General features: G+C 42.7%; 1 protein-coding gene and 1 long non-coding RNA gene across 6 annotated transcripts; one reads left to right on the top strand and one right to left on the bottom strand.

Moving 5' to 3' along the window:
- Positions 1-67,540: 67,540 nt before the first annotated feature.
- LOC128349890 (uncharacterized) lies at positions 67,541-94,980 on the bottom strand. The gene is made up of 3 exons (XR_008319057.1): positions 94,816-94,980; positions 78,251-78,378; positions 67,541-67,833 (listed from the first exon to the last, which is right to left on the bottom strand). It is a non-coding gene; the product is annotated as an uncharacterized LOC128349890 (long non-coding RNA).
- Positions 94,981-95,100: 120 nt separating this feature from the next.
- Positions 95,101-230,899, top strand: USP25 (ubiquitin specific peptidase 25). Of its 5 annotated transcripts, XM_053307139.1 has the most exons (26): positions 95,101-95,289; positions 125,813-125,890; positions 127,372-127,516; positions 134,637-134,760; positions 138,991-139,153; positions 158,273-158,359; positions 159,515-159,652; positions 161,045-161,121; positions 175,694-175,767; positions 178,261-178,409; positions 183,337-183,464; positions 185,993-186,088; positions 186,732-186,893; positions 190,861-191,063; positions 192,021-192,091; positions 193,237-193,465; positions 194,449-194,673; positions 195,491-195,624; positions 203,511-203,624; positions 208,171-208,266; positions 213,967-214,145; positions 223,003-223,081; positions 223,447-223,526; positions 224,933-225,056; positions 229,451-229,646; positions 230,289-230,899. In XM_053307139.1, exons 1-26 carry the CDS (start codon positions 95,245-95,247, stop codon positions 230,459-230,461), a joined length of 3,369 nt encoding a protein of 1,122 aa, XP_053163114.1. In that variant the 5' UTR covers positions 95,101-95,244; the 3' UTR covers positions 230,462-230,899. The 5 variants fall into 5 exon arrangements, with proteins under 5 accessions (XP_053163114.1, XP_053163115.1, XP_053163117.1 ...); XM_053307140.1 differs by lacking the exon at positions 203,511-203,624; XM_053307142.1 differs by lacking the exons at positions 229,451-229,646; positions 230,289-230,899 and adding an exon at positions 227,565-227,609.
- The last annotated feature ends 42,284 nt before the right edge of the window (positions 230,900-273,183 follow it).

Raw genomic sequence — 273,183 nt, forward strand, 5'->3', positions numbered from 1 at the left:
GAGAAGAGAGCTGGTCTTGTGATAGCAAGCATGACTTGTCCCCTTAGCTAAGCAGGGTCTGCCCTGATTGCATATGAATGGGAGACTTGATGTGTGAGCACTGTAAGATATTTCCCTCAGGGGATGGAGCTGCTCTGGGAAGAGCAGAAGGTTCTAAGCCCCTCTCTGGCATCTCCAAGATAGGGCTGAGAGAGATTCCTGCCTGCAACCTTGGAAAATCCTCTGCCAGTCTGGGTAGACAATACTGAGCTAGATGGAGCTATGGTTCCTATGTTCCTAAAGAAACACTGCCACAGGGAAATAGGCAGGGCAGAGGCTTTTATTCCTCTTTTCCCACCTTTCCTGCTAACATCTTGAATTATACGATACTATTAAATTCTGCATATTGGAATTAGACTTTCTTCCTCCTAATGCCACAATTATTATTGACCCAACATTTTCCACTATTCTAGCTTTTCTCTTGCAGGATCAGATCTCAGTTCCTAGGACTCTGTCCTGGGGGAAATGATATTGCTTCAGTCTCTGTGTATACCTCCTTTATGTAATCTCAAAAGGTCAAATTAAAGGATATACTTTAAAATGGCCCCTTTTCTTCTATTGTTGCTTTTCTCACAGAAAATGCAAGGGAAAGGAGACAAGACTAGGAGGCTGACAGAGATGATGGTGAGTGAGTGGGGATGAACAGTTTCACCATTTTGGCCATTTACCACTTAAAATGTTTTTGATGGAACGATTTCTGATAATCCTGAATTAGTTTGCTCTATGGCATTACTGATTCCCCCTTCAAAGTGGTACAGAGGTTTGCTCAGCCTGGCTGGAGTTTGAGCTTTAGAGTTCCAAAATGGATTGTGAGTGATGAGAGAATGCAAAGAGCTCTTTGCCAATGCCTCCTGATAGAACAGAGTCAAAGTACAGTCTGATCTATGATTCATGGCCAGCAAGGACTTCAATGTTCAGTATACTGCTCACCACAGTCATTTTAAAATTGTAAGTCCAATGGGGAGAGGGGAATAGAGCCTTCTCTTTTAAAGAGCAAAGGTCTTTGCCATTTGATCTAAAGGACACTCTTCACTTGTTATGACCTTTTGCGAGGTGGGATGGTCCAGGAAATGACAGGTTCCCCTGATTGTAAAGAAATGTCATGTAGGTCAAACATCACAGACCTATAACAGACATGTATCACTTATATGCTTATTAAATAGTATCAATATTTATTTGAGCTTACATGCTAATGTTAGCAAAACACAAAAGGAAGATATATAAATACATGATATTCATGGGTATTAACTAAGGTAGTGCACGGTAAATAAGTTGTATATATATTGGTAGAGATTTTATTTTAAATGTGTATGGGGGTATCCATAGTGCCCTGTGCTTTTTTGACAATAGGTAGGAGTAGGACGTGCACACTAAAGTTACTGGAACAATTACTAGCCAGCTAATTCTATGGCTGGTAGACAGCACTGTCCCAGCAGCTCACTATGATAGCAGCCACATTATGAAATGGTCAGTGTTGGCCTAATGCAGTTGTCTTAGCAGCAATCTTAAAAGCACCCATCTCCCCCTCCTCTTCCTCTTGCTATATAAATCAACAGGAATCACAAATTTAACATTACAATTAAAAGCAAACAAAACTATTCTCTAGCTTCCATCTCCAAATCAAACATCCTAACCACCACATAAAACACAACAAAAAAACTACCATTTCACTAAATTCCATACATCATTCAAATATATCTGCTTACATATGGAATAACTTATTTCCAGCTTAGCAGCATCTTTCACATTTAATCACTTTCCAAACCTTTAATTTCACGAGTTTCAACTGGCTACATTTTTCATTCAGCCATTTACATTTCATTGATGTATTATTTATTCTCCAGTATTGATCACATAGAGTTCTGGCTGTTGTCAATCTATACAGTACATGTTTTGTACGTTTCCCCCACAAACAAACCTCTTTAAGAGCATTCAAAAATCATATGGCAGGGTTCATTGGAAACTGTATATGAAATACTTTAATAATTGTGCTAACCACCCTTCTCCTATACCTTGGGGCCTTGCTTCAGTTCAGTACATGTGGCAGCAGTGATCTTTCTCTGAAGTCACCGCCATTTATTGTGCCCCATCTTGTAGATTTCAAAGAGCTTCCAGGCAGAGACCTTGAAAGTGGTGGATATTCTGACTAATGAAACACTGGTGCTATGGGAGAAGCATTGGTGTAGAACCAACGCTTCTGAAGAATCCCAGAGTAATGGTCCATCTGTGCTAATGTGTGTGTGTATGGGGCGTGGAGAGATTTCAGTGGCCTTTCTTTCCCTCAGAAGGCTTCTCAAAAATATGCTCCTGAGACCTACAACAACGTCCCTTCCCAGGCACAGAGAGCTTCCTGTGAAGGGGAGGTCATCAGAATTTGCCCCCACTGCTAAGCCAGCAGTGGCATTTAATTAACTGAAGGTGCATTTTTACATCTGCTTATTTAATTAGCAAATAATAAAGTTAAATTCTATCACAGGCGTCCGCAACCTTGGCACTCCAGCTGTTGTTTATCCATAATTCCCATTGTTCCAGCCACAATAAATTGTAATCACTTTCAATATTGTTAAAAGGTAGTTATCAAAAACATACCTAATTTTTTAAAAAAATGAAGGGAAGAAGTCCAGGAGCTAGTAACTGATCAAAGTAGAAATTATCAAATACTTATGGAATTCAGTTAGGGAACACTTTATATAATAAAGCTAACCCATATCAAGCCATTGAAGATGAGCTACACATGATGGGATCATGCTAAGAACACACCAACCCTGATGACAATGCAGGATTTCCCATTGTTGAGATGTCCATAGGAACATAGGAAACTGCCATATACTAAGTCAGACCATTGGTCTATTTGGCTCAGTATTGTCTTCACAGACTGGCAGTGGCTTCTCCAAGGTTGCAGGCAGGAATCTCAGCCCTATCTTGGAGAAGCCAGGGAGGGAACTTGAAACCTTCTGCTCTTCCCAGAGCAGCTTCATCCCCTGAAGGGAAGATCTTGCAGTGCTCACACATCAAGTCTCCCATTCATATGCAACCAGGGCAGACCCTGCTTAGCTATGGGAAGAGCATTCATCTGAATCACCCCTCTACACATGCTCCATAAGCCTATTTAAACCCATCCCCAGCATGTCACTCATTCCACCTCACTCCCATTCTGGTGTCATGCACAGTTATGGCATTTGTCATTTTCTGTGTCTGGTCTCACAGGTCTACAAATTGCAGAGTGTGCAAAACATGCCCTTATAACCAATTAGTTTGACACAAACTGGAGCAAGGTTTCACTGCATGTTTGGTCTGGTTCTGTATAAGTAAATAACTGGCCTAAACAACAAAAATATCCTTGGAGTGTTCCCAAAATAATTTTAGCCTTGATACATTTTGTCACCTATGACTCATGTTCACATCCGAGAGTTTTAAAAATGGTGTCTGAACTTTCAGTTCCTCACATAATGTTGTTTGACTTCATGCATAGTTAAGTTAGAAACAAAGGGAATCTGAATTTTATTCCAAAGGTATTCTGTGGAATAAATTAATTTCCTGATGTAGTTGGAATCAAGGGCTGAAGTAAACCGATGGATTAGGCAGATTTTGCTGACATTTCCCTTTAACCTAATGGCCTGGCGTAATATTTTACTCAGTACTATCCGAAGTTCAACGTTATATCAGAGCCAACTGACACCCTTTTTATCTCCAGGTCCAACTTATGTTTTCCTAGAGTGAGATGAATTAGTTGGCCTTTACAGTGATTTGCATGTGTCTGGCTAGGCTACTAATGCCCAGGTCATGGTATAGCATGTGCTGGTCAATCCCCTTTCCTAAGATTTTCCTGGTCGTATTACAATCTAGATATGAGATGAACCAACCATTCATAATCTGAAATGGAGATATGTAAAACCACTGGAAACAGAGGCGCTCGTAGGACAGGGCCACGGGATCTGGCCTGGTCCTCACCACCTGGGGGGGCCTCCGAACACTCCCTCCCTCCATTATGGAGGCAAACTTCAGCCGCCCACAGCAGTTCCACAGCAGTCCTTCTCCTCCCACTCCCCGTTAGCAATGGCAATGGCGACTGGAGAGTGACGCTGGGCCTGCCGTTTGGCCCAGCATCTCTAACAAACTGTGAGGCATGCGTGAACAGTTGTGAGCGTTGTGATGTCACAGGCTTGCAACGATCTCTCACAACTGCACAAGCACACCTCGCAGTTCGTTAGAGATGCTGGGCCAAACATCAGGCCCAGCGTCGCTTTCTGGTTGTCATCACCACCAGCAGCAGAGGGAGGGAGGGAAAAGGACCGCTGGGCTCTCTCACACACACACCGGCAGCCACCCCTCGGCCATACTGTGGCTGAATTTTTTTTAAAGGAATGTTGGGCATGGCGGGACAGGCACAGGAGGACCCCAAAAGTAGGTTTGGTGGGGCCATCCTGCTGGGGTCCCCCTCATCCTAGGGGGGCTCGTACTAGGGGGGCCACCCACCAGGGGCAGTATGGGCACCAAAATGACCTAGAAGTCAACTCATGTGAACCTGAGCCCAAGAAAATAATTCTATGGCCAGGTTCAGATGTAACATGAAAACAGAAGTTGGTGAACCCACAGTTTCAATTTTAAACTGTAAATTGCATCACAGTTGTTTGTCCAATGGTGGTCTAGCAACCTCCAGTTCCTGGAGAGGGATGCCCCTACCTACTGCCTGGCTGCTGAAGCCTATCCCAGCAAGCTCCATGGCCAGACTGTGGGCAAAGCAGCAGTACATCAGCCGAATGGCCATGATTGGCCATGATCTCAAAGGGGGTGTGCCAAGCACAATGGTGCATTTTTGGAGTGGTCCGCCTGTCCTAGGCATGGAAAGGGCATTTAAATCCCTTTAAATACCATGCCATACCAGCACTACTTCTGACAGCAATGACACCCCCCCAAGTGTCCTGCACCCAAATAGTCCCACAGAAGCATGGTTTTTTTTGGGGGGGGCACTGTTTCCCTATTATTCAGGGAAGGGAAGAGAACATCATGACTTCCCAGGAGGGGAAATGTATATGAGGGGTGGGGGCAAAGGACCCTGTGGGGTTTGTCCTGCTCTGACCTAGGATGCTCTTGTGTGGGATAACCCTGGCAAAGCAGTCCATGCAGATCAAACCAAACTCCAGCTCCACTAGCATCTTGCTGCGGGTGGGCTTGCCCTCTCATGAGAGAGCCAGTCTACTGGGGAGGACCACAGGGTGCGAGCCCTAGGTCTCCCTTTACACTATGTGCTCATGAGTTGAGCTAACCCACCAAAGGGGGCCCTGCTTCTGTGGGACCCCCAACTCCTCATGGTAAAAGATAGAGCTTTGTCAAAAAACAACAACCCTCTCTTCCCTGTGAAGTCTTGCATGCACCCAAAGGAGATTTTGATGCTCCATGTGCCATAGCCTGGCCTGATGTGCAGATGTGGGAAACACTAGGTTCTGGAATGGACCTTAAAACCCATTCAGAATTCCCGGGTTCAGTCCAGCATTGCACCATATGCAGATCTGCCAGCATGGGGAATCGAGAAAGAGGGAAGCCCGATTTCCAGTGACCACAGAAGAACGAAGTCGCTGTTTCACTGCACAAGCAATGGTGCATATATTCACATGGGTGGACGGACCTGTGGGGAGTAGGGGTGTGAGAACTTACCTGGGCTGTCATTTGAGAGGCCAGCACAGGGCTTGGGGGGCCCTGCCACCACTCCCTGCCACCTCCGCCGCTTCTCTGCCACCTCTGCCACCGCCTCTAAAGGTATGGATGGCTACAGAGGTTGGTCCAGTTCGAATTCATACCAGCTCCCTCCCTTGAAGGGCTGGTCCAGTTCAAATTCAGACTGCCTGAACCAGGCTAGCTCAATATCAAGCCCAGCTCAAAGCAAGCTGGCTCTCACATCCTTAGTGGGGGGCATGCTTTGACAGCTACTTGGCAGCAGTCGCCAAGAAAGGGAGAGCTGTTGCTGGGTTACCCGTCCCTGTGGCTTTTCTCCATAGAGCAGATTGGCCTGACATTATCATGAGAGAGCAGAACATGGGAGAAGGGGTTGTTTTATCATCACACATTATTAGCAACAGCTGATCTGCACCCCCGCTTTGTTCCCCACATACTGTTCTTCTCATGAGTGTTTGTGCTTGTGAACATACATCTTTGTCGCTTCCTTCTCAGGGAGCAAAGCACATTGTGCCCATCCAGTCATCCTGTCTGCTCTCCCTCCTGCTTACCAGGTGCAGGGAGTGAGGGGCATAGTGGAAAGAAGGAATGTCCTTGTATAACTGCTGCTTGACAGGCTGACAAGCCAGGGATACAATGTGGTGGTGTCTCTGTTGCCAGGCAACTCCATAGCTGTGAAGGTGACAGGAGAGGTGGGGCTGCTGCTCAGAGATGTGGCCAGCAAGAAGCACCACAGGCATGGAGCAGCTGCAATACTGGGCGTGTCTGCACCATCACTTCTATGATCACAGTTTGAAAAATCCACACGAAATCACAGTTACGGTGGTGTCCAGATTTGGACATAACACTTCAGCCAAACTGGAGGTCTCAGCAGCGAATCTTTGTGCAAATCAAAGGTTCAAATTGGAGTCTGGCAAGGCAAATTGCAAGTTGCTTTCAGCCCAAAAATGCAGTTTCCCAAATTCAGACATACTGGAGTTCCAACCTCTGCCCCTTTTAACTCCAATTTCACATTACATCTGAACCCAGCATCTAAATGGCCATTAATAGATGAACTTCAGAGTTTGGGCACACAGATCTCTTCATCCACTGCGCACGCGCGCACACACACACACACACACACACACAGATGTTAAAGGCAAGCACATGGCCATATGCACATATTAAACTTTTCAAAGCTCTCGTCAGAAATTATGTTGTGTATACATTCAGGTGTCTGTATGTATGCACAGATGTACATGTTTTTGTGTGAACAGCAGTATATGTGTCCATTAAAATGTAAACCTGGTACAGGTTCTCTCTCTCAAATGCATGGTACAGATAGCAAGTATATGGCTATATGCGTGTTGAATAAAACTGTGAATTACTATATGTGTGTAGAGATCTGTATTCATCTGTACACAGTTTGTATGTGCATAGAACATAATGTGTAAATAGGACTAAAGTATAGACTAAACATGAGTTGTTGCTGTGAGCCAACTTGGGGTCCCCCAAACATCAGTAACCAATTTGGGGGGCATAGGGAACGGGTAATCGGCAAAAGTGTCCCCTTGCTTAAACAGAAACTAGTCCATTTGCAGAGTGTCAGTTTAAGATAGAACCCAGTAAGTTTTTCAATCCTAACGACATTCCTAAAGATCGTTTAAACAAGAACAACAAATGTTTATTATTGTACAAATATTTAGTTTAGTATGGTCGTACATTTTCCTATGCATGCTGTTATAGATATACTTTTAAAAGTATTAATAAAGTCAAGTTGTGCCGTCGAGTCGGTGTCAACTCCTGGCAACCATGTGGTTTTCTTTGGTAGAAAACAGGAAGGGTTTACCATTGCCATTTCCCACGCAGTATGAGATGATGCCTTTCAGCATCTTCATATATCACTGCTGCCCAATATAGGTGGTTCCCATAGTCTGGGAAACATACCAGTGGGGATTCGAACCAGCAACCTCTTGCTCCCTAGTTAATTCCCAACTGTGCCATTAGGCGGCCTTTTAAAGTATTAATAGTTCATTTTTAATAAACGCTATGGATTTTTTCTACTGAGTTAGTAAAACACCTTCAGCATTGTCAATAGAAAGGCAGTTCTGACATTTAATAAATAAATAAATAAAAATCTAGGCAATCTGTCTGTCAATGTGCCCAGGAATGGGCCTGTCTCCTAAACCCCTCATTAGTCTCAGAAAATGTGAGAGGCAATGTGAGTAGGTTACCTTAAATTGTGCCTGCATTCAAACATTGCCTGTTTGCCCTTTAGCTGTGACTGGCATGCAAATACCAGAATGAAAGCCTACTGTCTGCTTCCCTCCCCCGTTCCCATTCAAGCATAAGGTGCAAAGGAAATATGTCTCTTTCTGAGTTCATTCAGAACAACTAGAAATAAGGTATGTTTTCAAGATCCCAGTGTTTGATTCAGAAGGAACAAATACACAACTGGTTCACATTACTGTACATACATGAATGCAACTTGAAATCACTGCTCCAAACACAAAAAAATACTGAGCACTTTCTGTCGATCAGTGAGAAGGGCTTGGTGGAGCGAGGAGGGGAAGGTTGCTCAAACTTACCTTCCCCTCAGAAGATCCCTTCTTGCTCCTTGGGTGGGCTGATCGCCTGCCCACACGATTACCAGCAGCCCCGACAGCACTGAGGTCGGGGGATGGAGTGTATCCTCCTTGAGCACTGTATGAGTGCACAGTGCATTATGGGTATCCCCACAGTGATGGCTAAAAACAGCCGCCGCTGCACACAAGCAGGGAAACAGGGTTCAGGAGGTGATTGCTCCTTAACCTCATTTAAGAGGTGTCTGCACAGGCAAGGTTTGTTGTGGCGACAGTGGCAGCCACTCAGCTGCTGCAGCTTCACACATGCAGGCAAGAGTGGACTTGGCTGCCTTAGCCTGCTTTTGGCTGCGTGTGTGAACAGCCTCCGTGAATGAATGGGAGAATATAAGTTGTTTTCTTTTAAGGATTATGTGAACAGAAGTGTAGTTCAAGTGTACGAAAGAGTCAGTGAACTGCTTTAACTGAACCTGAGTACTTGCCCTAGCAACAAATTAAGGACTCTCAGTAAAGTTGCCACCCAATTTTACCTAGAGCAAAATTCAAGGTGATTTTGGAGAATTCTGCTTACAGAAAACATCTGTAAACGTTGAGGGGAATTTTGATTACACTGGTGAAATTTCACAAAGCATTGGATGATGCACAAATAGGTGACAAAATTCCAACCATGAAATATAAAAATTCTATTCGGAGGGTGCAGGAAAAACCTGTCTTGAATAGGTTGTGTTTGTAGTAACAACAGATGCTCTCTTAAGAATCTGAGAAAAAGTAGAAAAAGACCTGTCGCAGATTTAATTGACATTTGAATCAACAAAAGATAACCATGTAGACTACACCTGAATAAATTGAGCTAGGGAACATGGCAGTTTCCAGTAGGGAACAGAAAAGTATACAGGATACTCCTCTTGTTTAGTTCAGTTTGCTTTTTCTAATTAGAAGCCACATTATATTTTCATTGTAGCAATTAGCACTGGGGGATGCTGCCAGACAACATTGTAATGATTCAGGATAACCATCCAACTTTGCAGAAGGCAAGGGTGTTCCAGTATCTCTTTGTTATTGATGAAAGTTCATGTTTCAGCTGAGAACAAATTACTCCCTGATGCCATTATTGTAGCCTTACACAGAGAACATATTGTGCAGTGTGTGATTACCCTAGCAATAAACAAAACTGTCTCTCTGTTGAATTTGTTTGAAATAAAAGAGATGCAACTGACCATATGCATAAACTCATGCATACAGCAACACCAACATTACCAAGATAGAAAATCACACCCTTTAGCTCTAGGAGCATGGCTTTTGTTTGCTATAACAAGCTGTTTGTGGCTGTGAAATCCAGCCATTCATTAATCTGGGAAAGTGCCTGGGGCCCGCTCCTGAGGTAAACTCATGAGAATGGAAGTCTGGGATATTTACAGTACCAGTTAGCACAATCTTGCCATAGCAACAAGAATAATGTTTTGCTAGAAGACAGATTCTACCCACAGGCATTTTCTGTCTCATTTGAATTATAGCAAAACAACAGGGCCACAATCAACAGGGTCTAAATGGGGCCATCTTTTATTATCCAACACTTCTGTGCATATATGGCTGTTGGCACATTGTAATTTCACTGGTAGTGACTGAGCTAAAATGTCTCAACATATTCCCAGAGTAAAGCAGGGTACTTTGAAAATATCTTCTGACCCATCAAACATACGTTGAAGACAAAAGAACTTACTTCAACTTGGTGTGCCATACAGAAGCATGGCTGGAATCCAAAGGATGACATAAGTAGTTCTTCACATCACTGGATGCTTTGGGCTTGTGTTTCAGGAGCAGCAGGCTTCAAAGCCATGCCACAGATTGGTTTTGAAACTCAGAAGAATCTGCAAGTTGTGAAATTGCATGTGTATGTTGGTGGCGGCCGGGTGCGGGGGGGGGGGGGGGAGGGTAGATCTGCTGTTCAATGAACCAAAACAAAAAACAAAACTAGGCATACTCAAGCCCACTGAATACACTAAAATAGCTCTTTTGATCACAGGCCTTGTGTAGCACCAGATCAAAACCAACTAAAAGGTGTGCCATGTGAGTTCCTTCTTAGAAATTCCCAATAAAATAGTATGTAGAAAGAATATAATTTCATGTGATCACTGTATTATAAAATTAGTGTTGCTGTATAAATATTGCTGTAAGCCCAATGTATACATTCTAACTGTACCCTGCTTAATACTGGAATAACTATTTTTCCACATGTGGGTTTCCCAAGTTAGAGAAAACAAATTACAGTAATATGCACTGATAGATTGATGAATTATATTTAACATAGAAGCTTTCCTGAAAACTATTGGTGGTAAAGAAATCACATATCCAACTCCATGTGGGCCAAACTCTGTATAGGAGAGCTGATCTGGTGGTAGCCAGCAAGACCTGTCCCCTTAGCTAAGCAGGGTCCACCCTGGTTGCATTGGGATGGGAGACTTGATGTGTGAGCACTGTAAGATATTCCCCTCAGGGAATGGAGCTGCTCTGGGAACAGCAGAAGGTTCCAAGTTCCCTCTCTGTCTTCTCCAAGATAGAGCTAGAGAGATTCCTGCCTGCAACCTTGGAGAAGCTGCTTCCAGTCTGTGAAGATAATACTGAGCTAGATAGACCAATGGTCTGACTCAGTATGTGGTTGCTTCCTATGTTCCTGTGTTCCTAACTCGGTGGTAGGCAGAGTACTTACTGACACATGCTAATACGTGAACTTAAAGTGTATAAAATACAAAATCCTAATATTCTAAAGATGGAGTTATGGAGAAAAGAAATAGGACACAATAGAAATTACATGATTCACATTAAAATCCAAATGGCTTTTTTTAAAAAAACACCCAGTGTCAAAGATACAGGGGCCATTCACGCAACCGGCCAGGGAGCGAGAAGGCTGGTCCAACTCACCTTCTCCCCAGATAGTTGCTCAAGTGTTGCTGGGAACACGGACCGTGTTCCCAGATAATCCACACTGTGTGGCATAGTGCGGAGCTCTGGAATCTGGGACAATGTATCCTGGCCTCGGGATATCCCAAAATGCACTGTGTGACATGCACGGTGCACTGGAGGATTCCCCCAGGAGATGGGCATTCTCTGTGTCCACTTGGGCTGAACCCAGCCCCAGTGAACACACAGTCCTGGAGCCTGGGTTAAGGGCTTGCTTGAGCCTTTAACCCCAGCTAAATACCAGGTTAAAAAGGTGGGCTAGGTGGCATTGCCCCACCAGGATCAGGCCCAATCCCAGCGGTCCTCACAGGCAGCATAATCCAGGCTGGGCTTCCCTAGCCTGTGTTAGGCTGTGCGTGAGAACAGCCTCACAGAAGTATCAAGTTAAGAATAAAATGATATTTTAATAGTTTGAGACTACATGTGAGCACCGTAAGATGCTCACTGTACGATGCTCAAAGACTCTTAGGGGATGGAGCCGCTCTGGGAAGAGCATCTAGGTTCGAAGTTCCCTTCCTGGTATCTCCAGGATAGGGCTGAGAAAGATTCCTGCCTGCAACCTTGGAGAAGCCGCTGCCAGTCTGTGTAGTGAATACTGAGCTAGATAGACCAATGGTCTGACTTAGTATAAGGCAGCTTCCTATGTTCCTATGAATGGCTGAGAATTCAAATTATTCCAATTTTTAGAATGACTGAGTACTGTCCCAGTAGTTAGAGTACTGTTTTCCAAATGCAAACACTGGAATATAATGTCTGAAAGCATTAAAAGCTTTAAAAAAACAAACCAAAAACCACCACCAAAAAAACAGATTAAAGTTTTAACAAGAGGGCCAGAAAGAGCATAGGTCTCTGTCTGGCTAGATTCCAAAGATGGTAGTAAGACACTTTAATTACATGATTGATGTGGGCTTCAAAAGAGAGCACAGAATCCACAATGACCCTGAGGTCACAAGCATTATCTGAAGAATAAAAAGAACCACCACAAATGGAAACAACCAAAGATGACACCTGAGACCTCTGCCTCAGTGAACTAATCAATAGCTACTCTGTTTTGTCTATGTTAAGTTTAACCAAATCTGAAGCTATCCATTACTGAATATCACAGAAGCAATTATACAAAACATCAAACTTCTTTGTGAGATCTGCAAGGGCCTAGAGGATATGGAAATAACTTCTGCATACCAATTGCCTTGTAGGCGACTGTCTGTAATCCATGACCCATTTACACTGGCGTTTACTGTATAAAGTAAATAGAACTACTTTGGAATAAATGGACCGTAGATTGCATCTTCTAAGGCTGAACAATGTTAACTAGCACAAGTCTGTGAAGACAAGAAAAATAAGACCCTCGAGAAAATATCAAAGCTAAAGCAGAGCTCTTGAGAGACATATTTTCTAAAAAGGGACAGAACTTAATTTCTAGGTATAAACATCCCCAGTCATACTTCACATTAAATTCACAGACTATATTTTGTTTGAAAAAATATACAACTAAAATAATATCATTTTGGTACAATCAGACAAAAATGTGTGTATTTAAAAGTCCTCTTTATACTACCTTAAAGGCAGTGGCCCACATACAGTGCAGTACATACAGTGCAGTGAAATGTGGGTGGTTCAGCACTGCCCACAATGCTGTGTGCGTGCAAACCCGACCCACACTGTGGTGGAACAGGGCAGTTCTGCTCTGACTTAAAGTTGTGCAAACACATTTGCGCAATGCGATACCCATTATTTTCAATGGACAATGAAAAGGAAAACCAGTTGCAGGTGATGTGAGACTCTAATCTGATGAAGCTGGCCTAGAGAAGGAGACGCAAATTTGATGGTGCAGAGAGCATCTCCCTGTGCATTCCCTTCACTGAGTGAGAACCTAAAGTACTGAACTTTAAACAAATGAACAAACAACAAATGGATCTTGCAAATGCAAAGAGAGGTGTGCTAATGATAAACTGTGTAACCAGACTGGGAATGGGCAATAGGAGGTGTTGGACGCAACATGAGAGCACAGCTCAAGAAAAACAGAAGAAATGTTTCAGTAAAACCAAAATAAAATCTGTGTTGAGCCAGAACAGCCTTCCCTGAAATATTTTATTTATTTATTTATTATTTTATTTTATTTTATTTTATTTTTACATTTTATATCCCTCTCTTCCTCCAAGGAGCCCAGAGCAGTGTACTACATACTTAGGTTTCTCCTCACAACAATCCTGTGGAGTAGGTTAGACTGAGAGAGAAGTGACTGGCCCAGAGTAACCCAGCAAGTATCATGGCTGAATGGGGTTTTGAACTCGGGTCTCCCTGGTCCTAGTCCAGCACTCTAGCCACTACACCACACTGGGTCTTGATATGGCCTAGATTAATTATGGGAGGAGAGCAGGTCTTGTGGTAGCAAGCATGAACTGTCTCTTTTGCTAAGCAGAATCCACCCGGTTTGCACTTGAATGGGAGACTACATGTGAGCACTGTAAGATATTCCCCTTAGGGGATACCACTGCTCTTGGAAGACTATCTGCATATTTGCAGAAGGTTCCACATTCCCTCCATGGCATCTCCAAGGTATTACTAATTGTTGTTGTTGTTGTTGTTATTATTATTATTATTATTATTATTATACATTTTATATCCTGCTCTTCCTCCAAGAAGCACAGAGCGGTGTACTACATACTTAGGTTTCTCCTCACAACAACCCTGTGAAGTAGGTTAGGCTGAAAGAGAAGTGACTGGCCCAGAGTCACCCAACTAGTATCATGGCTGAATGGGGATTTGAACTCAGGTCTCCCCGGCCCTAGTCCAGCACTCTAACCACTACACCATGAGAGACTCCCGCCTGTAACCTTGGAGAAGCTACTGCCACTCTGTGTAGACTATTGTCTGAGCTAGATGGACCACTGGTCTGACGTAAGGCAGCTTCCTATGTTCCTAATTAGAGGTGGCAACTAGGGATGTGCACGAACATGTTTGGAGGACCTTTTATGGGTCTCCGAACATGTTTGAACACCGGGGCTGGTTCAAAGTCCGAAGCCGGCGGGCGTGCCACTTTAAGGGCGGGGGAGGGTGCACTCACCACTCTCACTGCTTTTCCCCTGCCGGCCCTCCTTCCTGGTAAAAACCTTCAGGGCAGCAGCATACCCTGCTGCCCCTTCCCCGTCCTCGGACGGAAGTGACCAGAAGTACAGGCGTGTGTGTGTTCATTACATGCATGTGCATACACATTACGGGTGCATGTGCATCCGGTACTTCCGGCCACTTCCGGCTGAGGACGGGGAAGGGGCGGCAGGAAGGTTTTTACCAGGAAGGAGCACCAGCAGGGGAAAAGCAGCAGGAGGGCTGAGTGCACCCTCCCCCACCCTTGAGGTGACACCCCCGCTGACTTCGAACTGCACATCTGCGGTTTCGTGCACATCCCTAGTGGCAACAGATTTAGGGAAGATTCAAATTTACATACAAAGCCTGTGATTAAATGGCTACTCAATGGGAGATCATCCAGATGAAGATCTGATATCACTCTCCCTCTCTGAACAACAAAATAACTATAGTAAAGTGGTGGAGGCCCTTAATACTATTTTATGGGAAAGAAAGATGTTATTTATGATTTTATTAGATTTAACTTCTACAGTCAACGACAATCAGAATCAGTGGACAGGTTTATTAAAGCTTTACCCTATTACATCTTTACCCTGACTGAGTCCTGTGAGTACGTAGCCATTGAAGAACAACATATTAGGAGTGATAGGCCAGTGGTAGGCCACAAGTGGTAGGCCAGTATGTAACTGTGCTATCAATTGGACCCTGATTTGGCATTGCAAAAAGCCATGACACAAGCTCACCAAATTTCGGTCAAACAGCAGCAGAAGGAATTAAATATGCAAGAGATAACTGAAAATGTAGACCCCTGCGTATTACTGAATGAAAACACAAGTCAAAGGACTGTATATGGGATTGCTTCCAACAATCTATAGAGAAGAAGGCCCAGATATAATGTCGCAGATGTGCTAAATGCCCAAGACACACATATGCTTCCTGTAGGAATCAATGAAGCCACAGAACAGATAACAAATAAGGTCATTGTGCTGCTAGAAGAACTCACTGAAACTTCTTGATAGATGGATGATTGGATGACTGGGCTAAGTCTCAATGGTCTCACTGTTACTTTCAAAACAGATAAAGGAGTAGCAGTCACTACTGTCTCAGATACTATCCACATACACATACAGTACTTACTATTGCTCAGAATACAGGCATAGAGATAGTCTTTATTTTGGTCTTTGACCAGCATAACAGCAAAATAAACAAAAAAGACAATCTACTCCTACAAAGTAATAAGGAATTTCTATAAAATTACCCCAAAACATAGTATAGTGAGTAGAAGAAGCTACAAGTTAAGACTATGATACTTAGTATAAAGGGGGCAAGACAGAATGGTGTTAAATCTCATTCCATATTGTATTCTATACTGTGTATGGCATCAACATATCCAACAAGTGGATGCAATGTACATTCAGGCACTAAAGTATTTAGTTCTTATTAAACTCTAAACAACTTTTGCTAGCTATGAAGCAGAACCTGGCCGTATTATAGGATCTAAAGTCATTCTGATCTGTCAAGAAGATATTAAGATAAAAAGAATCAGTACAGCCTGGATATGCACTAATATATGGGGAGATAAGCTTTTGCCGAAAGTACTGACTGTACAAGAGTACATGAACAGTTGTTTCAATCTCACCGGAGCCACAGGGGCAAACATGCTCTCCGTATGGGTTTTTTAATATCTTCCCGTGCGCAAAGCATGGCATTGCATCGGGCCAACGACAGGGCTCTGTGGTACTTTGGGACTGTTAACTGGTTTAAATAGTTGGCAGGGGTATAGTTCGAAATTTGATTGCCCGACCCCCCCACCAAAAAAAAAAGTTGCAGAGGCTCTCAAAGTTATGGGGCTCTTTATGGCAAATACGAAAACACAAAGAAAAATGGCAAACCAATTAACTTAGAGAATCTAGAATGTTGCCATGTCATTGCTTGTCCTACCAGGTGTGGAAGTGATACACTTTGTCCAGAGGATAGATATAATATTAGATTATTAAACACCCTCAGCCAATACTATCTGACAGAATACCCTTCTGTACAGTATTTACAGGTCTGCATTTGTATTTGGAGCACAATGAAAAAATGGGACTACAATTAAATGTAAAGAAGACTAAACTAATGACAGCAGCCACCCTCAGAATTGATACAGCAACCACCCTCAGAATTGGTAATGAAGACACTGAAGTTGTGGATAGCTTCTGCCTTTTAGGATCAACCGTCAACAGTAAAGGATCCAGCAGTCAAGAAATACGCTGCAGATTAGCACTTGGTAGGCTTGCAATCAAGGCCTTGGGAAGGATATTTAGATGCCATGATGTGTCTATACCTAGGAAGATTAGAATTGTTTGGACAATAGTTTTTCCTGTGACACTCTATGGATGTGAAGGCTGGACTTTGAAGAAGCATGATAGAAAAAGTATTGATGCTTTTGAACTTTGGTGCTGGAGAAGACTTTTGAAGATACCATGGACAGCCAGGAAAACAAACAAATGGATCATAGAACAAATCAATCCAGAATTTTCACTTGGGGCAAAAATGACAAGGCTCAAACTATCAGACTTCAGACACATTATGCGAAAACCCAGCTCCTTTGAGAAGTCCATAATGTGGGCAAAGTTGAAGGAAAGAGAAGAAGACGATGACCAGCAGCAAGGTGGATGGACTCAATTACAACAGCAATGAATGCACCACTGAGAGACCTGAAAGGCCAAGTTGAAGACAGATCATCCTGGAGAGAATCTATCTATGTGGTCGCTAAGAGTTGACACTGACTTGACGACACGTAATCAATCAATCAATTTGGAGCAGCAGTGATTGCTGATCTGGCTTGAAAGTAAGACTGAAACCTGGCTTGAAAGTAAGACCACTGAAACTTAGTCTGTGTAAGATATCAACTGAACCTAAAATACTTTTGAAAGCAGTTGAAGTTTCATAAGTGATAATAACCAGAAGAAGAGGACCTTTACAATTTGTGGACAAAGTGAAAGAAGTACTGGTCAGAATGGAAAAGATAGAAGCAATCTCAAGAACTGAAGAACCTACACCTTGAAGTGTCAGGATTGTGGTTATGCTTAACCCAATGGTAAAATATTGATTTGTGTGGGCATGACACAATGTTTGTCAAAATAAACATATTATCCCTTAAGTGAAGTATACTTTGGCACAATTAGCAGGAGCTATAGTTTTTACAAAATTGGACACTAAGGCAGGATTTTGGCAGTTCTTTTTGGCAGAAGAATCATCCAAACTGACAACCTTCATCACCTTGTCTGGCAGATACTGTGAATCAGAGATTATACTTGGGCATTTCTTCTGTTCCAGATTTTTTTCAACTTCGGATAACTCAAACCCTAGCTGGGATGAAAGTGTCATCTGCTATGCTAGTGATATTTTATTTTTGGTGAAAGTCCAGAGCACAACACACTGAAAGATTAAAAACACCCATAGAAAATACTCAAAGAAGCTAGGGTTAAATGAGAGTAGTATCTTTGCAAAACCTCGACTAATGTTTGTGGGTAGCTGAATTCAGTGTTCAAGCTGAATCTGGCATTCAACCAGATGCCTCAAAGGTAGCTGAAGTCAAAGACTTACCAGAATCTCAAAGTGTCCCTGAACTCTGAATAAATCTTGGAATGGCCATTTATCTGAGTGCTTTACACCCAACTTGGAGACTATTACAAAACTATTGAGAGACGTGTCAAATGAGGACAACACATGGATTCGGGGCCTACCACAACTATCAGTGTTTGAAAAGATTAAAACTATCCTGGATTTTCATCCTTAATACAAGCCCAAAATGATTCATCTCAGGAGTTAACTTGCAGACCAAATATGGGAAAAGGATTATGTGACCAATAGGGGATGAACTTGTTTTATGTTAGAATTAGTTGAAATACAGCACTGAGAAAATACATGCATGATATTTATCTCTTCCTGGACAATACACAACCAATATATTCAATCCTAAACATCTAGCCAGAAGAAGCAAAACCAGAATCTATTTCAGAGAAGTGAGGAACAGGCTGGGGAAGATACTTAGGATGCAGGAAGCAAGCAAGACAGGATAAAATTGGGTCTAATTTGGAAATCTCTGTCAAATTCATTTTTTAATCCCAAATTTTTGAACCCTACCCTCTTTGGCTCCATCTGGGATGGGAACTCAATGTGTAATGGGAATGGATCAGGCACGCTGAGATTTTTACACTTTTTTTTCAGTGTTCAAGGAAAACAAGTATGCATGCTTTCCTGTTTCATCAGAGATATTACACATGAATATTCTAGCCCTTCAATGCTGCTGTGGTCCTATTCAACATGTATATTAATCCATTTGCTATTGTTTTAGATAACCTCATAGCCACCTAATGGTGCAGCAGGGAAATGACTTGACTAGCAAGCCAGAGGTTGCTGGTTCGAATCCCCACTGGTATGTTTCCCAAACTATGGGAAACACCTATATCAGTCAGCAACGATATAGGAAGATTCTGAAAGGCATCATCTCATACTGCACAGGAGATGGCAATGGTAAACCCTTCCTGTATTCTACCAAAAGACAACCCACAGGGTTCTGTGGTCGCCAGGAGTCGACACCGACTCGACGGCACATTTTAGATAACCTCACTCTTCCTTTATCTTTACAACCAAAATCACCAACAAATTATTACCACAAAGGTTCACATTGACATTTAACAATTGTTACCATATTAAGTACATACAAAAAGATTTTGTTGCATTATTTATATTAACAAATTACATTATTTATTATAGAATGTTGATTTCTGGATGAAGACAAGCGTGAGTGTGCTGCAGGATTGAGGACAACTCCTTCTGTTTATAACTAATTGGATAAACGTCATTAGATATACGGCTTGCCAAAAACCTTAGAGTGATCATCGCTATCTACAAGCCAGACAGAAACTCACCTTGAAAAGCTAAGAAGCAGAGCAGTAATAAGACAGACATCATTTCATAGTTGGGACAATTTCCAGCCAAATGTCAGTAACAGCCAAAAAGACTAGGCAATTTCCAAAAAACTAACTTGAGAATTAATAGTGATTTATTACTGAGAGAGCTGACATTAATTAAAGCAGATTTAGCAGCATCCTTATCACTTGAAGTTGATGTTATTACAACAAGCTGGAAACGGAATACAAATTAATCAAAAAGTGGCCTTTTGCTCACAGAGTTTATTTCAGTGTTTGCCAATGTTAGTCACGTCACGGCTGGATTGCTGTAACGCACTCTATGTGGGGCTGCCCTTGAAGAATATCTGGAAACTGCAGCTAGTGCAAAATGCGGCAGCTAGGGTTTTATCTGGAGCTGCCCGGTGGGAACACATTACACCCATTTTGAAAGAGCTGCACTGGCTACCAGTTTGTTTCTGGGTCCAATTCAAGGTGCTGGTTTTGACCTTTAAAGCCCTTAAAGGTTTGGCCCCGGGATACTTGAGGGACCACCTGCTCACAAGGGTTACTGTTCACGTGACGAAATCATCTGAGGGGGCTCTGCTCCGGGTGCTGACAATGAGGGAGGCTCGGTAGTCATGCACGCAGCCAGGGCCTTCGCTGTTGCTGCCCCCAGACTCTGGAATGCTCTCCCGGTGGCTATTCACTCTTTGGTCTCCATCACAGCTTTTAGAAAGAGTGTAAAATCTTGGCTTTTTGCCCAGGCATTTATTTGATTCTCTGCTGCTGCTCTTTGTACTCTGTGTTGCTTTTAAGCTTTTGTTTTAAATTTTTAATCAGATTTGTTTAATATTTTTCACTTAATATTTTAATTGTGTCTTTTTTACCATCTTGTTTTTAAATTTTGCTGTAAACCGCCTTGGGATTGTTTTAATGAACGGCGGTATATAAATTTAACAATAAAAATAAAAATAAAATGTTTCTTCTAGTATGTAGGGTTGCCAGACTGTATCTCGGACACTGTATGCTTTACATGCCTGAAGACATTCAAAGTGCTTCTTGATACCAGCTGTATCGGTTGAAGTCTCCATGTTATCTTGGAAAAGATACCATGATCAACTTTTCAATGTTTTCCATGGTAACCAACATATCATAGTTAACTTTTCTCTTGGTTATATCACTACAATTGTGGATCATTGAGCAGTATATTAAAAAGCAATGTGAGCCTGTAAAGTTCAATATGCTTTTGAGGTCAAGGAAAGGGAATGATAGCCCACAATCTTGACATTTACGAAAACAAGACATTTGTGAAACACTTATTTCACTCTATGCAATATCAGCTTGAAGTCCTGGCAGAATTTTCCTGGAAACACATATTCCACATTCACGCGTAACACAGAACTGAAACTGAAGGTGTCTGATGATCCCTGAACGTTATGTGCAAATGCAAGCAATTGGAGGTAGCCACAGCAACAAACCAGAGGTTTCAGACTTGGAGTTATAATGAGTTTCATTACCACAGCCCGAGGTTGCACTCAGCCTGCAGTACATCTGAATGTGGAACTGTAGGCTCCTCCCTCAACTCCGGCCATGATTGGTTGTGCGGGCTGTCTTTCAGTCAAGAAGGAAGCCCACACAGCCTGTTCCCCCTCTTCTCTGCAGTCTTGCTGACTGCAGAGAGGACGCTTTCTGTTACTTCCAAATTTGGTCAGGAGAGTGGGGAGAGAGGGGTCAATTGGACCCATGGGTCCATATTATGTGCGAATGTGGTCATATACTATTGACATAAACCATCATCCTCAGCTTCCAGTTCAAGTAGAAGTACAGACGTGCTGCCCAAATTAATAAAATTAGGATAAGAATAATTGCCTTTATATCTAACTGATATTTATTAATTACAGAACCAGAAGCTTAATATTAATTATTTAAGAGCATCTTTGTAATCTTAATAATAGTATTTATTATTTATACAACATATTGATACACTGAGTTATTAAATTTAAATCTACATCTTAAATTTAAATATGGTAGTAATGAGATGTAGTTATCCTGCAAAAACTAGCAGAGGATTTAGGATGGATAAAAGGACAGCTTCTTCACACAATGCATAATTCTTCTACAGAATTTTCTGCCACAAGATGTGTGATGGCCACAAGATGTGTCTAGATAGCTTTAAAAGGAACTTGGACAAATTCATGAATGACTAGTCTATCAGTAGCAATCGAACCCCAGCTAACTGAGCAAAGGTCCAACTCTATCCATCCACAGCACAGCATTCCTCCAATGATTGTTGCTTGCGTCTATCTTATGTTTCCTTTTAGATTGTGTGCCCTTTGGGGACAAGGAACCATCATATTTTTCTATTTGTTATTTTTCCTATGTAAACCACTTTGATAACATTTGTCAAATTTGTAGTAGTAGTAGTAGTAGTAGTAGTAGTAGTAGCAGCAGCAGTAATGGCTACTAGTCTTTATAGCTGTATGTTATCTCTAGGTCCAAGGCAATGCAAGTTGTAGGGCAAAAATGGGGGGGGGAGGCTACTTCCCAGAAGCATCTGACTGATTGGCCATAATGGGAATGACTTTCCATTGTTTGGCCAACGATAGGTTGGCTTTCCAGAAGTTAGACAATGTGTAAAACAGGATTGGACTACATGGGCATTGGCTTGATCTAGCAGTGCTCATCTTATCTTCTTAGTGTTGCAAAATGGCAGGTTTTTAGTTGATGGCCATTATTTTTGGTTGATGGGTAAAGAGGCCCAGTGTCACAAGCTCACTTGACAGAAGACGCTGGCCAGAAATATATGACACAATAGCCAGTAGCTCAAGTTTCAGTTTTACTGCTAAATAGTCAGGTTTAACAGTCTCACCAAGAATACAGAATTGAAGGGTGAGAAGCCCAAATTCCAAAGTCACAACCTCTCTGACAAAAGCTCCAAGCAGTTTTGACGTGTTCTTTCCAGCAGTTTGTTCAAGGCACAGGCTGCCCAATTTATAGTCAGCAGCCATGTGCACTTAAGCAACTCTCCACCCCAGCCAGCTGACATAGATTCAATCCGGCTTCTGTCTTCTCGCCAGCCGATTACTTCTTCGTAATTCCCTCACCTGCTGCTGACATTTTTCCCATCTGCATTCTCGAGGAGATAGTGGCCATTCAAACTCTGGCTTGGATCCTGACCCTTCTCTCCAAAGATCACCCGGCACTGCTGGCCCCTCCTGCGCCAAACACTCGCCCTTGCCTCTCTCAGTTACCTCCCCATTTACATTACCAGCCTGCTCCCCCTCAGGCACCTCTCTACTTTCTAGTAAGTCACCTGCCTCCCATTCCTTTCCAATGTCCTTGAGTGGGGTCATGACACCCGGAGGGTGTTTCGTGAATGACTCTGAATATTCTGACTGAGTGATGGGTCTGGCAAAAGGCACATAGAGCTCACATGAAAGCGGAGGACTGGAGATGTCATCACCTTACCTCCTCATGCAAGATGTGTGTATGTGTGTTAAACCAGAGGGAAAAGAGCAGGCAAGCTACTGCCATTCCGACAGCAGAAATGTTAGGCTCAACAGTGAATGGCACGGCAGGAGCTGCAGCATCTTAAGATGCTAGGGCCACTGTATGGGAAACAAATGCAATCAGTGGTGCCTTCTAAGAATCATCTGCTATCTTCACAACTGAATCCAATACTCACAATCCAGAGTAAATAAGCCATTATTATGGTTTATTATCATTATATTGTAATTATTATATGTAATAAAACTATAGCACGAACAATAGGACTGCAGTGACACCCATTCCAAAGGAAACCAGAATCTGAGGAGTAGGGGTAAGTAGTGATTTGACCCAATTTGCAGATGATACCAAACTCTTTAGGGTAGTGAAATCCAATCTGTTGATTGTGAGGAGTTGCAAAAGAATCTCTTCAAATTGGATGAATGGGCGACAAATTGGCAAATGTGGTTCAAAGTTGGCAAGTGTAAAGTGATGCACATTAGGACGAAAACATCCAACTTCAAGTATACATTAATGGGATCTGAGCTGTTAGTGACTGACCAGGAGAGAGATCTTGGGGTCATGGTGGACAGCTCGTTGAAAGTGTCAACTCAATGTGGTAGCTTTGGAAAAGGCCAATTCCATGCTAGGGATCATTAGGAAGGGGATTGAAAATAAAACTGCTAATATTATAATGCCTTTATACAAAACTATGGTGTGGCTACACCTGGAGTACTGCGTTCAATACTGGTCACCACATCTAAAAAAGGGCATTGTAGAACTGGAAAAGGTGCTGAAGAGGGCAACCAAGATGATCAGGGGCCTAGAGCACCATTCTTATGAGGCAAGGCTACAACACCTGGGGCTATTTAGTTTAGAAAAAAGACTACTGTGGGGAGAAATGATAGAGGTCTATAAAATCATGCATGGTGTGGAGAAAGTGGCTAGAGACAAATTCTTCTCCCTCTCACTTAACACTAGAACTAGGGGTCATCCCATGAAATTGATTGCCAGGAAATTTAGGACCAACAAATGGAAGGACTTTTTTTCACATAACACATAATCAGCTTGTGGAATTCTCTGCCACAAGATGTGGTGACAGCCAACAACCTGGATGGCTTTAAGAGTGGTTTGGATAACTTCATGGAGGAGAAGTCTATCATTGGCTACTAGTATCGGGACTAAAGGCCACCTCCAGCCTTAAAGGCAGGATGCCTCTGAGTACGAGTTGCAGAGCAGTAACTGCAGGTGAGAGGGCATGCCCTCAACTCCTGTCTGTAGGCTTCCAATGGCATCTGGTGGGCCACTGTATGAAACAGGATGCTGGACTAGATGGGCCTTGGGCATGATCCAGCTGGACTGTTCTTATGTTCTGATGAGTGTTAGAAATCCCTGGATCTTCTAACCACTTGGGGAAGTTGAGCAACCAGGAGAACATACAGTAACACTGAGCCAGTTCAGACAATTCTTCTGAACATTCTGGGGCTGGTTAAGGCTTCATCAGCCAGCCTCAGAACATGTAATCAAAACATATACACACTATGAACATGCATGTCCATTCCTCCTCCCAATGCCTCCCAAGGTGCTTTTCTTAATCATGTTTGGGAGGGTGGTTTATCCAAACCTATCCTTCACATGCAATTAGGGAAAGGCATGCCACAGTACACACACTGCCTTGATTGTGTGTGCTGGAAGCAGCACATGAGGTATTATCCAAACTAACCCATTATGTTACATTATATACATGTTACAACAGGCATATGCTTGTCAACCATGTGCTTTCATCCCCCTCCCCTGCCCATCCACAACAGTAGCAATGGAGAACCCAATCTGGACTGACACCAGGTTGTGTGTGGATGAATTTAACTCCTGGCTCTTGCCACAGCTATTATCTGGATTTGAACTTCCATGCCCGCCATTTGTCTGAGAAGGAAAGTTGTGTCAAGAGCAAAGGATTAAAAACCCTTTCCTATAAATCAAAAGTAGTAGAGGTACATACCTGCTGTCAAAAGCCATGTGCTTTTGTTTACAAACAAATGCACGTGGCTGGAGGATGATGTCATAGTGACATCACAGGGGGCGGGGCATGTAGCTGTCAAAATGCACTGATGTCACCAGAAATACGTCACCGTATATGAGTCAGCGGAAATGGTCAGAGGAGACCCCCACATGGCCGGAAAGGGTCGTAAGTAGGGGTACGCCCTTACCCCAGAAGTTTTGCCCCCACCTTCCACTCCTACCCTCAGAATATGTCCAGACATGTCCCGAAGGTGGGCACGTGACCCCTCTACGAACATGCCTAGCCACCCTGGATCAATGGGAACAGGTTTCAGACCCCGGAAAGGTCCGTGTGCGCAGGCGTGATAATGACCGTGCAGCCATTTTGTGTAACTTTATTGGCTGAAACGGGGTCAAGTTACCCCTCTACAAACAGGACTAGGGGGGGCATTGTGTTTAGAGGGAAACCATTATACAGCTGTACAGAGACGATGGCTGATGCTAGGACTCCACTGCGCCCCACTGACCCAGCATTGCCACAGGCACCCATGAAGATTAAGCCTATGCAACCGCTGAGTCTGTCCTTCCTTCCTACTGGTATGAAAACCCACCAGATGGCTGCCCTTATTGCTGGTGAGGTTCCAGAAACTAACATTGCAACTGAGCCAATGGATGAGGATGGTAGACTAGAATGTGATTGTGGCCGCTGTAACACCAGCCTTGTAACCCCATGGAAACTGAAGATGGAGAGCCTCCAGCTGCTATCTCCAAAGTGGGAAACGTGTGTTCATCAGATTCTGAAACAGAAGCACCTGTGCAACAAAAGTGGCGTAGGACGAAGAAAAAATGGGTGAAGAGCAGACCCCAATTTACATGGTGCGATGAGCATTGTTGTGATAGCTCATGTGGAGAGTATACTTATACAGATGAGTGTGGGTGTGAATCTTACTTGTCATCCAGGCCAAGGGTATCCTATTGTGAACGTAAGTGCTGCAGGTCGAGCGAAGACTGGTCATCTTGTGATTGCCTGACCCCAAGCCCCACAAAACCATGGGCCGCTTACTGCAGGGCTGTGTGCTTTACTTCATCATCTGAAAGTGGTGAGGAGGAGGAAACCATGGACGGCCTTGTGCTTACAAAGCCTGAAGAACCAGACCCTGTTGTGGAAACTGACAAGCTGGTGAGTTGGAGGGGATTTAATCTGCCTTGCTTTGTTTACCTTTGTTTTTACCTGTCAGTATTAAAATATTCCCCTCTTTTGTGCAGGTACGGGGGATTGAGAACATGCACCTCAGGGATGTCAACGTGTCCTGCATTTCCTGTGCGTGTACTGATGGGGACCAATAAAAGAAATTTATTTTAAATATGTGTGTTCATACCTGTGTTAAACAGAACCATGGCAGGGCCCGAAGAAATTCTAAAGAAAATATATTACACCCCTGGGAGAGTGGGAAGTTTTGGAGGTGTAAACCCACTATTTCAAGAGGCCAGACAGCATAGTAAAGAGCTGAGTAAAAGGCATGTTGAGGCTTGGCTTTCAGAGCAGGATGCTTACACTCTACACAGACCTGCAAGGATTCATTTTAAAAGAAACAAGACTGTTGTTTCAGGGGTGGATGCACAATGGCAGGCAGATTAAGTGGACATGCAACAGTATTGTAAATACAACAACGGCTACAAGTACATTTTGACAGTGGTGGATATTCTATCTAGATATGCCTGGGCTGTACCTTTAAAAGATAAAACAGGGAGGGAAGTGACCAGTGCTTTTAAGGCTATTTTCAGAGAAGGCCGACAGCCTGGCAAGCTCCAGACAGATAGAGGGAGGGAATTTTTAAACAAGCCTGTAGGGGCACCGTTAAAGGAGCAAGGTATTCATCACTTTGTCACCAACAATGATGTCAAAGCAGCCCTTGTGGAGAGACTGAACCGAACCTTAAAAACATGTATGTGGAGGTATTTTACTGCTCACAATACATTCCGGTATATTGATGTCCTGCCTCAGCTCCTAAAGAGCTATAACCACAGCTTTCACAGAACCATACAGTGCAGGCCGGTAGATGTCACAACCAGCAACGACCTGTCTGTTTGGAGAAGAGTCTATGGCCACAGCAACCATAAAAAAGCCAAATCTCCAGTGTTAAGAAAAGGAGATCACGTCAGGATTTCTAAAATTAAAGGGGTTTTTGAGAAAGGTTATGAACAGAACTACACCACAGGATTGTTTATAGTGGATTGAGTCATCAGAAAAGCTGAACGGCCGATCTATCTGCTAAAAGACTACATAGGTGAGCCAGTTCTCGGGAGCTTCTATCATGAAGAATTACAGGAAGTTAAAGCAGGAGAGGACAAACTTTACATGGTTGAAAAAATTCTAGCTACAAAAGGGCGTGGTAAAGTAAAGCGACATTTAGTTTAGTGGTTAGTGTGGCCTGACAAGTTCAATAGTTGGGTCCCTGCTTCAGACCTCTGCAATGGGTGATAGGGGTTTTTACATTACGCTCCCTAGTAATGCCAGCAAGAAGGCATTTCCACAGAACACTAGTTCAGACTTCACCATCCAACTAGCCAGGCCGCTGGATCTTCCCAGGGAGTGGGAAGTGGGGCTCTCGGAGATACAGTACCCGTGCACATGGGACACCATCACGACAGATACCCCCTTTCAATATAACAAGGGGTTAAAGAAATTGACCTTCTGCTTACGAAAGGGCTATTACTCCTGCATTGCCGATTTGCTGCATGATATGAATGAAATCACCAGCACCCAGAATGCTCTAGAGGGGGCATCCCTGCTTTTTGACCCTGTTACTAGAAATATTCAGTTTATGAGTCCTAACAATGCATTCACCTTTTCTGCCGGGGTGGAATTAGCACACATATTAGGACTTCTTCCTGACACACAGCCAAAAGCGTTGTCTTACCCATCGAGCATAGCTTGTGGTGTCAAAACTCTGTTTGTTCATGATACACCCAGCAAAGGATTCCCTTTCCCTGCTGACATAAACAAACACTCTGTTTGTTTATACAGACATTGTAGAGTATCAGATCGTGGGAGATCACCATGTCCCCCTTTTGCGAAGTATTACCATGAAGGGACTGAACGGTGAATGTGTTAACATTGTTTATGACAAGCCACATTACATCTCTGTGAGCAAGCACCACATTGACACAATCACGGTCCAGATAAAGACGGACCAGGACAAATGTGTGCTATTCCATTTTGGCAAGGTTATTGTGAAGCTACACTTTCGCCCCAGGAGAGGACTATAACTTTAAGGGGAAAGAAAAATGCCAATTCTGAAAAGTTATGGCGACCCTGCCCTTTACAAGAACTATTACAGGGCTCAAGCTGGAAGCACCCTTCCTGGCTTCATGGGGGCCCCAGTCAGGTATGAGGCAGGAATTGGTAGCATATTTCGGATCCTTTCCAGGAAAGCTGTCCCTCTTTTGAGACTGGGTCTGGAAATCATTAAGCCACACATCCAAACAGCAGCATGAGGCATTGCTAAAGACGTGGTGGGGCACGCCTCCCAGGCAGTTCTGAACAAGATGGATCATGCCTCTTCCTCACAAAGGGGGTCAGGACTGATGTATATCAAAAGAAAACGAAAAGCACCACATGTGCAGCTATCAGGACCTCCCCAACCTCTTAAAAGAAAAGGGGTGAGCCTGAAAAAGCCTCAGAAGCTTCAAAGGCATCCTAAGGGGAAGAGGAAACGTGCTCCCGGTCACATCTTTTAAGTCATAATGGCCTTTATACACTGAAGCTCCGAAGAATGCATGAAATCTGAACTGGACCTTTTCCAAATTGCACCAACACAAACAAGTATTGAGAGAAGCGTATATGTTGAGGTGCCACCGCTTACCGCACTGACAGACATGGCACTTCTGGACCTTTTCATTGCTGGGGCTGGAGATTTTTACCTGGATTTGAATAACACACTTTTATATGTGTGCTGTAAAATTGTCAAGGAGGATGGAACCAACCTGGCCCAGGATTCTGCTGTGGGGCTAGTGAACTACCCAATAGCCGCAATGTTTAGCCAGGTGGATGTGACCCTGGGAGATCGTCTTGTCAGTCAGAGCAGTAGCACCTACCCCTACCGGGCTTTCATTGAAGCGATGATGAATTACAGTGAGGCCACTCTATCTACACAGTTTTCAGCGGGCTTATTTTATAAGGATGCCCCAGGGTTCCACGAGATAACAGCGTTAGATAGAGTGAATAATGGGTTTGTTGACAGAGCCGCCTTTACATCTGAAAGTCGGAAGGTGGACCTATTGGGACACCTACACACAGATCTTATTTTCAAGAAAAACTGCTTTTAAACGGTGTAGATGTGAAAATTAAACTAACACGTAACAAGAACACATTCTGTCTGATGGCAGGTGGAGCTAACCCCCTCTACAGGCAGCAAATCTTGTCGGCATCCCTCTTTATCAAGAAATGTTCCCTGAACCCCGCTGTGTGGTTAGCACATGCGGAGGCGTTACTCACAGCCAATGCAAAATACCCGGTGGACCGTGTGGGTATGAAAGTGTTCAGTATCCCCGCTGGAAGTCGTGTCTGCAACCAGGAAAATTTGTATTTAGGACAGTTGCCAAAAACTGTCATCATTGGATTTGTGGATAACGATGCATTTAGTGGGTCATATACCAAAAATCCCTTTAATTTCAAGAATTATGACATTAACTTTGCCTGCCTCTATATGGATAGTACTCCAGACCCCATGAAACCTTACCAGCCAGATTTTGCAGCGCGTAATTATGTCCATGAGTATATGGGGTTGGTACAGGCCATTGGCAAGCACCAAGAAGACAGGCCCCTGCTCATTAATAGGGAAGAATATGGGAAAGGCTACACGCTGTTTGCATTTGATCTAACGCCTGACCAAGAATGTGGGGGCCACTATTCCCTCATTAAAACAGGGAATCTGAGGGCCGAAATACGCTTTGCCAGAGCACTTTAAGTGACCATCAATATGATTGTGTATGTGGTATTTGACAACCTCATTGAGATAAACCACAGGAGGGATGTACTGTTAGACTATATGTAATATGGATAGCATACAGTTAACATGCGTACTGTCTGCAAGCCCCTGCACCCAAAAGACTTTCTTTGGAGTTTTCCCTAGTGACTGGTTACCTAGAAAGAGACTGCTACAAAGACCTGTGGGTCTTGTAGTGAACACCACCCCCCATAACCTCCCGGGAGAGCACTGGCTAGCCATCTACCTGACAGAGGACAACCAGGGAGAGTTTTTTTATTCTTATGGACACCCTCCAAATCACCCACAGTTTCCCAATGCTTTTTAAAGAAAAAATACCTCTAAGACAGTCTTTCAACCCCGACAGCTCCAAGCTCCTGATTCTGTGACCTGCGGCTACCACTGTGTGTTCTTTCTACAGCAGAGGGATAGGGGTTTAACATTTAAGCAGATTCAAGAATTGTATTCGGGGTATTTAGAAAGAAATGACCAAATGGTTGAGCTGTATGTTAAGAAAAAGAAATGCATGCCCAGACATGCCCCAAATTGTTTTCAAAACACACAAGTGTGTGGATCTTGTACTGATTTTCACAGAACAATAAAGTAAGCCTTGAGAACTTATGTGTATATGTGTGTTTGTATGTTCCTTACCCGCAAATCAACAACTACCAGCCTGCAAAATATATTTCAGAGAAAATTTTTTATCATCTATCTATCTATCTATCTATCTATCTATCTATCTATCTATCTATATCAGGTTACAACTGGAGCCAGTGAGTTCTCACGGGTATTTTAGAAGTCCTGGGTGTAGGAGTTAAGGGTAGAGGGCTAGCTCCAGGGGTAGGATTCTTCACATGCTCCAAAAACTCCCTGCTGGTATGGTTTCCTGCAACAGAGGTAGGGACATTTAACTCTGCCAAACCGCTCATGAACAGATCCCAGCCTTTAGGGAAGCAATTGGAACATAACACAGTGCATGAGCTTGGATGAATGCTTTGATCAGGTCCATCATGTTGGAACCCTCAACAGCGGCCCCCTTATAGACGAAATGATCCCTCTCATCCCACGCTGTAACTGCAGCATTCTGCCTCAACTTGTTTAACAAAATCTTTGCCGAGTTCCTAGAGTGCACAGGCAAAGTGTCCAAGATCTCCTGAAAGGAGGGGTCAGAGCTATGTGGAACTTCAGCAGCAGGCATCTCGGGTTGTGGTAGAAACAGGTTTAGTTTTCCCTTTTCAGCATCACCCAGCCTCACATGTATTAAATATTTTTGAAGTAGACCCTCATAAAGTTTAGCCGTTTCATATTCTGTTAAGTCAGACCTCTGAAGAACACCTTGCATTTCAGTGTCTAAAGCGTAGATTGTAGAAGCTCTGATGTTTTCCTCCTTAGGAGGAGGGTTCCCTTTTAGCAGGTCTAGCTGGTGTTTGGGGACCAAGTACATCTTTTCCGCATACTCCATTGTTGTTTGGTTAAAAGGCTTGTTATCAAAGGAATTGCAATGCTTAACAGCGGTGCAAGAAAACCTCCACACTGCTTGACCAAAAGCTTCTTCTTTCTCAGATTTACGTGCTTGTTACTCTGCTTCTTAATTAATCCATGTTTTTTTCTTAGCACACGCACTTGGTGTGGAGACAATGGAATATTTCCTTTTAAGGTGTTCACGGCAATCTCAGATATGGCTGATATTAAATCATCAGAAGCTGCACATAGTATGGCCTTCCTCTGAGATGGTGAGGCCTTAATAAGGAGTTTTAAGTTGGCAAGGTTTCTCTTCACGCAGGTAGACATGTCTCAGTGCAGTGGGTTAACAGGAATACCTGTGAAAGCATCAGTGTGTCCCCCTTTTGTATCCCCCCTGTGGTTTTCTCTTGATGTATACGACAGGCCAGTCAGGAAGGAAAAGACCCGTTCTGACCATATAATCCTCAGGAGTTCTAGGGTTTAAATCCACAACTAAGTAACCATCCATGGGGCATCGTGGTAGGCCTCTGTGAAATACTTGACATTCCCGGGGAAAATATGGCGTGCCAAATTAATGATCTGTAATTTATCCCTCGGGTTTTTAAAGAGCACCATATACTTGGCATTAAGGCTTATGGTACGGGCAGATTTCCCTTTGTAGAAAACATTCTGTGTGATGAGAAAAATGCTCAGATTCCTGTGGTGAACAAACTCCTTGAAAGCATGTTCAATTTGTTGACTGTCAGATGAAGCACTCATCAGGTCATCCAGAACAAGAAAACAGATTTTATTTGGGGGTAACAGGTCATCATCATCAATTCTCTCAGGCATACCTTCTACAAACGTTATCATAGGGTATTTACAGAGCATTTGTTTGTACAAAGGCTGCCAACAAGAGTAACACCACATGATTTTTCAGGCATCACAGATAGCACACTGTGTGCATTGTCCAGAATTTTTTTTAGAAAAAGGTTTTACCACAGTTACTAGGTCCTGCAAGGATGGCAGAGAAGGGGTGTTGCCAGCGAGCGTCCATTTTTAATACCCGTATGATATAGTCTTAAAATCCTCAATGATGACGTGCTTATCAAATACCACTCTCTGTGTCTTCCTCAAAAGCCGTGTTTCTATCTGCCATCTCTTCTTATTTCTAACTATACCATTCTGCTCTACCATGATCTCGCGTGCAGGATCCTGTTCCGAAACGTAGGCAAAAACCAGATCTTTCAGACTGGCAAAATTAATCTTTTGACAACTAGACACATTCAGAGTAATCCCCTTGACTTTTATACACGAAGCACCCCCAGACAGCTTGTAGCCATAAGATTTAGGACCTGTGCTCACAAACTCTGTTATGTAGTGGTCTGACGGCAGTTCGTTTGTCAGCTCCCCTAAAAAGTTTCCAAGGGGAGAATTGTACTCCCCCTCACGAAACACATAAATCACAGAATCTGTGTCATGGTACAGGCATCGTTCCTCTAGTTTCTCCATGATAGAGTACAAATGCAGGCATGCATATGATGTTGTAAAACATGCTAGAAAAACATTTGTGTTACCTGGTGGAACTATACGTTCTTTTGCATCTTTCCAAGACACACAACATGTATCATCATCAAGGAATTCACACATAGAGACCTCATAGCTATCTGAAAATAGGTACTGGAAAAGCTCATCAGGTTTTTTCACTATGGAGGTCCTAGGGAGGTTTGTCCTCTGAGCAAATTTTCCCCACAGGGAATTTAAGAAAAGCTTGGCTATTTGGCGTTTAGCAGGGTTGGCTTCAATCAGCTCAGGGCGTAAACACACCCCTTCTTTCTTATAATACTCATCAATGTATCTCTCTCTGTCCACCCTGCTAACCTACTCTGTGGGGTAGCCAGAAGATTCCTGCTTCAGCCGGAGAAATGTTTTGACGTACTCTGAAAAGAGTCTGTCAGACCTCCTTTCAAAATGCCAAACCTCATAGATCTGTACCCTTTAGCCACAGCAACCTCCAATTCTACTGTGCACCATGTACCCACCAGTGCCCTTTCCTCATCATTGTGGCTACAGTGCTCCAGCTGCGTGGTGGGTAAACCTTCACCTTGGCAATTCCAAAATACTCAGAGAGTGGTCTAAAATCGTCATAAATTACTTCAGGATGGCCTATAGGAAACTGGCGATTTCGTATAATAAAAGGATAGAGAGAGGTAAAATCCAAGTAATGAATCTGTTCTCCCACCTTCGCCTCATAATACAGATGCACACAACCAGTCCTGCCCCCAAACAGAGCATCTCTAGGTTCCAGAAGTTCTGGAAACTGTTGCTGCTTCCAAAAATCCATCACCTTCTGATCCCCTTGACCATATCAGTCCACTCATGCTCCCATATACAGTGGACTTCAAACCCCAATCGTTTTAAGACATCTACTTTCCTCTCACTAGCATTGTGGAGAAAACCAGAGGTTTCCGACAACATAGGGTGTTGTCTGTGTGCTGGATAACAGGTTAGACACCCGTGATAAAAACATCCGTTAAATTCAAAGGCAAGTTCCTTTCCACCATTCACAGAATAGCCATCTAAATAATATGCCTTAACACCCCCTGATGCCTCCTGCAGCTCCTGAGGAATATCAACCTTAAACTCATCCCCTTTCAGAGCATGCTGAATATGTATGTTTTCCCTGTGGGCCATGTATTCCAACCACTGAATGGCCGGAGTTGAGAATCTCTTGCAGTGATTATGGTAATTATCTGGGGCCGGTATGGCAATCTCTTTATCCTTCAGATACTTGTAACGGTATATTCTTAAGCACACACTAGCAAGTGTAGGGTATTGGAAGGGGTCGATACCTACCAGCACCCTGACAGTCTTCTTCCCCTTAGGTTTATCAACTACATCCCATGTCATCTCAACCAATTCATGACTATATTTTGTACAGGCCTGCATCAAGATGTCTACATCTTTCTGACAGTAATAGGCCAGTTCCTTCTGCATGTCAAATGTCTTTGATTTGTTTTCCTCATACCACTTCATGAATTCTTCCCTATCTGCATGCTTCATAGTGTCCACACCATAATACATGGGTTCTGGCATATTCCCAATATATCTCTCATTTTCTTTTTTATTAAAGAAATGTGGGAAATAACCCTTACAACCCTGAAATCCCATAGCTTTGGGGAGCTTTGCTAGCACCATGGGCAGATGGCATAGGGAATCTATAAATTTTATGTCATTATTTTTAACTGTTATACATAGTAGTTTCCTCCCCCTGAGTGAGCAGATCTACTTCGAGACCTTCTTTGATTACCTCTCTCAAGATGAGGATGCCGTCGTAGCTTCTCGAATTGTGAGCTATAAACCGGCACCCCCATAAAGCTACTGTCTGATGTAAATTTTTATTACAAATTCATTCAAACATGAGTCCCCCTTAAATTCCCAATATTCCCCTTGGGGACCCCACTTTTTCCAGCCTTTCTGTTTCTCTTGATATGCTTTAACAGGCTCCATCATCTCCCCTTAAAAAGCCCTGGAATAAATATAGTTTGGCACGTGGACCCCATCCTCCTGCCTGCATTCTCAGTCATAAAACACATATTTTACAGATAGCTTGGGGTACTGTAAACATGGAATCTAACACTCATGTTCTTCCCCAGGGCAAAGGTAGTCGTAGCATACACAGCACAGTTTTCCCCTACAGGGGCGTTCATCTTCATGATCTGCCTTGACATAACGGAAGCACTTATCACATAGTTCACGTGGGATGCATTCTACCTGCCCCATTGCAGAGAGCTTCTTATGCCTTCCTAGACATTCTTGTGACCTATACTGCATCTTGCATTTGGGGCATCTGATTATTTGCCCCACACGTTTTACACACCCAGTGTCCAAACAGTGGTGGCACTTCATCAAACAGTCATGGCGGTGTGCATAGGGTGTGTAACAGACATAACAAAAATTTCTGGAGCCAAAAAAACCTTTGATGTTCTTAACCCCCATAATAGTGAGCATCATGAAGTAACAGAAAACACGTTTTGAGGTATTTCTGTTCAGGAGTTTAAAAAACACACCATCCAGAAGTATCCCATTGCACAACCACAATATTGACTTTCATGTGAGTCTCTATGGTTTTCTCATCTGCAAAAGACACTTCTTTTTGCTCACCCCACCCAAGATCCCTGTACAGTTTTTTTGCACCTTCTTTTATCTGTGTAGCGGTAGCTCTCTCAGGTATTGATTTTATATGCCTGAGGCCTGCTCCTCATGGGGGTGTAATGACAATCAAAGCCAGTGTTAATGCCCCATCAGCTAAAATTTGAGCATAACTTTGAAGCAGGTTAGACATAGCACTTAAGAAAGTTTCAGCATTCAGATGCCCTGCCTGTCTCCTTGCAGAGTAAAGGGGATTTGAAATCCCTGGCCCTCACAATCTGAGCTGAACAAAGTCCCCTGGTTCTATCTGGTTGTTTATATTGTCCAGAACCCTTTGAACAGCAGAATAGTGCTGTTCAATAGTGCATCACGAAAGGTGTGTACTCTGTCCAAATTCACAAACTTGAATTCATAATACATTTCAATGCCATTAAAGCGTACATAGTTCCTATTATAATGTTGAATAAACTGTAGATCCACGGGTGGGGGTTCTTAAGGGCTGCCTGCTGATTCTTCAGAAGAGATTGGTTGGGAATCCGCTGAGGCCCCATTGCGGGTACCGCACTGCTCAGGTGTTGTAATCTGACAGCCGGCAACACTATGTGGCTCTACAGGAGGTTCAGACACCATATCAGAATCAGGAGCATTCCCGGAACCCTCTTGTTGACCGGGTGACATGTTCCCTTCCCCCTGCCTGTATGCAGACTGGATAAGGTTGATCATTTTTATTTCTGTCTACAAAATCACACATTGTGGTTCCACATCTTATTAGAGCTTGCAGCTAATGTGTAATATCCCTAACCAAGTCCTTTTCTTTTCGAATGATGCGCACTGCTTGCTCACGATGTTGCTCAGCCTCTGCCATGCGTTCTGCGGCTTCTGACTTATCCCTTATTAATGTTTGCATGTATTCTGTAGTCCACGACATGCTGGCCAAGAACTCATTAGCACGGAGATTCAGCGCCTGCTCATCACGGATCCCAGATTCATGTTCTGAAACAGATAGATCAGAGGCAGGGGCTCACCAGACATGTCTGGAGTAAAACTCACACTGCTAGGGGAGATTTTGAACTCACAAATGTGTGTGTCATGTGGTGTGGAAAGGACTTACCAGGTTCCTGGCAGACCCTTCTGGGCTTTTTGTAGGGTGGCTGGCCCTCCACGTTGGAGCCTCCAAGTGTCTCATGTTTGGGTTGCTGCTGTTCTTGGAATTCCACATCTGCAGATAAGGGAATCATATGGCATTATTAATAAAATTGATCCACAGAGTAAATAAAAGCTATACATAAATAAAATAAAAGAGTCAAAACATTTTTTTCTTTCTTTCTCCTACCCTTACTCTTTGCTTTTCTCTTCAACCTATTTAGCTGTATGGGGGCAGATTCAGATACTTCTGTAGAAAAAAGTAGGGGGGGGGGTAGATAGAATTAGTCAGAGGTTTCCACATGCTGAGTTCATTTGCATTCACTCTCAGCCAGATTCTGCAACCCACCCTGGGTATTTGTCAGGTCCACTGTGAACAACATAGGTCTTTATTAATCAAAACTTATTGAATTTTAGAATGAGATATTACAGAGAGGGGTGGTGGTAAAGCCCCTGTTCTTACCTATATTATCATCACATCTCTGGCCTATGCCGGCTGCAATAAAAAAATATATATAGATAGTCTTACTCAGAAAATCCTTCAAACTGTGCTCATCTAGATTTTTATTTTTAATTTTTTAAAATGTATTTTACCAGGTACTGTGTTTCTGACTGCCTGAGTTGTGAGAACCTACTCCTTTGGGATGAGATATGGGTCCAAAGCCTTTGAGAGCGAAAACGTGGCTCTCCCAGCCTGACGGGATTGAACAGGCCCTTCTGCAGAACATCAAATATAAATCAGACATGTATACATCTTCATAACATTTTCAAACAATCTAGAAAGAGAGAGAGAAGAATATATTCATACCATTATCTTCAGATCTCTCTCTCTCTCTCTCTTTTTTAACAATAGTAATATTGTCACTCATACACAAATACACAAAAGTGGACTTCCCGCACACATCTCTTCATGAATCATCAGCTATAAAGTTTACCCTTGCTATAATAGTAATTCAAAACATAAATTTAAACCCTTACAAACACAGTTAATCTACCCAACCTGCAGTTTTTTTACTAAATTTCAAACCCTGCTGTAAAATCCATAGTAGGAAAATAGTTCTTTAGATACAACAAGAATGGTTTCCAAACTTCTTTAAAGCATTCCAAATGTTGGTCTCTTATCAGTGTTGTAAGTTTTGCCATCTCAGCATATTCCAAAATTTTTATCAGCCAGTCTTCTTTTGAAGGCAGTTCATTACTCTTCCATTTCTGTGCATATATAATTCTGGCCGCCATAGAAGCGTACATAAAAAATGTTAAATTCGTTGTAGAAATTACACCTTGTGTTATTCCCAGCAGGATGGATTCTGGCTTCTTAGGAAATGTCATTTTAAATATTTTCTTTAACTCATTATATATCATATCCCAATAGGCTTTAGCCTTCCCACAGGTCCACCACATATGAAAAAAAGTGCCTTCAGAATGTCCACACGTCCAACATTTGTTTGAAACATTTTGATACATTAATGCCAATTTTTTGGTGTCAGATACCATCTATACATCATTTTATAATAATTTTCTTTTAAAGCATAACATGCAGTAAATTTTAAATCAGTTTTCCATAATTTTACCCAGGCTGCCATTTCTATATTATGACCCACATCTTAAGCCCACTTTATCATGGTCATTTTAACCACTTCCTCTCTTGTCTCTTCCAGAAGTAGAAGTTTATGCATTTTAGAAACTAATTTTTCATCATTTTCACATAATTCCTTCTCAAAGCTCGAAATCTGATCCTCAAATCCAACTTTAAAATCCTTCTTATATATTTCATTTAACTGATGATACTGAAACCAATCTCTAACCAAATTTTGTATTTCAGTTAAACTTTTAAACTTACAGTCCTTTTCCTGAAAATATAACAAATCCCTATAGGTACCCCAATGCAATTGCATATTTACTTCTTTACGTGATAAAGCTTCAATCGGAGATATTCATAACGGAGTTTTAGGTTCCAACCAATTTTTATATTTTAGCCACACCCTCATTAAACTCCTTCTTACATAATGGTTCAAAAAATCTTTATGTATTTTGCTTTTTTCATACCACAGATATGAATGCAATCCAAACCTTCTATCAAATCCTTCCAAATCAAGTATTCTAGGGTTTCTTAATGTTATCCATTCTTTTAGCCACGTCAAACAAACAGCATCAAAATACAACCTTAAGTCCGGCAAGGTAAGACCACCTCTTTCCTTTGCATTTGTTAAATTCTTAAAATTAATTCTTGGTCTTTTCCCTTGCCAAACTTAATTATATCCTTCTGCCATTGCTTAAAACAAGTTAGAGTGTTAATTATAGGAATAGTCTGAAAAAGAAATAACATTTTAGGCAAGACATTCATTTTCACCACTGAGATTCTTCCCATTAAAGACAAATTCAATTTAGATCACCTTTGTAAATCAATTTTCACTGTATTCCATATTTTAACATAATTATTTGTAAACAACAAAGAATTATTATTTGTTAACCAGACCCCCAAGTATTTGATTTTCTTCTCCACTTTCAACTCACTTATTTCAGAGAATCTGTCTTTAGATTTCTGGTCTATATTTTTAGTCAGAACCTTAGTTTTGGCCTTGTTTATATAAAATCCAGCCATCTTCAGAGATCTCGAGGGCACTCAATTCTTCATCCATAATGCTCATCATCTTTGGTGGAACCTTCTTTCTTTCCTTCCTTCCTTCCTTCCTTTCTTTCTTTCTCTTTTTTGGGTGAGTGCTGTTGAATATTTAAAAAAGAGGCAGGGACATGTTCAGACATATCCTGCCCTGCCCTCCCCAACCATTTCTTTCTTTGTTTTTTGGTGAGTGCTGTTGAATATACACAAAAAGATCTAGTCAGGGACATGTTCAGACATATCCTCCCCAACCAGAACCCTAAACAGCAACCAATGGCATACCATCAGATTTATGCTCTGGCTAGGGAATGTATACGACAGCCCTGTGGAAAACCAGAACCGGAGGGAATAAGGCCCTTGCTACTTAAAATGGAAGCTGACCTAAGCCCCCACATGGACTCTCTGCACCCTAACAGCATGATAGATATTGAGAACTTTTTCACATCCGTGATGGCTGCAGAATTTGCAGATGGAAAAATCAATAAGGGTAGATTTTTAACAATATTTCTCTTCGGCGGATTGCTTACAAAAAGTCTTACAAAACGTCTATGTCCTGCGGTGAACCAGCAAATCATGGACAGGATGGCCCTTTTTATTACAGATTACATTGTGAGGACTGGGTGGATTGAACATGTGTGCTGGGTGAGTGTATTTAATTTAAGCAATTACATGATTGTGAGTTGTGCATGCATGACCCTGTTTATTTATTTATTTATTTATTTTGTTGCAGGAGAGCTGTTTTGCAGAGAACAGAATTCGCCCTTGGAATACTAGATTTCTACAGATCTTGAGGCATACATTAAAAATGCTATATATAATACTGCCTGTGTAAATATGTGCTTTAAGAATAAAATTTAAAAATAAAAAATGTAAGTTTTTTCATTTTTAAAAGACCCTGTGTCTAAGATTCCCTACAGCATAGGAGGGCTGTGAGTAGATGGCCCTTACCCATCAGAGAGAAAAAAATTAAGAAATTGCTAAACTAACAAACAAATTCAAACACAATCCTCACCCACCACATGGGCCAGAGAAAAATTAAGAAATTGCTAAACTAGCAAACAGATTCAAACACAGTCCTCTCCCACCACATGGCCCAGAGAAAAATTAAGAAATTGCTAAACTAGCAAAGAGGTTCAAATAGAAAAATAGATTTGCTTACATTGAGTGAAGCATATAAACCTCAATTTAAAGAGGAAAAGAAAATGCTAAAACTAGCAAAGAATCAAATAGAAAAATAGATTTGCATACATTGTAAAACCATATAAACTCTCCTTTTAAACTACAAACATGGGTCCAATTTTAAATTAATACTTTCCAGATTGTTTTTTAAACTAAAGATGGGAGTGGGAGTGCTATTCATACCTTGGGGATTCTTTTTCTGCTGGTCTTGTTCCTGCTGCAGTCTTCAGAATGAAAGAGAGCGATTTCCTACCTCACAGTAATTGTATCAGTTTGACTCATGGTTGCCATTTTTATTTTTATGAAATGATACATAATAAAATAGCATTTAATAGAAAAAACAGATGCAGTCTGAAGCTGTGTTTCATCATAGAGAGCATGTTAAGGATGTGCTGACAAAAACAACACACCACAGGAATGCAGCAGTGTTAAATACATTTATACTTTTGTAAGGGAATTTATACAGCTACCTCTGGAACAAGAAATTGTCTGTACTCTCTTTTTTCGAGGACACCATTTACAAAAGAGAGCATTCTGGAATCTTTCTGGTGTGGGATAGCTTCTAACACCACCTTCGGGTCATCAGAATCCTTAACCCTGGTGATAAGATTTAGAGTCTGATTCACTGTCTCACTAGTCAGCATTAGCATTTTCAGACTATAAGCAATTATAATGATTATGTGGAGTACTGCTTTCGCACACATCCTTGAAGACAATATTCTAATAAATCTGGAAATATTTCTTTCAGTCCAAGTGATACATTCATGTGAGTCTTGCCCCTCTGCTTGAACCATACACCCGTAGCATGAATCATGCATGTAATTCTTCAGGCAGTATTTTAAAACTCCATATACCGCAGCTCTCCATATACCGCAGCTCTCACGAGCCCCTTCATAGCAGATTTCCTTTTCCTTGCTGGCATGTAATCTGAATCATTCACTTGTAGTCCTAGGAAATTCTGCATAGTAACATGACTGGGTTGATGCGTTCTAACAGCAGGAGGGTTCTGTCGGAGGGAAAGGTATGCTGTTATTACCTTTTCTTTCTTTCTTTTTAAAAAGAGATATTTCCACCCAAATTCTCCATACGCACCCTGATATGCATGTTCCCTGGCTCTGTATAGTTCCACATTGCTAGAGGGTGTGTGTCAAGACATCGGTCCTCACCCTCCTGGGGAAAAATAAAAGAACACAGTTTTTAAGTTGCACCCCCTGAGGAAGTTCCACCCCCCTATAACACCAACACTCCTTATTTACCTGGGCTCCAAAAGATTCTACAGCTGCATCCTCCAAGATTCCCTGCCAGATTTCATAAACTTCTTGGGCTTCTTCTTCAGGACTCTTGGCAGGCGGAAGTTTCTCATCATCAGAACTTGTGCTAATATACCACTTTCTCGGGCTAAGCTTTACATCTGTTTCTTGTACAATAGCCTCCAAGGATCTCTCTGGTGAACCCATGATCTCACAAACAGTGAGTCTGCAAAACAAAATGGTTCAGAGAGACGCGGACTATTCCTACCAAATCAGAATGGCCAGGCGTGTTCGTAGAGGGATCACTTGACCCCGTTTCAGCCAATAAAGTTACACAAAATGGCCGCCCGGTCATTATCACGCCTGCGCACTCAGACCTTTCCAGGGTTCCCATTGATCCAGGGTGGTTAGGCATGTTCATAGAGGGGTGACATGCCCACCTTCGGGACATATCTGGACATATTCTGGGGGTAGGAGTGGAAGTGGGGGCGAAACTTCCAGAGTGAAGGTGTACCCCTACTTCTAACCCTTTCCAGCCATGTGGGGGTCTCCTCTGACCATTTCTGCTGACACATATCCGGTGATGTATTTCCGGTGATGTCAGCGCATTTTGACAGCTGCACGCCCCCCTGTGATGTCACTATGACATCATCCTCCACCCACATGCATTTGTTTGTGAACAAAAGCATGTGGCTTTTGACAGCAGATATGTACCTCTACTACTATCAAAGCCTCCTTCTAGATCAGGTCCCACATGGTTTTTATTTGTAGGGAGAAAACAAGCATGTGCTTGTCATAAGATCTACCGAAATAAAGTTTACTTTAAGTGCTACAAATATGCTCTGTTTGAAATTGTTGGGTTTTTAAAAAAAGAATAATGTAAACACATAAGTTCATTACATTTTGGCTCTAAGTACATGTACAGTTTCAGCATGACTAAGAATGTTTTTAAAGAAATAGATAAAAGTACTAAATCCCTGAAGATCACAAGCTCTCACAGTCACAAGCCTTTCCATTTATTTTACTTTTGAGTGCTCCACGCAAAAAGTTAAAAGAAAAAGTCTTGGGTATATTATCTAATTGCACTGTGCACAAGTCAGTGGGGAAAAAATTAGCCTATGAATAATGGAGAGACCACCATATTTTTAGAACACATTTGTTGCAACTAAGTTTTTAACAACTACTACAAGGAACTTCATTTTGCTGCAGCTATGTGATGCGAATGAGGCTTCAGTGTAACACGTTGCTCCCTGTGTGCATTTGTGTTGGTTTTAGCAGATATACAGAATCCTCAAGCCATGGTGGATGGTTAACTGCATTTGCCATGAGTCAAGGATCCATCCACAAACTGTTCTTGGTTCAACTTCCAAGCCCTATAAATATGTACATCCACAATTCTATGAAGCTATTCACACACACAGGCAAAATTGGGTTAAGGAAGCCCAGCCTGGTTTTGCTTGTGTGTGTGCACCACCAGGATCGGGCCCAATCCTGGCAGCATCTTGGTGGCAAACCTGCCTTGGCAGCCACTCTCCAAAATGAGGTTAGGAGAGCAAGCAATCTCCAAACCTCATTTCTGTGATTTTCTGCCATCCATGGCTGCATGCAGCCACAGCTGGCAGACTGCAGAGATCCTAGGCATCTTTGGGAAGGGGAGGGGGTGTGGTGCACTCGTGCAGTGCATTATTTGAGCTCAAGGGGGGGCAGGGCGACACGGGCGACACGTCCTGGCAGCCCTCCAAGCTACTGGTAGCAGCTGGTAGTCATCTGAGCAGGAGATCCGCTTACCGAAGAGGACACCTTCGATTGCTTGCAGGGACGTAAGCTCTTTAGGGTTTCCTTACTGCTAACCCTCTTTCCCTTTCTCACTGTTCATGAGAAAGGGCTCTATGTCTGTTTCTCTCACATAAATTTTCACTCTATGATCATCTTCCCCAAACCCGCCCCATGTGATGTTTAGCATATACTGAACTATTTGTAAGTGAGGGGCATGTGATATTGTGGCTCTCTGACTATCGGTTCATTATGAAAACATACTGTGGTGATCTTTTCAGGCACTCAGACATCCCATAGTCAAAATAGCATGTCTCTTCTATTCTGAAGCAGGCTACTGAAGGCATAGGGCAATTAACTGATCTCCCAAAGCTCTTTCAATTGTCTGTTTTCCTTTATTTCCTTTTTGCCTTCAATTTGATGGGGCGGGGGGGAATATCATATTTGTATTCATTTGATTTCCATTAGCAACTAGAAAATAGCTTGCTATAGGTTACATAGACCTGCAACTAAATATGTAAATTGGAAAACATTATTATATACAGTAGCATTTCTAAAGTCAGATACCCAATTCTTCTGCAGTTCAGTGTTAAAGAAGTAAACAGTATGCAATAAGGATGAAATGATTAACCATCTTTGGTTAGTGTCCTAGCAGGCATATTTTGAATTTATTGTTCAGAATGCTACAATACCATCATACAAAATACAGTTGGATTTCAATAAGAAATACCCAAAATATAACAATGAATCTTTTCTTATGTGACTGTTGGCACAGATTTGACAATGTGTTGATATTCATAAAGTTGTTGCCTGAACATGGTTGACACTTGGGATTGGTCTGTTTCCTCATTCTTGGTGATTTGCTTTCTGCATTTCTGCTTTCCCTTTCTGAAACTACTGCATGTATTAAGTGAACTGGTCATCGCCATCATTAGCAATAGCAATAGCAATAGCACTTACATTTATATACCGCTTTATAGCCAAAGCTCTCTAAGCGGTTTACAATGATTTAGCATATTGCCCCCAACATTCTGGGTACTCATTTTACCGACCTCGGAAGGATGGAAGGCTGAGTCAACCTTGAGCCCCTGGTCAGGATCGAACTTGTAACCTTCTGGTTACAGGGCAGCAGTTTTACCACTGCGCCACCAGGGGCTCTTAGAATTTATTTTTATTAATTAGTTGTTACATTTCCATAAAGCCCAACCCAAATGGCTTTAGGTGGTTTATAACCTAATAGTAAACAGTGAGGCGGGTCTCACAATCAGTGAGACCCGCTTTTGCGGGGAGAGCGGGCTAATTCCACTCTCCTTGCAGACGATCCCGACAGGAGCCCTGGGTGGCCGGATCGGCTGCCCACACGATTGCTGGCTCCGTGACGGAGCCGGCAGGGGCTGGGGAGCTCATGGGCTGTGCGGCCCCCAGAAGCTCCAGTATGCCCTGCACGAGTGCGCAGGGCATACTGGGGAGACCCCCGGAGCCGGGAGGTGGGTTTTTGCCTCCCCTTTGGGGGTCTCCTCATGAGTAGCCATGCCACGGAGCTGTGCCACGGCTACTCATGATCAGAAAGCCCAGGTTTGCGGAGCGCTCGCTCGGCAAACCCGGGCTAAGGGAAGGGCTAAAAAAGCGGGCTAGCCTGCAAGCCCAGCGGTTTACATGATCAGCCAAAATCGGGCTAGGCTCTCCCAGCCCAATTTTGGCTGATTGTGAGAATAGCCCCAGTGTATTTTAGGTTCACCTAATCAGAAGACACCATCCTGGCTTCTTCCACTTGTTAGTATTAATACCCAGTCCATAGTATTAATACACAGTTATCTTATACCCACTATTTTATCCTTAATGAAACAAAGAACCAAGATGGGAGACAGCTATAACTGGATGGCTGTCTTTGGCCCCTGTGGGAAAGGAGCCCACCCACGAACAGAACAACAGATTGCTCTTCACTCTGGCTCTGCCTCCTCTCCAAAGAAGAAGGCAAGAAGGTAGTGGAAAGGCTGTCACCCATCTTCACTTTTTGGCCCAGGGCCCATTCCAACCTTGTTTCGCTCTGCAAATGTAGATATGGGTAGATGACATAAAACTTGTTCATTCAGATTATATCCCTACATATGTATTAAAAGCAAAATCACCATCATCACTACCACCATCATCACTATCATCATCAGATCTATGGTAAGCTGAAACATTATTCTGCTCATAAACTCTAATCTAGGAACCTGCTCTGCTTAGCTTGCTGACCAAATGGAACATTAAGACTCAAGCCAAACCTGAGAAGTTACATATTGATGAGGGCCTATTTTGGACAATGCTGGACTATAGAAAGTTGTACTAAAAAGGAACAATGGACCAGAAACTGAACCAAATGAAGACAAATAAAGGGAAAATCTAACATTTTGCTGTGTAGTATGAAAGACTCTATCAGAAAGGCCATATTTAGGCTAACTTTGCTTGAAGAAATGGCCTCCAAGCAAGAGAAAGGCATAGCTTGAGACCATTTAGCCAACGAGTACTTGAAGACAAGTCAGCTAATAAATCTTGGGGTTACTGATGTTGGAATGTATATGAGGAGCAGACTAGAAGGCTTATTCTGCTTGATAATTGGGGGGATAAACAAGCTCTGTCAAAAAGTGTGGGATTGAATTTTTGATGGGATCCAGGTTGCCATGGTCAACACAGAATATTAGATTCCTAATAACTATGGAAATGGGGAATCTATCTATCTATCTATCTATCTATCTATCTATCTATCTATCTATCTATCTATCTGAACAAAGAGAGAAAACCCTCCTGTTTTCTTGCTGATTTTTCATTTGATATACCTGGGTGGGGTGGGGGGGATCACACTTCTTCCCTTTGTCTTCTTAGGCCCGATAGGTTTCCACCTGTTGACCTCAAGAGTTTCATTGGCTCTTTGGGTTCCCCATGTCCATATTTTATATATGTGTATGTATGTATGTATGTGTATATATATATATATATATATATATATATATATATATATATCCCTTTTCACATCTATTCTTTGTTTTCTCTCCTCTTGAACCTTCCTTTCTCTATCCAAGTTGCTTTGCTTTCTATTTTTTTCTCTTTCCTTCTCACCTTCACAACAATTCTATCCTCTTCTACATATATATGCTTCATATGCACAATTAATATCCTGATATACTCACCTATCCACTGAGTAGATAATTCTTTGCTCTGATTTCTTTTGGAGAAGCCTGAAAAAAACTCAAGCTGTCAGAAGGGTAAATATGATTCCTCTTAGGGGTATAGGTTAAGAAGTTTAGATCCATTTAGTATAGTAAAGGGTTAGTAGACATTGGGGTGGACTTTATTATTCTCAACATCACTCCTAATAGTAGCTTCAAATGCTACATGTTATGCTTCTTAGAATGTTATAATTTGCTTATATTATATTTTGATGTATTTTGATGTTTGCTACACATTTTCCATTTTATGTATATTTTGCTATATATTTACCGTTCTATATGCTTCAAATCTTTGAATAAAACTTCAAGCTTTAAAAGGTATGGTCACTGGGTTTGGGGTATGATCATACGAAAAGCCTGCTGAGGCAAAACAGGACTGATTTTTCATTACGTAGCTCATGGTCTATTTGCAAAGCCTTAGATCTTGCAAGCAAGCTTTAAAGTTCCTGGGCAGCTGAACATTTTGGTACTGATCTAGCAAGATTAGCTCAGCCTTTAGGATATGGAATTGGGACTTCCCAACTAGCAGCTTAAACTTTCACTTGCAATATTATACCAGACATTGCTTAGGAAAACACACTGAAGGTCAAACTGAGCAGAACAAGGATGAAAAGATCATTTTTCAAAACAAGAGGGAGAGACATTAGTCTTAGAATGGGGTGCCATCACATGCTTTCATTTTGAGAGCTGTCAGATCTAGACTCAGCCCAGAAAACCTATGTTCCTAACTCTGTATCTTTCTGGTCTGTATTGTTTCTTTCGTGTCTAAAATCTTGCAAGCAAGCCTCTGTCTTTGAAATCACAGCAATCCTTTTGCTACAGTAATCTCTTTGTTGGAAACAGTCCTCATTTGGCAACTAGTCATTTGATGTAAGTAGTAATTTATGGTCTCTAATTTTCTCAAAGCGCTTTTCACAGTCTGGAACTGCTGCAAATTATATTATGCCAAAAACAGATCCCTGATGCAATCTAATACCCTTTCAAAGATTAAAATCATATGTATAAGAGGTTTATTTCTCTAGCAAGTGTTTATTAATGAGGATTCCTTGCAAGGAAAGGACTGATATAAATTAGAACAAAGAGGATTTATTCATGTATGAGGTCATTTTATTGTGCCCATTAGATAATCATTATACCATATTTTATCAATAGACATACAAGGGAAAACACATTTCTCAAGATCAAATATGTGCTGGAAGTGTCTGGATTTACCAGCTTGATAAATCTTGTTGCACATTTGTTTACTTAATGGTGTGCAATTCCACCACCTCTCCCCAAAGAACAATGGAAATGATTTCTTATGAAAGTCACCCAAACAAAGCATCCTGTTTCATAAATGTGGACAACATATACCAGCTTCAGTACTGAGTACTACTATGCCCAGTTGTCAATTTCCATTAGAGTGGCATTGGGTGTTACATCAAGCAGGGAGAGCAGATATGCTATCAACTCACACAACTTCTTTTCATGATTTTAGTGTATTAGCCACAGGGAGAAACTACCTATTTGCCCTGTGGTGAAATGCCTGCGTACAAAAGCATGTCTTTGGACATGTTTTAAAGATCTGTAGTTGCCAGTAGTTTAAACTACACACAACTAAACTACTTCAGATGTTTGCTTTTGGATTTAGAGTTTAGGAATGTGCATTGAAAATTCTTTTGCTTGCTTAGCAAAAGAAGAAGAAGAAACACCCTCCATATATCTGACGGCTACTTGGAAGGAAAGAGCAAAACATCCCCAGTAAAGTCTTTGGGCTTTTCAATATTGTCTTTAGAATTTCAGTTGATTTACAAGGCAAACTGCTTCTTCTCTGTTATAGTAGATTGAGGTTTTTTCCCTTTCAAAAATGGAAAGTGAAAACTTTCCCCCCACTAGAAATAGGTTTCTTACATAAGTAATAAAAGACAGCAGCATGCCAGATATATACATTAAATAAATACTGCTGACTCAGGAGAGAATTGAGTTATGGGTTACAGTAAGCAGACAGAGTATTATTAAAAGTGAAATCAATGATTTATTTTTAACGAGTTCAGCCACTTGGCCCATCATTTCTCAAATAGTGCAGATGTTAATTTAACAGAAGTGATAAAAGACATCCCATTTATCTTAATTGTTTCAGTCAACTTGGTTTGAGTATGGTCCTTTTTTTTCTTTTTCTTTTTTGCTTTTGCAGCTATAGACACAAACATCATGTATTACTTTCAGCTTTATAGTGGACAACACTGGATGAAGGGTTATGTGCTGCCCAGTTCTATGGATGATGTAGGTAGAATAGTAAAGAAGTTGGTGTATGTCATCATAGCTACCAAATCATGTTATGTTCTAGGCACATACAATCTGTGTAGAATGCATACAACTACAAATACAAGTACACATTAGTCACACAGTGGGGCGATTCACATGACTGCAAGTGACAGTGGACAGGCGTGGGGGCAGGAAGGGTTCAGCCTATCTTCCCCCAGGTGATCATTTTCAGCCCCTGAGGCGTGCAAGCCACCATGTGCTCACATGACCCGTGTTGCTCCTGGCACTGCTTACAGCTTTCCACGCTGCTCCTGGAAGCACGGAGGCCAGGATTCATTATTCCGGCCTTTGAGTATCCTGCAGTGCACTGGAGGATTCTCCCAGGGGACGGCACTCTAAGCACCCATCTCTGTGTTAGCGTGAGCTTCAAGCAGGAGCCAGGTTAAGGCTGTGTCCCAGGAGCCAGGTTAAGGCTGTGTTTGTCCCCTTAACCTTGGTAAGAGCTGGGCTTCAGCACTGGGTTTGCCACTCATATCTGCGTGGAATCTGCCTGGGTTTGGCTGCTTGTGAGAACAGTCTCATTATGTTCAACACACATACAGTAGTACACACTTCCTCTATGCCTGCATCTGAGAGTTCCTATACCTAGACTTACTTTTAAAATGAATCCATAGACAGTCATGCACACAACATGTGTACAGAGAGGTACTAAGGATGAGCCCGAAGTATTCTGGCACCTCTTTGGAGAGGTGCTGAAATGCTTCTGCTCCCTGGCACCAAAACATTTTGGCACAGGGCGTGGGGTTCTCTTAAAAGGAGCCGGGCAGGTACCGCTCACCGCCATTGCTGCGATCCTGGGACTCCCCCAGCTATGCCCGCATGCTGGCAGGGTGTCTCCCAGCTGCCCCTAGGTGGCACCATCATGCACATGACCTGTAAGAAGACTCTTGGTTTTTTGAACAGGATCAACCAGGAAATAAACAAGGTTGGATTGGGACATACTTGGGGAGGATAGGTCCCCCCCCCCCAAATATTCTCTGAAAAGTTTCAAGGCAGAATATGAGAAGGGACTATTTTGAGGATTTTTTAACTAAATTTTTTTAACTAAAATTTTTGTATTCTCCAAAATGCTAATGCGAGTATTTTTCTTCAATACAGCAGCTGACTTCCCAGAAACGTATAGTGAATCTAAGGTGGGGCAGCCAGGGCATGTGCCCTAGGTGCCACTGGGGGGGGTGCCAGTGCCATGTTGCTCCTCCCCCCCAATTCACATTTTAAAAAAATTAACCTGTAGCCCCTTCGAGGGGCTTCCTAAAGGCCGCGGGGTGGTCTGAAAAGGTCCCCCCTCCCACCACCGGCCTCTTAGATCACTGCTGCAGCCAGTCCTGGTCTGATTTCCAGGCCTGTTCAGGCCTACAAAGATCAGTGTGGTGGCTATTTTGAAGGTCTCTGCACATACTCAAAAGGCCTCTGAAAGGCCTGGCAAAGCCTAGGACTTCGCAGGGACCATTTTAAAAAATGGCCACCGCACATGCTTAAATGGCCTCTGCAAGGCCCTAGTCGAGTTTTTTCCCTGATCTAGGGAGTCAGAAGAATGCAAGTGGCAATGGGCGCGAGCATTTAAAAAACAGATATAAATGGCACAAAAGTAAGTGGACAAAACATCCCTTAAAAAGACAATGTTGGTTTAATACCTTGTAAGCTGGCAAAACTGAAGGGTGGGGGCAGGGAGAGGAAAGGAATAAAATGGAAATATTCACTTGCATGCTGTTTAATTCTCTATACAGAGCTCTATCTTTATCTGCATATTTGTCAAGCTATCTGATTATAAGGTTTGTGGGATTTCAAACTTGGAAACTGCCTGCCTTTAACTTGTGTGGTGCTTAAAAAAACAAAAAACTGCTGTAAGAATTCACACCCAGAAATGTTGCATTTGCAATGTATTGCCATCCCTATGTTGTGCAGTCTTACTATACTGATAAACGGCTTGTCTTTTGAAACAAGTGGTTAATGTGCTGCAAATTATTCCCTTCAATTTAGCTGAGTTGTACTCAGGTTTTTATTGCCTAAGCATCCCAAGTAGATTTGCTCAAGTTTCCTTGCCTTCTAAAAAAGTTATTATTTGAATGTCTTCTTAAAAAAAGCAATGCAACTCTCTTTTTACTTTGAACACAATTTGCTGGTCAATGACTGAATAAACTTATAACTTATAACTTTGAACACAATTGTTTTTAAAATACACATTGGATAGTCATGCTGTGATTCTGATTGACTAGTGCATTTGATAAACTAGACATAAAGTTTACTGTCCAGTCTGCCTGTGACCTGCCTACGTATTGAACAATTTTTCTCTTTTTAATTTATTTCATTGGCCCTTGGTGTGCCTTCCCCCTTTCTAAGGCTGTAGCTACTTTGCAGGGAAGCCAGCTTGCTCTAGCTGGTAATTCCCCCCCCCCCCCGCATGCCAGGCAGATCTTGAGGGGATGGGGCAGGGGCAACCTTTTACCAAACCTTTGCTGTGTGGCAGAGACAGAAAACTGGTGATGGTAGTACAGGATAGATTATTGTTATAAATTCTTTCTCTCACACACACATACACCATTTTTCTGGTTTGAATATCACACTGTTTTGCTGTTCTGTGGCTAGCTGCAACTTCCACCTTCTTCCTGATCAGGCTGCTGGATCCAAGCCTATTGTAAGCTGCTAGATAATTTCAGATTGTTTGGGGCCGCTAGGATTTCCCATTGCAACCATCTCCCTTTAAGGCAATAGCTGTTTGGACAGGAAAAAAAAACCCATCCCTGAATTTCTTGGAGGCAGCAACCTGTAGTGAAGTGTGCCGAGGTGGCAGAGCATTTGCTAAAGAGAGCTTTCACTGCTTAGCTCTTTGGAGGCATGCCCAGCACATGGATGTGCTGCGTTTCCTTGGGAAGGCGACTGGCACATATGTGCCACATGTGTGGTTGTATGTGTGTATTCATGTGTTGCTTACAACCTGTTTCTCCTTAAAGTGTCTGGAGTTGTGTTTTTGAGCTGATATTATCTGTTTTTGAGCTGGTTTTATCTGAAAGATGGGTGCCAGATGTTTGGACAGGGTGCAATTCCAGTGCTTGCCCTAGGTGCTATTTTCCCTAGATATGCCTCTGCAGAAATGACATGGTTTTTTTCTTCATTTGGGAGAAGAAAATAAAGAAAAAACAATAGTGGCTATGCACAACTGAGGGTGACAGAAACAACTGAGACTATATAAAAGAACAAGAGAATCACTCCACAAGCAGCTGATTGCATCTATTTAATTTTAAAACGAGGGACAAGTTTATGAGTGTATGCTCAGGAACTGTAGACATACTTAGATTCAAAGCAGATTGGGCTCATACATGCAGCACATGCTCATTGTGAATGGTACGCATTATTCAGTAGCAGGCTTCACTGAAAGAATGGAGAGACACAGTTCTACCAGCATTCTTCCATGAGAGTTTATTGGCACGCACTGCTGCTAAACTAGAACTCCACCAGCCACAATCCTTTCTCCTCATATATAGGCTGCGAAGCCTATATCTTCTCTTCTTCTTAAATCTCCAAGGGGGTTGATGGCTGCAGCATCAGAAAAAATGTTGCATCCCAGAGCAATTAACTAGCTCACTCACCTAGGGTGTACATGGCAGCAGGCAAAGGTGAGCAGGAATGAGCTGCACCTACAGCTTCTTTACTGTTGCCCACCCTGCCCTTATGGGACTCTCCAGAGTGGAACTACTTTGCTCCACTTTGCTTTGCCTTAAGACAAGAAAAGTAGTAAGTAAAAGTAAAGTGTGCTGTCGAGTCAGTGTGCTGTCAGTGTGCTGTCGAGTCAGTATGCTGTCGAGTCGGTGTCGACTCCTGGCAAACACAAAGCCTTGTGGTTGTCTTTGGTAGAATACAGGATGGGTTTACCATTGCCATCTCCCACACAGTATGAGATGATGTCTTTCAGCATCTTGCTATATGCCTGATATAGGTACCAGCAGGGATTCGAACCAGCAACCTCTGGCTTGCTAATCTACTCATTTCCCTGCTGCACTATTAGAAGAAAGAAGTGGTTACAATTCTGTTCAGTCCTGTTGAATTGTCTTTCTTAAGCAGTCAAGAAAAAAAATAAAGTAACAGACTTTTTTCACAATACTTTTTCTGCCGCTGGCCAGCATGAATAATACAGCTGTAAAAGCAGATCCCTGCAATAATTTCATCAATAAAACAGGGGCAACGGTACACATGCACTTTATTAACTTAATGTAGTTAATGTTAAAGGTAGGATATTTTAAGCTAAACCATCTTAAGTGGCGGAGTGGGGAAATGCTTGACTAACAAACAGAAGGTTGCTGGTTCGAATCCCTGAAGGTATGTTTCCCAGACTATGGGCAACACCTATATTGGGCAGCAGTGATATAGGAAGATGCTGAAAGGCATCATTTCATAGTGTGCAGGAGGAAGCAATGGTAAATTTCTCCTGTATTCTACCAAACAAAACCAGAGGACTCTGTGGGCACCAGGAGTTGAAACAGACTTGACGGCATACTTTACCTTTACCTTTACTTTAAGCTAGAGTTAAGTCAACTTAAAGGGCCTTCATATTTTTGTGCTTAAGGCCCTTAGATTAAAAAAAAAAAAGTCTTCTAGAGCAGTGGTTCCCAACCTGGGGGCCTCCAGATGTTATGAACTACAACTCCCATCAGCTCTCACAATTTATTGTAGCTGGGAGTTATAAAAGTTGTAGTTCAGCAACATCTGAAGCCCCCCAGGTTAGGAACCTTTGCTCTAGGGCATTTGCTGAAAAATTTATTCAAATCTGTAAACAGTTCCTTTACTATCTGTATCAAGAGTAGATGGTAATAGTGTCATTCAATATGAAACAAGAAGAACAGTAAACCAAAACTGTTCCTGGCTTGCTACTGTTGACTTCCACTGTTACTGAGAAACAGAACAATAATTCCTTTAGAAGTGTGTAAATAGTTTTAAATAGTTCAGCACAATCTTAAAGCCAATATTAACTTAGTTCATGGTTTGGAAGGAAATAAAAGATGAAGTCTCAATTCCTATTAGATATACATTCTGAACCCATGAGAGCAGGCAGGAAATGGTGTTTTTCCAGCTTTAAATTTCTAGTATCTGCTGGGGACATATAATAAATCCTTGTGTGCTCACTGATATCTTAGAGTAGACATATCTTTAGAATCAGGCAGGAAGTTTGTAGCCTTGTATAAAGAAGTTGTTTGTAGGACTTCATTAAACAATGCATGGTTTTCATTGGCATATGGAAGACTGTAAATATGGTGCATTTGACAAAAAATACAACACATTTTAATTTCCCCCACCATTTCCATCATTCGTGGTATAATTTCTACCATTTACATATGATTTGTTTAAAAAAAAGATTGGCAGCAGTTTAACAATTCTAATGGCTAAGGAAAGTTAAGAAAAGATGGAAAGTTGATACATTTGTTTTGAAGAGATTGTGGTCAGTTTTCCTCCTATAATATAATTATTTATTCCCATGTGTATTTCAACCTCCGCCTCAAGGGAAACTCAAATAATCAAGATTTTTGTTGATGTACACTGATCAACAAAATGTATAATCCTATAGGACTACCTAGAATTTGAAGTAATGACAATTGTTTACATATTGACAATACATTCACACAAATACTTCTTTTTTCATAACTAAATCCAGACTTTTCAGGTCCATACAATTAATCACTCATATGAATTAAATATATTATCACTAGAGAAAGATGGGCAGTTTATATTAGAGACCATATAATATAAATATAATATTAAGATAAGATAAGATACAAAAAGATAAGATATTATAAATAGTCTATGGTTGGCACATTCCTTTGTTTCCTTCCCCCTTATTACCATATTAACACTGTGAAGCAACTTGTAGCCTCAGTTTAATGTTGAGAATCATATCTTTGTTCCTAGTTGCTGCTTCTTCATGTCTTGCCATATGCTTGGAGCAACATGGATCCCACCTAGTGACCAATAGGTTTAGCAAAGAAGGAAATCGTTATCATGACCTTGCTGGGAAGGGCAAGGGGGAGGTTGGCTTAAATGATCTTAAATTATCTTCCTTACCTGACAGCTCTGCTACTCGTCCAGCACATGAGCAGTACCATGGCAAGTGGCAGAGCCAGGAACCAGAGGAAGTCTTCTGGCATCCCACAATGCACCACGCCAGGAGCATGATGCAATGGGTGATTCCCTCACTGCCGGGTGCTCTTGCCACCAAGTTTTGTGAACACTCGGGCTGCAAGCAGCACACAATACGGAGTGGGGTAGATCAGCATGATCACACTTTTCTACCCCACTATTAGCCCAGGTTAAAAAGAACCCAGTCTACCCTATTGCAGAGTGCCAGCACTGTGACTGATACTAGTGCTTCTCACAACTGGGCTATACCGAGGTAGGGCTGCCTACCTGGGTATAGCTGGTCATGAGAACAACCTTACTAAGCATACCTGAAATATGGGATCCTATTTCCAAGATGAATACTCAGATAAGACTTCTATAACCCAAACCACCACCACCACATAGTTAATTGTGTATATTTATATATAAATATATTTAATATGTTTTGGATGTGGCCTCATATATTGTAGAATATTTCTTCCATTTGTCATCTGGCAGAATAATGACATATGCTGAGTGATATAATCTTTCTGCCATTGGAGCTGCTCAACTGCCATTCATTTGAAAACATCTTTCATGAAGGAGTCCCATACCATGAGTTCCTATAGTGTGTGCCAAAATATTGCGGCATATATAATAAACAACTCTCTTTTAATCAGTAGGAATTACATTCCTGTAATTATGTGCTGCCTCACAATTCAAATATATAATTGGCTGACATACTATATAATATCAAATATATAACTGGCTGACATACTGGTGGGGGACTTCAATGTTCATTTCGGAACCAATCTGTTTGGGGCGGCACTGGAGTTCATTGTGGCCATGACATCTATGGGCCTATTCAAATTGGTCTCGGGACCGACACACATTGCTGGTCACATGCTTGATTTGGTCTTTCACTCTGATCAGGGTTGTGTTCCGTGAGTGGGGAATCCTGTAATTTCCCCATTGTCTTAACCACCATCTGGTTATGGTTGGACTCACAATCATTTCCCACCTTCCCACCTTCACAGGGCTCAAGGGCCTATTAGGATGGTCTGTCCAAGAAAGTTATTTGATCCAATAGGATTTCAAGAAGCCTTGAAGGGATTTAGTGTTGGCTATGCCGGCAATCCTGTTGTTGGGCTGGTGGAGAACTGGAACAGCAAACACACTGGGGCAATAAACATGAGCGCTCCTAAACGTCCTCTCCGACCTGCTTCAAAACTGGCCCCTTGGTATACAGAAGAACTACGGGAGCTGAAGTGACAAAGTAGATGACTTGAGCGCAAGTGGAGAAAGACTCAACTCGAATCTGACAAATTGCAACATAGAGCACATTTGAAGATCTATGCTCAGGCAATACATGTGACAAAGAAGCAATTCTTTTCTGCCCATATTGCATCTGGAAGTTCACGTTCAGCAGAGTTGTTCAGGGTTGTAAGAGATCTAGTATGTGCCCCTCCTCCCTTGAATCAGAATCTGGAACCATCTATCACCTGCTGTTATGTGTTTAATGAATTCTTTGTGGAGGGGAACTCTCATATTCGGGCCAACTTAGACTCCGTCTCCACAATTACTTGTCTGATGTGAAGGTGACCAGCGATTTCTTTTGTGCGGTTAGGTTGGATCAGTTCCAGTTTGTGACTCCTGAGTATGTGGATGAGCTGACTGGAATGGTGTGGCTTACCACCTGTTCTCTTGACCTTTTGCCAACATGGCTTATATTATCTGGCAGACGGGTTGTTGTAGAAGGCCTTAAAGAGATTAGAAATGCTTCTCTGAGGGAAGGCAGGATGCCTCCTTGTCTTAAGGAGGCAATCATTAGACCACTTCTGAAGAAGCCTACCTTGAATCCCTCAGAGTTGAGCAATTACAGGCCTGTCTCCAACCTCCCATGCCTGGGCAAGGTGATTGAGAGGGTGGTGGCCTCCCAGTTCCAGACAGTCTTGGAAGAAACTGATTATCTAGACCCATTTCAGACTGGCTTTTGGGCAGGCTATGGGGTGGAGACTGCCTTGGTTGGCCAGATGAATGATCTCCAATTGGGAATGGACAGAGGAAGTATGACTCTTTTGGTCCTTTTGGACATCTCAGCAGCTTTCGGTACTACCAACAATAGTCTCCTTCCGGAGTGTCTGAGGGGGGTTGGAGTGGGAGGCACTGCTGTGCATTGGTTCTGCTCCTAACTCTCGGACAGGTTTCAGATGGTGTCCCTTGGAGACAAAATCTGAACTTTTGTATAGTGTGTCTCAGGGCTCCGTATTGTCTCAGATGTTGATTAATATCTACATGAAACCGCTGGGAGAGAACATAAGGAGTTTTACATGGTGTTATCAGCATGCTGATGACACCCAAATCTATTTCTCCATGTAAACATCATTGGGAAAGGGCATAACATCCCTAAATGCCTGCCTAGAAACAGTGATGGGCTGGCTGATGGATAACAAACTGAGACTGAATCCAGATAAGACGGAGGTAGTCATTGTGCGGGGTCAAAACTCGGGAGATGGGTTTGATCTGCCTGCTCTGGGTGGCATCACACTTCCCCAGAAGGAACAGGTATGCAGTCTGGGGGTGCTTCTGGATCCAAGCCTCTCCCTGGTGTCCCAGGTTGAAGCAGTGTGCAGAAGTGCCTTTTATCAGTTTTGGCTGATACTCCAGGTGTGTCCGTTTCTTGAGATAAATGACCTCAGAACTGTGGTACATATACTGGTAACCTCAAGGTTGGATTACTGCAATGCGCTCTATATGGGGCTGCCCTGGTATGTAGTTGGTCCAGAATGCAGCGGCCAGGTTGGTCTCTGGGTCATCTCGGAGAGACCATGTTACTCTCGTATTGAAAGAGCTACACTGGCTGCCAATAAGTTTCTGGGCAAAAAATTATAGGTACTGGTTATAACCTATAAAGCCCTAAATGGCTTGGGCCCTGGGTATTTAAAAGAACATCTTCTTTATGAACCCCACCACCCATTGAGATCATCAGGAGAGGTCTGTCTGTCTGTAGTTATCACCAGCTCGTTTGGCGGCTACTCGGGGACGGGCCTTCTTTGCTGCTACCCCAAGCTTTGGAATGTGCTCCCTGCTGTAATAAGAGCCTCCCCATCTTTGACACCTTTTAAAAAGTCTTTGAAGATCCCTGTTCACCCAGGCTTTTAATTAAATATTGTTTTAATAGTATTAACACTGTTTTAAATATTGCTTAAAAATTAAATTGTAATGTTTTAACTTTTTCTGTTATTTATTTTGTTTTAACTAATGTTTTAACTTTTTCATTTGCTTTGCTTCGTTGTAGACTGCCCAGAGATGTAACTTTTGGGCGGTATAAAAATATGTTAAATAAATAAGAAAATGCATACATACATACATACATACATACCCAATGCTGACCCACTGAGAGTGCTTCAGATGGGAAAAGCCGCTCTCTGGTGTTGTGAAGCTGGACAATTGTGCAACAACATAAAATAATGAGTGGGCACTTCTGCAGAGCTACTTCTATTGTTTCTATGCTGTTTTAAGTCATTGCACAATTGCCCTCCTGTGCAGCACTACCAGAGCAACCTTTCACATGTGCAGCAGTCCCAATAGGTCAAAAATACTAGTGTTGGATTGCATGGCATGTTGGTTGCTGTTGGTTGCTGATTGCATGGCATGTTGGATTGGATGGCATGTTAGTTGCAAAAGAGTACTCATCATGCAGAGAAGACATGCAATTTTCTCAATTTCACTTTGGGAAAAACGCCTAAAGCAGCATTTTTGCAAAATTCTGGCAAGAGTAAGATAGTTTTCCTTTAATAAAATGAATTAAAATGACACTGGTGAGCTATTTTTAAAATCCCATTTATTTTGGACACAGTTCCATTAAAAAATTGCTACGTGGAAAAGAAAAGATGCATTTACTGGAAGTATACAAGTATAAGAAAGTATTTAAAATAAGAGTGCCTTATGAAATGTTACAAGTTCTTTACTGAAGAAATGCAGTTGAAATGTTTTATTATAGGTTAATAGAGCACCATTAATTATTTAATGGCCATATAAGAAAAACAATGATGGTTCAGTGGAATTTACTCCTGAATAAGGACCAAATCACACAATTGTCCACCGCTACAAATATTACTACTACAAATATTTATATATCACTCTTCAACCAAAGTACTCAAAGCAGTTTACATAGAAACATAAATAAGATAGCCCCCTGTATCCAAAAGGCTCACAATCTAAAAAGAAATGTCAGGCAGATATCAGCAGTAGCCACTGGAGAGATGCTGTGCTGGGGTTGGACGGGGCCAGTTGCTCTCCCCCTGCTATATATAAGAGAATCACCACTTTAAAATGTCTGATCTGGTAATTATTCTTCCACTGGCAAGTGACATATGACGAATGTTTTATCAAAGACAATGCCTTGAAAATGACCAGTCCACCTTCTTGATTGTCTGTAGGCCAACATAGGCTTTATGACAAGACCTAATATGCATAATTGTATTATGATAATTGCATAAAAGCTTCCAAGTAAGGGTTGTTCTTGTGCCTGAAAAAAAGAAAAGGTTTCAGCTTGTTATTCTGATTTGTTATCTGCTTTAGCATTGTGTCCACTACCTTGTTCTCCACAGACTTGACATCTGCTTCAGCCAGGGATTGACAGTTCCTAGGCTGGACATGATCAGGAGGAAAGATGAGCAAGCAAGGCAGGGAGATTCCTTTCCTGGTTGTGTCCATTTGACCCAGGAAGGCAATGGACTGACACAATTAGGAGGAAGAGGGAGTAACCTCCCTTTGCTTGCTCACATCTCCTTTTGGTTGTGCATGTCCAGCACTTGCCTAAGCCAGACAGATGTGATCAGGAAAAGAGGAAGCAAGCAAGATGTACACCCTTCGCCCCCATGAAATAACTCAGCCCACACACGGAGCAGAGGACAATCTGGCTCCTAAATTTTTGGTCTGGCTCCTAGGGCCCCATTTCAGCATTATGTACACCTTGCCTTTCTCACCACTGCCTTGGCAAGAGCTAGGTGACTGGGGAAGTGAATATAGTATTAAAAGAGAAGAATTTGGGGGAAGAAGAAAAAAAGCATTGATTTCCCGCTTTTAACAAAATGCTTCATAATGACCTTCATCACATTCTTTTCTAACAAGATTATTTGGGGCCTTTTCTTATTGCCACCTAATTGTTTTACATGTTTACTAATAAATGTGATAATGAATAAGATCATCTATTAATGGAATGTGAGAAAGCAGGTTTGAAATTGCGTTATCTCTATCTGAAAAGGTGTTTTAATTCACTCCTTATTCAAAAGCAAGCTGGAAAACTTGCAATTTTTGTCAGAGACTTGGCTACTTTTTACCCATTTATCATTTTGAGACAGTCTGAAGCATGAAATTATTTGGGTTGCTATTACATGTAATTATAAGAATTCGAGCTCCCAGTGCCCCCTAAAATGTGAGCAAATGCAAATATTATAGTTATCTTGTGGTCTTTGCTCAGGACGCTTTGCATCTCAAGTATCCATACCATGAATTCAGTGATGATATGGAATGTCAGGGTTGGTGTTAGATTATTTGTATTATGATCATGTGAGACACTGCTCTGTTTATTTGCCAGAGTCGTTAATCTTGTGACACATGTAGGACACAGAAAGAACTAAATATGTAAAATACCCTCTATCTCTCTGTCTCTCTCATTTCTCCCTTTGGGTTCATTCACACATACATGGATGTCATTCACTATCTCATCAACCAGTGACTTATTGCTGATAACTGACTGTTGTGTGAATTGTCGCTGCTGAAAAGCATTGTGGCTATGAGGATATGTATATGAGACTTCTTGATCTGTGTTGGCTATTTCCAACAAGCAATTCATCAGCTGACAGTGCAGTCACTGTGAGATTAACATCCATATATGAACTTGCCCTTACTGCTAAATCTGCTAGCAAGAGCAGTTCAAGAAACTCAATCCTTCTTTCAAAACGTTTGTTTGCTTTGCATTCCTGAAGGAACAGATTACCCTCTTACAGGACAACACAGGTCCACAGCAAGAAGGCTGTGACTGTATATGACATATTAACTTCTTCAGTGTGCCTCTTTGATTATAGGGGCCCTTCAGTTCAGGAAACAAGCAGGTATAATATGATACAGTCGCACCTATGTGAGCTGTCCTCAGTCATCTGTCTGAACAACTCTTAATTGATGCATTCTAACAGGTCAATACCAGTTCCCACTATGTTCCCACTACCAGCTCGCACAATACATAGCTCCCACTATGTTTTAAGACTGACCAGTTATAAGGACTACAGGCAATGTTGTTGTTCAGTAGTAGATTGATTAAAAATAATAATAATTGGCATATCATGAATCATGCATTATTGTGATAATTGAGATCATCTGGAGGAGTCCATCTGCAGTTGCCACCAGCTCATCTGGTGGCTACACAGGGATGAGCCTTCTCTGTTGCTGCCCTGAAGCTTTGGAATGTGTTTCCTGCTGAAATAAGAGGCTCCCCATCTCTGACAGCTTTCAAAAAGATTCTTAAGATATATTTATTCGTCCAAGCTTTTAATTAGATTTCTAGAATTGGGACTGTTTTTTAAATGGTTCTACTGTTTTAATAGTAGTTTAAATATTGGGTTATATTTGTTGAAATCCACCCAGAGACATGAGTCTAGGAAAGTATACAAATACACTAATAAATAGATGTTTCCTGAAGTGAAGTGGCCCTGCAATCAAAGGGCACATTGAACAAGTTCATATTTCTTTTATGATCATCATGCAACATTCTTGCTGTGGAGCAGCGCATTGTCCAGTAAAAGGACAAGCTCTGCCTGAGGGAGTTTACACTCTACAAAGCAAACAAGCATTTGGAAGCTGGGATAGAATTTCTAGAACTGCTCTTGCTTGTAGGTTCAACTGTAAACATAACAGAGAAAGGGCAAGGTGAAACTTTGAAATGCCCTATTAATAACTAGGCTTTCATTTATTTCAGCTTCTTCCTTTTCCCACTCTCTTCAACTAACCTTATATTGCAAGGACTCTAGCCTTCTTCAAATAATAGTATAAATAAATACTATAAATAAGTACCATGCACCCAGGGAGAGAATAAATAAGAATGCTGTGCCTAGCCCTGCATCTTGCAACATCACACTCTTAGCCACAGCATTCCTGGGTCCAATGACAGGGCAGTTAACAGGGACACTTCCCAGAAATGATTTAGAGCCTGGGAATTAGCAGGCTATACAGGATAGGTGTAGTTAGGTGTAAACAGGATAGGTGGTTTACTGCCTTCTATCCAGTTGCAAAGTACCTGGTTGTGAAATACTTGATGCACTGGTGGTGTTTGTGAAAGAGATTTATATTATATTTTCCAGAAAATGTATGTTTACCCATAGCATCATGGAAGAAACTAATCTCAGTGGCTGATATCCTAACATAGCAAGGGTGTAAAAAATATGTGTCACTGAGGGCTACATGACCCTCAGGGACATATTTCTGAAAGGCACAAAACTTCAGGAGGCAGGGAAGATAAGTGAAAATCATTTCTCCACCCCTTCTAATGTGCACACTATGATAGAGGAGAAATGTCCACCTGAGAGGATGCAGCCTGCTGCCATGTCCTCACATAGTTAGTAATGATTTTAGCCAGCATGTCCCTCAAAGATTCTTGAGCAGCTTTGGCCTCGTTGGTAGTGAACAGGAGCCCATATTTAACAACAGGCCCATTCACATGTTGTGTTCAACACACATATGAGTGTACAGTGTACACAGGTACAGAACTGTATTTGGGTACAATAATTATACTGAACGCAGGTACAGAAGTACACTTCTTATCTGTACCATACATCTGAAGGGCCTGTACCAAGGTTCACTTTTAAAATGAACACAGATACAGTGTTAAAATGAACACAGATACAAACATGTGTGCAAGTATACAGACATCTTTACACTCACACAGCATAATGTCTGAATTGGACTAATGTGTCATCCAATCTCCTTCCATGCTGCTTTCACTGGGTACTTTCTGTTGGGAATTCTCTCTGGTAAGAGATACCCTTCTAATATAGCAGAGTGCACAGAGGCAAAACACAGCGGAGTCTGCCCAGGCATGCATGTATGCTGAGAGTAAAATAATTTGGAGCTAGTTCATAGTTTCAAATCAATATAAGGAGTCTTTATTAGTGAATTCCATTCTAAATAGGGAAGTGGAGAGATAGGATCTCTAATCTAGCTAGCTAGCTGGATGCAAATGGATTCTGCAGCTCTGCACACATGGTGCAGGGAGAGAGGAGTGTGTGTGTTGCAAGGGAGAAGAAAGGGAAAGAGAAAGAGGAAGAGGAAGAGGAAGAGGGAGGCAGGCAGGCAAGAAGTCCCTAAGAGTAGCATTCTACATATCAAAGGGATAGTGTCAGAGCCGTAGAGAAGGGATGACCAATGTCTTGACCCCTCTAGCCCTCTGACTCACTAATCTGTCCCCTGCTGTCATTGAGACATGAGACAGTGCAGAGTCCTTCACTTCCAACACTTTCTGCTGGGGAAGCAAAATATCTGGATGATGCAGCAAGCAGGAGAAGAGGTACCAATGAATGAGTTCCTGAGTATGTATGTTCTCTCCCCTTCCCTTCCCCAAGCTAGATTATTATTCCTGGAAAATAATTTAGCTGAGCTGTATGTACATCTGAATGTTCTACACAACATTCATATGTCCATTTAGCATATTCTACACAAAATGGACTGTTTATCTTTGCTCATGGGAATTGTGTTGTAAAAATATTGTAAAATATTTTCAAAACTGCAAGATAGGCATGCAGGAATCTTGTCCATGTTTTACGACACAGATACTGAAGGTATGGAGTTGGTCCCACTCATTCCCTTCAGCCATTCTGTAAATACTGGTGTTGTAGATCCATATTTTAACACTTTTAAAATAACTGCATAGATTCTGTATTCTCACCAAAAATAACTATATCTGTCTGCGTTTCAGGAGCCTTCTATAATGCCCCAAGTATGCTTTGAGCACTCATAAAATGTTAATGTTCTTGAAATGATCACAAGCTTTAAATCCGGATTTGTTAAATACAAACTATCTGTGACAAAGTCATCTTTTCAATCTGTTCTTGATTTGAAAAAAACATTTAGATGGGGTTGGGGGGGGCTATAGTGGAGGGAGTAGTGATTTTTTTTGTTTGCTTGTTTGTTTTGGTGGGAGATTGACAATTATTCAGTCAAAAGCATAAGTGATTCTCCCCCTTGCATGTTACATCTAGGGGTGTGCAAACACTGAATTGGCTGGTCTAGTATGGTTCAAGTCTGAACCGGACCGGGCCAGTTGAGTCCGGCCCCCCTTAAACTTTCCTGGTTCGGTCCAGTCGGGGGGGGGTTGTGGCCTCTGCATGGCCTGGCAGAGGCCCAAGTAAAACATACGACTCCACACGGTGTCTCAGTTTGGTTGGATGAGAGAATACAATTGTGTCCTCTTGCTTGTAGTTCTTGTTCCCTGCTCTCAACGTAAAGATGGATTGTTCTGTTCTTCCATCAAGACTTTCCTCTTATACTTAGCAAAGATTCAGAATGTTCATCTGAATAAGAAGTCTGAATGGTCTGGGCTATTGGAATATAAATGAATCATTCATGCCTTGGACTTATTTTATATGTAAAACAAGATGTTCAGTAGCCAGTGATTATATCCTGTAATTCCTTTTTCAAAAGTAAGCTCTGGGTGCTTTTTTGTTTTTATAAGTGAATCAACTTCTGTTACCATAAAGTATAGTAAAATTACTTCATAAATCGCTAAACTTTTAGAAAAACAGTAAAACTCTCATTTTTTGGACTTGATTAATACCGAAGGTCTGAATTATCTGCGTACCGCTAGATGGTCTTCATTCATTCATTCATTTGGATTTATGTTTCCTATTTTTATATTCCAAACCATTCAAGATGGCACATCATATATAAATGCAACACTATAAACAGAAATATAACTTCCGTTTATCAAGGTGACTAAATAGCATTTGGGATTGCAGGCCATTTCACAGGTAGATTGTATCACTGTTTATCTATTTATTTATTATTTATTCATTTGATTTAATTAATAAATAAGATGGACCCCTGTCCCCAAAGGGCTCACAATTTAAAAAGAAACATAAGCTAGACACCAGTCACTGGAAGTACTGTGCTGTGGGTGGATAGGGCCAGTTACTCTCCCCCTGCTAAATAAAGAGAATCACCATGTTAAAAGGTGCCTCTTTGCTAAATTATAGTTATCTATATTAATAAGTATTGATATATCTATCTGCTATTTAGCCTCATTGTGTCCTACAGTTATACTAGCTTGATTGGAGAGAGCTAAATCCTCTAAGCCCAGCAAAAAGAAAATGACACCAGCATTGTGAAGTTATAGAATGGTAAAGCGCTGTGCTGGAATAAGCCCAAGCAAGCCTCACTCTGGGACAATGGCAGCAGGAGGTGGGAACATAGTGCACAAGAATTTGAGTTGTGACCAGAACAGTCAGGATCCTGTGCTTCCTCAGAGATCACCTTCTTCACTGGTGGAGCACTTATAACACCTACTTTTAAGTCAGTGGAGAGTGCTAGGGCTAGAAGCCTCAATTCCACTGCTGAGGCTAAAAAATACAGATAAGCAACAGGGATATTACTGAGCAACAAACAAGATAGGAAAACACCTGTCTTAAAGACTTCCTGGACATCATTTATACCTAAGCAAGCTTCAAGATGTGCAGACCACTTAAACATGCAAGGACTCCAGATCAGGGGCATAGCCACCATTGGGCGACTGGGTTCAAAGAACCTGTGCCATTGCCCCACAGGGGCCATGCCTCGCGGGTCTGACATGCCCACCATGTCTGACATCAGACGTAGCGGGGGCTAGCTTAGCTCCTGAACGGGGTCCATGCAGCCCCCGTTCGGGAGTTAATAGGCCGCGCTGTGTTTGCAGTGTGACCAGGAGAGACTCTCCTGGCTGCGCTGCAAACGCAGAGCTGGCTTGGATCTAACTCCCGAATGCAGCCACGTGGCCCTGTTCAGGAGCCAGACCACAGCCCCTCGCATCTGACATCAGATGTGGGGGCATGGCTAACCCCTGCGTCTGGCATCAGACATAGGGGGTAGGGCAAGCAGGGCTGCAGCGGCAGGATACGGGCAACCACTTCTCTGGCTCTGCTACTGCTCCAGATTGTCTACCTTTTCCTGGAATATAAATAAACTATGCACCAACTTACAGATGTCATACACATGGATGTACATCTATAGGAATTTTTTCATATAGGTGTTACAACATTCAGACTTTTAAAAAATACAGTAAACTTCTTGTTTAGCCTGTTCTAAAACAAAACTAGCTATCCGCGACAATACCTATACTGGTAGGAAATCACAATACTTAATTATATTGAAAAGTAAGATGGTGTTTGGCATGTGCAGCTAAAACAGACATTCTTTTCTTATGGCTCCTTATGTTTAATTCAGATCTGTTAACTTCAGTATAATCTTTGGAAGATTAAGATTATCAGTGCACAAACATTAGCTTACATTGATTGTTAATTGAACCAAAAACTTATTAAATCAACATTCTTTGGGAAATTCATTAATTCATTTCAGCCAAATTCTGACTGGCTGTGGCTTATCAGATGTCTATCTTTTTATATCTGAATAATGCAGATTTACAAAGATTACATGCCTTTTAAAACTTCTGCTTTTCTTTTAAAAGATGAGGGAACCCTCTAGTGGTGATCTGAATGTATCGCCCTTATGTGTGACATAAATTAAATTAATGAGTGCTTGAATTGTTCAGAATGGTATGATAATTTCTTACATTCTGTGTCTCCAGTGTTCACATGACAATATTTTTCATAATCTTTTGTTATGTGTCTCTAGGTTTCAGCAAATACAGATGCATTTTGAAGAAGGGATAGGTTAGTGGCTTTGATTTCCATTAGCATTAATTTCAAGAACGTCTTTCAAAACATTTGTATCCTGACTTTAGTGTCGCCAAAACTTCATAGAATGGTTTCCGTAATGAAAACTTCAGAATCAGAATGCTTCAATGGTTTTGGGCTACTTGGGGGAAACTAGCTCAAATCGGAATGCAGTCCTGACACAACTTGTGAATACAGTGGTCCCTCGACTTACAAACTACTCGACATAAGTATTTTTCGAGTTACAAACGGCAGTTTTAAATCCGGTTTTAGATGCGGTTTTTTCGACTTACAAATTTTTAGATGGGGTTTCCTCGACTTACGAATTTTACATGCGGTTTCCTTGACTTGCCTGCCTGTTTACTGCCTGTTTATTCTTGAAAAGAAATGTTCCTGTGCAGTTTGCAAGCCTTACTGGGGGTCTGGGTCTTTTTTCTAGGCTCCGGAACGCATTAATCCGTTCCCAATGCATTCCTATGGGAAACCGCTTTTCGACTTATGAACTTTTCGACTTACAAATGTGCATTCGGAACGGATTAATTTCGTAAATAGAGGGACCACTGTACACAAGCAAGGTGTATTCAAAGAAAGAGAGATACCTGGTTATCAGTTCCAAAGCTTTATTAAGGTACAACTGGGGAGTTTCAAAAAGAAAAAAGGGATTAGGTCATGGATCTTTTAAGAAATTGCCTGGTGTTTTACAGAAAGTAAAAGGGAGGTTGGTTAGAAATCTTTAATGAAAGTGCCTGAGGAAGAAGAGTGGGGAGGGAGGCAAAGAGGTGAGGGAGCCCAGAGAGAGAGAGAGAGAGAGAGAGAGAGATGGCTAAGCCTTACCCTATCCTTCCAATTGAGCATTCGGTGTGCGGAGTTCGATTTGGTGCCTCCTCGGAAGTAGAGCGCAAGACAGAGCAAAGAAGGGAGGAAAAGAGAAGCAAACAGCCGTAGCATGCTGCGTGAGAGTCCACTGGTGTAACAGAATCCTCTGGTTCCATATTGTCTTCTCAGGGCTGATATACTCCAAATCATATCCTGGGGCAATATCAAGGCAATTGCAAGACTGTATTTGTCTGAAGGGCAGGGAAATAGAAGCATAACAAAGGTGTCCATTGCTAAAGTGAACGAATCAGTGCAGGTGTATATAATTGCTGTATATAATGGCAAGTGACAAAATTGCTGTATATAATGGCAAGAGACAAAAAGATGACCCAAACCAAGCATGGGTAGTTTTACTTGTTTGGTAAAAAAAACTCTATGTATACTCACTCGCTCAAAACCTGGGCGTACCAGGTGCAACAATGCAAATCTTTTGTTTTACTCTCCTTATCTCTGCCGGTCAATTTACCACTCCTTTGTATCTCTGCTTAATTTACCTAACAGGAGCAAAACGGCCACGTATTTGCTCATCTCTGCTGAGCAATTACATCCTATTGCTGGACAGACACATTACTGCCCTATATAGTTTCCTTTTGATGGTCTACTAGCCGGCTTACTCCAAAAGGAAGTGGTCTGTAACATCCTTTTTCAGTCTTTGACCTGGAGGCGTGTTGCCAAACTCTGCCTGTGCTAATGACTTTCCTGTGCCAAGAGGATGGAGCTGCAAAGGATGCAACGTTACTGAAGGCGATTTGCCTGTAGCTGGGGCTTGTGCTGAGTCATGGAGAGGGGTGCCTTTTTGCATGACCCCAAAGTACTGCTATTAGAAACATTACTGAGAACAAAGTAAGTATGAAATCTTATGCCAAAATGATATTTGATCAGTAGTATTTCAGTGCTCTCTGCAATTGACTAGACAAGGGAATCTTTTATGAGAAAAGCCCATTTTCAAACAATTAGCTTGGGCTGTGTTACACTACTGCTGAATATCCAGAAGATGTCACTGTTTGTCTGTAGAAAAGAGCTTTTGCCATTTAGTGTTAGTGAAGACAGCAATCATTCCCAAATGTACAGATTTCTCTTTTTAAAAATCGTCTCTTTTACACCTTATCTACGAGGGATGTTCATGAAATGGATTTTGCATTTTGTTTCAAGCTTGAAATAAAATGCAAAATAGCCAAAACATTTCGTCGAAAAAGCGGTTGAATAGGTTGTTTCGATGAAACAACTCAAAATGTTTAGTGTTTCGGCCATAGGGAACAATGAGGAAACACGCCATTATTCCCCCTGGGTAGCTCTTAGGGACACCAAAGTGGGTTGGGTGGTAGGGCATGATGGATGCTACCTACCATGCAACCCACAAAAGAAATGGGCAAGCAGGTGATTTTAATCACATTTTTAACCTTTCCCCCAAACTTCCAATTATGGAAGTTTTGGGCAAAGGTTACAAATTTGGTAAAAATTGCCCACTTGCCCATTTCTTTTGTGGGTTGGGTGGTAGGTAGCACCCATCATACCGTACCATAGAACCCAAATTTAGTGTCCCAAGGAGCTATCCATAGAGAACAATGGGGTGTTTTGAGTTTCCCCGTTGTTCCCTATGGCCAAAACAAGCTATAGTGCACACAAGATTTTCATTGAAATTTGCAATGCATTTTGCAATGCTGCCTTGAAAAAACACTGCAGAAGCACACAGTTAAAGGGAATCTGTCCCTCCCAACTCAGAACACACATTTCAAACATAGTCCAAAAATGGCCAAAAAAGAATAACTGACCAGAATCCACAGCCAGTCACAGTGCCTGCGTGGCAGTAACATCATTGGCACAAGTTGCTCTCCCACACACTATTTATTATTTCTTGTTTACACAGTCAGACAGGTGTTATTGACTGGTTTGTTTTATCCAGACATCAATTCCTTCCCAAGGGCCTGGGATGGCTGAATTTTATCATCAATACTGTTGGTTATTATAGATATCGTCACAAAATATAGGCTGTTCCCAGTAAAGTTGCTTTTTGTAATTGGCTGATGGTGATTTCTGTGGCCCCTATGGTGTTGAGATGCTCTTCGTTGTTTTGGAATTGCACCTAGGGTGCCAATTACCACTGGGATTACTATTATTTATTTATTTATTTATTTACACAGTCAGACAGGTGTTATTGACTGGTTTGTTTTATCCAGACACCGAGTCCTTCCCAAGGACCTGGGATGGCTGAATTTTATTATCAATGTTGTTGCTGTTGTTATAGATATCGTCGCAGAATATAGGCTGTTCCCAGAAAAGTTGCTTTATTATTATTATTAACACCTTACTTCTCAGCATTGCAACAGCAGCACCCTTAGCAAGCATAGCCATAAACTCAACTAGAGCAACTTCAGCCACATTTTGACCAAGTACACTTTGAAATGGAGATTGCAGAGCAGACCAGAGCAATGAGTGAAGGACAAGTTAGTCTCAAAGACAGACACTGAGCTCACGACAGCAGTCACCAATACATCTCTCTCTCTCTCTCTCTCTCTCTCTCTCTCTCTCTCTCTCTCTCTCTCTCTCTCTCTCACACACACACACACACACACACACACACACACACACACACACAGCTGCCACTGTCCATTTCTTGTCATAACACTATCTCACAAACAAAACAAACCGCAACTCAAGTAAGGCTTGCACCGAAGTTCTGCCTTTGTCAATCTGAGATCCAGCAAAACCAGATAGTTATAGCAGCCATAGCACTCATATTATACTGGCACAGCCGTGGCAGAAGTGTTCGCTCTAATTTTTTTCATCTGTGTGTAGAATGAGTTTTGTTCTGAGCAGCAGTATCAAGGCAGTGCGCGCACACATGTATTCAGAGTGGGACCTTCCTGATTCAACCTGAGCGGGATCTAAAATTAACTGAACAGACATCAAAAACCGTGTAAGCGCACAGACATGTGCATGCTTTAGAGGGAACACTGTGTGCGCCAGTATAGTTAAGAAGGAGAGTAGTTTCAACATTTCACCATAGTAAGTCCTGAACATTCTATTGCTTATAAAACCAAAATCATTTGTTCCTGGCCATCAGGACACATTCAATAGGTGACAGGTTAATTTGAAGACCAATTGAAAAATGGCTTAGATAGAGCAGTTTAAAGTTTATCTCTTTTGAACAGGGGTTTAGAGGGTTGGTGATGTTCTTTTGGACTGAGGAAGTGGTTTTTAAATGATTTTATAGTCCATTTGCATAGTTTCAGCCTTTAGACTGCATGCCAGAAAAGTGCCTTTTGTATATCCCTCTTGGACTATTTGATGTTATTTCATATATTAAAGCATTTGTTATTTTTAACTATCATTGTTTTTTGTGTTTAAGAAAAATAAAAAAATGCAATACAGATTTAAAGTGGACACAAATTACCTGCTTCTTATTCACTCCCGAATAATCATGAGGTGGGAATAATCACACTATCATTTTACTGAATCCACTATTTTTGTGTAATTGTGCTTTTTTGGCCGGGGAGAGTGTTACTTGATCTTAGTTTAAGGTTTCAAAGAGTGTTTGGTGTTCAACATCAGGAAGTTCTATCCTGTTGTTTGAGTAAAAATATGTATAAAAAGTATAAAAATATGTAAAATAAATAAATAAAATAAAACAAACAAACAAACCACAGTGTCTAATCAGATTTCCCTTTTTAAAATGCCTGGAAATTCAGTAATCCAAAATCCTTCAGTTTAAGATGAGAGGGAAAATGCCTTATATTTTTGCTTGTGCTCTAAAAAGAATGGAAATTACAAGTTAAGGTGCCCTACTTGACTTACGCACTATATACAGTGGGTATTGAAAAGAATCACCCCCTTCGATAGACCTTAAATTCTGGTTCCCTTACATCCTGAAATGAAAACACAAAGAAAATTCCCTTCACCAGCTGTACTTATCCAATGCAACCTATAACATCCAACTGAAAAACATCACAATTACAGTCCAGAAAAAGTGTCAGAAATAAAAAACAAGAATTACTGAGATTGAAAAAGGATCACCCTTCTACCCTAACAAGAGCCCCAGTCCCTGAGGCAGAGAAACACCCCCACAACAGGATGCTGCCACCTCCATGCTTCACTGTAGGTATGGTGTGTTGTGGAAAAAATGTGGCTTGTTCGGGAGGGTCGCAAGGAGAAAGCCACTTCTCAAGAAAGGCCACATTAAAGCTCATTTGAGCTTTGCCAGAAGGCACCTTGAAGATTCTGATGCCAAATGGAAAAAGGTCTTATGGTCAGATGAGACCAAGATTGAACTATTTGGCATCAACACCAAACAGTACACCTGGCGTAAATCCAACGCAGCTCACCATCCACAACACACCATACCTACAGTGAAGCATGGAGGTGGCAGCATCCTGTTGTGGGGGTGTTTCTCTGCCTCAGGGACTGGGGCTCTCGTTAGGGTAGAAGGAAAAATGGATGGGGCAAAATACCGTCAGATTCTGGAAGAAAACCTGCAACCCTCTGCCAGACAGTTGAGGATGGGCAGAAGATTCACCTTTCAACATGACAACGATCCGAAGCACACAGCAAAATTGACCACACAGTGGCTGAAGGGGAAAAAAGTGAACGTCCTCATGTGGCCCAGTCAGAGCCCAGACCTAAATCCCATAGAAAATCTGTGGGGAGATTTGAAGATAGCAGTCCACCAACACCTACCATCCAATGTGACCGAACTTGAACAGTTCTGTATGGAGGAGTGGGCAAATATTGCTCCGTCTAGAAGTGCAAGGTTGATAGAGAAGTATCCCAACAGACTCAAGGCTGTTATTAAAGCAAAATAATATTAAAGCAAAATTTTGTGGTTCAACAAAATATTGACATGGGGGGTGTTTTGATCCTTTTTCAGTCTCAATAATTCTTGTTTTTTATTTCTGACACTTTTTCTGGACTGTAATTGTGATGTTTTTCAGTTGGGTGTTATAGGTTGCATTGGATAAGTACAGCTGGTGAAGGGAATTTTCTTTGTGTTTTCATTTCAGGATGTAAGGGAACCAGAATTTAAGGTCTATCAAAGGGGGTGATTCTTTTCAATACCCACTGTAAGCTGTAAAGACTTTGTACAGTCTGGTATATGATTAATGCTTTAGAATTGAGGCTCCATGCACTCACATTTTGCCTTGATCAGAGATGCATCAGGCCGAAATTTCTCAGGGGCATCTCTAGGAAGTGATTAGAGAAACTGCACCTGTTAAACGTCTGCCTGCATGCATCCCTCCCCAGCCCAATGTCCAACTGAAAGAACAAGGTGAAGTGTGGGTGCATGAAGCTGCATTTCTAAAGCCATCATCATATACAAAGTCTGTACAAAGTCTTTACAGCTTATATGGCACGGAGGTTAAGATGGGTACCTTAACCTGCAATTTCCATTCTGTTTACCTAGACAATACTCCTGCCTGACCAGTAAGTACAGGTGAAACTCGGAAAATTAGAATATTGTGCAAAAGTCCATTAATTTCAGTAATGCAAATTAAAAGGTGAAACTGATATATGAGACAGACGCATTACATGCAAAGCGAGATAAGTCAAGCCTTAATTTGTTATAATTGTGATGATCATGGCGTACAGCTCATGAAAACCCCAAATCCACAATCTCAGAAAATTAGAATATTACATGGAACCAAGAAGACAAGGGTTGAAGAATAGAACAATATCGGACCTCTGAAAAATATAAGCATGCATATGTATTCAGTACTTGGTTTGGGCCCCTTTTGCAGCAATTACTGCCTCAATGCGGCGTGGCATGGATGCTATCAGCCTGTGGCACTGATGAGGTATTATGGAAGACCAGGATGCTTCATTAGCGGCCTTCAGCAATTCTGTATTGTAATTCTCTCATCCTTCTCTTGGCAGTGCCCCATAGATTCTCTATGGGGTCAGGTCAGGCGAGTTTGCTGGCCAATCAAGCACAGTACACTGTATACTTTTCAGAGGTCCGATATTGTTCTATTCTTCAATCCTTGTCTTCTTGGTTCCATGTAATATTCTAATTTTCTGAGATTGTGGATTTGGGGTTTTCATGAGCTGTACGCCATGATAATCACAATTATAACAAATTAAGGCTTTACTTATCTCGCTTTGCATGTAATGCGTCTGTCTCATATATCAGTTTCACCTTTTAATTTGCATTACGGAAATTAATGGACTTTTGCACGATATTCTAATTTTCTGAGTTTCACCTGTATAGGGGCGTGTCAGTTTAACTTGCAGAAGGAGGAGCGGATTCCAAGCTAAACTGAATCCAAATCAAATTGGTCCCAATTCAGCCCAATTCTGTTTGAGTGGATTCTGTTAGGGATTCTGTTCCTATTTAAGTGGACCCTGAGTCAGATCCATTTTGGTCTCTAGAGCTCTGAACATTCCTATAATTTAGCCCCATTTCTTTGTTAGGAAATATCTCAGCTTAGCTAGTTTAAATCTAGCTAAATCCTGCTCTCTGAATACAGATTTAGTTTTTTTGGATATGTAACTCCACCTGAACTAACTCCACATGAGGCAACATTGTGTTCTGCTGGGCAGATCCAAGCATTAGCAACCACAAAGGAAACAGACTCCAGTCATTTTGAGAAGAAGCAGAATTTTTGTGCTACAGAATTTTTAGGGGTATGTATTCATGTTTTGAACAAATGAAACCCAATACCAATGCGTTCCAACAGTATCAGTTTCCATTTATTCCAAAACAAGTGCACTATGGAAGGAATGGGACAAGTTACAATAAATGGGAGTCTGTTTTCAGATAGGCAGCTGTCAGTTTTCATGGTGGCAGCCAATTTGTTAACTCACACTGCCCTGTGATGCTGCTGCATCCCAGGGCATCTAAGTAATAAAAATGGTTGCAACAAGAAGGTGGCTGTGCATTGGCATGCCTGCTTCAAGCTACATTAACTAGTAAAATGTACATTTTTGCTCCAGTACAATTAAAAAGTTATGAACTGAGAAAAGGAAACCAAATTACATGTAGGTTAAATTAAAATAAACGATTTAAATAGTTTTAAATGCTTCAGAATGTTAAAAACAAAAATAAAAAAAATATCTTCAACACAACTATCAAGGAGAGAAATCTGGCACACAAATATCAATTAACAGCTGGAGGATCAATGGCCAAAGGTATGGATGTAAAGGGATATGAGGGTGGAGTGATAAAGGAGACAAGCATGGAAAATGGTGAAGTTCGTGGATATGAAAATGGCTAGGAAGGTAGAGTAGGAATTTAAGGAAGGGTTCCTCATAGGCTGAGCAATGAGAGAAGTGAATTATTTGGGGTAGAATGAGAGAGGTAAATGATTTTGTGGCAGAGATCTGTAGAACTGCAAAAGAGTTGAAGTGTGATAAAAGAAGGCCAGAAGAGAGCAGTCAAGGTGGGATGTGTCAGGCTCACACAGGTTTAGAAACATGCAGATGGTTTAGGTCAGGTCCCAGAATGGACAGGCAGGGATCCACGGGGTTGGGTGCAGTTGAGGTACAGCACAGTGAACAGAGATTTGACGGAGGGGGAAGATCCAGGTGTTACATAAGGTGAAGCAGATGGTTGCGTTCCCAAGAGCAGTATTTCAGGAGGCAAAGGAGAGTAGGCACATAAGTCCACGTGGCTACTCAAAGATATGAGTTAATCATGCTGAGGAACCAAGTAGCAGTTACACAAAGTCAGTCAGGTTCCTATTGTTTCCCCACATCACATAGGGCAGCTTCACACGTAATGGTGACAAGTATGCTTCCACCAGCTGCTATTCCGGGCAAGCTCATGCTCCTGGCATGAGACGCTAGCTCCCTACCATTTGTGTTGTTCAAATGCACCGTTGTTGAGTGACCGAGCAGCACTTCCCTCCACCACCTGACATCCACTACCCAACTTCAAATCTTTCGTGGGTGGCAGAGGAAAGTACTGCTTCATCACCCAACACTGGGTTCAGACCACATGAAAGGCAGGAAACTAGTGGCTCACATTCGGAAAACTAGTGGCTCACATGCTCGTCAGGAACCAGCAATTGGTGGAGCCCAGGGCTGGTCTGAGTGTCCATACTGCCTGAGGCAAACAGCCAGACTGACTGGGGCATCCCTTCCCTCCGCCCCCCGCCGGGCCATCACTGCTCCATGCCTTGCCTCTCCCTTAGTGATTGCTGCCATTTCCCAGCTGGCTAGTGCAGCATTAAGTGGCTGGATAGACTCTTTTTTTTCTCACTCACTCTGAGTGATTTTGAACAGAACACATCCAATTGCTGCAGTAGCCTGCTGGGAAATGGGAATGGGAGGCACATGAGCCCTGATGCCAACCCGCTAATGCGATAGTTGGTTGAATTGGCCTCCGATGAGCTGCACTTGTACCCTGATGTTGACATGCTGGTGTTAAGGGACATGCTCAGCATTAGTGTACACCAGGCCTGCTTGACTTAGGCCCCCCAGCTCTTTTTGAACTACAACTCCCATAACCCCCAGACACAGTGGGCCAATAGCCAGGGATTATGGGAATTGTAGGCCAACATCTGCAGGAGGGCCGAAGTTGAGCAGCCCTGGTGTACACTGACATTGCCCAACACAATTTCCCAGCCAGCTAGCACAGTGACTGGATGGGTTCCCATCTCTCACTTGGAGAGAGCAAGAGAGAAAAGAGCCTATCAAACCACCTAGCACTGCACTAGCTGACTGGGGAATGGCAGCAGACAGCAAGGCTGGGAGCTATGGATGTGCATGGACCTGGTTTGGAGGTCCTTTATGGGCCTCCAAACTGGTTCAAAGAACTGGTGGTTTTGCCGGTTCAAAGGCAATGGGGGTTTCCTTTAAGAGCGGGGGGAGGGTGCACTTACCCCTCTGGCCACTTTCACCCCACCGCTGTCATATTTTTTAACAGCCCATCGAGGCGGTAGCATACCTCCCTGCTGCCCTGATGCCCTCATCTTCCGGATATGACCAGAAGTTGCTGATGTGCCTGTGCCACCTTCGAACCACCCACTGCGGTTCCGTGCACATCCCTACTGGGAGCAGCAGACAGCAAGGCAGGTGAAGCAATGACCCCACGTGCAGAGGGGCAGGGAAAGATGTCCACAAATCACCATCTCATGGTGTGGGCACCACATGAAGCCATTGCCTCAGCTTGTGCATGTGCCACAGCAGAATATCTGATAGGAAATGTCCATGCTCTTTGCTGCTAAACACATCACACACATACATAAGCATGAAATAACCTTGTTAGCACAGTCACAGAAAAATTTGCAGAATCATAACCTAAACCAGCCTCAGCACAGCAACCCTTCAGTGGTTGTTGGTGTCTACTTTGTTTCTTTTTAGATAATGGGACAATCTTTTGGGACAGGGAACCACCTTATTCATATATTATTTATTTTTCTATATAAATCACAGTGAGAATTTTGTTGAAAAGCAGAATATAAATATTTGTTGTAGAATAGCAGTAGCAGTAGTAAATAGCTCCCAATCTGTTATGATCATAATCATAAGCTGTTGGAGCCACAGAACGTTTATAATGTTATAAAAATGCATGGTCTTTTCACAGGGACTACAACTGAAGGGGATCGGTGTTAGTAGGCATCTTGTTTTACATCCACAGAACTCTGCAAGTTCATGAAGATCTGAAAATCCCAGATTATATTATCTTCATATACACGGTACAGCACCCAGACTAAGTAACTCATGAAAGAACTCTCATAACTATTTCAATTTAAAAGTTTAAGTTAATCAAGACTCAGTAGTCTCATTGGCTAACAACCTTAGGTCGTTCACACAATCAAAAACTGTGTTCTGCTGGGTTTGGGAGTTGTATGTGCTCCCAATTTTCGGTTGTGTGGAAGCAAGGTAGGAGGAAAACCTGGGTAGCCTTTCCTCCTACCTTGCTTCCATGCAATCACTTCTACCCAAGTTTCACTCTTACCTTTCTTCTATACAACCGAAAATTGGGAGCACACACAGTTTCCAAACCTGGGTAGAATACAGTTTGATTGTGTGAATGACCTCCTTGACTACCAAAGCACATTCTGAGCATGCTGCAAAGCCTCTGCCTCCACAGCTCCATCAGTTCCTTTCTGTGTGCATTTTTATGTAACAGAGCCAGCAGGCACTTCCGCTAGAGTGCTTTTCTGCGCTCCCAAAGCCCTAGGTTGCAGTAGTAAGACGTTGCTGAGGTTCTGCTGTGTACTCAGAGATACTATTTACACACAAACTTTGGTAGTCAGACTGCCAGCTATTGTTTTTGATGGTGCTAAGTCATGACTAGTAGTCTAGATGCTATCCATTACAGATACATACTGAGCAGCAGTTTGGCACAGATAGCTAAAGTGTGCAAAGAACTGTGTGCAAAAAACTGCAGGAGCAGCAGGAATGGTGGTGATGCACTTGTTTGCTGACCAGCTCGAACCCTTCTGGGGCTATACTTCATTATTTCAGGACCCTAGTGCAAACAAGGCAAGTCACTGTTGTAATCTTGAGCTTCCATCATATTTTGTTGTTAGTATCCAAGCATTCTCTGATTTAAAACACTTTGCATACAATTGTGCATTCAAGTCCATTTTTCCCTGCAATCTCATTTCATGGTTTCACAGCTGCCTTTGTAGCTACATGGCACTATTCTTAGGAATAGCACTGTACCTGGTAGAAGATCCATCTTCTGAATCTAGGCACACATACTATCAAGTTCCTTCTATCTTCATTCATGCTTAAAAATGGCATTTCCAGTCACAACTGAAGATGGCTATATTCCACAAGTATCCTTCCATCTTTAAAAAGAAAATCAGTGAAAGAGATCAGTGAAAAAAATCAGATCTTCTATAAATTTGGTCCACAAACCTGAATACCACTTCAATGTTCAAAATGTCTGCTTTGGCATGTGAATAAATTTACAAAACAGATCTCAAAGAACTTTTACACAAGGGGAAAAAATGGTTTGCTCCCAAATGTGGTTGGGTTGCTAAGGAGTGATTCATTGTTTTCTTAGTTTGGCATATTTGCTCTATATATGCTTAATATATAATAGCAGGGGTGTAGCAAGGTTGGAGTGGGCCAAGAGACAAGATTTTAAAATGGGCCCCTCGCACTCCCACTCATATCCCCATTATGAATATGGTGAATATCTAGGTCACACAGAATCCAGTTTTTTTTACTCTCTGCTACTGCCGATCTCGAAGAGACTCAACATCATTCAAGGGGGTGCAACATGGGCGGGCGGGGAGTCATGTGACGTGCCGCTGGGAAACCCCTCAAGGCAGTGGGGCCCCGAGATGACTGTCTCCCCTTGCCTAATGGTAGTTACACCCTTGTTAATAGATAATTAGCTAGGTGGCTTTATGATTATCATATATGCTATCTGAACAGAAAATTTATAAGTAGTTATCTGTAAACAAAAGCCTGGATCCAAAGTATTATCTGCACCATTTGTGCAAGCATGGGGATTTTTTAGCTCCACCTTTCCAGCAGCAGATGCCGGTGCCCTAAAGGTTGGGAGCAGTCTATAGCAGCTCTCTAAGAGGAATAAGGGGGTTCAAAAATCATTTGACCTAGTTTGCATGTAAGCATCTATGCATCCAAGTTCTAGAAAATCAAAACCAAACTGCTGTTTTTCAATTGACTTTTTAACCCTTGTGGTCAAGTTACACAGCTTTGTACAGGACATCCATCAACAGGTTTACAATACCAGTACTAGGTTTACAATTTATTATTTATTTGATTTATATACCGCCCTTCCAAAGATGGCTCAGGGTGGTTTCCATTTATCATTTCCATTTATCATCATTCCATTTATTATTTCCTTTTGTGCTGTGTGCTTTCTTTACTTTTCATTCACCAATAGTGATAATGGCTGTTTTGCCTTTCTTATTAAAGATTCTGTTTTAAGTACTTAACTTTGAATGACTGGTGACTTCTTCCATGAATAAGAAATGACATTACACAATTAACCCATGTACACTTCAAGCAAGAAAATATAGTACACTTCCTATGTTATGTTCAACATACATTTAATCTCTATATAGAGTCCTTTCTCACAACTAGTGAGAAAGGGCTACTCTGTCTGCAGGGAGGAAGTCCAGAAAAGCTTACCACCCTACAGAAGATCCTCCAGGCTTTCCTGTGCGGGTGGCTCACCTGCCCAGATGAGCATCAGCTGCTCATCTGCCAGTGGCTCTGGGGGTCAGGGTGCCAGGATGCATCACACCAGCCCCTGGAAATACCATCATGCACTGTGTGAGTGTGCGGTACATTCTGGGGATCCCCCCTCCCCTCCTGGGCTCCCCACAGTCTGGAAGCTCACTCTCCTAATCCCATTTTAGAGGGAGGCTTCACAGGCAGGTTTGTCGCCATGGTGCCGCTAGGATAGGACCCAATCCTGGCAGTTCACACCTGCGTGCAAAATCGGGTGGGGCTCCCTTAGCCTGGTTTTGCATGCACGTGTGAATAGTCTCATAGAGTTCTATGTACACATACGGTCATTCACAGATGTTCAGGGCATGCACAGTAGTACACTTCCTACCCGTATCCTGCATTTGAAGGGGTCTGTACCTATATTCACCTGTAAAATGAAAACACGTCTAGTCATTCACACAAAAACATAGGAACATAGGAAGCTGCCATATACTGAGTCAAACCATTGGTCTATCTAACTCAGTATTGTCTTCACAGACTGGCAGCAGCTTCTCTAAGGTTGCAGGTAGGAAACTCTCTCAGCCCTATCTTGGAAATGAATTAATGTCCTACAATTTTGGAAACTGGATTTTCGTGAATGTCCATAACATGTCCAACCTCCTGCAAAAAAACTCGGTTTCGCTTTTCGCTCTATGTTGGCAAAAGTCAGCATGGGGCATAGCATGGTGGGGAAAAGGTTCTTTCAATGGTAATATCACACAAGTATTGAAAAGAGACCACCTGGACTACTTGAGAGATTTGTTATTCACACTAAAAAAAATGGAAGGTTGAACCGGATCTAAAGGATCCTCCTCAGTTAAGAAGCTAAGGAAAACAATATGGAGAGATTCTAGAAGTGGCTTTTTTAAAACCTGATTTAGAACGTAAACGCTACAAACACCGCACTTCACAGTCCTTGTTACATCCTGATCACCCTATCGCTCTCTTTAAGGAGAAAAAGATTCCTTTTCATTTATGGGAAACGAGGTGGCGTTTATACCACCAAGTACTGCCGCTTAACGCGGCTAAGCCATATAGCTCTCAGAGGACAAGCAAGAGCGTCCTAAAATCACCTGCAAACAGAAATCTAGTGAGCTAGACAAGACATTCAGGGAAACTCACTCACATTTCTTAAAAGAGTGTGTGGTAGCCAAAAGAGTGTGGCAGGGAGTAAGCAAGTTGTTAGAGTGGCCTGATTTGGAAAAACAGACTTGGGAAGAACTAACCTCGGGTTTGAGCGATAGAACCTCTTTTCGAGGTCCCAGAAAGAAACCTTCAAGGAAACGGGACGGAATAGGTTGCCATTATACTTGGGAATTGGAACGTCCCCCTTCTCGTAATCAGGTTAGTAAACCTGTATGTCATTTATGCAATGCTCCTGCATAGGAATAGGGAGGGAAGACGCGACCAAGAGGTTCATGTAAATGAGACAGTAACTTTCTTCTGGAAAAGTTTGTATGGTTATGTGCAAAAAGACAAGTTTATCTCTTCTAAACAGCAATGGGACAAACTGTGGAAATGGACGTTGGACATAACCCTCCCTTGTAATCCTCCCCCCAACCAAATCTTTGTTTGTAAATCTTTGTAGATATATGATGTACAAACAACCACTTTGTATATAATTGTGCTTAGGTAACATACTGTATGCTTTGGTAGTTTGTTGGTTCAATAAAAAAATCTTGTCCTATTTTTTTTTTTAAATTTTTTGTCCTATCTTGGAAATGCCAGGGAGGGAACTTGGAACATTCTATTCTTCCCAGAGCATCTCCATCCCCTGAGGGGAATATCTTACAGTGCACACACATCAAATCTCCCATTCATATGCAACCAGGGTGGTTGCATATGAATAACCTGCTTAGCTAAGGGGACAAATCATGCTTGTGACCACAAGACCAGCTCTCCTCTCCAGGTACATGTATATAAACATTTGTACACATGTATAATGTAATTTCTGATTAGGGCTAAAATGCTACAGAGAATTAACACACTGCTGAATTTGAAATCCAGGACCCATAAATATATTCATCAGTACAACCCTTCTAGTTTTAACTTGACAATGACCCTCAGACTTAAATCTGTTACCAATATGAATGGTCTCTGAACTAGTTATTTTTGACAACTATATACATGTTCCTCTCAGATTAAGGATCCAACATGAAATACTTCAGAGAGACCAATTAAGCGTTCAAGGATTGTCAATGACTGGGCTTTGTGCATAGCAAACATTGTTGGGACATTCTGTCATGCAGTTTTGACAAGCATTACTATTTGATCTCATCTCATGCAATTGGAGCTAAGGTTTATGCAATGCATCTCTGTTTTAAGTCTACTGTTTCATCCCAGCTGTTCATGATTCAACAGCTAAATAAATTGCTCTCACACATCTAGAACACCATAGTAGTGAAGGTCAGTAAACAAAGTTTATCATTAGCTAGATTTCACTTTGTGACTACAGTCAAAGATGAAGATTCAATCTCTATAACTATGAAAGTTACAGAATTTAAGTTTGAATAACCTGGATTTTAAGAGATGTATTGTATATCTCTTACATCTACAGTAAGAGATATACAGTATATACAGTACATCTACTGAAGTGTTTATCTTTTAAAAATGTGTGTGTGTGTGTGTGTGTATACACACACACACAAATATTGCAGACATAACCTTAGTAACTCTTATATGAGCCCAGGAAGTGAGTATTATTCTGAAATAATAAGCAGAAGGCTTAGGCCAAGAATAAAGATAATACTTGAGCTCATTTCAGTCAGCCCTGATGTAAAGGATGGTAAGAAAGGATAAGCTTTCACCACCCATGTGTTGTCTTCACCTTTTTTATGTAAAAAAAGGCGAGTAAGGCAAACATGTTAATAAAAAACAATTAAAATCTAAGCAATTTGAACTAAAGCTGCTATACCTGCAGGGACACATAGGGACAGCTCAACGACATACTTTGTAATCCACCCCAGTTTAAGTTGGCGGGCGTGTGAACACTTAAGGCTGAAGTGGGCTAACTTGTGAGGATGGTAATTATAGTGAAAGAAAGGAGGCATATTAGTTCTTACCAGAACAACTTATTTAAATTAGAGAATGAAAGTTTCCCTTTATTGTAAACTAGTATTTTTAAGCCTGTTAAAATAATGGGCGCTAGTACCTTTTTGTTGTTGTTGTCCTTTATTCCTTCTCCGTTTCTCTTGCCCCCCCTTTTTTTATTTCTCTCCCTCTTCCTCTCTTTCCTTTCCTCTTTCTCCCTCTCTTCCTTCCTTTCTTCCACTTTTTCTTATTTTTTTTCTTTCTCTTTTCCTCTTTTCTTTCTATAATGGGCGTGCTCTTTGGGGCTGGCGGTTTTTTTGTTTTTGTTTTGTCTTTCTCCCTCACTTCTTCTATTTTTTCCTTCGTTCTTTACTTCTTTCTTTCCTATTTTCCCTTTCTCCCTCCTTGTTTATTTTGTTCTTTTCTCTCCCTTCTCTCCCTTCTCTCCTATTCCTTCTTTTTTTCTTTTCTTCTCTCTATTGTCCTGTCTCCCTCCTGCACTCCTTCTTTTCTGTCTGTCTGTCTGCCTGCCATACAGAGCTCCTCTCTGTGCAAAGCCTCTCTTCGAACTGGTGTTTTGGTTGCAAAGGACTCCTATTGCGTCCTTGCTTCCATAGCGGCAGTTCGAGCTGAGGCTTTGCACAGAGAGGAGCTCTGTATGCGAGCTCCTCTCTCCTATTGAGAATAAGGACTCCTTACCAGGTAAGGAGTAATCGGGCAGCTGGGAGGGTGGTCGGTCGGCGGCGGCCGCGGGGGCATTTTTTGGGCCATTTAGGCCCTTAATCATGTGGGGGGGGGAGCGGGGAAGGAGGAATTGGCCAGCTGGGAGGGTGGGTGGTCGGGCGGCGGCAGCGGCGGCCGCGGGGGCATTTTTTGGGCCATTTAGGCCCTTAATCTTGTTGTGGGGGAGCGGGGAAGGAGGAATCGGCCAGCTGGGAGGGTGGGCAGTTGGTTGGCGGCCGCGGCAGCAATTTTTTTGGCCATTTAGGCCCTTAATCATGTGGGGGGGGGAGCGGAGAAGGAGGAATAGGGCGGCGGTGGCAGCACGTGCATGGGCCGTTCGGGCCAACATGGCCGCCCGTGTCTGGGCGGCCGTATCTTCTCCGCAATTTTTGGGGGCCATTTAGGCCCTTAATCATGGGGGGGGGAGCGGGGAAGGAAGAATTGGCCGTCTGTGGCAGCTGCGGCAGCAGTTCCATGGCCAACATGGCCGCCCGTGCCTGGGTGGCCATGTCTTTTTGGGCCGATCTGGGCATGCGCTCCACGCATGCCCAGAATGGCCCAAAAAGACATGGGCAGCACAGGCAGCACAACCGCACAACGAAGGGTTTTATGGTATAGGATTAACAGATTTTTCTCTTCTCAAACAGGTGGTAGAGACATCCTGTACAAAAATGCATAACTACTCTCTAATGTGCTATCACTATAAAGCCTGGTTTACTGTCAAAACCAACAAAGAGCTTTTCACCTACTCACAACTGTTCTCCTAGCCTTCCTAGAAAATTAACACTATCAGTTACAGGAGAGGAGAGCTGGTCTTGTAGTAGCAAGCATGACTTGTCCCCATAGCTAAGCAGGGTCTGCCCTGGTTGCATATGAATGGGAGACTTGATGTGTGAGCACTGCAAGATATTCCCCTCAGGGGATGAAGCCGCTTTGGGAAGAGCACAAGGTTTCAAGTTCACTCCCTGGCTTCTCCAAGATAGGGCTGAGAGAGATTCCTGCCTGCAACCTTGGAGAAGCTGCTGCCAGTCTGTGAAGACAATACTGAGCTAGATGGACCAATGGTCTGACTCAGTATATGGCAGTTTCCTATGTTTCCTATGTTTCGTAATAGTGGATGAACCAAATAAAAGCAGAATTATTTTCACTTTTTTATGTACTAAACAGTATACTAAGTACAAGAAATTATCTAGGTCATATGCCATTTAAAACCACCTTACATAAAATGTTACACCTAGACAATAATGTCAGTGGATGTGGATAATGACCTTGATTGCCTTGTACTCATGTTGAAACATCCCCATCTGATCCTATGCTTGTTTGCTCAGAAGTCACAGTGAGTTAAAAAAAACAACCCTATTCAAGTATGTTTAGGATTGCAAGCACAAATTTCATTACATAATAAAACAGCTACCATTCATTATTTAACGGAAGCTCCTTGATGGGGCATTTTGAGTGGGTTGTGGTCCAATATACTGGAGCTCTTCTCACAATCAGTGAGAAGAGCTTACAGGCTGTCTGCAGGAAAGGAGGGGTTAGCTTACTTTCCCCACAGATGATCTCTGATGGGCCCCTGGGTGGGCGGATTATCCGCCCAGACAAGCGGCAGCTCACCTGCAGCTCACCCGGAAGCTCTCTGTCACCGCTGTGTGACACCCCTCCTCCAGGAGCCCCAATTATGTACCATGCAAGTGCACAGTGCATTATTGGGATCCCCTCTCCCGCCAGGTTTGCCAGCCACGACTGCTTACTGACACAAGGTCAAAAAAATTAAGTTAAGCAAACACTCGCTATCCTAACCCCAGTTTAGCAGGAGGCTACTTTGGCGGGTTTGCCACCATGTAGCCACTGGGATTTGGTGTGATCTTGGTGGTTCACACGAGCATGCAAAAATTGGCTGGGCTCCCTTAGCCTAGTTTTGCATGCTCGTGTGAACAGCCTCATTATCTAATCAAATGCTTCATGGAAAATGAAATAAAAAGAGATTAAGAGGAGGAGGATATGATGCTGCATTTGATACCTTGACCTCAGGCTGCTTTACTTAAGATGAATTTCTTTAACAAAAAATTGTGTGTTAAACTTTTAAATAAATTAGCACATAGTCCTATTCTTATTTATCTAGGATAATCCCCATGAAACATAGTGGGGCCACTTATGCTATAATCCTATGTAATCAACAGAATTACACCATAAGTAAATACCATATGAATGAATCCCATATGTGATGTGTGATGAATAGCATGAAGTGTTCATAGTTGTGTGGTAAGCTGATTCTCTTAATTAGCTCTATGTACTTCTCTGTAAAGAACATTAAAATTACTGGTCATGTGGTTCACACCTGTTGCAAACTGTTCAGTGTTGAATCACACAACCAATAATCATGCAAGTTTTTTCACCTTAAAACTTCTTAAGATGCAGTTCTTTGAAGTTTTCTTACTGTTTGAATGGCTGTTCTTATGTAATTCAACCAAAAGTTGTTGCTGCAGATTAAAGCCTTTGTCTCAAAGCAAGCTCACATAAGGAAAAGAAATGCTGGATCATCCTTGTTGAGCTGCCTGGGTAGCCTTTTCCTAAAACTATTCTATATTCCCGGTAGGTTTAAAATACTGCCGCCGCCACCACTCCTCTTATCAACAGAGCTTTAACCTCCCTGGGCTTGGAGTGGATTCCCAGGGAAAACTCTCTTTATTTTGCTATTTTGCTTTATTTTGCTAATCTTCCGCATGCAAGCTTAAATGGGATGAGAAAAACTGATAGCTGCTGAGTGCTTGAGGATGCTTTTGCACCAGAAAAATCCCCCATGCGCCCCACTTTTTCTGGAGTTAAAAACCAACTTGGAGAGGCATGTAAAAAGAAAAGAACTATTTTTTTAAATTCAGTTACTACAGATTGCTTCCGTCTGAGGCTTTCTCAGCTTTAAATTCAGTTAAGAATACTTAGTAGGATTACAAAAATAGGTTGTTTTAATGCACGCTTAAATGTTTATAGCAAATGTTTTGCCATGCCGTAGGTAGGATGGGCATAGGCTAGTGTTTCTCAATTTAATTACATTACAAGTAAACAATAATAGAACAGTATATGCAAAAGCACACACCCCAAAGAAATATAACTTCTAGCACAAAGTCTGACTAAACAAACTTCCCCCTAAATTAATCTTCTCGAAACCAAAGCTGAGGCTTCCTTCCCTTGAACTCACCAAACTCCTGATGAGAATTCAAGCTTCCTGCCTTCCTGTCTTTCAAAGAGCAGCTGAGTTATTCTCCTGCAGCCAGCTTCCATAGCTACATGTCCTTCTCAGCACCTCCAGCTTAGCTTCTCCTCTAACAAAGAACTCCCTTCTTCCTAGCAACAACTCTGCAGGTATCTCCAGGTAGGGTTGGAAAAGACTTTTGCCTGAAACCATGGAGAGCAGCTACCAGTCAGTGTGCTATGGACCAATGGTCTGTCTCAGCAGTTTCCTATGTTCTTAAGAAATAGGCCTCTACAAAGAGGAAATGAAAGTGCAATTGCACAAGGAGAGGGGTTGCTGGTAACCTTCCTGCCTCACGCCTTGTGAGCGGTGGATTGGGTGCTCCTGCACCAACCACTGCAAGACTTTGGAATGAGGTTTAAGAAAAAGAGCCTGCTTGCTGGCAGCTTATTTTCATTGCCCTTGGCCAACTTGCAAGGTGGACAAGGCAAAGAAAAGAGAATACCAGCAAGCTACCTCTGCTCATCAATCTATGTAAATGCTTCAGGAGGTGAATGATTCTGCATTTTGTACCTCTGCCTAAGGTACCCAAAATACTTTGGACTGCTTCTGCCTATAGAATGGCCTACCAATCATCAAACCAATCCTGTGCAGATTAACACAAAAGTAAGCTCTGGATTGTGCATGCAGGTAAGTGTGCACAGGATTGCTAGGCTGTGTCCTCCTGATCAATTTTGCACAAGCATGCATGCCTAACTACTTTCACCAGCCAATCAGACACGTAACCAGGGTGAGGCAGACAGGGCACGTGCCCTGAGCGCAGCTGAGCAGGGGGGCGCAAAGTGCCTGCCATGCCCCCCCCAATTTATTTATTTATTTATTTATTTATTTTCGAGTCCAGCTGCTGCCGTGCTACACAACTTGCCAGTCGCAAGATCTGTCCGGGCGGGCACTCTCGGATTGGTTCCTGGCAAGCGGAGGAGTGTGCGCCATGCGGCTGGATGATGACGAGCAGCACAGTGTGCTGCCCTCCTGTCGTGTGTGCTGCTGCTGTTCATGGCCTGGCTGGTTGCCAACGCGAGTGGGGACAACAACAGGCAAAACTGTTCTTAACATAGGAGCCGGGGAAGGTGAGGCGGGCTGGCAAGAAGGGGGGGGGACCTTGCAGCCTGCAAGCCCCCACCCCACAACTGAGTCTGGGGGAAAGGAGGATGCATGCTGGGCTGGGGCATGCACGGGCAGGCGGGTTGCCTAACCACATAATGCACCCTGCTCCTCCTCTTCACTCAGCCTTCATTGTTGGGCTGGAGCAGAGGTGACATCCTCTTTCTGGGTGGGAGAGCAGAGGTGAGGGCAGGGCTGGCGGGCGTAGCTCTGAGTGCTCCTGGGAGCCGGTAGGGAGCTCTCTGTGACTGACTGGCGTCTCTCTCTCCCCCGCTCCTGCTTCGGCTTGCCCGCTGGATGTGTGTGTGTGTGTATTCTGTCTGTCCACCCGCCCCAAAAGGTATCCACTAATTGCTGCTCCTTGATTCATTCCAAAGACCACAAGACTTTAGTCAAGAACTCTGAGAGAGTGATTTTTTTTTTTTTTTTAAGAAGCAGGACATACATTTCAAAATAGCCCTCATTTATCTTCCTCTCTCTCTCTTTTCCCAAATCCCCTGTTTTCACTACCTCTCTCCATCTCTTCCTCAAATTTCCTAAGGAAAGAGGTTGAAAATCTCTTGCCTCAAACTTTGGACATGATCCAACCCAAAGTGAAGCATGCTTACGCTGAAGTGATTTCAATGGGAAACACACAGAGAGAAGCACGTGCTTCACTTAAAATACAGGTGAAACTCCGAAAATTAGAATATCGTGCAAAAGTCCATTAATTTCAGTAATGCAAATTAAAAGGTGAAACTGATATATGAGACAGATGCATTACATGCAAAGCGAGATAAGTCAAGCCTTAATTTGTTATAATTGTGATGATCATGGCGTACAGCTCATGAAAACCCCAAATCCACAATCTCAGAAAATTAGAATATTACAATGGAACCAAGAAGACAAGGATTGAAGAATAGAACAATATCGGACCTCTGAAAAGTATACAGTGTACTGTGCTTGATTGGCCAGCAAACTCGCCTGACCTGACCCCATAGAGAATCTATGGGGCATTGCCAAGAGAAGGATGAGAGACATGAGACCAAACAATGCAGAATTGCTGAAGGCCGCTAATGAAGCATCCTGGTCTTCCATAATACCTCATCAGTGCCACAGGCTGATAGCATCCATGCCACGCCGCATTGAGGCAGTAATTGCTGCAAAAGGGGCCCAAACCAAGTACTGAATACATATGCATGCTTATACTTTTCAGAGGTCCGATATTGTTCTATTCTTCAATCCTTGTCTTCTTGGTTCCATGTAATATTCTAATTTTCTGGGATTGTGGATTTGGGGTTTTCATGAGCTGTATGCCATGATTATATTATAACAATTATAACAAATTAAGGCTTGACTTATCTCGCTTTGCATGTAATGCGTCTGTCTCATATATCAGTTTCACCTTTTAATTTGCATTACTGAAATTAATGGACTTTTGCACGATATTCTAATTTTCCGAGTTTCACCTGTAAGCTGAGTTCCTTAAAAGTTCTTACCTCTGCTTGGATCGTGCCTCTTGTTGTTGTTGTTATACAAATAATGTTGCAAAAGTGAAATTCTTTCTTCTGCTAACCCCCTTCCTCACTTTTTCCACCTTCATGGACAAAAAACAAACGCACGCTCTTTGCAAGCCAGATCCCCTGCCTGTTTTCCTCCTTATTAAGTCCCATTGAAATCACCGAGACTGACTTCCAAGTAAGCCCAGTTGGGGATGATTTCTTAAGCCAGGTGGAGAGCAGAAGTTGCAGCTTTGCATCACACTCTGGAAGTGGGAAAGTTAAGTTTGCTCTGAACTCCTTCTTACCTGAACTGAAGTAAAACCCTTTAGTGAAGGACAGGAGCACTACGCCGGTCAGATCCACTGAAGAAGATCGGGATCTAACAGCTGCTCTATGAATCTGTCGCTTCTCTCTCTCTCTCTTTCTCCCCCCGCCGCTCAAGGACCCCATCTACCAGTTGCTCTGTCCCCACTCAATTATAATTATCCAGTCTAAGAATTAATGATAATAACATTTTCTTGATAAATTAACGAGATAATCCAGGCACACGGTCCCTAATTACGGGACGCCAGCAACAGCTCTCAGGATCATTTGGGTTGATTAATTTTCTGCATGATGGCGATGAAAGAAAACATTATCTAGACAGGGAGAGGGAGAACCAAGTCTTGGTGCTTCCACCAGGTTAACTAACAGTTGGAGACTCTGAGTAAACACCTTTTCCCTCAGAAACCCTGTTTAAGATTTTGGGGTATGTGTGTGTTTAAGATTGTGGGGCGCTTCTGGATAGGGTTATTAATCTTTTTTAAAAGCTGTAAGCCACCCTGAGTCTGTTGGAAAGAGTGGGAGGGATATATACCCCGCCCCTCACACACACACAGAGTCCTTGGGGGCACCCGCACCTGCACCTTGCTGTGATGCGGAAGAGTAGCAAACCCTCTCCAAGCATGCCCCCCCCCGTGGGGTCATGTGCCTGTTTTGGCTTCAGTCAGTCAGAGCACTAAACATTTCCCACGGGTCAGGGACAAGACTCAACTCTGAAGGCAGCCGCGAGTCAAACAGCCTTTGCTGTGCAAAGCAGGGGAGGGGAGATCTAAGGGCACTGAAGCAAATCCAGGGGCGTAACTATAATAGGGCAAGGGGAGACAGTTGTCTGGGGGCCCACTGCCTTGGGGGGTCCCCCAGAGGCGTCACATGACTGACTCCCCCAGCTGCGCTCCCGTCGGGGCTTCCTTCAGTTGTATTCATTCTCCGAAACTGATGTGAGTGTTAAGACCTGGAGCTACCAGAACAGCATGTCTTTCTCTATTATTTATTTATTTATTACATTTATAAACCGCCCCATCCAGAGGTACAACAACTTTTTAAAAGACATAAACCCACAGTTAAAACAATGCTAAAAACAATATAAAAACAATTCAAAAATGAATAAAACTATTTAAAACCAATTCGAATACTTTTAAAAACAACAACACTTTAAAACTCTTGGAAGGCCAGGCCAAATAAATAGGTTTTTAGGGCTCTCTTAAAGGCTGACAGAGAGCCTAAACTGTGGATATCTGCCGGGAGTGCTTTCCATAGACCAGAAGCAGCTGCAGAAAAGGCCCGGTTCTGAGTCACCACCAGACGTACCGGTGACAACTGGAGACAGACCTCTCCAGATGACCTCAACGAGCGATGGGGATCATACCGAAGAAGGCGCTCTCTAAGGTAACCTGGACCCAAGTCGTTCAGGGCTTTAAAGGACTTTGTATTTCAGCACTTTGTATTTCGCCCGGAAACATATCGGCAGCCAGTGCAGTTGTTTTAAGACAGGCATAATATGGTCTCTCCGGGTTACCCCAGAGACCAATCTGGCAGCCGCATTTTGGACTAACTGAAGTTTCCGGACTACATACAAAGGCAGCCCCACATAGAGCGCGCTGTAGTAGTCAAGCCTGGAAGTTACCAGCTGATGCACCACTGTTTTGAGATCGTTCTTTTCAAGGAATGGATGCAGCTGTCGAATCAGCTGAAGCTGATAGAAAGCACTCCTGGCCATAGCCTCCACCTGAAATACCATGGCGAGGTCTGGATCCAAGAGCACTCCCAAGCTGCGTACCTGTTTCTTCTGGGGGAGTGTAACCCCATCCAGCACAGGAAATCTAACTCATCGCTTAAATTTTGATCCCCCACAATGGGCACTTCCGTCTTGCTTGGATTCAGCTTCAATTTGTTATCCCTCATCCAGCCCCTTACTCCCCGTAGGCAGGCATTTAGGGAGTGAATGCCATTTCCTGATGATGATGATGATGATGATGATGATGATGATGATGATGATAAGGAAAAATAGATTTGGGTGTCATCAGCATACTGATAACACCCAGCACCAAATCTCCTGATGACCTCACCCACCAGCGGTTTCATGTAAATATTAAAAAGCATTGGTGACAAAATGGAGCCCTGAGGGACTCCATATAATAGCTCCCGTTTTAAAGAGGAACTGTCACCAAGCTCCACCATCTGGAATCTGTCTGATAAATAAGAGCGGAACCACTGCAAAGCAGGGCCTCCTATCCCCAATTCCCCCAGGTGATCCAGAAGGATACCATGGTCGATGGTATCGAACGCTGCTGAGAGATCCAAAAGAACCAACAGAGTCACACTCCCTCTGTCGATTCCCTGGTAAATGTCATCCATCAGGCCGACCAAGGCAGACTCAACCCCATAGCCTGTTCTAAAGCCAGTTTGAAATGGGTCTAGATAATAGGTTTCCTCCAAAACCACTTGGAGCTGGTTAGCCACCACTCTCTCAATCACCTTACCCAACCAAGGGAGATTAGAGATTGGCCTATAACTGTCCATCACTGAGGGATCTAGGGAAGGCTTCTTAAGAAGTGGTCTAATAATTGCCTCCTTCAAACAAGGAGGCATCCTATCCTCCCTCAGCGATGAGTTAATGATATTAACTAAGCCATCCCAAACAATCTCCCTGCTAGATAAAAGCAGCCAAGTCGGGCAAGGATCCAGAGATCAATGACATGGACAAGCGCACCCCAAGCAGCTTGTCCATGTCATCAGGCATCACAGATTGAAACTGATCCAATCTAATACTGCAAGAGGGATTGCTGGACACCACCTTACTAGACTCCAGAAACACTGGAGTCCAAGTCGGCCGGAATACAGGAGATTTTGTCTGCAAAGAACTCATTAAAAGCATCACAGCAGAACAAAGTCCCCGGGGATCGGTTTGAATTGGAAGGAGCCTGAATCAAACTCCTCACAACCCGGGACAGCTCTGCCAGATGCGAACCCGCAGAAGCAATGCGCGCAGACCAGAATTGTTTTTTTGCTGCATAAACCTTTTGCCGCATAAACCTTCAAATGGGCTCTATGCTGTGTCCTGTCACATTCAAGCCAAGTTCTCCTCCACTTGCGCTCCAGTCACCTACCTTGCTGCTTCAGACCCCGTAACTCCTCTGTATACCAAGGAGCCACTTTTAAAGCAGATCAGAAGGGACGCTTAGGAGCGATTGTGTCTACTGCTCTGGTGAGTTCCATATTCCAGGTTCCCACCAGGGCCTCGACAGAGTCGCTGGCAGGACCAACATCAAAACCCTTCAAGGCTTTTTGGAATCCTACTGGATCCAACTGCCTTCTTGGGTGGACCATCTTAATAGGTCCTCCACCCCTGCAGGGCTGGGTTGTGGCTGTGAAACCAACCTTAACCAGGTAGTGGTTAGTACCATTAAATGACTTGCATTGTCCACAATTTACAAAACCTTTTTAAAAATTGCACACACACACAAAATAATAATAATAAATTTTACTATGCTTTTTGTCACCATTATTCAGCCTCATTTAAGATTTCTTTACTTCATGAGCTGATCTTCAGTGAGAGGGGGAAGCATTTTAAAATCTTGTCTCTGGGCCTACTCCAACCTTGCTATGTCCCTGAGCAAATTGCTCTGGGAGTAGTTCAGATTGGTCTGGATATTTCTGCCCCAAATCTATGCTGCTTCAAAGTATCCCACAAAGGTTAAGATAGTTGCCATGCATCCACCTGGAAGATTTTTATGTCAAAAGTCCCATTGATCTTGGTGGAACTTTCTTCCAAGTAAGCCTACCCAAGTCTATTATATCCAAGAACCCAACACTTGCATGCCCCAAGAATCTGTAGGGCTTATTTGTCTGCTTGTTTTAAAATGTATACAAAATTGCACAATGACACTTCAGTCCTTAAACCCACTGGCACCAATCTAGCAGATTTTATTTACTCGGAAGTAAGTCCTGTGAACCCCATGGAATTTATTCCCTACTAAGTGAATATAGGGTTGTAATATTAAACTTGACTCATTTTCTCTGGAGTAAGGATATTACGTGGACCTAAGTGACAATCCACTTCATTTACTTCCTTGTAAACATGTGCAGCCTGATCCTAGACATCTTTACTGGAGGCAGGAAAAATTGCAGTCAGTTCAAAGTGACTAAACTCACTCAGTGTGGGCATAGTGCCTGCTGAGCGTCTCCCCTTTCTGCCCCCTCCCCTCTGCGTCATTCCTTTCCATGATGGAATCAAATCAAAGTCTCATTTACCAGCTCAGTGTCGCCCAGGAAAAAGGCAAAGGATGACTCTCAATTATTTCATATAGTCTGTTTGATAAGTAGTTATTATTACTCCTTTTAATTAAAGTCTGAACTATGCCTGGTTCTAGGGGTCATGTGTTGGAAACAGACAGTGGAGATAAATAATTTCCATGGAGGGTGGTGGTTTTGATTTATTATTATTTTTAAGTATAACTAAATTGAATTACATTAAATTAAATCTTTTTAAAGATTGAGAAATGCGCATAGAGCTTCCTGATAGTCTAGACCAGGGGGTCTTCAAACTTGTTCCCCAGATGTTGTTGGACTACAAATCCCATTATCCCCAGACACAATGGCAAAAGACAGCGGATAATGGTAGTGCAAATAGCAGATTCAGGGATGGGAAACTGCTTCTGCAGAGCTTCAGAAGCAGTGGAAAACTTCCCCCACTCTTTTTAGTTCATTTGTACTGGCAAGGCTTTCAACTTGATTTTCTCTTGATTTTGGATTGGGGGGGGCAATTTCAGTGGTTGCCCTAGGTGCCATTTCCCCTAGTTACGCCTCTGCATCCAATACAAGGTGGAGCAGTGACTGGGCTGTAAGCAGGTTTACTCGCAAGGAAGTCCTACTGATTTCAGTGGGATATACTTCTAGCAAGCGTGCCTCCACGTTACTGCTCACTAAGAAACAGATGAAGAGAAGTCCCCCTACAGACAATAAGTACATACACACATATACACACTAAAGAAGTTTATGTCACAGCAAGTCAAGTAGCCTTTTAAGGAGCGACAAGACCTTTTGGGAGGGTTGGTTTGCTGTAACAGCCCAACACAGCTACCCCTCCGCAACACAGAAACATACACGCACATGCACACCTTTCTACCTACAACTGCAGACGCACACATTCCTTCACTGTCAGGGTTCCGTTTCTATTTACAAGTCTGTGAGCCCAGCCGTCATGAAGCGGCAGGGGAATGGGAGGAGCTGAAGCACATTCCAGGGCCGGGCAGGTTTGGTTGAGGCGGGCGGCGGCGCTTACGCCGCCAACCAGCTAAGCGACATGCACACACACAACTGGGCCTGAGCGCGCCCTGCTCTTCCCAGGGCTTGCTTGGCAGCACGTCACGGCCTCGCTGACTCGGCGGCGGCGGCGGCCTCCTCCTCCTCCTCCGCCCCTCCTCCTCCTTCTCGGGTCCTTCTCCACTCCGGCGGGCACTCGCTGGCTTTCCGCTGCCCCTCCCCGCCCTGTGCTAGTGCTGCTGCTGTAGGCTCCTGGAACCCCTCGGTCTGGCGGGGAGGGAAGCTGGGGAAGGGCCATGACTGTGGAGCAGAATGTGCTGCAGCAGAGCAACTCTCAGAAGGTAAGGACCTGGTGGGGGGGGGGGGGAGAAGGGAGCGGAGCGGACATCCTGCTCAGCTCTGGCCGCTGGAGAAAGCCCTCTTCCAGTCTCGCGGCTACGCGAGGGCCTGGCTTTTTGGAGCCTAAAGTAAAGGAACTGTCGTGCGTCTTCCTTCTCCGCTGCTTCCTTTGTGACCTTTGCATATGTCTAGAGAAACAGGCTGGTGCGTGGCTGTTCCCATCATGTAGCACTGGGCCCATAGGGAGCACGTATCTTGCTGTGCCTCTTCATGTTTTGGCCAGAAGCCCCGACCTCTAGCCTTCCTTCTGTCCCACGCCCTAGCCCCGACCTTGTTTGGAGGAACCGAGGGAGCGTTGGCGAAGAGGTGCGCGCTGGACTGGAAACTAAAGAGTCCAGCCTAGCAGGCGCTCCCCTTCCCTGCTCTGTGGAGAGCCGGGAGGCACGGAGCAGAGCGCCTTCTCCCCATTTCCCCTTCTGCACTTCCTCACCCTCCTTTCCGTATGGTTGCACTAGGGGCCAGCCCTTGGCCCCCTGCCCACTAGCAAGGCAGCTGCCGGGCCCAGCGTAGCGGGCAGCCCTTGGAGCCAGCAGCCAGGCAATTTCTGGTCTCAGAGGAAGGTGGTGGTGGTTACAAAACTGCTGGGCTCAGTGGAGGGGGCAGCAGCAGGCAGCCCTCCCCTTATGCCCACCACGAAGAGAGCTGTCGGGTTCCGTGGAGAGGGTGGCACATGTCTGTCATGTCGAGAAAGACCACTTCTGGGCTTAGCGGAGCAGGCAGTGGGTCGCCCTCATGCCCAGAAGCCCAACAGGTCTGGGTTAGTGGCAGTTTTAGTGTCTGGGCAGTGGGCAGCTTTCTGCCCAGCTAGCTTCTGGGCTCAGTGTAGAGAACAGCCTGCAGCTGTCATGTTCAGCAGCAGCCCAGCTTCTGGGCTCACTAAAGGGGGTGGCAGGTGGTCCTTGTAGTTAGGAGCGACTGTTGCTGGTCTCACTGGAGGGTGGCAGGAAATCCTCATGTCGGGAAATACAGCTGCTAGTCTCAATGATGGAAGTGGAGGATAGCTCCTGTGCCCAGCAGCAAGACAGCTGTTGATCTCAGTGGAGGGGATAAAGGGAAGACCAAGAAAAGGAGATGAATAATTCTCTGTAAAAACAAAAATGTTAATATGCGCATGCGCAGCGTCACTTCCGGACCTGGGGTGGCAAGAAGGTATGCTGCCACCCTGCCGGACCATTTTAAAAGGGGAAATGCGGCGGAAGGAGTAAGAGCGCCCTTTCCCATCCTTAAAGAGATCCTCCCCCATCTTTGAAGTGGTTTTGTGCACATCCCTATAACATATTAATGCAAAGTTGTTGTTTTTTTAAATTACAAACCTGCCTCAAGAATGGATTGCAGAGGGTTTTTTGAAAATAAAAGTACTACTACGGTAGCAGACCTGGCGTAGAATGTCTGTGCCCTCTCCCCCTGGGCACCCTCCACCGTTTCTGGCCGGCTTTCAAGCCGGCCCGGCCCCTCCCCTTCTGCCCGCCTCCTCACCCTGGTGGCCGGCCCACTCCTGCCTCCTCGCTGCTGCCGCCTCCCCGCTGCCGGGCACGCCGCCGCAGCAGCCGGGCCCGCAGCCGCCGACTCCCTGTTCCCCCCCGCCTCCCCGCCCCCCGTGGCCGGGCCCGCCGCCATCTCCTCGCCCCCGTGGCTGGGCCCGCCGCTGCTGCCTTGCCTGCTGCTTCTCACTGCCAACAGCAGCCAACCGGCATCCAGCCAATCAGGTGCCTCCCTCACCGGCACGCAGAGCCTGCCACATCCTTATGCATGGCTGGTGGCTGGCTAAGAGAATTAAGTATAACAAGCCGACCCCGCACAGAGCATCTGTTCGCTCTTTGGGGCCGGCTACCTCTCACTCTCCACCCCCTGTCTCCGGCGGGGCCGAGTGTGGCCGCCCCGCCAGCGGGCCGAGTGCGGCGGCGGCCGCCAGCGGCCTGGCCAGGCACGCCAGCCGCTGCCTCGCATCCGCGGTGGCCGCCGCCGCCAGCAGCCTAGGTGGGCCCGCCAGCCGCCGCCTCACATCCGCAGCCTGGGTGGGCCCGCCAGCCGCCGCCTCGCATCCGCGGCCGGGCCGGGCCAGGCACGCCGCCTCGCATCTGCCCAACCAGGCAATTCTCCTGGGTGCGCCTTAGCCAATCAGGCACCCCCGCAGCCCAGCCAATCAGCTGGGCTGCCAGGACGTATGTTCGAAAGGCACACCCAGGAGAAATATATCTATATCTATATCTATATCTATATCTATATCTATATCTATATCTATATCTATATAAAATGATGATGATGATGGGACAGGGACCCAAATATGAATAGGTGTTAATGCCTTTAGTTGCTTCACCTGATCCTGCTGTTAAAAGAGTAAGGGAGTGTTGGCTAAGCTGCTTAGAACTCTGCTTCCTTACTGTTGTTACTTCTCCCTTTGGGTGAGTTTGAGTTCTGTCTTGCTTTCTTCTGCTTTTCCCCACCCCCTTTTATCTTGTCAAAAAAGTGCTATCTTGGAGGGCATTATTTTTGGCAGGTCCCCCAACATTTCCATGCACACTTCGCTTGTCTACTCAAACTTGTTCCTCCTACCTTTCCTAAGTTTAAATAGAGAGGCTGACACCTTTCATCCTTGTTCCTGCTCTGAGACATGTCTCAGTGATAATCATGTTGGTTTTCAAAATAGTTCTATCATAGTTCAGTTGTCAGGCTTTGAAAGAAATCCGTAAATGTACACCCTGAGAAAAGATGCAGGTAAATCATGCTTTTTGTATGGGTTTGTGTGTGTGTGTGTGTTTCCCTTGTGGCTCCTGTTGCCAGATGAATACAGACAGTGGTGTATTTACTGGTTGTTCACATGAATTAACAATTCACTAGCCAATCCACACAGAGCATCTGTGCATTCTTGGGGGCCGGCTGTTCCCCCCTCCCTCCTGCCCCTCTCCCCTTCTGCCCCACACTCTTGCCCCTCTTCTCCTCCGTCCTGCCCCACTCTCTTGCCACCACCCTTCCCTCCCGGCCCACTCTCTCCTGCCCTCCCTCCCCTCCCCCTGCTCCTCTCTCCTTCCCTTGCCCCACACTCGCTTGCCCTCGCCCTCCTGCCCCACGCTCGCTTGCCCTCGCCCTCCTGCCTCACGCTCACTTGCCCTCGCCTTCTCTCTTCCTCATTTTACTTTCCTTACCGGGCGGCGGGCAGCCAAAAAGGGCCCTGCCACCTCTCCTCCTGGGCGGCAAACAGGGAAGTCCCGCCTCCTGGTTCCCTCCCACCCCAGCATCCCATGGGTGCCTGGCCTCAGCGGGTGGTCCCGCCGCCTCCTGGCTGAAAGCCGCCTCCGCGGCCGGGCGCAGCACCTCCGCAGCCTGGCCTGCCACTGGGTCGAGTGCCATCTTTGTGGCCGGGTGTGCCAGGCTGCCCGCCAGGGCAGCTGCCGCCACTTGCCAGCCTCTGCGGCCGGCCTCCTCAGGGCCGGCTATCTCTTCCCCCACCCCCACCTTCTGCCCTGGTCTCCGGGCGGGGATGGGCCCAGGCTGCCGGGCTGAGTGCCACCTCCGCAGCCTGGCCCGCTGCCTCGCCTCGCTTCCACGGCCGGGCCAAACCCGCTGCCACTGTCGCTGTGGCCTGGCCCGCTGCCAGCCAATTCTCCTGGGTGCACCAGCCAATCAGGCACCTCTGCCACACAGCCAATCAGGCTGGGTGCCAGGACGCACATTCGAAGGCACACCCGGGAGAAATAAATATATATAATCTCACTAAGTAAAAAGATTAAATTAAGACATCTTGTATTTGATATTGCATTTTGATAGCTGCTAATAGTTTTGCACTTTTTAAGTACCTCTTGAGTTGTAGACCTTTTTCTTTTAAGGTATAACTGTCATTTGGAGAAAATTTATTTTGCTAGCATATACAGATATCAAAGAATGTAACCATCCTGAATTAAAGCCATAGGACTTTGCCCAAAGTAAAGCTGTATGTATGTGTGGAAGAGTTATTTCCTTTTCTTTTGGTCTAAACAAAGAATGTTTGGATCAACAAAACTCTGTGAGTATATCTGAAAGACAAATATCAGTTTGTTAATTATATTTTGTTTGTTTGTCAGAATGGTGTATCCCACAGCTTCCTGACCTTTAAAAAATAAGAGTACCTTTTGTTGCAAACCTTGAGCTCAGGTACCCCAGAGATTCTTAGAGTATGTGTATGCACACACTAATTTAAATATTATAGTTATGAGATGGCCTACTTCAGTCGCTGATTTACTTCCAGACGAAGTTACTTAGTTTGGAAGTAAATTTAATGAATATTCCCATTGAAAATAACAGGACAAGTAAATTTGTCCCATTAATTTCAGTAAGATTGCTTATGAATATCTTAATCGTGATGTGAGCTAATCAGTGACTGAAGTGATCAGTTTTATAACTGTAATGTGTATACACATACTGTACCTATGTGCAAACTGACTTAGGTGTTACAGTTAGGGAGACAGGATATTATAGTCACTGGCTCACATCCACACTAAGTTACTCATAATCAGTCTTACGGAGATTTAGGACAAGAAGTAAACTTGTCCCATTAATTTCAATAGCAATACTTGGTTCTAATTTTCTGAAGTCTGTCAGGCTGAGAGGAGGGGTATGCTGACTTTCAGCATGTAGTCAGTCAATTAGGAGCAAGGTCTTTTCTCTCCCCTTCTGCAGTTCACATATCACTGATGTTTCATCTGCTTCAAGCCAGTGCTCCTCAGATGGTGAACAAATAGCATGGTTGCAGTCTGGGAAGGCAGGAGGGCTCTAAGTACCCCATAACAGGCTCGGACTGACCCACAGGGCAACAGGACATATTCCAGGTGCGTCCCACCTGTGGGGCGCACTTGCGCCCCTGCCACACTCAGCAGCAGTGAATACTCCCACCCTTAAGTGGGAGGTATTCATCCTGCTCAAAACCTGGTGCCCTCCCCACATACATTCCACTGCCCTCTCAGTGCCCCCAGTCCGGCCCTGCCCTATAAGCCCCTTAAGTACCCCTAGAGCAGGCCTGCACAACATAAGGCCCGGGGGCCAGATCTGGCCCACGAGGACTTCTGTGTTGGCCCCAAAGAAGGAATGTTTTGCAGTGACAGCAAGAACCATGAAGAGCTCTTGGCCTGTCCCCCTGGTAAGCAGCTGTGGTTCAACACAATTGGGTGCTTGAGACCAGGTGCCCCCCACCTGCCTTGCTGGTCCTACACCTACTGACACAATCCTTCATCCATCTTTCCCCTCACCTTCCTGCCTGACTGCAACCCTCTGCTCCTCGCTTTAATATTCTTAATAATTAATTTTAATCCAATAATTGATGTGCTGAAAATTGACCTCGGCCCCCACACACCAAGTCATGGTTCATTCCGGCCCACTGGGGCATTTGAGTTGTTCAGCCCTGTCCTAGAGGTACTGCTATCACACTGCTGTGGATCCCTGGTTCACAAACAGGTAAAGGAAAATAGCACATAAGAAAAAGAACCTCAGCACACAACCTTGTGAGAGAATCTTGGCTTGAAAGATGGTGGCTGTCCAAAGTCACCCAATAAACTTTGAGGCTGTGTGGGGATGAATCAATTATTTGCCCAGTCTAAGCCCAACACTGTCCACTATGTTACAGTGCTTCTCTTCCTACGATATGAAATCATTCAGTGTAGGGGTGTGTGTAACATTTTTTACTGTATCAGATATTTGGACTTGTTACAAGCACAGATTGTTGGTGAGTCAAAGAATAATCTGGGAATGAATGATAAAGAGTCTATATAACTTGTTACAGACTTGGCTTTTACTTGTGCTAGATTTTGTTATAGATATAAAATACTTTAGTCCACATTTCAGTTGCATAGATGCTTGCAAAGATTCTAAACATTCTTATACTGTCCCACTGAATGTGTACAAACGGAACTTGCAGCATGATGCTGTAGTGTATTCCCAGCCACTAAGAGAGGTGCTCTTGTTCAGGGCTCCAACCAGGTTGGAATAGGAGTCTTCTAGTGATGGTGGGTATGGGGGTGAACTTCATGAAGGGAAAGGGAGGGTATGTACACTTTTATTTCCCACTCTCTGGAGGCCACCTTCTGCTCTACTATACAGTTGATATATAGGGGCGTGGCATTGCTTCTATACAGTGGGGTGGCATTGGTTCTGTAGAGTGAGAAAGGGCACTCTCTTTCTTTCTTTAAATAGCCCTATGTGATACAATGATGGGAGTCTTTTAACCTTAGGGAACATCATTGCCTGCAGGAAAAGTATTATAAATGCTTAGAGCAAGCATTTCTTTACCTTCCCTCTTCTGTTTTCCCATTAAAAGTTTATAGGATTATTTGGGGTTCTTTAAAAATCTCTTTTTGTTTTAGTTTGAGAACTTGCATTATTAAGGAGTCTCCCAAGTAAGCAGAAGTTACTACCTTATTTTTAAACTCCATTTTGCTTTCAGTTTAATAAACTCAGGTGGCTGACTACCTATCAAACAAGACAAGGAACCTGCAAAAAAACCCAAAAAACAAACAAACCCCCCAAAAAACCCTGGGTTTTTTTTAATCCAAAAAGAGTTACTCTTTCATGACTCCACTCACCCTGGAGCAGGAATCTTGTGGTGCTTATGTGGGCATAGGTTGGGGTAGGACTGTTTCAGGAGAGACAAAGGAACACACTTTCCACTTCTTCTCTCTTTAGTTCTTCTCCTACTACATACAGTGCCAGAGGTCAGATTTAGAGCTGATCAACTTAATGCTGTAAAGTGGGGGATAGAGACTTGACGATTTAGAAATAATAAATATGCCCTTTTCTCTTCCTCTATAAATATTCTTGTATAGTCCAAGGAAAGGAATGTGTTAAAATCATGGGATATATTCCCAATTCTAATACTCTCAGTATACGCTCAGGATACTTACTATAACTTGTTTGAAGAGGCCAATTTCTCCAATCAACTTGCCTTCATTTTTCTTTGTCTTTAAAAAGCAGCTGACACTCTGGCTCAAAAGCCATGAGCTTCCTACATATCTGGAAACTCACAGGGATGGTCTGCAGTGGTCCTTCTAATTTTTTTTTTTGTTTTCATCTCTGTGTGGAATGAGTTTTGTTCTGGGCGGCAGTATAAAGGCAGTGTGTGCGTACCTTCATTCAGAATGGGGCCTCCCTGATTCAACCTGAGTGGGATCTAAAATGAACTGAACGGACATCCAAAAACTTGTGAGCGTGTGCACTCCTTAGAAGGAACAGTAATGGTCTGTTGTTGTTTTTTAAAAAATAAATAAATATTTTTCTTTAGTTTGCAAATTAATCACCTTTGCCTTGCTGGAAAGCAACCCAAGTGTGTAGAAACCACTACCTTATTTTTGGGTGGTGGTGGTATTGCTCATCCATACTGATAGGTATTCAGTCATCCTAATTCTCTAGCAAAGGAATGAAAAACATATGAGGTAATTTACCCTCCTGCATTTACCCCTTTGTATTATTTTGAGTCTTTTGCTGTTCCTTCCTTTGCTCTTCCTTTGACTGACTTTTTATATCTGTGATTATCACCTTAAACATAAAATACAAGATTTACAATTAGTAGTTCTGTGTTTTTAAACTAGCTTTTAAATGAATAGAAGTCTATTCCTTTCAGCAGTAAAGTACAGTACTTCACCTCAGTAATGTTTGCACCTTGATGCTTCATTGGGAATTTGCTGTTTATTTCTTACTCCGTATGCACCCAGATACTGAGAAGAGAGAAGTGATGGTGATATCCCATATTCCTATGCATTGAGTAAGGGAGCATGGCAGATGCTTTGTTTTGAAAAGGCGCTTTGTCCAGTTGGGTGTCCAGGAATTGCTGCTATCCAAGATAGACTGAATAGTATTCTTATCACAGACCCCATAGGGATATTAGCAAAGATTGTGACAAACATGAAAATGCTACTTTCTAAATTGTGCGCTAGAGATGTGCACAGAACTGGTGGGGGTGGTGGCTGGAAGGTAGGGGGATATACATTTAAGGGTGGGGAAGGGTGTCCTTACCCATTCCGTTGCGTTTCCCCTGCCGGCATTCCATTTTAAAAGTCTCATTTGAGGCGGCAGCGTTCCTCCCTGCTGCCCCATGTCCTCTTCGACTGGAAGTAATAGGGAGTACCCAGTGTGCATGCGTACGCTGGGCAGACATACATCATGCACGTCGTGCTCGCACGCCTGACGTGTGCGCGAGTGATGTGTACATGCACACGCCCAGTGTGTGTGTATGCGTCGGGTACTTCCTGTTAGTTAAGTTAGTTAGTTAGTTTGTTTATTTATTTATTTATTGTTACATTTATATACAGCCTTTCATTAAAAATAATCCCAAGGCGGTTTACAAAAGTTAAAAAACATACAATAAAAATGACAATAAAAATATTAAGCTAAAAATATCAAACCAATCTAATTTAAAATCTATAAAATACAAACATAAAAACTATACACGAGTAAAACACACAGAAGCAGCAATAAAACAATCATGTAAAGGCCTGGATACAAAGCCAAGATTTTACAAGCTTTCTAAAAACTGTGATGGAGTCAGAATGATGGAGTACTTCTGGTTGAAGAGGACATGGGCGGCAGGGAGGTACACTGCTGCCCCGACGGATACTTTTAAAATGGAATGCCGGCAGGGGAAATGCGGTGGGAGGGGTAAGAGCACCCTTCCCCACCCTTAAAGATATGTCCCCCCCCTGTTTTGAACCGGCCGAATAGCCAGTTGTTCAAACTGGTTTGGAAGCCCTTGGCCTCTGAACAGGTTCGTGCACATCCCTATTGTGAGCCCCTTTGGGACAGGGAATACTGCTAGTGGAGAGGGGGCCTGTGTTCATCCCTCTCTCTGGCAGCCCCTCAGAGTGAGGTAGATAATGAAGAAAATAGGGATGGGTGAAGCTAGGCGGCCCTTAGGACCTGTGGGGCCTGGGTTCTTTGAACCCTTTTGCTCAATTATAGCTACACCCCTGCTTTTCTCATTTATTTTACTGTTTTAAATGCTTTGTGAACTTTTTGTTGTAAAGCAGTATATAAATATTGTTAATAATGATTGAAGTTAAAACACTACAATGGCTCGTGTTTCTTATTCCATTGATAAGTTACTCCTTCTAATTGATAAATTAACTGGTAACTGATACATTACCCCTGCTACTGCTAACTGAACTAACTTATTTACCCTTGTTAACTGAGCAAAGAGGCACCTTTTAAAAGTGGCAATTCTCTTATATTTAGCGAGGGAGAGCAACTGTCCGTATCTAACCCCAGCACAGCATACTTTCAGTGTCTACATTGGGTTTCTTTTTAGATAGTGAACCCTTTGGGGACAGGAGACCATCTAATTTATATATGTATTTTTTGTATGTAATCCGCTTTGAGAACTTTGGTTGAAGAGTGGTGTATAAATATTATTAATAGTAGTAGTAAACTGTTTGTGTGATTACTCAGATTTTAACTATGGCTGGATTATTGTGACAGTGTGGTATATTTTGTGGCATGATTGTACAGTTTTGGAAAAGAAGCCGCCTTGTTTGTTCTGCTGGATGACATATACTCAGGATTAGACATGGAGAATGCATCCCTATTGATTCTGTTTATATATTCCATTTTATTCTTATGGCAATATAAGTTGCATTTTCTGTCCAAAATTACTGTATAAATTGACCTACTGTATAAATTGCTTGTATACATCAGCTTGTATTGTTTATTGCTGGTATATAAATGCTGTTGAAATGAAATATATACAACTAGGGGTGTGCACAGAACCGCACTGGGGTGGGGGGTTGTTTTAAGAGCGGGGGGAGGGCTTACTTACCCCTCCCGCCACTTTCTTCCTCCATCGCCAGTAGTTTCTCTAGTAACTGGGGCGGCAGGATACCTCCCTGCCACCCCTTCCCCCGTTTTGCTTGAAAAGGCAACCAGAAGTCTTCTGTGCACGCACACGTCATGGAGACATGAAGACTTCTGGTTGCCTTTTCAAGCGAAATGGGAAGGGGCGGCAGGGAGGTATTCTGCCGCCCCAATTACAAGAGGAGCTATGGGTGACATGTGCGTGCAGAAGACTTCTGGGTCTGGGAGCCTTTTCAAGGGGAAGGGGCGGCAGGGAGGTATCCTGCTGCCCCAATTACTAGAAAACCTACTGGCGATGGAGGGGGAAAGCGGCGGGAGGGGTAAGTAAGCCCTCCCTCCGCTCTTAAAGCAACCCCCCACCCGAATTGCCCAAACCCCGAACCACCTAGGTCCAGACCATTCCGGAGGCCTTTAGAATGGCTTCCGGACCGGTCCGGGCACATCACTATATACAACTGATGAAATGAGGAAGATAAGATGAAACAACCTAAACTAATATGGAGTAGGAAGGGTGGCTTTTGTTTTGTTCCTATTATTAGTGCAAAAACAGACTCCTCTTGTTTCCAGTTATTGTCACTTGTGTTAGTTTTCCATGTGTTAAGTGGCTGTACTTGATATGAAAATATAAACATATAATGTTTGGGGACTGAGCCCTTCTGGCTTGACTAATTCTTTCCCATGTGAATTCCCACAAAAGAATGTTGTCAGATATGTATTGTTCCCAGTGGTTGCCATTGCATCTTTTTACATAAAGTGTACTTGATGATGGTAGTGTACCTTAAATAATAGTCAATTAGGTAATAGAGTTGTTACCATGACAACTGCCATCTGATAGGGTAGGCCTCCCCTTTATAGAAAATGAACTGTACTTTTGATCAGCAAATCTGTAATACAGAAATTCCTCAAGAATTGATTATATTATATTATATTTTAGTTCTACATTTGGGTTACAACCTATAAATACTGAATGCCTGTAAGTTACTATATGAAACATGCATTATAAGAAAGATCCATAGAACTGCAAATCCCTTGGTCATGACTGCATTAGTAAGTGTTCCACATATGCTTATCTCTAAACAGTTCAAGTATTATGCATATTTGCAGCTTGCTTGTTCGGCTAATTTTTCTGATATTCATGACACAATATACAATAATGAAACAGTGATACATTCTTGTGTGCTTTCTCGCCTGAGACAGTGTTTTGTGGTTGTACCTAGGAATCCAGTAGGAAGTTAATGTCCCCACACCCCAGTCCCAAGGAAGACACAGACTCAATCGGCTTGGATAAAAAGGGCCACAACTTAATGGCACAGCAGGGAAGTAACTTGCCTAGGGAACAAGAGGTTTCTGGTTCGAATCCTTACTGGTATGTTTCTCAGTCTATGGGAAACACCTATATCGGTTAGTAGCGATATAGGAAGATGTTGAAAGGCATCATCTCATACTGCGTAGTAGGAGGAAATGGTACCCTCCGCCCCGCATTCTACCAAAGACAGCCACAGGTCTCTGTGGTTGCCAGGAGTCGACACTGACTCAAAGGGACAACTTTAACTTACAATCAGCAAACTATGTGAAACAGACTCCACCCACCACAGTGTGGGCCTATCTAAGGCTGTTAAAACATTGCTGTCCTTGCCCATGCCTAAAATGTGTGACACACCCTGACTCAGGATAGAAGCGGGATAAACCTACTTCACCCCCCTCATTTTAAACCCCTCAGGGTCAGGACAACTTCTAGGGCTTCACCTCCCCCCCCCGCCACTCAGCCTTTAAGGTGTATGATGCCCTGAAGCAGGTTTCCTGGCGAATCAAATTCCCTGAACCTCCCCGAACCTGAGAGCAAAGCCTCTAAGGACCGATTGACAAATCCACCCTTCTTAAACTGTCCAAGGGTGCTGCTCACCCATCTCTGAAACCTTTATACACCTCCATCCAGCCCGTACTGTACCTGCCCAGCTGTGATCTAACTAAATAAACTAGGAAACACAGAACAGCGTAGGCAGGGAGGTACGCTTCCGCACCGAGGGATTTCACAGAACTCCAGAGCTGGCCGGGGGGGGGGAGCAGGGGGGTAAGTGAACCCCATCCCACCCTTAAAAGTCCTACCCCTCACTTCTCTGAGCCATCCCCACCTGGTTCTGTGCACATCCCTAACACCTACTGAACTCTTCCTCCGGCAATCTGTATCCACTAACATCTATTCATGTTTCCTATCAAATAAATTCAGAGGGGAAGGGAAGAGTCCAGAAGAAATACTTTCAACCCCAGGAGTAGAATAGTTACAGGTTTTTCAGCCTTAGTGGGCATATTGTGAGAGCTTATAATGTCAGCCTTCTGTACTAGCTGCAGAGCTGTTTGCTTATTTAGTAAAATCTTTATTGGGATTTGAGCTTAATGCTATCCTTCCTCCATTAGAAAGCGTAGGAAGTGCCTTAGGGAGTAGGGATGTGCACAAACCTGTTCAGTGTTCCATTTAAGGAACACCAAACAGGTTCGGAACCCCTGCGTTTGAACCGGTTCGAACGTGGGGGCTGAGGTGGCTTTAAGGCATGGGGGGAGGGTGCTCTTATTTCCCTCACCGTATTTCCTCCTCTGGCGCTGCTTTTAAAAATGCTGTTGTGGGGCAGCTGTATACTCTCTTGCTGCCCAGTCAGCGTAGAACCAGAAGTGGTGGGCACTTCCAGTTTTACACTGACTGGGAAGGCAAGAGGGTATACAGGCACCCTGCTCTAGCGTTTTTTAAAAGCATTGCCGGAGGGGGAAACGCGGCGAGGGAAGTAAGGGCACGCACCCTCCCTGCGCCATAAAACCACCACCACCACGCAGCCTCCCGGGTGTTCACGAAACCGGTTCCGGTTCTGTGCACACCCGTAATACTGAGTCAGACTATTTATTCTCTCCTCTGACTGGCAGCAGCTCTCCAGGGCTTAAGACAGGAGTTTCTATCAGCCCTCCTTGGAGATGCTTGGGAAGGAAACTGGCACCTTCAGTATGTAAAGCAGATGCTCTATCACTGAGCTACAGCCCCATCTCATTCTGTCCCTAATACCACCATCTTTTCTTCCTCCTCCTCTTTCCTTATCTACTCATCTATTTAGAGTTTTGTGTTTTTGTTGTTACTCTTATATTTGTACATTGTCAGTGGTTAATAATAATTACTCATCATCATCATTTGATTAGTGGTAGTGAGCAATGAAGCAGCTCCCAATAGTAGCCAGGAAGCGAAAAATTGGACCATATTCAAATTGGAATTTGAAGTTCTTCTCTCTGGAGTTGGAGAGAGAGAGTTGTTGGTGTTTCCTCGTGGTGTTGCTTGGTCTTGGTGCCTCTTGTGTTTCCTTTCAGCCTACAGTGGATGTGTGTGACTGAACACAGGCAAACCAAATTGCTTCATCACCTGCTCCAGGTGGTATAGCATGTTCATATGCCCTGACTTCATGGAGGAGAGGTCTATCAATGGCTACTAGTCGGAGGGCTGTGGGCCACCTCCAGCCTCAAGGGCAGGGTGCCTCTGAGTACCAGTTGCAGGGAAGTAATGGCAGGAGAGAGGGCATGTCCTCAACTCCTGTCTGTAGCTTCCAGCGGCATCTGGTGGGCCACCGTGCGAATCAGGATGCTGGACTAGATGGGCCTTGGGCCTGATCCAGCAGGGCTGTTCTTATGTTCTTATGTTGCGTAGCTCTTCAGCCAAACTATCCATATAGTTAAATAATATTAAGTGAGTTAAGCTCTTTCTGTCCTTGTCCCCTCGTTCCTTCTGAGCCTGTAGTCACCACATGGGCTTCTGCTTCTGGTTGTTTTTCTCTCTTAGTCCAGTGATAGACTAGTCAGCTCTTTTGCCTTTGAAACAATATATGATTCACTAGGATGATATTTCCTGTTGTGCATGTTAGCAGTTTTTAAATATAGGAACTGAATGTGAATAAAGGCAAATGTATCTGTGCCCCTTTTTCACAAAGGTTTTGCAAGCAGTTATTTTTCCTTTCATTGTTCTTGAAGTACATTTTAGGGTTGATTAGGCTTCCTACAGAAACTTTTACTTTCAGCCTTGACATAGTCTCTAGACCAATTAGGAGAGAATATCATCAGGCTTTCCTGATAAAGTATGCTTATAATCTGGCTTGTTGTGGACACATTTGTTTCTAGACCAGAGCCCATGGGAAACTGCCTCCTCTTTGGAAAATGGGGTGCACAGTTCTTCACTAGTTTTAACAAGAAGGCGGCAGTGTGGCAGGCCCCCTTCATTGTTTTTGTCACCCTTCCTTCAAACCTTCCCAACATGAAGCTGGTATTAATCGTTATGGTGATTTCTGTGGGCAGACATGTAACAGGAAAAGACTTTGGATGTTCTAATTTCTCACGTGTACAAGAAGATACAAAGTCTGTATCTGTCTGTCACAGTATACTCTTAGTTACCATAGCCTTTAAAAAGCCTGTGTTTTCTGCTATGCTGGTGAATTGGACACCTGATTTTGCAGTTGTAGATGCAGAGTCTGGGATAAGTGACTGACTGTTAACTAATATTTACTAATAGACTTGTACTTAATTGATTATTAAGAGTGTACTTAGACCCAGAATTTTGCAAGTCTGTAAATGATTTATAGTCCTTTATGGGCAGGAGGGGTTGCTTCTTTTCTGAAGCTTCATTGAAAAGTTATTTTTAAATAAAAATAATTCAATAATAGCTTCACTGTTCACTACCATAGATGGGGAACATATCAAATTTGAAAAATGCAGCTATACTTAATTTTTTAAAAATGTTACAATCCCAAACACATTTACAAGAATTTACTATTGAAATGGAGAGACTTGTGAAAAAACCAGGTTAGGATCAGACTGAAAGTGCTCAATAAATGCACACAGATATTCATTCTGCAAGATTATTAACTGCAGCAATAGGACTGCAAGATTATTAAATGGGCCTAGATGTTTTGATCACATTCCACCAGTACTTTGTTGGCCTCCTAGTCCATTTCCGGGCCCACTTCAAAATGCTGTTTTTCACCTTTAAAGCCCTAAATTACATGGGACTGGGTTACCTGAGAAAGTGCCTTGCCCCATGTGTCCTGATTCATTCAAACCTTAAAATCTTGTTTGGGGACCCTGCTCGAAGTGCCCTGCCAAATGAGGTGAGGCAGGTGGCTACTCGGGAGAGGGCCTTCTCGGTGTTTTTGCCCCGTTTATGGAATAGCCTCTCCAGTGAGGTTTGCCCGGCTTCATCACTTTGTTCTCTTAGACCCCAGGTAGACCTTTTTTGTTTGCTTAGGCCTTTTAAATGTTGATTTTTAGATTTGATTTTTAAAACTGACTTTTAAAAGAAGTCTTTTGTTTCTTTTTAGGGTTGGGGTTTTTTTTGGTGTGTTGTGATCTTACTTGATATCTTAATGCTGTGTTATGAGCTTCCCAGAGAACAGTTTGTTATGGGGCAGCTAACAAAGTTGGTTGTTGTTGTTGTTTACACAGTCAGACAGGTGTTATTGACTGGTTTGTTTTATCCAGACATCGAGTCCTTCCCAAGGACCTGGGATGGCTGAATTTTGTTGTCAGTGTTGTTGCTGCTGTTATAGATATTGTCGCAGAATATAGGCTGTTCCAAGTAAAGTTGCTTTTAGTAATTGGCTGATGGTGATTTCTGTGGCCCCTATGGTGTTGAGGTGCTCTTCAAGTTGTTTTGGAATTGCAGCTAGGGCGCCAATTACCACTGGGATTATTTTGGTCTTTTTCTGCCACAGCCTTTCAATTTCAATTCGTAGATCTTTGTATTTTGTGATTTTTTCCTATTTTTTTCTTCTTCTTGACTACAGTTATATCTGGTGTATTGTGTGGCAGATGTTTGTCTGTTCGTAGTCGGAAGTCCCATAATACTTTTGCATCTTTGTTTTCTACAACTTTTTCAATTTTATGGTCCCACCAATTTCTGCCTACAGGTTGCTTGCTTGCTTGATTTGATTTCTATACTGCCCTTCCAAAAATGGCTCAGGGCAGTTTAAACAGAGAAATAACAAATAAATAAGATGGATCCCTGTCCCCAGAGGGCTCACAATCTAAAAAGAAGCATAAGATAGACACCAGCAACAGTCACTGGAGGTACTGTGCTGGGGGTGGATAGGGCCAATTACTCTCCCCCTGCTAAATAAAGAGAATCACCACATTATAAGGTGCCTCTTTGCCAAGCTAGCAGGGCTAGCTTGCATTTTTTGCAGATGTTTCAGTGTATCATCCTTGCTACCTTGTCATGACTTTGTTTGTAGTCAGTCTGTGTGATCTTTTTACAACAGTTGATTAAGTGGTCCATGGTTTCATCTGCTTCTTTACAAAGGCGGCACTTGCTGTTTGTTGTCGGTTTTTCGACTTTTGCTCTTATTGCATGTGTTCTTAGTGCCTGTTCTTCTACAGCCATTATTAAACCCACAGTTTCTTTCTTCAAGTTGCCATTCTTAAGCCATTGCCAGCTCTTGGTGATGTTTGATTTTCCACTTATATTGTGCAGATATTGACCATGCGGTGGCTGATTTTTCCATTTTTTTGCTCGATTCTTGACTTGTTCTTTCTTGTAGGCCTGCTTTGTTTCATTGGTGTTGAATAGTTTCTTGTTATTGACCATTCTTGACTTTTTTTCCCCTTGTAGGCCTGCTTTGTTTCATTGGTGTTGAATAGTTTCTCGTTATTGACCATTTGAAGTGCATCTTCTTCACTGTCCATGATATATTCTTCAAGGCCTCTTTTCTCCTCCTCTACTGTTTGATGGACTTGCAGCATTCCTCTTCCACCTGAGCTGCGAGGGAGGTCATTATCACTGCGGGGTGCAGAGCATAATTGATGGTCATTATTTTCCTGGTCTTACAATCTAGCGTCTCTAGCTCTGCCTGGGTCCAGTCAATTATTCCTGTAGTGTATCTGATAACAGGTATAGCCCAGGTGTTTATGGCTTGTATGGTGTTCCCGCTATTGAGTTTGGACTTGAGGATTTTTCTAACTCTCTTGATGTATTCACTTCCTATTTTTCTTTTAACTTCAGTGTGTGCAGTGTTATCAGCCTGGAGAATGCCCAAGTATTTGTAGTGTTTTTTCTCTTCCAGGTTTTTGATCTTGCTTCCATTGGGCAGTTCTATTCCTTCTGTTTTTCTTATTTTTCCTCTGTTCATTATTAATGCAGCACACTTGCCATTGCTATATCGCTACTGAATATACGGACAGTTTTTAGCAGTGATTCATTTTCTGACTGGGACTTTCCATACAACTTCAGATCGTCCATGTACAGCAGATGGTTGATTTTACTTGATATTTTAGATGTTTGGTATCCGAGGCCTGTTTTGTTTAGTATTTGTGATAGTGGAGTCATGGCGATTACAAACAACAGAGGGGATAGTGAGTCCCCTTGGAAAATACCTCTTCTAATGCTAACCTGCCCAAGTGTCTCGCCATCGATTGTTTACTGTGTACTCCACATGCTCATTGCTTTTTAAATAAATATTGGAATGTTTTTGCTGACACCAGTTAAACATTTTAGTATCCATATGTGAGTCAATGAATTGAAGGCTTTCTTGTAGTCAATCCATGCAACACTTAGATTGGTTTTTCTTCTCTTTCAGTTTTCTAAAATCATTGTGTCAATCAGCAGCTGGTCTTTTGTGCCTCTGGTGTTAGGGCAATTTCCTTTCTGTTCAACTGGAAGCTGTTTGTTAGTTAATAAGTGTTGCATCACTTCATCTGCTTTTATTCCAGTTAATAATTTGAACATGGTTGGCAGGCAGGTTATCTGTCTATAATTACTTGGAACTGCACCTTTTGCTGGGTCTTTCATGATGAGATGAGTTTTCCCAGTTGTTAGCCATTGTTCAATATTACCTCCTTGCCAAGTGTGATTGAACTGTTTTGATAGTTGTTTATGAAGGCTTGTTAGGTGTTTAAGCCAAAAGCCATGCAGTTCATCGTCGCCTGGAGCAGTCCAATTTTTAATTTTCTTTGCTCTTTCAGTCATTAATTCTGGTGTTATTATTAGATCTTGCATTTGTTGGTTACATTTTTTGACCTCTTTCATCCAGCCTGCTTTTTTATTATAATCTATTGTATGGTCCCATAGTTTCCCCCAGAATGGCATGGCACTGTTTCTTCTTTATTTGGTGTTTCTACATTTCTTGCAGTTTCTCCTTCTTTGCTATGGTAGAAACGTCTCTGATTCGACTGGAATTGGAGATTCTGCCTGTGTTGTGTAATTCTGGCTTCGTATCTGCTAATCTTCTTTGACACTGCTGTTATTTGCTGCTTTATTATTTCCAGGACTTCTCTAATTTTCCTTGAATCTAGGTGGTATTTTTGGATCAGATACTGTTTGGTGTTTTCATTCTTCAGCTTCTTGTCTTTCATATCTTTCAATTTACTAGCATCTGATCTAAGCCTGGAGATTTTATTTTCTAATCAAATCTTCCATTTAGGTGACATACTACTTTCTTTTCTTACAGGTCCACTGATCTTATATCCAAGCTCTTGTGTTGTTATTGTTGCTGCACTGTACATTAGTTGGCTTGTTTCTTGCAAATTATTGGTTGTTATTTCTGCAAGTGTAGCATTGACATCTTTTAATACCTGAGCAAGTTGTTTTTTGGCAACTGTTTTTAGAGCTGGAAGTCGAACCCTGGTGGTTGTTTGGTTCATGTGCTCAGTTATTTTTTGCTTTAGTTATTGTTGCTTTTCTGTTAAATGGCGTTCAGGTTTTTGAGGTAAAGGCAAAGGAGAGGTTGCCTGGTTTTGATTTTGAAACAGTTCAGCAACAGTGGCATCCTCCAGTTCCAACACCTCCTCCCAACTGCGCCTGAGCAACTTGTTCAGTTGGTGGTAATTCTTCTTCCATATCTTGAGCCTGTGTTGCTCCTTGCAGTTCTTCCAGCTCAAGTTCTGTGACTACTTTATTTCTTATGAATCTTCTCTGGTCTGCTAGCCTTTGTTCTGTTATTTCTGTATCTGGATGCTTCTCTTTCCAAATTTGGTACATTCTTTTAAAATAACCTCTTCTAGTTGGACTAGACTTGTAATAGCAGATCATTATTTCCTTGCTGGCATTTTTCGTATATTTTTTCCGCTTAAGCAACGTTTCTTCCAGTAACCTTGCAGTCTCTAGCCCTGGTTGCTCAACTGAAGATCCTGAGTCCTGTAGCCCACTTGCCACCAGATGTCCAGGGACTCCAGCACCTGGCGCAGTCCTTGTTGACCTGGGTGACGACCAATCTGGTATAGATTTATTAAAGTTACGTCTCACCTTATTGTTGATGGGAGAGGCACTCTTCGTCTGGCTCCTCTGGTGAGACCTGTCCAGTATGGTTGGACCTCTGGCATAGCTCTCACCTTTCTCAGAGCACGCAAAGCCCCACAACCATGCCAAGGTAGTGCCTCACTGGGAGTTGTTGTTGTTGTTATCTCACTTTACCAGCAAATTAGGATATACCATACATTAGCCTTTCAAACTGAATTGTACTAGCAGAACACACAACATGCCTTTCCCTAGAAGAAAGTTATCCTCAATGTGCCAGAGGGATATGATCCTAAACTTATCTTCAGTTATAAATCCTTTGTACTGACTGATGTTACGTACTAAATTTAAAACCAGCTTGAGCCCTTACCTTCCAATTCAGCTTACTTTAACTGACAGAATTCTGGCCTGGATTTATTACTTTGGAAGTGTACTGAATTTTGAAATCCATAATGTTTTTTGTGCACTTGGAACACATTTTGAATTAAGAAATATGCATTTTAGGTTTTAGATAAATATGCGTAAATGACTCATAAGTAAATGCATGTCCTACAGAGCCCAAGGAAGTGGCTCACTCATTGGTCGTTGTCATAGAGTGTGTGCGATGTATTGGATGAAGTTTGAACTAAAAGTCCTCTATAGAAATCACAGCTCATCAGTTGAGCCACCATTAGTTGTAAGCCTCAGTCTCCCAATTGGTAGTATTTGAACCATATTATTCTGCTGTATGAAGTTGTTGTATAGATCACTGAGATAATGTGTATGAAGTGTACGCACCGGGACTTAACAGTCAAGTATATAATAACTAGTGTCTTTCCATGTTCATTTTATTGAAGTGCTGACGTGTAGATAACTGTCAGAAATGAATGATATACTTTAACTTTGCTGTTTAATAAAAAGTAATAACTGTAGCAATTATTTCTGAGTTCTTTTGTATAAAGACTGGTTTCAAATTGACATAGCAATGCAAGCATAATTTTTTTTAAAAAAGCATTTCGCTCAGTTAAAGTGAACACAAGATAGCAAATTCATTCTGCTCCCATTTCTTACAAATGCCTGTCTACTATCTCTGCCCCACCCCAGTTCGTAACAGTTAGCGAAGTTGTATTTAATATAATATGAACAATTGTCAGCACAATGTCATTGCACCTCAAACTCTAGATTTAAAAGTGTTTTATAATTAGTGGGATGGAGGGCGTCTTACAACTGTTGTAAATGTGATCTTAATTTCCTGAACTAGATCTGTCTGGCACTGTTGAGTAGGGATGTTAACGGATCCGGCACAGGGCAGTTCGAATGTGGGGGGATGACTTTAAGGGCAGGGGTGCACTTACCCCTCTGGCTGCTCCCCCCCCCGGCTACCCCCCCGGCCCAGAGATGTAAGTTTTGGACCGTATTAAAATATGTTAAATAAATAAAATAAATGTAGAGGAGCAATTCAGATGAGTCCCTCATACAATTAAGGTATATCAAAACAGCACATTGTAGCATCCTTTGGTGACATCTGTTATTTGGTGACATCTGAAAGAACTATCTCTCTGTCACTATTGCATCCTGAAGTAGCCGTCCAGCAGAACTTTTCTGAGTGGTGAATGGCCTGGTTACATTAGGCCAGAGAAAGGATACTATTGTGCCCTTGAAGGCCTCCTGTGAAAAAATTCGTGAGGCACTTTGAGGATAAAATCATTCAGATCCACATGGAATTTGTGGCCACATCTCAAGATGGTGTGATGGAGGTGTCCAGAGAACTGTCTGGTTCAGTTGCTATAGGTCGGTTTCAATTATTGCTGTCTGAAGATGTGGACAGGCTGCTTGTAGAGGTCCGGCCAACCACGTGTCTCCTGGATCCTTGCCCATCATGGCTGATAAGAGCTAGTTGAAGGGCTATAGCAAGGTGGGTTGTGGGCGTGGTTAATACCTCATTGCGGGAGGGTTTTTTTCCCCGCCGGCTCTTAAAGAGGTGGTGGTGCAGCCCCTCCTTAAGAGATCCTCCCTAGACCCAGAAGTATTGAATAACTATCACCCAGTTGCCAATATACCCTTCCTTCGCAAGGTACTGGAGAAGGTGGTGGCGACTCAGCTTCAGGCATGCTTGGAGTAAGCTGATTATTTGTATCCATTCCAGTACGGTTTGAGGCCTGGTCACAGTATCGAAATGGCTTTGGTCAGCCTGGTTGATGACCTTTACTGGGAGAGGGAGAGGGACAGCAGTACCCTGCTGGTTCTCCTCAATCTCTCGGTAGCTTTTGATACTGTTAACCATGGTATCCTGTTGGAAAGGCTTCGGAAGTTGGGGGTTGGAGGCACTGCATTGCGGTGGTTTTGCTCCTATCTCCAGGATCGATATCAAAGAGTTGCCATGGGGGAATTTTGTTCAGCTCCCTGGGAGTTGACCTGTGGGGTTCTTCAGGGGTCGATCTTATCCCCTATGCTTTTTAATATCTATATGAAGCCGCTGGAAGAGGTCAGGAGGTTTGGAGTGAGGTGCCACCAGTATGCTGATGACGCCCTGCTCTGTCTCTCTCTAGTCCATCTCATTCGAGACAGATGGTTGAGGTGCTTGACCATTGCCTGGAGGCAGTAGTGAGCTGGATGTGGACCAATAAATTGAGAATGAATCCAGATAAGTCAGAGGTGCTGTGTGTCAGGGGCTCTCAAGTCCATGAAATGAAGAGATATCCTGTTCTTGAGGGGATGGTAGTACCCTGGAAGGAACAGGTGCATAGTTTGGGGGGTACTCCTGGATTCATCGCTGTCACTGGAGGCCTAGGTGGCAGCAGTGGCCAGGAGTGCTTATTTTCAACTTAGGCTTGTCCGCCAGTTACGGCCCTTTCTGGACAGAGATAGCCTAGCCACAGTGATCCATACTCTGGTAACCTCCAGATGGACTATTGTAATGTGCTTTAAGTGGGGCTTCCCTGAAGACGGTTTGGAGGCTGCAACTAGTGCAGAATGCGGCAGCAAGACTTCTCATGCGCAGTTCTGGCTGGATGCACATCACGCTGGTTTTGAAGAAACTGCACTGGTTGCCAATTTGCCACCGAGCCTGAATCAAGGTTTTAAAACTGACTTATAAAGCCCTGAACAACCTGGGCCCCAAATGCTTTCTCCCATGTAGACCTGCCTGCCAGTTAATATCTGTAGGCGAGGCCCTCTTGGTGGTGCCACCATTGTCAGCAATTAAAGGGGTAGGGGCATGTGAGAGGGCTTGCTCTGTGGTGGCCCCTAGGATGTGGAATGCCCTCCTCTCTGTGGTGCACGTTGTGTACATTCACAAGAATGGTGAAGACACACCTCTTTACCCTGGCCTTTGACTAGAGATGTAGTGATTCTTCCCCTCTCAGGCACCGTATCTTTTACTGTACTTTTGAATTTATGATGCTGAATTTTAATTATGTTTTATATTGACTTTATTGTAACCCATTCTGAGACCTTTGGGTATAGGGCAGGCTAGAAATGTAAGTAAATAAGTAATAAATCAGTGACCTGACCAGCTTGTGTTGGCATGATCTGACCTTAAATAGTAGCTAAGCTTTGTTATATTGTTAGTGAACTTGAATTTTGCTGCTTACATTGTGACCAGATACTTTTTTGGTAAAAAGTCTTAACAACACTAAGTTGAAGTGAGTATTTCCTATAATTCTTTCTTGCTTTTTATAAGGACTCTGGATGTCATCCAATATAAGTTTCTCAGATAGTATGACTTTGGAATTACTATAAAGGACTATTTAATTTCAATAGGACTTCTGTCAGATAATTTAGTCAGGATGTTTTCCAGTGGTTCCCCACCCACCCACCCGCACAGAACTGTGTTACGTTTGCCTGTATCTATGCTTTATTGGCTAGTGACATCAACATTCAAATACAGAGAAGGCAGTGGGCCAGAACACAAATTTGTATCATGATCAAAACATGAGGTTGTAAAATGTGCTATAAGATGGAAGACACTTTTGCCAATATGTGAGATAAAATCATATTTCAAGTGCTTGCCTATTAGCCAGCCACCTTCCTTTTATACAGTAAAATTGTATCAGTAATATTGAAAAATCCCAGGTTCCAGGGAACCGTGGCTCTTAGATTAAGATATCCAATTGTAGAGTTATTGAATAAAACATGTATTTGTTCCAGGAAGCCTTGTTTCTCTTCTGGCTCCTAGAATCTAGATCCAAATAAAATTTGTTAAGGCCTGTATTATGTAATTGCTATTTTAGGCACATGCAATTTAAAATTAGAAACATTATCTTGCATCCAACAGGTCCAAAATTCCTGGCAAACATCCGGGGTGCTGATCCTACATTATATGTGCTGATGCTGCTGATGGGTTGACTAATGCAGCACTGGCACTCGCACAGGGGTGCTGGAATTTCAATGACTTCTTCCCAGAAGTGTTTTGTGCCACCTGCAAATATGTGGGTTGTGCAGCAAGGGAAGGTTGTTGAAATTTGCTCCTGTGAATACCATTGCTGTATTCGTCTGTAACTCAGCAGCACCAATGCATTTCACATAGCACCGACACTGTATTGGTAACCTAAAATCTATTATAAATAGATGTATGAAGGTTTTGAGACTTAGCCAATTACTTATTGTATCATGTACAATAAGTAATTTATTGTATTATGATTAGCTGTGCTGCTATAGTGTTTGTTTTTTTAGTAATTTTAGTGAGTATGTTTTAGTAATGCGCAGCGGGAAAATGCTTGACTAACAAGGCGAAGGTTGCCAGTTCGAATCCCTGCTAGTATGTTTCCCAGACAATGGGAAGTACAAATATTGGGCAGCAGTGATATAGGAAGATGCTGAAAGGTATCATCTCGTACTGCATGGGAAATGGAAATGGTAAACCCCTCCTGTATTCTACCAAGGAAAAACCACAGGGTTCTGTGGGCGCCAGGAGTCGAAATGGACTTAATGGCACACTTTACCTTTACTTTAAGTGTTATTGTAGAATACCATCACAGTAGTGTTGTGTTGCAGTGTGTTTATACCAGTGCTATTATCCAGTTTAGCAGGGTGCTGGTGTAACACTGCTGTCACTGTCATGTGCTCTCCCAGTGAATGTCCACTCCTTGACATCCATGGCTGTTTTAAAAACAAACAAACAACTAAAGACCCTCTTTTGTTCCAGCTTTTACCCCTTAGGGGCTCCCAGGTCTCTCAGCTGTCCTGATTTGCCTTTTTTTATGGCTGATTTTTGGTGTGTTATGGTTTTTACTGTTTTAGTTATTTTAAGGTTTTAAATGTAACTTTTATCGAGTTTTATTGTATTTTAAGTTTTGTAAATTGCCTTGAAATGTATTATGAAAGGTGGTATTAAATTTGAACAATCAATCAATCAATAAAAGTGAGGACCTGTGTTTGTGGTGAGTTTTGATGATTGTCCCTTTCACTTAAAGTCCACTGTGCCTCCTGAAAATATGTCCCTGAGGATAATGCAGCCCAAAGGGACATATTTTTGGCAGGTGCAGAGGGCGTCGGAGGGAAGGGAAGACTGGGAGAAAATAGCTGTTCTCCCCCCATCCTTGCATGACAGTGCAGCATTAGTCTGGTGATGGCTGTCGCAGTTCAGTGTTAGTCCAAATGTCGGCCATTCTTTTTTCAAGCCTGAGGAGGTCATCCTCCAGATGTATGGGTTGTGGACTGAGCATGCTCTGAAGACAGGACCAATAACAGAACTGGGCATGCCTAGCTTACTGACTGGGAGGCAACAAAACCCCAGTTCCAGTCCTGTCTTTGTGCCGTGAACAGGTCTTCAATTTTGCTCCTGCCTTTCGGCCTAATTCTAATTTTCCTATTACACTAGCTTCCTCTACCATTTTCTTCTTCCTTCCTCACCTATTTTAGTATTGTGCCAGGGTGGGAAGGAAGTTATTATTTTATCTAAAACTCTAAATTGTCCTTTGTATTTCTATTTGGCTTATTGGTGTTTGTTTACTTTTGTTTTCGCTCTATAGCATTTTTGCTTATTTTGGACTTATGCAATGGTCTGACACTGGGGCCCCTATAGAGGGGTCGCTTGCTGAAGGCCCACTTTCTGATAGTAGAGGCAGGGCTCATTTCTGAAGCCTTCCTTCTCCTGTGAAATGACCCCTTTTGCCATCCCCTCACAGGGACCGCACTGCACCTTCTCAGATTACCCACTATACAGTGGTATAACACTTGGAAAAGGCTTATAAAAAGCCAAATAAAAAAATCTAAACATGCTGAGAAGAAAAAGGAGAAGCCCAAGTCATCTTTGACAAACACTCCATGCTGGCAACTGCCATGTGTTTGAGTGAGTGGCTACTCTTACAGGCTGCTTGTGTGGAGAGTTTCCCTCACCATTTGCCTTCTCCTTCAACGGAGGACTCCATGCAGCCCTCTAATCATGGCGAGGCTGGACAACAGCCTCCGACCCCCCTCCCCTTCTCTGCTTTTGGGGAGGTGATCAGTTTTTTGCCACCCGTGGAGGAATCACAGTACGTTGAGCTTCTAGTTGCAGCTTTAGAGACTGCTTCCAATGGTGAGCTAAATGTAGCCCCTGCGGTTCCTTCCAACCTCCCCCCACTTCTCCACCCCACCCCACCCCACCCCAGTCCTCCTGGACTAATTCCTCCAAATCACCGGTGGAGTGTTCACCTCAGCAACACCCAGCCACTTCACCCATCTCCTTTTCCCTCCCGCCCCATTCGTGACTCCAAACCGGTAGGGCCAGCTGCTCCAAGTAACCAGCCTTCAAACCCATTTCAGGGTCAGACTCTTTTCCACCAGATATTGCAGTGTGGCTGGGTGAATTTGTTGCTTGACAGTGCTCCTCCATGATCAAGGCGCAGCTCACACTTTCTGTTAATCCCTTGCCTCCTTCCCTATCCCACCCCTCCTGCCTTTCCCTCTGTTCCAAGGCCTAATCGACACCCCTCAAGTTCCTCTTGAGGGGTGACTAGACCAGCATCGTCCTCAAAGGCAGCCCATTCCAATTAATGAAAGGGGCTGTTTTCAACCTTGCTCCAGGACAGCACAGAGAAAAAGGAAGCCCAGATTTCCTTCTGCTGTTTCTTCCGATGAGGCACCTTCTCCCAAGCGCCCTGCTCCCCACTCCTCACCCTTTGCCTTTTATTCCTGCCTCACCCTTCATACCACCTCCAATACTTGTGGTAGTCCAGCCTGCATCTCTCTCTAATGACCACATGTCGTGCTGCTATCTCTCAATGAAAGGAAGTTCTCAGTGACGATGATAACAATTCTTAACTTTTTGAGAAGGAGGAAGGAGAACTCTCTGATGAAGATGCTCAGATGCCTGCCCCTTCATCCATATGTCTTTTCCCGTCCTCTGATTTTGAAGTTAGTTTGGCTAAGGCTAAGTGGGCTATTAATGATGTTACTCCTTTAGATACATCCTGCTCCACGTCATCTTTAGATTATAATGTTTTTCCTTCTAGCTCTACATGGGTTACTACTGTACCTTTCCCACCTTTTCCAGACATTGTCCTGGCTGAGTGGGCAGCTCCCACCTCTTAACAAGTCAGTGGGCCGTATCCCCCCAAAACTATACACCTTCTTCAGGACATCTCTTTCCTCCTTGAAGTTCCCTCTGTGGATCCACCAGTAGCCCAGTTGGTCTCAGCCTCAGTGGTAGTTAAAGAGGGGGACAGACAACTAAGATCTTCTGAGGATTGTAAGTCATATCTCCTCCTACTTAAAAGCCACACTTCTTCTGCAACTGTCAATAAAGCCACTACCCCAAGCCTCTATTCTTTGGGTTAAAGAATTGGCAGCCATGGTACCCCCTGAACTTACCAAAGTCTGTCAGGGCCTTAACAAATTGACCAAGGCCACGGCTCTCGTGGCAGAGTCCAGCTTAGACTGCATTCATTATGCAGCCCGGGCCTTGGCCTCTGGAATAGCGGTCCGGCATTCTCTGTTGCTCAAACACTGGAACATAGATTCTAGGTCCAGAATTAACTTGTCATACGCCCCCTTTACAGGGGTCCGCCTCTTTGGTGAATTCTTAGAGCCTATCATAGTGGAGACCAAGGATAAAAAGAAAACATTTCCATCCACATGTAGATAATCTAGACGTCCATTCCAGTCCAATAATTCTAATTTTTGTCCTTTCAGAAATTTCCCCAGAGGCTCGACCTCTTTACCCAGAGATACAAGACACAACGCATTCCGATCCTCTTGGTGTAACCAGTGGCACCAGCAAGGAGGTAGTGCTCATAGGAGTCAGTCCATCCTCCCCTTTCCACCCTTCACCATGGAAGATCACTGGGTACTCTCAACAGTCTTTCATGGCTATGCTCTGGGGGAACTCCATCCCACAGACCATGTCACCATCTCCCCGAGGCCAAGAGATCTAAACAAGTATCATTGGATGAGTCCATTCAACATCTGGTCCAGATCAATGCCATAGAACCTGTACCGTTGACTGAATTATGGCACAGCGTTTACTTGTTTATTTTTAGTTCTCAAAAAAGATGATTCTTCGAGGGCAGTGCTGAATCTAAGACGGCTAAACTGCTTTATCTGCGAACGAAAATTCCGGATGGAGTCTTTTCATACTATCAAAGAGGCGGTTTCGCCCCGAGACTTCCTGGCCTCCATAGACCTATCTGAGGCTTATCTCCACCTATTTTGCCAGCAAATTGACAACACCTCAGGTTCTATTACATTGGCCTCCACTACCAGTACAAAGCCCTTCCCTTTGGACTCTTTGGAGTCTTTATCATGTTAATGGTGGCGTTAGTGACACTCCTCAGGATGAGCAGGGTCCACACTCATCCATATTGGATGACCTTCTGATCAGGGCACCGTCTTTCTCCCGGGTGCAGCAGGCGGTCCAACAAACTCTGTCCAACCATGGCTTTTTAGTCAACCATCAAAAGAGTAATCTTACCACATCTCAATCCCTCCAGCACCTGGGGGCTCTATTCTTTACTGTTCAGGCTACAGTTACTCTATCCCCAGAGAAGCGGGAGAAGTTGGTGACCATCATCCTTCCACTGCTTTATTAGGATCCATGATCGTGTGCCTAGAGTGCACCCCATGGAGCCGTTGGCACTCCCGCCATCTCCAGTGGCAGCTCCTCCCCTTTCAGGAAGATATCATTCCCTGCATCCACAAAGAAATGCAACTTCCATCATGGGTTCAGCAATCCCTGCGCTGGTGGTTATCCTTGGCCATGATCCAGGCCCTTCCATTGGTCATTCGACATTGTATCCTGGTGACCACGGAGGCTAGTCTAATAGGCTGGGGAGCCCATTGCAACAGTCAGTTCACACAAGGCACTTGGTCATCCCAAGGAAAAAATCCACAACATCAACTGGGTAGAACTGCATGTGATATAACTGGCCCTCCTACAATTCCAACCAATCATTCAGGATCAAAACATCCTATTGTGGACTGACAATGTGACCACCAAGTGTCACATCAACCGCCAGGGTGGCACCAGATCCCATGCTCTCATCACCAAAACCAACATACTTCTTCAGTGGGCAGAGAAACACTTATAATCAGGGTGGATTTGATTTAAATCAAACTGATTTAAATCATGATTTAAATCACGATTTAAATCACTAGCAGGGTGGATAAAAATAAAAAAAATCCAATTTAAATAAAAAAATCCGATTTAAATTTAAAAAAATGAATTTTTTGATTTAAATCGTTTTTTTGATTTAAATTGCATTTTTTAAATTTAAATCGGATTTTTTTGATTTTTATCCACCCTGCTAGTGATTTAAATCGTGATTTAAATCGTGATTTAAATCAGTTTGATTTAAATCAAATCCACCCTGCTTATAATCTATAGTAGCAGAACATCTCCAAGCGACTGTGAATATTCAGGTGGACTTGCTCAGTTGAGCAGTGGACACTGCTGAATGGTTCCTGCACTCGGAGGTTTTTCTGCAAATCACTCGCCACTTCGAGAACCCACATCTCCAGAGATTTCTCAAGGGGGCCACCAACATAGCACCCCTGCCGGTCCATAGGTTTCCTACCTTAGCAAAGTTCTCAATGCACTCACTAAAGAACCGTTTGAACTGCTATCAGACGTCAACCTACGTTTTCTTTTCCTGAAGGTTTTCTTCCTAATTGCTATAACCTCCACCTGGAGGGTTTCTGAACTTGGAGCTCTTTTGGCCTGTAAAGAACTCTACATATCCTAGCCAGATGCGGTGATCCTGAAACCTGACCCTACTTTTCTGCTCAATGTTAATTCTCCCCTTTATCGCTCGCAAGACATAGGTGCTGCCTTCCTTCTGTCCTTCTCCAATACATCCTAAAGAACAAGTTTGGCATTCCCTGATGTATGCCATGCTCTACGGATTTACTTATGTAGAACCAAGGCCATCAGATGTTCCAACTCCCTTTTTGTGTCTTTCCATCAGTTGTCTCTGGGCACCAAGGTCTCCAAGGCCACTCTAACTAGCTGGATTAAACCTTGCATTTCTTTGGTCTATCAGTCCACCAACCTCCTGATACCCCGAGGCATCACGGCTCATTCCACCCACGGTGCAGCCACTTCTGCAGCTTTTTTGGCCAATGGAAATCTGATGAGTGGCCCCATTGTCTTCTATCACACCCTTCATCAGACATTATGAAATTTTGTCATTGCATTCTGCACAAGAGGCCCTTGGCTTTACAGTTCTCCAGCAAGTAGTCTCACATCCTTTCTTCCTGCCCTATTATTTTTCTGCTTGGGCATGTCCCATACATTTGGAGGATGACCTCCTCAGGCTGTGGAAAAAGAAATGGTCTTTTCAACAGAGGTTCTTTTTCACAGCCGAGGAGATCATCCAGTCCATCCAATGATGTGCACATTTTTGCTGGTTTTGTCTCCTGTTTTTGGGTGGAGGCAACTTCCAGGGATAATTAGCTTTGTAGGCTTCTATTTTCCTTATTGTTAATTGTATTGTTTCTGCATGTTAATGTGTCTTCACAGTTTTTCCCCTCTGCTGTGCCCTTTTTCCTATCTTTTCTTGGAGTGCATCAGTCCCAGAACTGGAGTTTTGCCACCTCCCAGGCAGGAAGATAGCCACGCTTTCAGTTCTGTTATTGATCCTGCTTCTGTGCATGCTCAGTCCACAACCCATACATTTGGAGGATGACCTCCTTGGCTGCGAAAAAGAACCTTTCACGGTAAGACCAACGTTTCTTTCAGCACTGAAAGTACACAATCTGAAATAATGAAAGATTGTGAAGAGAGACAGGCTCAGAGAAGAGAGACAGGCTCAAGAAAAGAAAATTTAGATTCCCTTATACAAAACTAAATTCATCTTCTGCTCTTGCTTTGTTAATTCTAATGCAGTGTAATTCTATTCACTTCTAGGTTTCTCTAATTCATAAAGGATAAAAACTCCACCCAGATATCTTTCCCCACTCACTAAAGTTGCTTGTCATTATTTGATTGTAATATTGACCATCTTTTAAATTCTCAGCACCAGCAGACATTTCTGAATCAGCTCAGAGAGATCACTGGTATCAATGACATCCAAGTACTGCAGCAAGCTTTGAAGGTATGGTAGATTTCAAAGGGTTGTGTGTGTGTGTGTGTGTGTGTGTGTGTGTGTGTGTGTAAAGTTACATCTGTCTATCTCAAAAATGAGAATCAGAATGTTGGTTGTATAAATTACATTAAAGTAGGAGGTTTAAATCTTGAAATATAACTTGACATAGACTGTGTAAATAATACTCAAGATGTTAATATGCCACTTAAGAAACTTTGTATTTAATGAGCGTGTAATGTTGATTTTAAATCAACAACATTAAAACAGCCACATAACTCTTCCACATTAATTATTTTTGGTTTTATGACTTTATGCTGCTATTATTTCAGCTCTAAGTTACAATAATGTATTTTTGTTTAAATAAGACATTCTGTGGTAGATCCAACCTGTGCTAAATCTTTGCCAGCTTGCTGTGTACTTCCGAAATTAAAATATCTTCCAGCTACCTGAGATACTGTCTTTTGACTACACATGTTGATACAAATATAATAACTGCCTTTATAACAACAACAACAACAACAAAGGTGTGGCAAGAAGAAGATACAAAATTTGACAACAGCTAATGCATAATCAAAACAAACAGTTTTGAAAATACAGTTAGGTTACACTCCAAGTATTGAACAGCAGTAGTCCTACATCAGATCAATTAAACCTATCCTTAAAAAGCCTGCTATAAGAAGTAAGTCTTGGCTGTAGTCTGAAAGGTGAGCTGTAATTGATCCAGGTGAATTATTCTTCGAAGAGCATCCTGGTTTCTTGTTGGCACCACTTAAAAGTTTCTGTCCCACCTGCCAAGCTTCAGAACAGTGGGCAGTCATGAAATGTGTTGATCATAGGTACTCCCCTCACACTTTAAAGCAGCTTCAGCTTTTGATTTACTATTGGAGGTTTTTTTTAAAGAAGGAAAACAAAACAAAAACACCACCCAATAAAAAGGAGATATGGACTGCCCTCAAAATATTAAATGTTTCAAAAGTTTTTGCTCTCCAGAAATCCTTGTTCTTGTCCTGTAGCATATATTTGTGTGAATATTTCCAAATAATTGAGGCCCTCTATTTTGCTTGGGTGGGAGAGGAATGAGCATGTAGTCTGTGCAGGCTTCAGGCCTGATTCCCAGTCCAAAGTGACCATAGTTTGTTGATCATGTGAATTGGCTCAATGAGTACAATACAGCTGGAAGTTATGCATGTTAATTTTAGTGTTGGAGTTAAGCACTTACTTAGAATTCTTTGAATAAAATTAATGGAACTTTAGTATGTGTAATACCATCTGGATTGTGTCCTAAGGTTATTTTCTTGTATATAGGTTACTTATACATGAATTAAGTTTCTAATTGTGGAATAATATTTGTTATGTAAAGAAGACTCTTAACACAATTTCAGTTGCAAAAGATAAGTGCACTTGATACTGGAAGCTGGTCGTATTATACAAAAATTGTAATGTCATTTAAAATAACATAACTGATAGGTTTTATTCTGTTACATTTAAAGGATAGCAATGGGAATTTGGAATTAGCAGTTGCCTTCCTTACTGCAAAGAATGCTAAGACTCCTCAGCAGGAAGAGACAACCTACTATCAAACAGCACTTCCTGGCAATGACAGATACATCAGTGTAGGCAGCCAGGCAGATACAAGTAAGTATCTTCTCCTTAAATTGAAGAATGAACCAAATAAAACCTTAGTTAGAAAAACTCGTTGCAATTCCAGCCATATATTTTATATTGTTTCTTATTTCTACTACTCTGAATTATTATTACTGTGAATACTTATATACAGTTTTTCAAGCAACATTCTCAAAGTGGTATATAGAAAAACATATTCCCTATTCCCAAAGGGTTTACAATTTAAAAGAAATGTAAGGTACACACCAGCAACAGCCACTAGAGAGATGATATTCTTGGATTGGATAGAGCTAGTTGCTGTCCCTTTTTAAATATCACCATCTTAAAAGGTGCCTTTTGCTCAGTTAGGTCTATATATCTACACACATTTGAGACCTTTCTTTAAAGATCTGCTGGAAATATCTTTAGAGCTTGGTTTCATGTAATTGTGCTGTATAGTCAGTTGTCTGCCTGCCTATGCTTCAAATGACTGGTGTTGATCTATAAATTCCTCGTGCTGTACTCCATGCAGATTTTAGAGACTATTTCTTCCAATATCAATTCTAATATGGTAGGTGCTCAGTGTATCTTCTTTTAAGGAAATCAGAGTGGATGTAGAATGGAATGGAATGGAAAAGCAGTTCATGGCCGTAGGTCACATTTGCACTGTGGGCCTATTTTGATCAATTCTGTAAAACTAGAAAGGAAACTACAGTAGCTAGTTTTCTTATTCTTGAACATTAACATGAAAGAGTTAGTTGTGATTTCACTGTCCTGGAAAGTTGCTTTCCTAGTGTCTAACTCTGTTCTTACACATTTATTTAATGCCTCTAAATGGATAATTATTTCAAAATGTCATGTAAATATGCTTTTCTGTCTTATATGCTCTGCTTGAAATCTAGTAAGTCAAGAGTCCCCAAACTGTATAACTGAACAGCATTCTAATGACTTTTTTATACATGACATTTTTTTCTACCTGGTTTTTTATAGGAAAGTTGCATGTATCTAAACATTTATCTCTATTTGTTGCCTATACCCAAAAAGGTAGCAAAAAGCATGCAGGTGCAAGTAGTTTTACTAGATTGCAAACAACTTTATAGCTAATACAGTCAAACAGCAATCTTCATAAAAAGAGCTCACTGTAGTTTGTGTGTGGGATCTCTACAAGCACATTTAACTTTATGAGTATTACATAATTAAACTGACAACATGGCTGAACAACCTGTATATATTTAAAATTAAAAGATGGGTTAATACGTTCTAGAATTGCACAAAACCTTAATACTACTGAGTAAAGATAATGCAGCAATATTTAAGCCTTAAAAGTAACCACTGTATATGAATGTTGTAGAACTTACAGCACAACTCATCATATAGCTAAGTATTGCACCCACCTATTTTTGTTCAGTCAGAATTGAATTTAAAATATGCAGTGGCCTGGGTTTTCACATACTGGTCTTGTTGTCAATAGGATACGACAGGTGTGGAAACTCCGGTTAATTTCCCCTATTTGCATAAAAACGTGTTTTTCAAAAAGAAAGAAAAGGAAAAATGTATATGCATTGGGGATAGGGCCAGTAAAAGTTTGGCCTTTACACATTTTGGCAGATACTAGATAGTGAACAATGGATTATATTGTCTGTTTTGCCGTGATAGTGGTCTTGCTAAAATAAAAGAAGTGGAATAATAATTCCTTGGAACAACAAGCATTTAGCTGTGTGATGATTGATTGATTAAGTGCCATCAAGCCGTTGTCGACTCTTAGTGACCACATAGATGGATAGCTGTGTGGTAGTAGCTTCTTAAAACCTATATTCTTGTTGCAAATGGATGAAGTACTCCTACCACATGGAAATACTGATAGTCTGTTTTGGTGACTGGAATATTCAGCACTAACTCAGATTTCTGATCAGTTGTGGAAATGTGATACTGTTCAGCTTACCAATGACTCATTTATTCACCCAAGCATTTAATTAGAATTGTGGTTTAAACTGTTTTGTTTAAACAAAATATCCTCGTGTGTTCTTGTTTTAATTTGTTTTATGTTTTATGTTGTGAACTGCCCAGAGTTGGGGTTTGTACAAATATAATCAACAATAAATATGAGGACATTTTATATCCAGTCTTTGAAATTATTTGATTATTCCTGTTTCATGTGTAAGGAAGAAACTGAGCTGGTTTGGATAATACAGCCCCCAGCCACACAGTTATGAAGGAGATATGCTGAAAGTGTTCATGTTTAAACTATCATAGAGTACGTATATTGAAATATAGTGGGGAACAGCCTCTCCACGCGATAAAAGGATGTATCAGGATATCAACAGATGAAGTCCAGATGTATGTACTCTTGGTGTACTCCATAATTATGTGTGTTGGAGGCTGTGTTGTCCAAACTGCTCCACTATGAATTGTGAATCTGTAAATCTTGAATGGCAAAGCTTTATTTTTCTGTTGGTAAATATTCAGGAAAGAAAATAGTAGAAATGTATCTTCCAATTTTTCTGATGAAATATTAAACTTGGATTTTATGTTTTGTTAGATACAGTGTTGACTCAGAGTATTACTGTAACTGCTACTCACTGGTTCATTGTCTGCCATTGCTAAAGGTCTCCTTGGCTGTTCACATCTATTTCATTCATTGTTAAGAACACAAGAACAGCGCTGCTGGATCATGCCCAAGGCACATCTAGAACAGCATCGTGTTTCACACAGTGGCCCACCAGATGCTGCTGGAAGCCTACAGACAGGAAATGAGGGCATGATCTTCTTCCTGCTGTTACTCCCCTGCAACTGGTACTCAGAGCTTTCCTGCCTTTGAAGCTGGAGGTGGTCTACAGCCCTCCAACTAGTAGCCGATGATAGATCTCTTCTCCATGAAGTTATCCAAACCCATCTTAAAGCCATCACATGGCTTGTGTTGGCTGCCACCACATCTTGGAGCAAGCAGAGAATTCCACAAGTTGATTATGCGTTGTGTGAAAAAGTACTTCTGTTTGTTGGTCCTAGATTTCCTGGCAGTCAATTTCATGGGATGACCCCTGGTTCTAGTGTTATGTGAGAGGGAGAAGAATTTGTCTCTAGCCACTTTCTTCACACCATACATGATTTTATAGACTTCTATCAAGTCTCCCCGCAGTCTTTTTCTAAACTAAATAGCCCCAGGTGTTGTAGCCTTGCCTCATAAAAATGGTGCTCTAGGCCCCTGATCATCTTAGTTGCCCTCTTCAGCACCTTTTCCAGTTCTACAATGTCCTTTTTTAGATGTGGTGACCAGAATTGTACGCAGTACTCCAGGTGTGGCTGCACCATAGTTTTGTATGAGGGCATGATATTAGCATTTTTATTTTCAACCCCCTTCCTAATGATCCCCTAGCATGGAATTTGCCTTTTTCATAGCTGCCGCACATTGAGTCGACACATTCAATGACCTGTCTACCATGACCCCAAGATCTCTCTCCTGGTCAGTCACCAATGGTTCAGATCCCATAAACGTATACTTGAAGTTGGGGCTTTTCGTCCCAATGTGCATCACTTTATACTTGCGAACATTGAAACGCATTTGCTATTTTGTCACCCACTCCCCCAGTTTGGAGAAATCCTTTTGGAGCTGCTCACAATCTGTTTTGGATTTCACTACCCGAAAGAGTTTGGTATCATCTGCAAATTTGGCCACCTCACTACTTACCCCTACTTTTAGATCATTTATGAATAAATTAAAAAGCACTGGTCCAAGTACAGATCCCTGGGGGATCCCACTTCTTACTTCCTCCATTGTGAAAACTCTCCATTTATACCTACCCTCTGTTTTCTGTCTTTCAACCAGTTAGCAATCCACACATGTACTTGTCCCCTTATCCCATGACAGCTAAGTTTCCTCAGGAGTCTTTGATGAAGAACTTTGTCAAAAGCTTTTTGGAAGTCCAGGTAGACTATGTCAACTGGATCATCTTGATCCACACACTCGTTGACACTCTCAAAGAAGTCCAAAAGGTTTGTGAGGCAAGATTTACCTTTGCGGAAGCCATGCTGGTTCACTCCCAGCAGGTCCTGTTCCTCTATGTGCTTTACAATTTTATCCTCTAGGATGCTTTCCATCAATCTACCTGGAACAGACATTAAGCTAACTGGCCTGTAATTTCCCGGATCGCCCCTCGATCCCTTTTTAAAAATAAGTGTTGTATTTGCTACTCTCCAGTCCTCTGGTACATAGCCTGATTGCAGGGATAAGTTATATATTTTAGCAAGGAGGTTGGCAATTTTATATTTGGGTTCTTTGAAGACTCTTGGATGGATGCCATCCGGCCCTGGCAATTAGTTAGTTTTTCCAGACAGTTTAGAACATCATCTCTTGTCACTTCTATCTGACTCTGTTCTTTAGTCTGCATCCCTGAAAAGCCTGTTAAAGGAACAGGTATATGCTCAGTATCCTCTGTCGTGAAGATGGACACAAAGAACTCATTTAGCTTCTCTGCAACCTCCATATCAATAATCCCTTTCACTCCTTCATTGTCTAATGGTCCAACTGCCTCCCTGTCAGGTTTCCTGCTTCTGATGTATTTAAAGAAGTTTTTGTTATTCCCCTTGATGCTTTTAGCTAAATGTTCCTCAAACTCTCTTTTGCCTTCCTTATTGTCACCTTGCATTTCTTTGGCTATAGTTTGTGTTCCTTTCTGTTCTCTTCATTTGGACAGGCCTTCCAATTTCGGAAGGAAGTCCCTTCCCTTTTATGGCTTCCTTGACAGTACTTGTTAGTCATGCTGACATCCTCCTGTACTTAGAGGTACCTTTCCTCCTTTTTGGTATACAATCTAACTGGGCTTCTAGTATTGTGGTTTTGCGTAAACTCCATGCATTCTGGAGCGAAGTGACTCTCCTGATTTCCCCTTTCAGCTTTCTTTTCACCATACTCCTCATTTTGGAGAAGCTTCTTCTTCTGAAATTCAAAGTATCTGTGTTAGACTTCCTTGATGATTCTCTCCCCAATTATGCTGAATTTGATTGCACTATGGTCACTGATCTCTAAAGGGTCAACATTGATGTCATACACCAGGTCTTGGATGCCACTCAGGATTAAGTCCAAGGTTGCCTTTTCTCTGGTTGGTTTCAAGACCAACTGTTCTAGGGCACAGTCATTCTGCGTATCTAGAAATTTGACCTCTTGGTCATTACCTGACTGTGAATTTACACAGTCTATGTGTAGGTAATTGAAGTCACCCATTATTCATTATTATAGCCATGCCTTTCCATGACGCCTCCCTGATTTCCTGCTTCAACTCCCAGTCACTGTCAGCGTTTTGATCCAGAGGGCAATAGCCCGTCCTCCAGTAGAACATTTCCTTTCAGGCCTTGTATTGTCACCCACAGGATTTCTGTAGAGGACTCCATTGCTATCCCTGTTCGCTGTGCTCTCAGGTCTTCACCTCTTATGTAGAGAGTAGGCTTCAAACTGAGACACAGGATGTGGGTCAAAGGAATGTGGGGCCTCCCACAGCCCTAGCTGACTCCACCCCCTCCAGGCATGGACAAACAAAAATACTGGAGTTTGCTATCCCTGGCAAATAACACATATACACAAAGACTAGTACTTATCCCTTAAAGACAAACCAGCCCCTCAAAATCTCCCCTCCTCCTATTAGTTTGAAGGGGGAAAAGGCTAGATGTTCTGTTTAGAAAAGCTTGCTCACCTCCTCAGGCTGCTTCTGCTCTTCCCAGAGTAGGCTTCAAACTCTTGTTACTTGTGAAATATCTGTATTGTCACTGATGTTACCTTACATGTAATAACTTTGTAAGACATATTTATTATATTTTATTAGCCATTTTGGGTATACTTTTTTGCTGGAAAGTAAGGTTATAAATGTTTAATATTTAATCAGTACTTTCTGTAAAATGCATTATGATTCTATGGTTATTGGCAACTAAAGTTTCCATAATTTATGTGGGTTGCCAACCACAATAATGTTGTACATTAAGAAATAGTGAATATTTTTGTAGTGTTTATTTACTGGCTTGAGTGCATCTATGCACATCTGCATATTTTGTACATGACAAATTTTGCTTTCATTGAAATAATATCTACTAGGTTTTAGTTGTGGAAACAATTATTGCATTAATTAGGACACTTGAGCTGATTACCATGTCCAGGAGAAAGCTAGAGGATAACAGGTTCTGGTACGAACTAACCTTCCTACTTTCATTTCACTATAATTTTAATTGATAATTATCATCCTCACAAATTAGCCCACTTCAGCCTTAAACGTTCATACATCTACAATTTTAAATTGGGGTGGATCTCATCACATACTCCATTGAGGTGTCCCTATGTGTCACTACACCTGTAGCAAATTTGGTTCAAATCAGATTGGCGGTTCGCAAGTTAGCCTACTTGCACCTCATGCATTTACATGTCCACCATCTTGAATTGAGGTAGATGACATCATCACAAACTGAGGTGTCCCTGTGTGTCAGCCACTGCAACGGTACCGAATTTGGTTCAGATCTGTGGTTCACATATTAGCTCACTTGAGCCTCAAACATTCATGTATCGGCTATCTTGAACTGGGGTGAAGGACACCACCAAAAACTGTCATTGAGTGAACTACATTCTCTACAACTGTACCCAATTTGATGCATATTGGTCCAGTCATTGCATAGTAGATAGGTGGACATGTGCACATGTACACAATATGCTGGGGGATCTCTCCTTGAGAGAATGTAAGCTAAAAAGATAATTGGGAGTGGATTTCTAAATTAGAAAAAAGAACTCGGAAGAAAACAAACTTTCAAGTACAGTTCTCTAATGTCTTCCATATTCCATATTCAATGTTCGGGTTGAAAACAAATAAAATATTTCAGAAATAATACATCATTAAATTTAATTACCAATATTTTTTTAAACATGTCTTAAATAAATTGACTTGCTGGATGATGCATTTTTTAAAAACTTAACCAAAATGGATGAATGTATACATTGGTAAATTTTATTATCCTTGACAAAAAACGGTGTTTAGAAAAATAGTCCAGTGCTAAACTGTAATTTTAAGAAATGGGGAAGTTGGTGCATGGTAATATAAACCCGTTCTGCAAAATCTACAATGTTACTTAGTTTTCATTCTGTTGAACTTTTAATTTTGAGACACATAGTTTTGCTTTTCAGATGTGATTGACCTCACAGGGGATGATAAAGATGATCTTCAAAGAGCAATTGCCCTCAGTTTGGAGGAATCAAACAGGGCATTCAGGGAGACTGGAATAACAGATGAGGAACAAGCCATTAGCAGGTAAACAACTGCTATGAAAATAAATACATTTTTTAAAAGATTGAATGCTAATGTTAATCAGTAGTGCTATGGATCTCATTGTTTTTGGAAGTGTTGCCAACTGCATTGTATTCTTATGGTAGCGTAGCCAACATAGCATCATGGTTAGAATGTTGGGCTAGGACTGCGAAGACCCGAGTTTGAATACCCATTCAACCATGAAATTCACTGGGTGACTCTAGGCCAGTCATGTATCTCTCAGCCTAACTTATCTCACAGGGTTGTTGTGAGGATAAAAATAAGCAGGTATACCACTCTGAGCTCCTCAAAGAAAGAGCGGGATATAAATGTAATAAATAAATACTGAAAATTAGTTTGTACATAAATAAGAATTTCAGTTATAATTAGCTGAAATTGTCTAGAAAAAGTGAAATGGGGTTTGATATTAAACTTCTCATTTGGCATTAATCTTAAGGCTATCCAAAATATTTGAAATGTATGTGCTCCTACCCTGAGCTTAAAATGCCTGTGATGACTCAATAATGCAAAAATGCCCTAATTTCCTAATAAAGATAAATTCTAGTGCGTTGAATTTCATATGCAACACATTTTGAATCGGACTGCTGCATTTATTATATGGAAGTTTCTTACACAGATTTGAACTATGACTACCATATTGTATAAAATAATAGTGGTTCTGGGCATAGCAGCCACATCAGATGATGTGCTCCCCAAGAGCTGGCTCTGACTCTGTCTCTAAGTGTGAACAGAATTAGTATACTATGGATCTATTAGGATAATGGAATTACTTAACATATGATTAGGATATCTTAGCAACATTTTAGGCAGTAGTCAGCCATTGCCTGCTTAACTTAGGCATGCTTGTTTTAATTCTGGTTTTAATTTACATTATTGTGTACACCACCTTGAGATTCAGGTGCTAGGCAGTTTATAAATGTAATAAATAAATTATTTTATTGTAAATTGCTGTGAGTTTGGGGCAGTATATAAATATGTTCAATAAATCAGTACAACGCTCATCATCATCATCAGCCACAATGTCTGGAGATGATGGGAGTTGTAGTCCAGCAATATCGGACAACCCATGTTTGAAAACCCTTGCAGTAAGGCTCAGATGCTTCACAAGGCAGTACAGAAACAGGACAACATGAAATAGAGCCAGCACGGTGTAGTTGTTAGAGTGCTGGACTAGGACCGGGGAGCCCTGAGTTCAAATCCCCATTCAGCCATGATACTTGTTGGGCGACTCTGGGCCAGTCACTTCTCTCTCAGCCTAACCTACTTCACAGGGTTATTGTGAGGAGAAACTTAAGTATGTAGTACACTGCTTTGGGCTCCTTGGAGGAAGAGCGAGATATAAATGTTAATGATTTAAAAACAAAACAAAACATTTTTGCTGGTGCCAGGCACGCCATTCTCCCTATCTTGATTTGGACATCAAAGACCAAGAAAAAGTGTGGGTGTGTGGAAGGAAAGTTTTAAGCAAGCACAATTGGTAGCATTGGACAACATTATTACTGATCTTGTGGCATGTCTGTTAAGGCATGAGCTTTAGGTTCCAGTTTCCTTCCTTTGTGGAGCTCTAGCCAAAATTCAGAGCAGCCTTATGTCTGCTCTGAAAGGCAGGTTTTTTGACTATTTAATCTAATTTTAATTATTACTTAAGTATGAAAAATAGGATTTGGGAAGGTCATTTCACATCTTGTAACTACTGTAACTGTGTATCTAATCCTATAGATGGGAGTCTTCATATGGAGAGCCTTTTACTCAGATTTTGCTGCATATTTTTAATTTGGTTTCTTAACTTAGTTTGCATAGTGAGCAAGGAAGGTACTTAAGAACATAAGAACAGCCCTGCTGGATCAGGCCCAAGGCCTATCTAGTCCAGCATCTTGTTTCACACAGTGGCCCACCATATGCCTCTGGAAGCCACAGGCAGGAGTTGAGGGCAAGCCCTCTCTTGCTGTCACTCCCCTGCAACTGATACTCAGAGGCATCCTGCCTTTGAGACCGGAGGTAGCCTTTAGTCCTCCAACTAGATCCTGACCAGGGGCTCAAGGTTGACTCAGCCTTCCATCCTTCCGAGGTCGGTAAAATGAGTACCTAGAATGTTGGGGGCAATATGCTAAATCATTGTAAACCGCTTAGAGAGCTCCGGCTATAGAGCGGTATATAAATGTAAGTGCTATTGCTATTGCTAGTAGCCGTTGATAGACCTCTCCTCCATAACCAAACCTCTTTTAAAGCCATCCAGGTTGTTGGCTGTCACCATATCTTGTGGCATAGAATTCCACAGGTTGATTATGCATTGTGTGAAAAAGTACTTCTGTTTGTTGGTCCTAGATTTCCTGGCAATCAATTTCCTGGTTCTAGTATTATGTGAGAGGGAGAAGAATTTCTCTTTATCCACTTTCTCCACATCATGCATGATTTTATAGACTTTTATCAAGTCTTCCCGCAGTCATTTTTCCCCTAAACTGACAGTTTTGGATTTCACTACTACTTCTTTTTACCATATTTTCTGCATTGTTTACACATTGCCTTGCTATGTTTACACATTATTGATGGCATTGTCTTTCATGCACAGCTTAAAAAAAAACACCTGCAAGTGAAAATATATTATTATTATTATTTATTTATTTACACAGTCAGACAGGTGTTATTGATTGGTTTGTTTTATCCAGACATTGAGTCCTTCCCAAGGACCTGGGATGGCTGAATTTTATTGTCAATGTTGTTGCTGTTGTTATAGATATTGTTGCAGAATATAGGCTGTTCCCAGTAAAGCTGCTTTTTGTAATTGGCTGATGATGATTTCTGTGGCCCCTATGGTGTTGAGGTGCTCTTCTATTATTATTATTATTATTATTATTATTATTATTATTATTATTATTATTATTACTATTACATTTTATATCCCTCTTTTCCTCCAAGGAGCCCAGAGCGGTGTACTACATACTTAGGTTTCTCCTCACAACAACCCTGTGAAGTAGGTTAGGATGAGAGAAAAGTGACTGGCCCAGAGTCACCCAGTAAGTCTCATGGCTGAATGGGGATTTGAACTCTGGTATCCCCGGTCCTAGTCCAGCATTCTAACCACTATACCATGCTGGCTCTGAGAGAAGGATATGGAAACTGTGAATATCAAGGCATTAAAGTCAGTGGGGTCGTGGGAGTTAGGTTCCCGGACAGCCAGAAATGGCTAAAAAATGGCCCCAAATCAGCGAAATTGCGGGGGGCTGGGGGAATGCAGGGTGGGGAGGTCATTACCAAGCTTTGCTTCCCCCCCAGTCATGCTGTGCCCTGGAATGTCCCCAGATAGGCCAAAAATAGCTGTTTGGGGGTTTCCTCCCCTTAAACAGAGCCATTTTGTGGCTCTGAAAAACAAAATGGCAGTCAGAAATGACCTCCACGATAATTTCTGGTCACCACTGACCAGTGGATATGTGAGGTTGACATCCCCCCCCCGCCCCATGTGCGTATGCGGAGATCAGGTATCTTTCCCCCCGACCATGGATACACGAATCCACGTAGAATTTCCCCATAGTTCTATTTTATTTAACTTGTATTTAAATAACTAGTTTTAATTGCACAGTTTAAGTTGAATTAGTACTGGATATGTATTAAACCTTTAAAACTCTGTTCAGAAACCCTTCTTATGGGACATTTAATTTAAGAAGAAGATATCATGTGGTCTGCTCTATCCCAATAAACTGAGCAGTAAATTACATTGCTACAACAGCACCTAATTCATATGTCTCTCTCACTTCTGGATTGGCAAATAAGAGACAAAGCCAACTAATACTTCTAAGGAGACTAGATTTGGTTCTGGTATGTCACCAAAAAATATTTCTTAACATAACATCATATTGCTATCATTTTATGGAGCAATCATTTTATTATTACCTGGAGCCAGTGCAGTGTAGTGGTTAGAGTGTTGGACTAAGACTGGAGAGACCCGAGTTCAAATCCCCATTCAGCCATGAAACTCACTGGGTGACTCAGAGCCAGTCACTTCTCTCTCAGCCTAATCTACCTCACAGGATTGTTGTGAGGAGGAACATAACCATGTTCTGGGCTCCATGCAGGTAGAGTGGGATATAAATGTGTGAAACATATATATTTATATTTTGTAGTGAAGATCAGTCCTAGTGTGTAATACTGTTTCAACATTACTTTAATATCCTGTTGCTTTGTTCATTTTCCTCATTACTACTTGTGCTTTCTAAGAGTTTTAGAAGCCAGCATTGCAGAAAACAAAGCAAGTCTCAAACGGACGCATCCAGAAGTGTGGAGTGATTCTCCAAATCCTTATGATAGAAAACGTCAAGATAATTGTCCCGTGGGATTGAAAAATGTTGGCAACACATGCTGGTTCAGTGCAGTTATTCAGGTAATAGGTTTGTTTGTTAAACCATGATTTAGTTTATTAATTGAACTCCAGTTTATATACCAACCACCTGTACACTGTACTTATAGATTGAGTTTGAGACATGTTTGAAACACACAGAGATTGTGATACATAGAGATGAGAATGTGGAGAAGCAGAGAACATATGTAATACATTCCTTGCTTTTAACAAAAAATAGCGCACTGAGTACACTTACAATTTGTTCAAGATCTGTGGCAAAGAAATCTTGGCACAGAAGCAGGTGCTAATAATTGATGAATATGTTTTCTTGAACAAAGATTGCTCTTGTAATCTTTTTTTTTTTTTTTGGCAAGGAAAGCCACATACTTTTATAAAATGTGTTTAAAAATGCACAACTCACACCTATGATCACACCTATGATATGACTATAAAGTGGAGTATTTACTTCATGCAAGTAGAAAGGTTTTTGTCCTGATACTGCAAAACGTACCCCACCCGGCTGCTTCTGACCTAGTATCGGGTATTACCACATGCAAAAGTAACATTTTTCTTTTTCCAGAGTTCTCCAGAGTTCTGCTAAAAGCTGAAATAGATTTCAATACAACTTACTATTACACTGGCACGGGAATGCCTGTGTATTATGGGTAGTGAGGTAAAACTGTTCTGTCATGTTGTTTCACCCAACCCCCCAATTTTCCGTGGTTTCTCAAAGCTTTCATGAATAGTGCAAAGGGAAAGAACAGGCATTTTTAAGCACAGACTTACCTGCTGAACAAGTTTTCCAGGGTTTATTAACGAAACAAAATAGTTACCGTATGAAATCATATGTGAAATCGCAACACCAGAGTTGGATCCTCCCCCACCCCCATATTTACAGTTGTAGATTTCCTAACTTATAGCAAAGCCCACATGGACTTAGTATTTTCGGAAAATATCTCTTTAGATAGTCATTGGGGTGGTTGAATATGTTTTGAATTGTAATGCCAGGATGGTCCAGAATAAACCCAAACTCATCCATGAATTGATTGTGGATGGAGGAGTTGACCTGGGGTTTATCACAGCGACTTGGTTGGGGTAGGCTAGTGACCCAGTCTGGTCCCAGCTTCTCCCTTCAGGGTATTCTGTAGAGGAGCAGGTGAGGGCACGTGGGTGAGAAGATGGAGTGGCTGTGGTCTATAAAGATAACATCTCCCTTACCAGGGTCCCTGTTGGGGTATCTGACCATATTGAATGGGTGTACTTAAGTTTGGGGTCCAGGGATAGATTGAGACTTCTGTTGGTATACGAATCACCCCGCTGCCCAACAGAATCCATTACTTAGCTCACGTTGGAGTCTCCCAGACTCCTGGTGCTTGGGGACTTCAATGTTCATTTGGGACCAACTTGTCCAGGGCAGCTCAGGAGTTCATAGCGGCCACAACAACTTATGTGCCTATCCCAAGTGGTCTCTGGACCAACACATGTTGCAGGTCACATGCTAAATTTGGTCTTTCACTCTGAACAGGGTGGTGTTCCGTGGGTAGGGACCCCTGTGATTTCCCTATTATCATGGACGGACCATCATCTGGTTAAGGTTAGGCTCACAACCGCTTCCCACCTCCGCAGTGGTGAGGGGACTATTAAAATGGTCCATCCAAAGAGGTTATTTGATCCAATAGGTTTCCAAAAAGCCTTAGAAGGATTTTATGTTGGTTCTTCCGGTGATCCTGTTGATACCCTGGTGGAGAATTGGAACAGCAAGCTCACCAGGGCAGTAGACATGATTGCTCAAAAGTGTCCTGTCGACCCGCTTCAAAATTGGCCCCTTGATATATGGAAGATCTACGGTGGCAGAAGCAGCAAGATAGGTGACCAGAGCACAAGTGAAGAAAGATTCTACTCTTATCCAACAGATTATGACATAGAGCACATTTAAAGATCTATGCTCAGGCAAAACATGCGGCAAAGAAGCAGTTCTTTTTTACCCAGATTGCATCTGTGAGCTCATGTCCAGCAGAGTTGTTCAGGGTTGTGAGGGGGCTAGTACGTGCCCCCGCTTCCTTGAATCAGAATTTGGAGCCATCAGTTACCCACTGTGATGTTTTTAATGAGTTATTTGCAGACAAGTTCTCTTGTATTCGGACAGATGGAGACTCTACAATTACTGTGATGTCTGAATTGGAGATGTCCAGCAACTCCTGTTATGTGATTTCGACTGGATCAGTTTGAGTCTGTGACTCTTGAAGATGTGCACAAGCTACTTGTAGCAATGAGGCCTACTACTTTTTCTTTTGATCCTTGCCCAACATGGCTTGTTCTGTCTAGCAGGGAGGCCATTGTAGGAGGCCTGGTAGAAATCATAAATGCTTCTTTGAGGGAGGGCGGGCGGGATGCCTCCTTGTCTTAAAGAGGCAATTATTAGATCTATTCTAAAGAAGTCTGCATTAGATTCCTCAGCGTTGAGCAACGATAGGCCTGTCTCCAGCCTCCCATGGCTGGGCAAGGTAATTGAGAGGGTGATGGCCTCTCAGTTCCAGATGGTCTTGGAGGAAACTGATTATCTAGACCCATTTCAAATTTGGTTTCAGGTGGGCTATGGGGTGGGGACTGCCTTGGTTGGCCCAATGGATGATCTCCAATTGTGAATTGACAGAGAAAGTGTGACTCTGTCGGTCCTTTTGGATCTCTCAGCGGCTTTCAATATTATCAACCATAGTATCCTTCTGGAACGTCTGAAAGTGTTAGGGGTGGGGGGCACTGTTTTCAGTGGTTCTGCTCCTGCCTTTGACAGATTCCAATATGGTGTCAATTGGAGTCTGTTGCTCTTCGAAATCGGAGCTTATATATGGTGTCTCTCAGGGCTCCATAGTGTCTCCAATGCTCTTTAATATCTACATGAAACTGCTGGGAGAGATCATCAGGAGATTTGGTGCGGGTTGTTATCAGTATGCTGATGACATCCATGTCAACATTATCAGGAGATGGCATAACCTCCCTAAATGCCTGCCTGGGAGCAGTAATGGGCTGGATGAGGGAGAAACAACTGAGACAATCTAGATAAGATGGAGGTACTTATTGTGCGGGGTCAGAACTCCAGAGATGATTTTGATCTACTTGTTCTTAATGGGGGTCACACTTTCCCAAAAGGAACAAGTACATAGTCTGGGAGTCCTCCTGGATCCACACCTCTCCCTGGTATCTCAGGTTGAGGCAGTGGCCAGAGTGGCTTTCTATCAGTTTTGGCTGATAGGCCAGCTGTACCCGTTTGCATGAACTCAAAACAGTGGTACCTTCCAGACTTGACTTCTACAATGCACTCTATGTGTGGCTGCTTTTGTACGTAGTCCAGAATCTCCAGTTGGTACAGAGTGCAGCAGCCAGGTTGGTCTCTGGATCATCTCGGAGAGACCACATCACTCCTCTGCTGATAGAACTACACTGGCTGCCAATAGGTTTCCAGGCAAAATACAAAGTGCTGGTTATAAACCCTAAACGGCTTAGGCCGTAGGTATTTAATAGAACGTCTTCTTCATTATGAGCCCCACCACCCATTGAGGTCTTCTGGAGAGGTTCGTCTCCAGTTACTGCCAGCTTGGCTGGTAGCCACACAGGGATGGGGCTTCTGGGTTGCTGCCCCGAGACTATGGAATGCATTCCCTACTGAAATAAGATCCTCCCCATCTCTGACAATTTTTAAAAAGCACTTGAAAACGCACCTGTTCACCCAGGCTTTTTCAGCTTTTAAAATTTTTAAGTTTTAATCTGCTTTTGACTTTCAGATTGTTTAAATTGTTTTAAGTTTTTTGTGTACGTTTTAACTTGTTATATGTTTTTGTTAACAGCCCAGAAACAATGGTTTGGGTGGTGTACAAATTTGACAAATGAATGAATAAAATAAACTACAATACATTTTATACCATTTAGCTGTTTACCTGGAGACAGGCAGTGATTAGTCCGCATTTTAGATTTTTTTGGAGGTCATTTGGAGCTGTCACACCCATAACTATCTTTGTAACACAAAGAGTGAGTTCATTTGTTTGCTTTAATTGAATAAGGTATTTTGCATTGTTGAATTTAAACTTGAATTTTTATGTTGTGAGATGGCATCTTCTTCTGCTTTATATATATTTCTCTAAGGTGTATGCGTCATTAATCCCATGTGTGGCAGCTCTCGCGAGAGTTCACGAGCAGCTGCCGATTAACCACAAGACCAGTGGGAAGAAACTGCTAGAATGGAGAATGGCCAAGCAGGCGGGGAGAAGAAATGGCGGCTGGCTGCCAGGCAGAGGGGAGGAGAAGTGGCAGCCAGGCTGGCCACCTGCCGAGAGAGAATGAACTGTGGCTGCGGGGGGGGGGGGGGGGATGAAATGGGGCTGAAGGGGGGGAGTGAAGAACATGAAGATGGGGGGGGGAGAGAAAGGGAGAACTTGGGGAGCAGATGCTCTGCGCCAGATCAGCTAGTTTCTTATAATTGTCATAAATTGCTTCTGAGAATCCATTGAAAAATGGGAACAGAATAGAACATACTTTATTTCCGTCATAGACCAGCATAAAATCAACAGTTCACAATAACATCAGATTGAGTGATAAAAACTTTTCGGGATGTACAAACAATATAACAGAACTTGGCCACACTGACAGAAACCGTTTCTTTAAAATTGGACAGCAGGAAATCTAAATAAAATTGGTCAGTGTGGCCAGGAAAATTCTTTAGCAAGGGAGAAATAAGCTTTGAACGACAATCCCTGTAAAAAGCACAACAGAGGATCACGTGGGCGGTGTACTCTATGTCCACCGAGCTGCATGGGCAGAGGAGAGCTGCATATGGTAACTTATTGTATTTTCCTTCTAGAACAGCAGTGGGGAGTACATCAAGGCGAACGAGAGTCAGTGCTCTCCTGAATTTGGATATAATTTTTTTTTAAAGTATTCAGCAGGTCTAATCTTTAATTGCTGACTACCTATGTATAGCCCTCTTGTCAACTTTGCAGTTTCTTCCTGCAATTCTATGTCTAAAGCACACTCTTTGATGGACCGAGCGGCTTGATCAAACCCCAGCCTAATGAGTTCTTCCTAAGGAAGACCATATAATTGTAACTTAGACTTTAAAGCTGTCTTCCATTTTGATATGTAACTACATAGTAATATTAAAGGGGCCAAACTGACAGGAAAGATCAGCTTCAGCCATAACATGATAATGCTCAGCCAGTGTCTCATTTCTAGTCTGGTAATCCCAGCCTCGCTTCTGAGGGAAGTGTTTGGAACACAACAAGGGACTTGAAAGATTGCTCTGAGAAATTTTGTTTGTACTACTTCTAACGGAGTGAAATTATCATAGAGGGCCAATTGTGTGCTGTCCAAAAGCTGGGGATATACTTCGGTTGTGAAAAGTTTAATGGCCACAGGAATGAATGAAGCACCCCTAGAAAAAAGGAAGGACTTAATAGCATTAACCGTTTGTTCTGCATTTTGGGATACAAAATTGAAGTGAGCTTTACGGCCTCTATTGGAGTGAAAAACACCAAGATATTTGAAGATCCTCACTTGGTCAATTTTTCGTCTGTTCATGCACCATACGTAGATCTTGGGATGTGTAGCAAACACCATCACCTTCGTTTTTGTGTAATTAACTTCTAGAGACTCATCAAGGCAGTAGGTGCTTAGTGAGGCTAACACACGCCTCAACTCTATTGGGGTCTGAGACAATAGGACTATGTCATTGGCATAGAGTAAAATCTAGGGATGTGCTTAACCGGTCCTGCGGTCCGACAGTTCCATCTGGGGGTTCGTGATCGAACCGAAACACACACACCAGGTTCCGTCCGGACCATGAACATTTTTTTTAAAAAAACACTTTAAAATGTAAAAAGGAACTACCTGTAGTCGCTTCAGAGGGCTTGCTGTAACTGTGGGGGTGGGGTCTGTACGGGTTGCCTCTCTGCCCGCCGGCCTCCCTCATCACCGCTGTGGCAGTAAACTTAGCCTTTTTGGCCCTTTGGGCCTCCGTAAAAGCGAGCGGCCACCATTTTGTCCGCCGCCGCGCATGCGCAAATGCCCTCTGTGAGGCCTAGCATGGCCTATGGCCTCGCAGAGGCCATTTTCGCAAGTGCGGTGGTGGCCCAAATGGCTGCTGCTCACTTTTACGGATGCCCGAAAGGGACCAAAAAGGCTACGTATACTCAGCCATGGCAGTGATGAGGGAGGCCAGCGAGGAGGAGAGGGAACCCATGTGGGGCCCCCGCAGCTATAGCAAGCCCCCAGAAGGGGCTAAAGGTAGTTCCTTTTTACATTTTAATTTTAAAAACACACACACACAAAAACAGTTCATGGACTGGACTGGGGGGCGGGTTCGATGGCCGATCTGAACTGGCCCAGTTCCGTTCGAGGCCGGTCCAGCCTCAAACCGAACTGGGCCAGACGGTTCTGTGCACACCCCTAGTAAAATCGAGAGATGTAAGTCCAGATGGTTCAAGTGGGATACCAGGGAATTGATGTAAAAATTAAACAGGATTCGGGCTAAAATTACAGCCTTGTCTAATGCCCCTTTGGGTTGGTATTTCGGCTGATAAGTGACCTTTGGCACTGCAATGAACCCTGCGGCAGATATTAAAGTGGAGAATGTGAATTAATAGTAATAGGTGTTTATCAATAGAAGAGTCCCTTAATTTTGACAGAGTCTATCTCTTGAAATAGAATCAAAAGCTATGAAAAATGGGATATACATTAAAATATATATTATATATGTATAAAAATATACATAATCTATGTGATTTCCACTGCATTCTAAAAACACACAATCAATAACTACCAGCAAACCATAATGCGGCTTAACTGCAGTTTTATTTGGCCTGTAGTATAACCAGTGCATTTTTGGTGGCAGTACACACTGGTACTGAGTCCCAGCACCTACCGTCATCTTGTCCTGCTTGGGATCACAGTGGCAGGAAGGGTTTTGCCTTCATTCGCTACAGGCAACCAAAGCAAAGCCTTTCTTGCTGCTGCAATCCCAGGCAGGCAGTGAGTTTTCAGGTGTCACACTGGACACTTTTGGAGCTTTGCCGTGTGACTTTGTGCATTGCATATAAAGGGGGCACAGCCAAGCTCCAAAAGCACCCAACGCAGAACTTCGAGCTCACTCCACCTGGGGACGTGGCAAACTGTGAGCCTGCGGTGGCACACATTGCCACTTGCTTTGCTGCTTTACTGTTCCTGTCCACCATCAGCTCAGATGTGTGTCATGCACACAGCAGAAGCACAACATGGTTGCAAGCATGGCAAGGCAGATGCAAGAGGAGAGCATGAGGTGAGACAGATGGAGCAAGGCTCAGCCTTTCAATCTGCGTCAAGGAGAGCTCAGCTCACCTTGGCATGTTTGGCCCCTGGACATTGCTGGGCCAGCCCCTACCAGCCCCTGTGGCCCTTCTGAGTTGGACTGGCTTCCTCCTTCATATCCTGTCACTGCTGTGCCAGTACTTCTTCCCAGACAGTCACAGGTTCCAACAACACACAGCCCATGCCAGCAGTGCTGGAGAGGAGACAAAGAAGAGTGCTGGGAGACTTGGGAGGCACCTTTTTCTAAGGCTTGAGAGGAGGGGAATCCTGCTTTTGGGCATGTTGTTTTGGGATTCCTGATCTGATTACTGAGTGTTAAGAATTTATTGAAAACAATAACAGTTCTTTGGCATGTTTCTTGCATGTGTATGTTTTTCTTGGGCATGTATGTTCTTTCTTTCTTTCTTTCTTTCTTTCTTTCTTTCTTTCTTTCTTTCAATTTCTATACTGCCCTTCCAAAAATGGCTTAGGGTGGTTTACACAGAGAAATAATAAATAAATAAGATGGATCCCTGTCCTCAAAGGACGCACAAACTAAAAAGAAACATAAGATAGACAGACATCAGCAACAGTCACTAGAGGTACTCTGCTGGGAGAGGATAGGGCCAGTTACTCTCCCCCTGCTAAATAAAATAGAATCGCCACGTTAAAAGGTGCCTCTTTGCCAAGTTAGCAGGGGTATGAGTATGTTGATTCTGCTGTACTTGGGCATGTTGTAGAATTCTTAACCTGATTATTGAGTGTTAAAAATCTTTTACAGATTTGTTATTTTATTTTAATTTTATAATTTTATATTTATAATTTAACCTATTTTAATATATATTAACCAAAGTAAGAGTACTGGCACCTTAAAAAACAACAACAACAACATGGGGTATAACCCAATTACCTACATGGAACTACAAAAACTAAGCTATGCCCCACTGTCTTTGGGCACCAAATTCTAACATATTTTATGATGCATTTGCATGAATAATGCTGTACTTTAGGGATATCCTTGGCTGTCCATGACAGACATCCAGATTAATTTTGCAAGTGTGGAAGAATGTTTCACACATGCAACAGAGGTAGGGCAACTTTTGCCAGTTTCTCCTCTGCAGTCTTTGGTGTTTTCCCACAAATTTGGTGTGAAACCATTAAGTGCTTCTTTGCTAACTGAGCAAAGAAGCACTTTTTAAAAGTGGTAAAATATTTAGCAGGGAGATAACGGTTCATTCCTAGCATAGCATTTCCCCAGTGGCTGTTGCTAATGTCTGCCGTGTGTGTGTGTGTGTGTGTGTGTGTGTGTGTGTGTGTGTGTGTGTGTGTTTAAGATTGTGAACTCTTTTGGGATGGGGAATCTCATTTATTTTTCTTTGTAAACTGCTGTGAAAACATCTTTGGTGGAAAATGGTATATAAATATCATAGTAGTAATTTTGGGAAGTACAGAGGACTGAAGAGGGAAAGGAGGATTATAAAAATTGCCTCTTCTCTGTTGCATATCTGAAACATTTTCCACACTAGATGTTAATCTGGATGTCAGCCAGTATTTGTATAGTCCTGTGCTGCTTCCCAGTGAGGGTGTCTTGCATCATTTGCAAGAAGAGAGACGTACATATTTTTCAAAAGTTACTATTCCCTAATAGTTTCAATAGATTTTAAATTCCCATACTCTTGTGATTATCCAAGAAGGGGAAATTGACCCTTGTCTAGAGGCTTCAAATTTGTCTTAGTCTTGTGTGATCTCATATTCATTACAACCAGTATGCAACTTTATACTTGGTGGTAGAGGAATTATAACAACTGCTATCTTCCACATACCTGGTGAAAAACTGAAGCGTAATTGTCATCTGAAATCTTTTTAAAATTAAGTTGTAATCTTGTGGTTATAGATTTTTAAAAAACCAACAAAACTCAACAATATTTTTGTTGTTCAACAACCAGAGTGGATTATGTTTCAGTTCACCATCCCAGTTTACTTCATGTGGGATAATTTTGGACATTGCATACTACAGTATTTATTTAACCACAGGGTTGATAGGCTCCTAAGGTTGCATCAACTGTGTGACAATATTTCATGCTTTCCCTAGGGGTCTTTTGAAACTTGACACATTTTAATAGATGTCAGCCATGTGTGTAATGTTGCCTTCCTTGATCAGTGATATACTGTGTGGAATAGTACTAAGATGAAAACACATCTTACAATCCTGATACAAGTTTCCTTTTGGAAACAGAAGGTTAGGTTTATGAAATGTTTCCTTGTTTTTCACCACTTGAGCCAGCTATTATACTGGCACAGCCATTTTCCAGCCACCTTTAGGAAAATAGGAAGCTGTCATCTACTGAGTCAGACCTGTGGTCCCTCTAGCTCAGTATTGTCTACACAGACTGGCAGCAACTTCTCCAAGGTTGCAGGCAGGAATCTCAGCCTATCTTGGAGATGCCAGAGAGGGAACTTGTAACCTAGATGCTCTTCTCGGAGCGGTTCCAACCCCAAAGTAGAATCTCTTGCAGTGCTCATACAGTGAGGGAAATAAGTATTTGATCCCCTGCTGATTTTGTCCGTTTGCCCTCTGACACAGAAATGACCAGGCTATAATTGGAATGGTAGGTTTATTGTAGCTGTGAGAGACAGAATAACAACAAACAAACCCTCAAAAGCCCAGTGCCCAAAAGTCAGCAATGGATTTGCATTGTAGTGAGGGAAATAAGTATTTGATCCCTTCACAAAAGATGTCTTAGTACTTGGTGGCAAAACCCTTGTTGGCAATCACAGAGGTCAGACGTTTCTTGTAGTTGGCCACCAGGTTTGCACACAACCCAGGAGGAATGTTGTCCCACTCCTCTTTGCAGATCCTCTCCAAGTCAGAAAGGTTTCAAGGCTGATGTTTGGCAACCCAAACCTTCAGCTCCCTCCACAGATTTTCTATGGGAGTAAGGTCTGGAGACTGGCTGGGCCACTCCAGGACCTTCATGTGCTTCTTCTTGAGCCACTCCTTTGTTGCCTTGGCTGTGTGTTTTGGGTCATTGTCATGCTGGAATACCCATCCATGACCCATTCTCAATGCCCTGGCTGAGGGAAGGAGGTGCTCACCCAAGATCTGACAGTACATGGTCCCGTCCATCGTCCCTTCGATGCGGTGAAGGTGTCCTCTCCCCTTAGCAGAAAAACACCCCCAAAGGATAATGTGTCCACCTCCATGTTTGACGGTGGGGATGGTGTTCTTGGGCTCATAGGCAGCATTCCTCCTCCTTCACACACGGCGAGTTGAGTTGATGCCAAAGAGCTCGATTTTGGTCTCATCTGACCACAACACTTTCGCCCAGTTCTCCTCTGGATCATTCAGATGTGCATTGGCAAACTGCAGACGGGCCTGTACATGTGCTGCCTTGAGCAGGGGGACCTTGTGGGCACTGCAAGATTTCAGTCCTTCACGGCGTAGTGTGTTACCAATTGTTTTCTTGGTGACTATGGTTCCAGCTGCCCTGAGATCATTGACAAGTTCCCCCCGTGTAGTTCTGGGCTGCTTTGTCACCGTTCTCATTATCATTGCAACTCCACGAGGTGAGATCTTGCATGGAGCCCCAGACCGAGGGAGATTGACAGTTATTTTGTGTTTCTTCCATTTGCGAGTTATCGTGCCAACTGTAGTCACCTTCTCACCAAGCTGCTTGGCGATAGTCTTGTAGCCCAGTCCAGCCTTGTGCAGGTCTACAACCTTGTCCCTGACATCCTTTGACAGCTCTTTGGTTTTGGGCATGGTGGTGAGTTTGGAAGCTGAGTGATTGCTTGCTTCTATGGACAGGTGTCTTTTATACAGGTACTGTAACAAGCTGGGATTAGGAGCACTCCCTTGCAGAGGGTGTTCCTCATCTCAGCTCGTTACCAGCATATAGTGAAAAGACACCTGGGAGCCTGAAATCTTGCTGGTTGATAGGGGATTGAATACTTATTTCCCTCACTACAATGCAAATCCATCACTGACTTTTGGGCACTGGGCTTTTGAGGGTTTGTTTGTTGTTGTTCTGTCTCTCACAGCTACAATAAACCTACCATTCCAATTAAAGCCTGGTCATTTCTGTGTCAGAGGGCAAACGGACAAAATCAGCAGGGGATCAAATACTTATTTCCCTCACTGTATGTAGTCTCCCATTCATATGCAACCAGGACGGATTCTGTTTAGTTAAGGGGACAAGTCATGCTTGCTACCACAAGACCAGCTCTCCTCTAATGGGTGATGGCTTTAGAAATGAGGCTCCATGCACCCACACTTTTCCTTGGTCTTTCATTTAGACATTGGTCTGGGGAGGGATGCTGACATTTAACAGGTGCAGGTTCCCTAATCACTTCCTAGAGATGCCCCTGATGAATTTCTGCCTGATGCATCTCTGTTCAAGGCAAAGTGTGGGTGCGTGGAGTTTCATTTCTAAAGCCATCATCATATAGCAGACTGTACAAAGTCTTTACAGCTTACGGGGCGCAGAAGTTAAGATGGGCACCTTAACTTGCAATTTCCATTCTTTTTAGAGCATGAGTGAAAATGTAAAGCATCTTAACTCTCATCTTAAACTGAAGGTTTTTGGATTACTGGTCCCCCCCCCCCCCCGCCCTATTATTGTTTAGTCAGTGGTTCCTTGTCTGCCCGAAAAGCAAATTGCTTTCAACATTCTGTTACACCATGTGGTAACTAAAATATGTTTGAAACCTGAAACCTTTTCTGAAGACTTCATTCTATGTTTTCGTATATGCCATTTATGTCTTACCGAAGTTTGAAACCTGGGCTTATGTCATCTATTCCGTATCCATTTCAGCATGGATAATGCACAATATAAAGCAAAAATATTGTTTTTTTAATTGAGATCTAATTTCAAGCCTTTGAGGGATTTCAAGCTATTTCCCACTATTTAGTCTTTTATTTTATCAACCTACCTGTGAGTGTGCTTTTTTCCCCTTTAAGGCCTGCATAGTTGCACAGCCAGTAACAGTAAGTAAGTTAGCTTCTGTTGACAGCACGTAAAAAATCCCAGGTCTCTGTTTCTTTTCTCTCTTGCTCCTCAACTCTTTTTCATGAGCAGGCTATATATTCCCATGAAGCTCTTTCACCTTGCCCAGCTGTTACATAATGCGTAGCGTGCTTTTTGGTGCACATTCTTCCCCTTCTTGCCATAGTTATTGTGAAAGCTCTGACTTTATCTTTAATCCCAACAACTTAGTTGATATGTCATGAAGCTAGTCACCAAATCATGGATTTGTTGTCATGGATGCTTCCATAGACTTCAACATTCTCTCTCTTACTGCTCCATGGTTTGTAATAATCACAGATTCCTGTGACACCTGAATCAGGCGTACTATAGTTGCTGCTCACCATAGTTAGCCATCAAACTATAGATTGAAATCTACTAACCTTGTTGTTTTGCAACTATGGTTATTGTCTCTATCCATAGAAGGGAAAGAAAGGAGCCTGTAAGCCCACAGGGGAACTCCTAATCACCCTATTATGGTTTGGTAACCAGCGCCGTGATACTGAGATTGAGCTACGTACTCTGATTAACATTAGTGCTCTCAGTGATAACTTTTCATTAATCTGTATTGGAAACTATTTCATTTGCGTTAAAACAATGAAAGCACAACCAACACTCATAGAGGTCATTCTCATGACCAACTCTACCCAGGTAAGACAGGACTAGCCTGGATAGTGTTGGTCATGAGAAGCGCTGCAATTGCTCCCGTTCTCATCACTCCTTGCCTCAGTAGCCTGGATTTTTAACCTAGGCTTACAAGTGTGTGCCTTCTTCCTCACTTGATGGTCATGTGTGTGGTTGGGCTGCAGGCAGAAGCTCTTGGGCTGCCAGTAGCCTTCTTACCTGTAGTGCTGGCAGGAAGGAGCTGCCCAGAATCAGGGAGGTAGGGGTGTGCGCAAAACTGGTTTTCTCACTTCGAATTCGAACTGGACCAGGTCAGCACTGCCCCTCCTGGTTCAAATTCAATCCAGCTTAGGCCCAGTTCAAAGCCCTTACTGTGCAGTAAACAGGGCTTGAAAGGGTTACTTACAGCGGCTGGGAAGGCTGCAGCTGCACCTACCCTCGCCGGCTTCCCCACAGGTCTTGAGGTGCAGGCTGGGGCTGGGCCTTTGTCCCGTTTCAGGTCTGTGCGTGGAAGTTGTTTGTTTGATCTTTGCACATGCTCACAGGCCATTTGAGTGATCTGAGTCTTGCAAATGGCCTGTGCACATGCACAAACAAATGGCCTCCACACACAGAGAGAGGTCCAAAATGGACCTAAGATGGCTTTGACTGGCCCTCAGAGAAGCCCTTGACTGGCCCTCCCTATAGGGAGGCTGGCTGTGGTCGGAGGATCTGCTGCCACCACCACTGTCCCCCATAGCCACCACCACTGTGAGTAACCTTTTTTACTGCGCAGTAGGGGTTTCAAATTGGTCCCATCCAGTTTGGCTCAACCTAGAACTGACCTGGACCCAGTTTGGGTAGAGGCCGAGCCTTTAAACCAAGCTGGTTTGCACACCCCTATAGGGAGCTATCACAGTGTACCATGTTGTTCGCATGCTGCATTGTGGGATACCTTGCAGCCCAGCTTCCACCAGGCTTACCACAGCACTGATAGTGTGGGTGTATGTGCAGCAGAACCCAGAAGTGGATCAGATCATCTGGGGGAAGACAGATAGTCTTCTGCATTCCCTCCCCTCTTCCCTCCCCACTTAGGTAGTGAGAACAATCTCATAGATATGCTGGATATGGGGTTTAAGAAAACAAATATATTAAAAACATCTTAACATATATTTTCCCCTTCTCTAGTATATATTTGGTTCAAGCTGAATTGAAATCTGTGATATCTTGATTAGAATACATATTTTAGGTGGGCACCTGTTGTAGTATATCTTGCAAGCAACCCTATTTGACAACCCAGTATTTGCCAGATTTATTTTCCTTCTCCTCTTTCTGATCTCGTTGCCAATTTCTGATGGATCAGTGCCTAACTTCCTGTCTAAATTTCTTGATGGAAATCCTATTGAAATTAAGTAGTCCTTCCGAGTAACTCTTGAGTAGTACCACTGAGTAACTTAGTTAGGATGTCAGCCATTCTTTTTAGAAAGCCTGGTAACATATATAATTAAGAGTGGGTAGATCACAGGCTGAACACTAGGAATGTGCATGGAACTAGCCTTCAAGCCGATGGGGTGGGGGTGGCTTTAAGGAAGAAGGAGGGTGTGCTTCCCCCGCTGCGGCACCTCCCCCTTCCCTCCGGCGCCCTGTGTAGGAATAGTCGTGTGGGGCAGCAGCATATCTCCTTGTTACCCCATGGCACTTCCGGTTACTTCCGGTCACTGAAACAACGGGGCAGCAAGGAGGTATGCCGCCGCCCTGCAGGACTATTTCTACACAGAGTGCTGGAGGGGAAAGCGCAGCGGGGAGCGGGTGTAAGTGCAACCTCCCGCGTTCTTAAAGCCGCCCACGGATCTGACCCATTTCTAAGAATAGAACACCAAACAGGTTCGTGCACACCCTTACTCAACACTTTTTAGTATGTTTAATGTAAATCTTGTTACATGAAACAGTGTTTAAATAAGTTTAATCTTTTTTTTTTATTTGGAAGAAGGTTGTTGCTACACTAATGAAAGATATAAAGAAAAACAAAACAGTCTGATTTACTGAGAGGTGTGTGTGGGGGGAGAGGGCCAGCGAGAGAGGTGTGTGTGGGGGGAGAGGGACAGCGAGAGAGGTGTGTGTGGGGGGAGGGCCAGCGAGAGAGGTGTGTGGGGGGGGAGGGCCAGCGAGAGAGGCTTGTGTGGGGGGGGAGAGAGGGCCAGCAAGAGAGGGGTGTGTGTGGGGGAGAGAGGGCCAGCGAGAGAGGGGTGTGTGTGGGGGAGGGAGGGCCAGCGAGAGAGGGGTGTGTGGGGGGGAGGGCCAGTGAGAGAGGGGGGGTGTGGGGGGAGGGCCAGCGAGAGAGGGGTGTAGGGGGGAAGAGAGGGCCAGCGAGAGAGGGGTGTGTGTGGGGGGAGAGAGGGCCAGCGAGAGAGGGGTGTGTGTGGGGGGAGAGGGCCAGCGAGAGAGGGGTGTGTGGGGGTGAGGGAAGGCGAGAGAGGGGTGTGTGTGGGGGGAGAGGGCCAGCGAGAGAGGTGTGTGTGGGGGGAGAGGGCCAGCGAGAGAGGGGTGTGTGGGGGGGGCGGGCCAGCAAGAGAGGGGTGTGGGGGGGAGAGGGCCAGCGAGAGAGGTGTGTGTGTGGGGGGGGAGGGCCAGCAAGAGAGGGGTGTGGGGGGGAGAGGGCCAGCGAGAGAGGGGTGTGTGGGGGGAGAGGGCCAGCGAGAGAGGGGTGTGTGGGGGGAGAGGGCCAGCGAGAGAGGGGTGTGTGGGGGGAGAGGGCCAGTGAGAGAGGGGTGTGTCGGGGGAGAGGGCCAGTGAGAGAGGGGTGTGGGGGGAGAGGGCCAGCGAGAGGGGTGTGTGGGGGGGAGGGCCAGCGAGAGGGGTGTGTGGGGGGGAGAGAGGGCCAGCGAGAGAGGGGTGTGTGTGGGGGAGGGAGGACCAGCGAGAGAGGGGTGTGTGGGGGGGAGGGCCAGCGAGAGAGGGGTGTGTGTGTGGGGGAGGGCCAGCGAGAGAGGGGTGTGGGGGAGAGAGGGCCAGCGAGAGAGGGGTGTGTGGGAGAGAGGGGGCCAGCGAGAGAGGGGTGTGGGGGGGAGGGCCAGCGAGAGAGGGGTGTGGGTGGGGGAGGGCCAGCGAGAGAGGTGTGTGTGTGGGGGGGAGGGCCAGCGAGAGAGGTGTGTGGGGGGGGAGAGGGCCAGCGAGAGAGGTGTGTGGGGGGGGAGAGGGCCAGCGAGAGAGGTGTGTGTGTGGGGGGAGGGCCAGCGAGAGAGGTGTGTGTGTGGGGGGAGGGCCAGCGAGAGAGGGGTGGGGGGGAGGGGGCCAGCGAGAGAGGTGTGTGTGGGGGGAGAGGGCCAGCGAGAGAGGTGTGTGTGGGGGGAGGGCCAGCGAGAGAGGCGTGTGGGGGGGGAGAGAGGGCCAGTGAGAGAGGGGTGTGTGGGGGGGAGAGAGGGCCAGCGAGAGAGGGGTGTGTGTGGGGGAGGGAGGGCCAGCGAGAGAGGGGTGTGTGGGGGGGGAGGGCCAGCGAGAGAGGGGTGTGTGGGGGGGAGGGCCAGTGAGAGAGGGGTGTGTGGGGGGGAGGGCCAGCGAGAGAGGGGTGTAGGGGGGAAGAGAGGGCCAGCGAGAGAGGGGTGTGTGGGGGGGGGAGAGGGCCAGCGAGAGAGGGGTGTGCGGGGCGGGAGTGGGCCAGCGAGAGAGGGGTGTGTGTGGGGGGAGAGGACCAGCGAGAGAGGGATGTGTGGGGGGAAGGGGGCCAGCGAGAGAGGGGTGTGTGGGGGGGAGGGCCAGCGAGAGAGGGGTGTGGGGGGAGGGCCAGCGAGAGAGGTGTGTGTGGGGGGGAGGGCCAGCGAGAGAGGTGTGTGTGGGGGGAGAGGGCCAGCGAGAGAGGGGTGTGTGTGGGGGGAGGGCCAGCGAGAGAGGTGTGTGTGTGGGGGGAGGGCCAGCGAGAGAGGGGTGGGGGGGAGGGGGCCAGCGAGAGAGGTGTGTGTGGGGGGAGAGGGCCAGCGAGAGAGGTGTGTGTGGGGGGAGGGCCAGCGAGAGAGGTGTGTGTGGGGGGAGGGCCAGCGAGAGAGGTGTGTGTGGGGGGAGGGCCAGCGAGAGAGGCGTGTGGGGGGGGAGAGAGGGCCAGCGAGAGAGGGGTGTGTGTGGGGGAGAGAGGGCCAGCGAGAGAGGGGGTGTGTGTGGGGGAGGGAGGACCAGCGAGAGAGGGGTGTAGGGGGGAGAGAGGGCCAGCGAGAGAGGGGTGTGCGGGGCGGGAGTGGGCCAGCGAGAGAGGGGTGTGTGTGGGGGGAGGGCCAGCGAGAGAGGGATGTGTGGGGGGAAGGGGGCCAGCGAGAGAGGGGTGTGTGGGGGGGAGGGCCAGCGAGAGAGGGGTGTGGGGGGAGGGCCAGCGAGAGAGGTGTGTGTGGGGGGGGGAGGGCCAGCGAGAGAGGTGTGTGTGGGGGGAGAGGGCCAGCGAGAGAGGTGTGTGTGGGGGGAAAGGGCCAGCGAGAGAGGTGTGTGTGGGGGGAGAGGCCCAGCGAAAGAGGTGTGTGTGTGGGGGGAGAGGGCCAGCGAGAGAGGTGTGTGTGGGGGGAGAGGGTCAGCGAGAGAGGTGTGTGTGGGGGGAGAGGGCCAGCGAGAGAGGTGTGTGTGGGGGAGAGAGGGCCAGCGAGAGAGGGGTGTGTGTGGGGGAGAGAGGGCCAGCGAGAGAGGGGTGTGTGGGGGGGAGAGAGGGCCAGCGAGAGAGGGGTGTGTGGGGGGGAGAGAGGGCCAGCGAGAGAGGGGTGTGTGTGGGGGAGGGAGGGCCAGCGAGAGAGGAGTGTGTGTGGGGGGGAGGGCCAGTGAGAGAGGGGTGTGTGTGGGGGGAGGGCCAGCGAGAGAGGGGTGTAGGGGGGAAGAGAGGTCCAGGGAGAGAGGGGTGTGTGTGGGGGGAGAGAGGGCCAGCGAGAGAGGGGTGTGTGTGGGGGAGTGGGCCAGCGAGAGAGGGGTGTGTGTGGGGGGGAGAGGGCCAGCGAGAGAGGGGTGTGTGGGGGTGAGGGCCAGTGAAAGTGGGGTGTGTGTGGGGGGAGAGGGCCAGCGAGAGAGGTGTGTGGGGGGGGAGGGCCAGCGAGAGAGGGGTGTGTGGGGGGGGAGTGCCAGCAAGAGAGGGGTGTGTGTGGGGGGGGAGAGGGCCAGCGAGAGAGAGGTGTGTGTGTGTGTGTGTGTGTGTGGGGAGAGGGCCAGCGAGAGAGGTGTTTGTGTGGGGGGAGAGGGCCAGCGAGAGAGGTGTTTGTGTGGGGGGAGAGGGCCAGCGAGAGAGGGGTGTGTGTGGGGGGAGAGGGCCAGCGAGAGAGGGGTGTGTGGGGGGAGTGGGCCAGCGAGAGGGGTGTGTGGGGGGGAGGGCCAGCGAGAGAGGCTTGTGTGGGGGGGAGAGAGGGCCAGCGAGAGAGGGGGTGTGGGGGGGGGAGGGAGGGCCAGCGCGAGAGGGGTGTGTGGGGGGGAGGGCCAGCGAGAGAGGGGTGTGGGGGGGAGAGAGGGCCAGCGAGAGAGGAGTGTGGGGGGGAGGGGGCCAGCGAGAGAGGGGTGTGTGAGGGGGGAGGGCCAGCGAGAGAGGTGTGTGTGTGGCGGGAGAGGGCCAGCGAGAGAGGTGTGTGGGCGGGGAGAGGGCCAGCGAGAGAGGTGTGTGGGGGGGGAGAGGGCCAGCGAGAGAGGTGTGTGTGGGGGGGAGAGGGCCAGCGAGAGAGGGGTGTGGGGGGGAGAGGGCCAGCGAGAGAGGTGTGTGTGGGGGGAGAGGGCCAGCGAGAGAGGTGTGTGTGTGGGGGAGGGCCAGTGAGAGAGGGGTGTGGGGGGGGGAGGGCCAGCGAGAGAGGGGTGTGGGGGGGAGGGGGCCAGCGAGAGAGGGGTGTGTGTGGGGGGAGGGCCGGCGAGAGAGGTTGGGTGGGGGAGATGCCACAGGCTCCGTGCACGACCTCACAGATGCTCTGTGCGGGGTCAGCTAGTAGGATTTTGTACTTAAGACAATCTCTAATTTATCATATTAAAAAAAAGGTTGGAGATCACCTTATTTTGGATTCGGGTAAATACAGTAATTATTTACATATAATGCTTATGTATATTTACTGGACAATATCTAATTTTGAGCTTTTCAAAGTGAACACATGGAATGTAGTTCATAGACAAACGATGTAATTTTTACTGCAGGTTTCAGTATTTTAAAGTATAAAATACTCTATTAACTTGTCTAGGTGTTTTGTTTTGTTTTTTAAGGTTATAAATGTACTGCTTTCTTTTTCAGTCATTATTTAATCTGCTGGAATTCCGAAGATTAGTTTTGAATTATAGTCCCCCTACAAGTGCTCAAGATCTTCCCCGAAATCAAAAGGTAAGTTGGAAATACACATTGTTGGTGGAGTAACACAATGCTTTCCTTAATGCCTTGAATAAAAAGGTAGAACTTTCTACCTTTGTCCCTCCTTGTTCTCGAACAGGGTGCCGGTTGATGCTGTAGCATAAGCCTTCATGCTACAGTAAACCATAGAACTTAGTTGAAGAGTTGATTTATACATTGTTTCCACCACTATTAGTTATTGTGATTTTGTGCAAATTTATTTCAGGTAGGGTGCTAGATGTTAATATTGTGTAATTATTAACTAGTTACTGTCTAGTAATTTCTGACTTAGATGCAGTACTTTGTATTAAGGTAGTGGAATACTACTTAGAGTGCAATATCTGATAGGTATGTGCAGAACCGGTTCAATAGAACCAACAGAACCGGTTCAACCAAGTTACCCCTGCTAACTTGGCAAAGAGGCATCTTTTAAAATGGTGATTCTTTTAATTTAGCAGGGGGAGAGTAACTGGCCCTATCCACCCCCAGCACAGTATCTCCAGTGATTGTTGCTGGTGTCTATCTTGTGGTTTTTTTTAAGATTGTGAGCTGTTTGGGGACAGGGATCCATCCTATTTATTTATTATTTCTCTGTGTAAACCGCCCTGAGCCATTTTTGGAAGGGTGGTATAGAAAATGAATGAATGAACAGTGAACCAGACCACCATGAACCGTGCCAGTTCGAGTGGTTCAATCGTGAACTTCTTTAAATCAGTTCGAGCTGTTTCATCAAACCAACCGGCCCAGCTGATTGGTTTGACTGAACTGGTTCAGTCTGAATTTGGTTCTGCTTCAGACCAAACCACCCCAACTGAGCCATGCACACCCTTAGTATCTGACTCTCTGAACTGGTTCATATCGTTATAAGCCCAAAGATCCTCTTTAAATGGAAAAGAAACTATTTTTGCTTGTGAACATATGAAATTATTTTTCCAGGTTTAAAATAGTACCTCTTTGTTAATTTATTTCCTAGTTGTCATTCACTGTATTGCTAATTCAGAGAATATTTCAGTTTCTTGGAAGATATTACAGGCATTATATTTTAGTGCAATGTTTTTGGTATATATTCATTATGTAACAATAACTTAGAAGCTGCAGTGTGGTAGCAGCAATGGTAAAATAACTGATTTACATTCATTTTAAATACAGGAAAATAGAAATTTGCCTTTTATGCGTGAACTAAGATACCTATTTGCACTTCTTGTCGGCTCAAAAAGAAAATATGTTGATCCATCAAGAGCTGTTGAAATTCTTAAAGATGCGTTCAAATCAAATGACTCCCAGCAGGTAACTTTAATGTGTTCTGTTTTTATTTAGAATTGAAATAACTAAATTATAATTGAACTATAAATTATAATATGGGAAACGAGTAATTACATTTTTTCCCCAGTCCCCCACAAATATTGGATACACTATAGTTGCCTGATGTGATCAAATACCATGCGTATTTGAACTTTGTATGCACTTCTTGCTTTAATATGTATATTGGTTATTCCGGTATTACTTTCTTAAATGTCAACTAGCTTATGTAAGGATTTTAAATACTTTGAAGCTACTGATAATATTTGGTATCTTGAGTAAGGAGAGCAGCTCTACTGAAGTCCTTTTTATCCACATTGAATTGTGATTTGTTAAATATTTAATAATAAATAAATAAATAAATTTAAAACGAAGTGCAGCTGTGGTCCATCGTCCAGGCCATCTAATTTAGGGCCTGGTATAATCTGTGTTTCTTGTCTACTGATATTGAAATATAATTTTCAGTGAGTGTGTGTGTGTGCTCTCTCCCCTACTCCCCTTCTCCCTCCCCTACTCCCCTTCTCCCTCCCCTACTCCCCTTCTCCCTCCCCTACTCCCCTTCTCCCTCCCCTACTCCCCTTCTCCCTCCCCTACTCCCCTTCTCCCTCCCCTACTCCCCTTCTCCCTCCCCTACTCCCCTTCTCCCTCCCCTACTCCCCTTCTCCCTCCCCTACTCCCCTTCTCCCTCCCCTACTCCCCTTCTCCCTCCCCTACTCCCCTTCTCCCTCCCCTACTCCCCTTCTCCCTCCCCTACTCCCCTTCTCCCTCCCCTACTCCCCTTCTCATTCCCATCCACCCAAGCTGGATTCAGATACAATACCAAAACCCTAAACATCAAACCATAATTACTAGCATGACCTTCATGTCTGTATGCTTTCACTTCCCTTTGACATGTGAGAGAAGGAAATATTTATCCTTCCTTTTCTTCTTTAAGATAAAAAACAATTATTTATTATATCAAGATCACAATTTGTTCTAACCAGTTTGTAATTAAGCCAGGATTTCAAACAGGATTCATGGATTTAACAGGATTTAATCATGGTCCCGTGTTGCATCTGAATCTGCTGTGTCTTTCTCCAGACATGCATGCCCTTATAGGAGACTGAAGAGGGTTCTCACAGTGGGCCTTTATTTCTGCACAAAGTTTTTCCCCCCTGGTTTAAATATCCATGCATGTCTTTAAAGAGGCTTGGTTTAGACAATAATCTAAACTATGGCTCAGATTATCTTGAAAGAGCTGAGCTCCTCTTCAGCTCATGTGCTTATCCTTTGGCTCCAGAGGCATATTGGCATCACCATCTGCAAGTACTAGAGCCATTACTCATACAGAATAATTTTCTTACAATACATGAATATTTGTGTGTCACTTTCTCTCAACAGCAAGATGTCAGTGAATTCACACACAAGTTACTAGACTGGTTAGAAGATGCCTTCCAAATAAAAGCTGAAGAGGAACAGTAAGTCACTGTTTTAAGAATCTTAGTGTGAAGCCTTATTTTCTGACATGTTTCTGTTTGAAATGTATGAGTTTCCCTTTGTGCCCCTCGTCAGTACTTGATTAATACTTCACCATTCAAAACAAACAGCTGGTGATGTATAGTGGAGTGTATGTCATACAGTAGTCGTGTGCATGGTTCGGTTCGGAGGCCATTGCCAAGGCCTCCTAACCAGTCCGGAATTCCGGGGGTTTGGTTCGGCCCCGGGGGGGGGAGTGCGTGTCTTTAAGGGGGGGTGGTAGTACTTAACCCCCCCGCCGCTCTTCCCCCTCCGGCGCTGGTGGTTTTCCAAACATTCTTGGGGCGGCAGAGTTCCTCCCTGCCGCCCCTGCCCCCGTCGTTGTCCTTGAGAGCTTAAAAGCAGGAAGAGCTGGTGGCGCGCATGCGTTCTTTGCAGCGCGCGCACTCGTCTCCGCCGCTGGCGCGCGTGCGCTGCATATGTCATGCTGCGCGTGCGCCAGCAGCAAAGACAAGCGTGCGAGCCGTGAAGGGCGCATGCGCGCCACCAGCTCTTCCTGCTTTTAAGCTCTCAAGGACAACAACGGGGGCAGGGGCGGCAGGGAGGAACTCTGCCGCCCCAAGAACGTTTGGGAAACCACCAGCGCTGGAGGGGGAAGAGCGGCGGGGGGGGGGGGTAAGTACTACCACCCCCCCTTAAAGCTACACCCCCCCTTAAAGCTACACCCCCGCCTCGGTTCCGTGCACATCCTTATCATACAGTTGAGCACCATCTGCACTGCTACATATGTCTAAACTCCATCTGCGCAGTTGTAGAACCGTCCTGTTCTTCTGAGACTTATAAGTTGTTCAAGTGCAGTTGTGCAATGCAACATCGATTGGAAATACAGCGTTTTTTGCTCTGCTTTATGCCAGCGGCCACTTCCAGGAATCTTGTGTTCTTGTTTATGCTAAGAAAATGAGTTCTACTGATATATCAGTACTAGCACCAGTTATATGTAATATAAAGGCTTGTATTTGTTAATCACAAATTCTGTTAAGAAATATTAGTTTCTTGTTCTCCACACTTTGGATGTCTGTGCCTGCATAGATATGGACTGGGAACTTTCTAGAGTTGTCAAAGCTTTTTGACAGTAACCTTATCCCTTTTGGTTACATAACCGTCCCCTCAGACCGTACTTCCCTCAGTTGTCTTCTGAACGTTGCAATAGTGACTTCGGGAGTCCTTCTGCCACATTTTTGTTATCTGAACTGTTTGAGAGAGAGAGAGAGAGAGAGAGATATTTCTCTCTCCCCATGTAATTTTATTCCTCACTGTCTATCGTCTTATTTACTCTGGCCTTTTTTTGCATCCTCATTTCAGTCCCCGCCCTCGATTTTTCCTCAAACGCAAACACCTGAGGCAGTCTATGGCTGCTCAGGCTTCATTCAAGTTCTGTGTTAGTTGTGCCTCTAAACTTCCCTCATCTGATGGGCACGAGAATTGGCTGGTGTGCCTTGGGGAGTCACACTGCACTGATTTGTGCTCCATGTGTTGGGCCTTTATTAGGCAGGTCAGAAGGAACTGAGCCTCGCATCTGTGGTCTTTGCTGTGGGATAGGGTCTTGCTAGCTGCATCAGCCCTGCAAACCACACAAAAGCTCAGATAAGCTGGGCTCTGAAGACTCAGAGCTGATGACGCAGGAAGTGTTGCAGGTGGTACCCAAGCCAGGACTAAACTCCTAGTGCCGAAGAAGCAGAGCTTTCCTGTACCGAATGCTACTACTTCCGGGGCCAAACCTCTTAATAAGCTGAAGTTTTCAGAGCTGGAAGGGGCAAAGAAACTGCGCAAGAGAGAGCATGCTGCCCTGCTTAAAATAGCGACTGTTTCCATGGCCATCTCCCTGATGCCAATGAGTGAAGGGGATTCGGAGGAGGAGCATCCAGAAGCTAACCTGGTCTGCTACTCTGACTCAGAGAGCTCTCAGTGCTAAGAGGTTGCACTCTTGAACCTTATGAGAGATTGAGCCTTATGACCTTTATGAGCACTATGATTGTGACAGGCACTATGGGGACAAACGCCCTGTTAAATGCAGGGACAGAGAGAGCCTGTTGCTCACCTGACTGGTTCTATGAAGGTCTGCCACTGTTGCAAAATGGAGTATGTCTGAATGGAACCCAGAGCACCAGTAACTCAACAAAGACACCCATTCTGGGGCCCTAATGAGATGGACACAGCTGACAGACATAAAGATCCAGATGTGCCACCAGATCCCTCAGAGTCCGAGGATCCTCTAGATGGGGATAGAGGGCAGTCTACTTCAGAAGACTATAGACCATACTCTGAGCAGGTCCAGTGTATGGCTACAGCCCTAGGATTGTAAGCACAGCATTTGAAGCATGAGACAGCAGACCCTGAGTTTGGCCTGAGCTTCCACTACACTGATTTCTCTACCACTTCTGCCCACTGTCACAGAAGTGGTAAGGCAGCTTGGGCTAAAGCAACATCCATTAAACCAATATCAAGAAAACCAGAGAACCTTTACCAGGTTTACCAAAGTGATGCTGTCTACTTCTTTTACACCCTAAGCCTAACTCAATAGTAGTTGAGTCCTCTCAACAGGGTGCAAAGCAGAAACACCTGTCTGCCCCATCTGACCCCAGTGAGAAGAAACTGGATTCCTTCAGGAAACACATTTATGCTACTGTGAGTCTTCATGCATGCATATCTAACTACCAGGGGTGTATGCCTCATTACACCCATTTTATTTGGGAAAAGTTGGAACCGTTTATTCAACAACTTCAACAGGATCAGAAGGAAGCAACTATGACCTTTCTTTCTGAAGGCTTGTAGACTAGAAAACAGCAACTACATTCAGCACATCACAAGGTGGGCTGCAATTCTTGAACAACGGCAGCAGCTGTAGAATTATGCAGGCATGTGTGGCTAAAATCTATCTCTCATACACCTTAGCCAAGCAGTGAATGAGGACTTCCCCTTCGATGGTGACAATCTCTTTGGCAAGGAAATGGACAATATGCTGGAGATAATCCACAAGATGAAGACCACTGCAAGATCTATGGAGATCCAGTTTTTTCAGCAGAGGCCCAATAAACAGCGCTCTTGGACACAACAGTCACAGCAGAAATCATCCTACCAAACATTCCTCCACCAGGAACAGGTACCAACATTACAGTTGCTTCACAAGTCATCCATTTCATCTCAAAAGACCATTCCAAAGACCAAACCAGACTACAATAAAAGGGCCTGACCCACTGTCCGTTTCCAGACTCGCATGTGGCAAGACATCACTACAGAACAATGGTTGTTAATTATCGTGCACGTGGGGTATGCGATAGAGTTCCACATGCTGTCACCCCTTCGGGAACCCAGTTCTTCAACAGGAAGTTCTATCACTCCTTAAGAAAGGTGCTATCCAAGCAGTACACAGCGATATTGCCACAGGGTTTAATTCACGCTACTTTGCAATCCCAAAGACAGGTGGAGGCTTATCATGGATCTTTGCGGCCTCAACAGTTTCATTCATTTCCAGTGTTTCCGGATGACTATCCTCAACCAGATCTTCCAGCTTCTGTTTCACGATAACTGGGTCACAGCAATAGATTTGAAAGATGTCTGCTTTCATATTTACATCTGACCACACCACAGAAAGTATCTTTTTTGCATTCGAAGGCGAGTCTGCCAATACAAAGTCTTGCCCTTTTGGCCTGCTCACAGCACCAAGAGTCTTTACCAAGTGTATGGATGTAGTTGTAGCACATCTTTGTCAGCAGGCCATCCATCTATTTCTATTATTAGAGGGTTTGGCTCTTGGTGGCATGGACCAAAGAGACTTCACAACACATCCACACCTTGCTGACCCTCCTAGACAATCTAGGTCTATGTGTGAATTGGTAAAAGTCAGAATTAACACCCACAAAAATGATAGAGTTATTTGGAGTTATTGGGCACAATCTTCAAATTTCCAAGTATGCTGGCATCCCTGACATCACGAAGGATTGCCGACATCAGAGCCATGGCCCACAGAATCCTGGCATCCAACACAGTCCATACAAAATATGTTGGGTTTTATGGCTAACACCACCAGCATCCTATTATTAGGACGCTTCCGGATGCATCCTTTGCAACAGTGGTTGCTGACAGTTTTCTCCCCACAGGAGAACCATCCACATGTCAGGCGTGTTGCCACTTGGTAGCTCAGACCCTCTAATCTAATGGAAGGCAGGCCATTTGCACAGCTACTGACCACGATATATCTCACAGCCGATGCCTACAACTCTGGGTAGGGTGCACATTGTGCCAACCACAGCCTGCTGGACACTGAAACAACTAGGGATACAAGTTCCACACCAATCGGCTGGAACCTTTGCCATCACATTGTCCATCATGATCAGCATGGAGGTACCTCTCAACAGTGGAAGGAACAAATTCATGGCCTTCCAGATGGCAAATGTCCTACTTAAATCATCTGGCTGGAAAACACTCGTCTGCTGCTTAAACATGAACATTTGGATTTGGTGCCTGGACCACCACATCTGGCCCTCTTCCATTTACCTTGCTGGGGAAGAAAATGTATTGGCAGACTCCTTGAGTCGAACGCAACACATACAATCCCATGAATAGACATTGGACTCATCAACGGTTTGTTCCCTATTCAAGAAGTAGGGGAAACCAAGCATGGACTTGTTTGCTGCAGAAGAGAACAAACAGTATGAACAATTTTGCAGCAAAGTGTTCTGTGGCTTCAGATCCCTAGGAGATGCGTTTCTACTCATTTGGGACGTGAATGTGCTTTACATGTTCCCCCACTACTGCTTATACCACCTGTTCTAGGGAAGATCAGGGAAGAGGGCACTGATTGCATGCTAATCACCCCCTGGTGGCTTCAACAAGCCTGGTTCTCCACTCTGCTGGCTCTATCTGACTGTCCTGGCCTACTCACTAGGGAACAGGGGTTGGTCCTGCATCTGGATGTGCACAGTATTCACCTCACACCATCAAGGATCAGCAGCCAGTGATCCGAGACGGAGGAGTCCTGTGTTGTTGTTGTTGTTGACAGAGGAGTCCTGTGTTGTTGTTGTTGTTTACACAGTCAGACAGGTGTCATTGACTGGTTTGTTTTATCCAGACATCGATTCCTTCCCAAGGACCTGGGATGGCTGAAATTTATTGTCAGTGTTGTCGCTTTTGTTATAGATATTATCGCAGAATATAGGCTGTTCCAAGTAAATTTGCTTTTTGTAATTGGCTGGTGGTGATTTCTGTGGCCCCTATGGTGTTGAGGTGCTCTTCAAGGTGTTTTGGAATTGCACCTAGGGCGCCCATTACCACTGGGATTATTTTGGTCTTTTTCTGCCACAGCCTTTCAATTTCAATTCGTAGATCTTTGTATTTTGTGATTTTTTTTCTATTTCTTTTTCTTATATTCTGCTATCACCTAGTATTGCTATGTCGATTATTTTGTTTTTGTTTTTCTTTCTTCTCCACTACAGTTATATCTGGTGATTGTGTGGCAGATGTTTGTCTGAAGTCCCATAATATTTTTGCATCTTCGTTTTCTACAACTTTATCAATTTTATGGTTCCACCAATTTTTGGCTACAAGTAGCTTATATTTTTTGCAGATGTTCCAGTGTATCATCCCTGCTACCTTGTCATGCCTTTGTTTGTAGTCAGTCTGTGCAATCTTTTTACAACAGCTGATTAGGTGGTCCATGGTTTCATCTGCTTCTTTACAAAGGCGGCACTTGCTGTTTGTTGTTGACTTTTCTACTTTTGCTCTTATTGCCGACTTGGACTCTCAGGCTGACTTGGACTCCACTGTTTTTGCAGGGTCTATGGAGGAGGTGTCCAGCCATCTGTCTTGCAGTATTAGACTGGATCAGTTTCAATCTGTGACTCCTGAGGATGTGGACAAGCTGCTTGGGGCTGTGAGGCCTACCACCTGTTCTCTGGACCCTTGTCCGTCTTGGCTGCTTCTATCTAGCAGGGAGATTGTTGGAGATGGCCTAGTTAATATCATAAACGCATCACTGAGGGAGGGTAGGGTGCCCCCTTGTTTGAAGGAGGCATTGATTAGACCACTCCTAAAGAAGCCTTCTTTGGATCCCTTAGTGATGGACAGTTACAGGCCAATCTCCAATCTCCCTTGGTTGGGCAAGGTGATTGAAAGGGTGGTGGCCGACCAGCTCCAGGCAGTCTTGGAGGAAACTGATTATCTAGACCCATTTCAAACTGGCTTTAGGGCTGGCTGTGGGGTTGAGACAACCTTGGTCGGCCTGATGGATGACCTTTACCGGGGAATCGACAGAGGGAGTGTGACTCTGCTGGTTCTTCTGGATCTCTCGGCGGCGTTCGATACCATCGACCATGGTATCCTTCTGGATCGCCTGGGGGAGTTGGGGATGAGAGGCACTGCTTTGCAGTGGTTCCGCTCCTATCTCTCAGGTAGATTCCATATGGTGGAGCTTGGTGACAGTTGCTCCTCAAAACGGGAGCTGTTATATGGAGTCCCCCAGGGCTCCATTCTGTCCCCAATGCTTTTCAATATCTACATGAAACCGCTGGGTGAGGTCATCAGGAGATTTGGTGCTGGGTGTTATCAGTATGCTGATGACACCCAAATCTACTTCTCCTTTTCATCTTCAGGAAATGGCACTCATTCTCTAAATGCCTGCCTACAGGCAGTAATGGGCTGGATGCGGGAGAACAAATTGAAGCTGAATCCAAGCAAGACGGAGGTGCTCATTGTGGGGGCTCAAAATCTGAGGGATGAGTTAGATTTCCCTGTGCTGGATGGGGTTACACTCCCCCAGAAGGAGCAGGTGCGCAGCTTGGGAGTACTCCTGGACCCAGGCGTCACCCTGGTATCTCAGGTGGAGGCCATGGCCAGGAGTGCTTTCTATCAGCTTCGGCTGATTCGACAGCTGCGTCCATTCCTCGGAGAGGATGACCTCAAAACAGTGGTGCATCAGCTGGTAACCTCCAGGCTTGACTACTGCAATGTGCTCTACGTGGGGCTGCCTTTGTACGTAGTCCGGAAACTTCAGTTAGTTCAGAATGCGGCAGCCAGATTGGTCTCTGGGGCAACCCGGAGAGACCATATGATGCCTGTTTTGAAACAGCTCCACTGGCTGCCAATATGTTTCTGGGCAAAATACAAAGTGCTGGTTATTACCTTTAAAGCCCTGAATGGCTTAGGTCCAAGTTATCTAAGAGAGCGCCTTCTTTTACATGACCCCACTGCACATTAAGGTCATCTGAGGAGGTCCGTCCCCAGTTGCCACCAGTTCGTCTGGTGGCGACACAGAGGCGGGCCTTCTCTATAGCTGCTCCTGGGCTATGGAATGCACTCCTGGCAGAAATTCATAATATGAGATCGTTGTTGTCCTTCAAGAGAGGCCTTAAAATGTACTTATTTGGCCTGGCCTTCCAGAGTTTTTAAATTATTAATTGTTTTAAACTGTTTTAAATTGCTGCCCTGACTTCCAGGACTTTTAGCTGTTTTATTGGTTTTATTGTGTTTTAATTGTTAATTTGTGTTTAATTATTTTTATTATGCTGTGAACCACCCTGAGTCGTATCGGAAGGGCGGTATATAAATCTAATTAATTAATTAATGCATTTTTTCTTAGTGCCTGTTCTTGTGCAGCCAGTATTAAACCCTCTGTTTCTTTCTTCAAGTTGCCATTCTTAAGCCACTGCCAGGTCTTGGTGATGTTTGATTTTCCAGTTATATTGTGCAAATATTGACCATGCAGTGGCTTATTTTTCCATTTTTCTGCTCGGTTCTTGACTTGTTCTTTCTTGTAGGCCTGCTTTCTTTCATTGGTGTTGAATAGTTTCTCATTATTGACCATTTGAACTGCATCTTCTTCACTGTCCTTGATATATTCTTCAAGGCCTCTTTTCTCCTCCTCTACTGTTTGATGTACTTGCAGCATTCCTCTTCCACCTGAGCTGCGAGGGAGGTATTGCCTATCCACATCATTGCGGGGATGCAGAGCATGATTGTTGGTCATTATTTTCCTGGTCTTACGAGCTAGCACCTCTAGTTCTGCCTGGGTCCAGTCTATTATTCCTGCAGTGTATCTGATAACAGGTATAGCCCAGGTGTTTATGGCTTGTATGGTGTTCCCACCATTAAGTTTGGACTTGAGGATTTTTCTAACTCTCCTGATGTATTCACTTCCAATTTTTCTTTTAACTTCAGTGTGTGCGATGTTATCAGCCTGGAGAATGCCCAAGTATTTGTAATGTTCTTTCTCTTCCAGGTTCTTGATGTTGCTTCCATTGGGCAGTTCTATTCCTTCTGTTTTTGTTATTTTTCATCTGTTCATTATTAATGCAGCACACTTGTCTAGTCCAAACTCCATTGCTATATTGCTACTGAATATACGGACAGTGTTTAGCAGTGATTCGATTTCTGACTGGGACAACTTATTATTATTATTATTATTATTATTATTATTATTATTATTATTATTATTTCTTGTTTACACAGTCACACAGGTGTCATTGACTGGTTTGTTTTATCCAGACATCGAGTCCTTCCCAAGGACCTGGGATGGCTGGATTTTATTGTCAATTGTTATAGATATCGTCGCAGAATATAGGCTGTTCCCAGTAAAGCTGCTTTTTGTAATTGGCTGATGGTGATTTCGGTGGCCCCCTATGGTGTTAAGGTGCTCTTCAAGGTCTTTTGGAACTGCACCCAGGGTGCCAATTACCACTGTGATTATTTTGGTCTTTTTCTGTCACAGCCTTTCAATTTCAATTCGTAGATCTTTGTATTTTGTGATTTTTTTTCTATTTCTTTTTCTTCTATTCTGCTATCCCCTGGTATTGCTATGTCTATTATTTTAACTTGTTTTTCTTTCTTCTCGACTACAGTTATATCTGCTGTATTGTGTGGCAGATGTTTGTCTGAAGTCCCATAATATTTTTACATCTTCATTTTCCTCAACTTTTTCAATTTTATGGTTCCACCAATTTTTGGCTACAGGTAGCTTGTATTTTTTGCAGATGTTCCAGTGTATCATCCCTGCTACCTTGTCATGCCTTTGTTTGTAGTCAGTCTGTGCGATCTTTTTACAACAGCTGATTAGGTGGTCCACGGTTTCATCTGCTTCTTTACAAAGGCGGCACTTGCTGTTTGTTGTGGATTTTTCTACTTTTGCTCTTATTGCATTTGTTCTTAGTGCCTGTTCTTGCGCAGCCAGTATTAAACCCTCTGTTTCTTTCTTCAAGTAACCATTCTTAAGCCATTGCTAGGTCATGGTGATGTCTGATTTTCCACTTATATTGTGCAAATATTGACCACGCAGTAGCTTATTTTTCCATTTTTCTGCTCGGTTCTTGACTTGTTCTTTCTTGTAGGCCTGCTTTCTTTCATTGGTGTTGAATAGTTTCTCATTATTGACCATTTGAACTGCATCTTCTTCACTGTCCTTGATATATTCTTCAAGGCCTCTTTTCTCCTCCTCTACTGTTTGATGGACTTGCAGCATTCCTCTTCCACCTGAGCTGCGAGGGAGGTAGAGCCTATCGACATCACTGCAGGGGTGCAGAGCATGATTGATGGTCATTATTTTCCTGGTCTTACGATCCAGCATTTCTAGCTCTGCCTGGGTCCAGTCTATTATTCCTGCAGTGTATCTGATAACAGGTATAGCCCAGGTGTTTATGGCTTGTATGGTGTTCCCGCCATTGAGTTTGGACTTTAGGATTTTTCTCATTCTCCTGATGTATTCACTTCCTATTTTTCTTTTAACTTCAGTGTGTGCAATGTTATCACAAAATGGCACATTTGTGCCTATAGATAACTGGAAAGGTCAATTTCCCATTAGTAGCCTTTCGAAAAGGTCCCAGTTTCAAAGATTTTCTTGTTAGAGCAGACAGCCTACCTCGGTGGGAAGGCGTGGAACCAAAAGGTTTTTTCAAATGTGGTCTTTGTGTGGCATGCCCTATGGCACTGCAAACCACTGAATATAGGGACAACAATACTGGCAAAAAATATAGATTGGACTTTTTTGCTAACTGTTCTACCAAGAACATTGTATATATAATACAATGCCCATGTTCCCTGAGATATGTAGGCATGTCAACCAGAACAGTTCGATCTCGCATTTTGGAACATCGCTCTCACATTAGGAACCAAAATTTGGAATGCCCTATGGTTGATCATTTCATGCAGGTAGGGCACTCCTTTAATGGTTTTCAATTTTTTGTCATCTATAGGTACAAACAAAAAGAATTTTCCTATGCAAATATCAAAACTGCCCTCCTACAGAGGGAGGCATTTTTTATACATCAGCTCTGGACTTTAGAGTCTTTTGGTTTAAATCAGGTCAATGACCTTTCCAGTTATCTATAGGCACAAATGTGCCATTTTTTATCATGGCCCTATTTAGAGATTTGGACGTGAAATGGGGGTTGAGTGGGGTGAGATTTAACATTACACAAGATTTATGGATATCCCCTTAAAAGGAGTAAAGTCTCTCCTGTTGGAGAATGGGACTATTATATAACATTTTTGACAAACTTTTATACGAGCTACGTTTTGGTTCCATATTATATTTGTATAATTGGGAATTTAAATGGGACAAAAGGTCCATGGCTTCTTTCGGAAGCTTAGCATTGCTGTTTCTTCACACACGCACATAAATATAATTGGTCATTTAGACGAGATTGGATAATGAAGCAAATCCCTTTTGATCAAAGGGGAGTGAAAACATCTGGCAGACGCTGTAGGATATATTAAGCATTATCAGTACCATTGAAGCCAGTACAATTTGGTATCTAGTAGGATTTCTAATTTAGAAACCACTGGTAGGTGCAGTGTCACTTTGGAAGAAATAAATGTGAGTAATTACTAAAAAAATTTCTAACCCTTTAAGTTAACATAATTTGTTGAAGGTATTTTAAAATGATACATGTGTTATTCAGCTCACTTCTCCTGATGAAGTCCTGTTCAAGCAGGAGGAAACAGGTTAAAATTACCTAGGATACCTGTTGGGCATTTTTTTGGACAAGGAGCATCTATCAGAAGGAGCAACATTTGTACATGGAGCTACCTTCAGAATAGGAACTTGCAAAGACAAAAGATCTGGAAGTATTGTGAGTAATAATTGGAGCAACAACTTGAATACAGAACCAGCAAGAGAAAAGAGAAAAGATCTGGAAGGACTATATGTCCACATGTGATAGAACCATGGACATAATTGACCTTCAGCTACACTTTTTTTGGGTCTAGAACACAGATAATTTCTTTAGCAATTTGTGTGTTTCACAGTAAGTTGTGTGTGTGAATAGACTCTTATACACGGTATATATACCATCCCGTATATGTTTTTGTTCTCTGGCCCGTGTATCCTCAATTCTTTCATTCATCTTGTAATGCCTGAGCAAGTTGGTTTTTGGCAACTGTTTTTAGAGCTGGAAGTCGAATCCTGGTGGTTGTTTGGTTCATGTGCTCAGTTATTTTTTGCTTTAGTTCTTGTTGCTTTTCTGTTAAATGGCATTCGGGTTTTTGAGGTGAAGGGAAAGGGGCGGTTGCCTGGTTTTGATTTTGAAACAGTTCAGCAACAGTGGCATCCTCTATTTCCAACACCTCCTCCCACCTGCGCCTGAGCAACTTCTTCAGTTGGTGGTAATTCTTCTTCCATATCTTGAGCCTGTGTTGCTCTTTGCAGTTCTTCCAGCTCAACTCCTGTAAATACTTTATTTCTTATTATGAATCTTCTCTGGTCTGCTAGCCTTTGTTCTGTTATTTCTGTATCTGGATGCTTCTCTTTCCAACTTTGGTACATTCTTTTTAAATAACCTCTTCTAGTTGGACTAGACTTGTAATAGCAGATCATTATTTCCTTGTTGGCATTTTCCGTATATTTTTTTCGGTTAAGCGACGTTTCTTCCAGTAACCTTGCAGTCTCCAGCCCTTGTTGCTCAACTGAAGATCCTGAGTCCTGTTGCCCATGCCACCAGATGTCCAGGGACTCCAGCACCTGGTGCGGTCCTTGTTGACCCGGGCGACGACCGACCCGGTATAGATTTATTAAAGTTACCTCTCACCATATTATTGATGGGAGAGGCACTCTTTGTCTGGCTCCTCTGGTGAGACCTGTCCAGTATGGTTGGACCTCTGGCATAGCTCTCACCTTCCTCAGAGCACACAAGCCCCACAACCATGCCAAGGTAGTGCCTCACTGGGGGCTGCTGCTGCTTCTTCTTCTTCTTCTTCTTCTTCTTCTTCTTCTTATTATTATTATTATTATTATTATTATTATTATTTCTTGTTCACACAGTCAGACAGGTGTTATTGACTGGTTTGTTTTATCCAGACATCGAGTCCTTCCCAAGGACTTATTTATTAATAAATCTTATATAATCTTTAATCTATAATCTATTTAATCTATAGATTTAATCTATAGATTAATCTATAATTTTATATAATCTTATATAAACTTTATAAATCTTATAATAAATCTTATAAATAAGACTTATTTATTAAGAAGTAGTAGTAGTATTAGTAATAATAATAATAATATTTTCATTTTATATCCCACTCTCCCTCCAAGGAGCCCAGAGCAGTGTAGTACATATATGTACATATAGTGTAGTACATTAAGTTCCTCCTCACAACAACCCTGCAAAGTAGGTTAGGCTGAGGGAACAGTGACTGGCCCAGAGTCCCCCAGCCAGTATCATGGCTGAATGGGGATTTGAACTCGGGTCTCCCCGGTCCTAGTCCAGCACTCTAACCACTACACCATGCTGGCTCTTTGTCATCTTGGTATGTCATTTTGGCTGCCAGAGCAACATTCATATAAAGAAAAATGTACATGTTTTGCCACTTTGGGGAACTTCCAAAGGGATTGACCCCAAAGAGGCTTCATTGGACTTTATTCTCTCTTACCTGTTACATTTGAAGACATTGATTCTCTCTGTTCCTTTATTAAAAGTTTATATTGCTGCCATTGTGGCCTACACTTTTCACATTTTTCTTCAGACCCTGTTAAAATGTTTTTTGTTTTTTTTAAAGGACTGCTTCCTTTGTATACCATGTCTCCACGGTTGGCATTGCCTTGGGATCTAAAATAGGTTCTGTTCTCCCTCATGCATAAGCTGTTTGAACCTATGGCTGCCTTCTCATTTAAATACTTGACTATTAAGAAAGCATTTCTGTTGGCAGTTATCTCAGCCCTACGTGTGTCAGAGCTCAGAGCACTATGGGCAAACGTTCCATTCATTTCCTTCCAACAGGACAAAGTCCTCCTGATACTGGACATTCAATACTTACCCAAATTTGTGTCCCAGTACCACGTCCTCCCAGCACATCTGCCTTCCAGTGTTGTTTCCTTTGCCCACCTCGAATGAGCAACAGTTGTGGCATACTTTGGACATAAAACGAGTGCTGTCCTTCTGCCTTCACTGCATATGGCCAGTCCACCAGCCAAAATCCTTATTCATTTGCTTTGCTGGTTCTAACAAAGGGAAGGATGTTTCCTCCCAGAGGGAGGACAGAGTCTGTCTGCTGGGATCACATCGGCTATCAAGCATGTATATACCTTGGCTAAGAAACTGTCACCACCCTCCATCAGAGCTCATTCAACAAGGTCTGTGGCCACTTCTACTGCTTACCTCCATGGATTCCGCTAGACTCCATCTGCAGAGCGGCTACCTGGAAAAGCTCTCTGTCCTTAATCTGCCACTATGCCCTGGGTACCAGCTTTCAAACACATTCACAGTTTGGGGCAGTGATCCTTGAAACCATTGTTCAGTAGATGCCAGCTTCACCCATCATCCTGGTGAATAGCTTGCTAGTCTCCAAAGTGTGGAGGACAATAGGACCACTAACAAGAAAGTCAGGTTGCTTACTTATAACATTATTACTTGTAGTAGTCCCTTGTCCTTCACATGGCCCTCCCTCTGCTGGAATGGTCACTTGCCTGATTTATGTTGATCGCAGCTTTCAGGGACTAAGGGAGGTAGCGTCTGAGGGCATGGTTATATTACCAAATGGGGTGGGGTTATTTTATTTATTTATTCAATTTCTGCACCGCCCTCCCAAAAATGGCTCAGAGCAGTATACACAGAAAAATAATAAACAAGTAAGATGGATCCCTGTCCCCAAAGGGCCACAAATCTGAAAAGAAACACAAGATAGACACCAGCAACAGTCACTGGAGGTACTGTGCTGGGGGTGGATAGGGCCAGTTACTCTCTCCCTGCTAAGTAAAGAGAATCACCATGTTAAAAGATGCCTCTTTGCCAAGTTAGCAGGGGTTACCACCAAAAAGCTTTGACAGCTCTAGAAGGTTCCCAGATCATGTCTACACGTAGACATCCAAAGTATGAAGGACAATGGACCACTACAAGAACTACTGTTACAGGTAAGCAACCTGACTTATTTTCAGATATAGCTTATTTTAGATATAGCCCGTGTTCAATGGGCAGGATTATAATTAATTTTATTGAATGCAAATATGAACACAAACTATTATTTTGAAATGATTTCCTTTTGTAATTCTGGATTTCCCCCCAAAAGATCCTTACATAATCATTGTATCTTTAGGGATGGAGAGAAGCCCAAGAACCCGATGGTAGAGCTGTTTTATGGGAGGTTTCTAGCAGTTGGAGTTCTTGAAGGTATTGCATTTGAGGGGGGGAACGTTCTTATAGCTTCATTCTCTTGAATCAACATTTTAATGAGGAACTGAAAGCTACACATGACTAAAAATAGTTTGTACAAGGGAAAATGTGTTTAAGCAGAGCAACGGAGAGTACTCTAGGAATTACAGCGGAACTTTTTTGTATAGTACTCTAGGTATTACAGCAGAAGTGTTTTGATTAATGCATCATTTATTTTCATTTGTTTTTACTGCCTTTCTTCCCAGATGGCACCCAATGTGGTTCACAACCAATTATTGAATTAAAAATACAGTGGACACATACAAACAAAACCCTCCCTCCAAACATTAAAGGACAGCAAAAGGAACAAAATGACAGGGACACAACATCTCAAAATTGACTACCTTTACAACAGGAGAGGAGAGCTGGTCTTGTGGTAGCAAGCATGACTTGTCCCCATAGCTAAGCAGGGTCTGCCCTGGTTGCATCTGAATGGGAGACTTGATGTGTGAGCACTGCAAGATATTCCCCTCAGGGGATGAAGCCGCTCTGGGAAGAGCAGAAGGTTTCAGGTTCCCTCCCTGGCTTCTCCAAGATAGGGCTGAGAGAGATTCCTGCCTGCAACCTTGGAGAAGCTGCTGCCATTCTGTGAAGACAATACTGAGCTAGATGGACCAATGGTCTGACTCAGTATATGGCAGTTTCCTATGTTCCTATGTTCCTAACAGTCTGTCTCTAAGCTAGATCATACTAAACTTGGTGAAAATAGGTTTTCTTTACAAATTTTGTGAAAGTGGTGGAGATTGATGGGGCTAGCTAGATTGTATAGGTGAGGAAGTTCCATAACCCGGTCATGACTACCATGAAGTTTTTGTTCTCCATACCAAACAGGCACACCTGAGATTGGGAGTAGCAAGTCATCTCCAGATGGCTTCATTGGGCAAGTAGACTTGTTTGGTGACATTGTACTTCAGAAACCTGTTAATGGTTTTAAAAGCCATCACCATCATCAGAAACAAAGTGGAAGCCAATGCACTTCACACACAAAAATTGAGTCACCTTTATGCTGCCCAACAGTAACTTGGCCACAGCATTCTGTACCAGTTTCTCAACATTTTTCAAAAGCAGCCCCATATAGAGCATGTTAAAATAATCTAGTCTAAATGTGACCAGTGACTGTGACCATCTACTTTCTCCAGGAAGGTCCAGAAACCGGATGGAAATAGACCCACATAATTCATTTTCGTAATTCCACAATCACCTGGAATTAAGATGCCTTCACCCATGCAGGCACTGTACCCACAAAGGGCAGGTTAAACACAAGTTAATATCTATACTGGCTTATTTAACAAGAATCTTGGCACCAGTTACTTTAATTTTGCTGAAAACCTGCTTTCACAAATAGAATCATTGCACCCCAGATGGCTCTTTCCACCTTTGCAGCCCAGATTGGCAAGGAATGAGAGGGCAGGTGATCAGTTCAACCTTGCCCACTTTCATATGCTAAGTTAAACTGAAAGGTATCCATAAAAATAGTACAAGCATTAACATTAGACACAAGTACTCAGAGTAGTCCCACTGAAATTAAAATCAATTCGGCAATGCCTTTAATTTCATTGGGATTACTTTGAGTACTTTTCCTCATCATGTCAGCCAATATTTTTACACTTTAAATCTCTCTTTTTTAATCAATAAATTTCATCCCTTCCCCCTTTCATATCTTCACAAATATTTGCTTTGAAAGTTAGCTAGCTTTGCTTGTGTAACTTTGTTGATATCAGTTTTAACTAGTGAAAAAATAATAGTATTGAAAAAGCTGATAAATGTCTGGTTGGTTTTTAATTCTCCAAGTATTATGATTCCTTATGTAGCATCATCTGTATAAATATCAATTACATGACTAAAAATAATACTAAAATGTCATAGTTTAAAAGGCATGATTGCAAAAAGATGATGAACTGAGGCCAAAGTAAATGAAATTCCAAATTTACAAACTCAAGTTCAGTTTGTGAACATTGTCCAAGAGCATCAGCACAGTTGGTCTCATGCTTAAAGGGAACCTTCTCTTGAACAGTAGCTCCGCTGTTGCCCGGCAAACCTCTTTGAAAATAAAGAGTCTTCAAAAACAATTTGTGATATAGGGAAATACAGTAAATGGAAAAATTCCACTGAACATGACTAAGGTGACTATGTTTATCATAACCTTTTTCAGTTGGGGGCCATCTCTTACAATCCAGTCTTAGTCATGACTAAATTCCATTACAATTAATGGGGACTTAAGCTAGTCATGACGTTGTTCATTTATTTCCTTGGTGCTTAGCCATGACAGACAAGTGTACATGCTGCCCGATATATTATACAACATTGGGCAGGTAAGTCAGTTAATGCTTAACCAACTAGTTTGACTTGAATATAATCTATAAACTGACTGAGATAAAATAGTTATATAGTGCACAGACGTGATAGAATATGTTTATTGTTGAAATCTTGACACCTCCCTCTTCTGATAAGGGAAGAAATTTGAAAATACAGAGATGTTTGGCCAGTACCCACTTCAAGTTAATGGCTTCAAAGATCTGCACGAGTGCCTAGAAGCTGCAATGAATGAAGGGGAAATTGAATCCTTACACTCAGAAAATTCTGGGAAGTCTGGCCAGGAGGTGAGTGATACATTTAGACGAGTGGAGACATCTGTAACCCTTTCCATAATGTTGACTGAGTTTAAAATATAGGTGACACAAAGGCAAATTATTTGGCAGATCTTTTATTTACTCTGATATAGTCCACTCCATGATACATGTTTCTTCAATCCCTGAATTTTTGGTAATGTTTATCAAAAAGCTCTGTAATACAGGATACTTTCTTTAAAACACTATGTAGAATAGGTTGAGTTGAGTTACATTAGGGTGATGTGTATATATCTATGACCTTTCATGTGATTAGAAAAGGCAGAAATAATATTGGTAGTCCCAAGAGAAAGGGATTATTGAGTGGAGTAGACTTGACCAGATTTATATCAAATATCTGCCTATCATTCTTTTAAAATAGATGAATCTGTCTTACTATCTGATCAGGTTAGTGTTGTCTGCTGTTTGGTATATGCCATTGTGTTGAACCAATGAAAGCTACTTATTGAAAGATAACTCTGAGTAGACTGTAATGCTTTAAATATATAGTTTAGATTTTTAAGCCGTTAAGTTAGAGAATGCTTGTTTGCCCCAAATACTAGCATAGATCCTAGATCCATGTTTTCAGTAACAGCTGTGCAGCACACTTCCAATTTTTATCACTTCTGTAGCACTCTAAAGTGTTACGGTTATAATTCCGTTTATGTCTGCAAAAGAACTAGGAGTGTTCAGTCTGAAACGTGCTTATTTGCCTTACCCTGTAAATAAGGGCTTGGTTTAATTATGTCATTCTTAATTATATGCTTGTGTTATCTGCTGCCCAGTAAGTAGCTCTTTACGATCTACTAGTATGTTGTTTGGCTACTGAAATGCACATATAAACATCCAAATTGCCCAGGTAGAAATAAGTTATGAGAGTAACATTTGTGGTGCTAACAATGACTTTTTGTCAAGCAGATCATCACCGTTTATCTACAGATCAAGAAAATAGGTCTAGAAAAGTTCCTTGCTCAACTTCGGTCCTCCTGCAGATGTTGTCCTACAACTCCCATAATCCCTGACTATTGGTCATTTTGGCTGGTGATTATGGGAGTTGTAGTGCCAAAATAGCTGGGGGGCTTAAGTTGAGCAGGCCTGTTTTAGGGAGTGAGCCACATTTAAGAAAGCATGTTAAATGTAGCTCATTCCGTAAAGCAGGCCTGCTCAAATTAGGCCCCCTACAACTCCCATAATCGTCAGCCACAATGACCAATAATCAGGGTTTATGGAAGTTGTAGGACAACATCTGCAGGAAGACCGAAGTTGAGCAGCCCTGCCCTAAAGTGAGCAAGAGGCTGCTGGTTCGAATCCCCACTGGTATGTTTCTCAGACTATGGGAAACCTATATCAGGCAGCAGCGATATAGGAAGGTGCTGAAAGACATCATTTTATACTGCATGGGAGATGGCAATGGTAAACCCCTCCTGTATTCTACCAAAGGAAACCACATGGCTCTGTGGTTACCAGGAGACGACACCGATTCGACAGCACAACTTTAAATATGGGCAGTATTTCATTGTTAGGGCTATTCAAATATTACAGTATTTTTGCTCATGTCCTCCTCTGTATACAGGTATAAAGTGATGTGCATTTTGATAATATATGGGTCTTCCTGACAGACTCATCCTAGATTACATTGTGTTAGACTGTGGCTGGGTTCAGACATTATCAATGAATTCCTGCTATGAGAGAGAATCTCTTGGATTAATTGAACTGCACAGTTCTTTCTGCTGCCATCTCTTCCTTTGTGTACAACAGAATAATAAACAAATTGGCATTTGTTTTAAGAAAAAAATTGAAATTCTGTGTTGTACATGAATTTGGGACCATGCTTTTACTAACTAGAGTTAGAATATGCCAGGATATCAAGCAATGGTTTGATACGGGCCTGGTATGCCAGTTTGTTCTAACTATTGCCCAGTTCATATGTGATGCCAAACCAGAGTTAAAAGGAGCAGAAGTTGGAACTGCAGTACGTCTGAACGTGCAAAACCATGGTTTCGGGCTGAAAGCTATCTCCAGGTTGCCTCACCAAACTCCAAATTTAACCTTCGGTTAGCACAAAGCTTCACTGCCGAGATCTGAGGTTTGGCCACCAAGGTGTTACTTATGACTCCAGACGCAGCCTTAATTGCGGTTTTGCACTGATTTCCAAACTGCAATAATAGAGTTCGTGATGCAGATCTGCCCAAGGACATGGCTGCTCCATGCCTTCAGCGCTTCTTTCTGGCTGCCTCTCAGAGAACCAGATGGAGTTGCCAGGCAACAGGAACACATCCCATTCCAGACTTGTCGGCCTGTCAAGCTGCACAGTTGCTTGGAGGCATTCCTCACTATGTCCATTGTCCCCCCCTCCCCGCCACCTGACAAACAGGAGGGAAAGGGGATGGGATGACACGACTGGCCCTAAGTTGGCACCCCAATAAGGAAGTATCAGCAGTGTATGTTCATGTGGCCAGGCCGTGGCACATGGAACATTTGGGTGCATGCAAGTCTTCACAGGGAATGAAGGTGAGAAGGTTTAGGGGGATATGTTCTATCATTTACCATTGAGAGTTGGGGGCCCCACACAAGCAGGGGCCCCTTGGGTATGTGCTCACCCAAGGGTGGTGTCCTTTCAAGGGCATAGCCTTCCCCAGAGGACTGGCCCCCTCATGAGAGGGCAAGCCCTCTTGGCAGCAAGCTACCTGTCAGCAAGATTTCAGTTTGGTATGCACAGATTGCTTTGCTGCAGTTACTCTTCATGACATCTTCCCCCGTTATGGTGGGACAGACACACCCCCAGCATCCTTTGTCCTCCTAGGAAAATCTCCATGTTTTCCACCCCTCCCTTAGTAACAGAGGATACCAACCCCATGGACTCCCCCCCCCCCGAATTTGTGCTTGTGTGGGACTATAAGGGTGCAGGGCTCCTTGGGGGGTGGCAGTGCTATCGCTTACACAAGAAGGAGGTTCATTTAAATGGATTCAAAAGCCCTTTTCCTGCCAAGGGCGGGTGGAGTGCTCTGAAAATGCACAATTGCGCTTGGCATACCCCTTCCAGATTGTGGCCTATTGCAGCTGCCCTGCTAATGTTGTGATGCTTTGCTCACAGTCTGGCTGTGTAACTTGCTGGGATCTGCTTCGGAGGCCAAGCAGCTGGGAGTGGCTCTCCTGGAACTTGAGTTTGGCTAACTTCTGCTGCCCAATTTGGAGTTTAAGATTGAAATTGCAGGTTCACCTACCTCCAGTTTGGCATTACGTATGAACCAGGCCTCTAGTTATTTAACAAACCACTATATCCTAAGTTTCTACATAATGTAGGGCTGTAGTTTCTTTAATACAAAAGCAAAAGAAGCACACAAAAGTAAAAACACACAAAAGAAGAGGAGGCGACTAGGAGCAAATGAGTCCCTAACTAATTCTTGTAGCGGTGAAGCATGGTTAAACATTTTGCAACTGTCAGTGAGTTTGTGTGTATCTTCCAGACTGTCTTAATAGAAAACTCTACCAAACTATCTCAAGTTGTTTAAGAGAACTATTCGATGCCATAAAGTCCAGTGATGGCATCTTAAAATTGGACTGGTGAACATTTGCCTTCTACCAACAAAAACTAGACACCTTTTTTGATACCTTCCTACTCAAACCTTTTTTATTTTTAGAAGTGGTGTTGCTTAGAGAAGATGTATAACTCAGTTCCTAATGAGTTTATCAAATAGGAGCTAGTATATCTAAAGATTTTTCCACAATTATTGGACTTTTCTTGTAGATAACAACATTTGTTCTTCATTTTTTGTCCTGGTTTTCTCTAACGTTCTAGGATAACATCTTTCCCAAAGAGTTTCTCAGTGCAATTACTGCAGCCAAAGTTCAGCCTAGTGAGTTGGAATAAAGAGAGCAATCTGTTCATTTTCTAGAAAAGCAGATACTACAAAATTGAAATTATATGCATCTGACACATTTTGATTATTATATGTCAAGGTCAGTAATTTGGATTAAATACATAAATAAAGCAAAGACAAAAATGTGGAATTATTTCCAAATTTCCATGCAGAGACATTACACTATTTAAACACTTCAATCAATTTAATTTCTATCTTTGAACAAGTCAGTTTCCACTACAGCAATGCCACAAAATTATCAGGCGTAGTGAGTAAATTCAAAGTCATTAGATATGATGTAGAAAAACACTGCTGTGGAATCACCAGCACATAAAAGATGCCATTTAATTTAAATAAAATAATAAAATTTTATTTAAAAATGTATGTTAATAAGTGTATGTTACAATGTTAGAACCTATGCTGTGATTGTAAAATGAGTTACAAAAGAACACTGATCCTGAGGAAAGTTAGAGAGATAATAAATCTTTTAAAGAATGCTGGCTGACATACAGATTAATGTGCACACTAAAAAAAGAGGATTATTTTTGCTAATCTCCCCTTCCTTCTGCAGCCCAGTGTATTGCCTGAAAATATGTCCCTGAGGCCTGTGGGACACAGTGCTGAGCTGCAGAGGAGAAAAGATCAGAAAAAAATGCTGTTATTTCATAGTATGGGCAGCATTATTCTGGATGTCAGCCAATATTTCTGTCCTAATTGCTCATGTAAATATTATGACATGCTACTCACACATGGTTTAATTAAACTAAACGTGTGTGGTTTCAAATTCTGAATGTCTGTATGATCCTCCAAAATAACATGGTTTTCAATATGTTTAACAATTTATGTACACTTATTGAGGACTGGAACCTTTTAATAGACAATGATTTATTATCATTTGAAAGCAAATAAAGTTTTTTAAAATATAAACAGAGCTGTAACAGATTATATGAAATAGAAAGTTTACACTAAACTATTCTCTGAAAAATTTGTTTAATATGCTGATAGAGTTATTTATCAGGTAATATAACTGAAATAATTCTTTCTGTATTTTGTTTTCTCAGCACTGGTTTACTGAGCTTCCTCCTGTCTTAACCTTTGAGCTTTCAAGATTTGAATTCAATCAGGCTTTGGGAAGGCCAGAGAAGATACACAACAAGTTAGAATTTCCTCAAGTTTTGTACCTGGACAGGTATATCATCCATATCTCTGAATAAGATCTAGTGGAGAGTCTATAAAGCAATCTGGCATGTTGGTTCTTGAGTTTTTACACTTCAAAATTCTCACCCCCATATGAAAATTACATGAAAGTTACTGCATGTGGACTTTGGCCATTACAAAAATGGTTTTAAAAGAATTACACTGGCTACCAATAGGTTTTGGGGGGAAATAAAAAGTGCTGGTTATTACCTATAAAGCTCTTAATGCTTGGGCCTAGGGTATTTATGAGAATACCTTCTTCGTTCTGAACCCCGCTACCTATTAAGAGGTTCAGGGGAGGTTCTTCTGGGGGTGCCACTGGCTCGTCTGGTGGTGACTCAAAGGCAAGCCTTCTCTGTAGTTGCCCCAGAGCTTTGAAACACACTTCCTGCTGAGATTAGAGCTGCTCCATCCCTGTTGGCTGTTAGGAAACAACTAAAGACACATCTCTTCAGCCAAGCTTTTAAGCTATTTAGCAGTTTTTATGGATAGTTATTTTAATTCAAACTTTTAATATATTTTAACTGTTGAAAAATTTCTTGGTTTTGTTTGAGAGATTTCAATAGTGGACAGTATCAAAGTATGTTAAATAAATAAATAAACAATGTGCACTGTGCCACAGAGAGATATTTTTGGTGCCTTCCCAAGGTCATGGATTTTTTTTTCCTTTTAAAAACTCACCAAAGCTTCTGCTTCTGAAAGCACTGTACTGTTCTGTAGTCTAGAACAGGTGGGCATTCATTCAGTTGCCAGGATTAAAAAGCTATCAGAATTGAATATGTATAAGCTTTATATTGCTTATTTATGAATATTTGTACATACTCAGAGACTTCATCATGACATCAGATATATATCCTAGAACAGGGATTCTCAAGGTTGGGCCCCCAGATGTTTTTGGACTTCAGCTCCCATAATCCCCAACCAAAGGCAGCTGGGGATTAGGGGAGTTGAAGTCCAATAACATCTGGGGGGCCAACCTTGAGAATCCCTGTCCTAGAATAAACAGCAAAACCAACCTCAGGCTGTAATCATTTGCTTAGTATTTTGGGGGGAGAAATCCAGTTTAACTTAGTAAGCCTTAGTTCTGAGTAAACATGTGTAGAAGTCTTGTGGTCTGCATATGGATCATTCAGTGGAAATGATAATATTGGATGGAAATGATAATATTGCTAGCTTTTTCCTGAGTGAGCTTTTTCTTCTAAAATGGAATATTAATGTTTAACAGCTTTTTATTTTTAATAGCAGCAGTGGATCTCTCTCACTCACACATACTCTCTCACTCTCTTATATTTTTATATATTTATTAAGGGGTAGCTGTTACATATGTATTTACCATTAATTCAGCCATGAATAATTTGTTCATCTTTATGATATGTGTGAATAATTCTATTCTTGCACTGTTAATTATATTACTATACTTGAATATACAGTATATGAGCATTGTATAACTTCTATATTGTAAACTGAAATCAGCTGAACATAAATCTTTCAGATTACTTCAATACAAGTTATGTGACCTATAGATGTGGAGAAGGAAGGTGAACTAGAGATAAAGTGTTGAGTGTAGGTAGCCAGCTATATTTGTGATGTATACTCCTACAGATAAAATGTGATAGGAAGAGGTAACTTGTTAATTCTCTCCATGTTCCCCACAGCTCCGTTTTAGTAGGAATTATTAAGATTCAGGGATGTACTTTGTATTGGCCATTCTAAACTTTAGGGTAGAATAGAATAATAAATTAAAAATCTGAATATTTCACTGATTATTTCCATCATAAGCTAAATGGTATGTGTACAAAGTAACCCATACCTATAGCTCTAAAATGCTTTCTTAAATCAGGAAGTAGTAGGATGTCCATAGTACTCTAGAGCAGTGTTCCTCAACTGCCAGTCTGCGGACTGGTGCCAGTCCGTGAGGAGTTGAGTGCCGGTTTGTGCTGGTCTATGAGAAATTAAACCCCCCCAAAAAACCACCACAAATTTCAAACCAGTGCAGGCCACCACTGCCTGGAGCTCTCCGGAACTCATTTCCAGACAGGCAGCCCTTGCTGCTGGGATTACATTCATTTTGAGGATGTGAAATGAGTGTTATCCCATCAGCGAGTCCTGCCTGCCTAGAAATGAGGTCCGGGGAGCTCCCGGCAGCAGCGGCCACCACCGGCTTGAAACTGTTTTGGCGGGTGTGGGGGGGTGATGTGGGGGCTACTCCTTTACTAACTGCTGGTCCAGGAAACTGCACACAAAGAATGTACCAGTCCATGACTCCAAAAACATTGAGAAACGTTGCTCTAGGGGCTCAAATTATTACCAGGATAAAGAGAAATATTGTATCAAAAGCCTTGCATGGGTTTGTTTTCCCCCCTCTGGCCAATTAAAAATGTATGCAAATGATAAGCAATAGATTTGAATGTTCAGGATTTATTTCAATAAAGACACCTTAAAAATATTAGGTGCAGTATTCTTTCATTGCTAAAGTGTAGTGCAGAGAAATCAGTGCTATACTGTTTCTTGTTTTGGCAGATACATGCACAAAAATAGAGAAATAACACGAATAAAGCGGGATGAAATCAAGAGACTCAAAGAGTATCTTACAGTACTCCAACAGAGACTAGAACGGTAATATGGATTTTTTCCCCCCTTCCCCTTCCCCCTAAATGCAGGTCAAGAATTTCAGGTGCACAAATTAGCATCTCTTTGTTTTTATAATTTTCCTCCAAATTTTTCTCCTTGTTTTGTCTTAGTGCATCATAAATTGCAATAGGTAGAGTAATTTTGCATTTGCATCTTGTAGCTATGAGTGGATAGAAACCTTTTTTCTTTCTAACTGTTGAAAAGATTTTTTAAACTGTTTGCATAGAACTATGAATGCAAGATACTTGGTTGAATAAACCTATTTTGCATCCCTTGCATACATTATACTTGGGGCAGGCGGGTGGGGGTGGACGCATGGGTATCTTTCTATGTGAAAAGCTATTAATGTTACTGACACCCAAATAGTTCAGACCAATTTTAACTATGGCAGAAAAGAAGTTCTGCTGGAATTATTAAAATTGTATAGATTTAGCTGCTGCCTTCATACATCTTCATTAAGTGGAATGGAATTGCATAGTTAGCATTTTCCACTGCAACCACACTGTAGTGTGTGAAGAAAGTCTTGGTCTCTGCATCCCACATCCCAAAATTGCTTATACAGTATAAACAATGCATGTGTTTAGAATTTTTTTTCTTGTCTAATTGAGGTATTAATATATTTTGGCAGATACTTAAGCTATGGTTCTGGTCCTAAACGATTCCCCTTGGTAGATGTCCTACAGTATGCACTGGAGTTCGCATCAAGTAAGCCGGTTTGCACATCTCCTATTGAGGATCTTAATGTTAGCACTCTCCCTAGTGGTACTTTATCAGTACAGTCAATACCAAGGTAAAATTGCATCACGTATTTAATGTATGTGCACTAATTGCTTCATTTTAGTTATTTATTTATTATTATTTATTTATTATTAAAAATTTTATACCACCCTTCCAAAAGACTCAGGTCAATTAGTCATATTTCTCTATTAATCAATTTTTAAAGCTTTCTTTTTAAATACTACATTACATTATATTTGTGTTCTACAGTACTGTACATAGCTTTGTACTGTTGGTAGTGTCTCAACCCATTTGAGAGATCTGGAACTGAATTTAACGATTCAGAATTTGGGTCAGGTTCAAATCCAACAGCATTTTTTAATTCTCCAGTTCTTGTTTGACTGACCTGTTGAGCAAGGCTTCGTGTTGAAGAACAAGGCTAACCCAATGCTACTTAAAATTGTGCAATCACACTTCCACAGTGCTACAGAAACAATTGCTGTAGTACTGCAGAAGTGCTGTCATAGAATTTTTACTAGTGGTGGACAAGCCCTGTTCCACAACACTGAACGTTGCTTTGGGAGCCTGCAGTGGCCTGGGCAGTTCTGAACCACTCGCATTACCTCATACAACACAGCAATCACCTTTAAAAGGTGATATAACTATTGTACTGGTTTAGAACTGATTTACAATATATTTCGTGTAGAATAATATTGAACTGTTTTGCTATATCAATCTACGAAAATGAGTTTGAGTTTATAAAAGTAGTATAAGAGAATGAACCAGTGTTGATTCTATGCTCCCTATCCTACATTTGCACTACTTTAGTGTGATATGATTACTGTTCTGTGGATGGTTTCGAACTGTGATTCTTCCTTGGGCCTTGGTGTGTGTGTGTGTGTCTGTTTAATATTATTATTTTGCCTGCACACCTACATTTAAATAAATCATAAAACAAGCAATATGCAGTGGTTTTTATGTATTTCTGAGAAGGAATTTCTAATCTTCAGAACCTAAGTTGCCAGAGAATAAAAAGCTAAATGCCCAGCCCAAAGGGAAGGCCCACTTAGAGAAGACATCAAGTAAAGTAGTAAAGTGATTATTAATCACATTTTCATAGCCTTATTTCTGTGGGTGGCAAGTTTCTGATACTGTTGACAGATTCTGTTGTCACGGATATGATGCTTTTGATGAGGAAATATACAGTGAGGGAAATAAGTATTTGATCCCCTGCTGATTTTGTCCGTTTGCCCTCTGACACAGAAATGACCAGGCTATAATTGGAATGGTAGGTTTATTGTAGCTGTGAGAGACAGAACAACAACAAACAAACCCTCAAAAGCCCAGTGCCCAAAAGTCAGCAATGGATTTGCATTGTAGTGAGGGAAATAAGTATTTGATCCCTTCACAAAAGATGTCTTAGTACTTGGTGGCAAAACCCTTGTTGGCAATCACAGAGGTCAGACGTTTCTTGTAGTTGGTCACCAGGTTTGCACACAACCCAGGAGGGATGTTGTCCCACTCCTCTTTGCAGATCCTTTCCAAGTCAGAAAGGTTTCAAGGCTGATGTTTGGCAACCCAAACCTTCAGCTCCCTCCACAGATTTTCTATGGGAGTAAGGTCTGGAGACTGGCTGGGCCACTCCAGGACCTTCATGTGCTTCTTCTTGAGCCACTCCTTTGTTGCCTTGGCTGTGTGTTTTGGGTCATTGTCATGCTGGAATACCCATCCATGACCCATTCTCAATGCCCTGGCTGAGGGAAGGAGGTGCTCACCCAAGATCTGACGGTACATGGTCCCGTCCATCGTCCCTTCGATGCGGTGAAGGTGTCCTCTCCCCTTAGCAGAAAAACACCCCCAAAGCATAATGTGTCCACCTCCATGTTTGACGGTGGGGATGGTGTTCTTGGGCTCATAGGCAGCATTCCTCCTCCTCCACACACGGCGAGTTGAGTTGATGCCAAAGAGCTCGATTTTGGTCTCATCTGACCACAACACTTTCACCCAGTTCTCCTCTGGATCATTCAGATGTGCATTGGCAAACTGCAGACGGGCCTGTACATGTGCTGCCTTGAGCAGGGGGACCTTGTGGGCACTGCAAGATTTCAGTCCTTCACGGCATAGTGTGTTACCAATTGTTTTCTTGGTGACTATGGTTCCAGCTGCCCTGAGATCATTGACAGGTTCCCCCCGTGTAGTTCTGGGCTGCTTTGTCACCGTTCTCATGATCATTGCAACTCCACGAGGTGAGATCTTGCATGGAGCCCCAGACCGAGGGAGATTGACAGTTATTTTGTGTTTCTTCCATTTGCGAGTTATCGTGTAGTCACCTTCTCACCAAGCTGCTTGGCGATAGTCTTGTAGCCCAGTCCAGCCTTGTGCAGGTCTACAACCTTGTCCCTGACATCCTTTGACAGCTCTTTGGTCTTGGGCATGGTGGTGAGTTTGGAAGCTGAGTGATTGCTTGCTTCTATGGACAGGTGTCTTTTATACAGGTACTGTAACAAGCTGGGATTAGGAGCACTCCCTTACAGAGGGTGTTCCTCATCTCAGCTCGTTACCTGCATATAGTGAAAAGACACCTGGGAGCCTGAAATCTTGCTGGTTGATAGGGGATTGAATACTTATTTCCCTCACTACAATGCAAATCCATCACTGACTTTTGGGCACTGGGCTTTTGAGGGTTTGTTTGTTGTTGTTCTGTCTCTCACAGCTACAATAAACCTACCATTCCAATTATAGCCTGGTCATTTCTGTGTCAGAGGGCAAACGGACAAAATCAGCAGGGGATCAAATACTTATTTCCCTCACTGTATATGCCTGCTGAGAATGTATATTTCATCTCAACTTAGGCTTTTCCTCTCCCTGCAAAATGAACTCCTATGGTATTAGGTTAGGCTAATGCAAGATTTGTTCAGACAGGTAAAAAAGAAGTGGGATTTGTTACCAATTATTGGTAACAAATCCCACTTTATTGCCAATTATCCAAAATCAAAGCTCAAATATTGACATAATGTCAAAGCACATCACCTCATTAGAGGGTTTCAGTAGCAAGAACAAAAATACAAAACCAAAAGAAAATACAAATACAAGCTCAAAAATACAAAGTAATTCCTCTCAGTCTTACTAAAAAAACCCAGCTTGCACAGAGTTGATATTTCCATTCCAAGTGTCTCCAAGCTATGTTAGTATCCCCTCTAGATCTGTCCTTTCTACCCCACACGGTTTCAGGCCTTAGTTAAAAGGTTTCAGTCTCTCGTTCCCTCCCAATTCAGAACAAACAAGTCAGGTGCTGATGATCTAGTTGTTTTGACTCCGAAAAATGTAAAACACAGTGCTGTTCTCAGCATAAACGAGGGCTCACACCAAGGATGCACAGCGGGGGGGGGGTGTTTCGGTGCCACTCTTGTCTGTCCCAAGAGTCAGGATCTTCTCAGCAGTGGCACTTGTATTGTGAAACCTTCCCTGGAGAGGACCAAACTAGCAATATGACTATGGCTTTTAGAAAATCAGTTCAAATATTTTGTTTTTTATCCATTCTGTGATTCTCGTGGCCTAGATTTTCATATTGCTACTTGCTTTATTTATGATTGTGTTAATATGTTGCACTTTGTGTAAACAAAATTTCTATGTGTTGTGAAGGCTTTTTAAAACTGTTGGGGTACAAATTCATTTATTTAAAATGCTTAAATAGTTGAGACATATATGCACTGAAAAATAGCACATAATAATAGCACAGAAGAAGCTCATGCTTCATTAAATGTCCCGGCAGTCTTTAGTTCTCTATTATCAGTTTTGAGTAGCCCCTTCTAAGTTGCTTGATATAGTTTTGTAAAATAATTTTCAAATTAAAAGCACAGGACTTTCAGGCCTAATTCCAAGTAGCTGACTCACTTTTAAAGAGATCCATACACACCCTTTGGCATGAAATTGGATTCCATAAACTAGTAGTATTAAAGGCAGTCTGAAGTATCTTTTTCAATGATACGCTTGTTTTGTTTGCTTATATTGAATAATTCTCTTTTTTTTTCTTCACAAAGCACAACAGAACAGGGGCCTTCTACAGATGCACAAAGCACATCACCTGCACAACGATCAGTAATATACAAGCCATTCACACAATCTCGGATTCCTCCAGACCTGCCAATGCATCCAGCACCAAGACACATAACTGAAGAGGAGCTTTCAGTTCTGGAGGGCTGTTTACACCGCTGGAGAACGGAAGTAGAAAATGATACCAGAGGTACTGCCGGAGGTGGCCATGAGATATTGGAATGGTGGGAGTTTCAGTTGAGCATTTACTACTAGAGTACATTTTTTAAAACTTTGCAAGAGCCTCCAGTCTCATTGGAATCGAGAGAAGAGCAAGGACTTGCCCTCACCTAACTTTGGAAAAGCTCAGTGCAACAGAATCAAGTCCCCTTGTATGCTCAACTCACCTGGGGACAAAGGCAAGCTTTGGACTCTGCAGTCTTGCTGACTTTTGCAAGTCTTCAGGATAATATTGCAGACCCCTCCATTCTTTTCTTGGGAGAGTGAATAATTAGCAAGTACAATCTAGGCTGGCTATGTCAAAGCCAATCAAAATTTGTGTGGTCTTCATTGAGATTACAATCTCAATAATTGTCTATTTCCTTTTAATTAATGTTATATACATGTAGCTGAAGTGTAGTAAAGGAATGGTTGCAGGATAAAATGTAGGAGTTGTATTACATGCACACATTGCATGTCAGGTATTACTGGAAAAGAAAATGAGGAAGTAATTGCATGATCTTGGACCAAATATTTGCCCATCCCACTATCAGATGTTTGTACAAAAGTATTTGATGGTTATAACCATGCCCAACTATAAATTCCATTCTTTATAGCAAGGAAGGTAACCAAGTTTTAAAATACTGGGAGTCTTTAGAGTGGCAAAGAGGCATAAGATTTTTTTCTTTCCTTTTTCTCATTTCCCAGAGTATTTGCATAGTCTCAAAATGTTATATACAAACTTCTCAGAATTACTTTGCCAGTTAGATGTAGGCCTGAAAACTCTATTCCTAAATGATTTTAAATGTTTTAAAATACAGGATGAAATAATTTACCCTTTTACATTTACATTATCTCGTAGTATAATTGTGTTTATCTATAAAGGTGCTAATTTGACTAGTGCATAATATCAGTTGCAGGAAATGACTTGATCTTCCTGTCACTTTAGATTTACAAGAAAGCATATCCAGAATACAACGGACAATTGAACTAATGTACTCTGACAAATTAATGGTACAGGTAAGTCCAATTTTCTAGAAGAGATATCCATTATGATAAATTAGTAGTAAATTGTTATTATGAAATGTAATTAAAATTTTAATTTTAATTTTTTAATATCCAAGGTTTTAAAAAAGTTTTGCTAATTTTAATTTTTAATTTATTTTACATTTTATATCCTGCTCTTCCTCCAAGGAGCCCAGAGCGGTGTACTACATACTTAGGTTTCTCTTCACAACAACCCTGTGAAGTAGGTTAGGCTGAGAGAGAGTGACTGGCCAAGAGTCACCTAGCTAGTTTCATAGCTGAATGGGGATTTGAACTCGGGTCTCTCCGGTCCTAGTCCAGCACTCTAGCCACTACACCACACTGCTAACTGCCACAAGGTCTAGATAAACAAAAAAACACCTGCTTAAGTTCTTGTTGCACATTTTGCCCAATTCATTTTTGCAATAGATGGATCATGCAAATAGAATCTATTCTCACTGGTCTCAGGTAGGCCTGATACCTACAACTGTGTTCTGCTGCATGTATTACCTCCATGCTGGTTTCATGTGTAAACTTGGCCATGCCATACAGTTGGTCGTCACACATAGCCATAGCCTCTCCTCACCCTCAATTTATACCCCAAATAATGAAAAGCAAACCCAGCTCCTACAAAAAACTATAATTGGCGGGGGGAGGGGGGGAGGCGGTTGAGTGCATGTACATGTTTGTATGTGCATGCTATTTTTAGTAGATCTAGTTTAAACTTTTATTTTAAACATAATGTCTTGTAATTTTGATTCACTTGACCTCTTTAAAATCTTGGTAGTCAGTCCAACCAATCCTACCAATTGTATTCTCAAATGAGGAACTTGATATTATGAAGAGTTTTAAAGGCAGAAATGTCAAATAAAATGTGACTGCTGAATTGTGACAAAGTTAGAGGCACTAGTGTCATCTTAAACATGCTTTCTATTGCCTAGTGATATGCTGGATGTTAAAGTTGTTTAAGGAAGTGATGAGAGGAAGAAAGTGTGTCTAAATTATTACTACCGGTATGAGCCATATTATTGACTGATAAATCTGATTCAGCTCTTTTCTTTTTCTTATTCCTTTTCCTTTAATTATGACCACCTAATTCATCATTATTCCTTTATTTTATTTTTATTTTTGTGGCTTAGGTTCCTTATCGGTTACATGCTGTATTAGTTCATGAAGGTCAGGCTAATGCAGGGCATTACTGGGCATATATTTATGACAGTTACCAAAGGAGGTGGATGAAGTACAATGATATTTCTGTGACAAAGTCAACTTGGGAAGAGCTTGAACGTGACTCATTTGGTGGTTACCGGAATGCAAGCGCTTACTGTTTAATGTATATCAATGATAAGGAACCATTTTTGATACAAGGTAATTCTGTGGTGATATTTATAATGTAAAATGCAGTATATGGATGCTGTTGCTTCCATGGGAATACATCTGTTACATCTGTTGAATATCTAAATGACAATGTATATTCCAATTCCAGATCTATATTCCAAACATCTAGAGAGCTGCGAGAGCCACAAAGCACTACTGATATGTAGTAATTTTGTAAATATTTTTCTGGGTCTGCATTTTACTGCTTTATAAATGTGTCTCTATATAAAGCACATACCAACAGGATTGTCAGGGGAGACTGAGTAGGGGTGTTTTAGCATTCTTTTATCTCCACCAACCCTCCTTTTCCCCAGTTGCCCAGCAAACACAGAACCCAGGTGGCTGGGAAGTGTTGCTGGGGCAGGGGAGCTTAAGTTACTCCTTTTTCTGTTTTTCTTGGGTGAATTCTCATCCTATCAGCTCCTGCTTTGTTTGTTGACAGCAAGCATGGGGTTGGACATACTCTATTTGCTGCTAAATGTGTTACTTTGCTCATAGAGTCCCAGGGAATAAAGAATAACTGATATCCCAATCACATCATTATTAAGTAGTAGTTCTGGTAAGAACTAATATGCCTGCTTTCTTTTCACTATCTCTACAACTGGACTAAATTTGGTCCAAATTGGTAGAGCATTTCACAAGTTAGCCCACTTGCACCTCAAATGTTCATGCGTCTGCCATCTTGAATTGGGATGGATGACATCATCACAAACTACGCCACTGAAGTGTCCCTACAACTGTTCTCAATTTGGTTCATATTGGTCCAGGCATTGCAAAGTTGAGAGAATATCTCTCTCTAGGAAAGAGACTAAAAATAACTGAAATTATGTAACATGTTGATGAACCATCTTCTAAATAAAACACTGAAAAATCTTACTTCAGTAGAGCTCTTGAACTGCTTGCATAACTGATTTAGGTACATCTAAATGTTACGCGAAAATGTGTGCGTTCCTTTTCGTGTTCCGTCAATGCAGGAAACACACTGTATGCTGTTACAGAGGAATTCAACAAGGAAACGGGTCATATCTATGTTGGCATTGATACGTTACCTCCTGATTTAAAAGATTATGTCAAAGAAGACAATAAGCAATTTGAAAAAGAATTAGAAGAATGGGATGTACAGATTGCTCAGAAGGCACAACAGGAAAAAGCATTAACATCTCAAACTCCCAGGGTACCCATGCCATCAACTGTCCAAGGTTAGTGACAAAAACAGTGACATGATACTCTTTTCTTCTTTTGCTTGTCCAGTATGCCAGTCTGTGATCAGTAGTATTGGAAGGAAAGAACAGATAATCTGTTAAGCAGTAAATGCCCAATCAAAAAACCTGCTGTGATTGCATCTTAGCATGGCATTGTCTCCCCACTTCTTCTAGCAGTATGCTATTTGTACAGTTGGACATGTAAGCATTTTTCCAGCATACTGGTAATATTAGATGAATTTAGATGACAACTTGGGGGGAAATGTACATCTTCTAGCTGTTGTTGCTCAGACACTGCACCTGCAGTTAGGTATGGTAGTCACCTTTATTTCATTAAATTTGCTTAAAATTGCATTATAAAAACTGTGATTACCCAATAAAAATCTTATGGAATAATAGTGGCCTGATTCTAGCAGTATATAATGATAGGATTTCTGCAGTTGACAAGGTTAAGATTCTAAAAACAATTGCTTGTGTGTAACAGATAGAACTGTTTTATAAACTCGGAGTTTTGACGTTCTCACTGAAGCAGCTCCCACTCAGAATAGAGAATTTTTAAAATGGGGGATCACCCATAGCAGTAATTTCAGCATTTTGACAAAACAGGATAAGTACTCTTACAAAATAGGAAATATTGTCTTACGTGCTTTCAGAGCAACTTTTTCAGAACTATGGAACTACCTTACTCTCTGCTGAGCTTATTTCCTTAAAAGTAATATCACTGGTCCAGTTAGAGTTTATTGGTCTACCAATAGGCATTGAACACTTACATTTATTATAGAATATTTATCCACTTCTCTTTCTACTATTCAAGAAGGAGAACCAGAATATCTAGAACAGCCATCAAGGACTGACGTCTCAAAACAGCTGAAAGAAGATTCTGTAAAAGCAATTACAAAAGCATTAACTGAAGAAGAAGATAAGAGTTCTGAAGCTATTATGCAGTCGGTGGGTAATGCAAATTACTTGTGCCCTTTATACTCTTTAGTGGCAGAGGCAAATATTTTTTGCAGATTATACTTTTTTTTAGTATTGCAGCACTTTCCTTATGAGGCAAGGCTACAAACAGGAGTTCATGGAAACACAAAACCTACTATCTATCCTCTCACTCTTCCACAGCATCTGACTAAACATAGTTTACCATTTCCCACTCAATGCCCACAACATAATCAGAAAAATCAAAACTATTCATTAGTAATTTTTAAACAACCTCCCACTTCCACTGCCCCTGCATATCAATTGAACAAGCACCCCCACAAAATTGCCCCAGATACTTGCAGTATTGCAGTGTACTGACTGTTTAAAAACTGTTAGCAAGATCCAGACTAATTGTACGTGAGGGAAAGAATTTGCACAACATGGTGTGGTGCTGGTGAGGTGATTGTTTTGGCAGCCCTTAATTTATCTGCCTGAAAATACCCTCTACACTCCAAAAGGATTCTTGGATCCTGCTCAAAGTACTTGCATTTAGTGAAAATGTTCTGTTTACAGATCATTTCTGAATCCCTGCTATGCATTTTGTGATGCCTTTGGTTCAAAGGCTAAATTTCATTTATAAGTTTACATTGGTTTGCGTTTACCTTGCTTGCTTGAGATAGATAAAAAGATTACCTCCTCTATAGTTAGGCAGATTAGAAAGGAATAAAGTTCAGAAATAAATGGCAGTGGGAGCTGCTCTTTAGCTGCCTACTGCATCCCTCCCACCCATCAGCTCCAGTTTTCCATTTCTGTACATGATGGCCTCGCATGAGCTGCTCCTGAAACAAACTTAGTTTAAACTTAGATTGTTGATTCAGGTATGATGTAAAGCCGAGATAAGCACAAACTAAGGCTCAAAAATTAACTTAAATTGTGGTTTGATGGCCTGAAATCTAGGTTTGTTGTCAGCATGGCTACAGGTGAGCAAACAAACCAAGAATTAAAGAAATAGGGATGTGCACGAAACAGGATTCAGAAGCTGAATTGTTGCACATCCCTTTCAAAATGGAGGGATTACACATCCCTTTTAATGGAGGAGAGCAGGTCCATACCTGGTCCTCTGCTCACCGCCACTTCTGTAATAGTGGTGCCCCCCTCAGCTATGGCGGGGCATTCTCCTGCTGTCCCCATGTGATGCTAGCATGCACATGGCTTTTGCATATGTGTAGAGGCAGCGAGGAGTAGGAGGTATGGACCTGCTTTTCTCCGTATTAAAGGAAATGTGTAATCCCTCTATTTTAAAGGATGTGGCGAGATTCGGTTTCCGAATCATGTTCTGTGTACATCCCTAAAAAGAATTATACCTAGGCTCCTTGTAGTGGCTCGGCATCGTTCCCAACATTGGGCTCTGTGTCTGCGCAGTAGCCACCAGAAAAAGATTCATTAGCTCCTTGAGATGCCTGAAGCCTCGCCCTTTGCATGCAAAGCATGCTCGATCTCTTTTGACAGCAAGGCACCTCTTTCCTCTATTCCTTTCCATCCACCATAGTGTGTACTTCCTTCGAGATCTGCTCCACGGTCTCAGTTTCTGTAAGTATTCTTCCGTGTGTTATTGGAGATGTAAGGAATAGTCTGCAACCAAAATATCCCAAAGCTTAATATTTTTTATTTGGGGGCTGTTTCTGCATTGTGCTTTTCCTTAGCTTTTGGATTTGGTGACTCTGATTTCTGGCTTTTTTTAGACCTTGGATTGTGCCTCGACCACTCTGTTGCCTCACATTCAGCTTTGGCTTTCTTGGTGTTTTTTTAATCAGCCTGACCTCAGGCTTCCCTCAACCTTTGTCTTCTCTACATTGGACTGCGTTTACCTCAAGTCTCATGGACTCAAGGAAAATGTTTAAGCGTTTCATCTCATGCTGCAGCACTGAGAAAATCTTAAGGATGTCGCGAAGGGGTTGCATCATCAACTGGAAGAGAAGAGAAAGTACAGGGACACCGTAGTGTTACAAAATATTTTCAATGCCTTCGGCTGCTGTCTTTAAACCACTGCTGATGTCATCGACTCCATCAACCTCGGCACCTTTGAATAAGCTAAAACCTTCTTTCATGTCTATGTCCTCAACACTGATGTCTGTTGAACACCATTCTACTTCAAGATCCAGCTGCTGCCTTGTGCAATGTCTTCCTCTCTACCTTCGGCACAGATACCACAAATGGTGCTGATCGTTCACTCGTCTCCTTCAGCTGAACTGGTCATCGAGACAACGGATATTCTGCCTTCGACATCAAATGATCTCTGCTTTCTGGCATCAGTGCTTATATCGATACAGCCTGCACTTCGTTCGTCACTCATCTCTACTCTCCATCTGTTGTTGAGATTTTCTACTTCAGCATAGATAGATCCTTGTTTTTGACCTTTCGATAACATTGTACCTATTAACCTCCCAGATTCTCCATCAGAAGAGATAAAATCTTATAGGATCCATGTATCAGAAATGACTAAGATGCTTGGTCTGGAGCTTAAATGTCCACCAAATGTCCACTGTGAGTCTGTGATTTCATGGCGTCGATGACTACCTCAACCCCTGAAGCTCTACCCATGCTACCTGTCCCTGTTAATTCCACTAAGACAGCCTGGGAGGCACCATTGCCTATGTCCTCAACTTCTTGTACGCTTGAGAACATTTATCACATGCAGGATGAAGATTGCCAGTTTTTATTTAAGCATCCTCTGACCCATTCTTAAGTAGTGGACTGCACCTTATCTTCTAAATCAGGGAAGTATCATTCGACTCCAATAGACAAGGAGGGCTAAAAACTTGAAGCAATGTGGAGAAAAGTTTACACTTCATCTTCCCTCTGCATGAAAGTCTCTAACTAAATAGCCTGTATGGCCAAATTCCATTATTCCATCTGGGAGAGATTTAAAGAGGATATACAGGATGTCCCTGCTGCTTTACAGGTCCATTTCAGAGTCTTCAGATGTAACCCTTCAGTCGCTCAGCACAGTGAAGCATTTGACTGAAATAACATAAGAACAACCCTGCTGGATCAGACCCAAGGCCCATCTAGTCCAGCATCCTGTTTCGCACTATGATAGAGTCCTGCACTATGGCCACTGCTGTTTCCCTTCGCAGGCATACTTGGCTAAGGTCATTTTCACTACAACAGGACATGCGGGACAAGATCGAGGACTTGTCCTTCAATAGGGAAGGACTCTTCTGCAAGGAGACAGGTGACATTATGGAGAGGATGAAAAAAATCTAAATTCACCGCCTATACCTTTACATCCTCTACTTCAGCCACTTGACGCTACAGTCAAAGGTTTTCCAGGCCTGACAGGCCTAGATGGTCATCCCTGTGTTCTGAGAGGAAAGATTTCTGGTGTTCCTTCCCTCAAGCACAAAGGAGGTCTTCAACGAGGTAACCGGCAACAAAAAAAGTAGAACACAGGAGGCCTCAAAGCAATTACTTCTCCAAACCCTCTCCTGTTGTGCCTGCTACTTCCACTAACCAGCTCACACCCTACTTAGTACCCTGGCTTTTCATCAGCTCTGATGCCTGAATGCTAAGTATCACTTCCACTGGCTACAACATAGAGTTCTTCCCTCCACATCCCTTTATGGGAATAAAATATACCCCCTGCAACTCCTGTGCTTCTAGCGGAGGTACAAGAACTCTTATCCAAAGGAGCTATAGAAACAGTCTCCTCGGATTACCAATGGGCAGGGTTTTACTCCCGATATTTTGAAGTATCCAAGAAGGATGGTAGCCTTTGCCCGATTCTGGATTTTCACTTACTAAATGAGTTCATACGCACAAAAAAGTTCTGGATGCTTACATTACAACAGCTTCTTCTACTCCTGTCTGGGGAGGAATGGTTTGCCATTCTGGACTTATGAAATGTCTACTTTCACATCTCCATTTGCTTTCACCATCAGAAATATCTGCGCTTCATGGTAGGGGACTAGGTTTTCCAGTATTTATCTCTTCCTTTCAGTCTGTCAACTGCACCTTGTGTATTCATGAAATGCATGAGTGCCATAGTTGCTTACCTGAAGACTCAAGGAATCTCCATCTTCCTGTTTCTGGATGACCAGCTCATCATGTCCAATGACAGGGACATCTTGCAGGCCCATGTTGCAGAGGTCTTCTCTCTTCTGGAAACACTTGGCATCCAGGTCAACTGGAACAAGTCCAATCTGACTCCACAATACTCTGTACAATACATAGGGGCTGCCCTCAATGCCTCTCTCAAGCCTTTTTTCCTCCAGACACAAAGCTAACAATCTGGAATGTATTTTTCACATTTCGTTCAAATCCATGCTAGATTGCTCAATCAATTCAGCATTTTCTAGGCCTCATGTACAGAGACCATCCCTTATGCAAGGCTCATAATTTGGTCCTTCCATTTCATCTTCTACTCCCTTGATAACACAATGGATGCTTCCCTGGTAGGCTGGGGAGCCCATTGTGTGGGTCTTCATACCAGAAGCCTCTAGAACCACCATCAGACCTCACTTGACATCAGTTACCTTGAGCTGATGGAAGTCTTCCTATCCATGAAGTCTTTTGTTTCTTCTGTTCCTTCTTCATATCAAAAATGTCATCAAAAAGTTAAGGGACTATCTATGAATAAAGAGTTTATATATAGTTTAATGCACATTCATTATTATGCATATCTTAATGAGAGATTAAAATGCCCTCACAAATTCTTACAAATACGACCCATTGTCATGAACGTCATTGTAATGATCACAGAAGTGAATGTGGACTAGGTCTATTGAAAATTTTGAATAATCATCACTCCATTCTTTACAAGTTTCTCCATTGGTTGGTTGGTATTTACAGTGCCCTTCACCCTGCATGAGCAGTCACCTTTTATTTATTTTTTAGGTTTCCATGATTACACATGTCTCTGTGGCCATGTTCACAGTCCTTACAAATGATATCTGTTTGGAAGCATTGCTTTGCTGTGAGGCAGCCAGCATGTCCTGAATAGTTGCATGGTAATTACATGAGACAAACCCCTGTATTGCCATTTAAAAGCATATTGGTGAAGTGAATACTGAATATATAACAGAATTGGAAAATTCATGCTAAAAGACATATAACAAACTAGCTGGTCAGATACATACAGTTGGATATATCCAATCTTGATATCAGAACAATATCGGGGATATTGGGTATATTGGAAATAATTCTGATCAAATATTTAGAGGCCTATATTGAATTGGAATCACTATCCTAATACTGAAAAAAATCAGAGAGAATGTAGGAATACAAAATGGCGTCAGGAATACAAAATGGCTTCAGCATCTTTTGGCAGTTACAGCAATTTTTATTTAGTGAGCATTTGAAAAATGACTGCAGTCTTTAAACAAGATCGGATCCAATATTTTTCCTAGCCAGTACTGAAAGCATATAATGTATAATTTGTAATAATGCTGCTTTTAAACATTATTAGTGCAATATCTTACAGAATATTAGCCAATTACACATCTCAATCCATTCACAAAACTATTCTGACATCAGCTGAAGAAACTGGTTTGAAAACCTATTAGGGATGGTTAATGCTTATTACTGATATAATAGATGTGACTTGAAATAAGTTGTGCAGATTATTATTTATGCACTTCTGTATAAATAACTTTATTCTTGATTATTTAATGAAAAGGTTGTCCTAAAGAACTCTTGTCTTATCTTAAATTTCAGATTAATTTTTGATTTATTCAGATCTTTTTTTCCATCGTCTAGTTGGTGCAGCGGGGAAATGACTTGATTATCAAGCCAGAGGTTGCTGGTTCGAATCCCTGCTGGTACCTATATCAGGCAGCAGTGATATAGGAAGATGCTGAAAGGCATCATCTCACACTGCGTGGGAGGAGGCAATGGTAAACCCCTCCTGTATTCTACCTAAGACAACCACAGGGCTCTGTGGTCTCCAGGAGATGAAATCGACTCAATGGCACATTTTACTTTACTTTCCTTTCAGTTAGCAACACAGAAGAGGCATCCCTCCTTCTCTCTCATACAGGAGGGAATACTTTTCTAATATAATGTCTGCTCAACAGATAAAAGAATCATCCAAAAAAGGGGGAAAGCATGCCTCTTGGTCCAGAGATGCTGTTTTACCCAATCTGTGTTTATGAACATTTAACTACTACAGAGATTCTCAAACTTGGGTCCTCAGGTGTTATTGGACTTCAACTCCCATAATCCCCAGCCTCAGTGGCCTTTGGTTGGGGATTATGGGAGTTGAAGTCCAATAACACCTGAGGACCCAAGTTTGAGAATCACTGAACTACTAGCTTAGGTAACTGAGACTCATATGATTAATTAATTACAGTTTCTTCGCATCCCTATTTTCCTTGATGGCATTATCTCATTCTTGCCCTTAAACACTTGTATGGTCACCACTGGCAACCTACATTTACTTCAGGGCGAGTGATATTGATGGGGCTTCCTTATTTTATTCTATTTGCTGCTTCTCTATAGTTGGTGACAACACATGTATAACTTATCTTTTACTCTAAATGAAATTAGTTTTTATAACTAGGTTTCAATGTACTATATGCTTTTTTTACTATGACTACGATGAATATTTATATACCGCTTTTCAACCAGAATTCCAAAAGCGGTTTACATAGACAAGTAAAACTAAATAAATAAAATGGTTCCCTGTCCCCAAAGGGATCACAATCTAAAAAAGAAATATAAGATTGACACCGGCAGCAATAGCCACTGGAGGGATACCGTGCTGGAGCTGGATAGGGATAGTTGCTCTGCCCCTGCTCAATAAAGATAATCACCACTAAAAAGGAACCTCTTTGCTCAGTTAGTAGTGGGGGCTAGACTTTCTCTAACTATAAGGCAATTGATCCTGTGGTTATTCTCGATAGAGCCAACATGGTGTAGTGGTTAGAGTGCTGGACTAGGACCAGGGAGACCCGAGTTCAAATCCCCATTCAGCCATAAAACTAGCTGGGTGACTCTGGGCCAGTCACTTCTCTCTCAGCCTAACCTACTTCACAGGGTTGTTGTGAAAGAGAAACTCAAGTATGTAGTACACTGCTCTGGGCTCCTTGGAGGAAGAGCGGGATATAAATGTAAAAATAATAATAATAATAGTCCAAATAAATGACATATATGATCTTATACAGTTATTGTCTGAATAAGAAGAGGAAAATCTCAGTTGAAACTTAGATAGAAAATATAGCTAGTTGCACTTAACTAAATACATGGTATTAAATATATATATATATATATATATATATATATATATATATATATATATATAAACACCTATTGTGAGGTTGCTTTAATTTTAAACTGTCTCCAAGAAGCTCTCTTTAATCATGGGAGTTCCATTCCCACCATTTTGCACAAATATAGTATCCGCAAGTAAAGAAACCTTACCCCTGGGGATCCATATCCTTACTTTGAAAATAAATAAATGAATCCAAAAAAGCAGGAGGGGGGGCAGAAATAAGGGTAGAAAAGCATAGTGCCTTGTTCTCCAGGTATAGATCCCCCCAATGCAATACTTTTAATTTTAAAATAATAATAATTTTTAAAAGCCACAAAATGGCTCTGTGCTTCAAAATGGCAGCTGGAAATGACAGCAGAAGTCATTTCTAGCCACTCAGGAACCACGGATAGGCAAAAATTGCCTATATTTCCTGCCGCGGATAAAGGAACTGGTCTCGGAAGACCCATCCACAAATACACGAAACCACGGTCCACGAAACAGCGGATAATGAGCATCTCCTGTACACACTTTTAAGTTGCTAGTGAATATTTTCCAGAAATTAAACCATGAAAGAAAACAGGTAGGAAAACGTCCTACATTTTTACAGTAACTTCTCTTCTCTTGTATCCTATGTCTGTCACATCTTAATTTTTTCCTCCTACAGAATTCTGTTAATGCCACAGTTTCAACAGTTCCTAACCAGAAAGTTGTAGAAGTGGCAATTCCCGATGTAGGGACATTTGTGATTGAGTCAGAGGAGGGGGGTTATGATGACGAGGTACCACCTTATTCACAGATTTTCTGCACTGTTTCATGTGCTGTAGACAGCTGCCCAATGAAAGATCTGGCATGCTTGCACATTGTAACACTTAACTAGCCTCTGCTTAGCTAAACACTTGCCTGAGTCTGAGTTCACATAGTGGATTCAGCAAAAGCATCAAGAGCTACTAAATGCATCTATTTTTGAACACAATATATACTGTATATTTTGTTTGCATGATATGAAGTAAATTTGATAAAAATGTGTGTGTCTGTGTGAGAGAGAAGCACATTTTCATACCTTGTGGTCAGATGCTCTATAACAATTTTTAGTTATGGTCATCAAGTAGTGCTTAAACAAATTCTTCAGCTTGAAATCCCCTCTGGGTTTAATTTATTCTTCAGACTCCCACTGGTAAGGCTTAATCCTCTTTTCCTGCTTCCAAATGGCAACTATTTAAGACAGAATAGGGACTGCCTCACCTCCCCCACCATAAGACCATGATAGAGGAAAGCTAATCTCTGAGGATGCATCTCTTTGCATGTGTGAGTTCAGGGTAAATAGGAGGCACATCCAAATATGTTCCTCTACAGCAGGCCTGCTCAACTTCGGCTCTCCTGCAGATGTTGGCCTACAATTCCTATAATCCCTGGCTATTGGCTGCTGTGGCTGAGAATTATGGGAGTTGTAGTCCAAAAACAGCTGGGGGGCCTAAGTTGAGCAGGCCTGCTCTACAGTTACATTCTGTTACAAGCGATTGGAAGATGCTTCTCTACCCAAACCCTGTTGGTTATTCAGAACCACAATTTTACTTTATTAGCCTGCTTTTCTTCAGGGAAGTAAGCTGATGAGCTCACACAGCTGTGTGTGTGTCCGTGTATCTCTCCGTGTCCCTATCAGCTTCTCAATACCTGGGTCAATTTGAACCAAATTGGGTAGAGTTGTAGGAACACCTCAACATCGTAGTTTATGACAATGCGATCTACCCCATTCAGGATGGTGGACACATGAACATTAGAGGCACAAAAGGGCTAAATTTGCTACAGCTGTAGGGACATAAAGGGATGGCTTAAGAGTGTAGTTTGTACTGATATCATCCACCCCAGTTCAAGATGTCAGATGCGTGAACATTTAAGGTGCAAATTTTAACCAAATTTGTTACAGTTCAGTGTTACACTCATTGGCATAGTTTGTGATGATGTTGTTCTCCCCAACTCAAGATGGCGGACATGTTAACATTTAGGCTGAAGCAAGCTAACGTTAGAATGTAATTATCATAAGATTATAGTGAAAGGAAAGTAGACAGATTAGTTCTTACCAGAACAACTTGTTCCTTAAAAAATATAGCTGGCCCTTTCCCCAAAGCCACTCACGGTAGCTTGACTTAAGGTTGTGTCAAGGTAATAAACAGTAAAACTATAGTATATAAAACACCCCAAACAACAGAAAGACATGTCTGTTGCTTCATAATCGCATTAGGAGACCATCAAATCAGTTGGGGAAAGGCCAGCCAGAAAAGGTGCCCTTGTTACCATACAATATCTTTAATTTTAATTCCCAAATGGAGACTCCATGTTCATCATGGCTCTGAATATCGTGTGCTGGGAGATGAACAACAGTACAGGAGAATCTCGTTAATCTCAGATCCACTATCTGCGGTTTCATGTATCTGCAGCCGGGTAATAGATATCCGACCTCAGTATATGCAATTTTCGGCCAATTTTTCTATCCTGTAACCCCCGTGATCCCATTGCACCGATAACCCAGTATTCGCAGTTTCCATATCCACTGTAGTAGTGGAGAACAGAACCCACATGAATACTGGTTCTCCTGTACATTTAAGATATTTTGGTACCCATTGTTGAAAACTGCATTCCAGACTAATGGTCATAATAAGAACCTTGATTCAGCAGAATTGTTATGATAATGCATTTAGCATAGGCATCACCAGCTAATGAAATCCTAGTTGGTTAAAATTAGATTTCATAGACTTGCAGATGAATAAATCAATAGTCTCGACATTACAAAGAATTATTTTTTGGTTGATAGGTGTACCCATCTTACTCTCATTGGTTTAAATCTTGCAACTTTAGCACTTAGGTTTTGTTTCAGATCCCTTTGCAAGTTTTTCAAAAATAGGATCTATGTGTTCTTCCAGATTAAAGATTAATCTCAGACTGTTCATAGAATTTGCACAAAAGCTTTGTAGATGCAGCAACAAAATACTGCATCTGCAAAACTTTTGTGCAAATTCTAAGCACAGTCTGAGATTAATCTTTATTTCCACAGTCAACACAAATGTAGTGGGTAGATTTTTCTCTGAATATTAGAGCTGACTAATAGATAGTACTATTAGAATTGTGCAAGGTCTCTGCTTGGCATGTGTACGAAGAATAAGATCAGATCAGTTCATTGTGCTCTTTGATGAAATACAGATTTCAACCCAGACCCAGACAAGGAGAATATTGGTACAGATGGATAGATAAATACACATGTATCAAAACTATTACTTAAAAGTAGAATAAACTAGGATAAGATGAAGCAAACTTTAAAAAAAACCCCTAAATTAACCATTTCTGATACACCATGTGCGGATCTTAATTGCAGCTGTACATAATCTGGGTATATGATGTGAAACATCAGTGTGATTATCAGAAAGTAGTAAATTTATATAAAATGCAGAATTATTTGGATATTTAAAAACAAAAGGAGTAATATATTTGAAACATGTCACAATATAAAGAGCAATACAAAGTACATGACCAGGGTAAGATCACACTGGGGAGGAGTGCAGAAGCCTACAGTATCATCTTGTAAGGTCGCACTTAGAACTTGCATGAAAAATTCATAGATCTTCATAGGAGAACCCTATATTTGGATATGAGGATAGCTGAACTCCATGATTTATGGAGAATAATTTCAGTTTTGTGTTTGTTTTTTAAAGCAACTATTAAAATGTATGAGCTGTCCCAGGTATGCAGCTATTTTTGCTGGCTAGGAGGAAGCAAAGACTATGCCAACAAGTCTATATTCATATGACAGCATCCAGTTTTGGTTTCCTACTCTGTTGAGTGAGCTAAAGTCTCTGGGAAAGGCAGGTATCCCCCACCCCCACCCCACCCCACCCCACCCCACCCCACCAGAATACACTTTGTCTCCACAAAGGCACCTATGCAAGCTTCTGTGAAAGCCACTCTTTTGATACGAGGGTGGCAAAGTGTTTAAAATTAGATATTCTAAAAGTTAGAGTATATTTTAAAGGCTTATCTTGTTCACAGACAAGATAATTCTTAAAGTTCTGTATAGTGTAATGTATCATTTATGTAAACTTAGGATTTTCCAGCTCTTTTAATGCAGATTTTTTTAAAAAATATATATACCGTTTTCCCAGTTTGAAAATGTTAGTGATTTTATAAGGGTTTCCTATTTTGCTACTTAAATTTATTTACCAAGTAATAAATAATATAAGCCCTGTTCAGGCTGGCGCTCTCTCTCTCTCTCTCTCTCTCTCTCTCTCTCTCTCTCTCTCTGTTTTAAAGAAGGTGTACCCAAATGTGCCCAAAGTGCATCCAAAAGCCCCAGGCTGCCAATCACGTTTACAGCGTTTGCCTCTTCAGACAAACATTGTAACTGTGAAGAGAGTGGGCTGGGACTTCCAGGTGCTCTGGAACACTGCATATGGTTGCAGTGCCCCCGCCACCTGGCTAATATGTGAACAGCACTATATGTAGGGAAAGAACTCTGCTATGCCTGCAAGGTTCTAAGATCTATATCTCAGGAGCTCTTCAGTGTTTTGTCTCGGATACGATGGGCAGCTAGACAAAATTATGATTAGCTCCCATTGAAATTAATGGGACTTGGGCTAATCATGAAAACCATTTATTTCATTGGTGCCTACTCATGACTAACTAGTCAGAATGTTGTCCAGTAGGTTAATGAAACCACGACAAAATCAGCCAAACTGTGAATCAGGACTCTCTACTTTGAATCTCACTTCTGCCATGGATTCACTGGGTGGCCTTAGGAAAGTCACTCTTCAGTTCCCCAATATGGAAATAACGCTAACATAGCTTTCAGGGTTGTTGTGAAGATTACATCAAGAATAATATATGTGAAGCACTTTGCACAATCAATGCTAAGTTATTTATAAACCATAAAATTATAAATTATATTCCAGCATAAGAGTTATAAAATTATTCTTAAACTCGGAAGAGAAGGCCATTCTGCTCCTTGCTGTGGGAATAGGATCTATTTCAAATGTCACTCCCTGATGGAATTTGCTTAACAGCTCATCTGCATGTGTGTAAAGCTTTGAGATCCCCTCCCCCACTTAATGCCTAAAGCATTTATTTGGATAATTATTCCATTATACCACATGATACACAATTATAATCTCTGTATATCAGAGATTGGCAGGAAATGGGCAGGCATACAGTGATTTGGTCACAGTCTGGATACTGTTGCAGTGGATGCATGCTGTTTTTACATTGTGCATGACGGAATATACTGACTCAAGCTGTTTATATTTTTCATCATTCAAAATATGTTGAATCTCCTGTGACAGGTTATGCTGACTCCAAACATGCAAGGTATTATCATGGCTATAGGTAAAGCCACGAATATATATGAAAGGTGTGGGCCAGAAGCAGGGTTCTTCAAGGTATAACCAATGCTTTCAGCTTATTTTTCCTCTTATTGTGTTCATACTTTGATTGTAATTGAAAGCTCACCTGTGCTTGGAGTATTATTTTTGTCTGAATTTCATTTTTTTGCCCAGAGGAAAAATCCAGGATTTTTTTGAAGTTATTCTATTCACAATAAATGTAATCATATACAATCCCCCTTATGGTTAAAAATAATGGCTCACACGCAACAAAGCAAACCACAGGCAGGTTGAGAACCGCTCATACTGCTGCATGTATATAACCTCTGTCTGTGCTGTTGTGGAACAGTGCAGCTATGCTCCAACTTAAAATTGCACAAACATAGTTGTGTGACGTCAATTGAAAATAATGAGCATTGTGCAACTACGGTAGGTTTGCACAACTTTGTCAGATCAGAACTGCCCAGTTCCATATCAGCGTGGGCAGAGTGTACGCACATTCACACATGGTGCTCAGCCACCCACTGTTTACTGCATTGAATGTGGGCCACTAATAATTCTGTAAGTCCTTGCAGTGGAAGCTTTGATCAGATTATTTTTCAGTCTGCACCCAGTTCCATGTATTAAGCTCTACTGATTTTAGTCAGAATTACAGAAGTATAAGCAAGGTCTGAGGATTGCCAGAACACTTTAGTAACCTTCTAATGCAGGAAATATGGGATGTACCAGTCATAAAGTTGTTTACCCCACCATGTTGCTCTCAACCAGGGGGGCAGTATGATGAATATTGACAAATTCATCAGTATTGTTGTAACTCTACCTGACTGTAGTCCAAGCTTAGTCTGTACTGTACTATAACTGTATCTCCCTGCTCCATTCTTTTCCCTGTCCCCAACTTTTGTTATAATTGTACTGTAATTCTCAGGTCCAGCTATTACTGGCCTTCTCTTTGCTTCCTCCCCTCCCACCAATAATTTCCATTCCAGGCAACACTATGCTTTACTATACACTTGGATCAAAGATCAGAGCTTTATTGCTTAGAAACAGGTCATAATTTTTCATTTGCCTTTCCTGGCATATTTAATTCTTACCACCCTCCCCAATGCCTGTAAGGGCGAGGGGGAAATAGCCCACTATAATCATGAAACATCTTAAGCACCAGTACTACAAAAGAGGTTTATAGAGTTGGCAGTACGGTTAAAAAAACAAGTAGTTTTATAACATGTTGGAATTTAGATTGTACTTTGTTTTGTTCTGTTTTAAGTGCATGATAGTTTAAAAATGTTCTAGTGTACAGTCTATGAACTGAACTTTTTATAAAAGCTTTTTATTATGTTCTTGTATTGTAGATGTAAATCCTACTTTTAAAAAAACAGTATGTGTCAACATGTATATGTACATGCAATATTTAATCTGAAGTAAATTAAATAGGGTGTAGTTGTGGTATATGTTTGTTGTTGATGCAAATATTGTTTATATTATGTTGTCCTGTTCCCTGGCAACTGCCCCCCACACACACACACTCAGTCATAAGTTGGCAACTGCTCAGATTCCGAATCTCAAAATTTAATAGATATGCCTTATTTTTCCTTTGATAGAGTTGATGATGATGATGATGATGTTAGCTCAAATCTACATACAACATTCTAAATATTTGAAATAATTTCAGTCCTAAAATATGACAAACATTTTTTCTCTAGTTGCTTTTTAAGATGTTGATGAAAGAATTTTTTAGCTGATTTTATCGGATTGGAACATTTTACTGGATTTACAGTTATGGATCTTTTAAAGCTGTGTATAATATGGTCACTGCCAAGGAAATGAAACTAAAATAATATGCTTATTTCAGGAATGCAGTAGCAGAATATTCCACCCATATAGTAGCCTGGGAAAGGCAATTTTAGATGGGAAAATCTTAGAGCCAATCAATGAGATGTGCAGCTATCTTCAGCCAAGTAGTTCTGTAAAGCCCAGATTATGTTGCTGCACTTGTATCATGGAGGTTGACTATCTCATGTATGGGGGAGGAAATTCTCCCTGTTGTATTTCATAGGTTTATAAAGAACAGACTTTCCGTACTATTTCTGCATGAAATATTTAAAAGTCTTTGTAATAGTGCATATCCTTACATAAACATTCTTGTACATCAGAAATTGAGCATGTTTGCTGTTGCCAGTTCTCTGGCCAAGGAACTAGTTGATAAATCTTTATTAAGTACTGTGGAAATGTAGTCTTGGGCTAATATAGGTCCAAAGAGAATTTATTTTATAATTCATATTGAGAAATGAAATAAGAAAGATTTAATTGGTTTGATAATGTGGTTTACTGCTGCTTAAAACACTTCTCCACTTTCTTTAGTAAAGTATGTATGTGTTGTAATTTATTTCCCGTACTACTTTAATGATGTGTTAAAGATTATTATTATTATTACATTATATCCCGCTCTTCCTCCAAGGAGCCCAGAGCAGTGTACTACATACTTAAGTTTCACTTTCACAACAACCCTGTGAAGTAGGTTGGCTGAGAGAGAAGTGATTGGCCCTGAGTCACCCAGCTAGTTTTATGGCTGAATGGCTATTTGTGTCTCCTCGGTCCTAGTCCAGCAGTCTAACCACTACACTACGCTGCACAATCATTGCATATTATTTATATTTCAACTTGCGGAAGGCTGGGACAGTTTTTCAAAATGTAGATGAGGATTGTCACATTATGAAAATGCATACAGAAAGTAGATTTAACCCTTTGGCCTTGCCGTGGTCCAGATTAGGTGCCCTGTGGTGGGAAGGCAGGGAAGTTCCCATTAGCTATTTCCTTCTCGGGCAAATCACTGCCATGTAAGCCTGATCCAGTTCAGCATCATGGCTGGACCAAAGGGATGGCCTCCTCCCTCCCTTCCATCATACCACAGTTCCAATGCAAGTCAACCTCTTGTAGCTGCTGTTTAGGGGAGGAAAAATAAGCATTCATGGGGCAGTTATCTTCTTCTCATAACACATAGTTTGGCCCTTGTCTAGCAAACATAACTCTTTGGATTTTTTTAGCTTGGAACATGCCCTATAGCTTTATTTTTGTTGGCTGACATTCTCTGCAGCATTATGAAGGTGGAGCAAGAGCTGTGTCCTCATAGAAAGGCAGCTGTGCGTTCAGTCATACATGCAGAGGGGGAAGGAGCAATATTCATACTCTTTAAGCTTCTAGAAGTGTATCACTGAGGGTCACACATACACCAGAGCCCCTGGTGGCGCAGTGGTAAAACTGCCGCCCTGTAACCAGAAGGTTACAAGTTCGATCCTGACCAGGGGCTCAAGGTTGACTCAGCCTTCCATCCTTCCGAGGTCGGTAAAATGAGTACCCAGAATGTTGGGGGCAATATGCTAAATCATTGTAAACCGCTTAGAGAGCTCCAGCTATAGAGTGGTATATAAATGTAAGTGCTATTGCTATATTTCTGGAAGCCAGAAAGTGCTATTGAGGGTAGGAGTGAAGCAGTGAAAATAGCTCTATCTCTGCAGGCTATCAGCTGCATGGCAAGGCTTTGACTGAGCTCTGCAGCAGTCTCTTTGTGAGGGTGCAGCTTTTGCTCCACTTTCATAACACTGTGGAACATGCCAGCCATTACTTTTATTTACCACCACTAAGATCTACTTCAGATCAGATCCCACACCTGTCTCTCTTCATACAGTGCTTATAGAAAGTCTACACCCCTTAGAACATTTGTCAGTTTGTTGTGTCAGTGTGTTCATTTTGTTGTCAGTGCATCAGATGTGCATACATTTATATGGAGTATTATTCCACTCATCAACACATCATACCCCACTCCTTTCAGAGAGAAGGCTAAATGTGGGGGGACAGCATACGTCTGAAATAGAGAACTGAAATGTAAGAACTGGATATGTTTTCACCCCCTGAGTCAATACCTACTTACCTATTTATATATGTAAATAAATAAATACTCAGTGGAAGCACCTTTGGCAGCAATACAGATGTGAGTCTTTTGGGATAGGTCTCTTCCAACTTTGCATACGTTGATCTGTCAGTATTCTTTACAAAACTGCTCAAGCTCTGTCAAGATCCTTGGGGAGCGTTGATGCACAGCAATCTTCAAGTCACGCCACAGATTTCCAGTTGGACTCAGGTTGGGGCTCTGACTGATCCACTCAAGGACATTGTCCTAATTGTTCCTTAGCCACTCTTATGTAGCTTTGGCTGTGTTTTTCGGGTTGTTGTTGCTAAAAGCTGAACTTCCGTCCCAGTTTCAGCTTTCTTGCAATGGGCAGCAAGTTTTCCTCAAGGACTCTTCTGTACCTTTCTCCATTCATAGTCCCCTCTATCCTGACAAGTGCCTCAATCCCTGCCGATGTGAGACATCTTCATAACATTTATTTATTTATTTATTTAATTTATATGCTGCCTTTCATAAAACTTCTCCCAAGGCAGTTAATATATAAAGTTAATATAATAAAATTCCATAAAATCACACTACAATATTAAAATCAACTTGATGCTGCCACCACTATGCTTCAAAGTAAGGATAGTGTTCTTTGGGTGATGTGTTGCATTGGTTTGTGCCAGCTTTGCATTCAGACTATATAGGCCAGTGCTTGGGATATTGTTGTCACTTATACACTGTGACCTGTTTTGGCCAAGAATGCCTGTAGCTCTTTCAATGTTGCCACTGGCTTCTTGGTATCCATTGGCCTCTTATTGTTCCGTCTCCTCCTTGCTTGGTCATCCAGTTGAGAGGGACAGGCCTGATCTAGGCAGGGTCTTTGGTGGTACCATAAACGTTCCACTTATTAATAATGGTCTTGACTGTGCTCTGAGGGATATCCAAGGACTTTGCAATTCTTTTATTCCCATTCCCTGATCTGTGCCTCCACAGCTTTGTTCCAGAGTTCTTTTGACAGCTCCTTGGTGCTTATGGCACGACTTGCTGTCCATCAGCTCTCCCCTGGGAGGTTGGCAGAGCTTGACCAGTTTTGTAAAGGAGAATGGTCTAATATTGACAAATCTAGATTTTCAAAGTTGCTGGAGACCTATCCCAACAGATTATCAGCTGTAATTGCTGCCAAAAGTGCTTCCACAAAGTATTGACTTTGGTGGTGGAGACTTACCCAATTTTTACATTCAGTTCTGTATTTTGGATGTATGCTCCACAACCACCCCCGCAATAAACACATTTTGTTTCCTCTGAAAGGTGTTGAATATGATGTGTTGATGAGTAGAATAACACCTCATTTAAGTGCATGCACATCTGATTCACTGACACAAACTGACAAATGTTCAAGGGCCTGGAAAGAAGACTTCCTATAGGACCTGGGGGTGGGGGGTTCCTCACAAAGGTGGTACTTTTTCATACAAACTAGACAGCTGAAACCTTGTCCAAATATGTTGCTGCAGTCTAGCTCTACCCAAACGGGACTTGTGCCCCACTGTGGAAAGTCCTGCCTTATTTAGGAGTGAATGCATTGAGAAGTTGCTGTCTTCTAGTGTATGCCAATTGAATCTGACCAAGCACTAAGAACATAATGAGATGTTCTTTCTTCTGATTTCAGACATTGTATCTTAGCATCACAATTTGAAGTTTCCCCCTTAAATCAGAATTGTTAAAATCTTAATTTATATTTGGAAGAAATCATTAGGCTATAAACATAACAATATAGCATAGGACCTGTAACTTTTAATAAAGGCCTCTTACTTCTAGAAATTTGATAGCTAAAAATTACATTGTGCTTTTTCAATTTTTTTTCAATTTAGGCAATAAAATTGGAATATGCTCGCCTGTTAAAACTGGCACAGGAAGACACAGCACCTGAGTGCGATTACCGTTTGCATCATGCAGTTGTATACTTCATCCAAAACCAGGCCCCGAAGAAAATAATTGAGAGAACATTACTGGAGCAGTTTGCAGACCACAATTTGAGTTTTGATGAAAGGTAATTATAAAATAAGCCCCTCTGAGCCAAAAGACTTGAGGGTATTCCACACCTCCTCACACATTTGTACATCAGAGAGTGGTGGTGTTCGTCTTTTTTCCTACTACAGACAAATGTAATTTTATACTACATTGAATTTGGTCTTTAAAGTGCCACAAGACAGTCTGGTTTTGCTTTTGCGGGGCAGGGGGGAGTTACACACTAGATTTTCTCATATTTGGCTGCAACAGAAGATTGCAGTATAAACAGTGGCTGACACTATGACTGATGCAACACCAGTGTGGTAGTGTTGGATTCCAGACAGGCTGTGCTGGTGCACGTTCAGAGTGGTAGGAGATTTACCTTCCTTGTGCAACTGGTTGCCCCACACAAAAATATTCCCTGAGCCTCAGAGATGTATTACCAGGTGATGCAGGCAGCCGCACGAGATGAGAGGACATAATTCTTGTCCCCATCCTTATGTGTGCTAGGGCAGCTTTAGTTTGGAATGCATCACTGCTGCACTAGTGCCTTGTTCAGGATGACTTCCGGTAAACTCAAGCAAATATCAGGAAGGGTTCATGCATCTGAGGCCCGTACCTGTCGCAAAATTCCGACACAGTCTCTTACCATATTCTTGAGCCATGATATTGCAGCATTCTAGAGCATCCTCTTTCCTCAAAGATCCTAACACATGGTACTCTTTTGGTGCATGATTATTAACATAAGCATAAAGTATTGGTCTCTCATGTAAATGCATTCTAGAGTCCCAATGAACCATGGGCTTTTTTCAAAAAGTTCATATGAAATAGTTCTGCAGCAATTTAGAAATGGTGCTATAGCTCCACCTGGTGGTAAAGCATTATGACTGCTAGCATTGCACTTCATCATATGAGGGGAAAAGACTTGTGTGAAAAGACATTTATTTAAATCCATCTTATTTATTTATTATTTCTGTGTAACCCACCCTGAGCCATTTTTGGAAGGGCGGTATAGAAATCAAATAAATAAATAAATAGAAAAGTGAGCCCTAGTCTAGTAACTGATTAAAGAAATTATCAATATGCTGTTCTTATGTAAGCATATTTTAAGAGTGGCTATGTCCTCTACAGTGAACAACACCAGAACATGAAGTTCTCCAAAATGTGGAGTTGATAACAAAAAATAAATAATGAAACATGTATGCAAAAAATGAAACAATGTATCAAAACTTGCTGTCATCTTTGACAGACATGTAGAGTAACCCTGCACAGATGCCTCAGATTTTCTGTCATGTGAAAGGAAAGTCCAGTTCTTGGGTGGTCTCCTCTTCCCTCTATAGCCGCCTGCATCTTCAGAACCTATATACAGAAAGGTTGGGAAACCTTCCGGGACATAGTTTCAGGAGGCACAAGCTGCTCAAAGGGAAGGGAAGATTACTGAAGATTTCCCCTCGCACAATATTGAAAACTCTGATGCGTTGGCATGGGCTAAGATGTCAGTTACTGTGTGACAATGTGGTGGTGTAGATTCAAGCTGATTTTAGGATATTAAAAAAGGAGGGGAGCTCAAATACAGCATGGGAAGTAGTGTGTATACCCAATATATAAACATGTTTTTGGACTGCGGTGTTTCTGTGCTCTGGGAAGGGCTTATCATCTCCCTCCCCATGCATCCTAACACGACAACCAGCGTGATTTCAGTGGCTTTCTGTTGATTGTTTTCATTAAGCCTACCAAAAACTTTGTCCAGATAATATTTATATAAAGACATTACAAGGGTTATCTGATGACCTATTTGATGTGAGGTGCCAAAAAGCTCATTTCCTGCTGACCTGCGTCCCTAACACAATTTTGCAGATGCAGTTGAGTTGAGTATACCTCAGTGCCTAATTGATTAACATGAAGTCTGTGAAGAGCAGTTAATTAAAGGTTCTAACTACAAAACACTTGCTACTACAGTTCAGTAATATAAAGGGGCTGGTTAAACCTTGGAGTACTGTTTAGCTCCCCAAATTGTCTTTAGACATGTTTCTGATCAAGATGGTTCTGTAGCTGGTCATAAAGTGTACATTCAGTATTACAACAGCATTTTGTGGATTCTATTTGGCCTGTAGCCCCTAGTAAGAGCATAGTACTTTTATCTTCCCATGCAGTGCAAAAGGGATTGTCAATACCCCAATATCCATATTAGTGAAAAGGACACTTTTAGACAATATTATGAGGGGCTGGTAGATGAAGCACCACAGGGCATTTAACCTCATTAAGGTTTATTCTGACTTGGAAGATGGAGTTGACATAGCACAGAATTGTATTATTTTCCCCCCTTCTCAAATGGGGTAACATCCTCCCCAATGTCAAGCAGGGATTAAACAGGAAACATATTGCAGTTCAAGAGCTTCTCAAAACACTTTTGTCCTTATCAGCAATACAGTCAGGCTAAGAGTTGATGCTACTTCACCACATAAAACCATCACCAGTTCTAATTTAACTCACACAGTTAATGTTTGGCCAGTTACTTGCTAGTTCTCAACCAGTAGGTCACTTACCTGCCAGAATGCAAGAAATCCAGGTTCAAAGCTACATTATTTCTTTCTGATGAGCCTTATTCTATTAAAAAATAAATAAAGATGGGGGAGAGAGGTTAGTCTGGAATAGCAATCTTTGTCTCCTTCCCTTCTTCCTACCCATTGTCCACACCCCAGTCACAAGGAATACGCAAACGCAATAGGCTTGGGTAAAAGGGTCCAAATTTTATTGTTGTGATACAATCAGCGAACTGTGCGAAGCAGGCTCCACCCCCTTGCATTGCAGGCCTAACTAGGCTGGTTTTGGACATTGCTGTCCTTGGCTGTGCCCCAAAATGGGCGACACACCCTGACTCAGGATAGAAGTGGGATAAGCCCGCTTCATCCTCCTCCTTGTTGACCCGTCCGGGTCAGGGCAACTCCTAGGGCCTCACACACCCCAAGCCGCGCAGCCATTGAGGTGTATGAAGCCCTGAAGCAGGTTTCCTGGTGAATCTAAGTCCCTGAGCCGCCAAGCCTCTAGGGACTGATTGTCCAATCCACCTTTTTCCAAACTGTCCAAGGGTGCTCACCAATCTAAAATCCATGTGCACCTCCACCTAGCCCACACTGTACCTGCCACAAAGAGAGGTCAGCCTAGCTTGGTCTTTCTAACCCATAATCCTCCAAGATTGCAGCAAGCCAGCTCCATAGGTTCACCAGGTATAAATCACACCCTGCCGTAGACAAATGCACCCAGTCAGGAGGAAACAGTTGAGGCAGCGAGTACACAAAACCAGGCTGAGGTATGTAAGCGCCCCCTTGCACGATGACATACCTGATCATAGCTGCGTTCAACTTTTTAAAAGCCCTTTTAACACCCGTGGGGCTCAGGGTCCCTCTCCAAACCCTATGTTGAAGGCAGTCAGACCATACAATTTGCATCCTGGGGACCCACTGGCGAATGGTAGCAAAGTCGGAGGTGGCCTGCTGGATCAAGGAAAGCCCATTTCGTTTCCTCAAGTAATTCTCACCCAAATGAACTACTAAAACCTCTGATGGTGGCCTGCTAGCTATCTCTTCCCACAGCCTTGGAAGCAGCTGGCCCCACAGCACTCCCTTCATCCCTAGCCATCGCATGGTGGCACGCCTCCCCAGATCAAGTTGGGTGCCAGTCGGCGAGGTGCTGGTTCTTTTGTGGGCCCAGAAGACCAGGGAGTGGCTGCAGATTAAAACATGCACCAGAGCCACTGCTCTGCCAGCACCTGCCAAGAAATAACAATAAACGTTGCTTAGTGAATTTTCCTCCGAAAAACCTTAAGACTTCCAGTGACCAATGCGCTTAATCTCACCGTCCTCAAGGCCCAGCTGGTGGGCAGTAGTGCCAGCCCCAACCCGGAAGGAGTGCAGGCTAAAATGGTGAGCTGGTTTGACTGATTGTCACACCAGAAACGTGTGGTGGAGTCACGGAAGTCTTCCGCCCATAGGTGGACAGCCACAATGATAGGGAATAATTTCAAGAAAATGAGATCCTTCATTACTCCCCTTGTAACCCAATGGACAGGCCACCTGGTGGCACACCACTTATCCCGGAAATAAACCCAGAAGCTAAGCCCACCCGTGGCATTGGAATGTACCTGGAGTTCAGCTTCCAAGAGCTGCTCAGCATGCCAGAATGACACCCCTTTAAAATCCCTCAGGAATACAGCCCATACTGCCAGGTCAGCACACATACCTTCAGTGATGCACACCCTATGATGTGGCTGCTGAACTCCAGCAACTGCATCGCAAAGGTATCTCAAGAAGGCCTGCCCTGGAGCTATCACCCTGCATGCGGAGTTAAGGTGGCCAATCACCACCTGCAGTTCCCTAAGGGTGTCCTTGCTTGCCAAAAGCAATGAATCTAGCAAACCCCTCAGAATTCCCAGCTTGTCATCTGGGAGGCGACTGAACCCAGCTACTTCCTAATGCCTAGGAAGGACAGTCTTGTAGTGGGCCCCTCAGTCTTCCCCTTGGCCAGGGACACACCCAAGTCCTCACACAGCCCGGTGAAACTGCCCAGCAGATGGTGAAAGACTTTAGAAGCCCCAGGCCTGGAAAAAAGGAAATCATCTAGGAATGCACTGTGGACATGATGCCTGTCATCCGCATTCCAGAAAGGTGCTCAAAGCCTCAAAATCAGTGCATGAAATGGAGCAGCCCATAGGGAGCACCCTATCGAAGTAATACCCGCAAATGCAAAGCCCAGTAGCTCAAAGTCTCCAGGGTGAATAGGCAGGAGGCAGAAGGCCGACTCAGTGTTGCACTTCGCTAGCAAGGCTCCAGGGCCACAGCCTCTGACCATCCTAGTTACCTCATCAAAAGAGGTGTATTGTACCAAACACAGGTGCTCAAGGATCCCATCCTTAACTGATGACACCTTAGGGTAGGACAGGTGGTGAATCAAGCAAAACTCACTGGGCATCTTTTTGGGGACCCACCCCCAAAGGAGAGACCCACAGATCAGGGAAAGGAGGGCTGTCAAAAGGGCCCAATACCCTACCCACTGTTACTTCTTTTCCAGTTTTACGTAACACCACCTTGTCAATACCCCTCACCAAACATAGATTGCTAGCCACTGATGCCTCTCTCCGAGAGGACGAAGAGATCCTAAAGCTGTCATAACCCCACCACCAAGTAAGCAGCTGCCCAGCAGTCCAGATAACTCTCCAGAAGCTGTGTTAGTACTCCCAGCCTAATTGGTCTGGGCCCCTTTTCCCGCAGCTTGTGCGAAGGGATTGCCTCTCTTCTGGCTGGCCACACAACCCCTAAACCCTGAATTCCAGCCTCTTCCCATACTGCAGGAGGAGCTGGGATGTTTGGCTCTGCACAGGCCACAGGCATGGCGGAATGTACATTGGGACCTAGAGCAGTGCCCCCTGCTGTTGTATTCCCAACATACCAGGTGGAGTTGAACCCAATGCTGGCTGGCACCTGACGAGGCGGATGCTCTGGACAGCAGGTGACCACTGTCTGCCCTATGTCTTCACGGGGTGAGATGGGGACAAAATGAGTAGTAGCCACAGCTCTTGGAGCAGGGTGTCCCACAGAAGGGCCCGGTGGGTGCCATGTATTTTACCAAGGCCAGGCCCCTAGTAGGTTGTGCCCTCAGCATGACACCCATGTAGATGCTGAACCCAGATAGCAAATTCTTCCAGGTATGCTCTACCAGCTTCTGCTTAGGTACTTCCTGATCTTTCCCTGCTTCCCCATCCTTCTGCCTCACCTCTAGTTCACGGAATAGCAGACTGAAAATGTCCACATATTCACCCCTAAGAAATTTCTGCCTCGTGGCGGGTAAAAGGTTGTCCCCCAGAGGGAGACTCATTCCCCCATAGGGAGAGTGCTGGTGAAAGGTGAACACCCCCATGAGGTGGCAGTGACCAACCCCAGCGGCCACCCCAGCGTCCCCCAGTGGTGCTGCCCCAGACTTGTTCTGCCGCCCCAGGAGGTGCTGGTGTTCCCCCAAAGGACCCGGCCCCACTGCATTGTTCCATGGTTGCACCTGTGTGGCCCAATAGGGGTTGTAACTCCATGCCCCAAAAGGAGTCAGCAGCTGGGGTACATGGGCCACTGCCCATAGCCCTCCCCCACAACCTCCGAATCATCCCCACCTGTTGTATTGGGGGCTGGTTGTCCCACCAAAGCCAGTTCTGCTGGAGCTGGTGCCACGGGTGGTGGGCTGTGGACCTCGGTAGGTGATGGTGCAGCAGGCCGCTGGATGTCTGAGCAACATGTCTGAGCAACAAGGTGGCACAAGAACCAATGCTGACACAGCTTCCCCCTTTTCCCAAGACACCAATCTGTCCAACAAAGATTTCAATAATTCTGCCGAACACCCCCCTGGTTCTCTTCCTGTGTTTAGTGGGCAGACCTGATGGGCCCACACCCTTCTGTGTTGGGGCCTTCCTAGCGTGCTCCAGGGCTTCCATCCTGTGTAGCAGGGCCTGGATTTGCCCCACCCTCATCGTCAGATGAGGAAGACTGCGCAGGTGCCTCATCAGACACCCCTCTTGTTTTCGTTGTGCTTTCTTGGGGGGCATGGTGACATGAGAGCCCCTAAGCCTAGCTTGGAGTATAAAATGTAGATGATTCCCCGGGCTTGAAAGGAGATTAAAGAAACCAGGGCAACCCTGCTTATCTAAGGAGACAATTCCCCCGGGCTTGCCAATAAAATACACAAAAACCAGGGCGGACCTTGCTCAGCAACGGAGGCAATTCCCCGAGTTTGCAGGGAAAGAAAAACAAAGCAGGGCAGACCCTACTTAGCAATAGAGACTGTTCCCCAGGCCTTATAAGGGGAGTAAAATCAAACCAGGGCAAATCCTTCTGAGCAAGAAGGCAATTCTGTAGGCCTCCCAAGGAGAACGCCCACAAAAGAGGGCTCAACTCTGCCGAAATCAGGGGGGGAGGGCACAGTGATGTTGGGTGGAGGGTATGCCTAGATAAATGCACCATGAAATGGGGGGGGGGGTGGAGTGCCCTGTGAAATATCTGCCAAGAAGGGGCCAATTCAACCAAAAGTGGACGGATTGTAGAATCACAGCGCTTCCAGGGCTGCCCCCCAAAAGGGGGGTTATCAACTAGTGTTAGCCGTGGGGGGGGGGATTCTGGAGCTCCCCCAACCAAGCAAGCCAGGGCCCCAAGCCCAGCGATCACCCCCAGTGCCCCCAAACCATGCTGCAGCGTTGCAACCCGATTGCTCCATCGTTCCTTTCTCTCCACTCCCACCAGGGCTCAGCCTGCTGCCTTGAGAGGCTTTCCCACCTGCTGTACTGCCACACGCGGTCTTACCAACACACTCCAGAGGCCTTAAGAGGCTTTTCCAGTTGCTGTCTGCTGCCACACCACCACACACGGCCCTTCCAGTACCCCTGGGAGCTTTAAAGGGCTTGTACAGCCTGTGCCTGCTGCTGTGCTGCCACACGCATCGTTCCCTGTAATCCCCAGGGGCCTTAAAAGGCTCCATCTGTTGCCACCTGCTGCCCCGCCACTCCTGCAAGGTCTGACACAGCTTTTAAGAACTCCTCGGAGGCCTCAAAAGGGCTGGCCTGCTCAGGACTCCCTGGCCTGGCCCAGGTCCAGCACGGCCTTTAAGGACTCCCCGGAGGAATAGTGCTATGAATTGCTGTTAAAAATCTATATTATTAATTCTCCAAGACAGGCCATGCATGGGGACGTGGCAGAAAGGAGGTGATTGGCTGACAGAAGGGGAGACAGTTCCAGAGCAACAGGGAGTTTTGTGGGGCAGCTGGAAAGCAGTTTGACAGTTGGCTCGGGGGTGCCGTGATGCGGCAGGGAGCTCGGAGGCTGGGGGCAGCTTCAGGAGCTGGACTGTAGCTTCTGGGGTGGCAGATGGTTGGCTGAGCTGCGCCGTGAAGCGGCACGGAGCTCGGAGGCTGTCAGGTGAGTGGGCGACAGTCCCTGTGAGTGGCAGGGGGAAGCAAAGACTGTGAGACAGAGATAGAGAAAGGGGGGCTGTGGGGAGAGCGAGAGAGTTGTGAGGGGGGCGGGGGAGCAAGAGAGTTGCGGGGGGAGTGGGTGGGCGAGAGTTGCGGGGGAGCAGGTGGGCGAGAGTTGCAGGGGGAGGGGCAGGCGAGAGTTGCGGGGGAGGGTGGGGGAGGGGGAGAGTTGTGGAGGGAGGGTGAGAGTTGTGGGGAGGAGGGCGAGTTGCGGGGGGGCTGGAACGGGCGAGAGTTGTGGGGGGAGTGCGGGAGCAAGCGAGAGTCGTGGGGGGAGGGCGGGAGTGAGCAAGTCGCAGGGGGAGCAAGCGAGAGTGTTGCAGGGGGAGCAAGTGAGCTTGTTGCGGGGAGCTGCGGGAGCAAGTGAGAGGGTTGTGGTGGGGGATGCCACAGGCTTAGTGCACGACCGCACAGATGCTCTGTGCAGGGTCAGCTAGTAATATATATAATCTTTCTTTCAAAAAAACTGCTAACTGATTAGATTGCTCTATTCAGGGCAAGGAAGGACTTAAAGTGGCCGTTGTCTTATATTTAGCAGGTAGAGAGCCAGTGTTCCTATCCAACCTCTGTGCAGCATCTGTCCAGTCACTGTTGCTGGTGTGTCTACCTTGTGTTTATTTTTAGATTGTAAACCTGTTGACAACAGGGAGCCATTTTCTTATAACCTTGTAGTATAAACTGCTTTATGAACTTTTTGTTGAAAAGCAGTATATAAATATTAATAATAATAGTAGTAGTAGTTAATAATATCTACCGTAGGAGATAGCCCAATGTAAATAAAATTTCTGGTGAGTGGCCACTTACATTTTGGTTAGAACATACAGATAGGTAATGTTGCTCAGAAGTGCTTACAAAATATAATTTACCAATGATGATTTGCTTTCTTTTTAAGGTGCCACAACATAATGAAAGTAGCTCAAGCCAAAATTGAAATGATAAAGCCAGAAGAAGTCAACATGGAAGAATATGAGGCTAGTATTGTGTTTGAAACATTCCCTCCTATTTGGCAAAGTAATTATGTTCTAACACTTTTGATGGAATGTTGTGGATCAGTTTTTGATGGATACATCAAAACTTGTACTTCCATGATCTTCCAGCATTTATTCTTAAAATTGCTTGCAAGCAGCTTGAGTTCAATGAATGCACAAGGTGGTGGTGGGGAGGCAAGAGTGTACTCAATTTGCAAAATAATAGATCAATCGGAGTTGCAGAAAGGTTTCTCATAGTGTTCAAATTACTCAAAGGAGTAATTGCAAAAGGTGTGTTGAACCTGCACTAAAATAAAATGTCTTATTTTTATGAAAACACATTAAATGCATTTTCTCCATGCATGCAGAGGTGGCACCAAGAGTACAGAAACTTCAGAGAGACAACTGTGTATCTCATTGTGGGACTGGAACTCTTTCAGAAGAAGAGGTAAGAAAACCCACTGAACACCTCTTAAAATTTAGGAAATAAGTATTGCAGTTTGATTTGAAATTTAATTGATAAGTATACAACATACACAGAATTAAAAAAATAATAAATAATAGTCATGGGGAGCAACTTTGAAAATTTCTATACAAGTGTATACTATGCAACACATTATTTTCTTAAAGTGATTGTTACACTAAAATATTTATGTTACTCCTAAATCTACTATATTTATTTATTTCATAAATTGTATAAAATGACTGGATCTCTGAAATTATATTACCTCTCATGTGCATTTCCTATTAATCCTTGTCTTGACCCATTGACTCTGGATTTTTGGAAATTGATAGAATACTAACTGAAAGTTCCAGTATTTACAAGCCTCAAATCTTAAATTCCAGCCAGAGAGCATGGAGTTTTTTTGACACAATGGGGCAAGGCTGGTCCTCTGTTACATTACACTTCTGCTTGCCCATAGAGGAAAGGGGCAATCTTTGCAGATTCCTTCCCTTCCCTTTGCAGTCTGCTGTGCCCACCAAAAAATGTCCCTGAAGGTTGGGGACCCTCAGATATATTTCTGGTGGGCAAAAGGCAGCTGCAGCGGAAAGGAAGCACTGGTGAAAATCCTCTCATCCGTTGGAGAACAGAAGCATTTTACTCACACAAGTCTTAGTCTAGCTGCTCCCCAAAGAGTTCCGGTTATATGTTTTTGTACTGTATTACAGTACTAATGTATGAAGCTATATGACTGGGTCCAAATGGGGCTAGGAAAGGAGATGCTTCATGGACGAGGTCAGGAAGCTTGCAAGTCTCATGACCTATCCTTATGTTGGTTTCTTTTGACCGTGTGCTGCTTTGTGGAGCAAGGGGTTTGGGTTCTAGTGTCTCTGTGATTTTCTTACCTTAAATCACTAATGCTCATCAGAACCACCAAAGGTGGACTTCTTCTTATGAAGACCATGTGTATCACTCCAGATGGGAACTCTGTGCACATTTCCTGTTTTCTCTACATTTCCCTTTTCCACTGAACAAGAACTTGTGCTATCATTCCCATCTTCCTTTTGCATATGACTTCTGTTTCCTCCAAGTTGCTGTTTCACTGTACCAAGACAGCATATAAATATATTGTGTTATTCCGATAACTTTTACAGCATATTTATGTGCTATCTCTATCATGACTACCTCTGTCATAACTGCCATTGGCTTTACTATGTTGTGGTACATAGGTACCTGACTGAACTATATGAACTTGTTTTTCCTCTGTTTATATGATAAATGAAAGGTGTTTGAAGTGAGATTTTATATAATGTGGTTTTAAAGTAAGATGTAGTATCATCCCCAGACACCATATTTAGAATCTAGCAAAAGATATGTCTGATAGTACATTTGTTTTTTAAATTGTGTTTTAGTTTTATGGAAGCGTTGCTATACCTTATTTATGCCTATCACAAGAACAAAGAGCTTTCATCAAGAGGCTTGTATAGAGGACATGATGAAGAATTGATATCACATTACAGAAGAGAATGTTTGCTAGTAAGTGGAACCCACAGAATGCTTTTCTTTCTGGGAAGAATGCCTTCTTCCAGACACCAAATACTTGTCTCTCCAACAATCTTGTTTAGGTTCAAAACTGAGTTCTTGATACTCTTTGGTAACAGTATCAAGGAAACAGATGTGAATGGCTTTTTTAAAAAAGCTAGCAAAATTCAACGATGATGTGAATGAAGTAAACTATTAAGATATGACCCTGCCGTATACTGAGCCAGAGTATTGATCCACATAGCTTACTCCACATTGTTTACTCTGACTGACAAGCTGGTCTCCAAGATTTTAGGTCCAGAGATCTTTCCCATTGCCTTTTCAGTTGAAAAGCTGAGGATAGCTCAAGATTTAACTGAGACCTTCTGCATACTTCTTCTTCTTCTTATTGTTGTTGTTATTGTTATTATTATTATTATTATTATTACATTTGTACACCACCCCAAACGTTCGTCTCTGGGCGGTTAACAATAGTATAAAACAAGTTAAAATATATACAAAAACTTAAAACAATTTAACAATTTAAAATCAACCACAAATAAAACCTTAAAATTTTAAAGAACAGAAAAAGTTTGGGTGAAGAGATGGGTTTTCAAATGCTTTCTAAGAATGGTCAGAGATGGGGAGGATCTTATCTCAGTAGGGAGCACATTCCACAGTCTTGGGGCAGCAACTGAGAAAGCGCATCCCCGTGTGGCCACCAGCCGAGCTGGCAGCAACTGGAGACGGACCTCTCCAGACGACCTCAGTGGGCGGTGGGGATCATAATGAAGAAGACATTCTCCCAGGGCTTAAGCCATTTAGGGCTTTATAAGTTATGACAAGCACTTTGTATTTTGCCTGGAAACCTATTGGCAGCCAGTGTAACTCTATCAACAAAGGAGTGATGTGGTCTCTCCGAGATGACACTGAGACCAACCTGGCTGCCGCGTTCTGTACCAACTGAAGCTTCCAGACTACGTACAAAGGCAACCCCACATATTGCGCATTGCAGAAGTCAAGTCTGGAGGTTACCAACATATGTACCACTGTTTTGAGGTCGTTCATCTCAAGAAAGGGCGGGTAAAAAAGCTGGCGTATCAGCCGAAGCTGATAAAAAGCACCCCTGGCAACCGCCTCAACCTGAGAAACCAGGGAGAGGTGTGGATCCAGAAGTACTCCCAGACTATAAACCTGTTCCTTTTGGGGAAGTGTGACCCCATCTAGAACAGGCAGATCAAAATCTTCTCTAGAGTTCTGACCCCGCACAATAAGTACCTCCGTCTTATCTGGATTCAGTTTCAGTTTATTCTCCCTCATCCAGCCCATTACTGCTTCCAGGCAAGCATTTAGGGAAGTTATGCCATCTCCTGAAGAAGTTGACATGGAGAAGTAGATTTGGGTGTCATCAGCATACTGATAACACCCAGCTCCAAATCCCCTGATGATCTCTCCCTGTGGTTTCATGTAGATGTTAAAAAGCATTGGAGAAAGTATGGAGCCTTGAGGGACACCATACTTAAGCTCAGATTTTGAAGAGCAACAATCTCCAGTTGACACCATCTGGAATCTGTCCGAGAGGTAGGAGCGGAGCCACTGTAAAACAGTGCCCTCCACCCCCAACACCCTCAGACGTTCCAAAGGATACTATGGTCGGTAGTATTGAAATCCTCCGAGAGATCCAAAAGGACCAACAGGGTCACACTTCCTCTGTCAATTGCCAGTTGGAGATAATCCATCAGGCCGACCAAGGCAGTCTCCACCCCATAGCCCACCCAAAAACCAGTTTGAAATGGGTCTAAATAATCAATTTCCTCCAAGACCGCCTGGAGCTGAGAGGCCACCACCCTCTCAATTAGCTTGCCCAGCCATGGGAGTTAGAGACAGGCCTATAGTTGCTCAACTCTGAGGGATCTAACGCAGGCTTCTTTAGAAGAGGTCTAATAATTGCCTCCTTGATACAAGGAGACATCCTGCCTTCCCTCAGAGAAGCATTTATGATTTCCACCAGGTTGTCTATAACAGCCTCCCTGCTAGATAGAACCAGCCATGTTGGACAAGGGTCAAGAAAACAAGTGGTAGGCCTCACCTCTCCGAGCAGCTTATTCACGTCCTCAGGAGTCACAAACTGAAACCGATCCAGTTGAACCACATAAGAGGAGTTGTCGGACACCTCCAATTCAGACATTGAATTAATTGTGGAGTCTCCATCTAAGTCAGCCCGAATCCGAGAGATTTTATCTGCAAAAAACTCTTTTAAACACATCGTAGCGGGTAACTGATGGCTCCAAATTCTGATTCAAGGGAGGGGGGGGCACTTACTAGCCCCCTCACAATCCTGAACAACTCTGCTGGACGTGAACTCGCAGATGCAATACGGGCAGAAAAGAACTGCTTCTTTGCCACACGTATTGCCTGAGCATAGATCTTTAAATGTGCTCCATGTCGTAATCTGTCGGATTCGAGTCGAGTCTTTCTCCATTTGCGCTCAAGTCACCTATTTTGCTGCTTCTGCCCCCGTAGATCTTCCGTATACCAAGGGGCCTGTTTTGAAGCGGGTCGGAGGTGACACTTAGGAGCAATCGTGTCTACTGCCCTGGTGAGCATGTTATTCCAGTTTTGCACCAGGGCGTCAACAGGATCACCAGCAGAGCCAACATTAAATCCCTCCAAGGCTTCTTGGAATCCTATTGGATCCAATAACCTCTTTGGGTGGACCATTCTAATAGGCACCTCGCTCCTGCAGAGATGGAAAGTGGTTGTAAGCCTAACCTTAACCAGATGGTGGTCCGTCCATGACAATGGGGAAATCACAGGAGTCCCCACCCACAGAACACCACCGTGATCAGAGTAAAAGACCAAATCAAGTGTGTGACCTGCAATGTGCGTCGGTCCGGAGACCACTTGGGATAGGCACATAGTTGTCATGGCCGCTATGAACTCCTGAGCTGCCCCGGACAAATTGGTCCCGAAGTGAACATTGAAGTCCCTCAGCACCAAAAGTCTGGGAGACTCCAGCACAAGTTCCGCAACCAAGGCCATGAGCACAGTAAGGGATTCCATTGGGCAGCCAGGCGATCGGTACACCAACAGAAGTCCTAATCTATCCCTGGTTCACAGATTTAGGTACACATATTCAATATGGTCAGATACCTCGACAGGGACCCTGGTAAGGGAGATGTTATCCTTATAGACCACAGCCACTCCACCTCCCCGCCCACACTCCCTTACCTGCTCCTCTACAGAATACCCTGGAAGAGGAAGCTGGGACCAGACTGGGGCACCAGCCTCCTCCAACCAAGTCTTTGTGATACACACCAGGTCAGCCCCTTCATCCATAATCAAAAAATGGATGACCTCGGGTTTATTTTGGACCGACCAGGCATTGCAGAGGAGCAAGGTAAGGCTATATGGGTTGTTGGCAGTGCTCCCCGAGGTCATAGAGCTGGCAGGACAGCCGGAAGGGGAGATAGCTATTAAATTTTTGACTACCCTTCCCCTGTATATGAAGCATACACGCTGTCCATGAGCTTTTAATCCTGCCATGACAGTTTCCAAGTATCCATGAAAAGATTTAAGAGGAAGAACTAGTTTGAGAGTCTGTTAAGATGAAGGATAGGTGAGAGTTAGAGCCTGTTAATGTGACTGATAGGACAACCTCCTGAATTAAACTTAAATTTCAACATTGCTAGATTTCATAAAGCAGTTGATGTGTGCCTTTTATCACATCCAAGCCAGTTTCCTTTTCAATATTTTGTGGCATATGTGCTATGAAAGAATATTGTTTTACAGAAACAAGAACTGATATGATTGATGCAGGTTATGATATGGAATAGTACTTGACTGTGTAAGTTAATTAATTATGATTGCCAAGCATTTGTACAAGTGCAATGCTTGTACAATGCAGGCAAAGTACAAAGTGCTGGTTATTACCTTTAAAGCCCTGAATGGCTTAGGTCCGGTTACCTGAGAGTGCGCCTTTCTCAACAAGATCCCTACCGCTCATTAAGATCATCAGGAGGGATCTGTCTTCGGGTGCCACTAGTTCATCTAGTGGCGATCTAGGATCAGGCCTTCTCAGTTGTTGTCCCTGGGTTGTAGAACATGCTCCCCATGGATATAAGCAGATTATATTCCTTGGAGACCTTCAGGAGACCCATTTTTTTAAACCTGGCTTTTAATGATATCTAGTTTTAATTTTAATCTGGTTTAAATGCTTTTTAAATTTTAATTGTTTAGTTATGTATGTTTGATTTTAATGTAAGCTGCACTGAGCCACTTTGGGAAGGGCAGTATATAAATTGAATGAGTAAATATTTTGTACTTTCAGACAAGCTGAAAATCAATTTGAATTCCATTGAAAAGTTGGTGAAATGCTAATAATTGTTTTCTCTTTATGTTGCATGAAGAAGTTAAATGAATATGCTGCAGCACAGTTTGAATCTGGAGATGATCAAGAAGTAAACAATGGGCTGCTTATTATGAATGAGCTTATTGTCCCATGTCTGCCATTACTACTGGTGGATGAAACGGAGGAAAAGGATATTGTTGCTGTAGAAGATATGAGAAACCGGTGGTGTTCATATCTTGGACAAGAAATGGAGCGTAAGTTAAATAATATTGCAAAATCAGGAATTTAAGAGTTATTTGTAGTTCTTGTATTTGCACATACAAGATTTTTGCATCTACACATAGTAATGAATGATATGTCTACATCATTAAAGTTGAAAGCCACTCGTTTTGTATAGGATAGAATAGGGGGGAAATCATCTGTCTTATTAAATGATTTTTATTATTGATCTTTGTTATCTTAAACAAATTTTGAGACCCACTTACTAGACCAATTATTCCAAACAATAAAAGCAGTGAATACCTTCCATAATTGACCCTACTTCATCCACATTCAGTATCAGCCTTGTGAGATCACACTATTGAAAAGTGTTCTGATGTAGCTGCATGTGAAAGTCACTCTAGTTGAGCCCAACAGTGCTGGACAGAGGAAGAACCGGATTGCACTCCCTGATAATTTCATTTCTTAAAATAAAATATAAAATGCAGTGGCTTAAGATCTTAACAAGTTTTTAAAAAACAAATACTGAATGCAGTTGGGAAAGTTAGCTACTATTGTATGTTTCCTTTGCTTTTTAATGCTTATACATGCCAAAAGATATTTGCACGCAATAGCCACAGATGAGGCCACTTGTTCTGTGACTGTTATAAACATGCACATATTTGTCTTCTTTATAGCGAACTTGCAAGAAAAGCTGACGGACTTCCTGCCCAAATTGCTGGATTGTTCTACCGAAATTAAAGGTTTCAACGAGCCACCAAAGTTACCTTCTTATTCCACCCATGAACTGTGCGAGCGATTTGCCCGAATAATGTTATCACTCAGTCGAACTCCAGCTGATGGAAGATAAACTCTGCAGACCTTCCTGAAGCTTATGTATAAACTTTTTTTAGTTCTTTAACCCTTGCCTTCCTGTCACAGGGTTTGCTTGTTGCTGCTATAGTTTTTAACTTTTTCATTTTAATAATTGCAAGAAAAGACAAAGAGGACTATACAGACATTAGCCAGACTGCAGGCAAAAATGCTGAGAATCGCATGACACTCAGTTTTTGTGATCAGCCAGAACTCATGCAACATTACAACTCTTTACTTTTTATGGCAAACCTGCTTTTTGCCACAGTATTACTTTGCTTTTATCTTAAGATTCTTTACTTCATCATCAACAGCTTTCCATTCAGTCTGGATCATTCTGTGACTGCATCAATTTTAAAGTAACCAGTGTAAAATACGTGGTACCTGGTAGCTTGTAAATTACATCGAAGAATAAAAAAAGTTTTATTTATGGCTACTTTGGTGGTTGCAAATCAACTGTATATTTGTGAATTATAAACATATATATTTTAGATATGATGAAGGTGTAGCATAGTGATGTACTGTAGAGTATAGGCACAGATATGAGAAGTAAAGGTTATTTTTTATTTAGGTGAGCACTTGGAGAAGGTCAGCAAATAGAAAACAGTCTTAGGCTCTTTTCTCTTCAGTAGAGTAGTGTTTTAGTGTTGGTAGGCAATTTCATTGTGAACCTTCCATTTGTCATTTAGCAATCACTGATGTAGGGTACAGCAACTGATGTTTAGCCTAAAGCCATATATATGGCCTATGTAGACAACATATCAGCTACACAGGCTAAGGTCCCTCCAGGTGCCACCAGTGCCTGATGCTCATGGGCTGAATGGCTGATCTGATTAGGGATTCTATGCATATAAAGCCCTCCCTTCCATGATCTCTGCTTCCTAATTTTGACGGATATACAGTGGCTCATTGTTTGGTCATTATGTCAATACACATATATCAGGTAAGATTTAAGACCAGTAAGCATTATCTCAATTCCTCATAAGCATTATGTCCTCTGCATGAAGAAAAGAAAAAGCTAACATGATATGAAAGTTATTTGCACCTTTGTTATAGTCACAGAAGAACATTTAAAGGGTATTTTACATTCTCAGCCTTTGCTAGAAACGTATACCAGGTTAAGGTATACTTAAGATATATTTTTACATTGTTAATTGATAAAGCATTTGAATGGAGATTTTGTAAAAAATTTAATTCATAAATTCCAGCAATATAGTAAAATACTTGTTTTTCTATTTAAGACATGCTTTACATTTGTAAAATGCACATCACTCATAACTAGTATTTTATGGAAGAGGTTGCTATTAACAGTTCAAGGGCTAAACAGTGCAGTTCTGCTAGATGGTAATCAAGAAACATGCTGAATTACATCAGAAAAACTTATCTAGGCTCTTTATTAAAAGTAACTTGTTTTGTTGACTAACTATATTATTAGTTGAGAGTATTATCCAAAAAAGACGGAGCCTTCAGAAAAGGGAGATAATGCATTAAGTACCACCTTGCATTAGGTTGTGCATCAAAAATGTGTAATGTGGGAAGACTTCAATGATTTGAAGCATAATTTAGTATTTGAACATTTAAGCATAAAAATAAGCACTTGGCATATTTAAAATTTTATTTCCCTAAGGAACAAAGATGAGACTTTAGAATTGTGTATGAGTACATCAATATGCACAGATACATTGTTTACAGGTACTGACCCAGAGAAATGAAACTTGGATGTGTTCTATCCATAATATTTTATTCATATCCTCCTGTGAATCAGCTTCTTTTGTTTCAGTATCTCTTTTTGAATTCCAAGTTTTTACAGGTTTAAGAACACAACTCCGGAGCACTATAGGAGGTATACTGAAAGTCAACATTTATCAAAGGTAAAAGTTGAACATATACTTTGAGATTTTTTTGACCGCTATGCAAAGTTGAACTTATACTTTTGAACATATACTTTTGAGATTTTAAGACCTCTATGTAGACAAAGACTTAGAACAAATCAGCAAAACTGATTGAATTGGGTGACCAAATGAGCCCAAGGTTTCTACATGATTTTCCAGTGGTCAGCTCTTATATATCTGACATACACCTGCACCATAGCTGCTCTCCACTTTTTTATAAGTCTCATAGGTGCTATTGGCTGACCAGATTTACCAATAGATACTTCAGAAATCCCAGGTTATAATTCTCCCCAAAATCACAGCTTGTAAATAAAACAGGCCTTATTGTGTTGTGGAATATTCATCCATGTAAGCAAAGAAGCTAACACATGGCAATAAATGTAGGAGTGGAGGGATAGTTTCATTAGCACTCTCTTCCTCCACCTATTTAATTACAATAGGGTATTATTACCATGGGATATTATTTAAAATAGGTGTATAGTGGCAGCAATGTCAGGCCATGTTATATACAGTGGCTGATATCTAGCAATTAGGAACAGCTGTGTTTACATCCAGCAATGTACCATACATGTGGTACAGGAGAACTGCACCCATGCTGCTGAAGAGTTCCAGACCAATTCTGCACTGGTGCTTGTGGAAGGATAAATATCAGTTCACCTCTCCTTCCCCTGAAAACACTCTTTGCTGCCCTAAGATATGTCCCTGAGGGCTATGCAACCCTTAGGGACATATACTTCTGGGGAGAGGTCAGCAAAATTCCCCCAGCTGTATGAGTGGTAACGAGTTAGTTGAAGTCTTCAGAGGCCCCAGTGCTTGTTTAGTCTGGATATTGCCACTGACCACAATCCAGTTAGTTATCCACCAAATCCTTTTTGAAACCAATGGAACTAATTAGTCAGCTTTGGGTTATTAGTCTATCAAGAACATGTTTAGCACTCAGATACAAATATTAAACAAATAATATTAAACAATTCTACATTGAATTGTAGAATTCTACATTGAATTGGAGAGGAGAGCTGGTCTTGTGGTAGCAAGCATGACTTGTCCCCTTAGCTAAGCAGGGTCTGCCCTGGTTGTATCTGAATGGGAGACTTGATGTGTGAGCACTGCAAGATATTCCCCTCAGGAGATGAAGCCGCTCTGGGTAGAGCAGAAGGTTTTGAGTTCCCTCCCTGGCTTCTCCAAGATAGGGCTGAGAGAGATTCCTGCCTGCAACCTTGGAGAAGCCGCTGCCAGTCTGTGAAGACAATACTGAGCTAGATAGACCAATGGTCTGACTCAATATATGGCAGCTTCCTATGTTCCTATGTACATTCCTTGCCTGAACATACTACGATCACACAAGAGCCTTCTATGAAACCCATGAACCACAGAAGACTTCAGCCCAATTCAGACATTTTGCTGAATGAACAGATGTATACATGTTAATTTTAAAAGTGAACCTGGATATAGACTCTTCAAGTGCATGTTACAGATACTTCTGCATGGTTCCTGTACCTGCATTCAGCATAACGTGTGAATGACTGTACTGTAGCTGTGTACAGATCTGTGTTGAACATAATGTGCGAATATATATATATTCACACATTAGATTAGAATTTATAGATAAGTACATACTCAAAGTCCTTTGCTTATGAACTTATCTATAAAAAATATCATACTAGAAGCACTGCAGAGAAGAAAACACGTTTGTTGCTACCACTATTAATATCTGAAATAAACCAGTTCTGCCAAGATATCAGATATATTTATATTCTGTGTTAGGGTTATAGTAATAAACCTTTTGATTTCCTGGGCTATTTTTAAGAAAAGATAGCATAATTCTGAAAATTACCTATGCAGCGTGCCCCCTGCCCCGCTCTATCCGTTGTGTTCTTAAGCTAGTATTCAGTATAAAACAGATCCATTTGAGAGGACCTTTAAACACTGCCATTAGCTTGAGGAGAGAAACTGAAATGAGTGTTGAATATGACTTTATCTCAAGACAATGGATAAAGGTCATTTGTAATTTATTGGGGTTTTGTTCTTTTGTGTTTCCTTATGTGAGGCAGAGGTTCACCTACATAATTTTGGAACCTAAATATTTTTGGAGGCCTTCCGCTGCAAGTTAAGCATCATTCTTTAACACATAGGTTCTTGAGGGCACAAACCATACCACCCAGGACAGATTAAGGATTTTGGGGCTCCAAGGGGATGTGGAGGAGCACCTCTGATGTGACGGGATGAGTTTTTGCATGCAATTTGCCTTTCACAGATAGTGACATTTCCTTTGATTTTAACAAAGCTGAAGTTTTCTGCTGCCTAAAAAGAAGGTGGTGGGCTAAATAAGCCACTGATTTTATACAGCATGGCAATTCTTATTATGTATTAGAAACTGGCTTAGTGAGTAAATGAGACTAAAACCAGGAACTGATGAGCAACATTTCAGTACTATTTTCAATCAGTGAGTTTAGCAAGAAGCGCATTGCCATCAAATGTGCCATCATAGGCCTCATGCTGACAACATAAACTAAATTTACCAAAAAACATTGCTGGTGTTCATTATTGGGCAGCAAACTTGAAAATGTAATGTCCTGAACTAGTTGGGCAAGCATGCAGAAACCATGTTACACACAAGGATGTATAGCTTTGGATATTTCAAAACTACAGGCTGTCTATCCAGGATTATTTGTACTGTGAACACTTCAAGAGAAGGTCTGACCTGCTGCCTCTCACTCCTAAAAGTGTAACAGAGTTTTATCCATTTAGTTTTTCCTCTTCCCCCCCACCATAAGATTACAACAGTGCAATTAACTTCAAGGATAGCACTTATATATGTGAGTATAACTGAAAAAGAAAAGGGGGGGAAATTCCCATAAGCATAATTTTAACGTAATAAAATACAACCTACCTTGGAAAAAAGGGAAGAAATTTTCTAAGGATACATAACATTTGTTTTCAAATCATAAACCACTGAAGTTCAACCAAAGAAGAATTAAAAATTCCTCTTCTTTTTCCTTTCTGTCAGGGGTGGGTGTGGGTGGAAGAGATCAGTTCAAATATTGACAAGGAAACATGTCAGTTATCCAGAGTTGCAGTTCAGGTGTAAGTTTGTCCTTCCACTTCTGTATTATAATCTTTTTGGTGATCCCATTAATGACCTAGATCCATGAACAAATGATGAACCCAGCAGCTGCTTAGATTTCAGTAGCGCCAAGTAAAAACTTTTGAGCTGTGCCCAAGGCATGACTGAAACCTGGGACTCATTGTTCCACACTAAGACTGAAGATAGAATAAATGTCCAGTGATAAGCTTGAAAATGCAGAAACTTAAACCCACCTTCTTCAATAGGTAGTTGAAGTTTATGAAGTGGAAATCTGGCCAGGTGTCCTTGCTAAAAGAAGTCATTGACTAATTTATACCCTTTCTTAAAATATGAATGTACAAGAGTTGGAAGATCTCAAAATACATATGAGCCTTGGCATTAGATTCATCTTAATCACATTTATTTTGTCCCATATGCTCAACAGAATTTTATATTATCAGAGAATTTGAATTCTTCCAAATTTTTGGTTCAAATGAAAAACTACTTAGATCAGAGTCTCTAACAGCACAAGCCATTAGCTTGTCTCTAATAGCACAAGCTACTATACAGCTTAGAATAAAACTACAAAAACTTCTAAAAACTAAAATAAAACTAAAAACTAACTAAAACACCTGCTAAAAAATATAAATTCAGGATCTGTGTGGATATTACTTTGAATATCACAGATACATTATGCCATTTAATAGGCTTCAGTCTAGAAGCCAAGAGTTTATTAGATCCTTGCCGCTTTCCCAATATCTTTGCCTAGTACAATTCAACAGAAATTCAGTTTCTAAGTAGTATATTAACTTGCTTCTTGAGAAATACCGTCTGAGCCATTTGTTGCCTTTTTAAATATGAAGAATAAGTGATGATCCAACCCTGCAAAAATGCTTTAAAAGTAACCCAAACCATGATGTAAGAGAGCCCTTGTTAAAATGAAAAAAAATCCTCCATCTCCTGTTCCATTTATCTAGTAAATTGCAGATCATTCAGCAAAGATGTAGTCATATACCACCTAAATGAAGTACTGGAATGATATGAGATTGCTATGGCATCAATGTTGCATGCCTGAACTCGAGATACTAAAGAACAAGATATTCAAAAAATAATCCAACCTAAAACAATTTTTATAAACAGGAAAAAGAAAATTATGCTCTCATTGAAAGGGATTAAGAAGACACCATAAAATCTACTAAATTAAAATCTAACATATGGTGTGGTACAGGTTCAAGGGTGTAATCTAAATGGGTAGTATTACAGTCAAGAAGGGGGTCAGGAGTTGGATTCAAATCCCCTCCAGTAATCAAGTGATTAAATGTCCAAGTATGTAAGTGTTCAAAACAGATGTCTATTAATTCTGGAGAATCCGTGACTGGCCAAACATTGACCACCCATAATAACAATAAGTATAAGAAAGCAACCATCATCATCTGTTGTTTCTTGTTCAAAAATTTAATTTAGCAGATTTGTAAATTAAAATAGTCACACCCGTCACCCTCTTAGAATAACCATTTACGTAGACTCCCCACCCATGCCTGTTCCAAGAGCAATTTTTCAACTGGCAAAATATGGGCATCTTGTTGCACACCAGGCCTGATAAAGATAAGACACATGTGACTGGATAAATTAAAGACACTTATATTAGTTAATATTACATAACCTTCAATGAATCATGAGAATTAAAGTGTGGGTACCCCTGCTATGGGTCAGCCTCATAAGGAGGACCAGCCAAAACAGGGTGAAAGACTGGGTGTTAATTCAGCCTGGACAAAATCTGGACATCATAACAAATGTGAGGTGTTAACCCCTCTGAGAAGAGGCCAACCAGCCCCAGCCACCCATGCCACAGAACTCTGAATGTTGGGGCCTGGGTGGCTGGGGCTGGCTATCCCAGCTGCAACAAGTTCACTTACCCGAAGAATGCCAAAAAAGGCCACAATAAGAGCTGCCCGAAATAACAAAACCTCAAAATTTAAAAAACATATGGAATTAATGTGAATCAAAATCTTATCCAGTATAGCAGAGGAGATTGGCACCCAAGAATCTGAGCATGCAGGAGTTACCTTCGCCCAACCTTTGAGAGCACGGCGCACCCGGAAGTCAGATGTGTAGTCTGTTATCCCATTCATCTTAGCTTGGAAGGTGAGGGCCGCCAACCTGGTGCCAATAGATCTAGGCGCCAGACCCTGGCTGCGCAAGTGAACGTATTAGCATAACACATGTTCCACCAGAATAGGCCAAACATTGGCCAGCCCAGACAAATTCCTAAACTCACAGGACTCACATACAGTGACAGTATAGTGTTTTCTGGTATAAGGAGCCAAAGAGATGTGGATAGCTTGTTCAATTTCTAGCTCCCAAGGTTCCATCACTCAACTGGAAAGTTTCTGGAAGCTTGCTTGGCTATCGATATGATGACCCGAAAATGCTACTCCTGCATCCAAGACAATGCATCCACAATATTATTATCTAAACCCAGGACATGCCCGCCATATCAAAATACTGATAGTGACTGGGAGTTGCAGGAGGAAATCAAGGAGGCGTCAAGGACAGGCAGGGCAGTAATAATGGGTGACTTCAATTACCCACACATAGACTGGGTAAATTCACAGTCAGGTTATGACAAAGAGGTCAGATTTCTAGATATGCTGAATGAGTGTGCCCTAGAACAGTTGGTCTTGAAATCAACCAGAGAGAAGGCAACCTTGGACTTAATCCTGAGTGGCACCCAGGACCTGGTGCATGATGTCAGTGTCATCGACCCTTTAGGGAACAGTGACCATAGTCCGAACCAATTCAGCATACATTCGGGGAGAGAATCACCAAGGAAGTCTAACACGGTCACTTTGAATTTCAGAAGAGGAAACTTCTCCCAAATGAGGAGTATGGTGAAAAGAAAGCTGAAAGTGAAAATCAGGAGAGTCACTTCGCTCCAGAATGCATGGAGTTTATTCAAAACCACAATACTAGAAGCCCAGTTAGATTGTATACCCAAAAGTAGGGAAGGTATCACTACATCCAGGAGGATGCCAGCATGGCTAACAGGTTCCATCAAGGAAGCCATAAAAAGGAAGAAGACTTCCTTCCATAATTGGAACGCCTATCCACATGAGGAGAACAGAAAGGAACACAAACTATGGCAAAAGAAATGCAAGGTGACAATAAGGAAGGAGAAAAGAGAGTTTGAGGGTCATTTAGCTAAAAGCATCAAGGAGAATAACAAAAACTTCTTTAAATACATCATAGGAAGGCAGCAGGATCATTAGACAATGAGGGAGTGAAAGGGATTATTAAGGACAATATGGAAGTTGTAGAGAAGCTAAATGAGTTCTTTGCATCTGTCTTCATGGCAGAGGATATTGAGCATATACCTGTTCCTGAACCAGGCTTTTCGGGGATGGAAGCTAAAGAACTGATAGAACTGACAAAAGATGATGTTCTAAACTGTCTGGAAAAACTGAAAACTAGCAAATCGCCAGGGCCGGATGGCATCCATCCAAGAGTAATAAAAAAAAAACACCTCAAATGTGAAATTGCTGATCTCCTTGGAAAAATATATAACTTATCCCTGCAATCAAGCTCTGTACTGGAGGACTGGAAACTAGCAAATATAACACCAATTTTCAAAAAGGGATCCAGGGGCGATCTGGGAAATTACAGGCCGGTTAGCTTAACATCCATTTCAGGCACATTGATGGAAAGCATCCTCAAGGAAAAAATCCTAAAGCATGTAGAATAACAGGCCCTGCTGGGAGAGAACAATCATAGCTTCTGCAAGGGGAAATCTTGCCTCACGAACCTTTTGGAGTTCTTTGAGAGTGTCAACAAGTGTGTGGATCAAGGTGATCCAGCTGACACAGTATACCTGGACTTCCAAAAAGCTTTCGACAAAGTTCCTTATCAAAGACTCCTGAGGAAACTTAGCAGCCATGGGATAAGGAGATAAGTACATGTGTGGATTGCTAACTAGTTTAAAGACAGGAAATAGAGGGTAGATATAAATGGAGAGTTTTCACAATGTAAGTCGTGGGATCCCCCAGGGATCTGTACTGGGACCGGTGCTTTTTAATTTATTCATAAATGATCTAGAAGCAGGGGTAAGCAGCGTGGTGGCCAAATTTGCAGATGACACCAAGCTATTTAGGGTAGTAAAATCCAAAACTTGTGAGGAGCTCCAAAAGGATCTCTCTAAACTGAGTGTGTGGGCTACAAAATGGCAAATGTGGTTCACTCTTGGCAAGTGTAAAATGATGCACATTGGGATGAAAACCCCCAACTTCAAGTATACATTGATAGGTGTCTGACCAGGAGAGGGATCTTGGGGTCATGGTGGACAGCTCGCTGAAAATGTTGACTCAATGTGTGGCAGCTGTGAAATAGGCTATTGATTCCATGCTAGGGATCAATAGGTAAGGGGATTGAAAATAAAATGTCTAATATTATCATGCCCTTATACAAAATGATGGTGCAGCCACACCTGGAGTACTGCGTACAATTCTAGTCACCACTAGGGGTGTGTATGGCTCGGAGTCCCCCCCGGTCTGGCAGGGGGGGAATGTGACTTTAAGCGGGGAGTGGTAGTACTTACCCCCTCCCCCGCCGCAACTCTTCCCCCTCCGGCGCTGGTCCTTGGAAAGATCTTCTTGGGGCGGCAGAGCTCCTCTCTGCCGCCCCCGCCCCCGTCGTTGTTTGGAAAGCCTTAACAGAGACAAGCGCTAGCGGCGTGCATGCGCCCTGTGCGGTGTGCGCGCTCGTCTCTGACTCTGCAGCGCGTGCGCCGCATACATGACTTATGCGGTGCGCACGCTGCAGCATCAGAGATGAGTGCGCGTGCCACGCAGGGCTCATGCGCGCTGCTAGTGCTCGTCTCTGTTAAGGCTTTCCAAACAACGACGGGGGCGGGGGTGGCAGAGAGGAGCTCTGCCGCCCCAAGAAGATCTTTCCAAGGACCAGCGCTGGAGGGGGAAGAGCGGTGGGGGGGTAAGTACTGCCACCACTACCCCGCTTAAAGTCACAGTCCCCCGCCCAGCCAGACCGCCGGACCGGTCCGGCGGCCTGTTCTATTATGCCGGACCAAAACCATGCACACTCCTAGTCACCAATTCTAAAAAAAAATTGTGAAACTTGAAAAGGTGCAGAAGAGGGCAACCAAGATGATCAGGGGCCTAGAGCACCTCTCTTATGAGGCAAGGCTACAACACCTGGGGCTATTTAGTTTAGAAAAAAGATGACTGTGGGGAGACTTGATAGTAGTCTATAAAATCATGCATGGTGTGGAGAATGTTGACAGAGAGAAATTCTTCTCCCTCTCACATAACACTAGTTGTAGGGGTCATCCCATGAAATTGATTGCCAGGAAATTTAGGACCAACAAACGAAGGTACTTTTTCCACACAATTCATAATCAACTTGTGGAATTCTCTGCCACAAAATGTGGTGGCAGCCAACAACCTGGACGTCTTTAAGAGGGGTTTCAATATCTTCATGGAGAAGAGGTCTATCAGCAGCTACTAGTCGGAAGTCTATAGGCCACCTCCAGCCTCAAAGGCAGGATGCCTCTGAGTACCAGTTGAAGGAAAATAACAGGAGGAGAGAGGGGGCATGCCTTCAGCTCCTGCCTGTAGGCTTCCAGCAGCATCTGGTGGGCCACTGTGTGAAACAGAATACTGGAGTAGATGGGCCTTGGACCTGATCCAGCAGGACTGCCGTGAAGAGCAATAAACAAAATATGCTGCAAGCACTGTAAAGTAAAATGCCTCACCAGCCGCATGACCCATGGATTATGAGACTACCTGAGCTGATTACATGAATGGTGAACAAATTAAATCGCAGCATTGAGCAACAGTATCAATTTCAATGCCCAAAAAGGTCAGGCAAGTAGCCGGACCTAACGATTTCTTCTCAGCCAAGGGAACCCCCAGCTCACATAACAATAGAACCAGGGGTCATCCCATGAAATTGATTGCCAAGAAATTTAGGTCCAACAAATGGAAGTACTTTTTTACACAATGCATAATCAACTTGTGGAATTCTGTGTTACAAGATGTGGTGACAGCCAACAACCTGGATGGCTTTAAGAGGGGTTTGGATAACTTCATGGAGAAGAGGTCTATCAACAGCTACTAGTCTGAGGGCTATAGGCCACCTCCACCCTCAAAGGCAGGTTGCCTTTGAGTACCAGTTATTTTATGTTATTTTATTATTTATTTTATTTAACTTCTATACCGTCTCTGGACGGTTAACATAAAAACAATTAAAACACACATAAAAGTTAAAACAATGCAACAGTTTAAAAACACCCATAAAATTAAGAACAGACAATTTTAAAAAGCTGGGAAAGCTTGGGTGAAAAGATGGGTTTTCAGGTGTTTTTATAAAATTGCCAGAGATGGGGAGGATCATATCTCGGCAGGGAGCGTATTCCACAATCTCAGGGCAGCAACTGAGAAGGCCCATCTCTGTGTAGTAACCAAACGAATTGGCGGTAACTGGAGACGGACCTCCTCAGGTGACCTCAGTGGGTGGTGTGACATATAGTGAAGAAGACGCTCTCTTAAATACCAAGGGCCTAAGCCATTTAGGGCTTTATAAGTTATAACTAGCACTTCGTATTTTGCCCGTAAACCTATTGGCAGCCAGTGAAGCTCCATCAGCAGAGGAGTAATGTCGTCTCTCCGAGATGACCCAGAGACCAGCCTGGCTGCTGCATTCTGAACCAACTGGAGTTTTTGGACTACGTACAAAGGCAGCCCCACATAGAGCGCATTACAAAAGTCAAGTCTGGAGGTTACCAACAAATGTACCACTGTTTTGAGGTCACTGATCTCGAGAAACGGGTGCTGCTGGCGTATCAGCCGAAGCTGACATAAAGAACCTCTGGCCACTATCTCAATCTGAGAAATCAAGGAGAGGTGTGGATCCAGAAGTACTCTCAGACTGCGAACCTGTTCCTTTTGGGGAAGTGTGGCACCATCTAGAACAGGTAGATCAAGATCATCTCTGGAGTTCTGAGTCCTCACAATAAGTACCTCCGTCTTAACTGGATTCAGCTTCAGTTTATTCTCCTTCATCCAGCCCATTACTGCTTCCAGGCAGGCATATAGAGAGGATATGCCAGCTCCTGAAGAAGTTGGCATGGAGAAGTAGATCTGGGTGTCATCAGCATACTGGTAACACCCTGCTCCAAATCCCCTGATGATCTCTCCCTGTGGTTTCATGTAGATGTTTAAAACCATTGGAGAAAGTATGGAGCCTTGAGGGATGCCATACTTAAGCTCAGATCTCGAAGAGCAACAGTCTCCAATCAACACCATCTGGAATCTATCCGAAAGGTAGGAGCAGAACCACTGTAAAACAGTGCCTCCCACCCCCAACACTCTCAGATGTTCCAGAAGGATACTATGGTCGATAGTATCGAAAGCCACCGAGAGATCCAAAAGGACCAACAGAGTCACACTTCCTCTGTCAATTCCCAATTGGAGATAATCCATCAGGCCTACCAAGGCAGTCTCCACCCCATAGCCCACCCAAAAACCAGTTTGAAATTGGTCTAGATAACCAGTTTCCTCCAAGACCGTCTGGAGCTGAGAGACCACCACCCTCTCAATAACCTTGTCCAGCCATGGGAGGTTGGAGAGAGGCCTATAGTTGCTTAACTACAAGGGGTCTAATGCAGGCTTCTTTAGAAGAGGTTGCCTCCTTAAGACAAGGAGGCATCCTGCCCTCCCTCAGAGAAGCATTTATGATTTCCACCAGGTTGTCTATAACAGCCTCCCTGCTAGATAGAACAAGCCATGTTGGACAAGGGTCAAGAGAACAAGTGGTAGGCCTCACCGCTTCAAGCAGCTTGTCCACATCCTCAGGAGTCACAAACTTGCAGTTGCAGGGGAGTAACAGCAGGAGAGAGGGCATGCCTCCTGCTGTAGGCTTCCAGCAGCATCTGGTAGGCCACTGTGAAACAGGATGCTGGACTAGATGGGCCTTGGGCCTGGTCCAGCAGGGCTGTTCTTATGCAGTGACCCTGCTGTCCTGGGTCCCTGGAAATCAGGGCTCCCCTCTCCCACAATTCCCCACAAAGGCAGATCTACATACAGTGCAACACCAGAGCAGGGAATTTTGAATGGGTTTAAAGATTCGTCCACACTCCCAGTGTTGCCCCCATCCATGCACACGGCCAGGCTTTGCCACATGGAGCATCTAAATTTCCTTTGGGTGTGTGCAAGGCTTCACAGGGAAGGAGTTTTTGCAGCACTTCTATCTCTTAACATAGAGAGTTGGGGGCCCCACACAAGCAGTGGGCCCATGTTGGGTTAGCTCAACTCACGAGCATGCAGTCTGATGGGATACTTAGGGCTTATAGTCCCATGGTGCTCCCCAGTAGACTGCCCATGGTCCTGCCCAGTAGCCATGAGAGGGATAGCCTGGACCATTGGCAGCAAGTTACCAGTGGAGCAGGAGTGTGGTTTGGTCTGCATGGACTACTTTGATGACGTGATTTATCACAACAGCATCCTAGGTCACGGTGGGACAGACCCCCCAGGATCCTTTGCCCTCCCTCCTATATATCTTTCCTTTCCTAAGTAACAGGGAAATATTCCCCCCAGACACCACCACCACTCCAAAATCATGTTTGTGCTGCACTATTTAGGTGCAGGGCTCTTTGGAGGGTGGCAGTGCCATCGCTGTCTGAAGAAGCGCTGGGAATTAAATGCCCTTTCCATTCTGCAGGCGGGCAGACAGCTTCAAAAATGCATGATTGCACTTGGCACACACCCTTCAAGACTGTGGCCTATTGTTGCTGCTCCACTGACATGCTGGTGTTTTGCCACAGTCTGACCATGGAGCTTGCTGGGATCAGCCTCAGCAGCCAAGCAACAGAGAGGGGCTCCCCTCTCCTGAAACCGGATATCGGCAGACCATGTCAGTATAATGTCTGCAGTGCAATTTACAGTTTAAAATGAAAACTGCACGTTCACCAACTTCCGGTTTCATGTTACATCTGAGTTCAGCCAGATATACCAATTACCGCTAAAGATAAGAGTCCACTGGCAGGTGTTCAAATGTGAATAGCAAAAAATAGTCAAAATAATTACTGTGCTCCTCTAGAATTCAGTCCAACTCTGTACATCTCAGCAGTCACAGGAACTTGGAAATATTTTATTTTATTCTCGTAATAAATGTAAAACACTGCTGAGATGTGAAGATGGTATTGGAGATTTCTCTCTCTAGCCAATTGACATTTGCTTTTAAAAGGAATGATGTTTATCAGCCACTTACTTTTGAAAAATCTGGGAAAACCATTATTCAAGAGTTATCCCACATGAACTCTTTTCCTTCTTGGGCACACCCCCAAAAGATCTTTTTAAAACCGTAGATTTTTAAAACTTCACAATAAATGTATAAGTCTTGTGAGTGGCAAATGAAGGAGAAGTTTAAATACAATAAGCTCTTTCTATTTCCAACTCATACTTCTCTCGCACAGAAAATATTTTGCAAAAGGAACTCTGTAATGAAATAAATAGTCAGTCTTTCCCAAATGTTCTGGAATCTCCCAAATATGCAGATTCAAACGGCAAGGTTCTAATTCCAGGGTACACAGTCTGGCTTGGAGGCTCTTATTGGCCTTATGTAATATGCCCAAAGCAGAATCAACAGAAGAACATATATCTTCTAATATAGATTTTTGCCTTCCAGCACCCCCAATCTGGAAGTAATCCACAGAAGCTTGGAGTGATCGAAGCTGCAATGTTTTTAAAATCAGATTTTAATTTAGCAGATGTAGTCTTAAGAAACATCATAAGATCTCCTCCTTTCTCTGAAAACTTTCCTAGAGGAGAGGATGGTGGGGTATAAGGAGGCTGAACTTGCTTTCCTCCTCCCTTAAAAGCCCTTATGAAATTCACCACCGGGTCTTCCCCAATAGAAAAGAAAAGAACAAATACTTGTTTAATGAGCAAGTCTCTGCTGTTATGAAGAGATTAAGCCGTTCAGGATAAGAAATACACAATGTGCATATAAAGAATTTGTTTTGCACTTAGCACGAAACTGTACCCCACCCCCTTGGCCCACTTCTGCATTTTCAAATCTAGCACATCAGGAAGCATGGGTCTTGTCTTCTTCCAGACCAGCTATCTTTCTACATGCAAAGCACTTTTGATATTGGAGTGCTTTCAGATAAGTGCTGTTTGAATATATGAAGTGGGTCACAATGGGTGGCAGGATATCAAAGTTGCTAGGTAGAAGCTGGTGAGCACCGTTAGGCATTACTCAGTTTCATCCCCTAGGGCTGTGGTCATTTCTGTCTCCTCCTCCTGAGGTTATCCCTCTACCTCACAAGGAGACCCTTTTAGCCTTAGCTTGTAAGTGCTAAGTCAAGCACTCTACTGTTGCTATTGTAACTGGGCCTGTACTCAACAGCAGCGATGCTCCTGGGGATCTGGGGATGATACTGGACCCTCTGATAGGAACTGGGTCTTGTCCCCAAAATATGGCCATCCTCAGCTAGAACCTCCCCAATCTTCCATTGGGCTATGAGAATTGAACACTGTTTAATTTCCATTCCTTGTGGAAGATTAAAATACCTATAGCAAGGAGCAGACATCTTTAGAGTCAATATGTTTAGAGTCAAGACATACTAGTTAGAGTCAATATGTTCTGGAATGCTCAGTATCCTTGGACCATTAGCCTTCAACTAGTGGGCTAACCAAGTTAATTATACCAGCAGGATCACCTGCATTGTTGTGTTTGGGGGTTTTTTAAAAAGGGATTTCATGAGGAGAAAAACAGGTGAAGGAAAATGGGAGGAGATAAGGGAGGAAAGCATGAGAGAGAAGAAAGCCAGAGGTATACACAGGTGGAGTTGCTGCGGCTGCTTCTTTTTTTAAAAGGAAGATCCCATGTTGCAGAATGGGATAAAAAGGGAGTCCTAGATCTAAAATATGTGAGGGCTTCAGTGGTAGGGGTGGAGGGTGGGTTGGTTGGTTGGTTTACATGTTCTCACAATTTAATAATGACAGTTAGTTGGAATTACTAAATTTGTTACAGATACTGGCTAATATTCTGACTAAATTAGTCAGTGGATGTCCTCTTGACATTTATAGGACAGGTTAGTTGTTACTACTGTATTACCTGAATCTAAGATTAGGTTTTTTCCTAAGTTCTTTGATGTTAGAAATGGGGGGCAGGGGAGGTTGTCATCTTAAATTGAGTCATCTTCCTTTTGGATAAATAGAAGTATAACGTCTATTTAACCTTCGGGGGGTGGGGGGTGTTCATCTTAAATTGAGGGTAAATAAATAAGGTATCTTCTATTAATTTCAGTTAATAGGACCATTGCATTGCAGCCATTGTGCTTGGGTTTTAGGATGATGTGGTTAAAAATGGACATAGTTTAATATTTGGTCTAAAGCCATGTGGACAGGTAGGAAATAATTTGTTTGTTAAAAGAAAAAGATTGTAACTTCCATGGTTTGTGTCCAAGTTGGGCTCATTCAGATTATCCTTGTGAACAAGGAAAATTAGTCATACTGATCCTTAGGATTATGTCATGTTGGGCTCAGGAACCTCTGTTTGTGCATAACAATATTAACATGGTTTGTTGCAAGAAGGTGGAGATACACATTGGAAATTAACGTTAGAATGTACCTCGGCTGGAACCAATATATTATCGATAGACTGTTCAGTTGTACATCTTATACCAGCAGTTCCATCCTGCAAATGATACGCATTTACAAGGCTGGTTATGAAGTTTGCTTTATGTATTCCTTAGCTGGATTGGGGTGACTGGAATTATTTTATCCTTCCTTTATGAAGTATTCTTTAACCTTTTGTGGAACAAGAGTGACATCCAGTGGCCACTGAGGCAGATTCTAAATAGCTTCTAGCTGAAAGATCGATCACACACAAAAGTGCCAATCACAATGTGTTACATAGTAGCAACAATCAAATTAAAAAACCCTGGGGTTTAAATTTTGGTAGGTATGTTCTGGTCGGTATGTTTCTAATTTACTGGCTCTTGTGCCTGAGGACCTCTTGGCACATTATGAGGAAATGGGAATACAGGTATGTATGTATGTATGTATCAATCAGATTTGTACACTGCCCCAAACTTTCATATCTGGGCAGTTAACAATAACATAAAACAAGTTAAAAACATACACAAAACTTTAAAACAATTTAAAAGTCAAAACAGATTAAAACCTAAAATTTACAAAGCTGAAAAAGCTTGGATGAAGAGGTAGGTTTTTTAATGCTTTTTAAAAATTGTCAGAGATGAGGTGGATCGTATCTCAGTAAGGAGCACTTTCCACAATCTTGGGGCAGAAACCGAGAAAGCCTGTCCCCGTGTGGCCACCAGCCAAGCTGGCGACAACTGGATACGGACCTCTCCAGATAACCTCAATGGGCAGTGGGGCTCATAACGAGGAAGATGTTCTCTTAAATACCCAGGGCCCAAGCCGTTTAGGAGCACTTTGTATTTTGCCCTGAAACCTGTTGGCAGCCAGTGTAGCTCTATCAGCAAAGGAGTGGTATCAGAGACCAATGTGGCTGCCACATTATGTACCAAATGGAGTTTCTGGAATACATACAAAGGCAGCCCCACATAGTTTGCATTGCAGAAGTCAAGTCTTTAGGTTACAAGCATATGTTCTACTGTTTTGAGGTTGTTCATCTCAGGAAATGGATGCTGCTGGCCTATCAGCTGAAGTTGACAGAAAGCCCCTCTGGGGTTATGCAGGTTACTTGCATTGACTTTGGGTACTATGCAAAGCAAAAAATTGCTCACCTCTTTTCACAATACCCATGAATGAGGCATTGCAGGAATATGAAAGCAGGAATCACATGCACATCTCTTGTACCTTCCTTCTAACAAATAGTACTCAGATTTGTTATAAAAGACGTTTAGAAATGAACTGACACTTCATATGTGTTTATACTGAATGTCACTGGCGTTTGTAACAACTCAGTTTCTTAAAGTTGAGATTAATTTGGAGTGTAGGCCCTAGTTAATTCATTTCTGTATACAGAACAATTCCAAATGTCAGTGTACTGGCAGTACTCATTTCTGTTTTTGAAGTATGCACCCTGCCTATGTCATATTCTTTTGGACATGGGAGTGATTTTTTCATGGACTCCTTGGTCTCTAAGTCACCTTAGTGATATGGAATCTAGAATAGTCTTCATTTGTTTCTACCTGGGCTTAAACAATTTTTTTGTTTACAATATTTTCAGCACCTCAGTGGAAAATAGGTTTTTTTAATGAAATAAATAAAAGTTGCTCTGTATTCATGTAAGCATTCTCTAATCCTCTGTCTGAAAGGGCTCAGGTCTTGAATATAGACACTTCTGTGCTTCATTAGGAACATTTCCTGAAATAAGGAATTCAGCAGTTTTAAGTAAAGTAAAGTTGTGCCATTGAGTTGGTGTTGACTCCTGGCAACCACAGAGCCCTGTGATTTTCTTTGGTAGAATACAGGAGGGGTTTAGCATTGCCATCTCCCACATAGTATGAGACGATGCCTTTCAGCATCTTCCTATATTGCTGCTGCCCATTATAGGTGTTTCCCATAGTCTGGGAAACATACCAGCAGGGATTTGAACCAGCAACTGGCGAGGACCTTGCTCCCTAGCCAAGTTACTTCCTTGCTGCGCCATAAGCATTACCTAATGACTGAACTGTGATTTTTTTCAGCTGAGGTCTTAATTTAGCCAAAGTAATGTCACCATTATAAGGCCGGAAGAGATAAATTATTTGGGCAGTAACAACATGTCCCCTTGTCATCTTGGAAAGTCTGCATTACAGAGGGATGTGCAAACTGATTCAAATTTGAATCTGGGTGATTTGAGTTATTTGAATTTGAATCAAATCGCTCCTTAAAAGGGCATTCCAATTAGAATCATACCCCTCCGCCCCCAAATTCTACATGAAACCACTGGGAGAGGTCACTGGGGGTTTGGACTGAAGTGTCATCAATACACATATGACACTCAGCTCTACATTTCTCTGACATCAGATTATAGGGAAGCAGTGGATGTACTGAACTGTGGACTGGAGAAGGTGATGGGCTGGATGTGAGCTAGCAAACTCAGGTTAAATCCAGATCCAGACAAGATGTAGGTGCTACTGACCAGTAGAAAAGCCGATTTGGATAGAATAATTTAACCAGCTCTGGATGGGGGTTTTACTCCCTTTGAAAGGGCAAGTTTGCAGCTTGGGGGTATTTCTGGGCCTGGCTCTGCTTTTGGATGCTCAGGAGGAGATGGTGGCCAGAGGTGCCTTTGCACAGTTTTGGCTAGTACACCAGTTGTGTCCCTTTATTGAGAAGGCAGATCTGGCCATGGTTACCCATGCCTTAGTCACATCACAGCTGGATTACTGCAATACACTCTATGTGGGGCTGCTCTTGAAGAATATTCAGAAACTTCAGTTGGTGCAGAATGCAGCTGCCAGGGTTCTCTCTGGAATTGCTCACTCAGAGCATATGACAGACATTTTGAAAGCGCTGCACTGGCTGCCAATTTTCCCCCAGATCCAATTATTACCTTTAAAGTCCTTGATGGATTGGACCCTGGACACCTGAAGGACCAGCTGCTCCCAAGCACTTCTGCCCACCAGACAACGTGGCCTTTGCTCTGTGTGCCACTGAAAAATTGCTGTGCCCGTGGAACAGGACCTTCTCTGTGGTTGCCCCCAGGCTTTGGAATGCTTTCCCAGTGAATGTCTGCTCTTTGACATCTGTGGCTGCTTTTTAAACAAGAATTAAAAACCTTTTTATTTGTTCAGGCTTTTACCCCTTAAGGGCTGTCAGGTTTCTCAGCTTTCCTGCTTCTCTTTGTCCTCTTTTCAATGGTGGTTGTTTTTTGGTGTGTTATGGTGTTTACTATTTGACTAATTTTAAAGGTTTTTAATATGATTTTAATGAAATTTTATTGTATATTTTTTGTAAACCACCTTGGGGTGCCTTATGAAAGGCAGTATAAAAATTGAACAATAAAAATAAGGTTGAGTTTCATTATTCTGCTTAAGCTCAACTTTTAGCAAAAGGGGTTACGTCATTTGCCCCATCAATGGAAATAGAACAGGTGTATTAAAGAAATGTTTAGCTCACCACAGAAGCTATGTTCAACTAGATCAAAAGTTGTTATCTGCATAAGTGCAGAAAGAGAAAACCCACAATTGACATTCATGTATCGGATATATGAAAGGTCAAGGAATAAGGGAAAGGTCAAGAAATGAGCTTTCTAGTCCATCAATATTCCGATAAACAAGTAAAGGTCAAGGGTAACATGTTCTAAGGGTTCTTATGTGGGACAATGGATATAAGAGTGGTAGAGAGAGGATGGGAAGCATGCCAGTTGTTCAGAGAAAGTTTCACACTAACTCTCCAAGGCCTGGTCACCTCAGCTAGCTGAAAACGATTGTATTCATCTTGACTGGTGATGAGCATAATAAAGAACTTTTATATCGTTAACTGAATAATTGTGTCTGGACATTTTTCTGTGGGTCAATAAGACAAATAATTCTGGAGGACCTAGATATAAGTTCACAATGCTTCTGTTGGGAATACTGGCCATACCCCAGTAGAGGATAGTGAATGCTGCAGAGAGACTGCCCAGAATGGAGACTGCCAGGACCCAAGTGGCCAGCCTCCTTCCCTCATTTGTTGACCCCTCACATGGAGGGGGAGGCAAGATGGAGACCGTGCCTGCCTCATATGATGGGGGCACAACTCCGCCCCTCACCTCATTGTGCTGCCGCAGTTGTGGGAACCGGCATTTCGATCAAGTAATAAAAATCTATTACAACCAGCACTGTCCATATTATGTTGGGCTGGATATTGGCCTGTTCTGTTCTGGACTGTCCACTCCTAACATCTTAGCAAAATTTCAAGCTGCCAGCTTCTGCCCAGCCTGGCTTCCTAATCCAATTCCTCTCAGTCTGTTCTGTGCCTAGCCCTTGTATGCCCCAATTCCTGTCCTGAGTCATTTTTAAAAGAAGGAATTGAATTAATATTGAATAATAGAGCAAAGCTTCTCAGAGTTCCTGTTTCTGTATTTCTGCAATATCATATCTTGGGATAGTCCAGTATACATCATCAATGTTGAGGGAACCATCGAACATCTGCTTGATGGTTTGTAGAATCCATGTGTTTATATGTGTAGATATGTATTCAATGTCTGTCTATGGGCTTAGAGCATCTTACAGCAGTCTATTCCTAAATGCTAATACTCCTGTCTCCAGTGGGCTCACAATATAAAGAATCATAACATAAGAACAGCCCTGTTGGAGCAGGTCCAAGGCCCATCTAGTCCAGCATCCTGTTTCACACAGTGGCCCACCAGATGCTTATGGGGAGCCCACAGGCAAGAGGTATGTGTATGCCCTCTCTCCTGTTGTTGCTCCCCTGCAACTGGTATTGAGAGGCATCATGCCTCTGATGTAGGTGGTGGCCCACAGCCACCAAACTAGAGATGTGCGGACCGGTCCAGCGGGGGGGTTTGGGGTCAAACCGAACCACCACCACCCCGGTTCTGTCGGACCAGAACCGGACCACTGAGTCCTGGCCGGCCCACAAATTTTTTGTTTTGTTTTTTAAAATGAAATTATCTTTTAAGTACCTTTAGCCCCTTTGGCCATACCAATGGCACATGCGCAGCAGCTGCCAAAATGGCAGCTGCACACTACTATGGAGACCCCCAAGGGCCAGAAATGTTCATTTACCCAGCCACGACGGTGATGAAGAAGGCTGGTGGGGGGAGAGGGAACCCGTGCAGCGCCCCCCCCCCCCGCGGCCTCAGCAAGCCTCCCCAAAGGGGCTAAAGGTACTTTAAAAATAATTTTTAAAAAAATCGTGGACTGGTTCGGGAAACAGACGGACATGGGGAGGGGGATTCGATGGGGGCTGGGTGGGCCGAACTGGGCCAGATGGTTCCATGAACACCCCTACACCAAACTAGTAGCCACTGATAGACCTGTCCACCATGCATTAGTCTAAACCCCTTTTGAAGTCCCCTAAGCAGGTGGTGCCATCACCACATCCCATGGTAAAGAATTCCATAGATTAATAAGAACATAAGAATCAATAACATGGATTTAAAAAGGCCAAAGAAATTATATACAAACTAAATTTAGAAAAAGAGCTCAGTCCCAAGGGGTGGGGTTGGTGGTAGGGGTAGGGTTTATCCAGCTCTGCTCAGATAAGTCTTGAAATGTTACTTCTCTAGAAGGAGCACCAACTGCCAGGGATGATTCTACAGTATGTATAGTGTATGCCCTTTATGAAACGGGGTAGAGCTTATAGGTGGCTCACTAGCCATATTCATTTCAAGTCCTGTTCCATCAAGAAAGCTGTGGCACAGAAAATGGTTCATGAAACTACACTGGAAACTTCAAAACATTATCTATCATATCATGGACCTATAACGGTATTACTAAATAGAACTTCTTTTTCTTGGCACATCAAATAAATAGCAATCTGAGGTGCTTAAGCAAGCTGTTTAAATGAAACATCTTTAACATAAATTAGAACTGGGCCTAGAACATATTGATTTTAATATGTTAAAACCTGGGCTAGTTTCTTCCAGCTGACATCTGGCCCCCTCCTCTTATGGGTAATTGACAGCAAAGGGCCATGATCCAAAGTTAGCAGAAATATGTTCACTTTGGCTCCCAAGGTATTCAGAACCATTATTTATAAAGTGATGCCTGTTCAGTACAAGAGAAAATCAATGATGTGATATATACTGGAGAAGGCAAAAAGCTTTAAAAGACTGTCAATATGTTTTAAGCCTTACCACATGGCTGTGGTTTGCAGTGTCAGTGCAGCAGAATGTACAGATTTTGTTCAACTGTGTTATTCTAAGGGTCTGTCTCGGACTGCTGGCGCTGAATAAGCAATTGCAAGGAATACCAAGAATGTGAAGCAAAGAGCTCTCTGAGGTATCAGGTGAGTTGTTCCTTTATTCTTTAATAGTACTGTGTTACAGGTTTCGTGTGTGTTTTAAAATTCCATTTGAAGCAGAAGAGAGATTAAGTGCTGAGCCTGTGGTAGTGAAATGATTTAATGTATATTTTTTGTGTAGCTGAAAATTGTTATACTTTCTAAAATAGTTCTTTTCATTTTTATATCAAAACCACCAATGCCATGTTTGAACTGACTTGCAACTGACTATGCCATGTGTTCAAAGTACTTCGTATATATTAATGGTTTTGCTTTCATAATTATTTATTTTGACTGCAGTTCTAACCCAGTTTTACATATGGATAAATCCCATTGATTTTAATGGATTGCATGTGCGTAGGATAGAAACTTTAATTGTGATAGAAGAGGCTAAAGCAGAAGATGCAGCATTGTGAAGTGAAAATCAGACTGAAAAACATAAATTATTTACATTATCCTCATCATAATGAAGTTGCTGTGAAACTGATGTGCTTGTTATTGTTACTTTATGGACTGTTCTTTGTAGTTATAGGCATGTTCAGGGGGCTTTCTAAATGCCTCATGAGACTTTCTCTTTTGTAACTTGCTCTCCTACAGCAAAGGCAACTCTTAAATTATCTAGTCATGTTCGTGTGGTAAAATTACTTCATGCAACCTGTTAGGCTAATTTAAACCCCACGCCCCATTCATGACTCCAATGTGACTAGATTAATGTTTAAAAGACATTCATTTTTAGGAAACCCGAAAACTCAAGCTGATACCCAAACTTCCTATGAATAGCTAATGTATATGAATTTGGTGAAAGAGAGCCACCCAGTAAGTCTGTTCCAGTAGCCACAACTGAATCCTCCATCTTTGTCATGTGTCATGGAGCTAGCTCAGTGCTGACCTTTCCCTGCCTTCCACCAGCTACAAGTAGTGGAGATAGGACAAGGAAAGAGCAACAGCTGTAGAAGCGGCAAATGCAAATGAAACAAAACGTTTTCATTGTACTTCTTCGTGCTTTGCTATGAAGAAGTAATTGTTATAAATTATTGGAGGAGCTAATTCCACTTGATGTGAAATGTTCCACATTTCCATAAGAGAAGAGAGACTCAGAGGTATTTCTATGAATTGCATTCTACAAATTGCCATCCCATTCCCTTTTCATTATCAATACATAGTTGAATGATTCAGATCATTAAATGATGAAGGCTAACTTTTACTATAGCATTGATAATTTAATTATTTTATTTTAATTATATTTCTCTTTTGTATAAAAGAGCATAATGATCTTATGTAAATGTAATTTGGTTTGCTAATTTGCATACGGTTGTGTTAAATTTTATACTAGAAAAATAAGGACTGTTAACTTGAAGGGAAATCTGTGATTCTTGCTCATGGTTTTGCATTTCCTAATTGCACAGGTTTGGGGTTTTTTGTAGCCTTTTGAAATCTCAACAAGGGTGTTACAACAGCCAAGCACATGTTTGAAAACTTGAATATGTACAACTTACAATAAAAATGTAATTTATGGCAACATATTTTAATTAAAAATATATCTCTATTACAAAAGCCTGACCACAATTTAATGGATATTTTCTTATCTCTTTCTCCCCTTCCCCTTCTAAACAATCTATGTTTTATGCACTGGGCTTTTCCAGTAAGTTGAAAGTAATATATAGTTATTACAAGGGATCTGTTACGTGCTGCTCTCACATATCCAATAACTTTCAATCACTAGGACTAGGACTTGACCCCCTGCCCTAGAGAGTGAGTGCACCAGCTACAAAAGTCTTGGCTCAACAGATGTTGTGGAACTACATCTCCCATCATCCCCAACCACAGTAAATACAATAAATACCTGGAAAGCCAAGGTTCCCTATCCCTGCTCTAGGGTGAGGTTTCTAAGTTGCTGCTCCTCCTAAATGTGGAACACAGGAACATAGGAAGCTGCTATATACTGAGTCAGACCATTGGTTGATCTAGCTCAGTATTGTCTTCACAGACTGGCAGCAGCTTCTTCAAGGTTGCAGGCAGGAATCTCTCTCAGCCCTATCTTGAAGAAGCCAGGGAAGGTACCTGAAACCTGTTCTTCCAAGAGCAGCTCCATCTGCTGAAGAGAATATCTTATATTTCCTTACACTTCTAGTCTCCCATTCATATGCAACCAGGGTGGACCCTGCTTAGCTAAGGGGACAAGTCATGCTTGCTACCACAAGACCAGCTCTCTTCTGCTTGTATAATCAAAGTATAGGAAAGCTGAGTAAAAATATTTGATGCCTCGATAGCTTGTTGTACTTGGTGCATTCTTCTGTATTTGCATGCTCACCTATATCAAGTGGTTGCCTGTAGAGGCTTTTATTTTAAGGGCCCAATAATAATTCTAATGCTCCTCCTAACCCTTTAGAAGGAGGAGCGCCTTAATAAATAAAGTATACAAATGAATTAATTGCTTTATTTAAGCATGTGTTCTGTTTTGCTGGCACTCATTATTTGATTGCATAGCTGTGCTCACAAGCGGTGTTTGGTTTGTTAATTTCTGTGGAGAAAATCGGTGCGTACCTGCCTTTCCACATGCAGATCTGCTCCTTGTATTACACTGAAGAGGTATAGCCCATGTAAGTACAGACTCTGCATTGAACCATTGCACAATTTGCATAGTCCTGTATACAGTATTATGTGCTGTACACAGCACATACTGTGTGGAGTATGTACACAGTAGAACAGTACTGTGTGCAACTGTCAGTATGTGCTTCTGAGTAAACGTGCACAGGATTGCACTGCAGAAGCTCAATATCTGCATGTTGTCTGATTCAGAAACGTCTTTTGTTGTTTGTAGTAATACTGTATATACCGTCTGATTAACATTATCCGGATTCCAAACACATTATGATCTGTTGAACAATGTCCTTCTAATTTTTAAGGGCTTAATGAACTACCAGCTGCATCCTGATTTTTATTTTTATTTTGGAAAGGTGTTTCCTACTGTGTTAGTCCCTGGATATCTTTTGATTAATTGAGATAGTGGCCTTTGTTTATTCAGCAGAAAAACTAGCAAATTCTTTCTGCTCAGGACTGAAAGAAATTTTTAATAAAGTAGCAGCTTGTGGGAGCTTCCTTTTGGAATATAGACCAGAATGCTCTGTGGAACTTTCCCATAGAATCAATTTTTTTTGTACAAAATAGTTCTAAACCGTGCCCTAACATCTTTGTCAGTCTTTAAAAGAGTCCTTAAGAGACATTTTTAGCCTGACTTTTAGTAATCTTTGAATGTTTTCAATTGTTTTATCTCATTGTTTTAATAGTTTACTTTATTGTGTTTTTATTGTATTTATGGTTGTGAACCACCTAGAGCCTTCAGAGTTAGTCGGTATATAAATAAATAATTAATAAACATATTTTTTATTTATAAAATTCATTGTGATCCAAAATGTTGGACAGTCAAAGAAGACAGTAAATAATATAGAAATAAACAATAGACCAAATTTAGCAGAAGAAATTAATTATTAAGAGTTTACGATTACCAGCAGAATGAAAATAAAACAAGCTAACCAACTCAGAAAACTCACTCTCAAAAAGAGAGAGAGTCTATTATTTAACCATGCGCAAGAAACTATAAAGATGATGTGAGACAAGTTTCCTGGAGCTGGTGCCAGTGCTGAGATGGTCCTGTTCCATGTCCAAGAAGAAGACAACCCAGCTGGAATTAGAAATGGATGAGAACATACAGGAGAACTTCAATATTCATGGGGGTTCCATTCTCTGCAATTACTATGGATACGGAAACCGCTAATAGTGGGTCATTGGGGCAGTGGGATCGTGGCGGTTAGGAGACCCAAAAATTGCAAATACATGCAAAAAAGGGTTTAAAGGGCAAAATAAAGTGCCCTACCATGCTTTGCAGGTCTCCAGCAAACCAACAATGCCCCCAGAAGTCAGAAATAGTCCATATTTCAGCTTCCCCCCATGATTTTCATGGGGTTTTAGCCACAACATGGCTCTGTTTCACAAAATGGCAGCCGGAAATTACTTCCATGGAATTTCTGGCTGCCTCTTACCTGTAGATATGTGGAATTAACCCCTTCTGGGGCAGACTATTTCCCATGAATGCTGAGGTCAAGTGTCAGTCACCCGACCAGGGGTACATGAAACTACAGGTGTTGAATCTGCAAATACAGGGCTTCTCCTGTATGAGGAAAGTTGCCCATTCAGGGAACCCAGGCTGCGTAGACCTTCCAGATGCTAGCTATTACCTCTGAAATAGATTTGGAAGTTAATTGCAGCTAGTAAATATAAGCCAAGCAAGAAGCTTCCATAAAAGATGTAACCCATGTTTTATGAATTAAAGATGGGCTACACAATTCTGCACCAGCTGAAACTTCCAAAACACCTTCAAAGACAGCCCATGAAACACATTGCATTAATCAATTTCAGGGCCTTTATGGTGGATCTTATGGGAAGCTGTAGCAACATCTTAATATACAAAAGGTGCAGCTGACTTGTCCAAAGAGGATCAATGGATCTGGCCATTGTTGCCCTGTGAATCAAGCAGCAAAACAAGGTCCAGCACCACCCTCCACCAGTGTTCCCTCTAACAGAAATTTCCAGATGTTGTTGACTACAACTCCCATAATCCCCAGCCAAAGGCCATTGTAGCTGGGAATGCTGGGAGCTGTAGTGAACAACATCTGGGAATCCTTGTTAGAAGTAACACAGCTCCCCACACCATTTTCTGTAGAAGAAAAGTTAGTCCCTTTTGTTCAAGGGACTCACTGTTTCCTTGAGCGAAAGGGACTCTACAGAAATCTGAGTCAGATTTTTTTAAAAAAGGGTATCATCTGCATATTGATAAAATTACACTCTGGATCGTTTTGGGTGGACCAATCCCTTTGACTCTGTATTAGATTTTTATTTTTTTAATGGGGACAAGAATGCACATCAATTTGCATGGGGTGGAGCAGAAGTCAGCCAGTTTTTTGAGGATGCTCTGAATCCAGTTTTCAGAGGGGATAGTTTCTGAAAGTGGTGCCCACTCCCAACCATCCCAGCAGCACTAGATAATAAGTACCTTTGGGAGATCCAGAATCAACAAGGTTACACTACATTGGTCCATCTCTTGATGGATATTGTTCGACAGGGCCACTAAAACAGTCTCTATCCCCAAACCCAGTCCAAACTCTGATTAATTTTGTCACTTTTGTGGATCTTTTCTTCATACACTAAAATGCTAAAGTGTACTGACTGATATAGTATGGCTAAGACCTGAGCAAAATGCTGGACCTTTTAGTTTAAATGAGCTTTAACTTCATTATTGGAGACTGGAGTAATTAGTTGAAAACTGGAATTCAATTTAATCTAAAGGATGGCTATTATAATGCTTTACCTCACCTACAGCTTTGCAAGGCTTTTAGCCTCTTGACAAGCAATCTGTCAAAGGAGGAATGTTGAGTGCATTCGTTTTTGACTTCCATTCTTCTCTTATAGCAGCTGAAGTGACTCCAGTCGAACTCTGGCATTTATCACAGACAAAATTAGGTCAGCAAAGAACATAGAGGTACAGAATTGAAAAAAGGATACATACATATGTTCTATAAAGGGAGACAGAGACAGATTCTCAGATTGTTGTTTAATTCAGCTGCTGCTCACAAGGTAAGAGTTTTCTTAGAGAATTTCTAAGTGGATTTACAGTATGGGTTCTGTAATGGTATTTTCAAGGGTTATAGGATGATAATTCAGTATGTTTTATAGAGAACTTCATAATTGGAAGTGCCTAAAATACAGCCTTTCTCTCTTCATGGTTGTTGTAAATATTTTTAATCCAGTTGATGACTTTAATTGTCTCTTCAATGAAAGTCTTGAATTATCTTGTCAAGTGACCTGAAGTGATAGGGGGAGTCTCCCACCTACTATCACAGCACAGCATAAGATTGATATAGTAGGTTTTTTTCTCTCCACAACTTATTAGTTATATATCTGCTCTTTATCCAGCATTTTAGCAACTTTGATCTAGTGTGCCTTTTCCAATTGCTGTTCAAGCTGCTAATATTGATGCGGCATGGTTCTGCAGTGCATTGCCGTAACTGAATGCCCTTGCAAGCTAGAGAAGTGGAAAGAGATCTCTTGTCCAGAAGTTTGTTGTTTTATAATGTGAACTAAATTCTATAAAATTCTGAGTTGTTTGAAATAACTCCACTTGTAGGGGGTGGGGTGGACAGGGTTATTGGACCTTAATGGGTTTTTTGAGGTATGTGTACAACACTTTAAGTATCGAGAGCATTTTCTCTTTCAATGACAAGCTTAAAATAAATAAGCATAGCATATAGAAGAAGAAGTAAACTTGCTATCTGTTGCTACTGAGGGCAGTACAAGAACTGTTAAAATTGCACAGAATCAGATTTAAACTAGAGATTAGGAAGAATTTCCTAACTGTAAGGACTGTTCAGTGGAACAGTCTTCCTTGTGCCATGTGGGGCTCTCCTTCACTGAAGGTTTTCAGATAGAGTAGACTGCCCTCTGTTAGACATGATGTAGCTGATGCCTGCAATGACTAGGGGGTTGGATTAGAAGTAGGGATATGCAAGCCGCCAGAGTGACTGGTTTGGTTTGAATCCACACTGGAGTCAGACTGGCCTGGCCCAGTCCAACTCTGGGTTTGGTCAAACTGGTTCACAGGCCAGTTCGAGGGTATACTTGTAAAGGGGAATCTGGCAAGTGTTATGTGCTGGAGGGCGGGAATAACTCCTGCATTCTTTGTATGCTCATGAGATATACACTGGAGTGAGAAGGAGTCTAGCAACACTGCCACCCTGTGGCTCAAGTTCTTTTGATGGTTCCTATTAACATACTGATGAGAGAGTGTGTGTGTGTAATAAAGTTGATTGTAATATAGTTGAATCATGATGGGAGTGACTAAACTATGATACAGAACAGTTCTGAACAAACTAGGATATGTGTTGGAGGCATGTAAGCTCAGTGTTAATTTAATCAGACAGTAACAATATACGTTTCAGAAGAGGGAAATGGGAAAGACAAGCACAGGGGATGGGCGGGAGGAAACAGGCTGCTCAAGTGGTTTGAGGCAGCGTGCTGAAGCGGGAGGAAGAGGGGGCAGGATTGGAGACTCTGGGAATAAAGCAAGAGGTAAATTAGTGAATCTGGACATGGATTTGGGCTGGTGTTCTGCATTTGATGCTGGAGAGCGTGGCTTGGCAATCAGACAGGCAAGCTAGCACAGCAGAATCTTGGAGCTGGTCCAGATAGCATAACCCACTGAGACCTTGCCCCACATTTTATCTACGTAGAGAAATGCACTGACAAGACTTCTTCTAGGGTGACTTCTGTCTATGCTCACTAGCTAAACACTCAGTCAAGTTGAGCAAGAACTTGCTGAAGACGCCGGGCCCAATATGAATCAAATCAGGTACAGTTGTAGGGATCTATGGGGACACCTCAACGTCGTAGTTTGTGATTATGTCATCCACTCCCATCCAAGATGGCAGACATGAAAACCTTTGAGGTGCAAGTGGGCTAACTGGTTAACCACTTAACCGATTTGAACCAAATTTGCTACAACTGCAGGGACACATAGGGATGCCCAAATGGCATGGTGTGTGATGATGTCATCCTCTCCAATTCAAGATGGTGGCCATGTGAACATCTGAGACACAAGCAGGCTAATTTGTAGACTGTGTAACCAGTATAAACCAAATTAGGTACTGTTGCAGTGAACGACACACAGGGATGTCATCTACACTGATTCAAGATGGCGGACATGTAAACTTTTGAGGCGCAAGTGGGCTAACTTGTGACTCACTTAACCAATCTGAATCAAATTTGCTGCAGCTCTAGGGACACATAGGGACACCTCAACAGTGTACTGTATATTGTGACAATGTCATCCATCCTAATTCAAGAAGGCAGACACATACACTTTTGAGGTGCAAGCACACTAACATGTGGACAGTCTAATTTGAACCAAACCATACAGCTACAGCTGTATGGACACATAGAAATGTCCCAATGGTGTAGTTTGTGATGATGTCATCCAGCCTGATCCAAGATGGTTGATGTGTGAACTTTTGAGGTGCAAGAGATCTAACATGTGAACCTCAATTTGAACCAAATTTAGTCCAGTTGTAGAGACAGTGAAGGGAAAGTAGGTCGATTAATTATTACTAGAACAACTTGTTTCATCTATGTGTAGAATGAGTTTTGTTCTGGCTGGCAGTATCAAAGCAGTGTGTGCAAACATACATTCAGAGTAGGACCTTCCTGATTAAACCTGAGCGGGATCTAAAATTAACTGAGCTGGGTTTTTCTTCTTCTTACGTGTTTTAATGTGCACACCTTAAAAGGAATACTGGCAGCCTAGGCTGCAGCCGGCCCAGGCTGTCATTCAGAAGTCTAGAGTGGGACTCGGAGGAGCCACCACCACAAATGTCTCCACTGCCACCCCCGCTGGCCTCTACTAAGGTACAGAGGACTCTTCGGCCAATCCAGTTCAATCTTGGAATGGCCAGACTGGCTCAATTCGAACCGCAGTTCAAACCAAGCCAGCTCACACATCCCTAAGTAGAAAACTTTGAAGGCTGCTTTCAGTTCTGCCATTCTATGATTTGATGTCTTTGTTATTATATTAGTAGCTTTAAAATGCAGGAAGTATATATACAAATACTTTGGGTTTATCGGATGATAAACCCCAAGAGTGCGCAGAGGCCCGAACCAGGCCGCAGATAGCACAGGCTGTCATTCAGAAGGCCCACTGTGGGGCTTGGAGGAGCTTTTGCCACTACTAACACCGCTGCCACCCCCACTAAGGTGTGGAGGACTCTTCTCTCACCCATCCTCTCCAGCCTTTAGGATAAGGAATGCCCCCTTTACGGTAAAGAATGCCCCTCCACTTTTAGGATAAGGAATGCCCCCTTTACGGTAAGGAATGCCCCTCCACTTTTAGGATAAGGAATGCCTCCCTTTACAAGTATACCCCCAAACCAGCCCATGAATCAGTTCTTAGAACTGGAGCTGCTCCAGTTCGAATTCGGACTGGCTGAACTGGCTTGATTCAAACTACTGTTTGAATCCAGCAGCTTGCACAACCCTAATTAGAAGAACTTTCAGTTCTGACACTCGATGATTCTATGACTGTTTTTATATTTGTAGCATTAAAATGTAGTAAGTAGATATACAGATACTTGGGGTTTATTGGATGATAAACCAAGAGTCACTTTGAATATTACCAGGAAGTGGCAAAACAAGAAGTGATGCATATAAGCTCTAAACACACGTCTATATCATGTGCAAGAGGACACCCACACATACAGCTCCCTACATGTGAACAAGCATGCAGAACCTATATGTAGGTCGTTTGCACATCTATTAATGTATGAAGACACAGCTATTTAACAAGTGCTACACATGAAGTCAGATATAGACATACTGTAAATTATCATCAATAATTGCTCCACTTAATATGTTAAGTTTTATGAAAAGTTTATGGGTTACGGTAATTCATCCTCCTGAAAAATCATTTGTGTTTTTTAGATAACTCAGTTTTTGGACTGTTCCCTGATGTCACTACAGTGGCATGGTGTTGCTGCTATTTTTCAGGTTTTTTTATCCCACCCTTACTCCAAAGGGTTCAGGGGGATGTAGATGTTTCTCCACCATATTTAATATTCACAACAACACTGTGATGAGACAGCTTATAATGAATGAAAGAGACTGGCACAAGGTCAGCCTCTGCGCTTCATGGCTGATTGGGAATTAGAGCCAAGTTTATTCAGACTAGATCCTAATCTGACATTCTTGCCACCACACTACACTGGGCATTGTTCACTGGGAACTTCTGTGTAAATCATTTATATCCAAATGGGTTGTTTTGTTCTATTGGGCAAATTTAAGTTGGAGGTGTTGGCAATTGCTTTGTGGGAAAACAGAATAAGAAGCTTGGACATGTGAATAGATTTCTATCCGCACTTCATATCAGAATGTGATCAATGTGTCAGTGTGACAAGAAAACCAATTTATTAAGCTCTTCAGCAGAGGCGCTGCACCATGTCTTCCAACCATTTACAGTATGGTTGGTAGCGGTGACACTAGTTTTTGGTAGTAGTTCAGACGGTGTAGAGCAGGGTTTCTAAACGTGTGGGTCCCCAGATGTTATTGGACTTCAACTCCCATAATCCCCAGCCCCAATGGCCTTTGGTTGGGAATTATGGGAGTTGAAGTCCAATTACATCTGGGTTCCCACACGTTGAGAATCACTGCTGTAGAGCTCGTTCTGCTTAGAGGCTCATATGCACTACTGGGTTTTAGGCAAACTGTGTGAAGACATTCCTAACTGTATTCAGACATTACAGTATAGATATCTGAACATATACTTGTTTCCATGTAAATGACTGTAGATGCTTTCATTTTAGAAGTAAACCTGGGTATAGATCCCTAAAATTAATGGCACAGACAGGAATGCACTTTATGTGCACTGAACATAACATGTGAATAACTGTATATCTGAACACTTACACAGTTTATGTTGAACATAATGTGTAAAAAGCATTCTTTCCACAGATATTTTAACTAACTGAGCTGAATTATTTATTAGTCTTTCTGGATTCTGACTAATTTTTGTTCCGTAATAGGTTGTTTATAATATGTTTCCAAGGAAGTTATAATTTTATCTGGCATCACAGTAGTTAGAGTTTATCACCCGTAGTTAAACACTAGCAGATCAGAACAAGCGACTATCATGCTAACTGGTTGGAATTGGAAAAGACTAAGTGGGAAACTGTTGTGTATATGCAGAGTGGCACTCTGTGTAGCTCAAAGTAGACTTGCATGTATTTTTACTAAGTTAATGAGTCCATTATGTTAATATTCTTGTGGCTGCTGGGTTAAGCTGATTGATTGCTAATATTCAGGGAGATTAGCTGATGTTTCCTGAATAGTAACTAATGACTGGAAATCTCTCCCCTGCCTTTGGAAGTTGATATCCTTCAGCATATGAGAGTGGTAGAGAGAAACTCTAGTCTGCTTACATATTTGTAAATAAGAAAACATTACAAATACAGTATACGTTTCTGTCAAAGGAAATAAAAATCTCTGGATTTTTCACCCATCAGGGAAGTGCTGATTGTTTAACAATACATTTCCACTAGATATCTGATCAATGTGCGTTTAAAGCAAAATTGTGTCAGAAGTTTGTCCTTTCTATATTACATGTTTTAGGTACTCAAATAAGCATTCTTAATTAAAGAGGCATGGGAGTGTCCCTTTAGTTAAAGTAATCATTTTTAAAAAGGTCCTGCCACTATAAGCCTCAACATTCTCTTGCTTATAAATATGACAACTGTGGCGCTAATAACTTGAAACTTGGTGTGTGTGTTTTACTCGATAAAGTCTACAGATGTGCTTCATTTCAAGGAGATCTGATTTTTTTAAAAAAATGCCACAGCTAGTACAATTTTTCTGTTTCGATTTGTACCTGAATCGAATCACACCTGATTTGTTTGGGGTCTGAATCTCCCCTCCCCCCCCGAATTATCCCAGATTAGATTTATACCCAAATTTTCTGCATCTGAATCATTTTGTACTCAAATAGTTTCACACAACCCTACATTTCTGCAGTAGGAAGGTCCCATTGACTTCAATGGAGTGCGTCACTGTAATTACATCTATTTTATTAAAAACAAAACAAAACATGAAGATAATCTCTGCAAATTTTAGCCTACTTACTGCCTATTTACAAAGCTCAACTTACCCATATCCCACAGTTTTCAGCTTTCTAATCTCTCTCTCCTATCTCCTAGACCCTGGAGGCAGGTGATCTTTGTTTTTCCAGTGCAAAAACTCCATAGGTCAGTGATCTTCACTATTTTTCAAGTGATGGACACTTTGGTTAAAAAAATCTTCAGTGTGAGAGCCATTTCCCACCTCCCATACAGTGTTGGTAAACCAGTGTTGGTTTATTTATTTTTACTAAAGTAGCCCCCATGTGTACCTACCAAGACATTGTTGTACATGCTGTAATATATTTTGCATAATTATTTTTAAATCTATATCCCGCTCTTCCTCCAAGGAGTCCATAGTGATGTACATGGTTATGTTTATCCTCATAACAACCCTATGAGGTAAATTAGGTTGAGAGATAAGTGACTGGTCCAAAGTCACCCAATGAGTTCCATGGGAATTTGAACTTTGGCCTTCCCAGGCCTAGTCCAACACTTCAAGTATTATGCCACACTAGTTTTACTTACACACTATAATGAGACTCCACTATAATATACTCCACTATAATGCAGAATATCCTACAAATGTTTTAGAAATGTATAAAATATAATACAATTCACTGCATTATATTATACAGTGTTCATTACAAACAATGATGTGCAGTGTCACAAACTGTGCTCACTTGCAACTTGCACTCAGTGTATCCAAACTCTTCCTTGATTTTGATGCCCCAATCAGTATGGGGAGGATAGAGCGCTTGGCACCAGCAAAGATACCCCACATTGCCCTGGTTCAGTACTGCCTTATAAAGCATCTCTATTGGTAGAGGCATTCACCTGTGAGTTGACCCATGACTGACTATTAAAATTTTTATCTTGCAGGACAGGAAGGAACAATTCAGAAGGGGATATCTTCTAGCACCCTTCATCATCTTGATTTTGACTCAACAGAAAGGAGGTTTTTTGTAGGGATGTGCAGACTGGTTTGATTCAAACTGTGGTTCAAAATGAACCAATCTGGTTTGGCCAGGCCAGATTCGAAGCAAACTGGCCCCTCAAAGGGGAATGCCTGTCCAGGTTTGAACTGAACCTGATTCTAAAAGAACTGGTTCAGGGCATATACTTGTAAAGGGGAATCCAGAAACGGGCATACAAGTAAAGGGGCATTCCCTATACTAAGGCATGGGGGAGGGGCGAGTTAAAGGGTACTTGGTTAGTACTTTGTCTTTTCAGGCAGTAGAGACATTGGTGGTGGTGGTGGTGGGCTCCTCCAACCACATGACCAGCCTCTTGAAGAACAGCCCAGGCTGGCTTTGACCCATGATGTTCTTCAAGAGGCCGGTGGGGGGTTGGTGGAGCCACCCCTGCCATCCCCGCCACTGCCTCTGCCACCTGCAAAGGGAAGGTACTAAGTACCCTTTTTTCCTCATCCCCCCCTTAGTATAGGGAATGGGACTTTACTTGTAAAGGGGAATCCTTACCCCCTTGTACAAGTATATACCTCAAACCAGTCCACAAACCTGTTTGGCCGAACTGGTTCCATGAACACCTCTAGTTTTATGGTGTACTCCAGTAAAGACTGGAGGGCAGCTCCATCCCAAGCTTAGGACGAGCTGTCTTCTGTCGGAGACTATAGACAAAAAAGATAATAAAAACTTAGATGATGGTCTTATGACTATAGAAGATGCTAGATTCACTAGTGTCTCATTTACACATGCCTCAGGGATGGTTCCAGTTCTGTTTTTAAAGGCTCAGCTGGCACACAGAGCACCAGAGGATGATGACGAGGTGGAGATCACTGTTCTGGTAGGTGAATGGGGTCACATGGTATCCCAGGAGGAGAGGCTTGTCCTGGTACTCTAGGGCTGACTGCATTGCCCAGCTGCTGCTGAATGATGGGAGAAATGGCTGGACCTGGGAATGTAACATAATGTATTTTCCTGTAGAATACAGTAGGCTTGAGCCCGAAACATTTCGGCGGCCATTGAAAAGGCCGCCGAAACGTTTCGGGTGGTGGGGGCGATTCGGCGTTTCGGCGCCGGCGGGGGTAGGGCTTTAAGGGCGGGGGAGAGTGTACTCACCCCCCCCCCGCCGCATTTCCCCCGCCGGCGCTCTCGGAATTAGAAGCCCCTCGGGACGGCAGCATTCCTCCCTGCCGTCCCGTTGCCCCCGTCGGCCGGAAGTGGCCGGAAGTCCCGTTCGCGCGTGCGCCCGTCGTGCGCGCGCACGGCCGTACGCGCGCGCGCATGACGGGCGCACGCGCAAACGGGACTTCCGGCCACTTCCGGCCGACGGGGGCAACGGGACGGCAGGGAGGAACGCTGCCGTCCCGAGGGGCTTCTAATTCCGAGAGCGCCGGCGGGGGAAATGCGGCGGGGGGGGTGAGTACACTCTCCCCCGCCCTTAAAGCCCTACCCCCGCCGTGCCGAACAACCTTTCGTGCACATCCCTAGAATACAGTACTGCAGGGCTTCTCAGGCTTGGGTTGCTAGATGTTGTTGGATTAGAACTCACATAATCCCCAGCCACAATGACTGGGGATGATGGCAGAAACATCTGGCAACACAAGTTGTCATGTGACAACAAATGTTTGCATTACACATGCCTCAGGGATGGTTCAGATGAACACAGCTTTTCACACATGATAACAGGGATATGCTGACAATACACTTAGCCTGATGTCACTGGTGGATGTCCTGACTCACTCTTGGTGCATCCTTTAATTGTGTAAAAGGGATATTCATTTCCTCTCTCACACAATTAAAGGATGTGCTGAGAACACATCAGGAAATCTGCAGTGATATAGGGATGTGTGAACTGGCTCTAGGTTGAGCCAGTTCACCCTCTACCTGGACCAGCCCCAGTTCAGCTCAACCTCGAGCCACCCCGCCCCTGGCTGGCTCGGAGTTCTAAGCATTAAAAAAATTATTACCGGCAGGTCTGGTGGCCTCTGGGGGTGCTGAAAGCCAAGACCATGGAAAGGTTTTTCTAGGTTTCCCCTCCCCCACCGGCCTCCTGGTCTTCTATGGGCTGGTTCTGCCCCCTCCATGGTCATGGGGGCCATTTTGGAAACAGTCACGCATGCACCTTGGCTATTTGTGTCACCAGGTCATGACTAAGGCCACGCAAATGGCCAGGGTGTGTGCACAACGGCCTCTTAAATGGCCACCGTGACCATGGAGAAGGCAAAAATGCCCCCCAAATGGGCCAGGGGCAGCGGAGAGAGGGGAGATCTCTGGATACCTTCCCATGGCCACAGCAGCACCCCTCCAGGTGCCGCAGGACCTACCAGTAAGAACATTTTTTAAAAGAACATTTAGAACTCTGAACCACTGGGACCTCGAGCTGAGCCAGGGTTCTAGTTCGAGGGCACAAAATCGAACATGCCAGGTATGCTTCGAGTCTGGTCCAGACTTGAACCAAAGTGAGCAAGCCAGTTTTGTGCACACCCCTAAGGTTATATAATGATGGCCATGCATTTCTTACATCCCCAATGTCATCACATGTGCTGGATTATATTAATCTTAACCAGTTCTGTGTTAAGGACTTGGATTGGCTACAGCTTTCTGTTGCATGCACATTTTGGTAACACCTCAGCACTGTTGCTGTGTAACATCAGATCAGTCCTAAGTTCAGTTTGAGGGTTTTATGGTGACAATTTAGACAGTTTAGAATGTGTCTCACAACTGTAGCTAGTCCAGTCTAGCTACCCACTAGTTATCTTTCTGGGTGTTTCATATCTGTAGATCCAATTCTGAAAAACGGGATGAGCTATTTTGAAAAGGTTACCATTTGGGGCACTGATAAGAAAATAGCCTGTTTGGGGGCTCCCAGCAGAACTTCTACATGTGATTTGGAACTAAAGGCTTGTTGTGTCCATTTTGCCTCATGGGACCATGGGCGCACCATTGGCTTGCTTGGGCTAACTCACGGGGGTAAGTCACTTGGAAAGTGACTCCAGGTCAAGACTAACCTGGGGACTATTTCTCGTGCTGTCCTCTCTGTTCAAGCACAGATGAGGATGTTGGAGTAGACACTTTAACAATAAGTTATTCCTCTAAGAAGAGTAGCCAAGAACTCCTCTCTATATTGGCACAAAAGATTAGACTTCAGAGCTAATCACCTTCCCAGGAAGAAACCGATACGATTGCAACAGGCTCATCTCTCCGACCCAAGAGTTAATGGCTGGCATAAAGTACGGGAAACACATTCATTATGGTAAAGGAATCAGTTATCTTTTCCCCAAAGGTCTTCCTGACACCAGATAAGATCTGAGTTTGCCTATTCAAGGTTTTTACATACAGGTTGTCTAAACCTTTTCACTTCATTGTACTCTAGAGCATGCCCACAAATAACTGAACAGGACAAAATGTATTCTTTTGTCCATTATGGATGTCACTCTTAACAACAAGGTGTGGTCAGCATTTGGCCCCAAGGCATACCTCTGCCTATTTGTATAACAGACACCATCAAGCAGATCCAGGTATACTAACAAACCTCTGCTACAAACTCTTCTACTCTCTACTTGCTCTCTTTAAAGTCTAAAGCTGTTCTCTAAGACCTTTTTTTGGTCAGTCTTAATTGTAATTTGGACAGTTAAGCTAAAACAGAGTTTCAATTTCGTATTATTGGTTTTATTAATCTTAGTAGTTTTATTAGTTAATATTGTGTTGCTTATTAATCAAGATTTCCTTTCTGTACCCTAAATAAACCTGATTATATTTAACTTCAACTAATTTTCAAGACTGAAGCTTTGCACAAATTTATTCTGTAATGAACTGCTCACTCTAGATTCCCCACACAAGCACAAATGTTGGTCAGGGGTGCACAGCCAGCACCCCAGAGCAGTCTCAGTAACAGCACTTGTAAATCATCACTAGAATAATGGAATGGAGCCTTCAAAAATATTACAAGGACTCATAATAATGTGAGTTACCTACTGCAGAATAGCTGCTTCTGTGCTCTGGAATGCACCAGCTGCTACTATACATCTTCCTTTATAATGTTAGTATTAGGAGGACAAATGTTAGTGGCACAGGGTTTGCAAGTGGCAGGCGTTTCAGGAAAGGAATAAGTGAGATTTATTCTTCTGCAGTGTAAAATAGGGTTTTTTGTCATCTTTCAATGCAAGGTAAAGTTCAGGGTCTCCTGTGTGAGAAATTCAGCATGTTCACTTAGTAAAGGAGTGAACTTTCATGAGAATTTAAGATGTTCCAGGTTAACTGCAGTCAAACCTCTGATGCTTTGCCTTTTAAGTCTGAAACTACAAATGCATTCAGTGAATCTGTTTTGCCCTTTTGTAAAGTATAAATACTGAAAGAGTTCACTGGAAAACATACACCTCAAACCCTAGGTGGTGAGAGGATAATACAGTTTGTAGGAAGGAAATGATAGACTGGGTTTCTTTCCCTATCCCACCCACCATTTTTGCCCTGTGATTTCCACTGGCCATTTTTTGCCACTGGATGTAGCAAGGACATGGGACTGGCAGAGGAAAAACTGGGACTGGCAGAGGAAAAACAGCAGCTTGAGAAGGATTAAGCACACATCTCTGTCTACTTCTTCTCCCTTGTGAATATTCCGCACAGTCACCGTGCAGTGGGAAAGTGACAGCTTGAGTTTTTATGAAATCTGTGCCACTGAAACTGTAGATTGCTATTGAACCAAATATAAGAACCAAATAGTTTTAAGATGCTGCAGAACTTTAAACCTATGTAGGAGAGGATTAAGCTTTTTGCTGCCCATAGGCAAAAAGGCTTTTGCCACCCTTTTACCTTAAACAAAAAAGTTTTGCCTTTTTTAAAATATAAGGAAAAAGGGGGGACTTTCTCCTTGCCCACTCCACTCTTGCTGCAGACACTGCTGCCCACAGAAAGGAGCAGCAAAATTTGAGGAGGGGCAACGAAGTTTGTCGCCGTAGGGAAATGCCTACTCTGCCTCTCCATTAATCCATTACTGTACCTATGCCCATGTTCTCTTTATGTTCATTGAACACAAACAGATGAGTGTGTGGTATTGTGGCAGCAGGCTCTGCTTCTCTGCACACTTGAATTAGAATATCTGTAATGAGGAGTCCTCAGATATGACACTGTACACATGCTAATGTTTTTTCTATACCCCTATAAAAACCTCATGTATGAATTGGCTCTAGCTTGTGCTTCCCTTATCAGTGACATGCCATTACTGTTCATCAGTTTGCTGTCTTCTATTATTTAGTGCCACTCCCGCCATGATGTAGCAGCATTGAACAACTTCAGTCTGTGGCCTCTTCTTGAACTCTGTAAAACTGTGACTTTTCTTTGAACTCTTTGCTTTCAGTTGCTCTGACCTTGTTGCTCGTTTATAACTCACATGCCATTTATCACTCCCAGCCTTTCAAATATGGTTGGGGGGAAAGACCTGAGTGCAATCATTCATACTATAGCCTCTTTGTATTTGAGCTCCATGGCTTCCATATCATGTAACCAATAGGGAGAGATTAGTTAGAAAGCTGTAATTCTTTTGAGGGATTGTGATGATACTGTACCATAAACTGTGAAATGATGCTCAAGAGGTTTGAGATCATCAAAGCCGTGAGATTATATTACAGCGTGTACAATCTGTCTCTGTCAATATCCATTTTATAATAGTTTTTCTGAAACCTAGGTGTGAAATATTGGTTATTCTATAGGCTATGAAACTCCCAGTTGTATCAAACCTTTCATTGCCATGCTTGTCATCCAGGGTATGACGGAAACCAGATGTGACATATATGGGGATGAATGTGTGCTCAGTAATGCTGTATTGAAAATCTTCTATTCTTTCAACCATATGCAGGCATATTGTCATAGGCCATTTGTGAAATGGTGCTGTTAAAACATGGAGACAAAGAAGAAGGAATAATTTTTGGTGGTGTTTACATGTCAAATTTATACAGAAGCCAGTCTAATGTGAAACAAACTGTACTGCAGCATTTGACAGCTGGGCTGAAGGTGGTCCCCGCCCCCACCCCGGAACTTGAAGGACACGCTGCTGATGTTAAACAACCACCACCACTCTCAATCCAGCTTCTAAAGCAATGGGAAAAACATCCTCCCAGAAAAATAAAGCATGCTTAATATTGTCTCCAGCATCTTATCTGCCATTTCTTCCAATTCAGTCAGGGCTCAGGGTGGTGCCATGCTTCTGGGAAAAAGGGAGCCTTCTAGGATTGCCATGCACTGCCTGCTGCAATGCAAGCTGTGTTAGGGAATTCTGGTACATCCTTACTATCACCTCTTGGAATGATATACCCCTATATCATTCAATCCACATATGGACTGGTGGGGGCAGAAACAATGGTGTGAGGGCCTTCCTATTCTGAAGAGCATACAGTGGTGGATGAATGCTGGCTTAATTTTTGAAAGTGTACTTTAAGTCCCTTTCAAGGCTAAATGTCACATTATCTCTGATTAGTTTGTTCTCAAGTTATTGGTAACAACAAAACACAAATCTATTTTGTTTACTGCAGCATTTGTTTTGCAATGGGTGCCACCTTCTGTTTTGGTCAAACAAATCACTCTTTGATGCAAGCTATTATTTTGGGTAAGACTTTTAATGCTTGGGTTCATTCCTCCTTGCCTCCACTGGTATTCAAATAGTCAGACCACATGAAAACATCTATGGGAACCCCATGCTCCATCTTTGGCCAATATGGACTGTATCTGGCTCTTTAGCTCTCAGGTTTAACAATATGGTAACTTGTGTAGAGTGGTAGAGGTGGAAATAGGGTACAGTAGGGTTAGTTCACATGGCAGAAAAGCAGGAAGCTGGATGATGGGATGCAAGAGTGTGAAACAAGTGAAATCTGTGGGATAAGGGATACAACAGACACAAGAGGGAGAACAGAATGAGACATAGGGCCCTTCAAACCTCACACAGGACCTGTTCCACACCCCCTTCTCTCGCTCTCCCATCCACTTTCAGACATGCAGGACAGCTGCCTTTCTGAAGTCAGACTGTAGAGAGGTGGGGGAGCAGACTATGCAGGCTTCCTTCTTGACAGAGGGACAGCCCACACAGCCAATCTGTCCAGAGGGAGGAAGGAGCTTCCTCCATCAACTCCAGCTCTGTGGGGACAAAACTGCTGTGCCAGTGTT

This window comes from Hemicordylus capensis, chromosome 3 (assembly GCF_027244095.1).
Source record: "Hemicordylus capensis ecotype Gifberg chromosome 3, rHemCap1.1.pri, whole genome shotgun sequence".
Lineage (NCBI taxonomy): Eukaryota > Metazoa > Chordata > Lepidosauria > Squamata > Cordylidae > Hemicordylus > Hemicordylus capensis.

What these genes read in the sequence shown, in the direction of transcription:
- USP25 (XM_053307139.1), top strand. Translation starts at nt 95,245, where the DNA reads ATGACTGTGGAGCAGAATGTGCTGCAGCAGAGCAACTCTCAGAAG. An exon ending in AGCAGAGCAACTCTCAGAAG is followed by an intron (nt 95,290 to 125,812) that starts GTAAGGACCTGG and finishes TTAAATTCTCAG; the next exon opens with CACCAGCAGACATTTCTGAA. An exon ending in ATCTTCCCCGAAATCAAAAG is followed by an intron (nt 158,360 to 159,514) that starts GTAAGTTGGAAA and finishes TTTTAAATACAG; the next exon opens with GAAAATAGAAATTTGCCTTT.